The 288358-nt window shown below is 41.1% G+C and overlaps 1 protein-coding gene across 1 annotated transcript; it reads left to right on the top strand.

The window, feature by feature from the left end:
- Window positions 1-86999: 86999 nt before the first annotated feature.
- Window positions 87000-264792, top strand: BRINP1 (BMP/retinoic acid inducible neural specific 1). Its single transcript, XM_069474599.1, has 8 exons — window positions 87000-87360; window positions 137768-138035; window positions 192527-192717; window positions 199316-199485; window positions 202392-202497; window positions 226970-227206; window positions 231560-231782; window positions 263204-264792. The coding sequence occupies exons 2-8, from the start codon at window positions 137818-137820 to the stop codon at window positions 264342-264344; spliced, it is 2286 nt and encodes a 761-aa protein (XP_069330700.1). The 5' UTR covers window positions 87000-87360; window positions 137768-137817; the 3' UTR covers window positions 264345-264792.
- The last annotated feature ends 23566 nt before the right edge of the window (window positions 264793-288358 follow it).

The raw sequence follows: 288358 nt of genomic DNA, 5'->3' as shown, positions 1-288358 counted from the left end.
ATGGACAGCTAAAAATATATATAGAAAAAATTAGCCGGGCATGGTGGCGCATGCCTGTAGTCCCAGCTACTCGGGAGGCTGAGACAGGAGGATCGCTTGAGCTCAGGAGTTTGAGGTTGCTGTGAGCTAGGCTGACGCCATGGCACTCACTCTAGCCTGGGCAACAGAGTGAGACTCTGTCTCAAAAAAAAAAACAAAAGAAAAGAAAAAAAAGATTAAAAAAAATAAAAATAAAAAAAAAAGAAAGTGAATTCTGAGAAATGTAGTTCAACCTACCCAAGTAGACCCACAATAAAGCCATCATAGCCACTGATATTCTCATTTAATACATAAAGAGAGTCCTCAGAGAGTGTGTGAGATATGACCAGTATTTCAGAGCTGATATTTGCAGAGCTGGATCTTGAATCAAGTCTTCTGATTTCTGGCCCTGTGTGATTCCCATTCTACATATTATGGCTAAATCCATCATACCTCCTTTACCTGTGATAGCTTCTCCTGAAGCTGGAGGGAACCATGATGAGTGGGAGCAAGGAAGGGTCCTTGAGGGGCATTGGGGCATTTAGAGGAGTCAGTGGAGTCCAGGAAGGCAGGTGTCTAGGGACAGCCCGAGGTCAGGAGGTCCTTGAGGAATGAGTCAGATATATGGAGAACACACCTCCAGGTCCTGTCCCTCTGTGTCACCATTGCATGTGACTGTTTTGAAGTCTGATAAGCCTTGTGAAGCAGGCACGGGAAGATAAAATGCAGCAGGTTGGAACAAGAAGGCAGAGAGGTTGAGGCAGGACCTCGAGGCCTCCCAAGGAGTGGGGAAGCAGAAGATAGGAAGGACAGGAAGGGACAATCTAAACCAACAGGAAAGACACACTGTGCAATAGAGCCGTTGGGCAGTCTCCCGCAAGCCTGTGCAATGCCTTAACAAGGGCTCCTTGTGGGTGTGGCTTGGGGAGTCTATGGCAATTTCCTGAGAGCCAGAGAATTAGACATGGTAAGAGTTAGATTTTAACAGGATCCCAATCACAGTGTGAGGGGCCAGGGATAGAAACATCATTGGCAAGTTAGGAGGGAGGCATAAAGAACTTGCAGTGATGCCTCTCTGGTGGGGGTGTATCCCACTGCAGGGCAGACTGTACGCTCTAGGAGAGTGTGGGAATCTTGACTGTGCTGGTTCCTGTGGCAACACTAGCCTGGCACCTGGCATGACACATAGTAGTCACTCAAAAACACTACGCATGAATGGATATATATCACAGGCTTTGGTATAAAACAGCTTCACATACAAAATCCCATTTCCATCACTAATACATCATAAAAACTCGAGCACTTTAATATAATCTGCCTTGGCCTCAGTCTCTTTGTCGGTAATATGGGAATGACAATATCATTCAACTTACAGGTAAAAAATGAAAATACAAATGATAGAAGCTACATACAGGAACCGGTTCATAATAAATAGGAAGTGTTATTTTCCTGTCATACTCTTTAAAATCTCAAGTCAGGGACACGGTCAAGGGTTACAGTTATTAAAACTGGGGTACCAAGCAAGGGTCTGGGTGCAGGGAAGAAGGTGAAGGAAGAACCACTAAGAGAGTTGAGTTGTCCTTGTGGTTCTTGAGGGTTAATGAAGGTCTCACATAAATTCCCCATCAACTCAGCCCCAGGACAGGCTGGCCCCAGAGACTGGAGCAGGTTTTGGAGCAGGCAGGTCTGTGCGGGTTCCACGCTCCAGAGCTGTCTGTCTCTGAGAGCCACGGCCCGAGGGGAGGCAGTGGCAGGATGAGTGCTCGATGATGCAGTGGGGCTCCGAGCAGAGAGCAGCCAAGAGACTGCCCGGTGATTTACAGCCTCTAAATGGCTCTCCCCTTCTGCAAAACTCTTAATTTAATAGACAAACATCTTGGGATAAGGGCTCACTGGAGACAGAACTGATGGGATAAATGCTGGAAGATTAAAGACCTACAGAGGGGAGTGCATAACTCTATTATGAAAATGGAAAGAACTTGCCCAGCAGAAACTCTCCCCACCCCCTCTGCAAAAGGCAAAGTTGATAAAAGCCACCACCAGGAATGTGGGATATTGAACGTTTTAGGAAAACAGGTTCAGGTTCATCATGCTTGAAAGAGACCTTCGTCGCAGCACTACCCGACATCTTTTTACCTGTACATTATGCAGATGAGAAACTAAGTTGCAAGGAGGTGAGATGTCTCAGCAAGGTGATTTATTAGTAAAGTTAGTATGAAGATTTTGATGTCTAGGCTTCTGTTTGTTTCATAGTGGACAGAACTCTTGGTTCTGTCTTGCACACTATTGGTACCCTCAGTAACTAGCAAAGTGCTAGACACATAGTAGGTCCTCCATAAATACTTGTGAAGAAATGGGATATCAATGGGACTTTCAGGAACATCATCCTGGAAAGCTACCACTTTCTTCTTCAGCAAGGTGCCTGAGCTTATTGAATGTCTGGGAGTTGACCGTTTAGGTGCTCATCTCTTTAGCTGTTGCTTCCTAGTCTGAATGGTCCCCACCTCCAGCCAGCCCACTGCTTGTCTCAGTGACATTTCCCCCCGTTCCAGCATCCTTTCTGCAACACAGACATCAGACCCTGGCCTGAACACTGAAGTAGGAAAGGAAAAGGAGAGAAGGGCTGGCTCAGGTAGGGCAGTAAGGTGGGAGGTCATGTGTGAATCACTTAAGTTGACTAACAATTGGATAGATGTGGAGTTGGGAGGTGACCTGAGGCCATGTATTTGACATTGTCAACTTAATTTCGTAACAGAAACGTTAGTAAGTGTGTAGACTACAGATAAAATGCCGGAATTGGCAGGCATGATAGAACAAACAAGGTTAGGGGAACTGGAAACCTTAAATATATGGAAAACCCATACCAGGCTCTTTGGAGAGGGATCTGAGGGCCCTAGACCCAGCCTCCACAGGGGTTTCTTCATTGGTCCTTAAGGAATGGTACTTTGAGTCTTGATCTGACGGTACTTTCCTCTTATAATTAACTATGAGTTAGTTAACCATTCCCAGTGTTTCAAAATGTGGTAAGAGATTAGGAGGAAACCTTTTTAAATGTACATACAGACATTTGTGTCCACTGGGAGCAGTGATATATCAAAGTCCAAGTTCTACACCTGTTTTTCACTATGTACATGACCTAAAGAAATTTATGTAACCTGTCAAGGTTTCAGTTTTCTCTTTTATGTAGTGGGCATGACCATAGTGTCAATGTCAGTGGGCTTTGGGGAGACTTAAAAGAGACTTAGCATGATCCCTGGCCCACAGTGGATGTTCACTGGGAGTTAGTTAATATTAGCATGTGTGTGTGCATGTGTGTGCAGTGTGTGTGTGCATGTGTGTGCAGTGTGTGTGTGCATGTGTGTGCAGTGTGTGTGTGCATGTGCGCATTGAAGGGCTGTGTTATTTTTGTCTATTTCTCCCATGTGCTCACCGAGACATTCTCAGAAGGCCATCAGTTTTAGCCATCAGCGTGTCGCTGTCTTCAGGGAAAGTATTTTCTGCACCTTCCCAGTTTTAGAGTGCTCAGTCTCATTTTGAATACTGCTCCCCTTCTGACTTTTGACTTCCATTCAGAATTTAATTTACCTTGACAACTTTGTGTTTCCTCCCTCATCAACCTTTGTATGAAGGATGCACTTATTTTTTCCTTTGTATTATTATTTTTTTTAATCTAAATCAGGTTTGGCAAACCTATTCCTTAGTTTTATTCACCTGAAATGTATTTATTGAACACCTATTATGTCCTAGATGTAGTATCCTTGTATACTTCATGATGTCTTACCTTTATACACTCTAGTGATGTTTTGAAGATTAAAAAGGGTAAGAAAAACTAACCCAGGGTGTAGTTATGTTATATATCAACTTCCTTCTTAACCAAAATTTGATACATGTTAACTAACAGTAGGAGTGCACTGTAAATTTATTGATTAAAATTTTCCAGGGCATGGAGTTTAGAAGAACAGCCAGTACACTAAATAATAATCAGGATCCAATAAATTCTTGGCAAATGAGAACACTGGATCAAATCTAAAAAGATCAAATCGAATATGGGCAAATATCAAGTCCTCGTTTGGATTCGAAACCCCAACTCTATAAATACAGGGTGAGGAAAATATGGTTTGGAAGAAAGACACATATAAAGTCTGAGGTCATATTTCTGTTTCAGTGTGGCAGTGGCATGAGTCAACAATGAGCTTTGGAACAAAAAAAATGCTAATGCTATTACAGGCTGAACTAAGAGTAGCTTCATGCTTGGTGGAGGAAAACTGACAACTCCAATCCAGTTAACCAGGGCACAACCGCATCTGCAATTCTGAGTTCATTCTCAGTGAAGGGTTAATGATGACAAGCCAGGGCGAGGCTAGAAGAGGGAAAAGAAGAGCAAAGCAGACACACGGAATGGTTGGAGCAAATTTTGATTCTCAGCCTGAGAAAGAAACTGTTGGGAGAAGTAGCTCAGTAGTTATCTGCAAACATCTGAACACTTGCGGAGGAAAACAATGGATGTTAGAATAGTACAATAGATGGAAATTGCAGGAAGACATAGATTAGCTCCACATGAAGAGTAACTTTCTAAAAATTAAAACTTCCTTCTCAAGAAGTTAGCTGCCTTGTAGGTTCACCTGCCTCTTTGATCAATCACACACTGGGTGACCATCAGAACCATCAGGTGGCACTGTTATAGAAGAAGCCGGAACCACATTGTACAGTCAAAGATCATAACTTAGATATTTTATATGCATGATAAATATTTGTTGAATGAAGAAAGAATTAACAGCCGGATAGAATTGCTTCCTTGAATAACAAATATGATTAATACACATGAAAAAAGCAAATTTTTACCACATGGAGAGAGAGATTTTGAGAAGCTTGATTAAAATTTTAAAATTGGAAAAGGGATAATAAAGGAAGGAAGGTGTGTGTCAAAGTTGAGGACGTGAAACATACCATGAAGTTGAAAATAAATAATATAGATTATTATTATTATATATATTTTTTTGAGACAGAGTCTCTCTCTGTTCCCCGGGCTAGAGTGAGTGCCGTGGCGTCAGCCTATCTCACAGCAACCTCAAACTCCTGGGCTCAAGCAATCCTACTGCCTCTGCCTCCCGAGTAGCTGGGACTACAGGCATGCACCACCATGCCCGGCTAAGTTTTTCTATATATTTTTTTAATTGGCCAGATAATTTCTTTCTATTTTTAGTAGAGACAGGGTCTCGCTCTTGCTCAGGCTGATCTCGAACTCCTGACCTCGAGCGATCCACCCGCCTCGGCCTCCCAGAGAGCTAGGATAATACAGATTATTGACTCACATAGAGAATCTCAGAACTTCCAAAACACTTGGCCCCATGATTTCTGATCTAAAGTTCCCAAAAGAATTAGTATAAGAAGGTGTCATTAGTGTTACTGTCTCATCGGATTGGCCAGGATGTAGAGTTGGGTTTCAAAGCCCAGGTTTTTTATTATAAATCTTAAGTTTTGTTTTTGTTATAATGATATCACACTAATATGGGACAAATGATGAGAATTATGTATAGAAGCCACTAAGTTATTACCCTAAATGTGGTATAGACTGGAAATGTAAGTAATTCCAAGTCCTGTCCTTAATAAATAATAATAATAATAATAAAAATGAAAGAGTATCATTTCAAGCAAGAAAGGCTGAGAAACCATGAAGAGGAAAAATGAAGAAATTTTATAAAGACATTCAAATGGTAGCTGTTCAGGGCAGGTGGTAAAGCCACCAGGCGGGCTGAATTCTGGCATGTTTGCTCCTTCCCTGCCTTGTTGTGGCTCAGAGCACAGCGAAGCTGGGAGAAAGGGGAGGTGAGAGAGAATGATGCTTCCTTTGGGAGCTGTGCATTATTGCTTTGCAGCGGTGAACAGGTAGCTTGAGAACTATACACTATGGTGGCAGGTAATTTATTTTTTATAAATTGTGAGTCATGAGTTAAAATTGAGAGAGAGAAAAAAAGACATCTGAAATGACTAGTAAGGAGTTCTTTGAGCATGGCTACGTGTGGCCACTGTGGTTCCTCCCAGAGGGGGCAATGTCCATTCTGTCCTGATGAGTCAGTGTGACCTTGGCCAAGGGAGACAGTTGATGCCTGAATCCCCAGTTGTGGCCAGTCCCCCACCCTGCTCCCTTAGCACCTTCTAACCCCATTATTATAGCACACGTCACAGTTTATTATAATTACATCCCTCTCTGCTCACTTGCTCTGCTCGAATGGAAGAACCAGCACTCAGGCTCAGCAGGCTCTGGGATATGATGGTGGTGAAGACCAACACTATGCCAGAGTGTTGATGAATTGTGAAAACTGAATCCCTAACCTCGTCGATGGAGATGCTGAAGTCCAGAGGAGAGAAATGATGGTCTGAGGGGAAAACAATAACCTTTTGCTGTGTGCTGCTTCACTGTACAATAGTGGGCAGCATAGACCCTGCCCTCTTGGAGCTTGCCATCTAGTGGAGACGACAGTACGCAAATCCCAGATGTGCAAAGTGCTGCAGGGAGAGTTTAGGATGACGGGAGAAGGTTTCACTATGGGTTGGGAGGGTCAAGTAATCTTTCCTGATGCCACCTAGTCTGTTAGTGGCAAAGCCAAGGCTGGTTCCTAAACCTACTAATTGCCAGTTCAGTCATTTCTTACACACAGACACACACACACACACACACACACACACATGCATTTGCAACAATTAAACACAAATTCTGTTTGTCTGAAACTGGGACATTTTTTAGAATTCTGTGGTCCATTGATACCTTTGAGAATCTGATGAAAGCTATGAATTATCTTAAATAATGAACATATGAAGAATGAACAAATCTACAACTTAGATATAATTTGAGGAACCATCCATGGATCCCTAGATTTTGAATTCTTGTTCTGAGCTCTTTCTTAGGTCTCCCCATCTACTCCTCTTTCTCCTTTCTCTTGGACCATTCCGCACCTGTGCTCTCCAGCTCAGCTCTCTCCCCTGCAATGCAGAGGCCTGGGCAGCTGTCTGCTCCGTGGTTCCCTAATGGCTCCACCTGGCGGTACTGCGTCGGGAGGTGGCAAGAACTGCCCTTGGTAAGTAATTACATGTGCAGGGACTGGATTAGCCATGCATCAAGGGTCTCAGGAGGGCAGATGTATGATAAAAAATCTCCTGGTGCACAGGTGGAGATGGTTAAAGATGTCATAAAATGGGCTTATTGTCAGAAACAGACCAATAAGGAGATGTCTGGTTTGGAATTGTTAGGCTATGAGTGTTCATTAACCCCTGAGTTTGAGTGATGTTGCAACAGGAGAGAGTGCAGAATGGGAAGGGAAGAGAGTGGAAGGAAAGAAAAGGGGAGGAAAGGGGAGGAAATGAAAGGACAGAGAAGGGAAAGATAGAAAAAAAGGAGGGACAGAGGGAACAGGAAAGTAAATGGAAGGAAAAGGGAGATATATATATACATATATATATAGTCAAAGAGAATCCCGGGGAACATTAGTATTTACAAAGTCAATAAAGGAGGAAGAATCTTTGTAGGTGCCTGAGAATCCTAGGAAGAAATTCATTTTGAGGAAGAAGTGACCAATACCAAATTGTACCGATGTCACATAAGAAACAAATCTAACAATTTCCACTGGGTCTTGAAATTACATTGGTGACTTTGGCAAGAGAAGATTGAGTGAAATTTTGGGAGAGGAAATCTGATTTTGTTGGTTTGGGAATGAATGGAAGATAAGAATGAAGGAACAGTCAAGGCAGAGAAACATTTCAAAATGCTCACCGTTGAAGGACTGAGGAGAGAGGAGGTGCAAGAAGAACAGGGCATGTGGGGAGCTGCTATAGGCAAGGTGCTGTTATTGAAAGGAAGGCAGAGGTAGAGAAGAGGGATTGGGCATCTCAGAAACGCAAGGTCCACTTGAGGGAATAAAGTCTTAGAGGGGATGTAGAGAGATAGGTTCATAGATGTGGAACAGAAGAAAAAATCTTAGCTAGCGCAAGATCCTTAAGTTGGACAGAAACAGCAGGTAAATGTAGGCACAGTCAAGTTTGTAGACAGGACAAGGAGGCAGTGAATTGAGGGGCCATCACAGATGCTCCCATTGGACGAAGGGTGGGAGGCCACCACCTTCTCTCTTCACTTTCTCTTTGCTGCAGCCAGTTTCCCCTGGGGCCCACCCCACCATCCCCTTTGTGCTGAAGATGCTAAAAGCCACAGGGCTGGTTTTAAATAGCCCTGTAGTCTGTCTCTGAGTCACTGACTCCCCATGAACTCAACCTTTTTAGAATACAACCTTTAAAGAGAGCTTAAACATTAGACATCAAAAACAAGGGGAAAAAATGTTTTTCCTAATGCTATTTGCAAATGCCATTTTAGGGCTGAAGAGTCTGGTTGGAAACTGTGAATCCTGTTTCACTTTCTGTGGGCCACTCTAAAGTTTGAAGCAGAATATGCAACCTTCTGGAAGCTTCTTTCAGCCCTTGTTGGGACTGAAAGAGGCACAATTTCTGATATGCATTTGCTATCACTTCCTCTCCTGCTTCTCAGTCTCCTCATTTGAGCAAAGCGATTCTGGGCATGGTGAACTGCAAGGTCTCTTTCAACCCTGCGAGAGATTCTGAGACTTGAGAAAATTACTTGAGACTTCAAGTTTCTATTAAGTGACACATTTAACTACGAATCATAACTCACAGGATAAAGAAAGGAAAGAAAAGGAAGGATAGAATCCTGAGCCACTAAATGAAAATGTAAAGGCAGATGTTCTTCCCTGATCTCATCTCTTCCAGGAAAGTTCAGCCCCTTTTTGAAAGCCTTCAGCACAGAGATATCCTGACTTGTGTGGCTGACTCATGGGAGCAGGTCAAAGCTAGTCTGACATCTGTTCCTTCAACCTGACCTGAGTATAAAGGAAAGTGGAAGGCAAAATGGGCAAATACACACAAGAACGGACAAAAGCATTAAGGCAAAATACAGCTAAGAAAGACCAAGGAAATGTGCAGATATTTTTACATTTGCCACCTTCCCAGGGTGCTTGAAGTAGGGACCTAGAATTTCGCTGCCTCTTCTTGTCTGCCATGATTCTTCCTTTCCCTATGGGAGCAACTGGAAATAGGTTCATTCAGCTGTCATTAGGTGTCTGAAGCTTTAGTTTGAAATCTGGTTTTGCAACATAACCAGCTGGGTGGACTTGGGCCACATAAACTCCTGAAATTTCCATCTTGTTTATTCATCCAATTGGAAACAGTATACATTTACCTTGCAGGAAAATTTAAAGCCATTGAGTATGTGAGGAGTTTGCTGATGTTGGATCCTAAAGAACATGGATTCAAATTCTACTGCATGCCTGTCATCCATTCACCATGACTATTTTTCATTTCTCCTCTATTTTGCTCACATATCCTCCACCTCACCCCACCTCTCTTTGCTCAGACTTTGCTATCTATCAATAGAAAATCAACGAGAATGTCTACAATACCTATCACTACTCCCAGTCTACTGGGATTTGGGCTCATACACTTTTCTTTCCCTCCTGTTACTATAGATTAATTGTCCACACCTCTAGATACTACCTCGACCTTTTCCCCTCCCAGCTCAACCTACACTCAAGATCACTGCTTTAGGAATCTAGAAATCATCCTGACTTCTCTGAATCATAATTTTTCCCTCTCTGGATAATGTTCCAGATAGCATAAAAAGGTGATGCAACACCTCCCATGGTTAAAGAAGTGCCCTAGACCCCAGTCTCATGGAAATGGCCCCGTTCACAGTAAATAGCAGCCCTACTTTTTTAGTTCCCCAGACCAGAACTCTGGGCCTATCCTTAGCTCTTTTTGTTTTCTTCACACCCTGCTTCCCCATATCAGCAAATCCTGCTGACTTCTCTTTAAATACACCCAAGATGTGAACACTTTTCACAACTTCTGCTGCTACCCATCAGCTCTCTAGGAAACAGCAACAGCCTCCTCTCTGGTCTCCCTGCTGATACCCTTTCCCCCAGGTCTATTCTCCTCCCAGCCCCCAAGTCGTTCTTCTAGAATATGAACCTGATTTCCATTTCCCTACTCAAAACCCTCCTCGGATTAATAGCTTCCCTTCTATTCATAGTGTAAGTGACTCTAACCTGACAATGACATACTCTGCCCTGTGCCATCTGGACCTCATCAGGGTAAGATAGTCTCCCCTTCTTGCACCCTGCTCAAGCCAGATTCATTTTCTTATTGTTTCTTGATCCTACCAAGTTCACTCTCTCCTTCGAACTTTTGCTTGTGCCATCCTTTCTGCCTAGCCTGCTCTGACCCCAGATGGCCTCATTTATATTGGTTTCCTTCTTCCATGTCTCTGCTCAAGAATGACTTTCAGAGAGGTCTTTGTCAACTATCACATTCCATGCACACACTCTATCCTTAAACTCCTTTTTATTTTTCCCATGGCACTCATCACCTTTCATGTTATCAATTCTTTTATTTATTGATTTGGTTATGATCTATATTTCCCTATGAGGTTAAAAACACATTACTCTATTGTATTCTTGGCCCCTACAACAATGCCTGCTGTATAGTAGAAGCTTAAAAATTATTGAGTGAATATGCAAATAAATTAAAAAATTGGCTTCAGATAATTTATTTAACTTGGTTTGCTTTCTTTAATTCTGGGAATGGAGATAATGTTGCCCACTTTGTAAGATTGCTATAAAGAACAAAGGTAACATACACAGAATGCGTGGCACGTAGCAAGAGTACAATGAACAGCACAGCATGTATTATTGTTAACGGTATGTGGATTAATTGGATAATGTATGCAAAGCCCCTGACATACTACCTGGCACATAGTAGGAGCTCAGGAAGTTTTAGTTCTCAATGCCCAGAGACAACACATTTCAGATTATTTAACTAGACTTACTGTTGTCAGGAATATGGATGAACAACTCCAGTTTTGTAGTTGCACAACTGAGTTCAAATTAGTACAACCCTTAGGGAAAGCAGAATGGAGATTTCTCAAAGAACTAAAAGTAGACCTACAATTCGATCCAGCAATCCCACTATTGGGTATCTGCCGAGAGGAAAAGAAGACTTTTCATCAAATATTCTGCACTTAAAAGGAGAAAGACTTCGGACAAGTTACTTAATCTCTTCCTAGTTTTAGCTGTTTCATCTGTAGAATGAAAATGATTGTATCCTACTTGTACAGGTAATAAAATCTCACTGACATATTACAGGTGCTTGATAGAAGTGCAATACTGTGAGGCTCAAATGGGGTCTGTGTGCAAAAGGGCCGGGTGCACAGAGTGAGATTGCTAAAGTCAGGAAAATATATTCCTGGCCCACAATTGCTCAACAGTACAGGCTGCTCTTAAATCACTGTGGCAGTAAGGACAATGCCCCCAAAGATGACTGTATCCTAATCCCAGGAATCTATGAATAGTTAGGTTACATGGCAACTAGGAATGCAGGTTGCTCATCAGCTGACCTTAAGATAGCTGATAATTTTTACCAACCTTCATGAATAAGGCAATTTTAGGATTATTATCCACATCTCGGAGATGTGGAAAGCAAGCACCAGAAACTTAACCAAGTTTACACAACAATATGTGGCAGATCTGGGGGTCAAGCCTACTGAAGTCTGACAATGAACCAGAGTGTCTCAAGCCTGGCACTGCTGGCATTTTGGACTGGACCATTTTTGCTGTGGAGGGCTGTCTTGTGCAGTGTAGAATGTTTAACAGCATCCCTGGCCTCTGCCCACCAGACACCAGTAAGCAACCCTCTGGTTGTGACCACCCAGGATATGTCCAGGCTTTGCCAAATATTTCAGGTGGTGGTGAGGCAAACTAAAAATCACTCCTGGTTGAGAATCACTGCTCTAAACCACACTGTAATCTCACCTCCTGATACCATCTCTCCTCGAGTGAGGAAATTGAATTTTATTTAGAGTCAACACTCAGTACGTGCTTTCAGACAGGAGAGGAGAGTAGAACTGAGGCAGAGCTGGGGCAGGGGTGCAAGCTGGTACCACCTTCCAGCAGGCTCTTCTCAGAACTTACTGTTCATGAAGCCTTTCCTCTTTTCAGATATTCTCAACTTCTCATTTTGGACTCAGCATCCTCTACTGGGTCACAGTGAGAACCAGTCAGTTCTCCCAGAATATGAAAAGATGGCCCCAGAGCAAGCTAAAGAGAAAGCTCCAAGTTGGAATGGTTTTGCCATCGGTGGCAGGGAGCTAAATTTTCATCTTCATAAAATAAACATAGACTGTCTCATCATGAAATATACATAAAAATGTTTAAACATGTTAATTATTAAACCAATATTGATTCATATTGGATGAAGCATTAAGAGAAATTTAGCCAATGAATTTAATATCTCCTCCACAGTTGACTAGTATCAGAATTCATCATAGCTAACTGCCAATAATCATAAAGGTGGCAGGCAATATTTATTATTGGGGTGAGTGAGCACCAGGCAGGAAGCGACCAGGATGGAGGAAATATGAGGACCTAAACGACAGAGGCTTTCAGTTGTCACAGCCCATCCTCGGAATTTCAGACATAAATCACTGGATGCAGTCACATCATCAAAGTTTGATAAACCTTTCATATTGGGACAGTTATTGAATAGCATTTGGATCTGGCTTCCTGATCAAAAATGAAACAAGATGGCAGGTGCCAGGTAGAGGTAGAAAGGAAATTGCAGCAGGGCTTAGAAATCCTGGGTTTGAATTCTACCTCACTGGTTCTTACAGCCTTCAGCTCTATTTACTCATCTGCAAAATAGGGTAATATTGATGGGTGGTATTTTCTTCTCAACATTTTGTATGTTTTAATCTTACTTAGCTAAATAGATTTCAAATCCTTAAGAGTAGAGGCTTTTGTCCTTGGTTTTTTTTTTTTTTTTTTTTTTTTCCTGTGTCCTGAAAGTAGACTAATTTTGTCATTAAAAACCCTGCTCTGGAATCAGAAAAATCTGGATTTGAATTCTCAATCTTGGGCCTTCTTTCTTTGTGTTTCTTTGATTCTTTCTTTAGGTTTCTTTCTTTGTGCCTCAATATTCTCATCTGTAAAATGATTCACCTACTTCATGGGATCACTGTGACTATAAACTAACACAGTGTGTGTAAAGTGTAAGAATGTAGCATGCAAGATATATTAGATACTTGGAGGCTGTTATCATTCTATTCTCTTAGAACAGTGACAGAGAACTAGGAAGCTGGCAAATAGTCAATGAAATCCGAACAGGTTGCTTTCATCAGTAATTCGTGAACTTTGAATGCTGGAAGTAACTTTAAATATCAGCCACTGTAGATAACTATGGAGTTATGCAAGCTAGCTTCTAGACTAAACTCTGCCACTATTAGGGACAAATCTTGAGCATGAACTTAGCTTTTTGTGCCTCCAAGTTTAATGTCCTTCTAGTTCCACACAGGGTCTGGTGCCAGGAAGGGAGAATTTATCCTCCATGTGAAGACATGCTTGGGAAGAGCTAGTTCGAGTCCCGCCTCTGTCATCAGTTCACTTAGCCTTTGAGACTCAGTTTTCTCATTTTTAAAAAGGAGATCAAAAGATCTAACTCACAACCTCATTCTGAGCATGAAATAAAATGAAAAAAGGTAACACAAACAAACACATGTTGCCAATTTAGATATATCAGATACCGTATTTTCTAAATTCTGAGATGCACATTTTTCATTTTTAAACATTTCTGAAATTTTGATGTCTTATAATTGATATGTGCATTAATGGAGTGCTTCTCTCCTTTTCCCAAGGAGCTCTTATTAAATCAGTAGTGTGTCATTTAATTGGAAATGTCTTCAAATCAAGGGAAAACAGTATTATTATGCATCTCACCATAATTGAATAGGCCCTCCTAAGAAACAATACTGCTTCACCCTGGATCAGCTATTCAGGGGTCAGGTAGTTACTAATAAGTGAAGAAAAAGTGGATAAGACCTTGCTGTATTCTTTTATTTTCTTCTGCCGTGAGGCATATTGACTTGTTGTGGGGTATCCCTCAGCTAAGAGGTGGGGAAAATGGCAGACACGTGCATACTTTCCAACTACATTTTCCTTAGATGCATTTTGGCATCCAGGAAAAGTTGATGAGAAATGGTTTACTGTTATGGATCAGGACCTATCACACCCTGAGATTGAAAACCTCTCCAGCAGCATTTCTCAGCTAGCAGATGTTACACAGCTGCATTGTAAATTGTTATCTGAGCTCAAAAGGGAAGAAAAGAGAGGATTGTTGAAGCCCATGAAGGCATATGACACAGTAAACGGTGCATTTAATTCCAACTTAATGTGAGAGATAGCATGCATTAGATAAATATCATCTGATCATTAAAAACATATTTATGGAAGTTTAGCAACTTTGCCAGGGATGTGTGACTAATAATACAGAGTTGTGAGGCCTCAAAAACATATTTGTTTTAATCGACTGGTGTTTAGTTTGGATTATTGACTGTTAAATCAAAATAAAAGTTTTCACTTGAGATTTTACATTTCATTCATAACAGATTTGTCTTCATCCAGATACTCATACTGGATACCCGGTTTGCCCATAAAAAAAAAAGCCCACTCTAATAGAATAGTAAAATTTCCATGTTGGGAAAGTTCTTAGAAGTCCAATCTCCTTCCAGCCATTTCTGCTGCTAGTGCGTTTTATCTGTTTTGAATTGCAACTATATGTTCTGAATAAATGTAGTGTTACCACATTGGGGAAAATTTGGAAAAGGAAACGTACAAAGAAATGTCAGCCATATTCCCTTCACTCTAACATTCCCTTCCATTTCATTTTCTGTATATCTGTGTGTGTGTCGTACACAGTGGTATACAGGCAAGATATTCTTAAACTTTCTTCATTGTTACTAAATAGTTTTCATGACTGTCATGTCTAATAACACTTGACTGTTCTATAGAATGTCTGTGCTATGATGTGCTGAACTATTTTCATTTGTTGGGACCTGTAAGTTGTGTCTGGTGCAGCCAGGCTGCCTAAGTTTGAATCTTATTTCTACCCACTTACCAACAATATGACTTCGGGGAAATACCTTAATATTTCTGTATCTCATCTTCCTCACTGGAAAAATGGTGACAATATTAGTATCACCTCATAGACTACTTGTGAGGGTTAAAAAAATTATCCCATGTTAAGCATTTGAAACTGGCACACAATGGGCACTTCCTAAGTGTTGATAAGTCAATTATGAATATTATGCATATTTTTCCCCAAATGTTGAAACATGTCCTTAAGGATGATTCCCAAGCCATGTTTTATAAAGATCCCATACAAATGGCAGCCCAGACCCATTTCTGTAGTCAAATAATTTATTACCTTCTTACACAGATTATTTTACTTTGGGATAGCTTGAATTACTGGGAGTTTCTTCTTCATGTTTGATGTAAATGGGCCTCCCAGGGAATCCCATGCAATGACCAGGTTCTATCCCTGTTAGCATGAAATTATTTCAGCACATTCATTGAATCTCAAAGCACATTCCCTGGGACACGAGTCACCCCCAAATCCAAGCCTCCAAGTTATACTGATCCCACCTCCAAAATGCCTCTTGCACCCATTCTCTTGTCTCTATTTTCATCACCTTCAGCCCTGGTGACAGCAAGAGCCTCCTAACCGACATCTGCATCTGCCCCTGGCATGTGGCCACCAGACGGGTCTTATACAAAAAGTTAATCTGATCACATTCTGTGTCTATGTAAGGCTCTTCACTAGCTTCCCATTCCTCAGGCTAACAGTTAGACTCTTCATCATGATCTTCAGAACCTCTACCCGCATCTTCCCTCACCTTTATCTCCACCCTCATCCCTCCTCTCTCTCCCTCTTGCTCACCACAACCCAGCCACGCTGTTCCTGGACAAGTATCTACCCTCTCATGGTGCAGGGCATTTGTGATGTTGTCCTCCCTGCTTGGAAATCTGCCCCCTCCCCTTAATTTTAGCCTGGCCACACTCCCCTTATCTTTCAGGCCTTCCATTAAATGTTGCTCCCTTAAGGAGGCCTTTTTGAACCTTCTCTATAAAATATGCTCATCTATTTTGCTCTCTCAGAGTACCCTGCTAATTTTCCCTTAAAACAGTAATTATAATTGGTAACCATATACTTATTTGTACAACCTGTCAGTGAAGTAATGATCTACCAGGTCAACCATATTTCCAAATTTATCCTGCTAGTCATACCAGAAAACCAGTTCAGACAAAAAATGGTGATAGATAATCTAACGTCATCTCTTCTATGTGCCCAGAGCTGGAATGAAATAATCATAACATGTACTTACCTGGAGCACTTACTATATTCCAGGACCTGTGCTAAGCATTTACATATATGATCTTATTATCTGAGAGGTAAGTACTAATGTTATTCCATTTTATATCTGTAAGGAAGTAAGGTCACGTACCAGTTAAGTGGCAGAGTCAGCATTTGAGCTCAGGTGACCATATTCCTAATGCCACCACTAAAGAAATATAGTCCTGAAGACCATAGCTTTGACTTAGGAGGAAAAAAAAAAAAAAAACTCACAAAGTACATGAAGTACTCTACGTTTTGCACAAAACCATGAAGATAAATCATTCAATGATGCAATTAGAGACTAAGATGTCAAAAGGGATGTTAAATGGAGCTTTTCAAGGTAAAGAATTGCACTATTTAAGGTTATATTATTATCCCCAAAAAGGCAAACACAAGGGGCACCAACATGTCAAAAAAGGGAGCACAGAATGCTGAAGGGTTTATGAATGACTTCAGGGAAGAAATGGCTGTAATAATTTTATTTATATACATGTTAATAAATATATGTATGTATACAGGCTTTTTATGTGCATATGTATGTACATATATATGTATATATATTTTTGGCATTTCCTTTTTAATAGCTCTATTTATACTTATAAAAATACTGTATGCTTATTGTTTAATTGAGCAAAATGTTTTCAAATCTCTTATCCTCATGTTCTGCCAGTCTCTAGATTAACACTATAGTTGTTTTAGGAATCTGAGGCTCAGAGAAGAGAAGGAGTTTGCCTGCAGCAAGTTCAATGGCAGGATATGATTAGACTCTGAAGACATAGAGCAGGTAGAAATAGAGCAATCAGGGCAGACCCCATGTCAGAGAGATCTGGATCTCTACCACAAAGCTCTTTAACTCTTCTTTGGGGTTTCCTCATCTGCACAATTGAAGTTTAACGCTTACTTTTGAGGACTCTTGTAACAATTAAATCAGACGATGTCTGTGAGGCACCTGGCCCAGAATTTAGCACATATTAGCTGTTCAGTACTTTAGCTTTTTTTCTTTCTCCTTTCCACCATTCTGGCCCCTTTCCCCTTGTCTTCTGGATCCACTTTATAAAGCAACTCAACTGAAATGATGCAATGCTTCAAGTGCCTGACCCAGCCCTTCTGTGGGATCGTGGCCATGGCCTTGCTTGATAAAAGCATCACATAAATATGCCTTCTGGAAATGCTGACATGACCCCAGTTACCATCAGGTGACATCTTGGAAGGAAAAGAAATGGATGTCTTGGTCTCAGCTTATAATTCTGGAGAGAACTGGCCATAGACACAGCTTCTTACCCTGGGCATCTCTGGACTCACAGGTGTTAGTTAAACCCAAGTCCCGTTGCCTTCCAGGCACAGAAGAAAGCTAGCTCTGGGTGGATCTGCTCTTAAGTCCACCTGCAGTTCTTTTCTTCTAACCCCTCTTTGTTTGTTGGGCATGTTCAGAGATATGTAGAAAGACCAGAGTTTAGAATCAAATCCCTGTTTTGCAACTTGCTGGCTCAGTGACCAAAGGCAAATTACTTTTCTTCTCTAGGCTTCAGTTTAGCCAGAGAGGGAGAATAATTACTTCTGTCATGGGCTTAAGTCAAGATTAGACTCAAGCCTTCTCTGGAAGAGATGGAGGATGTGTTATTCTCTTCCTCATGTGGTTTTATTGGGAGGGTACCCAAGTTGGGCTGACTCTGTGAATGTCCAGGTTCTTGGGCCTCTTTGGACAGGAACTGGAAACACTGTTCCCCAGATCTCCAACCATCACTGCATCCCTGGACCCTTCCAGAGAGGACCTGTAGGGCCTCTGACTTACGATTTTACCTACGTAGGCTCAGGCACAGTAAACAAGACAGGGTCGCTATAGAACAAGCATCTGGCTGTAGCCTTCTTAGCCTGGGGCAGGAACTGGACTGCACAGACATGGGGGAAACTATAATCAAGACCCCTGAGAATCTAAGGTGTCACCTTGAGCTCGCCAGCAGTAATAAGCAGAAACAAAGTAGTAGACTCAACCAGTGTCATTCATTGTGGATGGGGACCGGAGAGGCAGATGAAACAGGTGAGAGCACTAGCTCTGGAGTCAGCTGATGGGGTTTGAATCTTGACTTTCTCACATCTTAACTATATGACCTTGGGAGACTTGTTCCACCTCTTTGATCCTCAATTTCTTTTCTGTTAAATGGGACTGAAAAGGTACTCACCTCTTACGTTTAATAAGATCACGCGTTAATACATATCCAGCCTTAGCAGCACTTGCATGTAAGGGTAAACTCTCAATGAACATTGTTTCCTATAACAGAGAGCTGTGCCTGCTGGGTGTGCCCTGGGTACACATTTCAAAGATAAGCCCATTACCTGCATTGTTCCCGTTACTCCTTATTATAACTCCACGAAGTTGGCTATCAATGGCTCCACTGTACAGATGAGGAAGTGGAGGACAAAGGAAGAGAGGTCGTGTCACCTGCCCAAAGTCACATAAGCCAGCTTCACCTTGGTCTTATTCCAAAGCCTTGACTCTGAACCCATGAAGCTATATGTAGTGGGAACTTATATTTCCACCCGTAAAATGATAACAGTAAACATCAATTGATATGTTAAGTCCTTTTAATTTATTAATTTTGGCCAGGAGAGGTGGCTCACATCTGTAATCCTAGAACTCTGGGAGGCTGAGGTGGGAGGATTGTTTGAGCTTGGGAGATCAAGACCAGCCTGAGCAAAAGCCAGACCCCATCTCTACTAAAAAAAATAGAAAAATTAGCCTGGTTTCATGGTGCATGCCTGTAGTCCCAGCTACTCCGTAGGCTGAGGCAGGAGGATCACTTGAGCCTATGAGTTTGAGGTTGCTGTGAGCTATGATGACACCATTGCACTCTATGCAGGGTGACAGAGGGAGACTCTGTCTCAAAAAAAAAGGAAAAACAAAAAAATAAAATAAATTTATTAATCTTCATAACAACTTTTGGGGGTAGGTGGCATTATGATCACCATTTTTCTTATGACAAAACTGAGGGTATTAGAAAAAGCAATCTTGAAAGTTTCTTCTCAATCTATCATTTACTTAATTAAATGCAATGTTTTCCACGTGTGTTCAACGGGAACACTAATTTTGTAAGTTTCTCTGTAAAATAAAGGCTTCCTGTGGCAAACACATTTTAGAAATTCTGCCCAGGAAAGCCCCTATTTGAAGAGGCATAAAGTACATTTACATATCAAAGGGACTGAGGAGCCCTGGAGGGAAAAAACCTGTTAAACTTTGATTAACCCAGTGTTTTCCAAATGGATTTGACCAGAGAGATCCACTACCCCTGCCTTCTCTCCTGCCTCATACACCAGCGAGGCATCTGCCAACATTCTGCAAAGCTTCTTGACAAAGTTCATTCTAATTCAACTCCACCTACATTCATTGAAGGTCAGGTTTGCGCCCATTCCTAGTTGCTGTTTAAGAGCGTGCAAGAGAATTTCCGTCTTCCTGCAAGTTCAAAATCTTCTTGATAGGAAGGAAAATGCACAATAAATATTTAGAGAATATTCCAAATCATTAATTTAGGTATTAGATGCCGATGGTGCCTCCTCCGAGAGACAGGAATGTGGGGGAGGAGAGTAGGAACAGCCTGGAGGGGGTGGGGGAGTGGAGAAGTTAAGCTGAGCCATGCAGAGTGAATACCTGTGAGCACCTCAGCCTGATCTGCAAAAACAAGGTGATTGGGCTCCTGAGAAACCTCCTAGCATCAAACAAACACTCATTTATCAGTGGTGGGGAAATCCCATTCCTAAGACTACATTGTTTCATACTCACAATTATGGATATTTTTCTTGCGAGAATTTCAATAACATGGGTTGCTTATGGTTATTATGAGGATTGCTGTTATTGTTCTTAACTTAGATGATCGTGTGATTATAAAACCTATAAACCCTAAATATCTTGGAGGAAATCCTGTGTTTGGTTTCATCCGTCTTTTTCTAGTACCACCTCAAACTCCGTGATCCCTGGAGGTTTCTTATCCATTCGTGTTGTTTTTATCACCCACTGCTTCCATGAACACCACAAACTGTCTAGCAAAGAAGCCGTGTGAATCACCCAATCCACAGAAGCTTCCTTCCTTTTCTTTTCAGTGTTCTTATTCTACATCTCTGTTGTTTCTGAATTGTCATCAGGTTAGAACCAAGGTCTGTTTAATGGAAACCAAGGTCCCTGATTAATCCCCAACACATTTGAGTTTCTTTTTGACAACTATACAGGATAAGCGACTGTATTGTTAGGTGACCTGGAGAAAGGAGGGTACACCAGGTAGGGGGACCAGTAGAAGCAAATGCTGGGAGGTGGGGGATGAGCACAAGGACAAGGGACTGAGAAGGACAGACAGAAGCGGTGGGTGTGCGTTGCCCCAGACAGGGATCTTCACTTGGCTTTGATGAGCTGCTGGGTTTGTAGCAACGTCTCAATTCCTTTTGCTGCTTCCCTGTCGTTACCCTCCTCTGTGCCAAATGATCTCTGTACAGTTGCTTCTCTGGACATATATTCATCCCCCTGACTTTTGTGTGGGCTCTGGTGTCAGAATCAGGCTCCAGAGTGGGGCTTTGGCCACAGTCTGTGTCACCTTTTCCTTGTTAATTGTACTGCTTCGAATATTCTTTGGAACCTTGGGACAAAATGGCCCAAACTGTGGACCAAGCTACAAGGCTTGAGAAGTCATAAGTCTTAGGTGTGAATTTACTCCTCTCCCACCACCTGCCCGACATCCCATGAAAGTTACTTCCACATGTGCGCGTAAGTATTGATCAATTAGTGCCAATTTAATGGTGAGTACATATGGGGTGTGTTTTTCCATTCTGACTTGGGCGGTGCAAAAGCAATATATGTAACCAAAGTGTTTGTACCCCTGTAATATTCTGAAATTTTAAAAAATGCAAAATAATAAATATAAAAAAGTCATACGTCTTTATTCAACAACTGTTGACTGTCTAAAATATATGTCTAATATACACAATTTATTGAGTGCCTAATATGTGCTATGCTGAACACTAGAGGTATGAAATGAGGGTTTTTGCCTTAAAGCATCAACAATTAGATAAGAAATTTGCTCATGTTTATGGCATGAAATAGGAAGATAGCAAAGGGAAGGATTCTACTGGGGTCAGTATAGAAATTTATGTAGGAGGTGACGTTTCATTGGACTTCAAAGGGTGGAGAGGGAAAGTGAATCATAAGAAAACATACATGGAAAACCCAAAGCATATTGTTGTGCAGAGAAGAGAGAGTGCAGGACAGTGATTTGAACAGGCCCTGTGGCTGTCTGTGTTCAAAACCCTCCTCTGTTATTTGCTAACTGTGTAATCAATAACTGGGGATGATCAAACTTATAATTATTGGGAGACCCAGTTTTTTATCTGTAAAATGGGGATAATAAAAATATCAACCTCATAGTGTTGCTATAGGGAATAAAGTTAGCACATGCACATGAAGCAGTTAGAACTGCCTCTGGCAAATAATAAACTCTGAATAAATGTTAGCCAAAGTCATTAAATTTAAGAATTTAATAATAACTCTGACCACGTGCCAGGCACAGTTCTAGGGGCTGGAGCTACCACAATGAACAAGACATGCAAGACGGCTGATCTTTTGGAATATATATTCTACTGGGGAAAGACAGAAAATAAAGAACATGTTTAAAGGTGATTTCAGATGATGTTGAGTACTATGAAGAGAAACAGGGTGCTGTGATGGAGTGGCAGTTCAGGTTGGTCAGGGATGTTCTCCCTAAAGAGGTAATACCTGAGCTAAGACTCAATATTGAGAAGGTCTAGCTATTTGAAGACCTAGGGAGAGAGACAGCAGGGACAAAGGCCTCAGGTGAGAACAGTCTTTCCAGGTAGAGGAATGGAAAGGAGGGCAGGCTGGGTGAGGTGGAGTGGCAGGGGGTGGGAAGGATGTGGTAAGAGATGAGATTGGGGAGGTAGACAAGAACCCACAGGTAGGAGCTGCAGCACACAGTAAGAAACTTGGCATTTATTCCACATCACACAGCCAGCTAACTGCAGAATTGAATGAGAAATGGGACTGGAGTGAGCAGAAGATTTGGCTATTTCTGAGTTTTAAAATTCACCAGACCTGAGGAAGGAGCACATTTTCCCCACTATTTGTCCGGCCACTTTGGACCAGGAGGAATTCTCTCTTCTGATTTCCAAAATGGGCTTCATCTGTTAATTAAAGTGAGAATATTAGTAACCAACAATCTCTATTTAGCCCTGATTTTATACCTTGGACAGGGGAGAAAACTGGAAATTACTACTGACACATAACCATGTCCTTCAGTGCTCTCAAGCGAATGGCTGCTCTCTCGTCCATTTAGCCAACTGTGGTGTGGGGGAAAGACCTGGCCTTGGAAGATATTTCTTGCATCCATCAATCAGGGTCTTGGCAAGCAACTGAGGCCACACCTAAGAGAGTGATTGAAGATGGTTTAATGGAAGGACTATTGATTGACAATGGTGTAGGGAGGATTAGGGAACTTCCAAGAGATGGTAAAGCAACTTGAGCATAAATACAGAGGGGAGCTGCTTCCATCCCAGGCCTGATGGGACAAGGGCAGGGAGTGGTACAGGAACCCTTAGAAAGCCATAGCTGGAGGGAAGGGCCCCTCAACAGAGCTGTGGCTTTAACAGGATGATGCAGCCCCTGCCCAAGTGCTGTACAACAAGGAGAGACTCAGGAGGATAAATACCTGGACCTCTGTCTCATCCCCTTTTGATCTCCTGCTGGTGAGTCCTGATGAGTGAACCCATCAGAGGCCAGGAAGCAACAGAGCTGTGGTAGGTAGAATACTAACTAGCTCCTCAAAGATTTCTTATGTCCTAATCCCCAGAACTTATGAATATATTAGGTTACATGGTAATATGGTTTAGATATTTGTCCCCTCCAAATCTTATGTTGAAATTTGATCCCCAATGTTAGAGGTGGGGTGTGATGGGAGGTGTTTAGGGGTGGATCCCTCACGAATGGCTTGGTGCCTTCCTTATGGTAAGGAGGGAGTCATTGTTCCCAGGAGATCTGATTGTACAAAGAACCTGGCACCTCCTGCTGGCTCTTTCCTGCTCCCTCTCTCACTGTGTGACACACCTGATCCCCCTTCACCTTCTACCATGATTGGAAGCTTCCTGAGGATTTTACCGAAAGTAGATACCAATGCCATGCTTCTTGTACAGCTTGCAGAACTGTGGGCCAAATAAATCTCTTTTCTTTATAAATTACTCAGCCTCAAATATTCCTTTCTAGCAATGCAAAACGGATGAAGAAAACGTAGCAAAGGGGAATTAAGATTGTACATGGAATTAAGGCTGCTAATCAGAGGGCTTTAAGATAGGGAGATTATCCCTATCTTAATATCTGAGTCGACCCCATGTAATCTGAAGTCCCCATACAAAGCAAGAGGGAGAAGCAAGAAAACTAGGGAGATGGCTGCACCAGACAGAGTCCACCTGATGTTTTAGGCTTTGAACCAGGTCACAAGCCAAGAAATGCAAGTAGCCTCTAGAAATTAGAAGAGGCAAATAAACTGATTTTCCTCCAGAGCCTCTAGAAGGAACGCAGCCCTGTCAGCACCCTGATTTTAGCTTAATGAGACCCATTTCAGAATTCTGGCTTCCAGATTGTAAAAGAATACATTTTTGCTGACTTTGGCTGCCAAGTTTAAAGTACTTTGTTATAGCAGCCATAGAAAATAATACAAAAGCCCAATTAATGCATTCTGTAAAAGCACAGAGTAGAATGGTGAGGGGTAGAAAGAATATTTTGAGGGTTTGATGCAGACTATTCACCCGGTTCAAGTCTTATGTCCACCTTTACTCTATGGCTTCGGTCGGGCCATTTCACCTGCCTGGGCCTCGATGTCTTCACCTATGAAATGAGGGCCATCCAGCTACTTCAATGGGTTGCTGTGTGGAATAAACAGTATAATTGATGTAAAAGTGTTTTTTAAATAAAATATTAGTTTGTTTATAATTGCATCACATAGATAAAAGGTATCTGAGACATCTGCAATATAATGAGCACAGGATAAATGATTAAATGAAAAATCCCCACCTTAGATATTCCTTAGTTCAAAACCTTTTACTTCTCCCTGACATGCTTTTCCCATTACAACTTTTTCTGATGTGAAAAATTAGGGCATGTCTCTAAAGCATACTTCCCCATGGGGCCCAGAGCCATCCTGGCTGGTCTATAAATCTCTTCTTTCAATGTAAAGATTTATGGTTCTTGTTGAAAAAGATAGGTTGCAACATGCATACACATAATCACGCATCCAGACACATATTGCATGTTCTAGAAAATGAGACTGCCCATGAGAGACATAAATAGGGAGTTTATGACTTTTTAATCACCCATCCCACTAGCAAATCTATCAGCCTTATGTGCACACAGACAGTACATGTCTTCATATTAATTTATACATTTCCCATAAAGGACACCCAAATCATTGAACTTTGCAGCTCCCTGTGAAGCACACGGATGATAAAACTATACTTGCACATATACCCTACACCTGCCTTACCTCCTCTGGCCCCATAATGAGATTTGAGGCCAAATAAATACTTAACACAGGCAGAAATGTGTCTCCTGTATGACAGCCATGAGGAAAAGTCAAATTACTTTTCATGACTTTCAAAATGGCTTGAAGAAGACAAGTTGGTTTATGTATTAAATTTATCTGGAATTTACATTTTGATTGGCCAACAGTCTGGGCAAATTCCACAGTAACCTATCGATCTGACAGAGACATCTGACAGCTCCCAACAATTGCTGAAATGGCTTTTAAAACCGAGCTGGCCGGTGAGAGCTGGGGAAATTTTTCCAGTGAGCCATCTCTCATTCATCTTGTAACAGCTCTCCCACCTCCCCCACCAGCCTTGGGGTGGCTTTCAGTAAAGCCAACGAGACATATTTCCAGAGATACAAAATAAAAATCCCGCTGGAGTCTTCCTCCATTGCTTCTCCTTCCATTGGCTTTCCATTGGCTTTCTTTCACCTATGATCACACTCGTAGGCTGTCTTCCTCCTTATTAAATCCACAGTCAGTTTGGGGCCTGTTTCCTTGATACCAATGAAGATAACAACCGTGTCTCCAGGTTACCAGCCTGGCATCTTTCTAAAATTCTCCCTCATCTCTGTGACCCCAGCTACAGATACCGAGCCAGGAATCATTCCTCTTTCTCTTCTCTTATCCAACATGCAATCTGTCTTCTAAGATTTTTTTAATCATTCCAGGCCAGCCTGACTTCTTACACCCTGTGTCTGCACCAATCAGTCTCACTTATTATCTTTCTCAGATTGCTGTGGTTTAATTCAGTGAAAAATAAGTACCTATTATGTTCAGGGCATTGCTGTGGATGTGTGTTTTAACAAAACCCTCAAGTGAGTCTAATGCAAGGTAAAGTTTGAAAACTATAGTTTTAAAGTATTTGAGACATATACACAACATCTGAGACTGATTTCTACAGAAAAAGTGACAACAGAATGCTAATGGGGACTCAGAGGAAGGTTTAATGAATTCTGTGAGGCAAGGTAGGACAGGAAGGCTTCTGGGAGGAGAGGTCTTTATGCAGTACTTTGAAGGATGGTCTAGACTAGAAGACATTTCTAGACCAAGGACGCAGGGAGAGCAGAGGAATAATGCCAGCATGGCAAATATCTAACACTCAAACTGCCCTTTTCCAGCCCCTGACCATAGCAGACATTGCTAATAGATCATGGTACTTTTCCTATTGAGCATTGTAAGGATCTTGGGATCTTTCAAAACACACTTCCCCAGGCAGCCAATAGCAATCAATTACAGTTGGCAGAGATCTCTCAGCGTGCTCTGCCGAGAGATGCAATAATCCCAGAGTTTACCAAATTTGAATAGACCATAATTTTTTTCTTTCTGTCCCTGTTGGAATAACTTATGGTAAGTGAGAAATACAGCAGAATTGGAGAAAAGGTCAGACAAAGGGAATGCCTATGAAAATGTGGCTAGGATTACATGAGTGGGTAGGTTGGAAGTCTGGGAAGAGAGTCCTCAACAGGGAGCTCAATGTTATTTCCTCTGAGTCTGCTTTTGCTTTATTTCTCCCAAATCTCATGGCTTACTGTTTAATTACTCATTTCTCTCTTAGCATAAAATACCGAGGTGTGTTGTGGTTTTTTTTTTTTTTCTTTTTTTTGCATGCTTTTCTCCCCAAACAGATAATTTATTTCCATCTTTGTATCTTTCACATAAATGTTTAACTCTCTAAATTTGTATTCATGTCGGGGAAGCTGCCTTGCCCAGAATGTCCTTCCAGATTCTTCTCCCACAGAACCAGCTTCTGTGAACTTCAGTGTAAATGCTTCCTTTTGCCTCCCCAGGACAGACCTGGTGCTCTCAAGGAAATGACCTTTGTCAAAGCACTTATTTCATTATAGTGACATGATTTTTCCCAATTTTCTCTCTCTCTTTTTCCTGATTATAAAAGATGTGTGTGTGTGTGTGTGTGTGTGTGTGTATTCTCCTACACATATATGTAAAAATACAGAAAAGGTGTTTTTAAAATATTTGAAAATCCTTCATAATTCTATCTCCCAGACAAAATCACTGACAATGGTGTAGTGTTGGGGCTATTTTTGGTGACTATGTTAACTTAGTTGAGATTGGAATTTTTATGGAAGGGTATTTGAGGTTTGAAAATACGATATTGATGCAGACATTTTTTAAATTAAAAATTCTTTGAGACCACATATTGTATAATTCCATTTGTAGGAAAATGTCCAAAAAGGCAACTCCATAGAAACAAGAAATAGATCAGTGTGTTCCTGGGGTTGAGGTGGCAAACGCCAGTGACTACAAAAGGTCACAAGAAAATATTTTGGGTGATGCAACTGTGACAAAAGTAGATTGTGCTAGTGGTTGTCCAACTCCATAAATTTACTAAAAGTAATTGAATTTTGTATTTATAATGAATGGGTTTTATGTTATAAAATTACATCTCAGTAAAGCTATTAACGTTTTCAGAAATCCTTCCCTAGACTCATTTACAATGACTACATCAATTTCCATCATATGGATGTACCACAATTTTAATGATCAATTCTCTTTATTTAAGTACATTAAGTGCTTCCAATTATGCTATTATTAAAACATGTACACACATGCACACACACAAATCTCTGTAATGTATACATTTGTGTATTTTGTCTGTAGTACAAATTATTTTCTTTGGGTCTTATAAAAGGAAATGCTGCTTTTAAAATATTTGAATGTATTTATCTCTAGATACAATTATTGTTTTCTCAAAAGATGCAGAAATTTATATTCCCAGCAGCAGAGAAGTGCTTATCTCATAGATCCCTGTTTGGAGGAGAATTTTTTCCCCAGTTTTGGTAATTTGAGAGGCGAGGATAAAGGCTCATTGTTTTAATTTGCATTTATTTCATTGCTAGTGAGGTTGCCTTTTAAAACATATGTTTATTTAGCATTTGTATTTCCTCTTTTGTGAATTGCCTCTTCATGTCATTTTATGTCCAGTTTATTAACTGGAATTTGAACATTTTGTATCAATTTCCTTTGTATCTTAAGGGTAACTCTTATTCTATTAAATTTGTTTAAATTTTTCCAGTTTTTCCCCCTACTATTTCAATTTTGTCTTTGATGTGTAAGTAAAGATATTTTATATTTTTATACAGTAACATCTAATTTTTCTTTTTGTGTGTAATTTCTTCCTTTTTAAAATTAAAATACCCTCTTTTCCTTTACCCCTCAATTTGATCAATTGTCAATATGACTTACTTATTGCTTTTAAAAATTGCATTTAATTATTTAATAAATCTGCAATTCATGAAAGTAAACAGCATTGGGAAGTGCTTCCCTGCACCCCAAGACTTTTAACCCGTGGGTAAGGGGACTCATGACCATGTATTAAATATATTTCTCCCACAGATTTGTGATACCATTTTAATGATATATTAAATTTCTGTATTTATGTATAAATTGAAACTTTCTTCAATATGTACATAGACAGAATGACATGTCTATTTTTACAACAAAAGCGTAATTTTTAAAATTATTTTTGTTGTATAATATAGGGGAATAAATATTTCTAAGAATTCTTATTTTTCAAAAATGACAGCTGTTTTTACTGTCATTACTGTAGATAAATTTCAGAATCATCTGGTTAAATTTCCAAAAATCCTGTGAAGAGTTTTACTGGAAAATATGATAAACCTATAAGTTAATTTAGAAAAAAAACCTGATCTCTTTACATTAGTGAGCTTTCCATCCAGAAACACTGTTTATCTTCTTAGTCAAGTATTTTTTATACCTTCCTGTAAAGTTTTGTGGCTTTATTCATAAGCATCTTACAGTCTTACATATTTCTTGTTAAAGGTATTCATAGCCATTTTATGATTTCTGCTGCTATTATACATATTTTCAAATCATATTTCCCAGCTAGTTATTGCCAGTAAAGAAGAATGCTGTTATTTCAGTGTATTTATCCTGTAACCATTCTCTTTGCTGAACTTTCTTATTAATCTTAATAGCTGCTCAGTTGATGTTTTTGAGTGTTCTAGATAGCAAAATATATTTTTTGCAAAGTCTGATAATTTTGTTTCCTCTATTTCAGCCATTATTATTTGAGCAAAGCTATCTTTTTCCACAAAGAGTAGAAACCTATGCAATACAGCACAGGAACAGTGAATGCGTCTGGTGAGGGTGGCAGAGGGGCTGTGACTGAAAGGAAAAAAGATACAACCAGGTAATACCATGGAAACAGGCATCTGATATAGCCTGGTCTCATGAGAACTGGAGCTAGGGAGCTCCTAGAAACCAAAGCCACTCTCTCTGTCTCTTAGGAAATACATGATATTTTGTTTGCCTCTATTTCTCGAGTCTCTAATCTCTTCTTGTCTCTGTCCTCTTTTTCATAGAAAATTTTCTCTGTTGCCAAATGGCTGCTGAAAGTATACCTGTCCTCTTAATGCCAACATCCAACATAGACCCACTATCTTCTCTCTGACTTTATCCCTAACTGCTCAAGAGAGAGACTGGTTAGTTGCTGCGCAGCCAAAGGATTGGCTGACCTTGGTGCAGGGCTCCACATCTGGCCCCTTCAGCACTGCCCAGACTTAAGGCAGAAACGCAGCCTATGAAGAACAGGAATTGATAGTAGAAAAATGTGTGCTCTCTTTGATTCTAACTGATGCTATTCGCTTCTGTGACTATGCTTGCTTTTAGTTGTTTAATAAATATAGTTAATCAGAATGAAAAACAGAGATAAGAACAAAGGTAACTCCATGATAGGCTAGGCTTCCTGGATGTGAGAAGCCTAGTTCTGCTTCTGTATATGTGGCTTGCTGGCTTGGTGCTTAGCGTAAGTGGAGCCATGGCAGGCTTCACTAAAGTAAAGGAAAACAAAGCCCCGGGGAGGTAACTGCAAGTTGCTTTCTGATAAAGGACTGGAGAATCCAGGTGCTCTCCAACCAACTAAGTAAATAAGAAGAGCAAGACACGATCAGCGCATGAATAGCTTGTGCAGGGCGTGTGTTCCCAGTATCGCTTGTAACCAAAAACTAGAAGGTATGCAACAACAGCTCCCCCTCCCCTGTCGGAGACCCTCCTCTTCTCCTGGATGATGTTAACTACAACTGGCGCCAGCGCAAAAAGTCCGAAACTTAGAGTCAACAAACCTAAAGCCAACGCGATCAGCCACTTCTAAACAAAAGGAACAAATAAACTGAAGGAGGATAAAGTGCAGACTAGTGTGTCGTGTGCAGACTAGTGTGTCGTGTGCAGACTAGTGTGTCGTGTACAGACTGGTATGTCATGTGCAGACTAACGTGTTATGTGCAGAATAACGTGTCGTGTGAAAACTGGCATACAGAAAAGTATAAAAGCCTAATCTTTACCCCAGGGCGGGGTCCTAGTTCCTGGAGAGGCCACTGCGTTGGTGCTCTGGAATTTGGACCCTGGCCCGGGGCTAGTTAATAAACTCCTTTGCCTTTTTGCAGCCTCAGTGACTCTGCCTCTCTGTTCCTGGGGCCAAGGGGAACCGGATCTAACACCTAAAAGTCTGTTTCTCATGAGGTCTGTTGATTCTGTTTTTGGCAAGTTTTGCTGGTTTTGTACCATGAATAAAATAGCTGTTCAACTTCTTCTCTGCTCTGGCAGCAGCTTATAAATTGTAAGAATTATCTGTTCCGTGCAAATTAGAAAGAAATTACCTGGGAAAAACAAAAACAATTGTTTGGGACCAGCAGTTTTCAGTGATGTAATTCTTTGATAATTCTTTCAATTTCTCCCATAGTTATTGCTTCAGTCAGGTCATGAGTATTTCTCTGTTTGTCTGTTTCTTTACTAGAACACAACCTCCCGGACAGCCAGAACCACGGTTCATTGATCTATTTGTGCCCAGTTTCCAGCCAGGGCCTGGCCCTTGATTTGTGTTGAGTTGAAGTGATTCAAATCAGAGCTAGCAAAGAAAAGAAAGAGGGCTGGATACAAAGCCAGAGGATGAGAGTTTAAGTATGAACGCAGTTATTTACTAATCGGGGAGATTCAGGTAAGTTGCTTAATTCTAAGTCTCACTTCTCAAATATGTACAGTAGTGAAGTTTGGGATGGGAGTAAATGGGGAGAAGAACCTCCAAAATCTTTACCTCGCTTTAACATTCCAATTTAAGCTTAGATATAAAAACGGAATTCCTAGCACGGAAAGAAAACAAAAAATACTGTTCAGAATCCCATGTTAATCCTTATGGTACCAGGGGGTTATTAATAAACAAGTAAATAAAGTAAATGCATGAATTAGGTTTTATTTACCCTCTTACCCTGGAAGATAATCATTTGTTAGTTCAAGCCCTGAGGCATTACCTCCTTGACAGCTTGTGAGGTACGTGTGTGAAATCCAAACATTTTTGTGAAAAATCCTAACATAGTTTTGCGTGTGCTTGCTATTTTAATGTGACCTAACAGCCTTATAATTCATTGTATTTGAAAATTTAAACTGGACCCCTATTTCATGCGTTTTCTAAAGATAGTCCCTCGGTGTTGACATTTCTTCGTGCCCTCGATAGGTGTGTGAGTGTACCCATTCATATCCTCCTTGGGGTTAGATCAGTTGGTGAGAAGGTCTTATACACAGTTATGGGTCTTTCATGTGCCCTCGGTGTTCTCAATTACGTAGGGTATTTTGTCTGACTAACTGCAGTCAGCTTGTGAGAAAGAAGGAAGAAAATTATCACCACACACTGGGGTAATTGGGTGACTTCCCCACCCCCTCGGGATGTCCAAGGACAGTTTCCATCTAAAAATCACTGAAAATTCAACGAAGTCAGCAATCCGCTGAATGGAGTCCCAGGATCAGGTCACATCAAACTCCAGTTTCTAACGTGCATTTCAAATACAAAACACAAGCACTGATTGCAAATCTGAAGACATTTTCATTTCGCCCCAGGCTAAGATTTTTAATTTAAAAAAAAAAAAAAACCTGCCAAGGTCTGCAAGAAAGGCTCTTAGATATTCTGGCCAATGGTTTATTTAAAAATCCAATAATACAATTTCCTTAGCAGCAGGAGGCAAGAGACCTTCTCTGGGCTGAATGTCCCATAAATGGATAGTAGTCAGAGTCCCAGTACATGAAACAGAGTGTATGAAATAGAAGTACATTCCCAGTACATGAAACCCCTTTATGAAAGAGGTTCTACCTTGTGGGCTTAGGGCAGGATATCCTGAATGTCATACAAAATAACTGTGTATATTGGGAGCAAGAAGATCTGGCTATCCAGTCTCACTTGCTATCCATGTGAACTGGGCCATTCACATGAATTACTTAAATATAAAGTTTAAATATTTTAAACCCCAAATATGGAATTTGTAATAGGCCCACCAATTATTTCTCAACTCTGGCCATTTACAACCTAAGAGCAGAGAAAGAACTTGTCTACATACTGTATAACCTTGCCCTGTTGGTCAGAACTGGCCCAGAGAATTACCACTGACTCTCTGGGCCAATCAGTCTCCGTCTCCCTGGAATCTGAAATCACTGACCTGAAGAGGGACTCAGTTGGCTGTGGGCACTGAGGCTATAATACAAGATCCCATTATCTCAAGGGTTAAAACAACCATTCTGGAGTAGCCACGATGGACTATGGTTAATCTAAGAAGCTGGTCTTTAGACGAGAGACTAGAGAACATGAGTAGACAGAAACAGGGACTGGAGGCCAGGTACCGAGAGAGACAGAGAGAGAGAGAGAGAGAGAGAGAACGTGCACAAGCAGACATCTGCTAATGTTCTAGTTCCTGTGAAGTCTAGAAGTTAGTTCCATGAGAGTTTCTCACTTCTATTGTCTTGAGTTTCTCTGAATAAATTTTTATTCCTGGAAACTAACCAAAAGAATTCCATCACTTTGTATCTGAGCAGACTTTAGGTATCTTGTCTTACCAATTAATTCAATTAACAAATATTTATAGATCATGTTTTATGAAGCAGGATCTATGATAGAAGCTGAGAAACAATAATGAACAAGACAAGCACATTTTCTAACCTCATGGATCTTGTATTTTACTAGAACAGAAGACCAAAAGAAAGATATGAAAACAAAACTCATATGTAAATAAACAAGTGAATAATAGCACGTTAACAATTGAAAAAAAATTAAGTGCGAATGGAAGGATATAACATGCTTGCAGATCAAAGACAATATTAAGATTGATCCACAGATTAAAATCAATAGTTACCAAAATTCCATCTGACTTTTTTTTTTTTTTTTTTTTTTTGCTGATCCTAAAATACCTATGGAAATGCATAGCAAAACAATCTTAGAAGAAAGAAAAGAACAAATCTGGAGAACTCACATTTCTTGATTTTAAAAGTTAACGCCAAATGACAGTAATCAGGATAGTATGGCACTAACATAAGGATAGTAATATAGATAAATGGAATAGAAATAAACCCTCACAATTATGATCAATCGCTCTTTGACAAAAGTGTCAAGAAAATTCAGTAAGGGAAAAGAATAGTTTTTTTTCAACAAATGATGTTGAGACAACTGGATATCTACCTTGAAAAGAATGAAGTTGGACCCGTTCCTTACGCCATACATAAAACTTAACTAAATGTAAGAGCTAAAACTACAGAACTCTTAGAAGAAAACATAGAAGTAAACCTCTGTGACCCTGGATTAAGTAATGGTGTCTTAAATACAACATCAAAAGCACAAGAACAAAAGAACGAATAGATAAATTGTATTTTATCAAAACTAAAAACTTCTATGCTTCAAAGATACCATGAAGAATGTGAAAAACAACTCACAGAATGGAGAAAATATTTGCAAATCATATATTTGATAAGGGATTTGTATATGGAATATATAAAGAACTCTTATAATTCAATAATTAAAAAACAACCTAATTTAAAAAGGGATAAAGAGTAAATAGGAACATTTCACCAAAGAAGATACACAAATGACCAGTAAGCACAAAATCATACCCAACTTCATTAGCCATTAAACAAATGCAAATTAAAACCACAAGGAGGCCTGCATGGTGTCTCATGCCTGTAATTCTACCACTTTGGGAGGCCTAGGTGGGAGGATTGCTTGAGGTCAGGAGTTCAAGGTCAGCCTGAGCAAAATAGTGAGATCCCATCTTTACAAAAAAATAGAAAAATTAGCTGGGCATGGTGTCACATACCTGTAGTCCCAGCTACTCAGGAGACTGAGGCAGGAGGATCACTTGAAGTCTAGGAGTTTGATGTTGCAGTGATCTAGGATCATGCCATAGCTCTTGTGCTTGGGCAATAAAGCAAAATAGTTTCAAAAAACAAAACAAAGCAAAACACAATGAGATGTCACTTCACACATTGTGGGATGGTTATAACATAATGAAAAAGAGAGATAATAACAAATGTTGGCAAGTATGTGGAGAAATTGAAATCATCACACACTGCTATTGGCAATGTAAAATGGTACAGCCACTTTAGAAAACAGTCCAAAGCTTCCTTAAAAGGTTTGGGAAAAATGGAGAGTGACTGCTGATGGGTATGGGGTTTCTTTTGGGGTGACGGGAATGTTCTAAAATGTATCATGATAATGGTTGCTTAACCCTGTGACTATACTAAAAACCATTGAATTTTATACTTAAATTGGGTGAATTGTGGAATATGTGAATAATATGTAAATAATACTGTTAAAAGTAAAATATAGGGGCAATGATTCTTCCCCTACAGGGCCATTAGCAAAACTGTGTAACCAGTTATTTGTTTGAATTTGTATTATTGTTGTAAATATCCTAAATATTTCTTAACCAACCATAAACTCACAGGGTCATAGCTATTTATGTGTGGGAAGGGGTGTATTCTCTAAATGGAGTGGAACATCCTTACACATGATACCCAAGAGTGAAGGAACATTCTCAGGTATCAGAAACCTCAGAATACAAGGTGGAAATTTTTGTCATCCTTTTCTGCTTTGACATATGTGTTTTTCAAAATCAGATAAAGCATTTAACTTGATGATAATGATGATGCTGATGATGATGAGAGTTACCATATGTCAACTACTTATTATGTGCCCAGTCTATGCAAAGCACTGCACAAGCGTTGGTTTCTTTAATCCTTCTGACAGCCCTCAGTGATTTGTTTTATATCCCTCATTTTTAGATGGGGCATTTGAAGCTCAGATAGGTTAGGTTTGCCCAATGTCACCCAATTCATAGGGGCAGATTTCAAATTTGAAAGCTGGGAATGTTTGATTCCAAAATCCACACTGTTAACCTCTAGTTATGCTTCTTCTTAACTAATATATTTGCATTTTTGGTTTGTTTTTCTGTTTCTCACCTTTTTAATTTTACAATTAATGCATGTTCATTATAGAAAACCAGAAAAATATAAAAGTATGCTATAGGTGACACTTGGGGATAACTGGGGCTTTGAAATGGGGAAATAAAATTGCTGATAAAATCATCATATGTGTTTATATTTACTACTATTAAAGGATGCTTACGATATAAGTGAAATGTAGTTTATAAAACAATTATTGTGCTATCTTATTATATATGCTATTGACCCTTGAACAACATGTGTTGGAACTGAGTGAGTTCACTTATATGTGGATTTTTTTTCAGTAAAAGTTACACTGAGTGTGCCTGCCTCTCCTGCCTCCCCTTCCACTTCCTCCACCTGTGCCACCCCTGAGACAGCAAGACCAACGCCTCCTCTCCCTGCTCCTCCTCAGCCTACTCAACATAAAGACGACAAGGATGAAGACAGTTATGATAGTCCACTTCCACTTAATGTGTAGTAAATGTATTTTCGCTTCATTATGGTTTTCTTAATAACATTTTTCTCTAGCTTACTTTATTGTAAGAATACAGTATACAATACATATAACATACAAAGTATGTGTTAATTGACTGAGTTATTGGTAATGCTTTTGGTCAACAGCAAGCTATTAGTATTTAAGTTTTGGGAGAATCAAAAGTTATATGTGGATTTTCAGCTGCATGGAGGGAAGGTCAGTGCCCCAGTCCCCTCATTGTGCAAGAGTCAACTGTATCATATACGTGATATTTCTTACATATGTTACCAAATATATTTGCATATATTATATATATATATAAATTACATAAGCAAACATTTTTGCAAAGAGAAAGTATTTATGCAAAAAGTATTTAAAACCATTATGTCCAAATTTATACTCAAAGCACTAATTGTCTCTGACTGGATTTAGACATTTTACTTTATTTATTTATTTTGCTTTTCTGTATTGTTGATTAATAATTGTTTTAATATGATCATCTCTGATTTCTGAACTCATCGGTTTCCAGGTGCTTTACAATTTCTTTGGAAACATGACTAATACCCCGGTAAGTTAGACTCCCCTCACCAGTAGACTGCTCTTGAGTTCGCCAGCATACTTCTGCTTCAACTGACTTTCCATTAACCTACAATTACAGATCTTGCTCTCATCAGATAAGAGCGGCTTTCCTGTAAGGGAGGCAGGGTGAGAACCAATGTCATGCAATTAGTAAACAGACTCCAGTTATGCAGTTGAGTTGCTCTTAGGAGGGGAAGAGCCTCGCACATAAATACCAAGAATGACCGTGCTCCATGTTCCCAGGCAGTTACTGCATTTCCCCCCATTTTATTAGTCTTTGAAATTCTCCTTTTTTCTGATCATATTTCTCATATTTTTAACTCTCAGTAGCATATCTAGGGGAAGAAAAGCAACAATCACCAACAACAAATCAACCTTTGATAGATTAAATTGGGTCACTTAAAGAAAAGTTAGGGGGCTTTAGATATTTTGAATGTAAACTCCACAAAGCACTTACCTTAACGAAGAACACATTAGCAATATTTGAATATTTTAATGTCCTTTTAATTATTTGGAAAAATGTGGATACTCAGGAAAAGCCAAGAAGACTGATGGCAGATTCATTAGTTTTTATTAATGATCCACAAATTACGTTTCTTAAAAATGACAACAACATACACATCCACTCCTCTCCAGGGAGTTCAAAGAAAGTCATTGCTTTTCCAAAAAAAAAAAAAAAAAAAAAGGCTTTAAAATGAGTTTTCCTTTTCATGATAATAGATCTCAGAATGTAGAGCAGAAAGAAACCTTCTATATTGAGTTCAACTGTCTTATTTTACAGGTTAATTCACTGAGGCTAACATGGGAAAGTTGTTGACCCAAAGTAACAGAGAAAAATACTGGCAGAGCCAGGGAGCAGAACTGAGTCTCCTCTTTTGCTGTAGGTTCTCACCATAAAAGATCAGGCAGTGAAAGCAAACATAACATTCACGAGGGTAAGACAACAGGGAATGGTGTGGACTGGGGTGAACTGGAAAGAATATGGTCTGTTACTGTTCTGGAAAACATACATCTTCAGACTGGATTTGGCCCTTAGCTCTCAGTATGTATTCAAGAAACTCTACCACATTTATAAATGGCTTACTTTATTTACATTGAGTGGAAGACTTCATGATTTTAATGAAAGGGGCTTGGAGGTCACTTAATTTAGTCCCTAGTTAAAAAATACCCTTTGCAGCCATCAATCTCAGCTTGAATCCTTTCAGTGATGGGGAACTTGCTACCATACAGTTTAGCACATTTGATTGACAGCCCCAGTCATGAACATTCTTTTTATTGAAATAAAACAAAATTCCCTGTTATGATTACCTAGTAGCGAACTATTTACTGTGGCAGCCAAACAGGCGTAAGTCTCATCCCTTTTCAGACCGACAGCTTTTGAAATACAGGAGGATGGTTTGCATGCCCTTCCATGTTTTCTCATCTACCTGAACAATTGTTCACATGATAAATGATATTCAGCTGGGTGGTGTGTTCAGAAAGGTGAGGGAAAGTCCCTCCAAACCAAAATAGCTCTTATGGTAGTCCATCATTATGCCTAAAATTAATCCAAGGTACTAAAGTATTCAAAGAGATGTCAAAAGAAGTAGAAAAAAGGTTCAGAAAGGAAACATGGAGAAGGCATTTGAAGTTAATATTAATAATAATGGCATCTAACATCTATCAAAGTCTTACCCTACCCTAAGAACCCTACTGAAATTCTAAATCCTTATATAGATTATCATATTCAATTCTCACAATGACCCCAATAGATAGGCATTTTTCCCCATTCTGTAGATGAAGAAATTGAGTCTCAGGAATGTTAGTTGACCTGCCATTGTCACTTAGCTTAAAAGTGGCAGAACTGGGATTTAAAACAGAGCTCTCTAATTCCAAAATCACTGCTCTTACCTGCCACCATGGTAGAAAGTGTTGAAAAGACTAACGGAATTTGAGTCAAACATTTGGGTACGAGATCTGCTATCGCCTGCTATGTCCTGAGCAATTTACTTAAGCTCTTTGAGCCTCTGTCTTCTCATCTGTTCTCTTCTCTCTCTTCTTTTGTATTTATAATGATTCAATTTCCAGATAATACCTGGACACTTTCTATTAAGAACCTTTAGTGGCCAATGGATGGAAAAGGATAACGCATAAATTCCTTCGCATGAAACAAGCACACTTTTCTAAGCTCCTATCCACCTTTCCAGCTTTTTGCATAAGTCTTCAAGCTTCCAGCACTCAAGATTTCAGGCACACTGGCAAACTTTAGCTTTGTGCACTCTCTTAGCTTTGTGCTTTTCTCTCTGCTCTGAATAGCATTTTCTACCTGGAGAAATTAGAGCCCAAGTTACCACCCCCGGCTCCCATCCCTTTCACTCCCTGGCCCCTCCAGAACTAATACATCCTTCCTCTGGCTCCTTAACAGCTTGGTTCATATCTTTATCACCATAATCCCCTGTTTAAACACATGCCACTTTTAGAATGTGAATTCCTTGAGAGCAAGGGGCATATGTTATTTATTAAATTTTTATCTACAACATTTAACACAGTGACTTGCATGGTAAAAAAAAAAGTAAAGTTAGTACCTACTACGTGCAAGATGCAATTCATGCTAAGTGCTGTAACATAGTGCTTGATTGTTTTCTTTATTGAATGAACAAATGTACAAAATTAGAAAGACCAGGCTTCCTACCTCCACATCAATTAGCATTTTATTAAATGTGATGCATTCCATTCACTGGAAAACTACAGCCCTTATCATTTTCATTTGGATATAGAGATGTACTTTCACGTTCAGAGAGCAGAAGATAAAATCAGGTGCCCTGTCATTATTACAACCACTGTCATTATGGTTATGATGATGAATATGAGATTATTATTATTTTTATTATCTTTGGCAAATGAGTTTTCTTTCTTTTCCCCAGAGCTTCCAGGAACGTTTCTGATGTGTTTCCAGCTGCCCCGTCTTGTTTTGACACTTCTGTCAGAAAGCCGAATAGAGACGGGAGAGGGGAAGGGGCTGCAGAGGCTGACCTTGGACTTGGGCTGGCCTGCTGATTGCAGACTGCCCCGAGGCTGCCGCCGCCGCTGTGCCTCTCCCTCCAGCCGCACTCAAGGCCGCCATTGATCAGCTCACTGAATGCTTTACAGCTACAGCTTTGGACAGGCCATTGAAGAAATTGATTGCAGTCAATTCCCAGCAGATTGAGCCACATCGACTTGTCTCCTGGTCCCACCAATGAGAACCTCGATTCCCCTTTTTAATTACCCCAGGATGCCTTCTGCATATCGGGCCAGGGCATTGGTTCATGAAAGAGAGAGAAAGAGAAAAGGAAAATGTGGGGGCTGAATTTAAACAGCCTTCCCCAGAGTGGGGTGCTTTCTTCACTTGTGCCAGGAAACTGGGTCACATTTGTTCATTACGAATTTAATATGCGGATTATTAGAAAATTTGATTACAGATTCAAGAATCAAGTTGAGTTCAAGACCCAACTCAGCCAACTAATTTGGTAATTTTGGCAAGTTATTTTGTGTAGCTGGGACTTGGTTTCGCATCTGTCAATGAGAAGACTGCTAAGGTAACCTTAATAACTACAAACGTGTAAATATGAATGAAGCCATCGCTGCTACCACCACTATGCTGAGGACAAAGACGGTGATAAGTGCTAACGTTTATTGAGCATCAAGAGGTGCTAAACACCATGATAAATGCTTTATATGGATAATTTCCTTCTTAATAAGTTAAAAAATATCACCCTATGATACAATACAGAGAAATATTTTTGTGGACACGGAGGCTAAAAAGATTAGGCTATTGTTCACATTTATAATAGTGAGGATCAAACCCAAGTTTCTCTGGGCTTAGGGCCCCTGTTCTATAGTTCTCAATGCGAAATATCAGATAGCTTACAAACCGTGTTTACATAAATTCCCTTGATTTCATGTTCGGCCTTGAAGCTGTATATATGCATAGGAGGAGATGCACTTGATACAGGCATCATGGGGTGACAGTCCTGTGGTTAAAATGGTCCAATTCTATTTCTCTTTTCAGCACAAAGGGAAGCTCTATTTACCCAGTATTTACATATCTGAGTCTTTGCTTTTAAGATGAACTGGAAGTTTGAAATGATAGTTGTCTTTACCTTATATATCACTCTTATCAAGGCTTCGAGAGCATGCAGTGACTGATTCTCACGGTGTGAGCAGCAGACTGCCTGCGTTGACAGCACCTGGAGGACTTGTTCAAAAACACATTCCTGGCCCCCCTCCGGCACTATTGAATCAGAATTCCTCAGGAAGGGGCCCAAGACATTGCATTTTAATAAGGGTCCCTGCAATTCCTGGGAACACTAGTGTTTGAGGACCACTGTGACTGAGAATCATGTTTATCAGAGCTCAAATGCAAGGCAGCACCTCCCCTCACCTACCCTACAGGCCCTGCATGCCACAACGTTCACAGAAGGTTTGGCTCTGTTTCTCACATCTTTTGGGGTCCGAACTCTTGGTTGTCTACCCATCAGCCATCCTCCCACACTCTCTCCCTGCTTCCTTGAACACAACACCCAGTTTTATTCAGGGGAATTGACTCAGTCCGAGAGGATGAATTGTGATGGTTCTAAGCCATCGGGCCGTCTCCATTCTTTTTTGCCAGTGATTGGCTAGAGGTGAGAATGTAACCTAATTCTGGCTAATCTTTTGGGGGAACTCCTGGAGAAACATTTTCATTTCTCATAAAAGATAAATATACATAAGGGCAAGGTCCTTTGTTCAGTTCCCTCCCTTCATACTTTGGACACTGACTCGTGAGTCTGTGATGTTTGGAGGTACCATGGTTATCTTGCAACCACGAGGTAACATATGAGAGGCCAATGAGAGGCTGATACGGTGAGGGTGGCAGAGCAAAAAATACAAAAGCCCTGTGTCCTTGAAGGCGAGCTTAGAGCCACTCAACCAATCCTGAGGTCAAATGACTCTGGTCTAACTGCATGAATAATAAATGCCCTTTGGGTTAAGCCACTGTTAGCCAAGATCCGTCATTGCAACCAAAAACACCTTAACTTTCTCTTTAGCCTGTCCTGCCCTTAAGCATTTCTTCCCTTCGAAATCAATATAGAAAAGTCATGTTGAAGCTTCGTTAACTCAGTGTGCTACCTATCACATGAGAGTTAGATGAGGAGGAATTAACATGGCCATTTGACTCTGCGGCCAAATATCAGATGTCATAACTAATCTTCGGCAGATTCTATATTGCAGTAAATTGATGGTGGGATTCTCTAACCAGAATTTGTCCTATAGATCACAGGTCTTGAAACGATGGCCCACAGGCCAAATCTAGCCCACTGCCTGTTTTTGTAAATTTTATTGGAACACAGCCACACTCATTCCTTTACATATTGCACAATATTAATACATGCTTGCTTTTTTGCTGTAATGGCAGAGTCGAGTAGCTGTCACAGACACCAAATGGCTCAAAAAGCCTAAAATATTCACTATCTGGGCCCATTACAAAAAAAAAATTTTTTTTTTCCTAATCCTTGACATAAATAATCCAGTTTTTGGCCAAAGAGAAAATCTTATGTTTTAGGTACCAGATGGGAAGGGGAACACAAGTCATTTCTTTGGCAGAATTTAAAATCAGACTTTAACTCTCATCCCAGCCGAAAGGCAACCCACCTCACTCCAGGTGTAAACATAGGGAGTAATAGTGAGCACCAATATGTCTTCAGATAAATCTTCCCCAGCCTTTCGACAGGCAGAAGGGCAGAGAATGGCGCAACACAAACCTGGATGCAAACCAGAGAAGTGGAACAACCCGCGGGAGACGTGGGCACCGTCAAGAGAGAAGCTGGATCAGTTACTGAGATTCAGAAGAGAAAGGGAACTCAAGAGAAGTGATGAGATTTGGGGAATCAGGGATGGAGGGTTAGGTAGTCCAGCCTAATTTTGATGGACTACAACTGTGGACTTAGCGTTGCCCTTTAACTTTGCTCTTAAAGGGCTTCCTAGGGCCACCCTGGCATACGAATAGCTGCTGAGAGATAACTGAGTAGCTATGGAGGAATCACAAGTCTGTGTAGCACGAGGGAGACTAATTGAGCCCCATTTTTGTCTTTAGTCACCAGATAATCTCCTTATCTACAGAAGGATTATGTAGGCACCCAGATAAATTTCTTGTTTTAGGCAAAACGGCACCCCCAAACATATCTTGTTTTGGTCTTTAAAAGGGCATTTACAGCCAAGAGAGTTGCAGGTAAGGCCTGGCTTGTAAGCTTGGGTACAGCTGCACCTCTGAGCCTATTTTCTGGTCTGTAAAATGCAGCATAGAGGATAGTGATAAAAATATAGAAGTATGTGCACATTATATTCAGAAACACATGCAAAAAGCGCTTCCTAAATTATAAATTGCTCTGCAAGTGTGAAGTATCACTGTTATTATTAAGCAAAACTACATACTGATAGGCCTGCAGTTGAGCTGGCCATGAAAGGTCCCCTAAAATAGCTGTCTAAATTAACCTGTTGAATGGGGATAATTCATGACTCTCTTTAAGATGTTGGAGAATGCCTGCCAAAATGGGCTCTTTCTGCTTCGTGTAATTGACACCGAGGAGATCCTTGTGACAGTAACTAGCCACCAGATTCAACTTATTCCAAAAATTGCTCCTTGTCAGAGATAATACAGCAATACCATCTGCATGGAAGTGTATGCCCACGTTTCTGCTTGTTAGAAGGAGAATGTGCGCGCAGCTTGGTCCTAACAGCTGCAACATACAGATCAAATTTAATACAGAGATAGAGTTGGTATAAGGCCACAGATGCATCCATGGGTACTAGAGTGTGGATAGCAGCACTGGCTGGAAAACTGGAAACTACACTAAGACCTCAAACCAAAAAAGGGATAAATAAGGGCCACCACGCAGGTGTTCTTGGCAGAGGCTACACGTTCAGGCAGCCCATGGTATCGTGTCCACAGAGTCAGCTCAGAGACATGGAAACAGGCACTGTCCAGATCACAGGGGTCCAAGAGGCAGTGAGACAAGAATAGTGAGAAGAGTTGGGAATCTTTGACTCTTGGGCATGAACAGTTTACTCTGTGCCTGATTTGGGTCTCATTGTCTTTCTAAAGGTATTATCTGAAATATTTCAAAATTCATAATCATGCATGTAAGCTGCTGGGCTCTGAATTAAACACAGTCTTTAATATAATACACTTATATGATGTATCTAAAGTAGTCAGACTCATAGAATCAAATGGTGGTTTCCTGGGACTCGGAGGAGGAGAAGCGAGGAGTTACCAATGGATGGACATGAAGCCTCAGTCAGGCAAGACTAGAGCTCTAGAGATCTGCTTGTGCCTAAACTCAACAATAACATATTGTTCACTTACACATTTTTAAGAATACAGATTTCACATCAACTGTTCTTTCTACAATAAAATTAAAAAATAAATGAAACCAGTGTTGAACTTGAAGGGTGTTAGCTTATCCCACCTCTTTTTGCTTTTTAACACATTGATAGTCTGCTTGTATTTTTAGTACCAATCCTACTTTTCCAATTGTCGAGTGTTGTGATGTTTATTCGGATTCACAGATTTTCTCTGTTGGAGCTTAGCACATGGCCAGGCCCATCCAACCTTGAATTTGTAGGTAATCCTATGTGAAATACTCCACAATAATGAGAACAAATGATCTACAGCTGGAAGCAACTGTGTGGCTATGCCTCACACATGGATGTTGAGCTAAAGAATTCAGGCACAAAAGAATGCACACTGAGTGATTCCATTTATATGAGGTACAAAACAGCAAAGTAACACATGTCATTGGACAGCACCATAGTGGTTACCCTCAGAGAAGCAGTGACAACAAGGGATCAGAAGAGGGGTTTTGGGGATGCTGTTCATGTTATCTTTCTTGATTTCAGTGCATGCGTGTATCCAGTTTATAAAAATCCATCAAGCCTTACATTTATGAATTTTCCACTTTTCTGTGCATGCTGTATTTACATAAAAAGTTTTAAAAAATGAATAAGGAGCCAGGGATATCAGACAAGCAAGCTCCTGAGCAACACAGCTACAAACTAGCTGAACATCTTGGGCAAGTCATTTTACCTGGCTGAGTCTTGGATGCCTTGTCTATAAAAAAAGGTGAATGATTCTTGCCTCACAGAATCACTGTGCACATTACGTTGAAAGGAAAGACTATGTGGAAAGTACTTAGCACAGTGCCTGGTACACAGCAGACACCCAATGCCTGGTTGCAGTTACAGATACGTGGTCCTTATATCATCCAAACTGACACAATTTCAGATGAGACGGTCTGATATTGATTGTAGTCTCATGTATATCAGAGACACACACTCACTGTGCGCTGAGGGGGCATCTATATGGTGCAATGAAAGCAGAGAAGAGATAAGGAATAGCACAAGACTAGAAGATAGAGCTGCAAAAGCTCGCTGTGGGAGAGATCGTGGAGGTTTAGAAAGCCCAGAAGTTGAATTTTATTCTGTAGATGGAAGTTACTGAAGACTTGTTATTTTAACAGAAAAGTCACTTGGAGTTGAGTCTCAGCCAGATTAATCTTCTAGAAAGTTAAAACAGATTTAAACAGACAAGACCTGGAGATGACCCTTACCTTATAGACAGCGTGTCAGGTCTGCAGAAATCAGGATTTGATGATGTTATCCTTATTGTTATTATTGATATTGTGAGCACCTGCTGAGTGCCAGATGTTTAATGGCATTCTCTTATCCCATCCTTTCTCAAAGTGTATCCATTCACCAGGGTCTTACTCAGTGCTAGGCACTCTTCTAAGCGTTTTATACATATTAATCCATTTAATCCCTACAACAGCCTTGTGAGATAGGCACCACTGTTATCTTCAGTTTATAAATGAGGAAACTGCAGCAAAGAGAGGTTAAATTGCTTATCTAAGGCCACAGGGCTATCAGGTAGCAGAGCTGGGCTTCAAACCCTGCAGCTTCACTCTGGTGCCCATTTCCATACTTATTATGTACGGGTGTCTTAGGGACTATTATGCCCATATTCTTCTGAACTAACTGAAACACCAGTCAAATCACTTACTCAAAGTCACAAAGAGGGTGAGACACTAGTTCACATGGTGATAAGGCTCATGCTCTTCATCCTCCTCCTATCTGCTAAGGGCAATAGTTTCTAATCATGGCTGAGAACAAATGAAACATCAGTCAGATGTTTTAAGGATGAAAAGAACAGTAACAAAATAATGCTCATTTATCTAGCACTTACGTGCAGGAAATTTACGTGTTATATGTACTTACAGGTGCTGTGTGTGTTTGCATGTGTTAATTATCCTTTATAGCAATCTTATAAGGAAGTTGCGTTTTTATTACTGTTTCACAAAGGAAGAAGCTGAGTCTTAACGAAGTCACAAAACTAATAGGTAAGAGATCCAAAATTAGATCTTATGCAGTCCAGCACAAAAACAGGCTCTTACCACTCCACTCAACTGCCTCTCAGCCATAAGGAAGCTGATTCCAGGATCTGATTTCTCCTCCCTCCACCCCCAACCCCAGTGAATTCTGCACTTATTGACCTCCCGAGGCAGTTTTAAAAGCATCCCAAGTCTGAACCCCTGCGAAGAATTCTTAGCTAACCTTTGCAGCAAAAGTTGTAGCAGCAAATTCCTTGCTAGGTTAGTAGAAAGCCTCAGGCCCCAGAAGAGCAGGTGCTTGCCTGACCCAACTATCACCTGCATCTGATATATCTCATTAGCCTGGGGGAGAAATGCAGTCTGGTGTGTTCCTTCTCCCAGATGCAGCCTGGTGCAGCAGAAGGAAGAGACAAGGGCCTGCTTGTGAAGGAGCCAGAGCTAGCTGCTCTCCTGAGAGCATGGGGAAGGCAAGGCTCCCCCTTCCCACATGACCCATGAATGCATGGGGCTCTAGTATGATGGACAGAAAGTCACCAGCACAGCAATGTGGCCATGGCCAGCCCTGGGCTTAGAGGAAACAGCTTCCTACATAGCAGCAGGTAAGAGGAGTTAAAAGCCTCCCTTTCCATAAATGTTTCAACTTCTAATCCCATCTTGAGGTCTGAAATATCCCCCATATAATCAAGTCTTTGCGTAAAGCTTGTATTATTCAGGGCTCAAGCACAGAAGTAGCAGAAGCAGGCTAGAAGCAGAGCCAGTACTACACATACACACACACGTGCACACACCTGCACCCCTCTATTTCTCTATCTGTGAGGCTGGCCAGCAGACTGGAAACTCTAGGGTAGAAACTATAGTCCACCAGTGGGATTTCTTCTTTTTCAGAAAATCCTCAATCTCACTATTAAGGTCCTCAGTTGATTGCATGAGGCCCAGATTATGGAGGATCACTTCCTTTGAAAGCAACTGATTGTACATGTTACCCACATCTACAAAATACCTTCATAGAAGCACCTATATTAGTGTTTAATTGCATAACTGGGTAATACAGCCTATCCACATTGGCACATAAAACTTGGCACATAAAGCATTATACTCCTTGTGGTATAATGGAAAGGCCACCAGGATAAAGGTTACGGCTCTAACTTTCTGTACTCTTGGTGTCTTAGTCTATTCTTGCTGCTATAACAAAAATACCTTAGATAACATAAATTGATTACTCACAGTTCTAGAGCTGGGAAGCCCAAGATCAAGGTTGCTGCAGATTCAGTACCTGGCGAGTACCCATTCCCCATAGATGGCATCTTCTTGCAGAGTCCTCACATGGCAGAAGGTCGAGGGAGCTCTTCCAATCCTCTTCTATAAGAACACTAAACCCATCCGTGAGGGTGGAGTCCTCATGACTTAATCGCTTCCCAAAACCTCTAACTTTTGATACTATTACACTGGGCATTAGGTTCCAACATATGAAATTGGGGGAGGGGGAACACCAACATTCAGATCACAGTACTTGGGAAATCCTTTTCCTCTTTCATGGGAAACTCAATGTGACTGTCTGTAGAATACGTGGAGTAAAGAAAGTGAAAAATGGGAGTTGTCTTTAGATATCAGAAAGTGTGTCTTATGGAAGGAAGACCTAGGCTTGTTAAATGGAATTCCAGAGGACAGAACCAGGACCACTAGGTGGAAGAAGATATGTGAATTTAGACTTAATTAAGGTAGTTTGTCTCACAATGAGATTCCACCATAAGAGGGGATGACTTATAATGATCTCCTTGCTTCAGAAGAAGTTGCAACAGTATTTGAAGGAGAATTTATCTGAAGAAGAACAGTGTAGAAGGCATCACATTTTTGAGACAAACTCAAATTGCCTTTTAGTGTGATTTTTCTGCACCACTAGAAAGGCTTGTCTTCTCTCCCTTTTTTCCCCCTGAACCCTCTCTGCCCTCGAAGTTTATCTACTTATTGTTGCAACATAAAATATAAACAAATCCTGGAAAAATCATACTCATTAGCACCTATCAAATGCATTCGCTAGGTTTATTCATGAGATTAACTGTCTATACCAGGGTCCTCTGTTAAACCAACTTAGATACTCTCATACAGAAAGGCGCTGAAAGATAAAACACAGTAACATTTTTTGATCTGGTGCATCTGGTACAGCACACACCAGTGACTGCTGTATGCAAAACATGGCTTTGCATTAAGATCCAGCACGGACTCCATAAAGTCTCTGGCCTCGGGCAGCATGGTTAGACCGAAATACACGGCAACCTGTGTATTGTAAGAAGTCCATAGGAACGTGGCATAGGGAGAGATTAATTATGATGATAAGAAATTACATTTTTATGGATGGGAAATTTTAGCTGAGGTTGAAGATGAAACTGTCCTGGACAGATGGATGTTCTGGAGAAAAGCATCACGGGTGCCAAGTGCAAGTCGGTGGCGTTAGGGGGCAAGGAGTTTTGTGGAGCTGAATTTGGAAACAGTGAGAGAGAAAGATATTTCAAGGGCCATGGTAATAACGATGATGTGGGTCTTGTAAAATTGGAAAAGAAGGTGAGGTCCAAAACAAAGAGATTGAAAGAGGAAATAGTGACAACTTCTACTTTTAAAAAATTACCAAGAGACAGACTTTTTATTAGGTTTTTCCTTGCTACCTTTACACGCCTCCTATCTGAAGGTGTCGTGGGGAGTTGCCATGCGTCCAAAAGACCACTGTCTTCGTGGAGAGCGTGTTGAGCTCACTGTCCGGCCTTGGCTACCTCTCAGAGGCTTGGTTTCCCAATCTGCAAGGTGTGTATGACATTCCCTGTTCTACAGGATTGCATGAATGCTGCTCTGTAAGGGGTCAATGACTATGCAAACACTCAGGAGTATACGCTGGGACAGATCGTGTTGGTCCTGGGGGAGTTGATGGCAGCTTGAGACCAAGTCCAAAATCAGCTAAATTTTGCCATCAAAACAGAGGCAGCAGAGTTGATGTGGAGCCTGGTGACAGAGACATCCACCTTGTGGCCATGAAAGCCATGTGCTGGTTGTCCGTGGAGCATGTCAGCTGCTCAGATTGTTCAGTGTGAAATTTAATTTGGGCTCCTGGGTGAGCAGGGAGGAGGGCGTGAAAGATATGACACTGGTTAATTTCAGGTTTTACAGGCCCAGCAAACCCAAATGTACATTTCTCGGTGAAAACTGAGAACCTGCAGGCCACTGCATGCAACGATATACAGTCTAGGGGGAAAATGAAGATAGGGAGACAGAGAAAAAAGACATAAAGAATATATCATTTCCTGAAATCAAATAAACTCCAAAGCCTTCCATTTCAGTGGGTTAGACTGACAGGGTTAGATAAAGAAAGAAAGGTAAAGGAGGGTTTCTTTTAACTCTTGCCAATGCTTTTACACATAACTGCAAACACCCCTAAGCTTGGCATTCAAAGCTCCTAGCCTCTGCCCTAATCCGTCTTTCCATGGTCAGATCTGGTCTTATCTTGGTCTTACTCAAAGTCTTTCAGTGCCTCCCTGTACTTGATGGCATATAACCCGAAGTCTTAAATGCAGCAAAAAAGGCCCCTACATGAATGCCCCCCACCCCATCTCCTGCATTGTGTCCTTCAGCCCTCATTGCCATCCAACCTCCTCTCCACCAGCAACAATGGGCGATGGGTTCCCAAATCTGCTGGATCTCCCACATCTCTCTACCTTTGTATGTGAAGTTCCTTCTGCCTGGAATTCCCTCTACTTTGATTATCTCCTGAGTTTCAGGGAAATTCAGGAGCTTAGAGAACAGCTAGGAGCCAAGATTTTGACATCTAGCAGACCTGGTACTGGCTTTTTGATATACTGAATACTGGCTTCCCACATACTACATACAGTCCTTGACACGTTACTCAGCTTCTCTGTTACTTTCCAGTTGCCTCCTCTGTCCAAAGGAGAGACTATTTCCTACTGTTCTGGTTGTTATGGGGATTCAGTACAGGACAGTACTTGGCAAATGACTTATTTTTATTATTAATTTAGCTCAAATATTACCTTCTCTATGATGTCTCCCTTAATCCTCACATGCAGACTTAGGTACTGTTTCCATGAATTACTCAAATGCACTTTGAATATGCACCAATTTCTGCAATCATTGTGTTGTGCATTGTACCTGAATGTCACTTGTGTGTCTCCCTCCACTCACCTATAGACTGTGTGTCTGGCAGGGTGCATGGATCAAATTTGCTCATTTCTATGTGCCCAGTGTTTAGCCAAAAGCGCAACACAAAAATTGGTGCTCAATACATGGGTGAATTAATGAATGACAAAATGAATGAATGATCACGTGCATGAATCACCCTTCAAGGCTCAGATCAAGCGCCAGCTCTCCTGTGAAGTGTTCTCTGACCCTATCAGTAGAACAAGATGTCCCTTCTTCTGTGTCACGTCTCTTTGCCAAAACCCTCACCATGCCATGATCACACTGTGAGCGCCACCCAGGAGGCTCCATGTCTTATTCATTTCTATTGAGCCATCAGCACAGGACCTACCTGGAACATAGTAAAAGCTCAGTATATGTTCTTCTTAATCTTCATTGTCATTCTTCCCTCCTCTTTATTGTCACAATCCTTGGGGCATGTAACGTTTGGGATATCTTCAGGGTCGGGATGGGCGAAGGGCGTGCCAGATGCAGGGGCAGCCTTGTGTCTGGGTTTGGTGCCCAAACCACGTACACAAATGCAGACTGTGGCAGGAGCCTCCGGAAGACCATCCACGGCTGCCACAGAAAATCAATACTCAGGAGAAGCTGTGAAAAAAAATAAGAACAAAAAGACCTTTACACATGAGCAAGCAGTTCTGTGTCAGCTCACGAGCAATACCTTGGACCATTTGAGTTCTGCTTAGGAAGCTATCAATTGATTGAGAGTTTTGGAACAAAGAAATGCTTTGAAACCATTCCAGATAAACAAAGCAGGAGTTAAAAATAATTACTGGATTGCTGCATGTATATTTGGAACTTTTTGTAGAGTGTGTTCGTACATGAGGGAAAATAAGCATAATACAAATTTAGTGTGCATTTATTATCTGTCAGGCACTGCGTTAAATACGTTACCATGTGTTAACTCACTTAGGACACACCATGGCCTTATAAAGTAGGGATTATTATTCCCACTTTAAAAATGAGACTCAGGTATAGTGAGTAATTTGTTCAAGGTCACATGGCTACTACGTAGCAGACCTGGATTTGTACCTGGGCAACGGACTCCAGAACTGATATTCTCAGTGGGTATTAGGGATAACCCAGAGGTATGTGTGTGTGGTGTGATTTTTAGAAACATATTCAGTGGGCATTTATTGAGCACCCACTATTTGTCATGCCCTGTGCTGGGTTAATGAGGTGATAACAGAATGAACAGAGCACAGCCTTCCTTTCAAGGATCTTACAAGCTTGTGATAGAGAAGGTAGATCTAAACAGCCATTAAGGAATTTGGTTCAGTTTGATAAACTCTTTTTGCCATTGAATGTGGTCCAGACTTTGAAGATACATGGTGTCAGGCCATGGTAATTTTTATCATAAACACACCAAATGCCCACAAGCACATTTGACGTTGAATTCCTCACAATATAAACCTAAAGCCCACTGTGTTGATCCCATTGCATGTTACCCCAGCCTCTCACTCCTGTGTTTTATCCCTGAGAAGCAATGTCCTTCCAAATGTGGGATGTGGTCCTCAGTGTTTGCTCTGCAGTGGTGGGAATTATTCCAAGCTTCAACTTACTGAACCTGCCTTATCCTTGTGAGGTTAACCGGGCTGCTATTGGTTATTGTGTCTGCTATTCCCAACTTCCCCTTCTAGATAAAACTGCCCCTCTCACAGTGCCCTACTGTTTTGGATAGATGTACTCCCTAGTTGGACCAGGCATAGTCACCTGGTATCAGAAGGGACCATGCATATTCACCTGATACCAATTCATTGGCTGGTAGTGAAGCATGAAGTGGCTTCTCCTGGGAAGGTGAGCTGAATACATCAGATTTCTTCTATGACACTTGGAACTGGAAGGGTAGAAAGAATTTGGCTAGTTGAGAGCAGTCAGAGAAACAGACTAATTAGGTTAATAGAGGAGAACTTGACTGCTCCTCAGAAGTTTAAGTTGTCTGCATCACTGCATTGTCTGCCATCTTGAAGCTGGGACAGTCAACAGTCCTTGGGCTTCCCATCGTGGGTCCTTGAAGAAAGTCCCCAAACTTGAATGAGCTCTAGTGGTTCCCTCTTCCTGGAAATCAGAATTGATAGACTGGCTCACCCCTCTTCTAGTTCTAGTGGGTGGGAACAAATCAACAAAGACAAATGATAGACTCTACCCTGGTAAGATTTGTTGGTCACTTGTTCAAACACACATTTCCTGCCTTCTCCCTCTGCCCCAACCCTCACACCCCACGCCATTCTCTCTGTTGAATGGGGCTGATGATTTCGAAGAGTGCCTAACCTGGCAGTAGGTTCACTCTCATAAAGACAGTGAAGGCACTTTTGAGAGGGCTGTGTAAGAGTCGAATTAAAAAAAAAAAAAAGTCTCTTGAGCGTCCACTGTGGGCTATGGAGACAGAGAGAAAATCACTGTCCTGGAGAAGTCTAGAATCTAGGGTGCCATGAGCTTGGGTGCTGGAAGCACCAGGTCCTGGCAAGCAGAGAGTAAAATACTTTGGGCTGGGGAGGGAGGAAAGAGGTGCTTGTTCAAGTCTTGGGGTTGATCAAGAAAAACTCCAGAGGAGGTGACAAATGAGCTAAGCCTTTAAAGACAAGAAGGGGTTCTCAAAGCAAAGGAAGGGGAGGAAATTGGTCCAGGGAATTCCTAGAGATGGGGATGAGGGATTGGCATATGCAATGACTTGAAGATATAAGAGAACTGCTATTCTGATGGCAGCTGAGACGAGGCAACAGAGATGGCAGAAGAGTGCAGAGGGAAACTTGATATCCCCTTGAGGAGGCTGTCTTTTTCTGAGCCCTATGGGAGGAGGGCTGATTTTAAGCAGGACATTGGCTGGCAAGTTTGGTGATGTTGTGGAGCCTGGATCAGGGGTGAACACCGCACGGCAGGGACACTGGCAAAGCTCTGCAAGTGGCTGCAAGTTTATGAAGAGGGGACTGACCCCATTGCAGATGTCATGTATGTACTTCTTCCCAGGGAGACAGAGGCATGTGAACATGGACCCTGAGGTCAGCCTGACCTAGGTCTCAATGTATTTTATGCTGTCCATTATTGATTGATTCATTGTAAGTAGGTGAAGTTGTGTGTGTGTGTGTGTGTGTGTGTGTGTGGAGGGTGTTTGTACAGTTCGGTGGGTGAGCCTGAGAAATGGCTGGGACCCCAGGTGTACCTCAAAGGTAAGTGGAAATGCTCTCTACCGAAAAGCCCAATTCTCACTCTCCGTAAAAATGCAACCAGCTGCTCTCTCGCAAAGATCTCATTGACCAGCTGGGGCCGACTCCATTCTGCCCTAAGTCCCCTTCGTTGAGCAGGAGCCTCAGGTGTAAGCAGGGTATGCAGCCTTTCTCTGCACTTCTGTCCCCGCAATGACAACATTCTTTCAGAGACCCAGAGCCTTCTCAGAACCGTAGTGACTCCTGGAGTGCCACCAGCCAGAGCCCACGTCCTCTGACCCCTTTTCTGCTGCCATATTCTAGTGACAGAGAGCTCATGTCCCACCCCAGCAGCTGGTCTCATTGCTTTCCTTTCCCCAAACCTATTCATTCCACTCCAGCAGGGGTCTCCTTCCTGGTTTTTTGTTTGGTTTTGTTTTGAATGCCATGCTCTTTCTTCACTCACTGTTCTGTCTCTCTGGAATGTTTATTCCTGCTCGCTTCACCCAGCTGAGTTATACTCATCTTTTGTGCCCAATTTGTCCACCCTATTCCTCCTAGAGGCCTTTCCTAACCCTCACCCCTGACAGTATGACACTCTGGCAGCTGCCTGCGCTTCTCTCTCACGGACACGTAGTTGCCTATGTAATCAATTTTATAATTTTGTGTTTAGTATCCACCTTTCCCCATAGACCAGTGATTGTCATTATATGGCGATTTTGCTCCCAAGGGACATTTAGCAATGTCTGGAGACATTTTTGGTTGTCACAACTGAGAGATGCTATCCCTGCGTAGAGACCAGGAATAATTGCTAAATGCCCTACAATGCACAGGGCAAGTCCTTCCAACAAAGGATTATCTGGTTCCAAATTCAACAGTGCCATGGCTGAGGAACCCTGCCATGGACTTGGGCAGAGACTTCAGCTGTCTTGTTCATAACCTTATATTCTACATTGAGCCACAAGCACCTTGACTGATTGTTATCAATGCTCAGTAAGTATCTGTGGACTCACACACATACCCCCTTGGACCAGTCTTGGGCACAAACACATGCCCACACATGCCTCCCTCCCAATGGCCACTCCTTCTGTATACAAGACCTCACACGCTTGGACTATGCTTCCCACACAGAGATGCACATTTTATGGCACACACCTCCTGCCACCTAATACATAATTCACCTCTTCCACATCAGATAGTCCCCTTAGCAGTTATCACCCATGTCCATACACATCCTACACTCCCCGTATGTTTACATGTGTGTGTGCCCACACAGAGCCCAGGCACACTCACCCGCACCTGCACCTTTTCTTATCACAGACATCAACTCAGCAACAGAGGCTTTCTGTTGTATCTCACATCAAGCAGGCTTGAGCCAACAGGCAAACATGCACACACACGAACACACACATTAGTACAGGAGAAGACAGAGGGGGGCAGTGCTTTTAACAAAACCTCACCCAGGCCCAGCCAAGCTATGGAATTGTGAAATGCATGCCATCAAAACTAGATCAAGCAGAGGTAACAAATCCAACTCCTGTTAAAATTTGTCTCTCTCTCTCTCTCTCTCTCTCTCACACACACACACACCCCTTTACAAATTTTCTTAAAAAAAAAAGTCAACTTGCAGAAAATAATTTTAATCAACGTCATGCTAGTGTGGGCTGAGGGTGAAATAGGATATTAATGCTTTTATCTCTGCTGGGGACATGGCTGACTTCACCATTGATTCCGTTCGCTGTCGCACCCCAGGTGTGTTCCCATAGCATTTTTGCATTAAGCAGCTGCGAGACCAGGTCTAACATCTTTTATTATCTCGGCAAAGCTGCACACACTGAGTGGTGGGGCCATAATAAAAAGATCCAATACCCCATTAGCACAGCTAAATATTTGACTTCTAAACTCAAGTGGAAAATGAAACTCAGTGCCCGGAGAGAAGCTGGTGAGAGGTTGCAAAGTCTGGGAAATGAACAATTCTTTCTTGTTTTATAGCACTTTATAGTTTATGATACCTTGCAAATGCCTCTTTTCACTTAATTTTCACAACTGCCACCTGATCTAGACACTATCATCCCCATGCATAGTTGAGGGAACTGAAGCTTGGAGAAGTGATGAGACTTGTCCAGATGACTGGCCCTTAAATCCACGTGGTCTGGCCTCTGTACGTGGCACACTAGCCTTTAGTTTGTGTTGGTTCCCTTTTCTTCCCCAAGCTCTGGCTCCTGTTTTTAGTGTTACATTGTTTCAGTTTCACATTGTGGGGGAGGGGACCTACCTTTCTTCCTCCCTTCTTGCCTTCCTACCTTTCATCTTTTCTCATTCTCTTCCAACAAAAATATATTGAACCCCCACTACCTACCCTGTGCTAGTTCTGTGCTGGATGCTCGGAATAAAGCAGTGACTAAGCCATATGATATCCACGGCATCCTGGATCTTCCTGTCCAGCAGAAATCTCTATAATCATTAAATCGTAACAGAAAATGAAGGAACAGAGAAATACAAGAGACTAAAAAAGTTGTGGGGATGTGGGTGAATGGGTTATGGAAATGACCCTAGGAAAATGACATCAAAGCTGACATTCAAATAGGACTCAGTTATGAGAAGCAGGGAGGTGGTGCAGAAAATTCCTAGAAGTAATAACATGTACAAATACTCAGAAGTGTAAGAGGACATGCTGATTTGAGTCACCAAGAGCAGTTCGTTGTGACCAGTGGGTAAATTGGTGGAAAATTGGCCAGCAAAGTAGGAAGTGGCCAAGTCTAGAAGGGCTTAAGGGACTGAGTCAAGAGGCTGTTATGTTAGTGCAGGGGAATGCTGTCCATGGCTATGGGACAGGAGGGGACTTTCTTAAGCTTTAATGGGTAAACAAATCACCTAATGATCTTGTTAAAATGCAGATTCTGACTTAGTCGGTCTGGGAGGAAGCCTGAGATCCTGTCTTGCTAACAGACTCTCCTGTGATGCACTAGGTGCACATGGCCCAAGCCACAGGGTCTAGCCCGGTGCTGTACAACTTGGCAGCCACTGGCCGCGTGTGGTTATCGGGCAACTGAAATGTGGTTGGTTCAACGTGAAATGTAATGTAAGGGAAAAGTATGCGCTTGACTCTACAGACCAAGATACAGAAAAAGAATCTAAAAATGTCTCATTAGTATTTTTTAATTGTTTGCTTGCTAAATGTTAATATTTTGGGTGCTTTGAGTTAATAAAATGTATCATTAAAAGAAAGTTAACCCATTTTTGCTTTTTGAATGTGATTAAAATAAATTTAGATGACATATCTTGATTATAGACTTACCTTATTATTGGTTTCAATAAAATATATGGTTATAATTAATTCTACCTGCTTTTCTTTTCTTTTTGCTTTTTAAAATGTAGGTGCTAGAAAATTTAAAATTACATATGTGGCTCTCATGATCTCTCTACCAAACTGCACTGCCCTGGACTGTCTGGCCGCCATGGTCAATTCACTCACTGTTCCTTTAATACAGTGAGCCTCCCTTCTCTGACACTTGTTTCACTGCTTTCCCTTACAGTGACCTCCTAGCTCTTAATATAGTCAACCAGTTCATCAGAAAGCCTCGGTTCACTCCAAAGCAGAGGAGCTGGTGACCTAACTCTAGTTGGTTCTGAGTTAAATACTTTACCTCTGGCAGTTTGAATGTGTATTCAAAGCTGAATACAATAAAATGAATTTAGACTTCACCCAACCCTTGTTTTCCAAATGACTAAACCATGGCCCAGAGACAGATTTACTTAAAGTCATCAAAGCCAGCCCAGGTTTCTTGATTCTTATCCCTACACAATCTCTCCACTGTAGCCCAGTGTGGATGTCCCAGCATTGTGTTCCTTTATCAGTGGTATTTGCATTTGAATGTCTTAATCACACCTAGAAGGACTCTGTTAAGTGTGGAGTGTTGGCTGCCTGGAGAGTTGGAAACTTTACTCTTCTAGGACCAGCCCCTCTGAGAGGTACTGGGTGGGGGAGCTGAGACCATATAGCAAAGGGATAAATACCCAGTGTGGAAACTAAATGGCAGCCTATCTAGTAAGTATAAACACTGGCTGGAAAAGTTAATGCTTTACACACACACACACACACACACAGACACACACACTCTCAAATGACTTATGTGTAACTTCATGTGTAGAAAATGTCAAAAACCTGAGGCATTCCATGAACATGAAGCTGCCTGCTGAATGGCCCACTGTGCCCCAGGGGCTAGGCCCTGCCTGGGACCCCTTACACAGTGCCTTGCAGGCTGCCACCTGGTTTGCCAAAGCCCTGCTTTGGTTGCAGGTCATACCCAAAGCTGTTCTCTTGCGAACTGAGCAAACATTCTTCTCATCTGCCTTCTGTGATCTCTGAGGGATTATCCTAACCACAGTCTCCTACGGGATGTCCGTAGAAGACCACCAGGCAGCTTGGAGGCAGTACAGCAACTCTTGCCTTCACTTGAAAGATGCAGCCTTCCCCCTTCTCTGGGGGTTTTTACTTTTAAAGTTTGACGCAATATGTTTTGAGGATCCCCCACTCCTCTACTTTTCTCTAAACACCCCTCTGGGAAGGAGGAGGGATGTATTAAAATGTCGCCTAATGAATTCCAATAAATCAGAAGGTAACTCAAGGCTGATGTTTCAATGCGCATTCTGGGCCTGAGTTTCATCATTCTAGTTGCACAGGATTTCAGACCCAGGAAGGGCCTTAGGAGTTGTTATGTTGACGCCTCTTACTGTATGGGTGTGGGGGATGTTGGCCCAGAGTTGGGATGACCTAGTCAAGGCCACAAAGGCAGTTAGTGGCTTAGAGGGAACAAAAATCAAATTTATGGACTTGATTTCCCCCCTCCTTTCATGACCCTCAGATGCAAACATGTGCATGTTGACACGAGGCCTTGCCAGAGAAAACTTCCGTGTTCCTCAGCTGGCCAGACACTGAAATGAGCAAACCACTGCTCTCGTATGGGCTCCATCCTTGAGGGACTTTTGTCTTTTTTGCTCGCGGCCACATCTCTGTAGCACCTCTGTTCAGCAGAAATACAATGTGAGCCACATGTGTAATTTTAAGTTTTCTAGTAGTCACATTAAAAAAGTAAAACACATGAGCATAATTTTAATAATGTATTTTATTTGAATGAATATATCAAAAGTGCTATCATTTCAACATGAATCAATAGAAAACAGTATTAATGAGATATTTTATATTCCTTTTTTCATATGAAGTTTTTGAAATCTGCTGTACATTTTATACTTAACAGCACAATTGGTTTAGGATAGTTCTATTTCCGTGTGCCAAAGCCACATATGGCTAGTGGCTATCATATTGGACAGTGCAGCTTGAGAACTTAGAAAAGTGCTTGGCACATAGTAGGAATTCCAAAAACAGTATTTATGAATGAATGAATGGATGGACTGAAAGAGCCCACTCCACAGAACACTTAATACAGCCCATCAGTATCAAGGAGGGAAAACAAGGCCAGAGACTGACATGACTTACTCTGTAGTAATTCATTTAATTACCTTTCTCCGAGATCAGGCAGTAAGAGCAGCACCCAGCCAGAGAGCAGGTCCCGCCCACCCTTGACTGTGGCTACTCCAGGAGTCCACGCAGCCTCTGATACATACCAGGTGCCCAGCGAATGTGTGTAGAGAAAGGTCGCAGCACTAATTGGTAAGAGAGCAGGGTAGAAGACCTGGGCTTCTGCCTCCTGCCCAGGGCTCTTTTCGCTGTACCCTGCTGTCATGAAAATTGATTTATGTGTAGAACCTGGAAGAGTGTGTAACAATTGCATCGAGAACATGCTAGCAGGGTGCAGATGCTGAGGCCCTGATTACTATTTAAATTTCTTTGTGAATAGGTGTCCAGTGGGCACAGTTGGAACTCCTTGTGCCGGGATCTGAATTTGCCGGCTGTAGGAATGAATGCTGGATGCCGTTTACGTTGCAGAGGACATGAGCCTGCTACCCTGGTTCTTTTTAAACAAACATGTGCTTTGTGATGTGCCTGGGGCTCACTGGACTCCAGACTTTCACACTGAAGCCACAGGGTGTCCACACTGGGAAAGTAGAGCCCGCAAGTTCTCTCCCCCTGCCTCATGGCATGCCTACATTCTCCCATTCTTCCATGCCCGGCCAAGAGCTGAGAGTGCGATCTAGGATGCCTTCCTGAATCTGCACGTGCAATGAGGAGAGGAACATCCTAGTCCTCCTCTGGCTGAGACAAAGCAGAGGCCCCATTGCCCCATCTGTACTTTCTACCATGTCTTACACAGAGGATTCATTCCAAGGGAGAAGTTGTCTCTCCTAATCAAATAACTCTGCAATATCTGAGCTCAAAGAAACAGTGGACGTCTTCCAAAGTGATTTCCCAAACTTCAGGTATTTGCATATCACCTCACAATCTTTGTTGTAGCTACCACTGCACTCATTGTGATTCATTTTCTTTACAACCTTCTGCTTTCTGAAGTCGTTTATTTTTGAAGGAAAACAATACCTTTGAAAACATGAGCATGGTATGTGCATTATGTATTTTTTCCATGTAAAATAAATATATAACTCTTTTACTATAATCATAATATATTGAATAGTTATAAATAGCTATATGTAGCTGTACAGTCTCTATGCACCTCCTCAAACCAACTATGTTTCTACCAGTGACACATAGAGCTCACTTATAAAACATTTTTCTAGGACATCACCCTCATTAGACAGAGCCTGAAACAGGCTTAAGGAGAGACAGGCTCTGTCCCCAGGCAGGTCCTAAGAGAGACTCGGTGGCCAAGCTGGCTTGGCACTCAGACCTGCTGGTTCTCAGACCAAAACTCTATCAGCATGTTCTTTTCCAGTTATAGCAGCCACTGGCATGCTGCACACATCAGTCTGATGTTACAAGAAAACAGGGGCTTTCAAGTCATAAATTCAGATCGCAGCTGCACATTTGTGGCTGTACAAGCTTATGCCAAGTTTATGCTTAATTTCCCCTAGTCTGTTTCCTTTCAAGAAATGGGGAGGATGCATTTTTCTGGAGTTGTGAAAACATTTGCATGTTTAACCTAGCTCACTGAAGGCCCTGTACCAGATTAGCCAGGAGCTGTCCAAGAAAAATATAAAGCAAGCCACACAGTTCATTTTAAATTTTATTATAATATAGCCACATTAAAAAAAAGAAACAGGTGAAATTAATTTTAATAATGCATTTTATTTAACCCATGATATCCAAAATACTCTCATTTCAATATGTAATCAATATAAAAATTATTAATGAAATAGTTTCCTTTTGTTATACTAAATTTTTAAAATGAAGTGTTTATTTTATACTCAAAGCATGCCTCAGTTCAAACTCTGAACTTCCATTGAATAACTTGATCTGAATTTAGATTTCATAAAATTTATATAATTGAAAATGTAGATTCATAGACCCAAGTTTCCAATCATACTTAAAGTTTTTCCATTAACTGAATTATCAACTTCTAATTTTAAACTTAAATTACAGTTGGCCCCCTGTATCCACGGGGTTCAGCATCCACAAATTAGACTAACCTCAGATCAAAAATATTCAGAAGAAAAAATGATAAAAAATAAAAGTAGAACAATAAAAAATAATACATATATAATATAATACAGTATAACTATTTGCGTAGCATTTGCATTGTATTAGGTATTATAAATAATCAGAGATGATTTAAAGTATCCAGGAGGATGTGCAAATACTACCCCATTTTATGTAAAGGATTTAAGCATCTGAGGAGGTATCCGTAGGGTGCAATCCCCCTCAGATACTGACGGATGACTGTATTGAAAATTAAATAAAACTAAATATAAAATTCTTCATTACAATGACCATATTTCAAATTCTCAATAACCACGTAGGGCTAGTGGCTACTATATCGGACCGCATAAGTTTAGCATGCAACCTTGTTTTTATATTACTTTCCTTGTAAAATAGTCATTGTATGCATATTGAACTTAACTTTCAGATATTTGCCTCTGTAATGGTTTATCTGATGAACCTACTAGACAAGCTGGGTAGGTATTAATATCTTCATTGTAGAGATGGCAGAACCAGGGTTCAGAGAGATTAAATGGTGAGTCTAGGGTCAGACAGGCAGTAAACGGCAGAGCCTATTCTAGAACTCAAGGTTGCCAATTTCCTGAAAAGGGCTTTGCTCAGAATCCTTAATGAAAATGCCAAGTTTACCTACTATTTAAAGAGCAGTTAGATTTAAAGACCAACCTATCAAATTTATTTCCTTAAAATACTTGCTTTATCACATAGTTGGTGTTATGTGTTAATAGTTTGAGCCCATCATTTAAAAAAAAAAAAGCTGAAGGGAAGGGAGATGAGGTTACTGGAAAAATGCTGAACTAATTAGCTCCACTGTAGGTTTACTTAGAAGGCTCATTTTAGCAGCTGTATTATTTAAGCATCAGATAACTGATTTGTTAATAACTCTTTTTCTTCCTCTAGTGAGTATAATTTTCTTCTCTGGGGTTCAAAAAGGTAAAACTTTCCGCACATAGAGAACTGATTGTAGTGTTCAGTCTTTGATAAGGTTTATTCTTATGCCAGATTTTCTGGTTTTGCTTCTCTTTTCTTCCCCCCCCCCCCCCCCCCAGGTTGCAGGGTGTGTGGGAGTGCTAATCTATATAGGATCTTTTTTTTTCACCCTCTGTTTGTCTTCCTTTGACTATTTTCTCATGTGAAGGCAAATACAATAATAACATCTTACTTTCTAAAGCTCTTTTCATCCTGATAGAGTTCCGAGTGTCACAGAACACATTGCATTTCAAAACTTACGGAAATGCAGTCTTACAGGTTACAAATTTAGACAACATGAAAAGTTAGACACACAGGGCCCTTGAAGCACATTAATTCACTCACAACATGTCCCGTCCTCCGAGTAGCTACAATTAATCGTCTTCAAGCTAAGCCAAGCCTTTTATTAAAGGTAGCACGCACAGACCTTGTTAAGAGAAAGGGGAATGATGTTTATTTTATGTGTCTACATTTCCATGTGATTACAGGGAGCCCACGCAGACCTGTTGGGTTCAAACCAGCAATGTTGGAAGAGGAGTTTGTACTCTCACTGAAGTTTTGCAGACAAACCAAGAGTTTGCATCTTTTATAAAGCTCATTTCCCATATCCCTTCTTTCCAGAGCTATGGACTCCGTGTTCCTTTTGCAAACTGTCAAAGCCTACCTATAACAGTTTAGAAGAATAAAACCCAAACACCTATCACCTTGTCAGAGGCTCTATTTAAATAATAGCCCTGCCTCATCTCAAACCATGGATGCCTCTCACTCATACTGTCCAACCTAACCCTCTTAGCTGCCTGTGCTCTCTACCCTCAACCCCACCAGGAATTTTGTCTGGACCAAGCTCCTTCCAGCCTCCAGAATCTCTTCTTAGGTTCTTCTGCTAGCTGGCTCTTTCAAATTTCTCAGGTCCTGGCTCCATGGCATCTTTTCAAATGGGCCTGCTTTGCCCATCTGTCATTTTTTGTATCATGTTTTCCCATAGTATTGTTTCTCTTTGTGACTCTTTGCTATGTGCCTCTTGCTTTGTTTTGTTAATTCTTATTTGTTTAGTGTTTAGTCCTTTCCATCGAGGTGTAATTTTAGCCATCAAATTAAGTGTGTAGTGGTAGACTCAGGAGGCTGTTCTCAGATGCATCACCTTTGCTAAGAGGAGAGGTTGGGGATATTCTCAGTTGCTGCAAATACCAGTGTTTAGGATCCAGAAGTGATTTTTAAATCCATTATCCATGCTGGAAGGAAGTAACTTAAAGAGCAGCAACCTTATCCATGTCCACTCCAGCTCACGGCTGGATGAAATCATTGCTCACCTGGTCAGATTGATAAGGGAATATGTCCAGGAGGAATTTGTATCACTAAGGTTTTCATCCAATGGCTTGATGTTATTTTTTTTCTAATTAGTATTCTCTCTGGGACCATCTTATTCAGCTTCCATGTTTATAGCTAATTTCTCTTAACTGTATATAATGGAAAGGGAATCCTAAAATTAAAAAAAAACAAAAACAAAATATATTCCTTTCATGATTATTTAGTCCTAAGTCAAGACTCAAGCTGATTTTTGGCAGAATTGAGCTTGTATTGCCCTATAGCCACACAAACCTTGGAGGTAGGGAGGGAAATCAGAAATAGGAAAAACAGGAGAATATTTACCACTGTTTAATGTCAGAACTCCCAGAGTCCTTTCACTTATACTGTCTCATCTAATCTTTACCCAAAGCTAGGATAGGGATTACCATCTGCATTTTCCATGTGAAGACTGTGAACACAGACAGGAAAGGAAAGACTTGTTTGGATAGATTGATGGGTTGCTATACGTACCGTAAGGATGTGTTTGTTTGCGTGTCTGTGTCTGTGTGTGTGTGTGTGTGTGCATGTGTGTGTGTGTATGTGCTTCATTAGGGTTTCGACTCAAGTGGTTGGTCTATTGGTAGTAACTGTGGGAAGAGCTGCTAAGAAGGAAGCTGAAGTTGTGTCAGAGTTGAGCCAGGAAGTGTGGTGACCGATTAATAATGTCTATCAGACACAAGGCAGTGGTGGTGGTAATAGGGCCACACACATGCCATATAATTTAAAACCTTGGTAAATCCAAACTTCCAAAATACTAGCCATCTGTGTAATCTGGATTTTGAGTTACCCAGTCACCCAGATATGCTGTTTCTGACTTCTCCATTAGTGAGTATTATGGTCTTCAAAAGGTCACTTTCTTTTCAAAGGTTATTATGAGTCTGTAAAATCAGAATATTAGAGTAGATGATTGATAAGCCTTCATCCAGCTGAAATAGGCTGTGATTTTACAGGAAGTTTATATAGAACAAGCATACTCATTCCATACTGATATACCAGCACATTTTTTTCTCCTTGTTTTCACTCAAATAGCTTACGTAAATGGGGCATTTACTTATATAAATTATGTAACTATTTAAAATACCAATATTGACTCATTTAGTGTAAAATTTGAAGTATGTCATGTGCTTGCTCTAGTACATATTGGAAAGCAGTCAGATTTTCATTTCTTTTTATTTTTCATGGTGACAGCATTTGATCTACACAATGCATTCTGTATACTGAACATATGTTGATGACCATGACAGTCACAGAGTAGAACATCAGAGAAGCAAATTTATAGGAAAAGAGAACCAAAGACACTATAATTCATGAAGTTATGAGGAATTTCCTCCCTTTCTATGACAAAATAAAACATGTTCATTATAGCAATATTAAGAAATGCAGAGAAGGAAACAGTTAGCTTGTGTATATAGTCCATGAAAGTAGGAATTATGTTGATCTTGCCAACAATTGTGTCCTCAGTGATTTATAGAGTATCTCAGACTAATTAACTAATAGATTCTGAATATATGAATAAGTAAATGATTGCAAGTGAGACTTAAAAAAATTACAGCTAATCCTGGAACACAGAGATAACCAATATTAACAAGTAGCATACCTCCACCTAGACTTTTCATTGGCAAACATATACATACTTATTTTTAAATACTAGTTTTATTGAGGTATAATTTATATATAATAATTGTCATGAATTTTAAGTATACAATTCCATAACAAAAGTATACACACATGTAACTACCACCACAATCAAAATATAGAAACTTTTCTTCACCCTCTATGTTCCTTGTGACTCTTTGTAGTAAATCTCTCCCCACCCCTGACCCCATGCAACCACTAATACGGTTTCTCTTACATGTGGGTTTGCATTTTATAGAATTTCATGTTAATGGCATCAAACAATAGGTGGTCATTAGTGTCTGGCTTCTTTAGTAGAGCACAAAGCTTTCATGGCATTATGTATCAATAGTTTGTTCCTGATCTTTATTTTTATGGTTATACAACAGTTTGTTTATCCACTCACCAGCTAATAGATATTTAGATTGTTTCCAATTTGGGCTATTGTTATGAAACTGTTATTAACATTCCTGTACAAGCCATGCTGGAAAGACCAACCACGAGATTAGAAGTTTGGAGTTTTAAACTAGTTGATTACCAGTCTGACCTTTAGGAAAGAGATGGGGAATGAAGATTGAGTTAAGTCATGTGTCTGGCTAATGATTCCATCAATCTGCCTACAGTAAAAATACTGGACACCAAGGTTCAGTTGAGTTTTGTGGTTGATTAATATATTAATGTGCCAGGATGATGATACATCCTGATCCCACAGAGAGAGAACTTGAAATCTTCATGATCAGCAACCTTCCAGATCTCTTCCAATGGGTCTCTTCTTTTGACTGGCCCTGATTTGTAACCTTTATAATAAATCTGTAATCAGAAGCATAGTGCTTTCTTGAATACCGTGAGTCATGCTAGTGAATTATTAAACCCAAGGAGGTAGTGAAAACCCCCGAATTTGAAGCCAGTTAGTCAGAAGTATAGGTGGCCTAGAATTCTATAATTTGTGGCCAGTGTATGAAGTCATGGTAGTCTTGCTGAGGACTGTTTCCTTAACTTGTGAAGTCTGTGCTAACTCAGGGTAGTTAGTGTTGGAATTGCATTGCAATATTGAAATGTTAAACCAATTTTGAATTTCTAAAAAATTTCCATCTATTTATAAAGACTTATACTTCGGAAATATCAATGATCTCACTTTGTTAATATTTTAAGAAATTTTTCATCTACATCCATAAGAGGTAGTCTGTAGTTTTCTTTTTCTTTAATATCTGTAATTGGTTTTGATGGCAGGGTAATGCTATATTCATAAAATAGGTTGGAAAGTCTTTTTATATTTATCTGAAGTGTTTGTGAGGAATTGGTATCTTTTCTTCCTTAAATATTTGGTTGAATTTACAATTGTGTCTATCTGGGCCTGGAATTTTCTTGGTGGGAACGTTTTTAAATATGAATTCAATAACTTTAATAGATACAGTGTTCCAGTTATTTATCTCTTTTCCAGTGAACTTTAGGTGATATTGTCTTTCCAGTAGTTAATACACTTCATCTGAGTTGTCAATTTTTTTGTCACAAAGTTGTTTGTGATGTGACAATATCTTATTATGTATTTAATGTCTATAGGGTATGTAATGATATCCTTTTTTTCATTCCTGATATTGGTCATTGGTATTTTTTCCCCTTGTTAAATCTAGTTAGAGTTTTATTTAATTTTATTAATCATTTCATATAATCAGATTTTTATTTCATTGATTTTATCAAGTATTTGTTTACTTTCTAGTTATTTGATTTTCATTCTTACCATTAGTATTTTCTTTTCTCCTACTTACATTTGATTTATTTTATTTTAATTTTATTTTAATTTCAGAATATTGCAGGAATACAAACACTTTGGTTACTTAAATTGTCTTTGCACTGCCAAAGTCAAAGCTACAAGCATGCCCATTCCCCAGACAGCATGTACCACACCCGTTAGGTGTGAACTTACCCATCCCTTCCTCCCCGCTCCCACCTGCCCAACACCTGATGAATGGATGAATGTTACTTCGCATACGTGCACATAGGTGTTAATCAATTAGTACCAATTTAGTGGTGAGTACATGTGGTGCTTGTTTTTCCATTCTTGTGATACTTTAGTTAGAAGAATGGGCTCCAGCTCCATCCAGGATAATACAACAGGTATCAGTTTGCCATTGTTTTTTTATGGCTGAGTAGTACTCCATGGCATTCACATACCACATTTTATTAATCCACTCATGTATTGATGGACACTTGGATTGTTTCCACATCTTTGCAATTATGAATTGTACTGCTATAAACATTCAAGTGCAGGTGTCTTTATTATAGAAAAGTCAACATCTCTAATCATCAGGGAAATGCAAATCAAAACCACAAAGGGATATTACTTAACTCCAGTGAGATTGGCTTTTATCAAAAAGTTCTAAAACAACAAATGTTGGTGTGGATGCAGTGAGATAGGAACACTCATGCAGTGCTGGTGGAACTGCAAATTGGTATAACCTTTATGCAAAGTATTGTGGAGATACTGCAAAGATCTAAAAGTAGAGCTACCATTTGACCTAGCAATCCTATTACTGGGTACTTACATTCGATTTCGTTTGTTTTTTTCTTTTTCTTATTTTTTTAAAAATAGAAAATAGAGCATAGATTTGAGACTTTTATTCTTTTTTAAAATATAAATATGCCATGCTACAAATTTCCCTCTCAGCACTGGTTTACCTGCATCCCACAATTTTGTAATTTTGTGTTTTTATCTTCATTCAATTCAAATAGTTCTCTAAATCCCTTTGTGATTTCTTCTTATACCCATAGGTTATTTAGAAATGTGTTGTTTAATTACAAATATTTGAGATTTTTTTTTCAAGTACACTTCTGTTTTCTGGTTTCTAGTTTAATTCTATTTTGGCCAGGAAATGTCCTCTGTAAATTTTCAATTAAGTTTACTTAGATTTCTAGGGGTCCTGGAATGTTATAAAATTTGGCTAGCATGACATTTTTACTTGAAAAAAATATGTAGTATGCTGTTACTATGTGCTTTAAACATGTCAATTAGGCTAAGTTTGTTGATAGTACTGTTCAATTCTTCTAAATTCTTCCTAATTTTTTATCTAGTTGTTTTTAAACAATTACTAAAAAAGAGCATAGAAAAATCCCAACTATAATTTGGATTTATCTATTTTTTCATTTCTATCATTTTCTGCCTTCTATTTTCAAAGTTCTTTTATTAGGTGTATATCTACTGATATGTTAGGGTTTTGTTAATGAACTGACACCTTTATTATTATAAAATGTTCCTCTTTATAACTGTTAATATTCCTTTATTTACATCTACTTCACTTGATTATTAATATAGATTTCCCAGGTTTATTTTGTTTTCTGTTAGTGGGCACACTATTTTTCATTACTTTATTTTACCTTGCTTTTGAATTTATATTTAAATGCTTGTAGGTATCATATAATTAAGTCGTGCTATTTTTACCCAGTCTGACTATTATGCCTTTTGTTTGGAGTTCATTATTTATATTTGATTTATTATTGATATGGATGGGTTTATAGCTACTGTCATCCTATTTGTTTTCTATTTGTATACTCTTTGTTCACTTTTTCTTGTTTACTTTTCTCTTTTGGATTAATTGTAAATTTTCTATGATTCCATTACATCTCTACTATTTGTTTGTTTGTTTTTTTAAGTTAGTGGTTGACAGGTGTAAGGTCTACAGTATACCTCTTTAATTCATTATGATCTACCTTCAAACAATATTACACTAGATCACAAATGGCATAAAAACCTTACAACAGTATACTTCCATTTTCCTTATTCTGGCCATTATAACATTGTTTTCATGTATTTTTACTTTTATATATGTCATAAACTTCACAAAACACTTTAAATAAGTTTTGATTTAAACATATAATTATCTTTTAACAATATTTAAAAATTAGAAAAAATATATCTTATATTGCTCATATGGTTGGTTTTTGGGTACTCTTCATTCCTTTGTGTGGATCCAAATTTCTATCCTGTATTGTGTTCCTTACATCTGAAAAACTTCCTTTAATATTTCTAACAGGACAGGTAGGTTGACAACAAATTATCTCGGCTTTCCTTGGTATGAAAATGTCTTAATTTATCTTATGCTTTTAAAAGTACATTTTTATTGGGTATAAAATTCTTGCTTGAAGGTAGTTTACTATTAGTACCTTAAAAATATATTTCCATTGTCTTCTGACCCTAATGATTTCTCATAAACTGTCTTCTGTAATAGTCACCTTTGTTCCTTTGGAAGTAATGTGTCTTTTTTTCTGAAAGCTTTCAATACATTCTCTTTAGCCTTGTTTTTCTGCAATTGGATTATGATATGACTAGATGTGGTGCTCTTAAATTTCTTCTTTGGGTTTGTTGATGTTTTGGGATCTTTATGTGTAAAATTTTCTACAAATTTGGGAAAAAATAAGGTTCTATTTTTTCAATTTTTTTCTTTCCTATTACCCTGCTCCTTATATTCTGATTATTCACACATTAGTCTGCTTGATACTGTCTCAGAGCTCAGTGAAGCTTATTTGACTTTTTCTGACTTTTAATTATTGTTGTTTTCTCTCTGTTATTCATTTTGAAGTATTCCCATTACTATGTCTCAAGTTCATTGATATTTTCTTTGGTGTGACATATAACAATGTCTATTTTAGTATTAGATATAGTATTTTTGTATCTATAACTTCCATTTTCATACTTTTAAATCTCCCATTTCTCCTCTCACCATGTTCATGTGTATTCTATTTTTCTGAACATATTGAATATATTTATTGTTTTAAATTCCTGTATTCAAATTTCATTATGCGTATTATAGATTTGATTCTATTAATTTGTTTTTCTTCTGATTTTTATCACAGTTTCTGGCGTCTTTGCATGCCTAGTAATTTTTTATTAGATGTTAGATATTGTGAATTTTTAGTTTTGGATGCTGAACATTCTGTATAACTTGTATCAGGTTTATATCATGTGTTCCTTTGTTCTGGTCCACATTACAATGCTTGGGAATCAGGAATCAGTTTGTTTCAAAATTTGCTTTTGGAAAGTTTTATTATGACTGATCTAGAGCAGCATTTATTCTGAGACTAATTTAATCTTGCTCTTAAGGCAATTCCATTCTCAGAATTTGGCCCAGTGCCTCACATATTAGAAGTTCTTTATGCTCTAGCTGGTGAGAACAGGCACTATTCCTAGCCCTCTATGAGCTCCAGAAATTGATCAGCCTACTGCCCCTAGAACATCTTTTTTGGTCTCAGTTAATTTTATCTCACACATATACATGTCATTCTCAGCTAAAAACTTGGAGGAGTCCTATGCAGACATATAGAGATCTTTCTCTGTGCAGCTCCTTCCTCTCTGGTACTCTGCCCTAAAAATTCAAGTTTTCTTGGCCTCCCTGAATTATACTCTCCATTTCCTTAACTTGGTGAAATTTCTAGGCCCCAATTCTGTCCCTTTCCTTGTGCTACAACCTGAAAAATGCCTCTAGCAATAATCAAGGTATTCGCATCTCTCATCACACAGTCCTGCACTACCTGTTGTTCAAAGTCTTGTCTTCAATTTTTTTTTTGTCTAGATTTCAAGTTATAAAAGCTAATTCCCATAGCAGTTAATCCATCATTAGCAGATGTGGGTGTCTTATATACAGCCTTTGGAAGGGATCATATTATACCTGATGTCTTATAGATTATTTTGTGTTTCCACTTATTGTGAACTTTTTCCTAAAACATTAAATGTTCTTTAGCAACTCAATTTTACATGTTGTTGAATAGTGTATGGCTTCATTTAATTAGTGCTTTATAGTTGTACATATAAGTAACTTCATTACCAAAACAATGCTATTGACATTTGTACACTTTACAAAAATAACACAAAAATATCCCCCCAAATACTAAGTTATTACTGCCTATAGTAAAAGTATAGAACTAGCAAAGAAAGAGTTATGGCATCTTTACCAGGGGTATTTTGTGCTAAAAACTGGTTTATTGTTTAAATGGCTTGACCAAGAGATATGGAACAGAGACACAGTACAGTTTCAAAAATGCCATGAAAGTTGGAATTTTGTGTATTAGACCTCTTTGAGCAGAATCTGGAGCAAAGATAGTATACTTCTACCTTTCATGTTATAAGCAAAAGAGAGAGAGATATATACATGAAAACTATATGATTAGTTAACTTTCAAATTTATCTTCTAAGACATATCCTTGCATTTTAATTAATGTAGTTCAGTTTTCTTCACTTTTCTTATTTTTAACTACCATAACTTAGAAAATCTTTAAGGACTCCCCTTTAAAATAGTGGTCTTGGTGGTACTTTTGATAGTGCACTCCTAGCAGTAAAAATATCCTATGTCTATATTCTCTTTATATGTAATTTGTTTATTCATAAGTGTTATGCATTATTACATCTATATATGTTTGTCATCACCTACCTACCTAAGAAAAATGAACTTTGAAGGATTAAAAAATGTGCAGAAATAGAATTTTAATATTTTCTTCTCAGAGTTCATAGTTGATTATTTTTCCATCTCTAAGATGTATGTTTAACAAGCTAGGAGACAACTATTCTCAAATATAAAATAGCATAAAATAAATGAAGACCAGGGAAGGTAACTGACTTATTGAGTTGACATGTAACAACTTAATAAGGTACAAGGCCATTATTCACATTTTATATATAAGGAAACTGAGGCTTAGATAGGTAAGAGACATCTAAGATTGCAAATAAGGTAAATAAAAGAGTCTAATATAAATAAATGCAAGTCTTATTCTGAATCCAATTAACTTCCTTTGCACCACTATGTCTTACCCTTTGAAAAATGATGTTTCATGCATGATATATAAGAACAATGTATGCAAGCAGCCTACTACCATGACATGATTAAAATCTTAGTTTCCAAAACAAATCACACAAGATATTTTATTAAATTAATACAATTTAATGGTGGTATTAGTAACCATATTAGAATATACAGGAGATGACATTTAATCCCATGTTTCTATATCATTTGCTTTTTATTCTTTCTCTAGTTTCAGTTATAGGAGGATGTGAGGTCAGTGGGAATTAACTTTTCATTTTCAATTAATAAGGTGAGCTTTTGGAGAAAAGTAGGCCTAAAAGAGTGACATAGAAATGGGCTAGAAGGAGGGAGGAAGAGCACTTGGAGAATAAAGAAATCTTCGGGGGAAGTCCCAAATCCCGGCTGCTATCCACTAAGTAATCATATAGAGCAGACAGTGAAAGACTGGACCAGATTCAGTCACTAACCTGGAGATGAAATTCTCCATTTTCCATTATCAACTCAGCCAGAAATCTACTCCCCCTGGAGCCATATTTAGCCAACTTGCTATCTCCTTCCACCCTGCCTGGTTCGTAAACACAGATACAGGCATGGAGGTGAACAGACCCAGCATTCTCTTCCCAAAGGGCAAACTATTTTTGAACTACATCAAGCAGAGTGCAGGGGCCAGAAATGGTTGTAGTAAATAAAATAACAATATTAAATCCTGTTTGCAGTTCCTGCGAGTGATAGGTAAAGGGAGATAAGAAGAGAAGACGAGGAATCAAAACTGAAAATCTTCAGCCCACTGGCTATATACTAAAGAAAGTACACTTTAGAGAGGTGCAGTTTGGTATTAGAGAAAGAGCACGGGTTTCACAGTAGAAAGAACTGTGTTGATGTTCCCCATTTTACGACTTCCCGTGGCTAGATTTATAGCACACCACTTCTGCTGGTCTCAGGGAGATGGCAGTTCAAATGGAAATGTAATTGTTGATGTCATCATGGACTCATCCTGGATATTAATGTGAGAGTAATCATGAGAATGTTTAGTTAGTGTTTATCGTTTACCTTCTACTCATTCTCCCGGGTCATGACTAAGTCACCCTTTCCTCCTACTCCCTACCACCTTCATCTAAAGTGGCCATCCTCTCTTCCGTCCTCTCTTCTAAAATTCTTTGGAACAGCTAGTAGTAGCCACATCACATAAAACAAAATGAAATGGATTAAGTTAATTATAATAGCATTTTATTAAATCCCATGTAGCAAAAAATGCCATCATTTTAACATGTAACCAAAATAAAAATTATTAGAGACGTTTTACATTCCTTTTCCCCACTCTGTCTTCAATATCTGGTGTGTATTTCACACTTACAGCGCTTGTCAGTTTAGACGAGCCATATTTCAGCTGTTCAGTAGCCACATGGGACTAGTTGCTGCCCCAAGAGCTAGTCCAAGAGGAGACCACGTTCTACCTTTCTGTGGACTGCTTTCCTAAGACTACTCTAGGATGGCAACAGCCATGTCAGTGGCCTGGGGAACACTCCATAATATCAGTCCAATTTTGGAGTTTTAATCAGTTTAACCATTTTTACTGATATTTGAGATTCAAACATCAGATTGAAAGAGGGATGGAGTATATTGTAGGACTTGACCTTTCACGATCATTTTAACCCTGGTTCGGTGCCCCATGAATACTTTTAATTGCATCTCTTGTTGTTCAGATAAATAAAGCTGAGAAGAAAGCGGGCCAGACCAGATTAAAAGCCCAGGGCCCTTCTTTTTCCATCCAACAATATTTAAGAGTTAGAAGGCCATTGGATTTCAAGGGATTCTGTTTGTACAGCATGAATGCAGCTGTGCCCAAGTGTATAAGACCCTTGCTCAGTCTACCATGTCCTAAATTTGGCAGGCTCGCTAAGGCATGGAGGATTATGCAATTTAAATTGGATGAAAATGGTGATGGTTGTTAAAAAAAATAACATCAGCAACACCAACAATCAAAAACAAAAATAAAACAGAAACTCCTTTATGCACTGATGAAATTACATTTTATCCCAAATCTCTAGACTAGCCCAAAAATCTTCTAGAACCAGACAGTCTCAACTGAATTTCTTAATCATGGGATTCTGTAGCTATTAATATTTGAAAAGTTGTCTTTGTATTTCTAAAAACACAGAAGCCCTGGGAAGAGTCTTGATTCCCTTACGTTTCTGCAGAGGCCTGTGGAAGGGGTCCAGACCTAGGATCATTTAGTAGGCAGTTGAGACCCACTGATCTTATCTAGGGTATATGGCAACTTCCCAGGAGACAGATGTTTGTGCAGTGAATTTGGGCATAGTCAAATAGTCTCACCATTTGAGTGGTATTTGTTTGCAGAGAAGAAATACAGTTCACATTCCACTAGAGCCTGAGAGAGCAGTGGAATATCAACGCAGCTCTCCACGAGTACATTCAACCAGGTCTGAGCTTGCGATGAACCAACATAACTATTCTGGCTTGGAAATAATGCATGCTGCAAGTGCTTGAAAATAGGTTGGAACAAACACCTCCCTGCCTCTTCCCAGCTCACCAGCTGCATCGTGTGAGAACAGTGAGAGGAGCAAGGAACCAGGTTTGATTCTAGCTCTTTGATTCAAGGGATTTTGCAACAAGTCTTGTCTATAGAGTATCAATGGGAAATGAAGGGTCCCTTGCTCAGAGAACCCCTTGTCTGTCTTCAAAGAAGCGTTGAAGAGCAGGCACGCCTTATGTTGGTCCACCCTGGGTAACATCTTAAGGACTTGGGGAACCAACCAGAGATAAAGGATTTTTTGGGCCTTTTTCCAGCTCCTAGGTGCATTTCAGTTTACAATATTTATTTTTCTCTGTTTTTAGAGTGAACGTTAAAAAAAAAATAGTGCCTCCTCTTTTTATAGATCCTTAACCTTCCTCACAGTATATGGTAAAGATTGTACATAACAGGGGAATATTTTCCATTGTTTGACTAATCATAATCCAGGTTAATGAACCAAGCAGAAAATATATTCTGGTTGCTCACTATGTCATAGAATTTTCTAATATCTTTGAAGGCAGAAAGAAAAGAAAAAAAAGACTACTAGATTAGGTATCGGTGAAGATGTGTTGATTTCTGTTTTTATTCACAATGATGCCCTCAGTTTGGGTTTTATTTCAAATTTTGCCACTTATAAACCATGAGGTCTAGGGTACTTTCTGAACCTTAATTTCCTTGACAATGAGATAATATGCAACCTAATTTAGTCATTAGATTGAGAATTAAGTGTAGGCACTGTGCCAAGCAGTAATATTTTTAATCCTTACTCAGTTAGTTCTCTAAGCTAAATATTATTGGGACAATTTTACATATGAGGAAAGTGCAACTCAGAGAGTTGAAGTAACCTGGACCAATTGAACTAATAATGACAGAGCTGGGATTTGAATTCAAGTTCATTTGTCTTCAAAAATTATGTTCTTATTCACTATAAGAAAATCATTATGACCACACAGAACTGTTCTCTTATAATGTTTTAATATGATATAGCTGATTTCATATATCTACCCCAAATATCTCTATGGGATCTTAGGAGTTTTGTGAGTGCTTTTACCAGCCAGCTTTTAGAAAATGGATCGTTGTTCTTCTTAGGCCTAGTGCATTGGATAGATCAGCATTTCAGCCAGGTCTCTGTCTGAAGAGTTAGTAATGCACCTGGTCCTGGGTCTATAGCTCCTGGTTGAGACACAGAAAGCAGCAGTGCTGCAATTAGGTCCCAAATATACACTAAAGCTCATGGGTTCACTAGCTGGTGAATTTTCAAGATGTTTTCATTCAAACTTTTCAACACTGATGCCCATAGAAATTAAATAATTTTCTTAGGTCAGTGTCAGGCAGAGTTCTCCAGACAAACAGTACTCATAGGCTAGACAGACAGAAGGTAGATGGACAGATAGATAAATAGATTAATGTTATAAAGAATTGGCTTTTATGATTATGGAGGCTGATAAACCCAAGATTCTACAGAATTATGTAATAAGCTGAAGACCTGGAAGAGCTAAAAATGTAGTTATAGTCTGAATCCAAAGGCTGAGAACTAGGAGACCTAATGTTTCAGTTCAAGTCTGAAGGCAGGAAAAAGCCAGTGTCCCAGTTGGAAGACAAGCGGGCAGGAAGAAGTCTTTCCCACTGTAGGGGAGGGAAGGGGGAGGGTTAGTCATTTTGTTCTAATCATATCTTCAACTGATTAGATGAGGCCTTGCATATTAGGGCGGGCACTCAGCTTTGTTCAGTCTAATAATGTGAATGTTACTCTTATTCAAAAATACCCTCATAGTAATACCCAGAGTAATTTTTGACTAAATATCTGGGCACACTGTGGTCTGATCAAGTTGACACATGAGATTAACCATCACCGTATTACACTTTGAATGAGTGAAAAAGCCATGAGGAGAACATGAACCTTCAAATTAAATTCTTAGGTTCCTTTTCTTTCTTCATTTTTTAAAAGCTGATTGCATAGACCTCACAACATATTGATTAGAAATAGCCACCTGTGTAGGTTAACAAAACCAATGTATTAAAATTACTGATAGAGATTAAGGAGTAAGAGAATGACGTATACAGGTCACTGCTAAGTGTTTTGTTGATGTTTTCAATACATATATACCTGAAATATTCTTTGTAGTCTACTTGAGCCAGGGAAAAGAGGCAATTAAAAAGACAGTCCTAACTTTCACTTCCTAACCACATTCATATTTTCCTGTTCTTTTTGATGCTTGTGAGTTTGGGCATGTAAAGTTAAAAAAAAATCAAGTTTTTACTATCTTTGGACATGTTTAATAGCATCATTAAAATATTTCAAGATTAACTGTGACCACTGAGTTGTAAAATGTGTAAGTTCCAGTAGGATTTCAGAATTGTTCTGATAAAGTGTTCTGGGATTCTGAAACAATGTAAATGATGTAAGAAAAATATTATTTCCAAGTTGAAGACGAAGATATTTCCAAGTTGGAGATGAAGATTATTTCCAAGTTGAAGATGAAGAAGTTTTGAAACGTTTCTGAGGGTCAACCAACTAGTGAGGGAAGTGAGTATCCTAAGCTTCACCCAGTGCTTTTAAGGTGAAAGTTTTAAGAAAATATTTAAAATTATATGTGTGTTTGCCTCGGAGCAACTAATGAAAACTTTGATTAGAGTCAAAGGGGCTGGTGATGTGGACATTCATTGCTTTTGTAACCCTTATCTCTTCTCCGTATTTCTTGTAATAGCACCCCAATTTTTTGGAGGAGTCATTTTTTTCCCTTAATTCACCTGGTTGAGATAATGTTGACTCATTCTTTGAATGTGGAGCATCAGAGGACCATGACAAGGATTCAGAGATGGGAACACAACCTTATCTCAGGCGGTAGGACCACAATCTGAGGGTTTGGTTGGGACTGATAGGGGTGCTTACTATTGGCATTTGAGCTATACATGGAGAAAGTCTACCTGAGGACCAAACCAACCAAGAGGGAGAAAGAGCTGAGAGAGGCAAGATGTGTCTTGGTGACATGGAGCCAAACCTGAAGCATGTTCTACCTTTGGACTTTTCAGTTACATGAACCAACACATTCCCCTTCTTTTTTTTTTTTTTGCTTTATCCATTTTCATATGAGTTTCATGTCATTCACAAGCAAGAGAGTGCTAATTGGTATGGCAAGTGTGATTACTCCCTCTCAAAGTCTATCTGAAGCTGTTGCAGCCCCCTGGAGTGCATAGCGATCCTGCAAGATTATTAACATAGAAAAGTACATGGCTTGGTTGTATCATGGTCTGATTATTTAATAGTGTTATTATCAGCAAGATCTAATACAGGCAAATGTCCTAGCACAGAAGAACAATGACTAAATTCATTAACCGTGGCTTTGTTTACTCTCTCATTGTTAAATCAAACAGACGTTAGTTTGTTTCTTGGTATACCTGTCCCTAGTAAAGCTTTCAGTGCCCATATATTAGTGAAAGAGGGTTTGATACCTACAACTATGTCTGAATTTCATATTATATTTCACACAAGCAGCAGCAGGGACCCAGGCTCTGTAAACAATTTTCTGTGCTGACATCTGTAATAAAACACAGAAAATGATACGAGCTATGCGGTGCTTGACCTTCAGAGTAGAAAGGTAAAGATATCCTATTTCACAATTTAGATAATTCTTTCCATTTTATCTTGCCATTGGACCGACAAGCTTTTATCTCTAAAATCTACAAAGGGCCTTCACCTGTCTCGGGGAGAGAACAAGCGGGGCTGACACTTAGGTTTCATCTCCTGTGCCAGATCTAATTGATTGGTAGTGGTTGCATGGGGATTGTGCTGAGAAGTGCTTTGGGGTTTGCAGGAGAGAGTTCCATGATGGATTAGGAATGGCTGCCCCAGGCAAGAGATGGACAAGTTGTAGCACCAAGGAGAAACCAAAACATACTGAAAATCTAATGATATGTGACCATCTGAAACAGACATGAAAATTAACCATCTGAACTACAGCTAATTGCAATAGAAGTCAATTATAAACAATGACAAAAATATATTTATGTCATAAAATAACAGACCAACCATACTTCCCTCAGATAACGAACTTGAAACTGTAAAGGAAATATGTTCAGATGCCGGAGTGTTGTTATGTTGCACTCAGGTGGACGAGGCTTGCAGTCTCTGTGCTACACAGCATGGCTTGGGAAACGCAACCCAGCCGAGCACAAAACAGCATGGCAATTAAGCACACAGATTACAGGGTTAGGTTTCAAGTGTAGAATCTGCTCTTGCTGTGTGTCCTTAAGCACATTAGTTTACCTCTCGGATCCTCAGTTTTTTCATCTATAATATGGATAATCTGTGACTCACAGCTTTTTAATTTAATGTTATTGTACATATTCATGAGGTACATAGTGATGTTTAAACAGATACAATGTATAGTCATCAGATAGGGTATCAATTTATTAAATTACACAGTATTTGTGAAGCACTTAACAAACTTTCTGGAATGCTAGAAGCATGAAACAAATGGCAAATAAAACAACAAAGAACAACAGCAGAACTAGTAATGCCATTTTGTCTATCCCTTGATCAGTGGTAGTAACTGGATCAGAATTTGTTGTATGTGGCTACTCATGGTATGGAGATAGCATATGCGGCAAGGGTGTGGGACATTTTCACCATTCAAAAAACAAACAAGCAAACAAAAACTCTCTATATTGTGGCATCCCTTTTGCTTTAAAGACACCTAATAAGAGTTGGTAGGAAATCATGTTTATGTGTATTGACTTGTGAGCCCAGTTTTCTGAACTTAAACCTTAGTTTCATACTTGCCAATTCTTGTCTCATTGGGGATGATAATCATGGCAGCTACCCCTTGGGATTTTTGTGACAATTCCATGGATTAACACATGGAAAAGCACTTAGAGAAATGCCTGATCTTATGTAAGTGCTCAATAAATACTGTTATCAACAATTATGTAATTTATATTGGGAAGCATAACACCTCTAAGCCTGACTTCCATTGATTGAGGATTACTACATGTCAGGTTCCATATTAAATGTTTACCTCATTTAGTCATTACAACAACCTTATTGGTATAAGTATTACTTTCTAATGAGACTCTCTGCTTCCCAAAAGTGAGTGATTTACTAGTCCGCTACTAGTAGACCAGATATTTGACTCAGAGAAGGTACTCAAAACATAAGTTATGGATAAATTACTGGATCTCCATTTGCCAAATGAAGATGCTGAGGCTTCACAAAGTTAGAATGATGCACATAAGATTCCTGGTAAGGATTACTGTGCATCTTCCTGAAATGTGGTGATGCCAGATTTCAGCTCAAATTTCTTTGCCTTGAAAGTCAAATAGATTCATATTCACTGTGCTCACTGACTTGAAAATAATTAGTGTTTATTCACACCTCAAAAAATGATGTCACTGGACGAGAGTACCATTTTATTGGGAGCAAGCTGTGGGAGCAAAGGAAACTCATTTTCACATCCCCCACCCCAATAATCATGTTTACCCAGATGGAATTTATTTCAAAATTGTATATCAACAGGATAAGGCTTTATTCAGAAAAGAAGTCACTGGTTGAAATAGCTTTGCAAGCTGAATGGAAGATTTTTTTCCCCACTCTCTAGCCTGGAAGGTATTTATGAATAGACATGAGGTGGATTATTAGGGATTGGGATGTATTATAGGAATCCCCAGGTAGTTCAGCACCAGCAGGTATTGCCACCTTACCATGCAATATTAGAGTTGAAAGAGAAGACTATAGAGATAATTTGATCAAACTACCTTATTTATAGATTAATTTTTTATTGCTGTGCAACAAATTCCCACACGTTTAGTGGCTTAAGACACATATATTTATTGTCTCACAATTTCTGTAGGTTAGAAGTCCAGGCATGGAATGACCGGATTCTTCATGCAGGGTCTCATCACACTGAAAATAAGTGGTCGGCTAGGGCTGTGGTTGTCATCTGAGGCTTGGTGTCCTCTTCCAAGATCACTGGTTGTTGGCAGAATTCATTTTATTATGGTTGTAGGATTGGGGTTCCTGTTTTTTTTTTCTTAGCTGTCATCTGGGGATAACTGTCAGCATCTAGAGGCCATCCACTGTTCCTTGCCATATAACCCCATGGGCAGTTTACAATCTAGGTATCTGCTTTGTTTTAGAATAGCTGGAGCACATCTCTCAGACTTCCTCTTCTGCAATCACCCAGAGAAAACTCTCTGCTTTTCACAGCTAACATAATTTTGCTGGCCCATCTGAGATAATTTCCCCTTTGCCATATAATATAATGTAATCACAAGAGTGATATCTCGTTTTATACCCATGTTCCACCCACACTCAGAGGAGACGGAATTACACAAGGCCAGGAGTCACTGGGGGTGATCTTAGGATGCTGCCTACCCCACAGGTTAAGAAACCATGGCCCAGAAGGACAAGTAGACTTGACTTGTCTGGTACACAGGGCTTACTAGATATAAAATCGAATTTATGGCCATTCACTTGGCTCCAAGTTCATTTCTCTACTCTACTTTCTGGTCTCTCAAAATGAAATGCTCCTAAGTTCTGTATCTAAAACTCAATCGCCCTGATTTATAATGCTCTATTAGGATACATTTGGGAGCAAGTGACAAAAACCCAAATCAGACTGGTTTAAATAGAAAAGAAAGTTATTGGCTCATAGGGTCAAGTACCCATTTATGGCTTCAGAAACCTCTGGATCTGTTTCATGGTTAAGTATTCCTCCATGTTGCCTTCATATCTCATTGTGGTGGCAAAGATAACTGCCAGAACTCCAGGCTTGAATCTTACCAGCTATACCTATTATCATATTTTGTTTTTAGGAGTACTTTTGAATAGTGGGTCCGGCAGATGTTCATAGCGGGCTGGCTCTGATTAGACCAATCTATATCAATACCCATGTCTAAACCATCCACAGTGACTGTGGGGTAGAACACCCAGACTGGCCAGCCTTTGTCATGTGCCCTAGAGCCAGAGGATGGGATCAGCACCCCTAGAATCATGGAGTGAGAAATTTATACAAATGGTTTCCAAAAGGAAAACAAAGGTACTGTTAGCAGAAGGGGTATATGAACATGAGGCAGCAAGAACTAAAAATAGCCTACATAGGACTCCCCCTCGTGGAATGTGGCAAAGAGTGAGAGGCGGGGTAGGGCTAGTGTGTTAGAAAGTGGAAGGTACAGGAGGGAATCCACTGGAATAGCTTGATCATTAAACTACTTAAAACAGGGTGTAACAGGGAAATAAAGAGAGAACCATTATGCCAGCCTTGATGAGTTTGAATAGCCAGTTTAATTTGTGGGTCTATCATTACAAAAAGCGTTATCCTTATACAAGTCATTCTATGTCTTTGAGCCTTTGTTTCCTTTTTCTGTAAAGTGGGGCTGATGTATCTACCTCATCTCTCAATCACTGAAAAAAAAGCAAGGTTGCAAAACAAATGGGGGGAGGGGATGGGTGCCTACCTACGTGATGAGTGCGATGTGCACCGTCTAGGGAATGGACACGCTTGAAGCCTAGACTCAGGGGAATGGGGGGGCATGGGCAATATATATAACCTGAACTTTTGTACCCCCATAATAAGCTGAAATAAAAAAAAATTTAAAAAAATAGCTTGCATATGCTGAATGATTAATTCAAGTAGGATATTGAAGGCGTTTGCAGTAGGGATATTCCTTGAACCTCAGCTGACAACAGGAAAGTGTTTTCCTGGACAACTTTTCTATACCATTTTTTAGACATCATGTGCCACTAGGACAAAGACTTGGGCAGGCTCAGGCTTAAGGAAGTCTGAACTTTAGCAACATGAAAAGGAGAGAGGAGAGAGAGAGAAAGCTGGGTGTGTCCAGTGAAAGCAGTCTGCATGTGCTCATGTCCAAACACCTGTTCTCATGGCTGGGCAGCCTGATGGGGGGAGCAGACAGGGTGCAAGTCCTTCTGGTCAAGGCATTGGTAGGTGGTAGCATGGCTCCAGAATATGAGTATAATTATGGAAGAACCCTAGCCAATAGCTGGGAATACCAAATGCAAGGTTCACATGTGCAAATAATCATCATGAAAGTCAGAAAGTGAAGACAGCCACAGAGTCAGAGAATATACTTGAAGATTGGAGGGTTTAGAAAGCACTTCTGTTAATTGAATAAATGTGTACTGAGCTCCTCCCATGTAAAGGGCTAGCTGGGTAGTGGCCATATGTTTGGCTTTTGTTGCAGGGCAGACTGGGTTTGAATCCTGGTTTTGATATATGATATTGGACAATTTGTTTACCTTCCCTATGTCTCAGTTTCCCTATCACCCCTAAATATAGGGGTCATAACATAATAACATTACTGACATCACAGGGGTGTCCGAAGGATTAAATGAATTAATATTTGTGAAGCAAACTACACAGAGTAGTTCCTGGGACTTAGGGCATAGTTAATACATGCTCACTGCATCTTTATGTACCAAGCTCTCTTCATGAAGATATCTTTTATGTTACCTCATGTATTGAACAAATAATGTCACAATACTCATTTAATTGCAATGATGATACATGTGAAGAAGATATTGAGGGTTGTGAGAGAGACGACAGCTTTGGTATGGGGATCAGAGAAGTGACATTTACACTGATACTTAAAGGGAGAGCAGGACTTGGTTAGAAGTGGAAAGTGAGCACCAAGGCCTAGAGGTAGAAATGAACTTGGTAAACTCTTGCAAATGGAATATAGCCAGTGTGGTTGGAGTGGCAGGAGGGACATGATAGTAGAGAGAAAGTTAGGGCCAGATCATGCACAGCCTTGTGCACTTCATGTTAAAATGTGTCTTATCCTAACTGAAGTGGGACAGGAGATGGCATGTGAACTAAATATTTAAGGAGAGGTCAGATTTGGTCACGCAGAAATGAAGCGTTGCTGGGGAGAAAAAGACATGGCAATAAAGGGAAATGCATGAATTAGGACACGGAGAGAGGAAAGCTAGGAACTAGAACCAGTGAGCAGTTCATTTGTGCTGGCGGAGAAGGTACAGGGTGATAGCTAGGTATAAAATTGTAAAGAGCACAGGGGCCAGATGATGGAGGACATTGAATTCTGGGCTGACTTGGGCATGCAGTTAAAATTCCACCAGGTTTTAGACAAGCAGAACGATAGATGAGAATCGTGTTTTAAGGGTATTGCCCCAGCAGGTTTGGGATGGGATGGGAAGGTTGGGGGTTGGGGGAGAGAGAGAGAGAAAGAGAGATACTAAATAGCTTAGCATTTTTATTCAGTGAGGAGATGTTTATTACAACCTAGATGAGAGGCATGGAAGACCTGAATGTTGCTTGCACATAAATAAATGTTCATTCTTATTAATTCAGCTGCTTTTAAAACTGAATAAAAATAGCTCTTCATAGGTGCAAAATGTTATACCTCATATGGAGGCAAACTTTATTCCCTCTTAGCTGTTGCAGTATTTCCTATGGAACCTGAACATGTCTGCTACATTCCATGGTGCATTGTGATTATTTAGGCATGGATATGGCTCTGCAATGGCCTTCTGACTCCTAGAAGACAGAGATCAGGGAAAATATTTATCTCTGAATCTTTCACACCACATCACAGTCAGTAGGCACTTAAGAAATGTAGGCTTCGTTCTGTAGTTGTTCAGCCTGTTCTGAACCCAAAGCACCCCAGATTAAGGGATTCTAACTCCTTTGAGATTTGACAGGAGTAGTAAATTTAAGCTTTTGAGGCAGCAGCAGGTGGCTCAGAGTCCTGCACAAACAGGGCAAAATCTTGTCTTTATTTAAGGAGGGGGAAGTGGAATCTCCATTTCATCACTGAACATTTATCTATATTTCTTATCTATTTCTAGAAAAAAAGGCTGCTTACCTGCTTATTGATTTCCCTGTTGGCTTTTCCTTTCCAATATCTTAAGCTTAGATCTAAATGAAGCAACCTATAAAATCTAAGGTCAGGCTGGAGACAAGAAAAGTCATCTACTCTAGAGACTGGGATCTGGGGATCAACATTGACGAATAAGGCTGGCAAAGAGGGATTCAGTGAAATTCCATGCAAAATTTTGTGGACATTTTTGTAAGTACAGTTTTCATAACAGTGAGGGTCTTTAGCAATTGTGAGATACTTAAAATGTTCTGTGACCCTAAAAATATTTTCCATTGTTTACCAAATCTATCACACTATAAATGGGATGCTGTGAAGCATTTCATTTTCTTAATTAAATGCCCTTGGGAAAAGGTCCTATACTAGTATCACCCCAAGATCTACAGACAGGAAGTTCTTTCTTAAGTCTACTCTAAGCTGTTGGCAACTCCTCCCCATGGAAGCCCTTAGTAAATTCAGTGGAAATAGCAAACAGCTGCTCACCAACACCCACCCCAAAGAAAGAACAAGACATTTCTCACATATCTCAAGCTGCCTTAAATGTTCTTTCTTTGGCAAAGAAGAAAAAAAAAAAGAAATATATTTTTGGCCTCTAAACCTTTTCCCACCCGTGTGTATTTCTGCAGAAATGTTATCCATATGGTTTTGACGGCACTCTCCATAAGTCATTAGAAGTGCTTTGCATTGAGAACTTTTCTGATGACCAAGGAGTCTTTGGAGACATTTTAAAATGGCCCTCTTAGTCTTTCTTCATAGAAACAGGCAAGCTAAACAGAGCCAAATGCAAATGAACTAAGGCCTGGAAAGGTTGGAGTTTTATTCAAAACTCAGAAACCATAAGGCTCAAGTGAGCATTAAATCTGTCCATGCAAAGCCTTCACTTCCTCCTCCAGGGACAAAAGCTACTAAATCCTCCATTGGCACAGACAATGTATTGGTCCCAGACATTTAAGTTGAGGTTTAGGTTTGGGTGTAGTAGTCCCATTAAATTCTAAGATCTTCCAGTCACCCCAGGGCTTCTTTATTATTCCTAGAGGACAGAAAAAAAATTTTGGAGGTGGACTTGAGTGTGGAATTCCTGGCTACATCACCTACTAGCTGTACTCAGCATGCTACTCAAGTTTTCCAAGGTCCAATTTCCTATTAAGTAAAAATGGGACAGTATTATCTATCTCATACCTCAAAGCATTTTGAGAATCATAAGCAATAATATAGAGAACATTCCAAATGAAATGCTTGGTGCATGGTGAAAGTTCAAAAATTCTCTCTCCTCTTTTTTTCTGTGTAACAGCAGTTGCAACTAAGGAGGGTTCTATGTTTCTGGAGGGAACTGTTGACTCTGGGAGGTGGAGAAGAAGACAGAAAAATGTTCCAAAGCATTAATTCCCTTCTTTCTAAGGCATCTGGACCACAACCTACCTTGAGAGGATGATTACCAAGAAAGAGCTAAGAGGAATCAGTCTGTATCTTGGTCCTCATCTGAAGTGCCTCACTAGGTTGTCTCAGATTGATTTCAGAACTGCATTATTGGCAAGGCTGCTGTTGCCTGCCATCACACAAGGAAGCAGATCTGAGTGTGAGAATGAGGAAGAAACAAAGAGAAAGGGAGGGGGTATGGACAGAGAAAGAGAGGGAGAGAAAAGAAAGGGGAAAGTGGTAGGAAATAGCAACTTGGAACTTCATACTGCAGTGGATGGGATAAGCAGTGTGTGTGGTAAGTGTATTTCTTCGTGGTCAGAATCAAAGTCAGAATTGCCTTGGCGGACCACTGCCCAGGATCTGAACCCAGGCCAGAAGCCAGGGGAAGGAGAAAGTTGTCCAAGCAAAAAGGGAGAAGTTTCCACCAGGCAGAAAGAGAAATCCCTGGTTTGGTCAGTGGCTGGAGAGCTGTCCGTGGTGCTGATTTCTCCTCATTTGGACTGGAAGGAGAAGTAGAGAAGCTCTGAATTGGCTGCTGCTGCCCTCTCTTCCTTCTCCCCTTTGCCCTGCACTTCTGAGACCCAGCATCATTCTGGCTACCTCCATCTCTTCTCTTCTCTTTCTCCCTCTCTCTTGGTGAATTAAATAATTTTTCTCAAGTTCCTAGTTCATCACTCAAGTATTTCTCTTCCATTTTGTTTCAAGAATCATCTTCCTCCAATTAGTTCACTGGCTCCTAGATCCTTCTAGGCCTCCTTGGTGGTCACATCTCTCTCCTATCACCCTTTGGATAATAAAAACCTTAATTACAATAGCAATCATAATAACAGATAACAGATATTGCACACTCACTAGGTGTCAGGAAGTGTTCTAAGTATTTTTACACACATTAACTCGTTTGAATGCCATACCAACCCTATTAGATAGGTAGATATATTACTCTACTCAACAGATAAGAAATTGAGGCTTAAAGGGTAAGTAATTTGGCCAACACCACATTGCTACAGGACTCCAACCCATCAAGAGCCTGCACTTTTACTGAATCTGGGTTTTTAAAAAAATTTCCATCACTTTTTCCTATGACTTTTTGCCCCTCCATCTGGTAGCTTCAGCAATGCTTCCTACTCTTGCCTAATCTTCAAGGGACTAGGACTCTGCATTGCTGATTTTGTTTAAATCGCGAGGGATGAAAAGTAAGCAAACATACAGAATATGTATTGTGTGGGAATTTAGATCCTATAAGGGCCTTCTTTTCTGCTTCAGGGAGAGGCCCCATGTTAGAAACACCAGCCTGCATCTAAGGCTTAATGGGGAGTCTTCGGCTGTCTATATTCGTGTCGTTGTCCCTGTTCCCTCGCCCCTTCCCCGCCTCTGGTGGTCCCCAGAGAACTTTGCGTCCCCTCAGCTTTCACTCCTACATCGTGCCTACGTAAAGAAGCGCTTGCTTCATTCTGGGAGATTACGTGAGCTCTCTCTCGCCTACACACAGAGAGAAACAAACAGCGTCAAATACTCAGAGAGAGACACACGGACGCACATGGGCCCCCGTGGGCCCCTCCCCAGACAAAACCCACACTCAGATGGGTACACAAGGCCATAAAAGCACCCGCATCCCCAGAAACACGCAGACACTCGCGACGCACACAGCTACGGACACGCTTAAGAACACCACGATGCCGGGTTTGCGCGCACACACGGTCCCTTGGGGTGTTCATAGGCGGAGACACGCCACCCTATCCCCACGAAACTCTCCGGTGGCTCAGCCTCGGCCCACCCAGGCCGCCCCTCCCTCCAAGGCGGCCTCCCTTCTCTCCTCCTCTCTCTTCTCCTCCTCCTCCTCCGCCTAAAGCTGTACAAAACACTCCTCAGAATAAAACCCGGCGCCTGGCTCCTCCCTCCCCGCCCCCCGGCGTCCGCTCCCCCATTCATTTTCGCCCGTCGCCGGCTAAGTCCCTCCCCGCGCCTGGCCCGGCCTCCGCGCTGCTCCCCGCCCGGAGACCGCGGCGCACTTGGACTTCCCTCTCCATTCGCCAGCCGCCTCGCTCCCGGTCCCCACGGCTGCAAACTGATCTGGCGCGGGGGGAGGAGAGCGCAGGCGAGCGAACCAGCGAGAGAGGGAGAGCGAGCGAGAGAGCGAGCGAGCCGGGAGGCAGAGGGAGTAGTGACCGCCTTCCGGAGCCGGGATTCATGCCTGTCCTCGGGACCAGCCAAGGGGACTTTACGGCTGAGTATGAGCCAGGCTGCTAGGAGCCAGGTACCCCCACGCCTGCAGTCCTCGCGCCGTCCCCGGTATGCGAGCTGGACGCAGGGCTCTCCCAAGTTCCCCCCGAGCCGAATAAAAAGCGTCCGCCCGCAGCTCTCTGCCAAAGACGGACACTGACTCCAGGTAAGGAGGCGCCGGGTGCAGCGCCCGGCAGCCCCGCTGCCCTTGGAGCCGGCCCCGGACCGCATTCGGGGCGCCCCCGCCCGCCCTCGCCCCTCCCCTCCCCCTCCCGGCACCCTCGGCCACTCTTCACCCGGCTGTGGCTGCGCGGCCACCTCCAAGTCCTCTCAGGTTCCGGGGAGGGGGTTCTTGTACCTGCGGCTCAAAGGGTTAAATGCGGGTTTTAGTAAGTGTGCCCCGGCGCGCTCCCGACGTGTGTACCGTGGTGGGAACTTGATGTGGTGCTAGTGTATGTTTGTGTGCGCGGCGTCGTTTGCGTTTGATGCGTGTGTTTGTGGTGTGTGTGTGTGTGTGTGTGTGTAGGGGAGGGGAAGAACAGAGAGGTCCTATAACCTACTTACGGTGCGATGTGTTTGTGCATGTTTGTACGTATGTGTTTGCATGTGTGCGCTTGTGTGTCTTTCTAATTAGGTCTCTCTAGCTTACACGGAATGGCATCCTTACTATAGGATCACGTAGCCATCGGGAAACCCGCTGTGGACTTCCTCTTGGAGCTCTGGGCTTAGGGTTTGAGGAGGCTTATGGGGCCATAGATGACACTTTATTTAGCCCCATGTTGGTATCCTTGAAGGAAAATTCCTCCAAACGATGGAGTCCTGCTACACTTGGACCCACCGTTTAATATGAACGAGAAATGACCAAACCCTGAGGCAAATGAGACGCTGTCACTTTAAATTCTGCATTGGGCAGACTCCAGGATTCTGATGGGAATTTGGAGACACTGGGTAGTGGGTGACAGAGAAAGGGGAAAGTCCGCGGTGGGTTCCTTATCTGGGGCTTGGCAAGTCGGAGATAGAGGCTGGCCCTGCTTCTCCGTGCGTAACCATCACAGCACCTCCCGCTTCTGGTGCTTTGGGGGAGGATCTGGGCAAGTTTGCGTGGATCCCCCTCCAGGGAAAGGAGAAAGCGACCTCGGGGACTTGCCCATCCATCACAGTTGCACAGGGGCTCAGAGGAAATTTCGTTTGGGGGCAGCTCTGGTTGATATGGAAGGAGATGGATGGGCCACTTCCCTAAGGCAGACTCCTCTTTCCTTCCCCATTTCAGTCCGGGAAGCCCCCAGAGAATCTCTTCCTAAACGTACCTCCCCATGGCTTCACTGGAGTTAGGAGGATCCTGGGAGGAGGCACAGAGGTGGCGTGTGCGTGTGTGTGTGTGCGCGTGTGTGTGCGTGTGTGTGCATGTGTGCGTGCGTGCTTGACTACTGAGGAAGACCTACAATTTGAAAATGGGATTTGAGTGGGGAACTCATGACAGAATGTGGCAGTAATTGACTTGTCGATTTGTACCTCACATCTCTTGCTCGGCTCCAAAATACTGCCAAGGGCAGGAGGGCCTTGGGAAGAATTTCAGTAAGGAAGACAGTTTTGGCCAAGGCCCTCTTTCCTCTTCCCTCTGCCTGCTAAGAGGCTCTATAGGTAAGTCCCTTGGCCACCCTGGCTAGGTACTGTTGGGCTTGGGCTCTGGGGCCAGCCATTGATTTGATTCCTGGCTGCCTCTTAAAGGCTTGCCCTACTCAGCAAAAATGCTGAGTTTTACTGCTGTTAGCATGGCTTCCAGACTCGGCAGCTGTTACTTTCTCAAGGTAAGCGGCAGCCGTTCTGCTCTCAGGCAGGGAGGCTAGAAGACAAGGGCTGTGAAGCTGAGACACAGCTTCTTGTCTACCTCAGCTTGGAGGGACCACTAGAAAGGCCTCTTGGGGGAAAAAGTAGAAATATACTTGGCATATATATATATATATATATATTCTTCGGGGGAAAGATGAAAGCAAACATGTGTTTTCAGGAACCTGCCCTGGCGGGTGGATTCCACCTGCAGGCACTTGCAGAATACCATTCTCTGGCCAGAGGCTGATTCCTCAGGCTGAAGCCTTCACACAGACACAGAGAATCTCCTTCAGGAAACTCATGTCAAAGCAGAGCTCCCTAGTTCATTTTGGGTAGGGGGTGTGAAGGCAGAGGAGGAAACCCCATCATGGCACCTGCTCTCATTTTCTCTTTTCCAATTCATAGAAGATCGAAGCTGGGAGGAATATTAAAGAGCAGAAAGGCAGGACTCTGTGGCCCAGAAAAAGGAGGAGAATTCCCAATGTTCTTTAGTGAGTTGGTGGCATAGCCAGGACTAGAACCTAGATTTCCTGACATCTAGATCCATGCCCTTTCCACTCCACCATACTGCATGGAAACTACACATTGCTGCCCACCCCGACCCTGCCACCATGCTCCCACCCAAGACAATCATTTGTCTTCCGTCATCCAACTTCTCATTTCAGAGATACATTTCAAAGCTTCTCCATCTGGAAACATGACCCCATAAAGAGTCCAATATCTCAATCACTCTCCCCACTAGACACACACATGACACAGAGAGAGAGACACACACAGAGAGAGCACATAGATTCTTTCTCCAGTGTCTTCAGAGAATTATCCACAAGCAGGGACCCAACATAACTGGTAGACAGAACCCAGCAACACATCTGGGCTGTATCTGAGCTCTTTATCAAGGACTGCCTTACTTTTCAGAAAGTAAAATATACATCCACCCACCAATGCAAATACTTCAGGCAAATTAATTTTTATATTAATTAGAATCTCATCCCTATGCATTTATACATATTGAAGACATAGGATCAGAGGCAAACATACATGCATACATGCACTCATACACACATGTGCACACACAGATTTAGAAACTTTTCCTGCTTGCTGTATTCCCCAGAAAGAGAACCTCCGCACCAAATTGTGCTCCCCAGTATAAAGTATCTCATTATGAAGACTGGGACTCATAGCTCCTGGAAAGGGAAAATGTAAAGCCCTGTGAACGAGAGGCCCTTGAGAATTCAGAATAAGGCTCACTTAAAAGTGCCCTCCCAGACTTCTGCATGCTTGTTTCAGGCTGCTGGCAAATACTGAGAAACAGGGGTTTTAGGCCCATCCGCAGTAGAGCCTTCTCCATGCAGACTTTTCCGGGGCTGGATGGCACGTTAGCTCCCAGAAGGGGGAGCTGTGACTCCATTTCAACTAAGGAGAAACAGTTTCGAGACAAATTCCAAATCAGCTGTTGGGCCCCCGTTGAGTTTAGACTGTCCAGCTCAAGCTGTAATGAATCTCTTTGCAGCGGTACAGACGGGACTGTTAAAACACCCTCCCCTGTCCTGTTCAAATAAGACATCTCTTTCTTACTGCTTGCAGGAGTTTATGTTATTGACCAGCGAGTGCTCTGTTCTCTGAAAAGGTCTTTGCCCAGAGGCCCTTCAGTTGTGTGAGCAGACATTTTTTTTTGACTTGCATCCTCTCTCTTTTCCCCTCCAAATTTCTTAGATGAAATGACCAGTACCTGTCACTTGAACGGGCCATTAGGATTAGACATACCCAGCCGTTCTTCTCTTCCTGTTTCCCATTGCTAAAATACAAAGCTTGACAAACTGGCTACTGAACCACTGGTAACCATACTGAAGACAAAATAGGGGTGATGTGAAGAAGGCAAGTCCTCAAATGTTCTTCCAATAATTCTTCCAGTTGTTTTCCATTCTAACCTCTCCGTGAGTAATACTTTTATCATTCATCCCTCCATCTCTTACCTTCAGCCTCCACTTTTTAAAACCCTATCCATATTTCAACAGCTAGCTAAAATGGCCCTGCAAAGAAGTCTTCTCAAGACCTTATTTGAGAATTAATCTCTTTCTCCCTTGATTTTCTCTATAATTTTATCCAAAGCTCTATTTTTAGATTGTGTCCCTGTTTGCCCTGCTTTACAGCTCCATGGGTTTAGGTCTGTCTTACCCTCTTCAATATGGTCTTCTTAGGAGCATCTTTATATGCTCAGGGACTGACACATAGTAGTTGCTCTATAAATGTTTGCATTTGCATTTTATGTCCGGTCTCAATAGCAGCTGTCGTCTCTCTCTCTCTATCTCTCACTTTTTCTCTTTGACAATTGCTTCATATTTACTCAAAGCAATGCAATTATGGAATTGAAAATTATACCACCTATGCCACCTAACAATATAGAGATACGGATGATAATATAGGCAGGTGAAATTACATCCTACTTGGAAGTGAACATTGCCCTACCGTGTTCCAGGGTCTTTATAGTTTTGTTTCTCATTTAGTCTTTATTCCCACCCAGGGAAGCAGATATAGCCCCTTTTACAGAAGAGGAAGATGGAGTTCATGTTGGTTAGGTTCCTTGACCAAGGTCACATAACCAGCACAGCTAGAACTTGAACCCAGTCCTCCTTCCTTCAGCATCTCTGCCCTTTCCACTGTACTACTGAGTTAATGGCAATTGTTATCAATGGCTGACAGGATCAGGTTGTTCAATACATGCCAGAAATAACTGGGACCTATTATCAACTCTTTTAAATTGATGGTATGAAGGTGTCATGGAGTCATTGGATCAAAGAATCTCAGTGTTTTCTCTGACAGGTTTCTCTAAAGAAATCTCTGAAGCTTTCTCAATAACCAAACCTTTTTCCTTATTCAGGAATGAAGATTCCTTTTGGTAATAGCAATAATACATGGCCATTCAGTCTCAGTTTTTGTACTTTTAGTGATAGCAAGTTCATTACCACGCAAACCAGCCTGTGTAGTATTTGGAGAGCTTTTTTGGAATATTTTCTTACTTTGACCCTAAATCTGCCTTCTATCCATATGTCCCTGAAATCACACAAATATAATTCTCTTCCAGCTATTAGTATTTCACATATTATGAAAGTGTAATTATATCACCACAACTACTTACTGTCAGAGTACAAGAGCCCATCTCCACAGCCCTGTCTCCCGTAACATTCGTTTGGAAGCCCCTCAACGTACTGAACATTGTCCTGGGGGCATTTTGTCTCACTTTTAAGGATCAGAAGCCACAAAAGGGGAGAGAGATGACCCAAAATTGAGGGAAGATTTATTCAACAAATATTTATCAGGTGCCTATTTGCCAAACATTGCTCTAGACCAATGCTGTCAAATAGAACTTTGTGATGATGGAAATGTTTTCTCTGCTGTCCAATATGGTATCCACTAACTGCACATGACTACTGAGCACTTGAAATGTGGCCAGTGTTACTGACGAATAGTTTTTTACTTTGTTTAACTTGCATTAATTTTCATTTTAATTTACGTAGCTATCTGTACCTAGTGGCTATTGTATTAAACAGCGCAAGTCTAGACATTTGGAATGTAACATGAACATGGTCTTGTTTTCATGGAGCTCAGCTCACACTCTAATGGGGAGAGATGGATAATAAATGAGTAAACAGATAAGCCAAATAATTTCATATAATATTAAATGTCATACAAGTAATTGGGGTAACATGCTAGAAACGTGTGGATGATATAAATTAGATAGGGTATCTAGGATGATATAAATTTAGATAGGGTATCCAGGGAAGTGAGGAAATGATATTGGAGCTGAGATTGAAATGAGAAGAACCCAATCGTGTGATTATGCGGGGTAAGAGCATCAGAGCCAGAGAGAAGAACAAAAGTGGACTCACTTCATAGCAGCAAGCTTAGGAACTCTAAGCTATGGACTAAAAGCTAGTGTGGCTGAAACTTTTGAAGGAAGAGAATGACATGAGATAGAATAAGAAGGGTGGGCGGGGGCCAGTCACAAAGGCTGTGTATGAGGCAGTGAAAGGTCTTGACATCTCTCTGGCTGACAAGTGAGTAATCTGAGGACTGAGGAGGGTTTGGGAATTGATGGAAAGTCATTGTCAGATACTCTCAATGTTTTATTTTTATCATGTCCATTTTTAATCGGTCATTTTGACAAGTTTTTCTAACCTTAATTTCTAGTCCTGTTCTGAATGCCATACTCTGGACATACCCAAGTTTAAAGGGAGAGGGAGAAACAACAGTAGGGGAAATGGGTAGAAAAGGAGGAAGAGAATGAATACATGGGGAAAAGGTAATTGAAGTGAAATCCAGTGAAATGGGATGGAAGCTGGATTCAGTTTGGATCGGCAAATACATATTGCACACATCTTGTCTGGGAAAGGCCTTGAACAAAGCGCCTTGGGAGAATGGTGATGAATCCTGCTAGGTGCTGGCAATCTCATAGAAGAGACCTGCAAGTCCATAAATAATTATCATTCGTGACAATGATAGACTGACAATTGTCATTCCAGAAATTCTATGAGAGTTTGGGGAAAGGGAAGTCTAAAGGAAGACACATCAGTAGTGACAGTGATGATGAGGAGCAGGATGGCAGTGATAATAAGATCTCGGAGATCACAGACTGTATCTTTTCATTTTGTATCTCCGTTAATTCCAAATTCCATACAACAAGAGCACAGAGACTCAGGGAACGTGATTCTAGTCCTGGCTCCTACCACTGTATATCTGGACCTTCTTAAGAACATCTCTTTCCCTCTCTGAACCTGCCTTCTATACCTTGAGAAGAACCAAACCATGGCTTGCCTCGCTGAAGGGGTATTGCCCGGCTCTGTGGAAATGTTGCATGACGGAGTTCTTGTGAAAGCAGAGAGAGACACACGCATGGTGGCCATGTGTCATCATAAGGTTTAGATGTTTTCTCAAAAATAAGCAAATCTACAAGAAGGCCACCTCAGAGCACAGACTGTGACTCAGGGCAGGGCTGCTGAAGGTGGTGAGATGGTGATCCTGTGCCGCTGTCGCAACTCTTAATATCAAAGTGATTAAGTGTTAACACGAAACCCACCCTCGTCCTGGGACACAGCAGCCCGAATAGGCTGCCTACAAATCTGTAGACAGTCCTTGCTACTGAGGGGGCAAAGAGGACAATTAAGAAGATAATGAGGCTGAGGAGAAGTGAAATTAATTTTTTTTTTTTTCACCTGAGGGTGAAGGGGATCTTTGCCTCCCTAGGGAACTACCTTTTGGAGGTTGCAGGTGGCCTTAAGGAGAATAGATGGAATGAGACTGAGTATGAGAAAGTTAAGCCTGGTAAATTACCCGGCCTGCCTGCTCTGTACACATAGGAGTGGGGAGCCTGGTGAGGACACAAAATATATCGTTCTGAACAAATCCTGTTCTCCGTTTGCAAAGGTTTCCTCACAGGGTGCAGAGCTGTATACAAAAATGTTGGGGCTATCTTGGGAATAGCTAAGAGACTGTATTCCCGCAAGGGTGGGAGGTAGATTCACAAGGCAATTAACAAAAGCAAGATGCAATCGCTTTTTGTGTAAACTGCAAAGGTCGGAGCAGCAGGGCTCCGAGTAAATGGCCCATCTGAACAGCTAGAACCCTTTGTAAGGGTTAACCCAATACTGGTCCTGGGAGGTCTCGAAGATGTAATTTATCTGGCCTTTCAAAGGTCCCGCAAATGAGCCAGTGGGAACATCTGTGAGAAATAATGAATCCTAGGGATAATGTGGAACAGCCGGGTTACAGATTACAAACTGATTCAGATGGAGGAAAGGCAGGCATCCAGGATACGGTTGCTTATTGGAGGACTCACCCTGTGAGTGGTGAGTTCTCACGTCTCCGTTCTAAGAATTAGCCGTCTGCAAAAGTAGATGAAACTCTTGTAGGCTGTGGATTCCTAGAGTCTCCCGAAGCTGCAAGATAAACCTGGAGGCGCAGTCCTAGAACTGTTACAGAGACAACTGCCTGAAGTAAGTACATTTCTGTTTGGCGATGAAGCTAGAATTCTCATGTAGCTTGATGGTTTCTGAGTGTATAGGCATATCATAAGGGGAGGACTTACAAGGAGCCTTGGCTGCTGGCAGTGTAAAAACATCTGCACAAACACAGGAGCCATTCAAAAAAGAAAACCAGCACTTTGGTATGTGTAGTAGTGTAGGGGAAAGATTGAAAAATAGATTACCCGGCAAGGATTGGTAATATGGCTTTGCTGCTGGAATACATTTTGGAGACATGACTCGCCTAGATGAAGTGGGACCTCATCAAATGCTATTGCCAGAGATAGCCGAGGCTGGCGGGGAGTGTCGAGAGGGGTCATAAAACATTTTATTCTGAACGCATATCAATAGGAGAGCAACATTCAAAGTCTAGTGAAGCCTTACAAATGATTCTTGAGACTATTACTAGGTCAGCCACAGTTTTGCTTGCCCTCTCCTCTCTTTCCTGACATCAGGAATGATATGTTTAGGCAGAGCATAGCATGGAATTTGAGGGGGTTCTGGAAGCATCTTCACCCACAATATTTAAAGATGGCCGAAATTCCACTACCTTAAAGTAGTTCTTGGCTTGTAAAAATGTATGTGCCAAGCATGTCACGTATTCTTTGTGCTGTGACGGGTACTTGATACAGATATACGGCTAAATATTCTCAACAAGTTCATGCATAGGTAGCACTGCCCCCCTTCGAGACATGGGGAAACTGAGCTCAGAACAGTAGTGCCACTTTTCTAAGGCCAAACACTGAGTTGATGGTGTGTTGGTGAGGATTTGAATCTCTCTCTTTTTTTTTTTTTTTTTTGGCAAGTTTTAAAAATTATTTATTTTTAAGTTTACAAAAATTGTACGTACAGCATGTTATTTTGAAACATGCATACATTCTGGAACGGCTAAATCAAGCTTACTAACATACGTTACCTCATATACTTGTCACTTCCTGTCTGACTTGGAAGCACAGAGGATGAAAGCTGGGGAGTGCTGGTGTGTGAACGCCTGCTCTGCCACTTGCTAGCTGCCTGACCTTGGCCCGATCACCTAATGTTCCCCTGCCAGTTTTCTCATCTGTAAAATGAGGATAATAATAGTAACTCTGTAGAGAGGTAATTTGGGGATTTAATGAGTCTGTATGATAGGGGCCTCAAACAATGCTCGGCAGATCGTCAACACTACATAAACATTAACCATTATTAATTTTTATGATTGCCACACCCTGTTGTATTAGATTAACCATTGCCATACTCCTACGTCTGTTCTCAAACTGGAAATAACATCTAGGAAAGAGATTATTATTATTAGGTTCAAGGCGCTACCTTGCAGATGAGCTCAATCATTTTTACCAATCCTCATTCCCCCTTTCCCCAGGTGGCAGTGAGAGAGCAGTGATTAGAAGAGAGATTGAGAACGTAGGAAAAGGCATAGGAAGATGCAAAATGACAGAGGCAGATTCTTTTACTCTCTATATTACCATGGGCCAGAAACCAGATACAGGCAGAGAGACCAGATATAGACATAGGATCAACCGACATCCAAGATGAAAATTGTCTTCAACATGGTCCAGTTCAACTTTCTCTCTCTCTCTGTTTTTCACATATAGACTCTTTCCTCTTTAAGATCAAATAGTATCTGAGTTGGTTCTAGAACCCAGCTCTCTCTAACCCATCTCATTGCACCTTTAGAAGGCCAGGGCATTCACCAGGTGCGTAAGGGAGAGTGGCTGATTGACAGCATGCTGGATGCTCTCGTGTGATTCACTCCTCCTGATTCTCCTCTTCCTTGTTACCATCTATTTTTTCAAGTGTTTGCGTGTGTTTACATGCTATGTCTCATTTAACCTTTATAATAACACTCTGAAGTTGGAATTGTTCTCCCCATTTTCTCAATGAGGACATTGTGGCTGAGAAATGAAAGGATTTGCTCCATGGTATACAATAGGTGACAGCATCAGGTCTCAAGCCCATCTGTGTCATCAGCTACTGTAAGTAATGTGCTTTCATGAAGCTGCCCTCCTTTCATCTGCAAGCCGAAGGCATTGTCCAGCCATTAGCAGCTTGGTGGCCTCCCAGAGTCGAGGTTGATTATTGCTTCTTGGTCTGCATTGTCTTGGGCCACATCAGTCATTGCAAGTCTTCAAGTATTCAGTCATGTATGCTCTGCTCTCAGTCTCGATCCTGTACATGCCGAAATGAGAAAGGCATCCATCTTCCATGTTCCAGAAGATGTTATAAATGGCGTCACTAGAAGGCGGATTCTTAAATATCCTTAACAATCTGCATTTTGCTTTCTTTCTTTATCTGTCAGCATCATGAATATCTTCCACTCTTCCAGGGCTTTCTGGCTGCCAACATCATGGCCTCTTAAAATAGTAATTTAACTTCACAATGCCTTGGCAGGAAACCTTAGCTTAGCATGTTTATTTGCACCCTTAGTTCAAATGCTGCTGACACCAGGTCCGGTGGTCATAGAACAAGCTACTTTGTAACTCTGAGCCAATAGCCAAGATCTTATGTTTCTTGGGAATAGAACCATCAAAGCCAACTCTGACAATTGTAGCAATTTTAAAAGCAGCTCAGGAAATTGGAGTAGAGGTAGCATGACTTGTGACAGCTAGATGTTGATACTGCAATCTCTCTGTATGTGTCCCTGTCTCTGTCCTTGTATCTCTTTCTCATCACACACACACACACCTGCATGTATAAAGAAAGGAGTATAAACCATGGTTAGAACAGGTAGAAAGGAGAAGAACAGTAGATATAGGAGAATAAAATATGTATATACACACACACATTTATGTACATATAAATATAAAATAGGGGAAATCTAAGGCAGATTTCTCCTTCTCTAGTAATGGAACATGAGCCCAGATATGGTCTTAAGATGATGTACTATCAGAAGATAATCTGGGTGTGGAACTTCTATCTAAAAATGGAATGGGGAACACATGTAGCCAATAAATGCATAAAAATAGACTGTTCATTTTCCCTAGTAATCAAATAAATGAAAGTAGCAATGTGATGCCATATAGCATCATCAAATAGCTTTTTAATTTAATGGCAGCATCCAGTTTTAGTAACAATGCAGGAAAAATGACAATTTCATGTGGCATTGGTGAAAATCTGTATCGAGCACAGCTTTTTATCAAATGTGACTTTAATTCTTTCATTAAAAAAACCAAAAAATTATTTATTGAGCACTTATTCTTTGCCAGACACTGTTCTAGCAGCTGTGAATACAGCAGTGAATAAAGCTAAGTCCCTGCCCTCTTGGAGCTAATGGAAAAAGAAGATAACATATAAATAAACAAGCAAACGTCTAGTGCATCAGATGGTGATAAGCGTAATAGAAGAAAATAGAACATGATTAGGGGGCTAAGACATGTGGGACAGATGGTGTGGTGAGGGGGGCTCGCTGTTTTATGTAGGTGGGTAAGAGAAGCCCTTGCTGAGATGCTGACATTGGAGCAGAGATACGTGGGAAGTCAGCGATGCGGCCAGGGGGATATCTGGGGGAAGAGCATTCCAGGTGGAGGCAGCAAGAATAAAAGTTCTTGAGGTGTGACTGTGCTTAGCGGAAGGACACCAGTGTGGATGGAGGGGATGGCACAATAGGAAGGAGGAGAGGAGGAGGAGAGAGCAGGGGTTGGGTCTCCACCTCAATTTCTATCATCTCTATTTTTATCTCTGTCTCTGTCTTTATCCTATTTTTTAAAAAGAAGATGCAAATGCTTCCATTTTAAAAAACTCCCCATTCTAAGAAGTCAATTAATTAGATGTGCACAAGTTTGTGAAGATGGAACTTTATCAGAATGTTTGGAGAAAAAAGAAAAAACAAAAACAAACAAACAAAAAAAAAAACAAAGAACATAACAGAATACTCCACAGTCCTGAAGAATGAGATTAGGGAAGCACATTTATACATCAGAAGGTGGAATGAAGACAAAGTGTATCATCTGTGAAATGGGGCTGACCACAATACATTCTTCCTTAAAGCTTTGCTGTGAGAATGGGTATCACATACATAAAGCACTTAGCAACGTGCGTCATGTATCGTTAAGTGTTCAATCAATGACACTCTTGACATTTACCAACATCAACATTATTTTGGTAGAGTATTAATTTAAAAAAGCATAAGGAACAATATATCATCTATAGCATGACTGTTTTATACGATGCACCTTAATATTCGAGCGGTTATCTTTGGGTGATGGGTCACGAGTGAATTCCATTCTCCTTTATGCTTACCTCTATTTCCTAATAACTCTTTAATGAATGTGAATTTCTTGGGCAATCAACATTTTAATTAGTAGGATGTGGGGGATCAGTGAGCAATTTGTGGTAGGAACAGGAACCAAAGCAGAGGAGCCTGCTTTAATTCAGTTTTCTGAATTTCTAAGTCACTCATCCATCCTTAATCAAATTTAAATGGATTCAGGGTTTTTTTCTTCTTTTTTTGTTTGACCTTGGCCTGAGCAATAATACTCATAAAACCTGAAGATTTTCTAAGTGATTTGTACTTTCTAATACACATAAAAGTAGCTGTCAGACCCTTAAATGACAGCCGTGCCACCTTGGTACCACTTGGGATAATTTCTCGTGCTGATCCGTACTTTGTGTATCACAAATTGGAAGCACAGGGTTGTGGCTCCCACCCTGGTGTCAGGAGACTTTCACTCTCATGCTATCTTTATGTTTAATTTTGGGTAAATAACATCCCTTCTGCAGGCCTCAGTTTTTTCTGCCTGGTGAAATGAAGGCTGAGATTCAGCAGAGGTTTTAAGGGAACCGGCGCGGCCGACCACGGCAGGAGGGAGGGGTGAGCAGGTGAGACTGGATCGCTGACGATCCCTGCTTGCCTCCTGCCTCAGCAGCAGCTCCACTTTATCTGCTATGCTTTCTTACACTTTTGTATAAGATTTGAATAAGAGGCTCTAAGCCTTTAAAAATGACTTGAAATCATTGGTTTAAACTTTAAATGGTCTCTAAAGTGGATTTATGGGCGACAGATTTTGTGCTAGATTAAGTCATTGTACTGAGCTCTTTGGGAGACCAAATATGACTAAGACACATCCCCGAGGCTTCAGTGGGAAGAGAAGGCATATGTAAGACTGTGCCTTAGTCACCTTTTTAATCACAATGCTTGGCATATAATTGCCATCAACAGATGAAATGAATTGAAGCAAGTATGTGCTATATTTAAGGCAGCCTCTTATAGAAATGAAATATTTGCATAGGAAACCTAAGGAGAAAAAAGCATGTTAGTTCAAGTTGCCCATGAAAGGCTTTAGGCAGGCAGCGGCATTGGGGATGGGTCTGGAAGGATCTGCACTTCTGGAGGGGGAGAAGAAGGGCATTCCAGGTCCAGGAAATAGCAGACACAAAGGTAACTATCCTAAGCTTGTGTCTCCCTTTTATCACAGAGCCACGGAATGTTAGAGCTGAGCTAGAAGGGGGTGCTAGGAGCCATCATATGCAATTCTTTTCTTTTTACAGGTAAAGAAACTAAGACTCTGACAAGGGGGTGGGCTGTCTTGGCAAAGCCCACAATCTTCACGAGTAGGAACACTAACCCTCGGACCCCAGACTCCTGACTCCCAGATAGTAATCGTTCCTTTAGCAGAGAATTTTCATGTCATTTTCCTTGGTGCACTAGTTCCTCAAAAACTGAGAAAAATGTGTTTGTATGGTCAAATAAATTTGGGAGATGATTCATGATATGCTTCGTGATCTGCCCTCTTCTTGGAAATTTTAATGTATACCAGCACATTCAAGGCTTTGACAAGGCCCGTAGTGGAGGAAACTTTAAAAATCTTTAACTCAAGATTTCTCAAAATTATTTGACCTCAGAATTTCAACTTTCCAAATTTTTCATTTAATTTTTGTTAATATCCTATATAGCATACTTTAGGAAACCCTACGCTAGACAAATCTATCTTCCATAGAGAAATCAGAATATCATTTGGGTGGAAAAATTTTGTATACACAATTCTGATGTTCTATGTTATTTCAGAAATGGTGACCATATTAAGAAAATTATCAAAGAATAGTAACAGGGGAAGTTTCCCAAGTTTAAGTTTTATCTCTTTCTCCTTCTCTGTCTTCCTCCCTCCTTTTCTGCCGGCCTGTCTTCCTTCCTTCCTTCTGTGTGTATCATCCTTTTTTCCTGCTTCTCCCTTTCCTTTCTTCTTCCTATCCTCTATCTCTCTTTTGGTTTATTCCTGCTTTCTTCTCATCCTTTTTTTCCCCCCAGAAAACCTTTTTTTTTTTTTGAGGAGCTACTATGTCCCAGATTCTGGATGATCTCTGATTATTAGGACATTTTCCTGATCTGAACCTACTGCCAATCTGATAAGAAGACAGATGTGCAATTTGAGAATATACAGAGTAGCTGGTGCTGAAGTTGGACCATAGGCAGTGTGCTGGGGAGCAGAGAGGAGGTCTGTGTGTGTGAGCTGTGAAGGTTGAGCAGCCGGTCGGGTAGATGGAGAAGCCCATTTCAAGTGGAGCGTGGTGGAGGAAGTGGTTCACCGTGACTAGGAGCAAACTGGAAATGAGGCTAGAAAAATAATCTAGGGGTAAAGCTTGTAAGGCCTCAGAACTCATGTTAAGTAATCTGAGTTTAAAAAATCCCCAGCACAAATCCCCTTCTTGGTAGCTTTTAACACAGGGATTGACTTGATCAGATCTGGCCTTAAGAAAGACAAGGAGGTGGCGGGGAGGAGGGGAGAGGAGAAGCCTGGAGGCCCTGTTGCAGGTTATGGTGACGGTTGAGATGACAGATGGAAGATGTCCTTCTAGACTAGGGCAGGGGCAGGGGAGTGGAGGCTGGAGAAACACTGTGATGGGGGGCGGGGCAAGGGGAGAGAGAGGGGTTAAGGATGACTTCCTCCAAGATTGTTCCAGATCTAGCTAGGCCTGCTCTCTCTAAATAGTGCTTCCAGAAACAGCAGGGTCTCAATTATCTCACCGTGGGCTGTGAAATTCTGAAAAAAAAAGTTCTCAAAACAAAATTAAGTTTAATTTGCTTTAATTGAAAAATAAACACATGCCATGTACAGCACTCTCAAGAGGAGGAGAAAGGGCTAGAAAATGAAATGAGCCATTAGGTGTAGAAGGCCCTCAGTTATTGGATGGCCTGGAATGGGGAGTGGTATTGATTGAGAAAATAAATTCAGAGTTAAATTCAGGAACAGAAAGTATGTGCCTCCTATGCGTTAGTTTTCTTAATCTCTTCTGATGTTGTTATTTTTATTGTCCTTAAGAATGTTATAAGGCAGTTGTGGATAAAGGAAGCCGTTCTGAACGGGGAGTCAGACAATTCGACCTTGTTTCTGTCATTTTAATTACGTGAACTTTGCTAAGTTGTTTCATTTCTTAGCCTCAGGCTACTTATCTGTAAAATGGGGATAATAATCTGTATATCATTGGATTCCTGTGAGGACTGAATAATTAATATACGTGAAAGTTCTAAAGTACTGTTAAGAGATGACGGAGAAGGATAAAGAGAAGGAAGGGATGGAAAAGAAGGAAGAGGAAGAGTACTGTGAGTCTGGCTGACTCATTCAACTGCAGTGTTTGCTGAACGCCTTCTACGTTCAGGCCTGTGCTAGATGCTGGGGATAAAAGGGCAAGAAACAGCTTAAGCTTGCCTCAGTGGCACCTATATTCTGCCAATAAATATCCTCAATCGTTAGGCCATAGAATGAAGTCAGAAGAGAGAACTGGGCTAAGGGAGGTGTTTGGAAAGCCTTGATGTGTGCTTTAGAAGCTCTTCTCTCTGCTGGGCATCCTTTCTTTACACAGTTGCTCTGCCTTCCCCTTTCAACAATTTGACCCTGACTTGGGCCTCTCCTGTCTCACAGAGAATCATCTGGCAACCCGATTTTTGTACGGAGGTGATGGTGACTTGGAATTGTAAGGTCTAATGTCAGAGTCTTATAATGGCATCTTAGAATCATAGTTGTAGAACTTTAGAATCTATCAAACCTTAGAATCAGAGAATCTCAGAATAATAAAAATTCAGAGCCAGAATCTCATAGACTCATAGAATGTAATATTCATGGAATATAAAAATCAAATCTTAAAAATTGTAGAATCATGTAATTAGATTTGGAAGAGAATGGGATTTTGTAGCTATCTGGTCCACCCTCCTTTCCAATTCAAGAAAAATACTAATATAGCATTAAAATGTAAATATTCTTGATTATAAGAATATAGGAAGAAATATTCATGAACGATATATAATGCTTAATAGCGCTAATGGTAAACGCATTGGTCAGAGACACTGATGGTAAAGACAAGTGGAGCTTATAAAAGTCCTTGGTGGAGTGACTGTGGACTTTGCTGACACTAAGACAAACACTTATCTTGAGTAATAGAAAGCTTGAAGCAAAATAGGATTAATGATTTTGTTCATTGACCGTCTCTGCTGTAATTATTCATGTTGGCCAAGTCTGTCCATGCTGTCATGTTAGAAAATGGTCCCCTAAATATTGGTCTACTTTGTTAGGACTGTAAGCTTCAGAAGGGTAGGCATGACATGTAGCGCTATATGATTTCTGTAGGGTTTCTGGAAAAGTGCTTTGCATAGCTGGGTGTTTTGGGCATCCAGTCTGATTATCTTTTCCCCCAGAGCTTCCTTTTGTGTACACGGGATGAGCTGTTGTTGATCGGCATTCTTGCTTGTGTTTACTCTGACGCATTGGCTTGTATTGTCAAGACTGTTTTGTTAAGAACCTGGCATCCATTTTGTATGGGGCAGTTGTTTCCTTTACGTTCCACATTCTCTCACAGGACCTCAGATCTGATCGCATATCTTGACAGATACAGGAATACTCTGGTTTAGAGGAGTGTGTAGAGGGAGTAGAGCTGTTGGTTCTGTAACATGAAAGCTCTGTGTATGTGTGCACATGTGTGTGCTGCTCACATAAAAGCTCAGTTTGGGTGGTTTTTACATTGAGTTTAAATGTATTTATGGATTCTTCAGTGCATTCATACATGGATAAACTTGTGTGGAAATGAATGTGATTATGAACAGGTAAGATATGGCAATACGTGTGTGGTTCTTGACACACATTGGTTGAGCATCTGCTGTGTTTCTGACAATGAAGTATATGCTTTTGTGGATGCTAATATATTTGATTTTACAACTATGAAGTAGATATCATCTTTTTTTCTGAAGTAGTATCAATTAAAGCTCTTAGAATTGAAATGACCAGGGCTGATATTTGAAATGGAGCTTATATTTTTGAGTGTGCAGGTGTGTGGGAGCAGGGGTGTGTGTGTGTGTGTGTGTGTGTATGTGCACATATATTCATGGACATGTGGGTGCATGTAATCCTTTTGTATATGTGTGTCTTAACATAGGTGGGTATATATAGATATATCTCTCTCTATATATGAATATGCTTGTAGTAAATATATATACATCCACGGAAATCCTCATCATCCAGCAAAGCAGATCTGTGTGGCTGGTCTTGGGGACTAGGTGAACATGGACTATGTGAGCTGAAGGGGGAAAGCATTCAAGAGATAGAGGATGACAGCTTAGTAAAAACTCATCCACATTACTGACATGACTATGTGCTTTTCAGGGATTCTATACCACAAGGTATGAATGCCCAAGATCTTTTGTTCTCCAAGTAAGTATACCCAGGCCCTGTCTAGACCCACAGAATCAGATTTTCTGGAGTAGGGCTCTAACTTCAGTGTTTTGTTAAAGTTCCCCTGGCAGTTCTGAAGAGCATCTCCGACCAAGAACCTCTGCTCCGGCAGCCTTTATCCAAACTGGTAGTTCCCAAGTGCTGGTGTGTATTTCCACCACAGGTTCAACGTTGATTGACAGGCAGGATCCCAGCCTCCGAGGTCCTCGGAGGAGCCTTACTCAGCAAGTCCGTAGTTGGGACCCAAAATCATTTAAAAAGCACCAATCTATGTCCATTTCAGGTGATCCTGAGAATGCGGTTTGTGAATTGCTCATCTAGACAATAAAATAGTCTACAGAGATAGAAGAAGAGGGAGCAAAAGGAGGCAAGTGTCAGAGGGTGTTCATGGTGCAGAAGCTTTAGGAGGAGAAAGAGGTAAAGCACTGGGAGGAAAGGAATGCGGAGGAAGAGGAAAGTAATTTCTTGAACTCACACAGGAACAGAGCTGGGCTCTGAATCCAGGTCTTCCTGCCCATGTGCTTTCCCCTCTCCTGCGCTTCCCCTTCACCGATTCCTATGCCGGGGGCTTTTCTCTGGCTATGACCCAAACCCACATAAATCTCAGGCAGTCTGACACCCAGCCAAGCACATAAACATTCCGCATCCACGGCACTGACGCTTGGAGGGGCTGAAATAGAACTTTGCAATTCTCCTTCACTTTTAATTAAAAAAAGATTTAGGCCAACCCTGGGTTCCCAGTTCTATTTAACTGAGACTGCTTTTAACCGTTGCTGTATTTTTATTGTTGCAAATGTGACGCACCGATCCATCTTCCTTGTAACGCTTCTTGGTTTCTGCTCCATCTGGTGAAGAGAAAACATTTGCAGAAATCTCTCGGCTTCTCTCCAAGCGCTGAAACTTCAGTGGTAGCAAGGAATGCAGTGCAGGAAATAGGGCTGGCCACTGGTGAAGGCAAGAGATTGGTAAAATCTGTTTCCAATATGGTTTTGATTATCATTTTTTTCAAACTAACAGTTGTCCCATCTATCCAGCCAGTGCCATTATGTTCCCCTGTGTGTGTCTAGGAGTATGCTGGGCCCCCACGTTTTGTTTTTTCCACTCTCCTTTGCAATAGAGCCATCAATTCTGTTCTTGCTTTTGCCTGTCCCCTATTCTTACCAAGCTCCCATGTTGGGTTTTTTCCTAATAAACTGTCATTAGTTCTTATTCACAACGACTATGTTTTTGTGTGGAAGGGGCATTGGAAGACCTGGGTTCAGGTTCTTTCTTTGCCATGTTTTAACCTGGCAAACAATTCAAAGTCTCTGAGACTGAATTTCCCCAGGAGGTTGTGAGGGTCAAACAGTCTAATTGAAGCACAAATGCTTTGCAGATTGTGAAATGCTACACTTACGCTACACATACCAAACCAAGCCATTCACTTGTCAGCTCGTTTTGTTTCCTTATTTATTTATTTATTTATTTATTAATGGGTCATTTGCTCGATGAATACTTTACACCAGCCCCTGCTTTGCTGTTTGTGATACCGAGATGAATAAGGCAAAGTCCAAATCCTCCGAAAGCCTGTATATGTGACGGCATAATAAGTATTGACATACAGTCATAAATAGGCTGTTGTTTCCTCTTCCTATGAGATCAAGGATTCTTCAAAGAGGAGATGGCCCTGAATTGAATATTAAGTAGAACGGTGTGCCTAGATCTGGAGCACTGATAACACAAAATGCTGGGAAGGATGCAGAACAACAGTAACTCTCATTTATTGCTGGTGGGAATGCAAAATGGTACAGCTCCAGCTAAAAAACTAAACATGCTCTTACTGCAGTATCTGGCAATCAAAAAGCACTGGAAACTTATGTCCACACCGGAGCCTACACACAGATATTTATGGCAGCTTTATTCATAATTGCCAAAACATGGAAGCAACCAGCATGTCTTCCTCCAGTAGGTAAATAAATAAATTGCGATATCCAGATATTACTCAGAGCTAAAAAGAAATGAGCTCTCAACCCGCGAGAAGACATGGAGGAAACTTAAATGCTATCACTACATGGAAAAGTCTATGTACTATATGATTCTGACTCTGTGGAATTCTGGAAAAAGCAAAGCTATGCAGGCAGTAAGAAAGATGACAGTGGTTGCAGGGAATGGGGCCGTGGGGAGAAGGAGATAAATAGACGGAGCACAGAGGAATTTGTGGGTAGTGAAACTACTCTGTGCAATACTATGATGGTGGTTGCACGCGTTACACATTTGTCCAAATCCGTAGAATACACAACATCAAGAGTGAACCCTAATGCAAACCAGACTTTGTGGTGATAATGATGTGTCGAGGTAGGTTCTTCAGTTTTAGCAAATGTACCACCCTGTTTTGGGAATGTTGACACTGGGGGATGCGATGCATGAGAAGGGCTAAAGGTATAGGAGATATCTCTGTACTTTCCTCTCAATTTTGCTGTGAACCTAAAACTGTTCTTTTAAAAAGTCTTAATGAAAGAAAAAAAAAAAATAAGGGATTTATTAGGTTTGGGATGCAGTGGGGTGGGGAGAGCATTCCAAGCAGAAGGAACAGCTTGGGAAAAAGTGGCCAAGGGGTAAAACAGATTGGGGCTTGCTGACAATATCTGCAGGGAATCTGGAAGGCAGAGGCAGAGATGCTGGGCAGGGAGTGGAGCGAGGGATGAGGGATAATGAGGTGAAGTGACAGCAGATACCAGTTCACGCCTAGAGGTGGGAGGGAGCCATTGATTAAGGTGTAAGTAGCCTAATAGCAGTAATGATAGCTGCCTGCTGAACACTGTGTGCCAGACACTGTGTTGTTGGTTTACATTCATCATTTCACTGAATGCACAAAAATGTGAGACCCTACAAAAGAGGTAATGTTTGACTGATGTGCGAACTGAGGTTAAAGGGGTTGACATGACTTGCCCATGTAGACAGTTGGCCCCACAGCTTGAGCAAAGCCTATCTGCTTGCTCTGTCTGCTCCTAATCTTCTCCCTGTCCAGACTGGCATTTTAGGACTATATGGATAGCCTGGGAAGGAGCTAGCCAAGAGGGAAAGGCTGAGCAAGTAGCAGATTAGGATTACTTTTGAGGGTAATAAGATCCCTTAGAACTGTAAGAAAGAAGTCAGTTTGCTGGTGGGATTCCAGGCATAATTCTGAGACTTTTCACGATGATTTTTTGGGGCAAGAGTGAGAGCTTCCAAGAAGTAGGTTTATGTGGGCAATTTTCTGCTGCATCTGAGGAGGAGGTGGGGATCTCTGAGGGAGTTGGGCCCTCTGGCTTCTGTTAATTAACAGCCTTTACATCGGGCCTAGTGAGTGCTGTGGAGGTACCTAACATTTCTGGATAATGTCATGGAAGCTGCCTTCCTTGACAAGGCACCAGAGACAGAACCCCAAAGTGAAAAGGCCATAAAACAACCCATAACCTTTATTTTTTTTCCTTGTATAATTATATTTTTGTAGCATTTTAAGTTCTTTGAAGGGAGAGCCATAGAATCATAAGCTCTGTGGTCTGAAATGTCTTTGGGGTTTTTATTCTTTTTCTCAATTTGTGAATACCAATGCCTACGCTCTCTCAATTCTATCTCTTTCTATTGCTGCAATTTCTGCCTGATTTTTCCCCCCTCTGTATGTGCCTGTCTGTGCGATTCTCTTTTGGTCAACTCTTGCAGGTTGATGGCTCCTAAATGCTGGTCTAAAATTTGGTTTCAAAATTTGAAGGGCAACCTTTTTATTTTTTCCTTTGGAATTATGCCCTCTCTATTTCATGTTGCTGGTTAAAATGTACTTTCTCTTACAAAATGCTGGCCATGGCAATTGTAATTTCTGTTTTGTTAAATGCCCTTTTCTAGAACAAGAAAATGTTGATCATTTCATGTTGGTCCAAAACACCTATTTTACAAATTTGACTTAACCATGGAGTCCAAAATGTTGATGTTGATGGTATAAGTCACACAAAATAAGTTTACTTCTAATTCCACATCTGACTCATACAGAATACTGTTATCATATCTTTGCATTTCATCATCTCCTGTGATACCTTGGTAATGTCTTGCCCATAGTAGGTCATCATTAAATATGTGATAGGTAAGTGAATCTCCAGGCAATAAAAAATGTATTGAATACTTTTTATACATTTAGGCCTGTTTGATGTGGTAAAACACACACTTTGTAAATACATTTTGATCTGATGCAAAGTTTATAGTCAAGGTTTCGGAATTGAGTATGCTTAATGGTTAGGAGCTCAGGTTCTGGAACTGGCCTGCCTGGGTGTGAGTTCAGGCTCCCGCTCTAACTCTGTAACCTTAAGCAGGTTACTTAATAATGTAGTGCCTCACTTACCCTGTCTGTAGAGTGAGTGTGATAAAAAACCTCATAGAGTTTGTGAAGATTGCCTGAGTTTAAAGATCTCAGAGCAGTGCTTGACACATAGTGAGTGCTCGGTAGATGTTGACTCTCATCAATGCTTACACATCAGAACTGGTGGAGCAGGGAGTCCAGGTTGCCTCGGGACAGAAGATGTGGATGCAAGTTTCGGCTTTGCCACTTATTAGACGAGTTAAACGTGGAACAGTCACTTAACCCCTTTGTGTAAAACCAAATGCAGAACAAACAGGCAGTAAGACTTTAGAGAAAGCTAATGTGCATAGGATGGGGAAGTTGAAAAAGCCTCCATGATAAGGAAGCTTAAAGGATGAATAGGATATTGCTATGAAGCCAGTAAGATGGGTGGCCAAAGAGGTGAACTCACCTGTGGAAAAGATTTGGAGCCACTTCCTTTCCTCTTTCTAGAATGTTCTTTGAGAAATTCGTAACATCATCCATTTCTTTTGAGATGGGGGATACTGAAACTATTACAGCGGATGGGGCATTCTTTCCTATAGAGACACCCAGAAATAGTAATTTCCATTCTCCCCAGAAATTCACTACCGTGATGAAGACCTTCTTATCAGAAGGGAGTAGATGAAAAGATGAAACTAAAGCTGAAAATGGAATTCAGAGAATTTAAGTTGTTAGAATGATGTTGTTCAGGGTCTGGAATTGTTATCAAGCGTACTGAAGACAGGATCAGTCTGGAAGGGGTTTCTGCATGACGTGGTGCAATCGATGTGTGTGTGAATATTCGATGAGACAGGGGGTGTGGGTGCTTGCGGCTCTCAGGAGTTCGCTTGTTGCCAGAGATTAGGCTGCCATCTGGATATTACCTGCATTCAAGATGTTGCACGGATTCTTGTTGTTTTTCAGAAGTTTGTCAATGTCTTTTATTTATTTTCATGCAGGGAAGAAGTAAGTGCTGGAACATTAAAATTATGAGAGGGAGCTGATCATGTTGGGAGTGGGGCAGGAAGTCTGAAGCTCTATTTTTTTATGTGCTTAGGAGATCTTGGTAAGCCAGTGCAGGGGCTGAGCTAAAAAGACATCAGGCATGAGCAAAGGATGGAGAATGGGGTAATCGGATTCAGTACCCAATTTAGTGAAATAAAGGTATTTGCACATTTGGATGGTGGCTATGGCATTTGAAGTGGATGTGTGGCCTCAGAAACTGGGAGGCAGGTTTATAACTTCAGCACTGGGTACCAGGTAAGCATTTTAACTAGAGCACCTTGGAAATCCATCCATCCGCCCACATGTTCATCTATTCATCCAATGGGCTTGTGAGGATAGGCTGCTCTTTGTACTAAAGGCTGTGGTTAAAATGCAAAAGTAGATATGTTCTGCTCTGGAGAAGTTTAATCAGTTGATAAATATAAGTTGTACACCTACGGTGTGTTAAATGCTGGTAACATAAAAGTGAGCAAGATAGCATGACCTTTACTTTTAAGGAGCTTATAGTTCAGGAGAAAGATTAATATTAAGCAAATGGATTATGAGAGTGCTAGAATATGTATATATATTTATATACATTTTGCCAAATAATAATTTACATGTATTGAGCATTTACTATGTGCAAGGCATTGCACTAAAACATTTCAGATGTACTGTCTCAAATAATTCTTCCTACCACTCTCTGAAGGAGGTAGCATACAATTATTATCCAAATTTTGTTCATCAGGAAACAAATTAAAGGACTTAAAATATGTTACTCAAGGAAACACAAAGAATCACAGCAGAGTGGAAAACAAACTGAGGTCCTCTGACCCCAGCCCCATTCCCCCAGCTATTCTCTGTTTTTGTCAGCCCCCCAACATGCTGCAGGGGCTCTGGGGAAAAGAGCAACTAGCATGGTTGTGATTGGGGATGGGCAGAGAAGAAAAAGTGTATAAGCTGGGTCCCTTAGGTCTAGTGAGACTTGATTAGGAGGGCACGTCAGGGAAGAGCATTTCAGGCTGTGGAACTACATGTGCAAACACAAGGAGATCTGAACGATCACAGACAGTTGAGGAAGAGTAACTAGCTCCGAGAAGCAGGTGGTTTGAGGGCAGCCATGAAGTTGAGGTTAGAGAGGGACATTCTAATCCCTCTGTGTAGCACAGCCTCAGCCAGATAAGAGCACGTCAGACTTCAGTATCTGCCGAGGATCACTTACTTCTCAGGCACTGAGTGAGGGAGGAATGATTCACTGACCTAATTAGGAAACACCCTACAGAGGTGGAGGTAAAGAACGAGGAAGCAGGCATTAAGTGCAGAAAGATGCACTTCCGGGTTTAAGAACTCCTTGGAGGTGCAGGGGTGGCTTTCAAACAAGGTGCTGGTGCCGTTCAGGACGAATAGACAGAAGAAACCAGATCCGCAAAGTTAAATGTAAATGCAGTGACAGTGGTAAATCCGATTGGCGAGTGCGGGGAGAAATGCTGCTGCCTGGTGCCAGGCGGGGAATGGAGCAGTTGTTAAGTTCCAGGTTTATGACTTGAAGAACGTGACCCATACAGCCGGCTTTCTCTTACTGATGTGTTTTTAATCGGATGTTCTTCTAAAATTCACCCTTCGCTGACTCCATATCTGGCTCCCCGGAGGCAGTGCGGAGCAATCTGTTTGCATCTGCACTTTATACAGCTGTGGGTCCTTCTCCCGTCACACCTGGTAGGTCACGTCTTGGACACAGCACAACAGCCAAAGTATCATTGTGCTGAATGACCTGGAGGAAATTCAGCTCGACACTGTGTCCTAATAATAATGGAAGCATTCAGTGAGTGCTTGCTATGTTCCAAGCACCTTGCTCACTGCTTCACATGTGTTACTTGATTTGATCCAGGCATCAGCCCAATGTATTATATGAATCTCTATTTTATAGATAGGTAAACTGAGGCAAAGAGAAATAAAGCAACCTGCCAAGGTTGAATAGTTAATAGCAAACCTAAGATTTGAACTGGGGGATGTCTCAGTTGCAGAGCCTCTGCTTAACCTCTCTAGCATATTGCTCCCTTGATGTTGTGCATGGATTTTCCAGCACAAGCGTAGCTAGGGGCAGTTTGGGGCAGTGTTATAATAGTAGTTATGTATTAGGAACAGGAACAAATATAATATCTGGCCATTGCAGATACCATTGAGTCAATTTTGCTTGCAAATTACCTGTTATGTGCAAATCACCTGGCATTCACTAATCAACTGTCGTCCATAGGGAGAGTCTTACTGGTCTCCTGTCTAGAGATCTTCCAGGTGGAACCTTGGGTCTAGCTCAAGGCCATGACACAAATGCATGTAAGGCTCCCATTTTGTGGATACATAAATGGAGTTTTTGGCAGGTGATATAAGAGTCTTGAGGTAATTGGCAGATTTGGGGTTCAAATTGAGGCTTATCTGACTCCAAAGTCCTTGTTATTATGCGAGACTTTGTATATGCCATTCCCTTCTCTTTGTTTCTGTTTCTTTGTCCATGAAATAAAGGAATGGGATCAGATCAATGTTTCTGAAATGTTACTTTTTCAAGTACCACCTTAACAATTTCTGCTATCTCTTTGTTCCATCTGTACAACCTAATATTTTCCTTTGCATCAGTCTACTTCTTGTTTAAATGCACACATTTCCATAGGACATTTCATATCGGTGCCACAATTTTTAAAAAAAAATGTTACTTGCACTAAATAAATAGTAACGGTATGAATAAATACAATGAAAACAAAAACAGTACAATGATATGCTAGTTTATATTCTAGCTTACATAGACAGCTATGTTCTTGCCTACTCAAGTTTCTGATTTTCGAACCCATCCTCTTTGTGTTAAAAAGTAATATAGATAAAGCCATCACAAGTCAAAAATGCATTTAATACACCTAATCTACCAAACATCACAGTTCAGCCTGGCTTACCTTAAACATGCTCAGAACATGTACATTAGCCTGGAGCTGGGCAAAAGGGTCTGGCAACACAGTACACTGTGGAGTATTGGTTGTTTATCCTCGTGATGGCATGGCCAACTGGGAGATGCACTGGGAGATGCAATGCCGCTGCCCAGCATTACTGGATAATCCTGCTACTTTCTGCTAAATGCATATCCCTTTCATACCATCCTAAAGTCTCTTTAAGTAGAACCATTGTAAGTGAGGGACTGTCTGTATTTGTAAATGTTAGAAGCTAAAGACATAATAGCACCAAAATTAGTCTTTCTCCTTGATATAATCAGGGTTGAGAAAGAGAATTGAAAAGAGATGTTTCTTTTCACTACATGAGTATGTGAGTTAAAGTTACTTTATGAAAAATCAGGTCTTCATTTAAAGCCATGTCTGCCTTAGCCAGTGTAGTCAGCCCTCATTTTGTGAAAAGTTGAATGGGGGAATCCATTGTGCCCTCCCTACTTTTGCATTCCTTACCTCTGATACTCTTTCAGGGGGCTCCACATACTTGGAGAGCCAGACTTGATTGAAGGATGAATTGAAAGACATGAACCTAGACTGAGTTATGGAAGGAGGAAGGAAAAAGAGTGGTCTTGCTATGCTCAGCTATCTTAGCGTCTAGAAGGGAGGCAGGGATTGCAGCTTCTAAAATACCCAGTGCTGGATATCTGTTTCCAGAGCCTCATCCTGCCACTGTAGCCTTTTCTCTTTTTTATCACTTTTTCTTCAATGCATGTTAGCTCTCTACTCATGTGACTCTTACCTGCTCATCCCTCCTTTGTCCGACAAGGACTGACACCAATTTAAAAAGCTTTGTCTCAGGAGGATTTGCCTTTTGACAATTGTTTAGGAGGAATTAACACAAATCATGAGTTTTCTCTGTCCCCATGATAGGTTGGGCATTTGGCATTTACTATTTCACTTCTCTCAACAACTCAGTGGAGTAAACAAGAGTTAGTGTCTCATTTTACGCATCAGAAAATGAGGTTTGGGGAGTTATCAGTAACTCAGTTAAGTCTCACCACTTCTGAGGCCTCTAGAATGTGGCTGTTTCCAAATCTTGTACTTTCTTTCTGTTGTTGTGATGTGCCAAAGACTTGCTGGATTGGGGAAGAGGAGGTTCTTGGATGGGGGACAGTTCCTGGATCTGTCCCTGCACCCCGGGGGTGGGGCATCCTGTCACACCTCTCAGTTCAGCCTTTTTTCCTTCAGTGGTTGGAATATGATGCTAATGAGACCCTACTCATGGATTTTAGCCCCTTGGGGACCAATTAACTTTACTTTACTTCAGCTGCCAGGAACCTCAGAACTAAATCCAGATCAATTAGCTCATCCCAGGTGCCTGGTAACATCTCTTCCTTCACTCATTTTAACTGTTCTTTGTTCCATTTTTATTTTTAATTGTCCCGATTTATACCTTATTTAACTTTGTAATATCACTTTAACTGTGTCTTGGGGGCAGGTGGGGTATGAATTCTAAATAAATAAGTAAAATCATTTTGTCTCTGGAGAGCAAGAACAGCTCACAGGTCGTCTTCTGGATAGCAGCTGGGGTTGTTCCCGAGATGGTAGCTTGGGAAGGGGAATTCTTTCTGGAACACAGGGGCACTTGGGGAGGGAGAAGGAGAGGCGATGAGTGTGTGAGTAGCTGGGCAGAGAAACCATGTGCATGTGAGCTCATGAGTACAGCTTAAAAGTGAAATAAGACTATTCATAAGAACTCACTGGGGAACAAAAACCACCCAGGATTCTTGGGCCATGTAGGATGTGACCCTGAAGGAAGATGTTGCAGAGCAAGTTACATTTTGGTGATTTAGTGACACAGCCTTAGATTTGAATCCTTTCTGTTTGACTCATGAGTGAGCTATGTGACTATGGGTGAGTCACTTAACCTCTCTGAGCTTGTTTCCTCAACTGTAAAACAGAAAGATAATTCTTGTAGGAAATTAAAAAGACAACAAAGTTCAGTGCCTGGCACTTGCTAGGGGATGCCTGATGGCATTCATTCATGCATGCATGCGTTTATTTTAAAGATATTTAATTGAGCTCAAATTCTGTGCTAGGCATTGTTCTAGGAACTGATGATACAGAGTTGACCCAAACTGATAAAGTTTCTGCCTTCTTGATGATGATATTCTAGTCAAGAAGGCTAATGATAAGTAACCAAATAAAACATATAAAACGTAACATGAAGTAATTGTAAGTTCTACGGGGAAAGCAAATTAATGTCTGGCTCAGGAGTCAGCAAGCTGTGGCCAGTGGGCCAAATCAGGTCCTCTCCCTATTTTTGCCAATCAAGTATTATTGAAACACAGACATGCTCATTTATTTACTGACTGTCTATGGCTGCTGTCTTGCTACAATGATAGAGTTGAGTGATTGAGATGGAGACAATGTGGCCCATAAAGTCTAAAAATATTTACCACCTGGACCTTTACAAGAAATCATCTTCTACTCTTGGTCTAGGGGAAAATAAGATTATAGGAACTGCCGTCCAGTTAGAAAGAAAAGCTAAAATTTCTTTATTTTCCCCTTTCATTGGTGGCTCATTTTTCTTTTCTTTTCTTCTTCTTTCTTCCAGTCTCTTCCATCTTTTTGCCCTCTCTTCTTCTCTAACTTCTTTCTTCCCCCTCCCCCTGGTTTTGAGCTGAAAGATTCCTTCTAATCCAATCTTTTCTGTTTATGAAGAGGACATTGAACCCCAGAAACTGGAAGTGACACCCAAGATAAGGTGCCCAGGGAGTGGCCATGAAGGGGCAGCCACTTCGCGATTGGTGGTGTCCCTGCATCTTTCACTATGTGCCCAGCACACTGTTAGGGGATAAGAGCAGGCAAGAGATACAAAAATACAGGAAAAGTGTTTAGTATAGTGCCTGGCACATCATAGTCAGTGAAGCTTAGCTGAATTCAAGAAAAGCCAAGTCTAGTTGCAGAAGGAAAGAACGAGTACTCGTGATCTGAATGCTGGAAGCTAGCCAGAGCCTTAGAGGTTGGTGTTTCTCAAGGCAGCAGCAGTATTGGCCTGAAGAGCCTCCCCTGCACCCTGACACCCCTCTCTGTGTCATGGTCACCTCCGAGCCCACTCTAACAACTGCTGACTTACACCAACATGTTTAATTTAAATGTAGTGGAAGTTGAGTTTCACAGAGAGGAGGTAACTTGCCCAAGGCTCCACAGCAAGGTGGGGGAGAGCCAGGAGTAGGTTCCCAGTCAAACACGTTCCACTGTGGGACTCTGTTAAGTTACCATGGAATGACAGCATATGTTTTAAAGGACAAAGAACAATTATATCCCTCCAAGATACAGGATTTGAGAAGGGGCTCATGCAGTCAGAAAAAGCTCCCTGGAAGAGGCAGGGACTAGGTGGGACTCGAACTAAGAGTTCAAGATGCAGAAACAGGCCGAGAGAATGCTCTGCCTCTGTAAAGACAGTGGCAAGTCTCCCAGTGTGTCAAAAGCGGACTGGCTGTAGTCACAGGGTCAGTTTTGGATAGAAAGCAAAAGCAAAACTAGGGAATTAGGTTAGATCTGGTTAAGGGAGAGGCTTGGGCTTTTGATTAAGATGTTTGGACTTGATCCCGTAAGCCTGTAGCCACAAACAGATGCACCTGTCAACACGTAGATGTGTCGTATTTGACCCTCACAGGGCAGGGGTAGGGGAGAGATCATTGGTCAGTGCTTACAAATGGAAAGATTCCATATGCGTATCTGAATTTCCTCCTGGCTTCTCCTGAGAAACCAAGTGGCAGCCTAGAAGTCCCATTCCTCCTTGGAAGCAGTCTTCCCTCCTTCTAGACTGGAACCTGTGCCTACCAGTTATTGGCACGCTCCCTCTTTAAACTATACCTGGCTGCTTCATTCCTTTACGTTTACTGCCTGGGTTCTGTGGACTTTGGAATTTGCATTCCCTGTAGAAGTGATGAGGCACTAAAAATCCGTCATCATCGACAAGATGAAATCAATGTTAGAGGCTGTTTATTTGCTCATCAAACATTTATTGAGCATCTATTTCCTGCAAGGCTTTACAAAGGGAAGGATTGAGTCCAGGAGCTGAATTGGGAGGCTGGTCCAGTCAGACGAGAGCAGATGAAATCTTCTTAGGGATGGAGACACCACAATGGAAAAGAGGTTGGACCCTTCTCCCTGGATCCCATCAGTCCTCCTTTCAAAAAGAAGGCTGCCCCATCCATTTCCATAGAATCACACACCTGTCCCTTCGTACCCTTTCACCTGGTTTCTTTTATACTAGGTTCATCTAGAGACATCCATCCTCTTTCATTCTCGTATTCTGTCTTTCGCTGCCCTTCTCTTTTCTCTCTCTCATCCTGTCAAGTGAACGCATCCCATCTGGTCCCCATTCCCCACAATGCACCCCCTGAATACAGAGTAGATGGTTCTGAACCTCCGAGGGTGGGTGTGTGCCTTTGCAGACCTGCTGAGAGCAGAGCAGGAAGAGCCAGGCTGGCAGCGCCAGCTCAGTGAGCTGCCTTTTCAAATCAATACAACTGCTTTGTTTTCATCTCTGCATTTGACTGCAGCCTTTCTGTTCCCTCTGCTCCCTGGCACGTGCTCTCTCTTCTGAGTTTCTTGCTCCCACCCTCTCCCTCACCTCTGCAGTGTGTTCCCCAAAGGCCCAAATGTCTCTCCATCCTTCACACACTTTATAGTGTGATTGCTTGCAGAGTAACAAGAAGCTGAATTTGGGAAGCTGACTTCACCGGAAATGGTTCTTATGCTAAAAGAAAGGAAAACAACATCTTACCCCCAAAATCAATGTCTGTCAGAACAGGAGAGGATGACTGGAGTAGTAAAAACAGTATCCAGGAGGGGGGCATGGAAACGTGGGCTCTACTCCTGGTTTTCTGCCATTAACTAGCTGTGGTACCTTGGGCAAGCCATGGTTTCCGTTTTCATAAAATAAACCAGCTGCATTTGATTCTCTTTGAGGACCAAGCAACCTAAAATATTCCAGAGCACTAGGAGGAAATATCACCCTGACATTTCTGATGTTTTTTTTTTTTTTTGTTCGAATCTATACCTGACATGTATGTGGTGATGCCAATAAAACATAATAAATGTGCAAACCAAGACTTTTACCCATATGTCAGCCTTAGCAAGAACTCCCTCCCTGGTGAGGAAGCAAGGTGAAACCCCAAAGAAGAATTTCCTAACTGCGTTAAAGCTTGGTGGTTCTTAAGAAAAGCCTTTTCCCTTCCCTATGGGTCATCAGGAATTAGGTGAGCATCAAACCATGGAATGTTAAGATTCTGTACTTCCTGAAGATAGAAGTCTTGATTGGATGGTACCTTTGGGACATTGCTCACCTTTGAAGAGTATTGATAATCTCATAGGAAGCAGATTTTAGCTTTACTGGAGTCAGTTACCTCAACCCCTAGCATACTGCCTGGCACAGGAATGGTGTACAAGAAGTACCTGTTGAATGAAATCATAGCATGTCATACAATGCCTGGGTTAGAAGTGCCCTTCGAGATCATTTAAAACCTCCTAATGTTTCCTATGTAGACAAACTGAGGTCTTGAGTGGGACGAGCCTTGACTTGGATGACATAATAAATTGGAAACTAAGTCAGGACTTGAGCCCAGGCCTCTTTGCACTGTGCTTTTTGCACTGACCGACTCTCTTTGCATCTCACATCATAACTTGGCTTAAGCAGCCTGAGGTTAACCATTTCCAAAGGCACTTCTGGCTTTTGTGTAAATTATCAGAGCCTGTTGGGGGAGGCTCAGCTGGTGCCTTCTCTCCCCCTCCTGGGTTGGCTGTTCCTGTTGGTCTCAGTCAGGAGAATATTATAATCTTTCTCCCTGCTCTCCTGCAGCTCACGGCTACCCCATCACTCATTCTAACAGACCCTGCCGAGCACCCTCAGTATATCTGGAAGCCATTTTCTGTTTGGAAGTCAGTGGCGGTCAGCCAACATTTCAGTAATATTTGCTTTCCTAAGGCTTAGACAAATCAAATCCATTCACTTCCTCAGACTCGATCTCTCTTGTCTGGCACAATGTCCCCTCATCCAAGGAGAGCCAAGATTGAGCATGTTTCTTTCTCTCTCTCTCTCTCTCTCTCTTTCAGAATGTATAAGTCTCTTCTTTATTTCACCAGTATAGAATCATAGTCTGAGACAGGGTTAAATTTGGAAGGAACCTAAGAAAACACCTGTGTCTACTAAGACACCTAGTTGTATGGGTGCAGAGACAAAGTTCCAGAGATGTAGGGGATGTTGGTTGCCCCAAGTCTTGTCTCTGCCTTGGTAGCAGGAACGGGGCTGGAATGTGGGCACACTCAGTTAGCTCCGTCCAGTGTCAGCCAAACCTCACAGCGTGTTCTGGTTTATCCTCCACCAATAAGCCTGCTTCAGACTTTATCTCGACCTTGCTGATGGCCTGGGCCTGGGGTCAGATTTAGGGAGGAGCATGAGAGTGTGTTTGGGTAATCTTAGGCACACTACCTCAACTCTCTGGAACTCAGTTTCCTGAAGTGACGACTCTGTTTTCCCAGTGTCCTGGCAACACAGTGTTGTGGGAATCAGATGAGGTCATGTGCCCTTCCGTTCTAAGGTGCTAGAAATATGCCTGTTCCTGCTGCCTGGCGTTATTCACCTCCTTCCTTGAGCACGAACTTTCAGTGTTTCAAAGTTGTGTTTATTCTATAATGAACATTTGGGGCATCCTGGCAAGGAAATAGGTGTGATATTTTGGGGCAAAGGATCTCTTTCAGGAACCCTTCCATTCATCTAACTACCTACTGTGTGCTAGGCCCCAGCCCCAGTAGGGAAGCAGCCTTCTTCTCCGACTGCATTTAGAGCTGCCTCTGTCAGGGAGTGTGTGGGCTAGAAATAGACCAGACGTTTTCTTTGGAGTTTCACAAAAATGGATCCTTTGGGTCAAAGGCCCCTTAATCTGCAAAACACAAGCTGTTTGCCTGACTTGAGGCCTCAGCAGACTTCCTAGGCTTGAAGGGGCTTTGGTATGGAAAATGGTTTGTGTTTTGAAGATTAAGGGTCCTTTCATCCAAAAGATGCAATTTTTTTTTTTTCTTTCCTCGGGCTCCCAATGAAACACCTTGTTCCTTTCTGGCTTAAAACCTCCAAACCTCCTTTCTTATGCATAGATGGATTAGGTTGGACTGCACAGTCACAGCCTATGAGATGCAGAGAACCTCACTGAATACTCGGTGCCCCCTCCTTTAGGATGAGCCCTTTTCCCCTACTCCAAATATGGGCCAATCATCCCCGCTAATGCAATAAAATAATTGGGGACTGTTTTCAAACTACAAATTCTAGGACCTCATGTCCAGAATTTCTGATGAGGTCTGGAAGGAGAAATGCATTTTAAAAGCAGAGGCTGCTTGGGACTCTCATGCCACACTAGCTTAAATGTACCTGGCTTGGGGACCAGGGGCCTCGGCCCAGTAGCCAATGGTATAGTGTGCATTAAGAGCCTAGATTTTGGGTAGAACTTGCATCAAATCTCAGCTTTGGCTCTTACTGTCCATAATGTGACTTTGAGCAAGTTATTTAACTACACTGACCCTCAGTTTCCATATCTATAAAATGGGCATAATAATATTACCTAGTGTATCTGTTAGCTATTACCACAAACTTGCTGTGTAGCAACCACTCCCCAACTCCACCCCAGTTCAGTGGCTTAATGAACTGGCACCTACACATCAGTGGGTCAGCTAGAAGCCGGTTGATCTAACCCAAGCCCACTGATCTGGGATACTCCTGTTCATGCAGTTCAGTAAGGGACTCTACTCCCAGCTTGGCTTAGCTGAGTCATGTTACCTGGACAGTCTGCTCCCTGTGTCTTTCATCCCTCTGAAGCCTCAGGCATGCCCTGTGGCAGTAGCAGGAGCACAGAGGGTAAGTGGAAACCCACAAGGCTTCTTGCATCTAGGCTCAGAACTGGCGCACCATCGCTTCTGCCTTATCCTAATGACCAAAGCGAGTCATAGGATGAGTCCAAATTCAAGGAAAGGGGGATAATCACCACTGCTTTAGTAGAAAGGCTGTGAAACTGCATGGCAACATGCCTGATTATAGGGAGGGGTGACAATTTGGGGCCACTAAAGAAACCCACAGCTACCCCATAGGTTGTTGTGGAGATCAATTGAAATAATGTTTGTAAATTTCTTGACACAGCTCCCATCATATGCTGTGTCCATAAATCACATTTTTGTCATTAGTAAACTATTAGTAGTATATCAAGGACTCAGAAATGGTGGCTAGAGTTATTAAATCCAACTTCACGAATCTAGCAGCAGAGATGGGAAAGCAGATGCTCAGAGCAGTGATGTAGCTTTCTCAAAATCACACAGGTGAGGCTGGTGGGGCCCCTAGAAATTATACTGTGAAATGCTTTTTTATTTAGGATTTGAAGAGCAACAGAAGTACCCTGGTTCTAGCTCATCATGAGACCTGACACTCCAACAACAGTGAGGCATTTCTTAGAGTTAAGCACTGGCCTCGGTTTACCCTACCCATCTCTCTCCCCAGCTAGGATAGTGGATCTTACACTTGAGGATATATAACATACACTTGGAGCATTTACTAAAAATTCAGATCCTTATACCTTTCTTACTAGAGATTGTGATTCAGCAGGTCTGGTGACGTGTCCATGAGGTTGAACATTTATTTGTTCATCATCCTAAGTAATTTTGACCTAGGTGGTCTGCGGACCACTCTTTGTGAAACCTGAGATAGTGTCACGGGAAGGACAATGGTGAACTCTTTGTATGTTTGTATCTTTGGTTGATTCTCACAATAATAAGACTGTAGAGTCTGAGCAGAATGACAGCTCTGGAATCTGTGGGGGCTTAGAGAGGTCTGGAAAGAGAAAGTGGTGGTGGAAGAAGACAGATTTGGTCATGCACCATGTTTACCAAGAAATATTTCAGCAGCAGGAACACCCAAAAGCAGAACCATGGGAAGGGGAAATTAAATAACACTAGATTCCAACAAATGTTATATATGGATGCAGGTGTGTGTTGAGAAATTGCTGTTATTTATTTGTGCTTTGTATGTTGCTAGCAATGGAGAGGCAAACTCACATTGCTTTAAGGTAAGAAAAATAAGAACCAAAACAGCAAATCCATTGGATTGGCTTATGTCACCAACGCTCCTGAGCAGAGCTGGGCAGGCTGCTCTAGAGTTCACCTAGTGTCATCATCTTAGAACGGGCCTAAGCCCTACCTTTCCCAGGATCCTCCTCAGAGGGTTCTGTTGGCTGCCGACACTCCAGCCTCACCTCCTTTCAAGTTCAAGTCTGGTAGTAGCAAAGCCTGGCTTTCTCGGTCCCAGTGGCTACATCAGAGTTTTTTATATTTTACTTCTTGCAAGTCAAGTCATGGGCTGATCCTGAAACTTTCTCTCACATTACAAGAACTGAAAGTGGAAAAAGAAATAGAATTCCAAATCCAAACTGATGTAAGAAGGGGGAAGGAGCCCTTAGGAGGCAAATAAGAAAAGTTTATCATATTTATTGTATTCCAGTTTTCATGTTAAAGCTAAGGATTTAGGTTTTAGGGATGAGTTAGAACCCAGGCCCTGCCTCTAGGATGCTCATCATTCAGTGTCTGAAACCGAATGGTCACTGGGGAATGAGATAGACACACAAACAAAGACATCAAGTTTCAGCAAGGTCCCAAATATTGGGAGTGTTCACTCCTCCCATTGTTCATTCCCCTCCATAAAGGCCTCCAAGCCACTGGAGATGAATTTTCCAGGGAGAGTAAGAATATGCTCTTTTCCTGAAGATGGGGAGGCATTTCAGAGAATTAGCAAAACCTCCCAGTAACTGTAAGATGTTCGGTGTGCTGGAGGGAAGAGCGTAGGGGGAGTGGAAGGTGGCAAGATGTGTCTGGAAAGTAGGCAGGGTGGAAGTAAAATGCCTTGTTAAGGAATTTTGACTTTATCCTGCAGGCAATGAGGAGATAAGGACCAATTTTAACAAGGAAATGAAATAGGGCTGGTTTAGCTAAAGGCAGAGAAAGAAAATGGTGAGCACTCCTAGTGCCTTTCTGGATTCTGAAACCTGTAGAAAAGGTGGGAGAAATTGGAATCCTCTTTACTATGTTCACTTCCCTCACCATTGGACCCGGGATGCATGGGAGATAAATTGTTCTTAGCCAATGTGCAGAACGTATAATACTGGAAGCCCAGCTGGGGACTATGGTAAGTGTTTGGGTCCAAGTCTACTTCTCACCCCCGAGGAACGTGGTAGATGTATCACTGGCTAGTAGATTGGAGTACAGGTTCTGAAACCCGACGACATAGATTCAGATCCTCCTGCTCCCTCACATTGGCTGTGAGATTGTGATCAAATTTCTGAAACTTTCTGGCTTCTGCTTTCTCACCTATTAAATAGGAATATTAATCGTACCTTCCTCAGATACTTGTTTTGAGGAGTAAGTGAATTATGCATGTTTTATTAAAATAATTTACTGGTGTTACCTTCCTGACTGTCAGTGTTTTCTTCTCTGGAATGAGAGGTATAAATCCCTGCCTTGTGTCTGTTAAAAGTGGCTCTGAGATCAACTGAGAGCTCAAACCCTTTGCAGTGTGAGGTTTTACTGGAAAGCAAGGATGGCGTGAGGAGAGCCTGAGAGAGTGGGAAGAGGCAGAGCACTCAGTCTCCACACTGATCACATTCTTTGAATCTGTGATTGCTGACTCAGGGACACCCAGCACCTGCTATTAATAAAACACTCATCTGTGTCCCTTGCCTTCTTCCTTGGATTCTATGATTGTCATGGACAAGCAGCAGTGCTATCTGTCCTTTCAGTTCATTATTTAAAAGGCGCTATATGAAAAGATGAGGCCATTGCACAAAAACTGGCAGAATTTAGGGAGTTTCTATCTAAACAGACCGACCAGGAACCTTTCGGCTGATTTCATTAGAGACCTGCTGGAAACATCAGGCCAAGGGTCAGAGCTTTTGATGAGTAAATGCTGGAATTTAGATTCAAATAAAAAACTTAAGTGTTTTATTTATTTGCTCCATTGAATATTAATAATATATTAACCACAGGGAAGAATTCAGAGCCATTAACTCACCAGATATGCTGTTTATTTACTGAGCAATTATATTTTTAGCACCTGTGTCGTGCCATTTCCCATCTTTGACATTCCTTTCTGCCTCCACACACTTCAGGATGCCTCTGTGGGGAGAAAAACACTATTCTCACTCATCTCTGTGTCCCTTGCTTTTTCTAGTTTAGCAATTTGCACATAGTAGGTGGGTTTTTAGTATTCCATGTTTTCATTCACACTGGTCTCATGACCTGGGACGCTTTCTTTGATTTTTTTTTTTCCCCTTCAGCTGGCAAATATTTGCTTGAACTGTTTAGTGCCCAAGTCAAATCCCAGCTCCCCTGAAAAGTCTTCCTGAATTGGCTCTGTCTAAGGTATTTCTTCCCCCTTTTGCCCCAACAACACTTTGTTCAGGTCTCTGATAAAACTGAATCCTTTGTTTTGCAATTTGGGTTTTATACATTTATCTCATTTATCAGCCTACAGTTCCCTAAAACCATGGGTGCTTTCTTATATCTTTGTGATTAAGAAAGAGTTTCAGAGTTCGACATTCTACCCTATTCCCAGATTCCATGCTGCTCGTTCAATCAGTACCACTTTTCTTTCTCTCCCATATTTTAATTTTCTTTTAAATTTCTGAGTCTGTCCCAGAATTAAATATACTAAAGTCTTTCCATTAAGAAAAAAGTCCTTTATTGACTGTTTGCTTCCTTCTCTGGTAGGAAGAAAGGAGAGGCATTGGCTGTGGCTCTTCTGGGCTTTCCTTTTTAGCTAAGTACTCTGTTTCCATTTACTCACATCCCATTCATGCCTTAATCTTTTTCAATGAATCTTCAGTTCCCATCAAGCTTTAGGAAACTTTTAACTACCTCTGTAATCTCAAGTCTAATAGGCATTTTGAGTCTTGATCTTGTGGTACTGTTCCACAGCTTTTGAAACTTGAGACCCTTCTCTTCTTAAACGTCCCTGCTCCCTGGGCTTTGTTGCCATCATTTTCTCACACTTCTCCTGCCCCACGCTTCCTGTCTCTTCTCAATCTCCTTCATGGGATTCTATTCCTCTTCATGCTGCCTAAAAATGAGCATTTTCACAATTCATTTCTGTTGCTCTTAATTCACACATGTTCACTGAGTGGTCTCATCCACTCCCAGAGCTCTAACCACCACTGGTTCACAGCTATTTAAAAATCTCGACATCTAGTCCTGGTACCTCTTTTTATTTGGACTCAAGGATTCCATAGCCTGCTAGAAATCCTGACTTGAATGTTCAACAGACACCTCAAACTCAACAGATTCAAGACGGAACATTCCAGATCTATTCCTTTTTGTCATGAATAGCACCATCATGGATAGCACCATCATTGATCTAGTTACCAAAACAGACCTGGGAGTCATCTAAGATACCTTCCTTTTCTCACTCCACCCACCCAGTCACCCTATCTTCCTAATTTTGCCATTCCATTGTTTTTCTTTCCACCTGTCAAATGTAAGATAGCTTGTTCAGATCATATATAACCTATAACCTCCTAATTTTTTTCTCTACCTCTCCTTAAATCTATCTGCTACCCCTGCAGTCAGAGTGATCCCATCTAAAATGAAACTCCCACACAGAACTCCTCTGTCTAAAAAACTTCAGTGGCTCCCTAGGATCCCATGGGGCTAATCCTAGCTCTTGATTTGTGCAGTTCACTTATTCAGTAAATACTGATTTAGCACCTACCCGATGATTGGGTCCAGATGCTAGGCATACATAGAAGGGAAAAGAAAGAATCTCTGTCTTTAAGAAACTACCGGTGGTGGGTGAAGAGAGGATTATAAAATAAGTGACCCCATTTAGCTCTTGCATCATCTCCTGCCACTCCCTGCCTCAAAATTCCCGCTGCAGTAGTAGCTGTGAAATGTTTGTAGATCTTAGACTCACTACACACCCCTTCATTCCTTTTTACACACTTCTCCTTGGACCTAAAATGCAGGGCCTACTTTTTATTACCTCCCAAACGTCTCTGTTTTCTGAGGCTTCACCTGGGTGTCCACTCCAGGAAACATTGCTAGAGACCCCAGTTTGCGACTCCATGATCCACAAACCCTGGACACACCCTGTCTTTGCTTGTTATTATTACATTACACTGAAATTACCTATTTCTGTGTCCATCTTGTACCCTGAACCATTAGAGCCAATTAAAATAGGTGTCCAATGAATATTTATTGAATTTTACCAAACTAGCCTAGAATAAGTAGTCCAAAATGGTTTATTTCACTTCCTCTTTTGAAATATCTCCTGCATAGACTGCTGATAGTTTGGGGAGAAATTTCAAAAGGCAGTTTCCCTGAATGTAGACCTTCACATTCCTAAATGTGACTCCAAATGAAATATTTATAAAGAAAAAGAAGCCCTACATAACTTAAGCTTATATTGTTAATTGGAAAAAATAATATTAGGATCACAAAAGATTCTCAAAATAAGTATTTTTCATATTTCAATTTTTATTCAGGTTTCCATGGCCTTCCCTAGATTCAACATTTCCAGAAATGTCATGTCTCAAGATGACATATCAGCCATCCTCTTTATTAACATCTTTACAATTGATTTGTGGTAGTTCATGATCATCAAAAGAAGAAAACTACAATTAGGGATGATGTGGTTTCTTAGCTTAGTGTACCAAAGCTCTGAGACATAGAACTTAGTTAGAATTGGCTTAGGTTGAAGTTCAATTCTGCTATTTTTATATAATATGACATTGGAAAAATAGCTAGTTTTTTTTAAAGGGCCTCGGTTTTATCATCTGAAAAATTGAAATATTGCTATTTATCTGATAGGATTGTTCTGGGGTTTTAATGTTATGGGTATGAGAAAGAGTCTAGCATAGGATCTAGCAAGTAGGAGGTGCACAATAGCCTTTCATCCACTCTTATTAATGCATTTAAATGTAATACTAAGCCTGACTAGAGTAGCCAGTTATAAAGTTGGGACATGGGGATGGAAGTTGCAAGGAGAGGGAACAACATAAACAAAGCCACTGAGACATGAAAGTTTATAGTGGGTTCAGTCAGTGAAATTGGGGAGAGAATCTGGAGAACAGGGTGCATTGCCGGTGGGATGTGGATAAGTGGAAGCAGGCAAAGGATCCAGAAGATGCGGCATATTGTTGAATGCAAGACTAAGGGGTAAGAACAATCAATAGGGAACGATTAGATCTGTCAACCTAGGGGAGTGCTGTGGTCATATCTGTATTTAGAAAGCTCACTCTGGCAACAAGTGCTTAGGATGGAGGTAGTAGAGATCCAGGAAGCAGGAAGACCAGTAGGAAGATGCTTGTGGTAGTCCAAGTGCAGATTATTCATGTTCCAAATGGAGTGACTGGTGTCAAGAGAGGAAAGGCATAGAATAGAGATGTTTCTCAGGTGAAGTGTGTATGGGGAAAGGAGGAGGAGAAATGTAGGGGCACTCTGAGGTTTATAGAGAAGACAGGAGAAGCATAAGATTGGCAAAATAAGTGGATGAATATGAAAACAAGGTAAATTGACACCAGGTGGGGATGGTGGTGGTGGTGGTGTCAATGGTTGAACAAGGTGGGGGAAGAAGTCAGGAATAGTCCTAGCTTCTCAAGCAGGCATGATTTGGGGGATTGTGTGGTTTACTTGGATTGGGAATACCGAGAGGAGGAGAAGTTTGAAGGGATGATGATGAATTTAGTGTGGGATATTTTGAGTTTGACAAGCCTATGGGATTTTCTGGAGATGCTGATTATGTGGTCAAAAATAATAATGTAAAATATACAAAATATAATGAACCCTCATTCCAGTGGTTTCTAGACATTTTTATAATAAACACATAACAATCAGTAAAGATTTTTGGTGATATACCTCCCTATGAATGTATGCATATAAATTATTTACATATATTACCTTCACTGGTTAATATCTCAATTCTCCGGTGCTTAAGATCCACTTAGAGCAAGGGTCGACATTAATAATGCTAGATGTGAATCCATATTTTAATTAATCTTCTTGATCATCTCGAATTGTTCTGGCCAATTCTTGACAAATCTAATTAAATATCACTGTGTTGATTTAGCATTGCAGTGTGGCTGGTCCTCTGTCATTTTCTTGTTTACGTTGTTTTGAATTATTTTCATTATTGCCAATTCACAATTTCTTTGCAGGAATCTTTTTAAGCCACTTGCTCATTTTAGTTAAAAACAGATAATATAATTCTAAACTCCGTGTCACTAGGCACAAATACCAAGGCATCACGATACCCTGGACATGAAGGAAAGGTGGACTCAGCGTATTGTAGGGCTCCTACTCTATTTCAGCATCATTGGTGACTCGTGGCTGCCTAGTATTTGGGCTGAGTCTTGAAAATAGGTAATAAAGGAGTACACTAGAAATTCTAACATTTTTTTTCTTGCATTGTATGCCCTGATTAGTAAGTTGTAATTGGACATAATTGGGCTTTTACACTGAATTGGGCTCTGACATAAAGTGTTTTAAGACCTCAAATCTTCACTTTGGCTAAACAGAATTTGTGGGGTAAAATAAAACAAAAACAACAACCAAAAAAACCACTTTTTTTTTCTTCCACTGTTTAAACTTACTATCAGATCAATTCTCCCCTGACATTTGGACGAGAGTTGAGGCAAGACCATAATTTTTTTAAGGTTACTTTCAGAATTTTTTCTGTTCACCTCTATTCCCCATACACAGTCTGTTCAGTAGTCAATGTGTCCAGTTCTGTATATTGTAACAAATATGTATTTTATTTAGAGTGGAAACTTTACTTTTTCCAGATTCTCCTCTTTCCCCAAGTTATGATTTTACCTTATTTTTTTCATGTTGCTAACCTTGACCTCTGACTTCTTCAGGGCACAAGGTTTGGTCAAGGAGGGGTAGGTAAGGAGGCAGAAAGATTCTTCCTTGACTAGTACATTTTGGCGATCTAGCATCAGTGCTCTGCAGATTTGGCAGGCGTTTAGTGCTAACCTTTTCTTACTCAAAATATTTCTTTGGGGTATTTTTGGAGCTTCCCTTGTTCTCTGGGAACTCTTACTTGTGATTCTTTGGATGTAGAAAAATGCATCCTTTTCAGTTGTCTGTCTACCATGTATTCGTTGGACCTTTGGGAAATGCCAGGATGATTCCAGTTTCCTTTTGCTGAGACCCCCATCCCTCTGGTTGGGGGTCTAGGACAGCCTCACCTGACTTTATATGGGTATTAGGTAGTTACTTCCCAGATTGCAGCCCCTACTCTCCTGCCAGGTTTCAACATGACTCTTTTTAGATTTCTCTCTTTAGAATTCCTATTGGAGATTCCTCTGGTATGACTTAGGCACCAACCCACCATGTTACCCCAAGCTCCAGGGGACATTCACCATGCTCTTTGAGGGCTCTTGTTGAAGCTGGAAATAAGGGGCTTATATTGCCCACCATGCTCCTGGGGAACTTAGAGGATTGGGGAGCTCAGCACTGTTGGGTCCAATCAAACTCCACTCCTAGTCCCAATGTTTTACTTTTTATTCTGCGATGTGGGTGAGAAGTTAAGAATCCCAGCAAGTGAAGTCTGGCTGCCTTTTCTGTAAGTCCTGTACAATGATCATGCACTTGTCTTTGGAATATGATATCTATAGTTTTGGGCTTCAGTTGAATCTAAGACAGGTAGTTACATTTTAAAATCCAATGTAATCCTTACCTAAACCCTAAGAAGTGTGCATCCTCCTGTTATTGCCCACATTTTACAGATGACAAAACTGAGGCACAGAGGGGTCAATTAACCTGTCCAAGGCCACTCAGCTTTGTGGGTCCCCGTCTCTGGTGAGAAGTCATATCTGGGGATGCAGTTTTGGAAGTTGAGGCCCACATGAGATCATCAGTTGACCCAGGTTCAGGAGGCAGGTGCTGTGGGCTAGCCTCTCAGATCCAATCATCAGCCCAGCTCCTCAGGGACCCTGGGGAGTGGGTAGGGAAAAGCATTCCCTTCTACCTTCTGGCCCAGATGTGGCCCGTGGTCCCATGATCCATGCAGAAAGCTCCAGAGGGTGAGCTTGGTAACAAGCTGCTGGAAGGTCACTCTCTCATCTCTTCCTCCCGAGTGTGCGCCTCGGATGTAAATAATTTACAATGGCCACAATTAGAGAATGCACTGTGTGTGGGATGAACCCTACTCCCTTAATAACACTGCAGGCTTATATATAGCACAGTTCAGCCAAGGGCCCCCACGTGTCCCCACACCACAGCCAGTGTCAGCGGCTCTGGAACACCCAGAAAACTGCACAGCGGCAGCGGGCCTGTGACTCACCGAAGGTCACAGGAGGTCAAGGGCAGCTCTCAGAATAGAACCGGCCTCTCTTTCACAGGCTCTAAACTCCAGTGGCAGGAAATTCCCTTTGTGAATCTTTTGGAAGAACAGCAATTCTGAAAGGCATAGTGGTAGCTATTCTATTCAGTACTGTCTCTAGGATATGGGGATTGGGAGATACGGTCCTTGAGCAAGGGAGGTCCTATTGGCAGGACGTTTATTGTTTGTTTGTTGATTTTGGAGGCAGGAGGCAAGTGGCCAGTGGCTCAACCAAAGGGCTGTAAGGGAGAGTTAAGTTGGATTCTGCAATGTTGATAAAAACGTGGATGTGGATGAATGACCTTCCCAAGCAGTGTCGTGGAGCACAAGGGTCTATCCCAGCCTCCACTGCCCAATAGAAGGAGAAAACCAGCCGTATGTGTAATTTTAAAGTTCCTAGAAGATACATCAAAATAATTAAAAGAACAAATGAAATCCATTTTAATATTTCAACTTAACTCAATCTATTTAAAATAACAATATTTCAACATGTAATCAATATAAAGTATTAGTAAGATATCTTAAATTCTGTTATTCCTACTAAGTCTTTGAAATCCCGTGGGTGTGTCTTTTATGCATATAGCACATCTCTACTTGGACTGGCCACATCCAAAGCTCTTGAAAGCCACACGTGGCCAGGTGCTCCTGAGTGGGACAGCAGAGCCTCCGTTCCAACCCTACCTTTGCCAGCTTTGTGGTGTTGGGCCAGCTACCTAATCTTTCTGAGTCTTAGTTTCCCTTCCTCCCCATGTATAAAATAAGGACCATGACCCCCGCCTTTCATGGTAGACCCGCAAGATCACATGTATGAAGCAAACAGTGCAGCTTCTGGCACATGGTAAATGCTCATTTAATGTGTGATTCCTTCCTCAGGATGACTTTCATGGCCACTAAACTAGAAGCTCCCTGCGGGAGACTGATACAGCCACACCTACACCGACCCTGGCACTCTCTCTTCCCCTTCCACCGACATTTCTTTTTCCCTGAGGCACCTGCACCCTTTGTTCTTTCACTTCCTTCAGGTCTCTGCTCAGAAGCCCCCTTATCAGGGATGCTTTCCCTGAACACCTGTATCAAAAGCGTCACCCGCCCTGATTTTCATCAGCGCACTCCTCACCTCCACACAGAGCTGTTGCTCCTTTGCTTCCTCCTCTCTCCTGCCTCATAGAGAATAAGCTTCCTGAGGGTCCTGTCCGCAGTTGAATTTCTATCTTCTAGATTAGTGCTGACACACAGGAGGTGTTCAGGGTGCTAATGGGCGAATGGATGAATTTACTGAGCATCCGCAATGCTGTGACCTTCACGTGCATACAGAAAGGAAATGCACAGTTCTTGCTTGAGGAGGAGGAGAGACCCACTGTTTGAGGGCCCCTGTTTTCACCAACCTCCCTACCACCCAATGTGCTACCGTCAGCACACACCCCGTTGCTCTTGCTGTTGCCGGCTGCCTTTCCCCAGCCCCGAGGCTTTTTGTATGCTGCTCGCTCCTGCTGGAATTTCCTTTTCCCCATCTCTGCTTAATAAAACCTTACATGCTCCTTAAGGCCCTGCTCCAATACTATCTCTTCTATGGGGCCCCTCCAGACCTCTTGGACTCTATTTCTCCATTGGACTTTATTTCTTTGTATAGCACTTACGGCAACATATTTCACATTAGAATCATTCATGCGTGGGGTGACTCCCCCAGTGTATTTTGAACTTCTGGAGGGCGCGATCTAATTTCAGCTGGTGTGGGATGGGGGTTGGGGATATACAGGAAATTGTGCAGACTTTGTAAAGAGATCTATACAGGTTAGTATCCCGAATCAAACACTTAGGAGTTGTGAGCTTGGGAAAGTTTTTAATGTCTCTGATTCCCAAGGTACTCATCTGTTAAATGGGACAGCTGCACCCACCTGGTGGAATACACCTTTATTAATATTTGCTCTGGACCGGATGCTCTGGCAACTACCAAGGGACAATTTAGAGCCAAGCACATAGTAGATGCTCAATAAATATCAGTCACGTGACCCTTATATTATCCCAAGTCTCCAGCACAGTGAGTACTCATACGATCTGTTTACAGAATGGGAGCCACTGTCTGTCATCATATCTCATATTACAACATTTGGGTAACATATGTACTAGTCCTTGTTCTAGCCTGACAAAATATCCATTTCTATTACACTGTACTTTATAGAAACTTTCATTTTCATTTTTAGTGCTCTGTGGATTTATTGTAATTTTCTGAGTCAACAGAGATATATTCTGACTTCTTCTATGAAGCACTCATCTCTACTTGATGAAATACAGATCGTATCATAGACTCAAACAACAAAGCAGTTTTCAAACACAGCCACGTAGACCCAGTGCCCTGCCAAGACAGGTGGCAGAGTGAGATTCTAGCCTAATCTGCCACTCAGGTCATGATCTGCAAAAAGGAGTTGGATTAGAGCAAGGTTTCTCAACTTTTGCACCATTGACATGTTGGATACAATATTCTTTGTTGTGGGGGGCTGTCCGGTGCATTGTAGGATGTTTAGCAGTGTCCCTGGCCCCTAGCCATTAGATGCCAGTAATGACAAGCAAAGATGTCCCCTGGGGGGCAATATGGTCCCCACTTGGGAAGCACTCGGTTAGATTTTTCAAATTTCAGCTAATTCGAGGATGTAGACTGAATTCTCACTCTCTTATGCAGACATGCACATCCGCACTGCTGTTCCAATAGCCTCGTTCCGCTTTTGAGAGCTGCAATGTTCTGAATCTTGTTGCCTTGCAAACAGTCTGACATCTAAGTGTTCTCTCACAGGCTCCCACCTTGCACCCATTCACAACAGAAGCCGTGTAGAGGGGCTGTATGGGTGACGCATTGTGACTTCAATGTGTTGTAGTTCACCACTTGGATCTCTAAACAATTCCCTCCACCCCCTGCTGACACTCAGGTGGGCTCTGGCAGACAGTTTTGTCAGCTGTAGTTGTTACAGTTCTGCACTCAACATGTATGGCTTTGTTTTAGGATCAGAACAAAACTTCAGGCCGCAGGTTTTGCCAGCCCACTCCTCTGCTCACGTGCCTTTCTCCTTTGCCCTTGTCAGTTGGGGCTTGTAGCGACTAGTGGATTTTTGTAGAAACTCGTGATAAAATGGTACAATTGGGTAACAGAGTAAAATATCCTGGAGCAGGAGAGCTACGTCTGTCTCCTTTTAATTTTCTCTTTCTTAGCTTTACTTTACCTTCCATATTCAGTTGGAAGAGTACACAATCAAGGTATCATATTTAGTTATGTATATAGATGGTATTATCACAGTTGACAAAATGTGTTCTCACCACCTTTTTAAATGACAAGACATACAATCTGAGATCTAGGAAGGAGACATGATTGTCCAGAGTCATGCATCTAGTCAAGGGTAGAAACCATTTTCTAAAGATTCTTTCCAGCGAAAGGCTCACATCCCGGTGAAACAAGACATACGGAAACGTTGAGGGTTGGGTTTCAGACCACTGCAATAAAGTGAAATTCACAAAAAGAGAATCCCACAAATTTTGTGGTTTCCTAGTGTGTATAAAAGTTATGTTGGCACAGTACTGTAGTCTATTAAGCATGTGGTAGCATCATGTCTCAAAAACAATGTATATCCATCAGTTGAAAAGAGTTTATTGGTTAAAAATGCAGATGATCATCTGAGGCCTCAGCGAGTCGATCTTTTTGCTAGTGGAGGGTCTTGCCTTGATGTTGATGGCTGCTGGTGGATCAGGGCAATGGTGGTTGCTGAAGCTTTGCGTGGCTCTGGCAATTTCTGAAAATAAGACAATAATGAAGTTTGCTGCATCAATTAACTCTTCCTTTCACAAAATGTTTTTCTGTGGCATTCAGGGCTGTTTGATAGCATTTTTTAAAAATTTTAACACATTTAAAAGCTATTCTTTCAAAATTGGAGTCAATCCTCTCAAACCCTGCTGTTGCTTTATCAATTAAATTTATGTCATATTCTAAATATGTTGTTATCATTTCAAGAATGTTCATATCATCTTCACCAGTAGATTCCATCTTAAGAAACTACTTTCTCTGTCCACCCATAAGAGGCAATTCCTCATTCATTCAAGTTTGATCGTGAGATTGCAGCAATTCAGTCATGTCGTCAGGCACCACTTCTAATTCTAGTTCTCTTGCTATTTCCACCCCATCTGCAGTTACTTTCTCCGCTTAAGTCTTGAACCCCTCAAAGTCATTCATGGAGATTGGAATCAACTTCTTCCAAACTCCTGGTAATGTTGACATTTTGACCTCTTACCAATCATGAATATGCTTAATGGTATTTAGAATGGTGAATCCTTTCCAGAAGGTTTTCAGTTTGCTTTTCCAAGATCCATTAGAAGAATTACTGTCTATGGCAGCTAGAGCAATACAAAATGCATTTCTTAAATAACAAGAGTTGAAAGTTGAAATCACTTCTCTATCCGTGGGCTGCGGAACAGACATTGTTTCAGCAGGCATGAGAACACCATTAATCTCTTTGTACATCTCCATCAGAACCCTTGAGTATCTAGGTGCATTGTCAATGAGCAGTAATAGTTTGAAAGGAATCCTTTTTCCTGAGCAGTAAGTCACAACAGCGGCCTTAAAATATTCAGTAAACTATGTTATAAACAGATATGCTGTCCTCAAAGCTTTGTTGTTCCACTTATAGAGCACAGCCAGAAAGATTTAGCATAATTCTTAAGGGCCTAAGAATTTTTGGAATGATAGATGAACACTGGCTTCAACTTAAAGTCACCAACTTCTTTAGTCTCTCACAAGAGAGCCAGGCTGTGCTTTGAAACTTTGAAGCCAGGTATTGACTTCTCCTCTCTAGCTATGAAAGTCTTAGGCAGTATCTCCTTCCAAGATAAGGCTATTTTGTTGAAATTGAAAATCTGTTGTTTAGTGTAGCCATCTCCATAAATAATCATAGCCTTGATCTTCTGGAGAACTTGCTGCAGCTTGTATATCAGCACTTGGTGCTTCGCCTTGCACTTGTATGTTATGGAGACAGCTTCTTTCCTTAAAAACCTCATGAACCAACCTCTGCTAGCTTCCAAGTTTTCTTCTGCAGCTTCCTCACCTCTGTCATTCTTCATAGAATTGAAGTGAGTTGGAGGCTTGCTCTGAATTAGGCTTTGGCTTAAGTGAATATTGTGGCTGGTTTGATCTTCTACCTGGATCACTAAAACCTTCTCCGTATCAGCAACAAGGCTGTTTTGCTTTCTTATCATTTGTGTGTTCGCTGGAGTAGCACTTTTAATTTCCTTCAGTAACTTTTCCTCTGCATTCACAGCGTGGCTAACTGGTGCCAGAGGCTCAGCTTTTGGCCTATCTTAGCTTTCCGTGTGCCTTCCTCATTGAGCTTACTCATTTCCAGCTTTTGGTTTAAAGTGAGAGACATGTGACTCTTCCTATCATGTGAAGAGTCAGAGGCCATTGTAGGGTTATGAAATGGCCTGATTTCAATATGGTTGTGTCTTAGGGGATAGGGAGGCCTGAAGTGATGGGGAGAGATAAGGGAATAGCTGGTCAGTGGAGCAGTCAGAACACACACATTTATTAAGCTTGCCATCTTGTATAGGTGCAGTTTGTGGTGTTCCAAGACAATTACAATAATAATATCAAAGATCACTGATCACAGATTACCATAACAGATATAATGATTATAAAAAGTTTGACATGTTGTGAGAATTACCCAAATGTGACACAGAGACACAAAGTCAGCACATGCTGTTGGAAAAAATGGTACTGATAGACTTGCTCAGTCCAGGGTTGCCACAAACAACAAACCTTCAATTTGTAAAAAACAAAACAAAACAAAAAAAACCTAATAATAGTAATAATATCTGCAAAGTGCAATAAAGTGAAGAGCAATATAATGAAGCATGCCTGTAAATATAATACAAGATCATAAGTGCTAACACACAGTTACAGGAAATGAGCACTTACAGATGAGAGGAAGAGACAATTCACATTTCTTAAAAAAGGAATAAAGAAAATGACCTTTGGGGATATGACCTCAAACTGGCTACTGATGGGTAAATGGGACTTGGCCAGTTAGTGGGGACAATGTGAACTACACTCCCTAACAGGGACAAAGTTGATAACATTACTATCAACATTCATTATTCTCATCGTCATTCATGCCATTTATTGAGCACGTACTATATGCCAGATGCATAAAATATGTCATTTGATTGTCACCCTAGTTCTAGGTGTAGGTGCTATTGTTAGCCATATTTTACAGATGAAGAAACTAAGACTCAGAGAAGTTAAATAACTTGCCTGAAATAATGCTGCTTATAACTGATGCAAACTGGATCCAAAGCTGCCTTTCAATATGGGATAAAGTAAAGCTCTTTACAATAAATACAGTGGGATCACATAAAGTACAGCGTTAAGCTAATAAGTAGGTTGATGATGAGATGATGAAAACAAAACTTGTCAATTTTGTTTCCAAAATTGGCATGGCCTTGTGATTTTTTCAATTATCCTCCCCACAGAGAACCTCTGCCTAAGCTATCCCTTAGTCTCAAGCCTTTCCCAGCACAGTGCCAGGGTGCTGTGACACCACCCGATAAAAGAGGCTTGCAGGACTTCGCCTGACCCCTCGGCCTTCAGTTTCCTTATGAACACTGGGGACCCTTGAGGCTCAGAGGCGCTGACAGATGAATTCTCTGGTCATGTTTCCTGGGTTTGGGAGACGTTCCATTGAGCATTGCAGAAGTGGATTCTAGCAAGGACCAGGAACTCTTCATCTTTACGGTGTCTGGCCCAGAGGGTCATGACACTAAGCCATCACAAGGCTTTGTGCACTCATCTGATCCTGCCAGTGCAAAGTGTGTGTTTGGGGGGGCTCATGTCTGTGTGAGAGTAGAAGGGAAAAGGAGCTCTTGTTTATTGAATCCCGGTTATGAGAAGCACGTTGTTTGTAAAGACAGTAGATGGAACAGACATTTGAGTTGTCTTCATGTCCCTTACTGGCTCTGTACAACCTGTTTCTGTGTCATTTCATTTCTTTCATTCTTTCCACACTTCTGCCTTGAACATCTGCGATGTGCCAAGTGCAAACATAGAGGAACATAATAAGCCCATCTTCATTTTTACAGATGAGGAAACTGCATCCCTAAGAGACTCGGCAGTTTGTACATGTTCACGTAGCATGTGAACAGTAAAGCAGGAGCGTGGGTCCAGATTTCCATAGACTCTACGTTTTTAACCAGAAACTCTACTGATTCTTGTAAACCTGAAAGCATTCTACTGATATAAGGTATTATTGTGAAGCTGTGTTAATAACGTTTTCTTCTTTTCCTTTGTCTTTCTCTTTCCTTTACTCCTCTCCCCTTTTCCTCTTTCCCTCTTGCCTCCTCCTTTCTTTCTGTTCTTTTTATTGTTTATTTTTTCTGTAGGACTCCACAGAATGGAGCAAGAATGAGAGGAAAAAGGCCGGCAGAAAAGCATGAACTGGAGGTTTGTTGAGCTCCTCTACTTCCTGTTTGTATGGGGCCGAATCTCAGTGCAGCCCTCCCACCAGGAACCAGCTGGGACAGACCAACATGTCTCCAAGGAATTTGATTGGCTCATTTCAGACAGGGGGCCTTTCCACCACTCCAGGAGCTACCTATCCTTTGTGGAAAGACACCGTCAAGGATTTACAACCAGATATAAAATATACAGGTAAGATCCGGGCTAAGACAGCCCTTGCCTTTTGTTTATATTGTGCTTTGTCGAGTCAGGCATTGACATAGCCCTTGCTGCAGGGAGAAATGTCTGAGTCAAGAGATCGTGCCTCTTCCGCAAGCTTTTTTTCACTTTAAAAATTTTTTACTTTGCACAAGAGATTGACAATTACAAAGAGAAGATCAAGTAGCTAATATTTGAGTACTTAAAGTGTGCTGGGCATGGTGCTTGATACTTATCATATGTTATCTCATTTACACATTTGAATAACCATCAGATGTAGGTTTTGTTTGTTTTCTCCATTTTGCACATTAGGTGATTGAGCTTCACCCAGGTTAAGTAACTTCTCAGGTTAAGTTGGACTAGGATTCAAAATCTGGTTTATTGGTACCCATAGTCGAATAATTATAGTCAACCACATGAGGGGTAAGCAGCATCGGTTTGCAGATGCTACTAATGTACCCCATATCCTACCCAAACCTATTCACACATTTGGAAAAAAGTAGGGCACCCAATGAACAGCCTTTTGTTGAGTAGTTCTGTGCTGGTTCTTAGCCTATTGAAATCCTACTCATCCAAAAAGGGCTTAGCCCAAAGTTCTTTCCACTTTGAAACTATCTTAGGTCCTCCACATTCCACTTAATCACTGTCTTCTTGACCTACCCACAGCTTTCTACACTTGTATCTCTTTCATTTTAAGCCATTTGGAACTAGAGTGCTTTCTTGTATTTTTTTCTCACCTAAGTGGAAACTTTTTGAGGGAAGGGCTTATATATAGAATTCATTTCTGGATCCCCTGAGTGATTTTTGCTCAGCCTTGTTGTTATCATAAGTGCACAATAGATGTTGTGGACTTGAATTGGAGAATGCAAAAAAAACTCTCTCAGTTGCAGTCTTTGCCTTCAAGTCAAGGAAGGAAGGGCAAATCCTAACACTCCTGGATCAATTAGAAAAAGAGAGCCAGAAAAAGCAGTATGAAGAACGCTGGCCTGCAGCAGAGAAGGCATAAATTCAAATCTTTAATCTTCTAAGTAGTTGATATGAAAAATGGGCATGTCTTGCTTGCACATTTTGTGGTATTGTAGACTGAGGATGAGTGATTCCTGAAATCTCTACCAGCTGTGACTGCCTGTGACTCTATACTGAATATTCAAATGCTAGTTGGAAAGTTGGCTCACTAGTGACTGGGGTCTTACAGTGGTTCTGCCTACGCAAGAGTTTATGGCTGAACTTTCTGTGAGCCTTGAGGAGTGGTAAATAATCACAGAGTTATTGGGGAAAGGTGCTTCTGGGCATGCTGAAATGCAGGAAGACTAAGGAAAATGAACATAGTGTGTGTACGAGAAGGGAAAAAAAGCAAAGGGATGAGAAGAGAAACATGGGGCGTTCTTCCCTCAAAAGAGAAGAACATCAGAATTTCAAAAATGTAATTATTAATTCAAAGGGCTACTACCCTTTGGGAGGACTATTCCTAAATCACCCACAGGCAGTAGTTATCTACTTAATTTCTAATTTGGATCCTTAAAATAGTTTTTGGCAGCGTATAGTCATTGCTGTTTGTGATTATACATAAATCGAATATGGGTGCTCATTGACTATTTGACAGAACGTGCCAATATCTGAAATTCCTGGTACTGGGGAAATGCAGGCTTGGGACATCGGGTTTAGGAGAACAGAAGAAGTGTTAGGGATCTAATATCTTATTCTGTTTGTGTTTTGACAAATAATCACACCCTCTTGGTATGACTTTGCCTTCCATTTAAGAGCAATATAAGTAACCTAAACATTTGTACCCCCATAATATGCTGAAATTAAGGGAAAAAAACTCCTAAGGACACTGTAAGGTTGGGGCGACTGGGATTTATATTTCCATTCTAAAGAAGAGAAGATGAGTGACTTGAATAAAGTCATGTAGCCAAGAAAAGGTGGTGACTGGATTGGAGACAAAGACTCTAAGTCCATAACCACACTAATGAATATGGATGCACCCATTTTTTTTTGTTTTTAAATGTGTTTTATCAAGTACTGTATGCCTCGTCCAGTGCTGGACCCTGAGGATAAGAGGGCCTGAGGACAAATAGTCATGATATCGCAGGGCGGTGGCTATAATGCACTATTATAAGGGGGGCTGTGGCCCATGTGACATAGTCAATGTATGCTTGTTATTACTGTTGAAATAACTTAAACAAGTACCCTGAATAGCACCATAGATGCCGAATGCCCAGCAGTAGCATCCTGTCAGTGGGCACTTGTAATGTGCCATGAAGGGAGGACATTTGGTCCTCATAAGACTCTCTGTGAAGTGGGCAGTGCCTTTTGCAGACGAGAAAACCAGGATTTGGGGAGGGTGAGTGCATTGCCACAGGTCGTCCATCTGGTGAGGACTGGAGCTGGGGTCCAGACACTGACCTACCCGACCCCAAAGCCCTCCTTTCACCCACTGTGTCGAATGCCTCGCCCCAGTCTGGCTTCCAAATGTAGAGTGTTTCAGAGCTCTGAAAACGTTCTTCCAAACATTCTTTCTTACAACCACTTTGTAAATGTTTGGAGGCAGCTTTAGAGATGTTGAGAGGTAAAAAGTTGCTCATGAAAATGGGAATCAGGATATCTGGATACTAATGCCAGTTTTTCATGCACTGGTCTTGTGACATTAGGTAAGCTCCCTCTCCTCCTGGATCCTGCTTTCCTCTTTTACCAAATGATAGGGTTGATGTGGATCAGTGGTTTTCACCTGTGCTATCTGAAATCCTGAGGATTAATTAAAGTAGCCATAGAAACCACTCTAGGGTGGAGAGAGAGGCAAGGGGATGATCAGGCAGGGTTCTCAGGCCAACACCTCCCTTATACAAGAGGAGATTTGCATCTGCTTTTGTGTTCAGATTTCACGTACGCTTTACTTTGGATTCTGCTACTAAAACAAAGTTTACAATCATCTAGCAAGCTGATTTCTAAGATCCTTTCTAGCTCCAAAATTAAGTATGAGATTTAACCAAGGTCACATGGTTAATTAAATGATGGAGTTCAACCCAGAAGTCAGGCCCCTGGCTATCTAGTTATTCCTTCCGTCCTTTATTTAATCCTCAAATAATTATTAAGCACAAGCTGCAGACCCAACACTGTGTTTAGGGCAGATGATACAATGATGAGTAAAACAAACGTGGTCCTTGCTCTCATGGGGGAGACTGACATTAATTAAACACAAGCATGCACACATGCGTAAATACACACTTAAGTGTATAATAAGTGCTAGAAAGAAAAAGTATAGGACAGGTATAGCCAGGAGATGATAAATACCACAAACATAGATTTTGCACCTACAATGCGTGAGGATTAGGTTGGGCTTTGTCATAATCTGCACATGGAAACACATGCAAGTAGGTACCCAGACGCATGTGCTCATCCGGGTACAGACCAGATCAGAAGCCAACTATGATGTGCTCTTTGGGGCCGTTGTCCATTGACAGGTTTTCCTCTCTGCTCGCCACTCTTTTTAAACTCCAGAGCATGTCCACAGGCAATTCTGAGTGCGTCTGTCTTGTCGCATGTTAACATGGGCACGGCACTTTATAAACTTGACATTTACATCATGAAAGACATGCCTAACTACCATACTGCCGTATTATCTGACTCTAGAGAGCCAGCCTCACTGACCTGTCCCAGACCTCAAGCCTTGGCCAGTTCCCTCCTCTTTAGAATCCAGGCTGGAACATAGGGTGACTTGAAAGCTTCAGAAAAAACCTGGGAGGACGTCTCTTTTCATTTAAGGAGGGTGAGGCCACCTTCTTCCTCTTGCATATGCACACAGAGGCTGGCTTTAGCTCGTAGACTCATGGCGGGGAGCCACTGCCAGGGGCAGCAGTGAGATCCTTTCAAATTAAATCCCCCTCTTATGTTGTTTCACAAGCCCAGCAGTAAGATTTGCACACACGCAATGGTTTGGGTGCACGAGGGACACGCTCTGTCACCCACAAGCTTGAGCTGCCACGTGGAGGCTGTGCCCTGGCTCTTGGATCTGCCAGGGCACAGTGGCAGCACTAGTGACCTCAGAGTCAGGGAATCTGGGTGCCGGCCCAGGTTTGTCTGGCTCCTGGCTTCATGATTTTGGCCAAGTAATGGAACTTTTTTGAGCCTCCATTTCCTTATCTATAAAGTGGGAACTCTAGCTAAAGTGGTCTCCAAGGTTCTTCCCGATCCTGAAATTCCATGATTCTGTGAAATGTTGTTTCTTAATACTGCATGCAGTATGGAGAGGACTCTGGCTTTTGAGTCTAGAGACTCAGGTTTTGTTCATGTTGGAGACACTATCTAGCTTTCTCATCCTGGGAAAATTCATTCATATGGCATTCACTGTTTTAGAATCTAACACCAATTATATTCCATATTCTGTGCTATTATTGGGTAGTATAGAGATGACCAAAAGAAAACAATAAATCATACCTATACATGCCCCCCGCAACACACAATCCACACCCCCTTGTCCAGCAAGCTCAGAGTTGAGGGTGAAGGCTAGATTGGGGAAATAAAGTAAGCAAACGATAATCATTTATCTGAGGGGATGACCCCTCAGATATTCAGTTTTCTCCCTGCAGAAAGGGATGAGGATGTCTGTCCTCCCTACTAGGTCAAATGAGATACAGTTTTTATATGAGAATGCTTTGTAAAATTTAAATTATCTTATGCTTGGAATTTTTTTTTCATTAGGTTTCTAAATCAACACTCTAATAAAATGATTGATTTTTACTTCCTGTTAAGACCATACACTTATTTGTCATTAAATACTCATAACCATTCCGTGAGGGAAATACGTTTATTGTCCCAATTTACTAATGAGAAAACTGAGGCACTGAGAGGCTAAGCAGATTGTTCACGTCACATCACTGGGAAATGCACAAGCTGGGATTCAAAATCTGGCTCTGAGACTCCAAACCTGAGCCTTTAACTCCGTGCTGTTGTGGCTCTACCTGGTTATTACCAAATACCAAGAGACTTCCTTTGACCGTGGGCAAATTGCAGCCTCTCTGAGTTTCACTTTTCTCCTCTGTAAAATGAAGATGATATTAAATGCCAGGCATAGTTGTGTTGAGAAATAACTTAGATAGCCAATACATAGAGCTTGGAATTTTGCAGGAGCTTCGTGAATGAAGAGTTCCCTCCTCCACCCCAGGGAGTGATTGCTTCCTAGAAATTATTTCTTTTCTTCTCATGATAATTTAAAAATCAGTTTGGTCCAAAGGTGTTTCCTGTATTTCCACTGCCTTTTTGTGTTCTATTTTCTGTTCATTTTTTTCTTGACTCTGGGGTCATCAATAGCTGCTGTAAATTCAGCAATTATTTCAAATGTTTTTTTAATAAGATAATTATGGTATCATTTGTAGGCTCTGGTTAAGGAGAGTCAGGATATAAGGGGGATCCTGGTAATGATGGTCACTGTGTCCCAAGAGGTGGTTTCATATTGAGTGTTTTCCCTGCAGGTTGTAGAGCAAGTGGTTTGTGGCTTGTGTTGCATCTCCCTTTGAGCTCTAAATATGTACCTGAAGGCAGAGTGTAAATCAAATCTTGGTAAACCAAGTCTAATTGCCTAGCTGTTTTGAATATTTATGTCAGAGTTGTATGAATCTCAGTTCTAATCTGCTGTCCTGATGGTTCTTTCTTGTGTTTCACAAAAATATCTGTAAGAGGTTTTGTGGTAAAGCTACATGGCTATGAATGGGGCCAGGAGTGAGTGGATGATTCTACTGAGATGAATGAGACGTGGTCCATGTGTGGCAGTCATTCAACAGTATATATTGGGCACCTAGATGTGCCTGGAGCTGTGCACCAGAGAGTCAGTGATGTATAAGACAGAGGAGGCTCCTGCCCTCAAGGGGCCTATAGACAAGCAGGGGTGAGAGAGGACCCCTCCACTACCCCCCTCTGGAGGCTTGTGGTCGAACTTGGAAAAAAAGTCTCCCACCAGATACAATCTGGACATTATGCAGTGCATAGGCTTTATTTTCTATTAGGGTGGCTGAAATTAGTCTAAGTCAGTATTTCTTAATGTATATTACATGGAACTCTAGTTCAATGTGATGCGAAAAGGTGTTTGTTTTCTGGGAAGAAAAAGGGGGACCACATAGACACATAAGTAATAATAATGACAACAACAATGATAAATTCATTGCTTACATTGAAATCGTAGGTGCCTAGCATTGCACTATAACCAATATAGAAATTATCCCAACTGATCCTTACAATAGTCCTGTGCAGTAGGTATTGCTATTGTTTCTATTTATCTAACTTGTGCAAGGTAGAAGAGTTAATTGGTGGTGGAGTAGGATGTGTCGCTGGCAAGCTTGATTCTAGAGCCTGCATCCTGGACCACACTATGCTGCCTTCCAAATGATATAAATCTACATGTGGGAACCCCAGACAAAGCTGGGCTTCCTTACCACAGGGCTTTTATTAACATTAGACTATTTAACAATATTTGGCCACGCAACCTCTTTTTCTCGGGGGCATTGAAGTTCTGGTAAGCAGGCTTAGGGAATTGCTGGCTCTGCCTGGTGTGGACAGCTTGAGCGTTGCTTCCTTGGATTCCAGCCCACATCCGAGCACTCTAAAAGGGACATCTCTTCAGTTTGGATAACTGTTACCTGGCCGAGGAAGCCTGTCTTTCTGTTGAGCTTTTGCTTAGAGTTCTTTGGTCTAAATCTACCTCCTGGCTTATGTGAAAGGAATGGAATTAGCAGTTTCAGTTTTCCCATCGCAAACCTTATCTTTTGTTTTTCTTTCCTGTTTTCATTTTGCATTCCAAATTGGGCATTCTACCCCGTGGTATAGATACAGGAACTTCAACAGAGGGCAGAACCACAGTTGAGGAGTTAGGTAAGACCTTGCTTCCATATGCAAAGAAGTTTTTGGACATCAGAATCAACTGCAGAGCTTGTAAACAAATGCTAATGCCTAGATCCTTCCCCAGATATTTAGATTTAATTGATCTAGGACAGACATGAGCTAGAACAATGATTGTCAGTCAGGGATAATTTTGCTCCCTTAAGGGACATTTAGCAATTTTGTCTGGGTACATTTTTGGTGTCCAACTGGTGGTGGTGATGGGTTCTTCCAGCATCTAGTGGGCAGAAGCCAGAGTCTGATATGCTGCTAAATATCTTAAATAGGGCCATCCTCTGCGGCAAAGAATTATCTCAGACACAATTGTACAGAAGTTTAGAAACCTTGTTCTAGTATTTCAAAAAAAAAAAAAAAGAAAGAAAGAAAAGAAAAGAAAGAAAGAAAGAAAAACGGTGGTGGGAAGAATATTAGAATGAATGTTATTAGATTTTGGTCTTCATGAATTTGAGATGGAGAGGCTTAAATACAGGTACAACTGTAATGGTTGGTTTCCCAGAACGTTTGTCCATAGGATCAAATGGGGAAGGGATTTCCCATGTTTTCAAACATGAACAGAGGTGCATCAGTTTTTGTTTTTTTGCTGCAGAGAAGGAACATTTAAGATGTTTAGGTTCCATTGTTAGGTCAAGGTATACGTGGCTTCAGTCATTAAAAAACAGCTTAGACCAAGTGTGTTAACAGATATTTTTTCTTCTTTTTAGAACATGCCCAGTTGGCTCAAAAGGAGACGATAATGGGACCATGTCTCATGTTCATATTTGTCAATTTCAGCCATTTAAGGTTGGCAGCATTAGTGAGAGCCATGACCCACACCCCTTGGCTCCCCACACATCTCATCTTGTACTTAATCCAAATTTCTGGTCAGGCTCTCCCTGAACAGAGAGGAGTAGAGAAGGATGTCCGACCAACGTTTCTTGGGTTACTTGGTGCCAATTCAAAGATAATCTTATGTTGAGTATTTGAAATTGATCTTCCAAATCTAAAAACAATAGCTTTATTGCTACCAAACTGGTACCTCTGCAGTGTTTTATCTCTTTGCTTCCATGCCATTACTGAACTGACTTCTGTGAGTTGCAAACCATAGTTTCCTGCAATCTCCACAGAGCAACTGTCCAGCTTTAGTCGGGAACAGTGGCTGAAAATGGATCTACTTGCCCACCCACTCATAAGGTCAGACTGACACAGAGTCTTTAAAGTGACACAGAAGATGGCCATTGTTATGACTGCAGGGATTAGGAGGAGAAATGGAGACATGGCATTTGCAGCACAGGCTCTGTGTTCAAAATCTTGGCCAAAGAAGAGAGAGAGGGACTGGACCCGTGATCTGGAGCCCCTGCAGCTTACTCATTCATTTGAAAATGATTACACATCTCCAAATGGCCATGCCCTGCACTGTTTCCTGGGGATAGGGGAAGGAAAGCCTTGATTCCTTCCCTCAAGAAACTCATGGTATCTTTGGGAAAACCTCACTGAAAGGTGAATAACCACAGTGCCGTGTGCATTGAGCAATGCCAGGGTGCTGCACCTGTGCAGGGGTGGGGAACTTCCATAGCACTGAGGTGGTGAGGGTGGGGGAGGATGTGAGGAAAAGGCAAGTTGGGGAAGGCATGCTAGAGAAAGGGGGGTCAAACACAGTCTTCAAGGAGGATTAGGATTTCATGAGAAGGCAATGAGGAGAAAAGCATCTTAGACAGTTGGAGTAGCACCTGCAAAGGCAGGTATAGAGGTGAGAACCTGGTACGTATGACCAGACTTTGTGTGTTTCATGCATATTTTGAGTAGTACTGATGACAGTACATAAGGCTGGAGAGCAGCTTCAAGCCAATGAGAGGAGTTTGAGATGCCAAATTGATTTTAACCAACCTCCAAAGTCTGGTTAATTGGCAGAGTATTACTAGATAGCTATTTAGAACAGTGTTTTGTTGTTTTTATTTTTTACTTTTTTTAACCTTGATCCATGTGAAGAAATATATTTTGCACTGACACTCCAAAAACCTAGCCAGAGATACAGATAAAAATATGTAATTGAAATAAAAATCCACGAAAACAACCTTCACCTTACTACATAGGATGCATCTTAAATATCAAAGCTATCGTCTATTCTATTCTGTTCCGTTCAAATATAATTTATTTCTTTGATTCATCTACTTTTTTGAAAATGCTGATGCCTCCCAACTAAATTGATATCAGCCTCCACTAATGTGGTCATGTTTTGGATCAGAGGAAAATTGTGCCATGTTTGATTAGCAGAGTTTGCGGTGGGGTCAGGTTAAGCAGGTTGGAACCTGTGCCTTGCCTGATGTGGGCAAAAGAAAAACAATGAAGGGTTTGAAACATGAGGCAGAGTGATATATTAATATATTTAGAATTGCTCTGGCTGCAGGCTGAGGCATGGGTGGGGGGAAGAGAGAGAGAGAAGGGTTAGAAAGCTGTGGTGGTAATTCAAAGGAGAGAACAGAGAAAGGGGATGTGGGAACTAAGAGGAAGGTAGTGAAGATGGGCTTTATTAACCCCCGACTACCACTCAGTGCCACCAACAGCTGCTGTGGACCTACTGGTCAGGCAGCCTCGTCCTGAGAGCTGCACCCAGGCTCACCTCCTCCAGTTCCACCTGGGCACCCTGTGGCAGGTTGCATTCTTTTATGCAGAGTTCAACAGCTGCTGGGTTCCTTCTAGCTCTAATGAAAGGAATCAGAATGCCCAGGTTTCTGCCTCTGGGCAATTTCTTTATCTCTCAAGGCCTTCCTTCTGGGCACAAGAATTACTGGGTCTCATTAGCTGTGGATTCCCAGACTGGCTTCAGGGAAGACTTTACATTCCACCCTTTTCCTGTAACTGACTTGTCCTTGCTCACTTTGATGGAAACTTCCAGCTGCAAGTCAGTTCCTAAGCTTGAGTGAACCTCACAATGGTTACTGTAGCTTAGCAAGTCTTTAGACTCTGGCAGACCTTGTTTTGAATCTTGGCTCTGCCACTTCCTACTCATGAAATCTTAGACACATTAAACTCTTTGAGCCTCAATTTCTCCACCTGCAAAATGGGGATAAATTCTAAGATTATTGTGAAGATTTAAGAAGAGAATATAAAATAGCATTTAGCACAGAGCAAATTCTCAAGGACCGGTAGCTAGAACACGTATCTGAAGCACTCACCCCTGGAAATTCAGCAACAGGGACTCTGAGGAGTCTTGCTGGAGGCTCCAGCAACAACAGTGGGGGATGATTGGTTGGTGTGCTCTATAGCATAGGCACCCCCATGAAGGTAGCATTTGCTCCACTCTTAGACTAAAAAGACACTTTTTAGGAGGAAGATAGAGAAGGAGGACCAGAGAGAGGAAGATTTCTGATGCCCTGAGGCATATATGGTAGAAATCCAGGGGCCATCATAGTGGCAAGGTATCTTTAAGCTATCAGCATGCATTGATTCATGTATACAGTACACGTCCCATGATTTGCAAGCGTCTAATTTATTAATCAGCCCAGGTGATGGGAGCAGTCTGCGACATCTCATCTCCCCGTTCCTGTTGCACGGTACTTGCCAGGTTGTCTTTGATGTATGATGCTCAGGGGACATTGGTCCCTCAGGGCTGGCTTCTCGCGCAAGCACCTCCACAGCAATCAGCCACATTTCAAGGCTGTGTGTGTGTGTGTGTGTGTGTGCGTGCATGTGTGTGTGTGTGTGTGTGTTGGGAGGGCATGCAGGCAACTCTGCTTTTCCTCAAATTGCAGATTTGTCGCTCAGAGAAAGCCAGCAAGGTGCAGCCTTCATCCCTCAGCACTTGTGACAGCCTCTCTGGGACTCTAGCATGATGCCCCGTTTTCCATCACATTGATGCGGGCGTGTGGTTGGTGTGAGAAAGAAGGAGGTGAATACAAATGATATAAAAGATCTCTGTGCTGCTGAGTGGTTTGAGATTGTCTGACTTTATGGAGGGAAGGGCTCACCTGTGCATTAATGCAACACATATTTGTTGAGTTCCTACTAAGTGCAGGCGCTGTGTTAGCCTCTGATGACACCAAAGCATTTACTGATCTTTGCCCTTCAGGAGCACTGTAAGGTAGCTGGGGAGAGAAAGGTAATAAGCAGCTAAATCAACACCTAGGAGGAGGAGTGTCAGGCAAGAAGTATAAAATGGAGCAGCAATGTAAGGATGAGGCACTGAAGTTGGTCTTGTGAGATTAAGGGAGGCTTTCAAGAAAAAAAAAATTAAGTAGGGGTGTGTGTGTGTGTGTGTGTGTGTGTGTGCCTTGAGGGAGTATCTAGGGGGAAGACAGACTTGTTCTGGGGCCTGCAAGTAATTTAACATAGATAATGGTCAGAGAAAATCTTAGCACGCAGGCCAGAGAAGTCAGTAGTGAGGTCAGGCCATGAAGCCCTGAGCGTGTTAGATAAAAGACTTTGAATTGTATTCAAAGGAAGGTAGTGGGCTCGTATGTTTTCTCATTTTAAGATATTCTCAATGTTTTAGTGATTTTTTTTTTTATGGGTCCCAAAGGTCAAAGAAATACTGTAATACTATTTATTAAGTAATAAGGTCCAAACAACTTAATAAAGTGTTTATGTCCTAACAAGTTTAGTGGCCATTTGAAAAAATAATACATGTATTTTTTTTTAAAAAAACAATATTTTAATATAATTTTATTCTTAAAGAACCACAGTTATTACTTTTCAAACTTTGCAATTGGATACAACCACCCTCGTTTTCTGTTTCTCATTAATTGTTGTGCAGTACTTTGAAATTATACCAACTGCCAAAACTCCAGATTCACAAAGATATACCATCACTGGAAGGAATGTATTGTGTTCTAATGTTGAAACTTTGAATGACTTTGAGTTGGAAGTTCTTGTGATGTCCAATACATGTCAGATATCCTTCATTTCCCTTGAGCATTTAAAATGTCCTGGTGTGCTCCTGTGAGTTGGCTGTGGCACTCTGCCCATCTCAGCACACAATTCGCAAACTACGTCCTAAGGACCATAGGGAGCTCTAGAGATTTTGTTCAGAGGTGGAGCACGTTCAGGTTGTTATCTTAGAAAGATCATTCCTGCTAAAACAGAGAGAATGGATTTATGGGGGCAAGTTGGGAGAGGATGCAAACTATATGTCACACAGGTGAGAGAGGAAAGTGTCTTCAACTAAAGTAGCATCAACAGAAACTTGAGATATACATTTTAAGTTTTAATTTTAAAATAATTATGGACTTGCAAGAAGCTGCAAACACAGTACCCAGAGGTCTCGTGTACTGGTCACTCAGTTTTCCTGAATGGTCACATCTTACATATGTGTGTGTCTGCTTCTATGCCATTTTGTCCCATGTGTAGATTTGTGTACCTACCAGTGCAGGCAAGACACAGAACAGTTCCGTCGCCACAAAGATGTCTCTTGTGCTACCCTCTTCTAGTCTAACCTCTCCCCTGTCCCCAAGTATCCCTAACCCTATAGCCAACACTAAATTGTCCTCCATCCCTATGATTTTATTATTTTAAAAATATTATATAAATGGAGGGGGCAGAAGACTCAGTATTTGTTGAATGTTTGAATATGAAAGTTGAGAGGGAGGGAATACTCAAGAAACCAAAGAATTGGCAAGACTGTACCTAAGCATTGAATCACCAGATCTAGCTTAAATAGGAAAAAAAGAGGGGGGAACATTTTTGGCTTGGTCAGCTATGTGGGTGGCTGTGATTCTCATCAAGGTAGGGAGCCCTGGGAGGCAGAGAGACTTTTTTAGATTATATATGTTTGAAGATGATGAGTCAGCTTTGAAAATGTTGAATTTAAACTACGTTGAATTTAAACTACCTGGAATATCCAAATAGCGACCCAGGAGGCAGTTGTATAAATGGTTGTGACCCTTAAAAGAGAGAGCTGGGATAAAAATTATAGTGTTCAGAGTCCTCAGGTTACCACTGACACCTTTGGGGCTGTGCTCACTCACAGGGGAGCCTGTTTAGCATGTGCAGAGAAAAGCATTGAGAAGTTGAGGAATGGCCCGTGGTAAAGGAGAAAAATCAGGGATGTTTGGTACCGTGGAAGAGAAAATAAATGAATGTTTTAAGAAGGAGGGTGTAAGTAATCAAGGTCCATGGTGTCTGATATATTACACAAGGTAAGAACTGAAAATAGTCTTTTATAAAATCTTGACCTTGGCAGGAGTTGTTTAAGCAGATTGCTGGGGACAGGAACCAGATTGCAATGGTTGAGAAATGAGAAGGATAATAGACATTTTACTTATTTTTTAAAAGAAGCATGGCTATGAGAAGGAGCAGAGATGGGAATGAAGTTTTCTTGATGTTCTTTGGTTTCTAAGAGGGAGGGGACAGTTAAGAGACTGACACTGTGGGCCAGAGAGGGGTTATTTCTGATGCAGCAATTCCTGAAGAGGCAGGAGGGGAGAGAGAGCACAGGTGAGGGTAGGAGGAGGGGTGCCTTTCAGCTGAAAGAGGAGGATAGAAGGGAAAGAGAGGTGTGGGTGCAGATAAGTCTATTGGTTGGACTTAAGGAGGATTTGAGGGGACTCCTGATGGCTTCTGTTCATTTTGTAAAGCAGGATGTGAAACAATCACTGAGGAAAGGAGTATTGGAAAGTGCCAAAAATGTCAGTAGTGTTTGGGGGAAGTTGGAAATAGTTAATGTAAAGAATTGTAAGAAGGATCTGATTAAGAAAATACAATGGGGTCACCAGGAAGCAGTTAGGGCTTTGGTAAAGTTAGTGACCACCAATTTATAATGGCTGTAATCTGTGCAGCTGGGATATTATGCTGCAAAATAACTGAAAATTTTAGGTAACAGCATGGATGGTGGAAGTGTTGGGTTCAACAGGGTGGGGGTTTGCCAAGTGGATGAGATGGGAGGACAATTGGGCAGAATAGTTAAGGATACTGGCCAAAATTTAAAAATAGGAACTACCACATAATCCAGCAATCCCAAGACTGGGCATATATCCAAAGGAAATAAAATCAGTATGTCAAAAAGATATCTGCATTCCCACGTTTATGGAAACATTATTCACAATAGCCAAGATACGGAATCAACCTGCATCCATCGATAGATGAATGGATAGATAAAATGTGCGATATACACATACACAGTGGAATACTATTCAGCCTTTAAAAGGAAGGAAATCCTGTCATTTGTAGCAACATGGATGAACCTGGAGGACAATATGTTAAGTGAAATAAGGCAGGCACAGAAAGACAAATAACCATGTGTTCTCACTTATATGTGGAATCTAAAGTCAAACTTTTAGAGGCAGAGCAAGGAATGGTGGTTACAAGGGGCTGAAGGTGAGGGGTGGGGAAGTCGAGATGTTAGTCAAAGGATACAAATTGCACTTAGGTGGAATAAATAAATTCAAGAGCTCTATTGTTCAACATGATGGCAATAATTAAAAACTATAATAATTAATACTTATAGTAACAGTTAATAATAATATATTATATACTTGAAAATCACTAAGAGAATAGATTTTAAGTTTTCTCACCACACCAAAAAAAATAAGTGTGTGAGGTAATGCATATGTTAATTAGTTTTATTTAGCCATTCCACAGTGTATGTACATGAAAACATTAGTTTGCATGCCAAAAATTATACAATTTTTACTTGCCAGTTAAAATAAATAATTAATTAAAAAACGAGTATTGGCCAAAAGTACATGTATGGACGGGATCATTGGATCTAAGCTGGATACAAGAGGATGTAAAGACAGTACGTAGCGGATAAAGAAAAAAGAGAGGCTCATGGGCCTGGAGGCTTTGAAGAGGCAGAAGAGCAGGTGTCATGATAGACAAGTTAGAGACTGCCAGAGTTAGGAGAGCTTTGGGAGAAGGCAAGTTCTGAAGCACCCACAGGAGGACGTAAGGGGCTGGCAGAGGGTGGGGTGAAGGGCATTGAGATGGTGAAGGGGCCGAGAGGCTGGAGGTACCTGATGCTGGACACATGGAATGAACACAGGACTTGGGGTGAAGACACAGTCTGGAAGTCATGTGCTGAAATGCTCAACCAACATGGGAGAATACTGTGAAGTTGGTCACTGAATAGAAGGAAGGACTGAAGGAAGGGGATGGGGTGGGGGGAAAACTCAATCTGTAAAAGAAGATTGAAGATGCACATTCAAGTCCCCTTTCATTCTCTGTTAGGTCTTTGAGTAGTGAACTGCCTAACCTCTCCAAGTCTCAATTTCCTCCTCCTTAGGAGCCATTTATAATCTTTACCTCCCCAGCAGAACTGCAGAGTGTGATGCTCAAAAGAGAAAGTGAAAGTAAATGTGCTTGGTAAGCCCTGCACCATCATGTAAAGGTGGGCCCTATTGTTCCTGTTTTCTGGCAGAGGGGACTGCCTTTAGATTCCTTTCACTGCTCTGATGGAAGATAGTATTTTGATGCCTAATAATTGCATTCAAATGGCCTGATTTCAGAATATCATATGAGGATAACAAAATGAGCAGCGGCGGCTGTAATGTTGGAGATGGACTGTTAGATGTCCTATCTTTTAGATGTCCAGAATAAATATGTGAGAACAGTTGACCCAGACAAATTGACCGATGAAAGGATAACTTGTGCTTCAACATAATGAGTTCAATATTCTTTTGATTTACGAAAAAGCACTGGGGCACCCAGGCCTGGATGCTTGTCCGCAAAAGAAAAAAAAAAAAAAGGAGATTGCACTTCCGATAGACAGCAGGGAGTTCCCACTGTAACAGCTGTGGCTCAGCCTGCATCATTATCATCATCATCATCATCATCATCACCGTTGTTGTTGTTATTAAGAAGGGCAAGGGCAGCGACTACCACAGACAAGGAGTTTCTAAAGAGAGACTCTAGAGGAAGCAGAACCTTCTTAGCATGTAACGCTCCTTCCCTTCATGTTGCAAGTTGGACCTAAATGATCAGGATAATGGGGGAAAGTCCAAAATGGGATCCAGCTGCAATTCATTTCAGAACCAAGAAGGAAGTTCAAAAATAAACAAAGGAATGAAACTAATAAACTAGTTTTCTATGACACTGAATATAGTATTGATGGCTAAAGCTTATATAGCCCTATTAAGTCATTTGATTCTCAAAATAACCCTTGTTACAACGACTGTCTTTAATGCCATTTTAGAGATGAGGAAATGCAGGCTCAGAGAAGTAATATGCTCAGTGTTACACAGCCAGGAAGTGACGTGACTGCGATTCAAACCCAGACAGTCTGGTTCCGCAGTCCGGGATTGTGACCACTAAGGCTCTACTGAGACCAGGGAAGCAAGGAGCCTGTGACCTACTCCACCCTCTCGACACTGCATCACCTGTGACCTGAGCAAATTATTACCCTGAGCCTCGAGTCCCTCAATAATACTAGCGTTTTGGACAGAGTGGTTGCTAAAATCCTTTCCATTTTTTTTTGTCTTTTCAGCCTTATTGAGGTACAATTGACAAATAAGAATTATATATTTAAGGTATATGACTTGATGTTTTGATATATGTATGCATTATGAAATGATCACCACAATCAAGCTTGGTAACACATCCATCGCCCACATAGTAACTATTTTCTCTCTCTCTCTTTTGTGGTGGGAACACAAAAGATTATTCTCTTAGCAAATTTCAAGAATGCAATACAGCATCATTAACTATAGTCACTATGCTGTATGTTACATCTCCAGAACTTGTTTATCTTGCATAACTGAAACTTTGTGTCCTTTCACCAACCTCTCCCCACTTCTCCCTTGCCACACCTCTGGCAGCCACCATTCTATTCTCTGCTTCTGTGAATTTGATTCTTTTAGATTCCACATGTAAGTGAATGCGTGCAGTGTTTGTCTTTCTGTGTCTGGCTTGTTTCGCTTAGCATAATGGCCTCCAGGTTCATTTCATGTTGTTGCAAATTCCAGGATTTGCTTCTTTTTAAAGGCTGAATAATATTTCACTGTGTGTGTGTGTGTTTGTGTGTGTGTGTTTTAGTATCTTTATTCATTTGTCGATGGACATTTAGTTTGGGTCCATATTTTGGCTATTATGAATTATGGTGAAATAAACATGAGGTATATTTAGCTTTCAGGAAAAAAAAAGCAAATAAACAAACAAGCTAGATTTTCCCTTTCATTAATTCTTGCAGCAGGACATAACCCGAAGGTACATATTTTGGCACCTTTTCTCCCAAGCATTCTTATAACATGTCCTATTCCAGGGAAGAATTTACTCTCTCAATTTACTGATCATTTATACCATACAGTGGGAGCATTCATAAGAAGTGACATCATCACCATGTTTTAGGAAACTTTGGTCCAGAATATAAGCTCCATTGTGGCATGGCTTTTTTGTTTATTTTGATCACTCGTTATCTCCAAGAAGAGGGCCTGATATATAGGAACCATTTATCAGGTCTTTGTGGAATCAACGACTAAATCAATAAATGCATTGTAATCTTTTCAGGGAAAACTCTTGCTGTTAACCTTGGTTCTAAATTCCCATTCCTATATTTCTTGACCTCATCTAAACATCTGATCTTTCATCTAGTGGCCATGATAAAACACAAACAAATATACGAACAACAGCAGCAAAGAAACATCCCTGTGTATGCTCCTCTCTTTAATAGACTGTTGAATATAAAACTTTCATCTGTTGCTTCTGATATCATTTCATGTTGTAAGTGAGGTTGGCCTGGGACATCACTTATTTTATGAGAGACACCAATTCATATAACTTGCAAGCTGAAAGTTGGATTTTTCTGCATTGGCAGTCTATGAAAAGCTGAACTTTAGTGGGCCCTAGACTTAGGATAGTGTCTTAGTCCCTATTTAACTTCATTCATTCATTTCCATATTCTTTTATCATGTAGATATTTAGCACCTACGTTGTGCCAAGCACTCTACTAGTTAATAGAAATATGAATAGTAACATAACCTCCTAGCTGAAAGAGCTAATGGTATAGTGTTAATGACAGGCAAGTGAACAGTTATAAAATGATGTTATAAAGCTATAATAAAATCATATACAGCTTATGCCATTTTTTTTTTGTTTGTTTCTATCCTATGTCCATTATACTTTTCTACTCCCCTCTTAAATAGTCAACTTGAGCAGAGGTTAGTGTGGTAGTGTTGGGTAGAAAAACATTGGAATGCATCTTATGACACCCTGGTTCTAATCCTAACTCTCTCTATAATTTGTTAAGTGGATATGGTCAAGGTCTTTTTGGGCCTTTGTCTCCTCATCTCTAAAATTAGTTATTAGGAATAAATATTTTCTGAGGCCCATTCCAGCTGTTACATGCTATGGTTTGCCTTCTCAAAGATTTCAGAAAATTAACATCCATTGAGTGTCAATTTCTGACGCTGAGAATAAAGTATTTTTTTTCTAAGATTGTTTTCTTAAAATTAGCAGACTGATGTTGTATCATTAAAAACAACCAGCTCACCACACTTCAGGATAGAGCTTCTTTTGTCTCTTGCTAATGGAGGATGTTAGAGAGGAGGTCATGGCTGTACCTATTATGCTGTTCTATTTCAGCCTACTCTATAATTCTCTGCTTTTTTTGAATCCTATTCTTTCGCTGAGTACCACCCACCTACTTCTGGGAGACAAGGCCGTGTGAAAGACATCCTCAGACGTCTCAACTGCTTCCTCATCCATCTGCCACTGGGTGCTGGATTTTCAGCAGTGACTCGTGAGCTTGTCTCTCAAAGAGAACTAGAGAAAGTAGCCACTGACACTGGGCCAGTATCTATCATGTGCAGGAAGCTTGTAAACTTATGTATACAGAACGTGCACTGAGGAGCAGAAAGTTTCTAATGGGCTAGCTCCAGAGAGGGAATTGGTGGTGGTTGCTGAAAGAGAGCCTTGAAAGTGAGAAAGAGTCTTTAATAGTCATATTTTCCAGAAGACAGGAGGGAACACCTAAATAGAACTGAAGGGGTAGTCACAGTCCTGTCACCAAAGGAATTCTAATTAGCATAGTCTGACCAAGAAAGAATATAAACACAGGTGGGAAACTGGCTTCCATGATCTTTGATACCCTTGACAACCCAAGGCTGGTTTTCTGGGTTGCCATATATAGTTGCACAGTTTGTCCACTGCACAAAGGAATCTTGATGAAGAAGGCCAGTGGAGGTTCCATCCTGGCATGGGGCTGCATAATCACACCTGGAAGGAACGCTTTTATTTTGCAATTTGTCTGCTTAGAGAGCACCCTTTTCTAATTTTTATATACCATCTGTTGTTTGAATGTCGGTCCTGATAGTCTGATTAACAAGTCAGGGTACACTCTGACTGTTTCTACATGTTTTATCTAAGTCTTCCATATGGGCCTCTCCTCTTCCAGATTATCAATCAAATGCTGCTCTTTCCTTCACTCTCCCTAGGTAATCACACTCACTCCCATGTCTTCCATTATCACCTACATACCAACAACTCCCAAATGTCCATCTTCAGCTTTCACCTCTCCTTCAAAGACCCAAATCCGTGCACCTACCTGCCAAACGCATATTTCCATTAGACTTTTCCATGAAATCTCAGAATCCTCATTTTCTTTCCCTACCAATCTGTTTCTTTCTCCACATTCTCTGTCTCCAGGAATGGCACCATCACTGGTCAGGGGTCTGAGCCAGAATATTAGCCACTGTTCTTGAGTCATTTCTCTTTCTCACCCAATAATAACAATAAGAATATAATTTTACAATAACCACTAATATTTATTGAGTGCATCCCATGTTTTAGACTCCATGTGCATTCCTGACCTCCGTTCTCTACTGCTCTGAGCCTGTGAAAGGTTGCATATTTTTACCACTGTTTATTGCTCTAGGGTTGAGAAGTACCCTCAGGCCAAAAAACCGTAGACATATAATCCCTACCTTTTCCAGCTGCAGTTTTTCAAGAGTAAACGCCCCTATGGCTTCTGTCTACTTTGGATGCCGTCCATAGCCTTTAAATTATTATTGTTCCTTTAAAATTTCCTTAGTTTTTGTAATTGTTGTCTGTAGGAGGTTTTGCTTGACCACTTAAGTCTTCTGCCTTTATGTTTCTGATTTACTTATTAAAGGATCACTGTGGGGGAACCAACCAGTAGGGGAAACTGGAGTGCAAGCTGGCACCCATAACGAGGCTATCAGAATTGCCCAGGCAAGAGATGAGAATGGCTTGGACCAGTGGCCGCCATGGAGTTTATGAGAAATTACCAAATTCAGGAGGTTTAAGATGACAACATGGTACCAGTCCCTGTGAACAGTTAAGAATGGAGAGTGCCATAGGCTTCTGACTTATGTCAATGGGTTATTGACCAGTGTGCATGGGTTCCTCTAGATTTCTGAACTGATGAGAACTCACAATGAGTAACTGACAGAACACTCAACACCCTTAAAACACTTTCTGTGGTAGTTGGGGTTCTATGTGAGGTTATGTCCTCAGGGAGATTTCTCAGACAGATTAATAGCAGACCTTAGACATGTGTTTTCTCACTTTGCACACATCGAATGAGTCATCGAGCCCTCCTGCTTCTGACTTGCTTTTTCTACCTTCTTCTTTCCATTTCCTGTTCCTCATCCATGCCATCAGCTTCTCTCAGTCCCATAATTGCAATAGTCTCATAATTAGGCCTCTTCCTTACACGGAATAGCCAGAATTAACTGATTTCCTAAAATAAAGATCAGATTGTAGTTCACCTCTTCTCTGTCATCTGCAGTGATGTCCAGGGCTCACAGGTATGGAATACAAATTCTCTAGTTTGGTATTTCAGTCATTTTCTGACTACTGCATTTCTTTATGCAGGCCAGCCTACATCCAATTGCTTCTCAGTCCCAGAATTTCATCCACACTGACCTGCCTATGTGATTTCCCTCGCCCTGTTCTTCTGCTTTAGAATATTCTTTCTCCTTGATCTTTATTTTCTGTCTTTTGAAACAATATTCAGACTTCAAAAATTGGCTTACCTAATGCTCTTCATCTTTGTTGCATTCTCCTATCTTTATTTGATTCAGATATTTTTATTGAACACCTACTATGTGCCAGTCACTGTGCTATACCTGAAGGCGAGTTAGAAGCATTTTCCCAACTCTCACTAAAGATATCCCTGCCAAATGGTGTGATCCTGTTTATGATTTACCACTTTTCTCCTCCAAAGCCTATTGCTCCCAGCCTTTGTTTTAACTTTGACACATAACACACAGTAGGCACTCAATGGTTGTTGATTAATTAAATGACTACTGAAAGACATTATTTTGCTTCCTGTATTATATTTTTGCTACTCGTTCCCACTCATTCTCATCACCGTAAGAAATCTGTTGGCTAATGAGATCAAAACCCATACTGTAGTGATTCATTCTTTCTCCAAAACATCCAGCATTATATTTTGCATACATGACATCATAAGTTTATGTTTAAGGGTAGGAAAGGTTTTAAATAAAAAAGGAAAAAAAGTACTGAGTGGTGACAATTGCCTTTTACATATATGGCCTCCAAGGGTCACATTCTGACAACATCCTTCATAGTGAATTATTTACAGAAAGCTACTGTGAGGTTGAAGTTATTTGTCCTCCTTAAATGAAACTTTTCAGGTGAGCTGAGAAGAAAAAAGGACGATGAGAAGGAATCTTGCATGCAAATAAACTAGACATTTAACAGCCTCTAACCCATCTGTTATCATCCTGTAATATAATATCCAAACTTTGCCCCAAAGACATGTTTTTGCTGGACCCACAATGAGTTTTTAAAAGTAACCAAGGGCCTCTGGTTAAACAAATAAAAGGAGATTTCAGAGAAAAATCCAAATATCTGTTTTTTTCTTAAAAAGTTGATGTCTGATAAGCCTTTGCCATCATTTATGCAGATCAGCAATGGGTGGGGCTGTGTCAGGGCTGCTGCCTTCAGGTGTGAGCACTGCCTGGGCTTGACCACTAAGACGACTTCATAGCTATATTTGCATTTGAGCACTACTTTCATGGTCCTGGAAGCCTTTGATATCTTGATCTCTAGGTCCTTTGTATTATCTCATTTATGTGTTTATTTCTTTGTTCATCAGGGAACAGGGCCAGTGTAGCAAGCTCTGTGTTCTAATAATCTCCCCAATTGAATTATCATAACTACTCTATCATAGAGATGTGATTATGCTGTTTCTACTGATGAGGTGTTTGCAGTTCAGAGAAGTTAATGAACTTGTCCCAGATAACACAGATCGTAATGAGAAGAGCTGGGATTCAAACTGAAAGCTGTCTACTCCCAGAAGAATATGTGGAATAAAAGTAAAAAGTGTAAGCCATCTCTGAGCAGACATAATGAGGAAATTTCATCCTGCAATGATATATTTAGGATGTTATTCAAGAACTGTTCTTTGGAACCAGGTTTCTCTTATGATGGAACACTCTCAAAAGGGAGAGCTTAAATCACCATGTGAATTATTTAAAACTGAAGCACTCTGTAACCTGTAAACTGAGTATTCGGAATAATCCAAGATTGGGTCCCCAGAGAGGAGAGATAAATCACATGAGATTTGAAAGATTTTTTTTTTTTTCTCCTCCTATCTCAAATTTCTCTCTACTTTCGATTCCTCAAGGTGAAGTCAACCAGACTATTTGAGGATTTGAGGAAAAAATGCAACCAACCACATTTGTGCATTTCAACTTTTCCAGGAATCTTTAGTTCTAAAGTCTGTCTAGTACTTGCTTATAATTTTTATTGAATAACTAAAGCTAAAGTGGTGAGGCAACTGGCAACTTGACCAAAATCATGGATCAATTAATGACAGACACAATGCTAGAATCTTCCCCACCTAGTGAGCCCCCAGTCCTCTTGTGCATGGCCTCTTACAGCAGATAAGACAGTCTCTGAACTTTCAAAATACCACGTAGCACTCTTTTGACATTTCAAATCAGAGTCTTGTATTGTCAGTTATTTTGTCTACCCAGCTACATGAAAATTTCATATATGGAAGGGCCATACTCTTTTTTTCTACTTATTTCCAGTATATAGTAATCACATATTAAATTTGTTGTTCTTTGATAAAAATGATGGTGAAAACACTCTTGAGGTCCTCAGCTATGCAGAGGGATATATTGTTTATGGTGGAAAAAGTTGTTGATAATATTGATGTTGGCAATGACAAGGTCAATGATGACAGTTTTGATGGTAATAATAATATCTCCAAATGGTTCCAATGCAGATATTCGTATTAATGATGATGAAGATGATGACAATAATGGTTTTGAAAGTGCTGATAATTGGAAGGGGATGATTAAGTATGATCCTGTTTCCATATGTACAGCTTCTTGCCCAGGCATGCTTGTGGTTCTGTTTGAACCCATTTGGTTTTCTTTCCTAGTACATCAAGCTTGATCCCAGTTCTCTTAAGTGAAGAATGAGTTAGCAGCATGCCGTGAATGAAAATCAGGGAAAGCTTCACTTGAGCCTCTAGTGACGTTGTGTTTCTTCCTGGATGATACCAGACACCACTGGCAAGGCACCAGAAATCCACTGGGGACAGGAGATAACCTTACAGATAGTCAGAGTAGGAGGGAAAACAAATAGAGAATTGGTAACTAGAAAGAATTGGGAGGTACAAAGTATCTGGGAGCCAAAAGGCCTGAATTTGAAATTCCCTATATGCTATTAATCCCTAAGTACAAAACTTTGACAGTCAGATGAGTAATTACATTAAGGAGTATGACGATGGGCTCTGGAGTCAGAAATACGTAAATTGAAATCAGGCTTCTGTCATCTATTAGCTCTGTGGACCCTGGATGAGTCAGTAACTGCTCTCGGCTTCCGTGCTACCTTACCTATACAATGGGGACACTCATAGCCAGTGTTTTTTGACGGTGAGGGTTAAATGTGTATAAACGGATCAAATTCCTCCTTTCTGGCACATGCACGTGATGCCTCGTTTTCTTGAGTCCCCTCTGCCATCCCTGCTCTATTTGGAACGTGCAGATCTGCTCTGCACCGGCCCCATGAGAACCAAGGCGGTCTTTCTCACTGGTTTGTTCCGTGTCCTGATTTCAGTGATTCTCCAGAACTTATTTTTTTTCGTGCCTGCAAGAACTCGATTAGTATGCGAAGGAGTGGCCAGTCCAGTCCACACTGCAGCAGCAGGAGCCCAGAGCCGAGCAGAAGGCCCTGGGAACCGTGCGACGCTTTTCTCAATGGCAGGGAAAATGAACCCGGGACTAGCTAAGCTTTGCTTGTTTCAGAAACTCCGTCATAAATTAACGTAAAGATGCTCTTTTTCCTCACCAGCCAGAGGACGGGCATGTTTCAGTAAGCAATTAATCTTGGCTGATCTATATTAAATATTTATCTGCTGAAATGAGCCCAGTATTGTAGTGGTATTTTTCATTATAGGACTTTATCATTTCCAAAGAGATTTCCATGTGCCGGCTCCCTTGTATATATTAAACCCAAATTTCCTGTGGAATGACACATCTTTCTTGGCAGCGACCTTTTCTCTCTGTTACAAGCTACTGATATGTTGGAATTTACAGGGCGATAATCACATTTATTGAGAAGGAGGGAGTGGAGCAATCCAGTATTTGCTTCCCTAATAAAAACCTTGTGGAAACGCTTGGAAGCGTGGAAATCGGTCCCCATTTTCAGCAGCACAGGGTGAGGGGGCAAGGGAGGGTGGGAGAAAGAGTTGCTTTGATACCAGTCGTTATTATTCCTTGCATTTGAATTGGGGCTTTCGCACTCATTTCTGTTATCTCATTTGAGCCTTACAGCCGCTCCCAGAAAAAGTAAGAGTATCTCCATTTTAGACATGAGGCCCTGAAAGCTTCACTGTCTTTGTCAAACACAGAGGTGGGGCAGAGCTAGGTGGGAACCCTGGCAATGTCTGAATTCAGGACTCTTTCCTGTACCGCAGCGCCTCCCACAGACGGAAGAGGAAAGTGCAGCTTCGAACTCTTTGCTACTGGTTCTGAGTATGATTTGGATTTTCCAGTCTCTGGGTAGTGTGCAATTTTTAACAATCTGAGAGTCAGCTATACCTCCAGAAAGCACGGGAATTTCCAAAGGGAAGTGAGGTTAAAAAGAGAGTGATGCAAGATGAGCAAAAAGAGGAATCTAGAAAGGGGAGGGAAGGAGAGAAACGTGGCAGGCAGTGTGCGTAAAATTAGTGTGCATCTGAATCGACTCAGGATCTCATTAATAATATGGACTCTGATTCATTTGGTCTTGGGTGAGACCTGAGAGTCTGAATTTCTCCAGATGATTCTGGATGGTACCAGATGCTGCTGCTGCTGCAGTCCAAGGGCTGTGATTGAAGCAGCAAGGTGGTCAGGAGCAGGCCTAAGGAAGAAATAGGAGGGATGATAGCATCAGGTGTCAATGTGGCACTTGGCCTGGGAGGAGGAAAGGTTGTTTCATGTTGTTTAATTTCACCCGCCCCCCCTTTTTTTTTAATCCCTAGGACAAAGCTGTATCCAGTCAAAGTGGTATTTTAGTGATCGTTTTGTTCAGTGATTCTCAAACTTCAGCCTGCATCGTAAACACCTAGAGATCTTGCGAAAATGCAGATTGCTGGGTCCCACCCACACAGGTTCAGAGTCACGGGTCTGGGGCAGGGCCAGAGATTCTGCATTTCCAGCAAGTTCCCAGGCGATGCTGGTGCTGCTCATATAGCCACTTGGAGGACCACTGTTTTGTTTCAACCTCCTCATTTTAAAGAAACATCCAAGTAGAACCAGAGAGGGAAGATGATTTCATTTACAGTTACTGAACCAGGAAAGGGCAGATTTAGGCTTCAAATTCCATGAACTCCTAGTCGGGTCCTCTTTGTGTCTCTCCATAGCTCGGTATCCTCAGTCAAGTCCTGTCATCAATTTCTGTCCTGACAAGGTTTAAAAGGAATCTAAGAAGTGGTGGTCAGTGAGGGTGATGACTTTGGCAGCTGTGATTAATATAACATCGAAGAGAAAAGAACCTACCTTCCTCCCGGGGGCAGAGAGCTTTTGTGTTTGCAGTACACACGGAGAAGCACAACGGTGAGAGGTAATCTATCACCTCTCTCACTCCCCTGTGACTAGCTATTACTCTCCCCTTGGTTTCACTCAACATGAAAAACATTATTTCTGGGCAAAATTAAATTTGGGGTTTTTGAAAATAAAAGAACAACATTTTTGTTCCCCAGTCCCCTTTCAGAATCCCTTTCCCTTTCTTCCAAAGGTTATAGCTCCTGGCATTGCTGCATATTGAATTTTTTTAAAGGCTTTTCTGTAACAATAACAGTGGAGATGGGCTTATTTTCTATCACTTCTCTTTGATTTCTTTCTTTTTCCTTCGTTACCGATTTTGCTTTTTTCCTCCCCGTTACTCATCTCTTTCGCGTCCTTTTTCCTATCTTCCTTCAGTCCTCCTTTCATCAGTGGATGTCAGAGGCAAAAGAGACCTTCAGTTATCCAATTCAACTTCCTTCTTTCCCAGATGGGAAACCAAGGTCCAGAAAGCCTCAGCCCATATTGCTGGATCATATAGAAGGGACACGGCCTGGGTCTCGGCAGTATCAGCTGCAGGGCCAGGGCCACAACCTGGGTATCTTGGCTCCTTCTTACCACGGATCTCAACCATTTTCCCTCTGAGCATCATTCTCAAGGTCTTCACTCTCCCAAACACTGGTGTCCTTTCTACACATAGCAATTCTCAGGCTGGGGGTGGGGTGGGGGTGAGACAAGGGGGCGGAGGGCCTTGCCAAGACTGTTCAAGCCCTTGGAGGGTGTGGAGAGGTCAACACTTTCAGATTTTGTTGGCGAAGGTATAAATCTGTATTTTTGAAAACTCAAGATATCCACGTTAGGAATCATTTCCAAGAAATACCCACAATGTGTGCAGAGGTGTGCTTAACAATATTTACTGCAACATCTTCTGTACTAGCCAAGAAGAACAAAAAAATGGAAACAACCTGAATATCTATCAATAAGCATTGCTCAAAGAAATTATGGCGCATGCTTATAACACCACAAAACCATTAAAAAGAATGAAAACAATCTATGGGTACTGATCTGGAAAAAAGCCATGACATATCATTGAAATGAAAAATAAAGCAAGTTGAACATACACACACACACACATCGTGACCGGCTGTTGCTATAAAAATGTTTACATGTCTATATGTATAAATACTAGATTTATATAAGCATAAGGTAAATACATGAGGATGTATTATAAACTAGTAGAATAATGAGCAATTTTGAATATTTTTCAAAACGGAATACCCCTCAAGTCCTAATAATGCTGATTTATTCTCACCCATAGAAAATTCCATACTACCAATGATGCCCCTCTCTCTCTCTCTCTTCTTCTTCTTCTTCTCCATACACACTGCCTAAGTGATTTTTGAATGCCTACATCAATTCAAAAAGACCCACAGAGGAAGAGAACTAGTTTCCTGGTAGTTCTTCTGCAAAGGCAGGCTGATTGATTGCAGATTGCAACCAGGTCCAACTTTCTGTCCCAAATGACAAATGAAGAGCTCTTAAAAACAGAATAAAATATCCCGTATGCGGAGAAGTATCTCTGCCAGGCCAGGCATGAAAGGCAGTGAGCAATGAGAATTGTGTGTAATTCCTGACCCATCCATAGCCTGTCTCATTCCTACACTCACGGAACCAGTGTTAGTGGAGTTGGCGGGGATCCTCCGCGTGGTCCTCAAGGTTCCTCTATCATCCAGCCCCAAACCCTGATTATCCCCATCGCTGCCGCTCCTGCACCTTCATGCTGTTGGTGCTCAGTACAGCCCTGTTTCCTGGGCACGATGGGCACACTCAAAACTCTGTGGCTTTACCCACGTTTCCTCCAACTGTTAAATCCTGAGTGGTCTTCAAGGCATAGCTGAATGCTTCCTCCTCTCAGTTTTCTTTCATGCATTCTTGTTCTTTCAGAATTAAGCAAATCTCACCTGCTCTAGTACTAGAGCAATTATTTAATCTTGCATTATATGGAACAGTGGGGCCAGTTTTTCCCACCAAGTTGTTATTGAGAATAGGGATTGCATCTTTTTCTTCGTATACAAAGTGCCTCATACATTGTAAACATTCAATACATGAAATAAAGGATGGATGAAGAGAAAAATTATTAGCTGATTAATTGAGCAGTGAGATTCCTGGTTCAGTTAGGCCTACTAAGTAATTACTGTTAAATCTCAGAGGTTGGGCTTAATTCAACAGCATTTATAAATACCAAATATTTTACTCATGCTCTCACTATCTAAAAATCACTGCATCTTTTCTCTTTTTTTATGTATTACCATATATACTGTATCTCTAAAATGAATTTCCTGCATTTCTTGCGAGACTTAACTCTGCAAACACTTGTCTATGTCTCAAAAAGTCTCTCCTGAGGTTATTTACTATTTTCTTTATGTTGGACATTTTATTTTATTGCCAACTTTTCCAAATTATAGCTAAGGATGTTATTAGTATCTTTACTCATGTAGCATTTTTTTTCTTTTAAATTGTTTTTTTTTTTTTTGGATATATTCCCTGGAGAAGGATTATTAGGTCAAAGCATATGAACATTCTTATAAATCTCATTAATTTTGACCCTGCTAATTCAGAATTTCCACTGATTTGGGCAGGTAGTAAGCTTTCTTTTGCTTTCTCTTTGAAAGCAAAATTGTTAAATAATGAATTGGCATGAACACAATTTCCAGGGTGCCATTGACAATATTTCATGCAAACATTTTAAGCATTTTTGGTAGGCAACGTTTTATCGCACATGGAATTGATATGCTAATTATGATTTATTCTCATCAGTTCATTAGTGCAGGCCTTCAGTAATCAACACTTGTTCAACTAATTCCCACCTTTTTCTATACAATTGATGTGAGTGAGATGTTCACTGGCTCTGAAGGGTTTCTGACTGGTTTCATTTGAGACATGTGTTTTAAGCACCTGTTACTTGCTGGGTGTTATTTTAGGTGCTGAAGATACAGAGGTAAATAGAAACAGCCCTTTCTTTCAAGGAGTTCAATAGTAAAGTTCTGCCTTTGTAAACAAATGCAGCATGGTGGATCAGGGAACTGGTGGGTGGATGGACAGGGTAATCCAACAGCACCTCAGCCGGGAGTCTCTCACAGGTCAGCACCACTGCAGAACTCCTGTGTTTAATCAAATAGCTGAGCTAAGTTCCAAAGGAGTGGCAGTTTACCAACCAAATAGTTTACATGGGGACACATTTTTCAGTTACTACATGCATTCAATGATGTTGGTTTCAAATATTAAATTGCTCAACTTTTTTATTAATTTGCATTGATCTTTCTTTCCCCACATAAACTGCGTTCACATTGCTTTGTTTCTCTCCTCTGCAAAGAACATGGGGAAGGACCTAAGGAGATCAGAGCTCTGAGCTTGGCTCTGTTTCTGATTTGCTCTGAGCCTTGGCAAATCAGTGTATATCTCCTTACATCAATTTCCTCATCAATAAAATGGAAGTAAAGCATTATCTGTTTTCTTAGTTGAGATATCATGAATATAAAAAATCAATTGACAGAAAAATGGTTTAAGAAGATGCAAAGGAAATGAATCGGTCTCATTTACTCAGTTCTCACCGGGACTCCCTTGGTTCCTCGGGCCCCCTCATCCGTCTCTCCGACTGAAGCTCCCTTTTGGAGCAGAGTCACAGATATAATCCATGGAATGTGAAAATTATTCCCTAATAAGCTCTATATGAGACCAGAAAAAAAGTGCCAAACAAAATCAGCCAACAATCCGTCAGGGAGGCAGCCGTGCCTCTGCCTGTGTAGGGGACGGTTCACTGATCAGAAAGATTAAGGCTCCAGAGGCAGCCACTGCCCTTGGTGCAGCAGGGCTGCGGGAGAGAGCGGGGAGGCGGAGAGGGGATCCGTGGGAGGGCTGGGCTCGGGGAAGTCGAGAATTCCGGAAGGGGCCTGGGAGATCATCCAGCACAAACCCTGAGTGGTAAATACAGAAGAGAACCAGAGAAGGAGAGAAATAAGGAACAAGATTTGTCTGTGTCATCCAGGCACTGGAAGGAAAACAGTACACAAAGGACACGAGGATGTAGCTGGATTCGGTACAGATAAGGAGCCACCCCGAGGAGGTGGAGGGTTGTCAGCCACTGGGAATTGTCTTAAGCAGAGGTTGGGGGACCTCTTTTTCAAACACATCAAACAAAAGGTTTGAGGAGTGAGGAATGAGGGGTGGGGTGGACTCTGCTCAGTTCATTTCCTGTCCGCAGAGATTCCTAGACATGCTTTAGTCTCAGGGAATCCTTTCTCCTTCTAGAAAGTTACTAAACTGTACTAAATGTCCTAGCTGAAGACAGAGGCCACCTGCCTCTGATCACGAGTCACGCTTTCCCTTAGAATCCACCTGTGTCCATCGGCACTACTCAGTTGGGACCTTATAAATGGCTTTGGGTTTTTTCTCTCCTTCTGTCATTGTAGGCTCTTCTGTTGGAATCAGTGGTATACTGGTATATGTTCAACAACTTTCTAATATTTAACAGCTGTTAATAATATTTCTCCGTCCCCCCTCCTGCCTCCAGAAAGCTGATTATTAGTGTTGGTAAATATCCCCACCATCAAGCTACCAACTTGATAAATGTGGAGTTAGGAAGAGAAGAACACAGTCAACCTTCATGAGCCAGTAGAAGGCTGACTCCAGCAATCTGTGTTCTCTGCTTCCTTCGTGGGGGTTTCATTTCATCTAGTCTGTTTCAGAAGTTAATGTATTGGAAGTTAATGTATCTGAAAAAGAAGGAATAGAGGACAGGATATGGGCAGAGGGGAAAAATAAAGATAGGAAACAATTCAAATGTCCTTCAGAGGGTGAATGGATAAACAAACTGTGATGCATCCATACCATACACTACTACAAGAGGAGTGAACTACTGGTAAACGCAATAACTTAAATGAATCTCAGAAACATTATGGTAGGTGAAAGAAGCCAGATTCAAAAGGCAACAGCACTATAATTCCATTTATATGACCATCTGAAAAAGGCAAAACTGTAAGGACGGAGAACAGAAGAGTGGCTTCCAGGGTTGAGGAGTAGGAGAAAGTTTTGGTTATAAAGGTAGATTTTGGGATGAAGGAATTGTTCTTTACTCTGATGGTGTTTAATGACTTTATGCATTTGTTGAAACTTGTAGAGCTGTACACCCATACAGTCAGTTTTATCATATATGAATTCTAATAATAAAATGCTAATACTAATATTAATTCTAGTAATAATAGAATAAAGGGGAGTAGAAAGGAAAGGTAAAGGAAATTAAGAAGAAAAAAGAATTTTAATCTGCTTTAGAGGAAAATAGAGCAGTATCTATATCATTTAGAATGGACAAATTCTCTTCCCAGCACTACTATCCCTTATCTACCCTGGAGAAACCTGCACCTGTTTATTTGGGAAGCATGGATGAGGGCTCTCATTGAGAAGTTTGTAAAATAATAGTGAAAATATCAAAAGCAGCTTACATATTCACCAATAGGTTAATGCATAAGGAAGTTGCAGTCTATTGATAGTGTGGAACACTGTGAAGTAATTAACAAGAATAAAACAGAGCTATTTTTAATTGATACAAAAATATTGTAAGAGGGTTTTGTTAAAATGTTACAGAATGATCCATACAGTAGCATTTCCCATGTGTATCACACACACATATTCAGCCATACTTTATATTTTCTAAAAGTATATTTATACACATGTAAGTGTTAGAATAAAAATCAGAAATGTGTCACCATGATAATGGAAATTATCTATAATTAAAACTTTTTTAAAACAAAGAAGCTGTATTCAAGTATTGCTTGAATAATTAAACTTAAATTAACTGTCATTAGGAAATATTATGACAAACTTATGGACCTTGTTTTGGATGTACTTAGGAAAGTATCCAACCAATCAAGATGACTGTTACAGATAATTTCAGGAAAATGAGTCCTCAAGCAAAGATATTTGTTCTGGCTGCCTTGAGGGGGAAAAATATGAAAGACAAGGAAAGGAGAAGAGAGTGAAGAAGAAAAGATAACAGATAAGGAAATAAAGGGTACAAGGAAAAAAGAAAACGTGAAAAGAATCAGAGAAACTGGACGAGGGAGGAAGGAACTAGGGAGGACAGAAACAAAGGGCAGAGGTGAGTGAGCGATCAGATGGGGAGGAAGGGGGAGGATATGGCTTACTCTGCTGCTTGGGGATTCTCTTCTAGGAAGCCAGAGTTCCATGACACCCTTTCCCAGTTAATGGGCTTGATTTTTACATGCCTTAGCGCCTGTATCATAAAATGTGAGCCATTGGTAGAGCATGCTCCATCCAGACGACAGATGCCCAGAGACTCACTGCTTGTGCTTTGAGATTCCTATATCTAGCAAAACCTAGTAAAAACAGCACTACAGGTATGACTGGGACTTGCTCTTTGTGGGGTTATGGGAGAGCTCATAGTATCGATGGATTTGGTCCCAAGCATCCAGGATGTTGCATTGAACCTACCCACAGTGTGTCCATTTCAGGATTGGTCTTGAGGAGTTCATCACGTTAAGACTGTGCATGAAACCTCCCCACCTCTCTTCTTAGAACCCTAGAATCATTTAAAGTAACTAGTTGAAACAGAGTGCCTACACGGTCCTAGTAGACTCAGCACATATTTCATGAGCAACGACTGTGTGCTAGCATCGTGCTAAACAGTGTCAAAAGAGACAGAGATAAACAGAATGGTGTTAGAACCATAAAGGTGCAAGCCCACAGCTCATAGTCTGGTGGGAGTTAGGAATACACACACACACACACACACACGCAATTTATGAGTGTGTATATATGTGTGTGTATATGTCACAAGTTAGGGGAAAATAACAAGGAATTTAGAGACGATTTGATGTTAACAAACTATAGTGTTTCCTCATTGATTGCAAGGGGTCCTGTTCATTTGAGGGTAGACTTTTATAAGCCTAAAGTATTTATTAAAATAAAAGAATATGAATTTTTAGATATGTATTATGAACTCCATCTATTATCAGGAATCAAGTAATATAATAGTTCAGGCACCCAAGGTCTAGAGTCAGACAGAACTGAGTTCAAGTCTCAGCCAGCTCTGGTTTTACTTGTGGTTGATCTTGGGCAAGTCACTTTTCTGTATAAGCCTCAGTTTCTCTATTTATAAATGGAGATATGACTTAACCCACAGGTTATTATGAGCATTAAATATCATAATTATGTAAAGTATGTAAGATGATGTATATGTGTTTGTGTGTGTGTGTGTATACACACACTGCATATTAATATATATATATACACATACAAACACACACATAAACTTTAATCAGTGGATCCTCCAAGCTAAGTGCTACATTACTCTCTGTGACTTCAAGCCATCCTTGATGCTTTATGATTCTGATGAAATCACTTATCTCTCTGAGCCCCAGTTTCCTAATTTATAGAATGGGTATGAATTTGATTCTGTGTGTATTTTCTTACTTGGTCTCTGGGGCCGACCTGTGAGCTGCTACAATCCCTTCTTTCTCATAGAAAGAGACACGCTTCATAGCAAGTTGGAGAGACTTTCCCAGGGTTGCCCAGCAAAAGAGTGGGTGTTCCTCCCGCTCTTTTAGTGGTCTCTTCTATATCAGGGCCAGCTGGGGTTTAGTGCGAGGAAATGGATCTCGATCTATTGGCAAAGACATACAGGCTCTCAAAGGGTCTCTGTAATCTCCACCAAATCTGTCTGCTAGTCACTCTAGTGGAACCACTTCACTCTGTGCACTCTTCATTTTGTTTTTCCTAGGAGAGTTTGCTCCTCCCTCACATGGCCTGCCATCCCAGGGCCCTGCCTTCCAGAGCTGGATCACCAAAGCCAGCAGAGGGAAGCAGGCTCCTCCCTCCACTCTCTTTCCCCGTGATGCAGTCTCTATGTCTCTGAGCCGGGAAATACCTGCATTCACAGAGCACAGCCAGTGGGAGAGGAGAGGGGGAGGGCAGAGGTTTCCTTGGCTGGGGAAGCTGGGGAATGACTAAGGATAAACAGAATAGGATCGACTCCGTGGGGTAAGGCTGCCAATTTCATTCACTCTCCCCATTTAGCTCCCTAGCCTGCTACAATCTGTACCTTGGCCTAGGCATCCTGTATCGTCTCATTTGAATTTGCATTTTTATCATCAGCCTCAACTCTATGCAAGGTCCTGAGAATACAGAGGTAGAGGTGACTTGCCCTTGGGAAGCTTGCCATCAAGTAGGAAAATAAGCTATGGACAAACAGAATGAAACCGTGACAAAGAGATTGGGTCTAGCTGTGTGACCTTGGACAAGAAACATAACCTCTCTGAGCCTGATATTTTTGCATCTTCACCTTGGCTAATTCCTGCTCTACCCTTTATGGTTGAAATGGTCAAGTGAGGTTGTATTTAAAACACATAGCTCAGAGTAGGTGCTCATCAACTGGTGTCTGCTAATGAGTACTAATGAGATCGCCACAAAGGACCAATTCAGGCTAGAGAGGCTGTGTGAATGTTGGAAATCTGGAAGGTTTCCTGGAGGAAGTAGCCCTGTGCTAGGCTTTGCAGTTTGAATAAGAGTGACCCCATCCTTGCATACCTTTTTCACCCCCTTCCCTCCCTCCGCCTGTGTTGTTTCAGTCCAGCCTCCCTGCCTTGCTCACCTTGCTCCTACCCATGGAATTCTTTCATCCCATTTCTTCACTCACTCAAATCCTCAAAAGCCCAGCAAAATCCTGCCTTTCCATTTTTCCCGTTGGAACCCCTCTGGCCTCATTTCGGATTCCAACTGAGACTCACCCAGGCTTCACACTCACTTGTTTGCTAATTGTTTCAAAAATTATAGCATATACTGAGCAGGACTTTAGGGATATTAATTAAACCTTTGATTTTATAGATGGGGAAACTGAGGCCCAGAGAGGAGAAGCAGCTTACCCAAATTCACAGAATACATTAGTGACAGAGCCAGAAACAGAATCTTGGGTTCATTCTCTTTTGCAGAGCTATTTGAATTTCATCTCTTATATAGGTTATAAATTCCTATAGTCCCAAGCTGTTTTCGTATTCCCGTGCAGTGGTTGCTCATAGCACCCAGAACTGTGCTCAGGCAGCTCCAGGGCCCTTAACCCTTGCCGCTGGCCTGATTTCAGTACTCGCTTGTTGGGCTGGGCCAGGAGGGGGTGTTTTAGCTGGGCAGGGATTTTGTGTGCGTTTTTCTCCCAGGCCCACATTCTCTGATCTCAGAACTACCTTTAAGGATGGAGGACCTACACAACAAGGCTTGGCTCAGATTTCTTTCACTTTTACTTACATAGATGAGCAAAAATAAATGCAGACAACCCCGCGTTAGGGAATGAGTAAGAGAAGGAGCTAGTGCAGGGACAACTTGCATGGAGAAGTGTCAGCTTCTGCCATGTGGCTGCTGTGGTCAGTTTGGCCACCGGGAAGCTGGTCTTTTATGTTTGTTGCTAGAGCAGGAAATGGTGTGGAAACAAAATGCCTGAAAGCAGCAAGCTCGGCACACCCAGGGCTCCTGTGCCCTCTCCTCTGGCTGCCGCCACTCTCCAGGCTGCTCCTGGGCAGCTGGCTTTCCTTCTCTTTGGAGCTGGCTTGTCAGGACTTGCAGGTGGTGTCCCCGAGGCATTCTGCACAGCCTTCTAGGAGACAGAGGTCCTATCTGCCCTTATGAATTCACCTTTGGTCTTTCTCACCCTCATTTCAATATGGATGCCCAGGTCAGCCACCACAAGATACCACTTTGAAGGGAAACTATCTTTCGAAAAATAATCTCTCCTTATGTTTTTTTTTTTTTCTGAAAACATTTTCAGAATATTTCCAAACTATGTAAACATTTTTAAAAAGTGAAAAAAGAGAAAGAACTGGAGAATCAACAATTACATATTGTACCTAGATTTGCCAGCCATGAATGTTTGTCACATCTGTGCACTCTCTCTCTCCCCCCCTGTTTTTGTTCTCTCTGTTTCTTTCTCTTTTTCTGAAAAAAAAAAAAATGGAAAATCAGTTGCAAACATCATGGAACTTCTCCTATGATATTTTGGCACACTTCTTCTAGAGATGAGGACATGTATAAACAATACCTAAATGACTTTATTAATACAAATGATATATTCTCCTATAAATAATAAATACATTTCATAATGAATAAATAATTATGTCATTGAACCCCCTAAGAAAATTAATTAACAACAGTTGCATGGTATAATCTCATACCTAGTGTCCTCAATATTCTCCAAACCTCTTTCATTGTTATTTACGGGATCCAATCACAGGTCACATGTGGAATTTTTTTTTTTTTTTTGGTCTTTTTATTCTCTTCCACCAGCGTCTATCTTTCCGGTATTATCTCTCACCATTTCCACCCAGTCTTCTCCCTGGACCCACCTTAATGGCTTTCGAAATTTGTATATTCCCACATATATATGAATGTTCCCTCTCACCTCCAGGCTGTTCCCTCTGCCTGAAATACCTCTTTTCCTTCTGTGTCCCTTATTTATGTCATCAGGTATCAGCTTAAATCTTACTTCCTCCAGGAAGCTTTTAGTAAAAGCCCTAGATAAGATCAGAAGCCACAGCTGTGTGCTCCCATTACCTACTGTATTTCACCACCAAAGACCTTATCATACTGTAATGTCCTTTATTTATTATAATTATTTATATCTCACATTTATCCTTTCTTCCTGATAGATTGCAAATGCTCTGGGGTGGAAACTATGTCCGTTTTCTCCCAGCCATATCAACATCAGTCTCTAGCACAGTTCCTGGTGAATAATAGGCAAACGATATTGGTTGGATGAGTCAATCTTCACTGAGATTTTTGAGCGTGAATGAGGGTATCAGTAAGATTTCCTGCTCACATCTCTCTCCACAAATCTAGATTTGCATAGCCACCTGCACACTGGACGTCTCTCCATTTGCACTCCTGGTAGACGTGTCTAAACCTACACTGCTCTCCCCTTGCCAGCCAAATCCAGCCGACCCATAGCCTTCCCCATCCCAGCTAATGGAAGACCATATTCCCAGTTGCTCAAGTGAAAGCTAATTCCCCTTGTTCTCCCACACTTCACATCTAATTCATCAGGAGATTTTGTTTTTACCGTCTTGAAAATATGAATCCAGAATCCAACCACCCCTTCTCTCCTATCTTGTTACTCCCCTGCCTCAAGCTACTCTTCTCTCTCTCACCTGGATTACGGCCATAGCCTCCTGTATAGGAGCAATCTTTATAAAACACGTGTCACTCATTTAACTCAATACCCTACAAATGGCTCCCCATTCCTTTCATAGTAAAAAACAATGTCCTTTCAGTGGTCAACAAAGTCCTACGTGGTCAGTCCCTTGTTTTCTCTCTAATGTTAGCTTCTACTGCTCCCTGCACTGCCCCCACCACTATGAAGTTACCGTGTCTCCTAGTCCCCTCCGCTTGGAAAGCTCTTCCACCAGGTGTCACCATAGTTCACTTCCCCCTCCCCCAGGTGTTGGCTCATATGTCACCTTCTGTACGAGACCAACCCTGAACCATTCTTAAAATTGCATCTCCTTCTGCCAGCACTTCCAATCTCCCTTACTCTGTTCCACTTTTCCTTTCTTCTCATAATATTTATCACTGTCTAATTTACTTGCTTAAATTATTGTTTATCTTCTCCTGCTAGAAAAGCAGTTTCACAAGGAAGATCTGTGAATGTTTTGTTTATTAATGCATTGGAAGTGTTTTGAATAATGTCTAGTGCTTAATAAATATTTGCTGAATGAATGTATGCATGAATGAATGAATGAGCAAGGAGTTCAGGATTCACATGTACCTGCAGTCCTCGCCTGGTACCTCTGCTGTCTGGCTCTGTGGCCTTGTACGAGTCCTGTCACCTGTGGAGCTTCAGGTTCTGCATTTTAAGAAGGGAGTAAATAAAAATTCTACCACACAGGGCAGCCCTGAGGATTACACTAAGGTCTTTAAAATGTGCTTTGTAAACTGGAAGGCACTGTCTAAATGTTAGCTTTAAAAGGGGGTGGGGGAGGGAAACTAAAAGAAGAGAAAGCAACAGGAGTGGCCAGTGGGGGATTATGTGGGCAAACCCTCACAGCCCCAGTGCGAGCACTGGAGGGGATAAGACGGTACAAATGAAGTGGAAGAAATTCAGGCTAAAAATGCTTTGTACCCTTGAGGAAGGGGAGGGTGAATCATTGCACAAGTGTTTACAAGGAATCTAGAAATTGTAAAAGTCACTGTGCTCAAAAAGAGTTGAACTGGTATTGACAATTTCACAGTGCTTGGTGAGGACAAAGCCCACGTGTAAAATAATAGTAACGCAGTGTCACAAGGAGTTTGTACGTCTGCTTTGGGAGTGGCAGGGAGGGAGGGATAATGATCATAAGGTAATACTCACCATTTATGAGCACCTCTGTGTGGCCAGCCCTTTCCATGCTATCTCTAACTGGGAACCTGTGGCAGAAGGATCTTTGTAATCCTCATGGTTCAGGAAATGAGCCCAGAGCATTTATGTAACTAGTGCAAAGCCACACAGCTGGTTAGAAGCAGAATTGGGACTTTGAATCTCATTCTGACTTGATTTTCAGGCCTGTTGTCTTTCTACGAAATTTTAGTGCCTCTCGTGTTTTGCATTGAGATGGTGGTCTCGGGGGAATTTCCATGAATGACGTAGGACGCTACATTAGTCTTGATGGTTGGGAGTTGGACAGGTGAATTCTTTTTTCATGTCAACAAATATTTATTGAGCATCTACTAAGTGCTGGGCACAGTTAGTGGGCTACTGTCCTGAGCCATGTGACGGGTAAGATGATATCCTTGTCCTCCTGGAGTTTATGCTGCAGTGGGGAAAGGGGCTGAGGCCTGGGGAATATGTGAAGAAAGGCAATACAGTGTAAACAAATGGATAAAACAATTGAAGATGGTGATACAGTTGCCATAAATAAATAGAAATGGGGAAATGAGATGGGGCCTAGTTTAGCTTTGGTGGCCAACGATTGCCTCTCTGAGCTGGTTACCTTGGGATTTAACGCAGGGCAGCACTGCAGAGACCTTGGCGATGTGCACCCCTGCAGGCAGCAAACACAGGAGGGCCAGTGCAACCCTGCCTAGTGGGGGACTGAGAAACATCATACCGTACCCCATAAATATGGGCAATTATTGTGTGTCAATTAAACACAAAACAAAAGACCAGATAAGACATATCTGCTAGAGCCACGTACTACCCTTGTCCAGGCCACTCCCAGCTTTCCTCTGGGGCCACTGCAGTGGCCGCCCAGTGGCATGCCTGCTTCCACTCTGGTCCTCCCCTGCTATCAGGTCTTCACACAGCAGCCAGGGTGATCTTTCTGAAACCTGACTCAGATCCTGTCACCCTGCTCAGACCTCTCCAGTGGCTTTTCATTTCACTTAATACAAAATCCAAAGTCCTCCTATGCAGCTTAAAAAGAGGAGAGAAATTCTGTCATTTGCAACGACATGGATCGGGCTGAGAACATTATGCTAAGTGAAATAAGCCAGGCACAGAAAGACAAATACTGCATATTCTTATTTGTATGTAAAATCTGAAACAGTTGAACCCATAGCAGCAGGGAGTGGAGTAGTGGTTACAGAGGCTGCCACGGGGAAAGGGGCAGTGATGGCCAAAGGGTACAAAGCCTCAGTTAGATAAGTCTGATATTTTGGGGGAGGGTCTGATGCACGGTGTGGTGAATATAGCTAGTAATTGAGTACCGTATATGGCAATACTGCTAAGAGGGTTAGGTTTCAAATGTTCTCATATCCCATGGATATGTTAATTAGCTTGAGTTAATCATTCCATATTACATTCAAAACTCTTCCCGTCACTTTGTTCTCCATAAAATTATACAACTATAATTGGTCAATATCTAATAATAACAGTAAAACAAAGTCCTCATCATGGAGCACCAGGATCTGCTTCCTGTAGCCTCTGCTTCCTCTCCCCAACTCTCTAAACTGGCCTCCTTGTCACTTTTCAAACACTCTACGTTCACTCACAGCTTGGGGCATTTTGCTCTGGCTCGGCCCTTTGCTTGGATCAGATCATTGCCTCTAAGTCTCCCTCATCTCATTCAGGTCCTTGTTGTATTGCTCCTCAGAAAACATGAGCCCTCCCTCCCCCTGTCACTTTCTGTCCCCTTGGCTTGCTTTATTTTTTCCATGAGACTTACCATGTCTGGCATTTCATTGCGTATGCATTGGCAGATTTATCATCTGGCTCCCCCACTAGAATGTGAGTTCAACAGGGGCGAGAGTTTGCCTATGTCTTTCACTGCTGTATCTCCTACATTTCGAAGAGTACCTTGAACACAGCTCAAAAAATATCAGTCGAATGAATGAATAGGAAACCATAGTGTCAACTGCATCTGAGAGAGACCTTTCCTCCATTATTTCAGAACTTACTATATGCCCTGTCCTGAGCTAGGTGCTAAGAATATCCTGAACGAGCTATCTCTTTCCTATTCTCATGCAGAATTCATCGTGTAGCAGAGACTAGAAGAAGTAAATGGGTGCTTTTAGCACAGGGTGATACGTACTTTGGGGACATGCAAGATGCACATCCTTTGGTGGGTAAGAGTGGACCAGATAAAGTAGGGGAAAGGTTTTTCCAGTGGGGGAAAAAAAACTGCATGTAGGTAGGACAACTTGGAGGCTAGAGTGGGTTTGTACATTTGGTGGAGCATGCAGGCAAAATGAAACAAAACCAAAAAGCTGTGTGCCTGTGGAGGAGAGGGGCAGATTGGGATCAAGAACTTCTGGAGAAGTAAATAGATGGGACAGTTCACAGACAGTGTCCTACTCAGTAGTAAGAAATCTGGGCTACTTGCTAGGGAGAGGCTAGTCTCTGAGAGTTCATATAAATGTAAGGAAAAGGTGAGTGTGGGTGATGTTAGATACAAATGGGCCCACAGAGTAGTTCAGTTTGATTGAGATGAGGACAGGGTCACGAGGAAGGAGCTGGGAATTTGAAGTTTATCCCCGCAATCTTGGATGTAAATCAGGAGGGTTTCCTATTTGCTCTGTAGACAGTGGGACTCATTGACTGCTTCCCCAAAAGCTGGAGGAGGTGGCATGAGCCAGCAAACACTTGGGAAGACAACTCTGACTGCAATAGTAAGAAGAATTGAAAGGTTGTTAAGGTGGAAGCAGGGGGCCAGGCGGGTGGCATTTGTGCTTCTGTGAATCTTGGCTAAGAACCTCGCTTTATTTAATCCATGACTCCTTTCCTACAGACCTCTGGCCTTATTAGACAGACTACTGATTGGAAAAGAGAAAAAGGAAAGCATGAAGGTGTTAAGGATTAATTCCAAAATTCCTCACTTCTGAGGATTTAACTGCCACCTCTGTTTACACATGGGACAGGGTGTAGTAATAAATAGAAACAGGAAGTCACTGAAAACTTAGGCAATTTGGAAACAGAGTCCTAAGGTAACTTGCCAGACTCCAGGGGCTCGGCGTTGGCAGTGGAACAGTTTGATTGCAGGGATTGCCTGACAGCAGGAGTTTCTTAGCACTCGAAGGGAGAGAAGATCCATTCATAAGCCCATTTGTGTTGCCTTCCTTTATGTAAGAATTGTTTATTGGGTATTTTATAAGTTCCAGGCAATGCACTCTAAGAGCTGAGAAAAGGAGATCTAGGCCCTGCCCCCTGGAGGTCCCTGGAGAGTGAGGACAATAAAATCGTCCCGCAATGAATAATTGCCAGCTGTGTTCAGTGGTCTGGGGGGATCTGGGCTGGCTGGGGGAGTCAGGGAAAGTGCCCTGTAGAAGTGGCCTCCAGGCCCAGGCCCAGCACTTTGAGAGGGAGTTTATTAGGTGAGGATTTGGGAGATAATTGTCCAAAGAAGAGGAGACCTCAAGGTCCTCCAGTCCTGAAGTTCTCAATTTAACTCCGTATAAAAGTCACCAGGGGGCTTGTCAAAAAGGCAGAGGCAAAGTCTGTCTCTGATTTGCTAAGTCCTGCGTGAGCTCTTCTTTCTGTATTTTGACATGGATTCCCACCAATTTCGGACGCAGGTGGCCGGAAGACCTCATGTCAGAAAAGCACAGGTGGAATTGGAGTCAGACAGTTTCCAAGTGTGCGCCCTGGCCTGAGGGCAGGCTGGTGGGGGGAGGCAGGGTTCTGTGACCAGCTCCATCGCCTGAGAAAGTTTACTGATCTCCAATTTACTTATTTTGCAATATATGTATTGGAATATTGTCATTTGCATTTTCTCCAGCAAAATGAAAGTTCTTTGCTTATATTGCTTACTACTAAGCCTTAGTATCTGAAATAGAGACAGAATCCGGGTGGATGCCCTCTCCCCAACATTCACTGGAAAGAATAAATTAATGAATCAAATGTTTCATATATAAACAAAAGTTTGAAGGCCATTAATCCAGGCCACAGTCCATTTTACAGATGAGAAAAGTGGCACCCAAAGAGGAATCATTGGTTGTCTAAGGCAGTCCAGCTTGTTATGTTAGAGTAGAGGGCTGACCTACGATGCCTTTGCCTACCGTTCAGTGCTGGTTCCTGTAGGTCCAATTTCAGCTTTTAAGGAAGCCAAACTGTTGGCAGCATCTTGCCAAAAATACAAGAGGGAAGTAAAATATGGGGAGTAGTTTAAGACAATTCATATACATTCAGAGACTTGTGGCTCACCATGAGCAATTACCCTGCTAGATAAAATCTTGAATGTAATCCTAAACTGGACCTGGTATGGACTTAGTGCAACAGAGAAATTAAACCTGCATTGTGGTCTTTGAGCTGGAGTTTCTTCATCTGTAAAATGCAGCCGATCATAACCAGCTCCCAGGGTGCTCCTGAGTATTAATGCAAAGCACTTGGCCCATATTAGGTGGCTAATATGTATTTATGCTTATGCATATGGATCTGGAAAATCAAACATGCTCAATATTAGAAAAGAGATATTATTTGGTCTGAGTCTAGTCAGAATTTAGGTAGATAAAGATCTGCATGGAGGAGAGAAAGGAGGGGGAGCGGGAAGAGGAAGAGGAGGAGGAGGAGGAAGACAGAGGAAAGGAGAAGAAAGAGAGAGCGCAGTACTTCCTTCTGGAAAGTATCATGTGAGCTTGCAGAAGTACCATGTGCTGTTGCTGGGCAGTGACTTTTGTAGGACATGCCCATCGAAACACTTTTATGCTCAAGAAGAATAACAGTTGGTAGTCATGGTGAAGACACGAAGAAAGAGGAACTGAAGGCTAATTTGATGGAGAGAATCTATTTTTATGTGCTTTAGGGGAAAGAATAGAATTAAAATTCAGACTCTAGCAGTATCCTTAGGGCAGGACAGGGGACTGGCATCTCTTAGTGTGTTTTGGAATGTTGTCCTACTAACTCTACTGACAAAAGCTAAGTAAGTGATCCCTTTCATAACTTATCCATCATTCTGTTGCCTATGTGAGACTAAAATACATGTCAGTGGCCACAATAATGACTAATTCTTGACTGAAACATTTCCAGTTCACCTGGGCATTCAGAAGACAGTCCCTAGTGTTCCATATACATTTTTACTTTTCAGAATCTCATAGCATCTTCTAGGCAGTAAGGGCAGCAAGAGTGACCCTTTCCAACCACCTGTTGGATTCTGAATCCTCCCTATAAGCATTTCTGTCAATTAGTTATGAAAACTCTGCTTCAGTATCTTCAAAAACAGACGGCTTCCTACTTCCCAGGGAATCCTATTCTATTTTGCTCTGTTCTGACAGTCAGAAAGGACTTGCTTTATTGAGTGGGGCTTTACCTAGCTGTTAGTTCTTTTCAGTCATTTTATAATAGTTTTAGCTCTTGGAGCCATGTTTCTTGTTTTCATGACATTACAACTCATCAGATCCTACCAGCTGGGAAAATTGGTGGTATTGTCCTTCTTTCTTGTGGTACTTGGGCAATCAAATATCTCTAAGATTGCTTTAGATGCCCTTCCCCATGGTGTTTTTATTATCATCGTGAATACTAAGTCAATTTCCTTGGTTAATCAGCAACTCAAAGATTCCACTTGAAACATGTTTATTTTCTTATTTGTCATTGGGCATTTTTTATCAGTTTTTTTCCTGGTGTGTATTGAAATAATGACTGTTATTTAGAGTAAAAGGCTCTCCAAGAAGGCTATGTGGGAAAACATTCTTGTTTTCTAATTTGCTCCTGACCAGTAGTTTTTAGACATTTTGGGGGCAAGGGAATCTTTTTGTCAAAACAAAACAAATAAAAACCATACTTATCTATCTCTCTGTTGTAGTTCAATCTATAAATCTTTGATCTGGCATCTTTGATTATTTATTTAAAATATTTATTTGACTGGCCAGGTCAATGAGTTAAATCAGGATTATGAAACTTTTCCTATAAAGGGTCAAATAATAAATATTGTAGACTTTGTGGACCTTCTGGTCTTTGTCGTGGGTACTCAGCTCTGCCCTGGTAGTGGCAAAGCAGCTGTAGACAACAAGGTAGGCAGTGGGACAAATTTGGTCTTTGGGCAACTGGTAAATTAAATAATTTGTAAAGATTCTGGTACATTTGGGTTAAGTAAAGGATGATTTTAGATCCCCAATTCCTGATATAGGGCTAGAAAGTCAGTGAATGTGTGTTGAATGAACTGAAGACAAAAAATATTTCTTAACTAGTTTAAAGCAGGGTCAGGGAAGGTTTCTTTTTTTTTACTTTTTTTTTTTTTTTTTTTGAGACAGAGTGTCGCTTTGTTGCCCAGGCTAGAGTGAGTGCCGTGGCGTCAGCCTAGCTCACAGCAACCTCAAACTCCTGGGCTGAAGCAATCCTACTGCCTCAGCCTCCCGAGTAGCTGGGATTACAGGCATGTGCCACCATGTCCGGCTAATTTTTTCTATATATATTTTAGTTAGCCAGATAATTTCTTTCTATTTTTAATAGAGACGGGGTCTCGCTCTTGCTCAGACTGATCTCGAACTCCTGACCTCGAGGGATCCACCCACCTCGGCCTTCCAGAGTGCTAAGATTACAGGCGTGAGCCACCGTGCCCGGCCCCAGGGAAGGTTTCTGTATAGAAAAATAAACGAAGGGTCTAGCTAAGAATGTGGATTTTGGGGAGGCTCTAAGATGGCAGCATGCTTGCTAATCCTAAAATATTTGAAAGAAATTGGCAATTAAATGCAGTATTACTGAGGAAGAAGTTGTTTGTTTTTCTCCTAAAAAGATACATCGTTGCAGAGGAAATTAAGCAGAGACCTGGGTGTACAAGACCTGGGTTTTAAGAGCAGCTCTTCTACTGACAGCTGTGTGTCTTTGGGAGAATTATCTCCCCTCTCAGAGTCTCTGTGTTTCCATCCAAAGTGTAAGGCGATGATGAAGACACTCTGTGGTCCCTTGGAGCACTCAAATTTTGTGATCTGAAAGAGAAAATTCATATAATTGCAATGGTTAATGGGATTTATGATAATTGGAAAATAATTGCCATTCCAAACTTTTATTAATCTATATTTAGTTATGAGTCATGCTTTCACAATAGATGCTTTGGAAATAAGCAGAGAGACAAATTGAATCAACAGAATTTTAAATATTTTATTTATATGCAGTTTGTATAATCCCTGGAGCCCATAGGCATATTAAGATCATTTAAAATATCCATTAAAAGTTATGTGTTATACGACAAACTCCCATTTTAGAATGTCTTGCCGAAGGATACATAGCTAACATTTATTGAGTAGCTACTATTGCCAGATTAATTGCATTCATTATGTTTAATCCTTCCAGCAACACTGTAAGGTAAGTGCTAATATTCTTATTGCACTGACAAAAAGTCTCAGCCGGTGCTGTGGCTCACACCTGTAATCCCAGCACTTTGGGAGGCTGAGGTGGGAGAATTGCTTGAGCCCAGGAGGTTGAGGTTATAGTGAGCTGTGATATTGTGCCACTGTACTCTAGCCTGGGCAACAGAGCAAGACCCTTTCTCAAAAAAAAAAAAAAAAAAAAAAAGAAGAAGAAGAAGAAGAAGAAAAGGAGGAGGAGCAGGAAGAGGTTCAAAGATACTGAGAGATCTGTAAATGGTCACTCAGCTAATGAGAGGCTTCATTCTGGGATTCAGAGCCAGGTCTGTAAAGTCTGTGCTCAGCCCCCAGTACCATCATGTCTTTGGGAAAAGAACTGTTTTACATCTCCTTTTCAGGTGCTCAATGGAATGAGCCTTTGCTTGTGCTCCATATCCTATATTTTGTTCCTCTGCAGAGCACTGCAGGGGCTCTTTGCAAGGCAGTTTGGGAGAGCCAATTGCACTCACACGAGGACACCAGAATGGGCTGGGGAGTAGAGACTAGGAACAAACAGAGAATCATGGAATCCGAATCTCCGTTCCAGTTCTGGCAACAGATTTGCCAAATTTCCTTCCCTGCCTTGGGCCTCAGTTTCCTCCACATGTGATGGGGATGATAATACTTTCTATCTTCCAGATTGTATGGAGGGTAACATATAGGGTGACAAATATTTATAAAGGAACAAGTGCACTACAGACCCCACAAAGTCGAGATAATGAGCTGAGACAGTGGATCAGAGCAGAGAACACTAGATCTGAGATCAGGAACATACATTCTAGTCCCCCTTGCCACCAATGGTGCCGTGGCCTTGGCAAGTCCCTTTTGAGAAGTTTCCTCATTTGTGAAATGGCAGTGCTGGCCTTGAGTGACCTCTCCAAAAGCCCTTCCATCCTGATGTTTTGGATTCTGTGTCTAAGGCAGTAAGTAGCTCAGGTGCCCGGAAGGCATCTCAGGAAACACCAGCCCCTCTGAGTAAAGTAAAGCCAGTGCATTCTGTGCTGCCTGCCCCACGATGAATTCTCGTAACCTCCATCGTGGCCCCCTGCCCTCCGTGGCAGTGCTTCATGAAAAATCCCACTTGCTTATCTGAAATGGTCCATTTGTATAAAAGTTGGGCCATTCCACGTGTGCTTGCTGTGTCTCTATTTTTCCCTCTCAACTTTCTACTCGATGGGAAACCCATAACCCCCTGCCAGCAGGACTCGCCTGGATTAGTTGTCCCCATTCCTCTGAACTTATTCCCGTAACAGCCTTCAGAACTGCTATGGGGTTGATGGAAGAATAAAAACATCATTACTTAAGTGAACACACTTTGGAAAATAGACTTACATATAAATCATAAGCAAAGATTATTCCCTAATGTTAAGTCAATGTCTTTATTTGCATTAAAATAGTTCTATTCCTAGTTACTTTTTCAGAGACATTCTTTTCTTCTTCTTCTTCTTTTTTTTTTTTTTTCCTGCTTTTCCTCCTCTCACCCGTCTGGGGCCAAAATCCTTTGTGGGATCTGCTTGGGTGCCGCTGTTCCTCGGCTGCCCTCCCGCTTGTGCTCCGGGGCACGGAGGGAGTCAGGGGATTTGGCACTGACACCCGCTCGTTAAGATGCATCATTTCTACTTGACATATGCCCTTGGGTTCACCTTTCCTTGAGCTCACTGAGGATCATGTGGGGAGAGACTGGCAAGAGAAATGCCCTCGCTCCCTCCCTCTCAGCTCAGTGATTTCATCTCCCCCTCTGCTTCTCTGTGATTCCCCTTGTTCATCTCTGGTGATAATTTGCTGCTGACAATAACAGAAGCAGTCCCAGAGTTCTCCTCCATCACCCCGATACTCAGAGGCTTCTTTTTATTCCAATTCTAAATGATTAGTTAATGTAACCAATGGGATAAGCCACCCAGGAATAAACAAATACAAACATCTCATAACTGCAATCAGTCATGCTTTCAACAAACATCTATTGTAAAGACAGTGTCGATAAAATAGTCTACAATGTATCCTTGGATTAAGTCAGACCACCAGAGAGCCATGTATCTAGAATATAATATGTTTGACCCTTATGGAATTGCTTTACTGAATGCTGCTTTGGCATATGCATTAGGCGACCTTGAACCAGTTGAACTCACCGGAGTATTGTTGAAGACATCCCCCTCCAGCGTCAACTATGTCCATCTCTTTCTGAGAAACCATGGGAGATATTGTGTCTTATCACAGGATTCAGGGGATCTATTTCTCCAGTGACTTTGAACAACTACTCCACTATCTTCTTGACTGTATGACTCTTTTGCCTGGGATTTCCTTTTTGCTTTGGCTGCAAAGAAGCTCAGAGACACTGGTGTTTCACTTCCATCAAGTGCTCAGAAATTTATAGAATTAATTTTACAAATAATTTTAACCCAAACTTTATTTCTTAGTCTTCCCTTTATTTTTCCTATTTTTTTATGTTTTATAGCCTATATAATATGTGTGTTTTTGAAAACTACCTCTGACTTTGTCTGAGATTAGATTCAAGTAAACAAATAAGCTATAAAACATGCTCTGTGAAGAGTGAAACAGCCTTTCGCTTATTCAGAGGTCATTAGTAGTCTAGCCTGTATAGAAAGCAATGGAGGAAACACATTTATCCAGTGCTGGAGGTGTTCCCCTCACAGCCCTGAAAAGTAGAAACCCCCTGCCCCTGTTTTACAGATGAGGAAACCAAAACAGAACATTGTAAGCAATAGAAACATTCTAATTATAACTGTGCATTATACAAATAATAAAAAAATTGTTAATACCAACAGCAGCTACAATTGTTCATATCCTGTTGCAATTTATAAAGAAATCTTCCAGTCCGGGCACGGTGGCTCACACCTGTAATCCTAGCACTCTGGGAGGCCGAGGCGGGTGGATCGCTCGAGGTCAGGAGTTCGAGACCAGCCTGAGCAAGAGTGAGACCCCGTCTCTACTAAAAATAGAAAGAAATTATTGGGCCAACTAAAAATGTATATAGAAAAAATTAGCCGGGCATGGTGGCGCATGCCTGTAGTCCCAGCTACTCGGGAGGCTGAGGCAGGAGGATCGCTTAAGCCCAGGAGTTTGAGGCTGCTGTGAGCTAGGCTGACGCCATGGCACTCTAGCCCAGGCAACAGAGTGAGACTCTGTCTCAAAAAAAAAAAAAAAAAAGAATTCTTCCAACTATTATTTACATTAACTCTCACAACACAATTTATGGAATTGCATACTATTAGCATTCATCACATACATGAAAGAGCATGTTTGTTTCCTCTCCCTTCCCACCCGCCACCCCACCACCCCTCCACTATCATCCACTTCCTCATGTAATAACAGCAATGATAATAATAACTCTACACTAATATTTTATTGATGGCTCATGTTGTAGGTACTGTGCTTTATGATTTAATATAATTCTAACCCCATCCTTCCAAGGCAGATACCATTTGCACTTTACAGATCGTAAGCCATAGGTGGCAGAGTCAGATTTTAATCCAAATTTCTACCTCCAGAGCCTGGGCTGAAGGATATAGGGCTAAACATGACCTAATTCCACCAGCTTATTTCACAGGCAGAGACATGGGTATCCAGGAGAGGAAACACCTTCCCAAGAGCACAGAGCCAGTTCTCTTTCCTGTCTCATAATCTTTTCTCCTTCTATACAATCTCATATTCAGTGTGTCATTGAGTGGGTGTATCTGTGTGTTTCTGTGTGTGTGTGTGTGTGTGTGTGTGTGTGTGCAGGACAGCAGAAGGCTAATAAAAGACGATGAAGGAGGATTCCTATACAGGCAATACTTAGCTGTAAAAAGAATACCTTGGCCTTACAATTTTCTCTCCAGCCTTATATTAAATCCTGCGACTCTGACTCCAGCCTTCATCCCCTGCCCCTGTTGTCACCCGCCCCCTACCTTTAGCTCCCCCAGTGGGACGGGCCTTGCTGCAGACACCCATGCCTGCCATCCGTTCCATCCGGGCTTCTTTTTTAATCTCAGTCTAATTGGTTCGCCCACCCTGCTGGGATGCTTAATTGGGCATAAGCATATTCCGCAGATCCCATGCCATCGTGAGCTCTGCCTTCTCCTCTAAGGGGAATTTGCTAGCTCTGTGCGCTCGGAAGGAAAGATATATTTTATGTTGTGCTCAGTTCGCTGAGAACTTACATGAAATTGTTCCTGGGCCAGCAGAGCAGTTAGACAACATGGCAAGCAAGGCTTACTTGCTTGCTTTTATTTTCTTTCCTTTTTTATTTCAGAACATTTTGGGTATACAAACATTTTGTTTACATAATTTGCTTTTGTACGGTTTAAGTCAAAGTTGTAATGTGCCCATCACCCAAATCATGTGCATTGTACCTGTTAGGTGTGAATTTACCCATCGCCTCCTCCCCTCTGCCATGACGTGTTGCAGTGGAAACAGTACAGCACTTGGAGTCATGAGCCCTAGGTTCTGATTTAAGCCCTGCCAGTCATTTGCTGTGCGATCTTGGGCAAATAACTTAACCTTTTTGACATTCAGTTTTCCCATTTGTGAACTGAGTGAGTTGGATTTGATGACTTCTATGAATGGAGTCAGGGTGAAGATGTGGGGACAGGAGTCATACTACCCATGCACCAAATTTGGCCTAACACTTGCTTTTGTGAATAAAGTTTTATTGGAACACAGCGACACTCACTTGTATTGTATTTTGCTGTTTCACACTGCGAGGACAGAGTTGAGTGGTTGCAACAGATACCTTATGTCTGAAAAGCCTAAAATATTTACTGCCTGGCGCTTTATGAAAAAAGTTTTCCTACCCTTCTTTTAGAACATACATCAGATTGTTTTGCTCAAAATATTCATTTACCTTTTCATGGTACTTAGAATTTAAAAATAAAAAAAATGTATTTTTCATGGCCGACAAGCCTTTGGGGATCTAAGCCCTCCCTACCCCATCTTTCATGTTATTTTTTTCTATCATACTGCTTTTTATCTCACCCCATCTTCTCATCTGCTCGTCTTGGTTTGCCTCCCTGGTGATCCCCAAATGTGGCAAACACATTCCTACCTCAGGACCTTTGTATTCACTGTTCTTTTTTCCTAGAACATTCTTGTACCAGGTGGCCCCATGTCCCCCTCTCATTTCTTTCAAGTCTGTCCTTAAATACCATCAAATCAGCAAGGTCTTTTCTGACACCTCCACCAAACCACAGCCTCCCCCACTTCTGGGCATCTCAACCTCCTGCCCCGGCTTTATTTGCCTTTATAAGGCCTGTCTCCCCCAGCACCGCACACATGTCTTTCTCTGTTTCCTGTTCACTCTCATAAGCACGTAAGCTCCTTGAGAGCAAGACTTGTATCCATTTTGTTTACTGCTGCATCCTCAGAGCTGGAGAAATAATGGGTGCTCAGACTTCAAATATATGATGTAACCTTTTTAGCACTAATGCTGTTTAAATCTGCCTCAGAATAGATCTAGGTGCTGTGGAGCCCTTGTACTTAAGTATGTTTTTGTACAAAGTGTGAAAATCATACAATCCTGTGATCATTACAGTCTTTGCTCCAACATGCTGTAATTGTTCAAGAACCACATAAACCCGCCCTCAGAGTGTTTTTAGTCTGGATTGTTGACCAATGAGAACAGAGTTTATAGACTGAAATCTAATAACATAGTTTGACACATAGTCCTTCATCCTGTGGTCCCTGATAACTTCTCAGCCTCTACCTCTTATTCATATATTACACGTGTGCACACACACACACACGCACACATCTCTCGCTCTCCAACTGTCTTATCCTCTTTCATTCTCCTCCAGTTCTGCACGTAAAGCTCATTCTTCCTGAAACTCCTTTCCCCTATTTTTGGCCAAATTCTGTGTTTCCTTTATGATTTAACTCATACAGGAGAATTCTCTGACACCACCACTTCCAACCAGTCCCTTTTTCAGACCGTGTCAGGGACCTTCCTCTGTGATCCCTCTATGTCTAAAAATGCCATGGCAAATAGCACAGCATGTTTAATAACTTTCCTAAACAACCATTTGTTCTACCACCACCCCACCCTGCTGCCGAGCAATGGAGTAATTCCTTGGGATGAGGAGCTCTGTCCGTGGTGCTGAGCAGGCAGTGCCTCGTGAGGAGCTGAGCTTTATAGTAACATCCCGTTACTGAGCTCTTCCCAAGGACCCTGTATATTTTGGTAAATGGCACATGCATTCCTTCCATTAGGCCTTACATCCACCCTGGGAGGGAGGAACTGGGTGCCTGGTGTTGGCTTCTTTCCTAGTTATTTCAAGGAAGGAACACAGATGGCAGGCCCTGGGTCTATAGCTGGTGAACTTCACAAAGATTGGGAAGGTTGTTAAAAAAAAAAAAAGAATTGAGTCATGCCTTGTAATTTGGTGGTGGGGGTGGCATTATTCTTCTGCATTGGTACTGGTTTTGCTATTTTTTTTTTTATATTCTTACTCTCAATATTTACACTAAAAGAATGATTTAAGTGTCAGGATACCGGTTTTCTACACTCAGCCCTACTACTAACTAGCTGGGTGACCTTTAGCAGGTTACTTAACCTCTCTGAGTGTAAGTAAATATTAGTTTTGAGGAATATGGGCATGTTTGCATGAAAAGAAAGCAACCCAAGAGAGTAAGTTATAAATAAAAGTGATATATATATATATATATATATATATACATATTGTGTAATTATGTGTATCTATCTATATACTGATATATGTGTATATTTATATGCATGAATGTAACTTCCTAATTATATGTATATATAACTTTGTAGATTTCAGGGATGAGGAAATACACTTTATCTCAGACATATTTGATGATTTTCATTGCTTTGTGTTGATCATCAATTTCTGAGTAACAAATTACCTCCCAACTTAGTGACTTAAAACAATAAATATCATCTCACAGTTTCTGTGAGTCAGGAATCTGGCGCATTTTCTGTGGGTTTCTCGCCAGGCTGCAGTCCTCTCAAGGCTCGGTTGGGAAGGGTCTGTTTCCTGGTAACCTAGTTCACACACACAGTGGCTGTTAGGATGTCGCGCCTCGTGAGGCCTCCGTTGGCTGGAGGCTTCGCTGGGCTCCTTGCCGGGTGAATGTCTGCGTGGAGCATCTCACAGCATGGCAGCGAGGGAGAGGGAGAGGGAAAGAAAGACACACACAGAGACAGAGAGAGCATGAGACAGGGCCAGCGAGAGAGAGACAGAGAGACAGAGAGAAACAGAGAGGAGAGAGGCCCAAGGTCACTGGGTCTCATGCCACAACCGTCTACCACACCTGTGACATTCTTCTCAGCTGGTTGCCAAATCCCTTCCCACTGCCCAGATCTGGTCAACCCACTTGCTCCAACTTGTCACCGCCTACACCCTCTTCTTCACACTCCTCCTCTCCCGATCTGCTCTTCCCATAACATATTCTGCATCCACCCCCTCCCCCACTCCTGCCCTTTCCTCCGTGTGGCTAGCTGTTTTGTTCTCTCTCTCTTTTTTTAAACCACACTTCTGTGTATTTAAAGCCCATGCAAACTTCAAAACTATAGTTCAAACGTGACCTCCTCTCTGAAGCTTTCCCTCCAGGCCTGAGGAGTCCTCCTCCGTCTGCGTCCTGTAGTCCTTGATTTACGATAAACTGGAAATGTTTTCCTTCCCTGCCAGACCGTGAGCTTCTTAAGAAGAGAGATTGTGATGTGTTCTGCCCCTTCTGCAGACATCGTATATTGCACTTAGTAGGTGCCTTGCAGGGCTCATTGAGTGCAGTTGATTGACTTAAATACCTAAGGTGTGCAAGGTACTGAGTTGACTTACAACGGGAACTATGTTATGAATTATGGACAGAGATTTTTTTTTTAAGCAGACACAGACCATAAACTCCGAGGCTTGGAAAAGTATTCTAATGATGGAGCTTTTTTTCAGATCCAGTGTTCTGTGAGTCAGGGGTCAGACTCCACCACTGAATTACCAAGGCATATTCCGGCCTGATCCCCTCCCTGGCCTGCTGCTTCTTAGCCTGTGCCCCTCTCTTCATTTGTCTCTCCCATCCCGTGGCAGGAAAGAGAGACCTTTTCGTTAAACTCTGCTTCCCATAATTTATCTAGGCTGATCTTACAGCCCTCTCTGCCGGTCTGTTTTTCTCAAGGAACCGAGAGTGTGTAACTCGAGCAGGTCAGAGAACTGGTCATTCTGTGGGAGCTGCATCATTGGTAGGAACGGTGGTCATTATTTAGCAAAAGCCACCTGCAACCAAATCCCTTTAAACATCTACTTGTGCTCAGTTTGCATGGTGTCTATGAAGCTTCAATGATTTACATGTACATGTCTTGGAATTCATGAAGAAATAAAGTTATAAAACAGTATTTCATGTTAAATTAGCACCTTGAAGTTTCCAGAGGTATTTTTACTCTGTATGTTTCATGTAATCCCTGCACCAGCAGTAGTAAATAGATAACTTTAATTGAATTTTATAGATGAAGAAATGTAGGCCCAGCAAGGGAACATGCTTTGCCTCGGATTGCAACACATAATTTGCAAGAGCCACAGCAAGACTTGAACTTCCACATTCAGTGCTCTTCAATCTTGATCTACTCTGTTATTAGTAAAGGAAAAATAATGGAAATTCTCCCATATGGTCTTTAGAATGTAGCTTAATTTCTTCCAAATAGTAGATGGTCAGTGAATGCCTGTGAATACTTTGGATTAAAGTGAGCTCGGGTCCCAGTAATTGATTTTTGAATTGTCTTACGACAGGTCTCAGGTTGCTTTGTGCCTTAGGTCCTGTCCATTGTTATATTGCCTGCCTGCCTTCCTGCCTACCTTCTCTCCTTCGGTGGAAAAGAAGGAAAGGGGTGGCCGAGGGGACTTTCAATTGACGGCAGTGGTCCTAAGTTGAGGGCTGTCACTTGTCTCTCGTGCCCAGGGAGTTTGCCCGTTGGAAGGTGAGGAACACAGCCATCGAGAGGAGGGATCTGGTCCGCCATCCAATGCCCCTCATGCCGGAGTTTCAAAGGAGCATCCGCCTGCTCGGCAGGAGACCCACCACTCAGCAGTTCATCGATACCATCATCAAAAAGTACGGCACCCACCTGCTCATCTCAGCCACCTTGGGAGGTAGGTCAGCAGCTGCTGGGCCACAGCCCCATCACACCTGTGGGCCTGGGGTGAGAGGGAGAGTGGGATGTCCTTCTTAGCCTCTCTGCCATCCTACGTCCTGCAAAAGCATATGTTGCCCGATGAGCCAAATTGTCTTGGCTGTTGTGGTCAGATCTGAGCGGGTGATTCAGTTCTATGGGACAGTCTGCTTTGAGAGTTTCCAACTTTGGTGGGAATGTGGCTTACCCTTGGAATTGGCTTAGTTCGTTAGAAATGCTTACTCTGATAATTATCTTAGTTCCTCTGGAATGTGGTCTGATCTGGGAAAATAGTTAAATTTCAGATATTGTTTAGGGCATCTTCTTTGTTTGTTTAAGTCTACTTTAAGGGCCGATCACTTCAGGTTATCATTTTACACATGGGCTATGGTGTGGGTCTCATAATCCAGTAGGTTAATAGGAAAGCAGACTAATTGCTCCACCCTGCTCAACCTTACCCATCTCTCCCCATCAGGTGCCATCAGTTTTTGAGAGAGTGAGGACAAGAGGGCCAGATAAAGGGCAGGAATAAATACAAAGGCAATGAATGGGAGGTGGTACAGCGTAGAGCATTAGGTGCTTCTGGGTCTTGTCTGCATGCATCATTTGGTATTATGAGGAATCCCTTAGGCATCAGTTTTCTGCCGCAGTGACTGGGGCTACTGAACTTTGAGAAAGCCCTTTTGGTGGTAGAGCACCGTGTGCACCTGCTTGTAGAACTGCTAGGTGCATTAGATATGGTCCATGCCAGCAAAAAGAGATTGGTGTCTCATCAGGGGCAGGGAGGACTGAGGTATCATTATAACAGGGGATCTTCTCCTCCAGAGGAGGGTTGAGCACCACAAACTGGAGTGGTCAGTACAGACTTCATGAAGGAAGTGACAGTTTAGCTTGACAGGAGCTGGTTAGGTAAGGGAAGGTGGTAGAGCTTTCTAGGCTGAGCATCCAGTGTACAATTTAAGGAAGACAAGATTAGTAATTTGATAATGGGAATATGGGTGGGGAGATTGGTTGGGCAAATTCATTCACTTTTACAATAAGATTAGCCACTACTTAATAAGTATTTGCCACATAATAAGTACACATTGTACATTGTCTTTAGTCCTCAGAAGCACTAGTTAGGTCCCATTACCTCCACTTTATAGATAAGGAAGCTGAGACCCAGAAGAGGTATAGTTAGTATGTCACAAAACTAGATTTTTAACTTAGCATTTTCTTTCTACACAGCCTGCATTACATTTTTGATCCAACATCAGTCTCTTTTACCAACCCACCCACCCACTCCACCAGTCAACCAACCAGCACGTATGTGTGGTCTGTTGCTAGTCAGATATTAAGTAGGACTTCGGATGTTAAATCACTAGCATAAATTCTATTCTATTATAAAGTGAAAATGAATTCCTTTCTACATTGAATGTAGCATTAACCTGTACCCTTTCCTTTGAATATCTCCCACCTCCCAATTCACTTGGAAAAAAAAGTTCTTGAGACCAATTCAATTCTTCCATTAAAGCTGTGCTCTGGTCTGAGTCCCTGGAAATCCCAAGTAACAAAGACCTTTCTTCCTCAATGAAATATATTTTTAATTTCTCCAAGGCAAGATGGTGAATTATTCACAGAGCCTTGTTCCTCTTCTGTTTTTACAACACAACATTTTAAAATATGCAAAGCTTTATATTGAGATCCAGTGTTGGACAGCAGGCCCTAAATGCTCCCCCAGCCCTCAGTGTGGGCGAGCAGAGAGAGGGAAGGGGAAGAGATTTGCTGTTGATTGAACACTGTGAGCCAGAAACTGCTTAAGGTCTTTCTATTTTTTTATTTTATTTTATTAATTTTTTTTTTTTTTTTGAGACAGGGCCTCACTCTGTCACCTAGGCTAGAGTGCAATGGCATCATCATAGCTCACTGCAACCTCTAACTCCTGGGCTCAAGAGATCCTCCTGCCTCAGCCTCCCGAGTAGCTGGGGCTACCATTGTGCACCACCATGTCCAAATGATTTTTAAAATTTTTTGTAGAACCAGAGTCTTGCTATTGCCCAGGCTAGTCTCAAACTCCTGGCCTCAAGAAATCCTCCCTCCTCAGCTTCCCAAAGTGCTAGGATTACAAGCATGAGCCACTGCATTCTGTCTGAGGTCCTTCTCACATTGCCATTTCACTCAGTCATATATGGAAAAACATTGTTTAATGACCTCTTTTTCAATGTGAGAGAAGGAAAGTGGACAGTTTTAGAGAATGAAAGGGCAGACACTGGAGTTTGATCACCTGCCTTCCAGTCCTGACTGCTGGTCTTCACCAGCTTAGTGTCAGCTTTCTAGTAACTTAATCCTCTAAGCCTCAGTTTCCCCTTTTATAAGTAGTCAGAGTAATAGTACTTCCTTCCTGCATATTTTGAGGATTAAATAAAGCAATACATTCAAAGTGCCTATCACACTGACTGGCACCTAGCAAATTATTGCTGTTGCTATTGTTATTGTTATTATTATTACTATTGCTGTTATTTAATGAAGGTAAGGAACTTAGGGACCCAGAATTAAAACCCAACCCTGTTGCTCACTGGATGAGTGGGAGACATTGAGAAATTCACTTTCTTGTCTGGGTTATCGGTTTCTCCATCTATATACAGGGAGGTTCAGAAAATGTTATTCACTATATTTTTCTCTAAGTACGCTACATTCATTCACCAGGAATGCTTTCATAAACTCTCTGAGGTGTCAGTTCACAAGGGCATAATCAAACAACAAAAGATGATTCTTCAACTGTCTTCCATGGGACAAATAAATGCATTTGTTTGGCTCCATAGGGAGAGGGAACAGGAAGGAAAAGGAGTGGGGTTGAGGACGTGGAACTGATGGGAAGCCAACAGCTAATACATTTCCATGGGATCCCCAGTTTTCGGTGAAATCTATTAAACTCATAAAATACGTAGAATGAATGATGTTCTTATCGAGGGTGGTGAAGGGAAGAATTCTGCATCTGGAAGGACACACGGGGAAATGGGTAGAAATTTTCCTTAGTCTTCCTGGTGATCATATTTTTGGCAGAAGGAAACACCTTTGAGGCTGGTGCCTATGTGACATGTATGATTAAGCTTGCATGTATGATTATGTGTGCATGGAAATGTGTGCCTACCTGTATAGACAGGTGTGCACAAATGCCTACCTATACTTTGATGTGTTTAATCTACATATGCACATGAATGCATGTGCATTGCACAGATGGGTATTACATGCACATATATGGTTGTAGTGTGTACATATATATGTATATGTGAGCTTACATATGCATGTAGATATGGGTGTATTGTGTCGATGTCTTTTTATACATGAGGGCTCATATTTTTTGTTCATATGTGTATGTTTGTGTGTGTATTCATCATTTCCCACCCCACATCGTGGGAGATCTCCCCTTGAGTAAGAAGAAGGCCGAGAATAAAATCACAGGGGCTGTCCAACGGCCTAAAGTCCAGATGTCCCCATCCCCAATCTGGGAGCAAGATCTCCTATTGACTCAAGAGGTGAAATGATCAGCTCCCACCTCATCCTGCATCCCCTGCATGTGCTAGTCGCAGCTTGTTCCCCTGCAAGAGAAGGTGCTGAAAAGAGTGAGGGAAAGTCCCCTGGAGGCCAGGAAGACTGCAGAATGGCCTATGTGGGGTGAAAAGGCAATTTGCAGGAATGCCCAAGTGGGAAAGCAACTCTAAACAGCACATTCTCTTAATAAACAAGAAATTAAGTCTTAATAATGCAGTAAGAAGCCCATTAACCCCTCTTGATCTAAGGTTTGCTTCTGCCAGTTTTCTGTCCAGAGGGAACTGGGCTTATTTCACCTTCTCTCTCACAGGCCCCTCGGAGAGCCTGAGCTGACACTTGGAATGTTTATTTCCTCTGCCTCATGGCTCTACGTCTTGGCATGCTTACTTATTTAATCATTTACCTCTCCACCTGCCCTCTATTTGTCTACTCATTTAATCATCTACCCATCCATCCATCTATCCATCCATTTATCCATCAAATGGTAACTAAACATCCACTCTTCATCAGACCCTAAAAGAAGCCTTGGCATGTTAGAAAGATGGATTGGATAAAGTCCTTTTTCCCCTCCCCATGGTCCACTGCCCACCCCCAATTCAAAGTCTAGCTGGATATTAAGCCATTTTAAAGCCAACGTCTATTGAGGTTGCTTTGGGGTCCAAAGGATAGAAGATCATCTTACTGCATGACAATGAAGCCTTCATGGGAAAGTGCAAACATGAGTGTCTGGCTCTGAACTCAGCTCAAGTCCAGGCATGTGGTGCATTGGAGAAAAGGGGGTCTGTGAGAGAGCACATAGTTAGAGAGTCATTAATCTAGTCCAGGTAAGGAATGAGGGGTTGAGAGACGGCTTCTCAGAGGAGGTGATGACTTAGGTGATATCTGAGGGATGAATAGGAGTTAGCCAGGAGAAAAACATAAAAGTGGAGTCCCAACAATGGGAGAAAATGGGGCACATTTGTACAGGGTAGAGCAAACCCAGAGAGCAGCAAGGGATACAGTGGGAGGGGCCGGGTCACCGGCGCCTGTGGCCCACATTGTCCACAGGGACACAGGCACATTCCCCTGGGCTGCGTTCCCTTCTGTGCATCCCTCTGTTGACTAGTCCCCTGGTATATTGAAATGATCTCCTGTGACTCTGGGTCCCCACATCAGCACTGGCCAGTAGTATGAGCCACACATCCATTTTAAATTTTCTTAGAAAGTAAAAGGAAAAGGGGGGAATCAATTTAACAATATATCTTATTTAACATAATATATCCAAAATGTTATTATTTCAACATGTAATCAATAGAGCAGACTATTAATGAGAGATTTTATATTTTTTTACAATAAACGTAGAAGTCTGGTATGTGGCTTATACTTATAGCATGTCTCAGTGTCTTGTTCGTTTGTCACCCCCATGCCTGTCCAAGTGCTCAGCACACAAGCAATGCCTGGTGTCTGCTGAGCTAAACTGAAAGGGCAGGCTGGAGAATGGCAGAAGGGAGATGTCACCTCTCTCCGGGGTGAGGGTGTGGATGGAGAAAGCTCACCAGGGACACGATGCCTGAGCGGGTTCTCAAGAGTATATAGGGGTATTTCACACACCGGGGGTGGGGGGAGGATGGGGGGTAGGTAGTAAGAGGAAGTGACATTAGAATCGGGCCTAGAAAGCTGGATAGAATTTTAAAAACCAGACATTTAGGCAAGGGACAGAATGGAATTCCTTCTGAAAGTAAATTGTGTTTTCTCTTCAACTCAAAAAGTCATCAGCATTCTAAAGACATTTCGATTGTCCTAGATAACAGGCTTTGGTTCTCAGAAAGCACCCATCCTTTTTGTTCTCTAAATATCCTTTTGTACTGAATTGACTAGCTGTAAGGATAAATATCATACAATTGATAATTTGCAATAATCAAATAATGTCAGCTAACACTTCCCACAGTGCTCAGTAGGTGCCAGGCAGGGTTCAAGTACTTTATGTAATTGACTAATCTAAAGCTATGACAACCCTACGAGGTAAGTGCAGTCGGTATCCCCGTTTTACACATGAAGAAACTGAGGCATAGAGAGGTTGACACAGGGAGCGCAGGTCAAAGCGGTCTAGCTCAGAGTCTGTGCCTGCAACTACTACTCCAGGCATTTCTGAAGGCTACAACGAACCAGACACTGTACTGAAGACTTTACTACACATATCAACTAATTTATTCTTTTTAGTAATTCAATGGATTAGGCGCTCGTTTTCTCTTAATTTTGCTAATGAATAAACTGAGGAACAGAGAAGGTAAGAAATTGCCCTCATTCACAAGGCTGGCAGCGAGTGGAGCCAGGAGTATGACAATCAGGTCTATTCAGTGGGCATTTCTTCAGCTTTGTTTCTGCAGTTCTGGTGAAACATTTCATTACTCAAAGTAAAAGTCATCTTAGCTTAGTAGTTTTAGTAATCTATGTATGCATTTCTAAAAACAAAACATTATGGAGGAAAAGGAATAAATTTATAACTATATCTCTATAACCACATCTATCATTTTTCCGTTCTTCTGTCCAAATATCTACCTGTTTATCTGTCTGTCTATCTATTCATCCACCCATCCATCTAGAAATGAGTGGGGGGAGGAGGAAAAGGAAGTGGGGAAGAAATGTGGGAAGAGCAGAGGAAAGCGTAGGGCAGAGGAAAAGGAAGAACTGAATGATGATGAGCAAACAGAGGAGGAGGAGAGAAGAATGAGAAAGGAGTATCTATGCCAAAGTCGTCATTTTACAAGACGAGGCTGAACTTTCTCAGAAGAGGGGAAGTGGGTTGTGTTGTCAGACGATGCTAGTGGAACATAAAGTGGGTTTGTAGGGGCTGGACTCAGTTGCTGAGGGTTTTTAATGACCCTCGTCATGATGGAGCTCCGTGTTTGTAGCCACCTTCGGACAGTTTTATTTCATTTGATTTTCAGAAGCAGAAGGAAATTTGGGCAAAATTAGTTGGAGGAGATTCAAGCCTGCTTTCAGGATCCAGGCCCCAGTGCCCGGCCTCCCACACCAGGCTCTCTTATCACCGTTTCTTTTCCATGCAGGGGAGGAGGCTTTGACCATGTATATGGACAAAAGTCGCCTGGACAGGAAGTCAGGGAACGCCACTCAAAGTGTGGAAGCTCTGCACCAGCTGGCATCGTCCTACTTTGTCGACCGTGATGGCACCATGAGGAGGCTGCATGAGATCCAGATATCAACTGGAGCAATCAAGGTACAGCTCGGGGGTGGATTGGGGTGGCAGGTTCTCAGTTTGGTTGTGCGCTGCAGTACAGACCTTCGGAGAGCGGAAGGTCGTAGACAATTCCTGGCTTCATACTCATGTAGCTCACAGTGCCCTCTGCCAACCACTCTGACTGATGTTGTCACATGCCTGGTAACATCACCAGCACTGGTATTAGGATGGCCACATGTACTGACTTACCGGAGCACCCTGGCTACGGTCGTGGCAAAATTATCAGCAGTCCTCTCATTCGCTCTTATAGTTGTCCTGTAAGGTTAATGATCACACCCCCTTTCTGGGTGAAAAAACTGAGGCTACAAAGGGGTAAATGATTTCCTTGAGTCTCAGGGCTAGCAAGAGTCAGATTACGGATGCCCAGCTCAGCGATATTTTAAACACCTGTGTTTTTAATTCCTTCCTCCCCACCTCCCATTTTACAGATGAGAAAACTGAGGTCTCATGTTGAAAGCCTTTTTCTCAGGGTTACACAGAGAAAGGGTTAGAGAATACCTTAACAAGGACTAGAACTCTGCTCTCTAGACCAAAGGTCAGCAAACGTTTTCTGTAAAGGGCCAGATGATTCATATTTTGCAGGCCTTATGGCCTGTGTTGCTACCACTCGATTCTGCTGTTGTAGCCTAAAAGCAGCCATAGGCAATATGCAAACAAAAGGGCATGGCTGTGTTCCAGTAAAACTTTATTTACCAAAGCAGGCACTCTGGTGTTTGCTGATCCACGCTTGTCTACACAAGCATGGCTCAATAGAACCTGCCACGGTGATGGAAATGCCCTACATCTGTGCTGGCCAAGACAGTAGCCACTAGTCACGTGGGGTTATTGAGCACTTGAAATGTGGCTACCAGGGAGCTAAATTTGTAAGTTTATTTAATTTCGGTTAATTTACAGTTAAATAGTCCCATTGAATAAAGCAGCTCTGGACTTTGCAATTCAATGCCTTAGGGCACAGGAACTTTGAAAAGATTCCATTTTAAAAGAACAGGGGAGGACATTCTTGATAGAAAAGGTTCCTTCTTCTGAGGGTTTCAGCACAGATTTTTCCATCTCAAATTTTCTTAAACCAGAGTAGGCCTGCATTTTTCTTCTCAGTCTTCACCCTGATTTCTTCTGAATAAAATGAGGACTTAGCCTTCTGTGAAGACCTTCTGCGATATCTGGAGGGCAAAGGGGTGGGGGTAACATTGGGAGAGACTCAGACAGATGAGTCAGAAATTGACCAAGGAGAGAGAAGAGTATGGGAGGGAGAGAGTTACTGAGAAGGGAAGTGGTAAGGAGAGAAATAAATCAAATCGACAAACAAAGGGCCAGTTGATCCAAGGAGAATCGCCGATATTGGGGGGATTATGTTGTTAGGGAAGGCAGCGCAGAGAGATGGGTCTTTATGAAGCCATCGGAGGCAGAGTGCCGCGAAGGCCTGGTTTTCATTATCGCCAAATGGTTCTCTCCTCCCTGGACGGGATGCGGAATTGAGATATTGAAGGTCTGTCAGAAGATAATCCTCTTTTGTGCATCCTGGAAGTGCAATCTGCCTCTGTAGGAGGAATTTCTCAAAGAAATTGCACAGAGCCCGCTCAAGAAACTGTTCTCACGGCAGGCACTGTCTTCCACACTCAATTTGGCCCCAGGGTTTTTCCTGCCATTTGTGCCACTACGGTAAGACCCAGCGGGCTGGACCTTGTCTCACTACTGGGTTTGTTACAGGCCAGCACCGACCCAGGCGGAGCTTTGCTCACTGCCCCTCGTCCCCACTGTGGGCACCTGTCGCAAAATAAATCGGTAGTTCATTTCTCACTCAATAATAACCATAATATTATTCTGTATATAAAAATAAATTATTTGTAAAATAAAACCAAACCTAATTATTATCCATTTATTTCCTGTGCCCTAAGTGCTACACACTTCAAAAATTTGATCTCTTTACCTGTTGAGGTGGCTAAGAACATGACGAACATTTTATAGATGGGGAAGTTGAGGCTTAGAAAGGGAAAGTTACTGCTCTAAGGTTTCACAGCAGGAAAAGGACAGAGGAGGTGGGTGTGGCTGTTTCTCAAGTCGTCATTCCCTCAATGGATTCTGTGTGTTTATAGGTGGGTGCAAACATCAAAACAACCCTTCATAATGGGAAGCAAAGGCTAAAGAAATGAAGGGGCTTCTTTTCATACTAAACCATTCTTATCTCAAGGTTATCTTTTGAATAACTGTTCCCCTATTATCCACCAACCCAGGTCTTCTAAGAGGATGTTTTAGAAATACGCAGCCATAGGATTGGGGTGTTGTCTCTTGTGGTGGTACTGATTACATTTATCGCTGAAACTTCTTTTAGAAAATGCAGATAATTTTATTGTCCTTGTCTAACAATAGTGCATATGTGCTCATTACAATTTATAGAGATGTTTTGTTCATTACTGAACACATGCCATGTGCTGGGTATTTAGAACCATCATATCTGGTCTCACAACCTCCCTGGAAGAGATTTACTAGCTTTGGTTTGCAGAAGCTTAGAGAAATTAAATGACTTCTTTAGATCACACAGTAAATAAATGGCCCGGCCCGGATTTAACACTGACTTTTCTGGTTCCAAAGCCCATGCTTTTGAAATATACTGTCTCAACTGATTAGTTCTTACATTACTTACAGCAGCCTTGTGAAATGAGAACCGGGGATAGAACCCAGGCATCCCGTCTGGGTGCTTGGCCACCATGCTAGTCTACTCAGTGACAGCCAAACACGATCCCAGACACAGAACAGGTGCTCAGGAAGCGGCCATTGACTGGGACTAGAAGAGTTTTTTTGCTGGTTTTGCTCTGCTGGGGACATTCTGGTTCTATCCTAGACAAGGACATCTGTCTCACACTTGTCCCATTTGATGTCCACTCCAGGTCACAGAGACACGCACTGGGCCTCTGGGCTGTAACAGCTACGACAATCTGGACTCTGTGAGTTCCGTCCTTCTGCAAAGCACGGAGAGCAAACTGCACCTTCAAGGTAGGAAGCCCGTGATAAAGGGGGGGCCAAGTCAGGGGAAGCAGCACGGATGTGATGTGGGGAGGAGAGGATCAGGAGGGATGGTATAAAAAGAGAATGAGGAAGATGAGGCATAGAAAATCCTGTGAAAACTACAAATATGGAAATACGACAGTTAAGATATGAGATATATATATATATATAATTTTAACATACACAGGACATTAAAATCATGATCACTCATTAGTTCTCAGATAGAAAGGAAATATGAGCTTTATCTGATTATTCTGAAGAAAATGTCTAAATGGTATTATTTATAGATGCCCCAGACCTAATATATATTAAAGTTTCATATCATATCATCTGAATTTTCTGCATTATTGCTTTTGATTTTCAATTTGTTTTGGCAGGTGTTATTTAAATACCCTCAAATATGGGACATTTTATAGAATTTTTGATTCTCTGTAATTTTTCTTCTCCCTTATTTGCTAATCATTCATAGTCTTAAAGATAAACATCCACACATCCACACACACACACACACACACACACACACACACTTTCACAGAGGTTACAAATGACAATGCTCAATGCTGGCTGGGGTGTAGAGAGAAAGGTATCTTCCGACATGTCTAGTAAGAATACAACCATTATAGGGATTAATTTGTGGATATTTATAAATATTTGCATTTGTTTAATGTCTGTTATATGTCAAGTTCATGTTAGATGCTCCATAATGTATGGCTGGGCCATTAACTTAAAGAAAATATACCCTATAAGATAGTAATTTCACTCTATTAATTCACATAAAGAGGAGAGGAGATTGCAGGGAAAAAAATTGACAAGGCTTTAGGTATATATAGTACTATTCTAAAAATATAATTTATAATATCTGAAAAATTAAGATCTCAAATTCCCACGAGAAGACTAAGTGAATTATGTTGCATCTATACAACATAGTGTTAAGCTGATACTGAAATGTTTATAAAGAATTTCCAAGAATATATGAAAATGATTTGATATGTTAATAAATGGAAATTTTCTGATGGAATGTATGGCATGATCTTAACAATATAAAAAGATTAATCAAACTAATACAGCAAGAAAATATGCCAAAATGTTCAAAGAGCTTACCTCTGGATGATTAGGTTATAGATGATTTATTTTAGGCTCCTAGTTTCTTGTCTAACTTTTCTACAATGATCATGTATTAACTTTACGGTCAGAAAAAAATGACATGCTTTAACTTTGAACAGACTTAAAATGTGACTTCTAGAAAGGTATATGGTGAAGGTGATTCTGAATGTCAGTGGGAGGAAGTTGGGCTGAGATTGGCAGGTGGAGCTAAGCAGGGCCTAATATGACTTTTATATTCTGGTTCCTTGGCAACTCTTTGATTCATGCTCCTGTTATAGAAGGTGATTAGAAAATGGTGCATGGAGGGCTTGGTAGTGTCACTTGGGAGCAGTGAATGAAAATCCCTCAGGGAAATTCAGGTCAAGAAAGCAGTTTACTGTTAAAAGCAAAACACAACACACCAAAATCTCAAATACATGGGGAATGATGCTACCCCCTTTAGTAGAGAAAAGAGTAGACAGAAGGGTTTGCTAATGCCTGTTAAATAAGTAGGTAAGAAAGACAGATCTTCCTTGGGTGTGCCAGGACTTCCAATGTCTGAGTTCATGTAATACCTACAGCGCCCTGTGAAGTGAGAGCCGGGATTAGAATCCGGGCAGTTGGCTCCAGTCTGTGTTTGATTACCCTGCTGTGCATGTTGAGGGTGGAAAGACCTGTGAGCTATAACTGGAATATACTTAGAAGGAATTAATGAGATGTTACCACCAAGGAACTTATTGAGATCTTAGGGTCATTGAGAGGCTGATTTACCCTGAAGCCAATGAAGCTTGAGGTCCAGGGATCCGGCACCTTCCAAGTCCCCTCCTTTTCTCGTTCTAAAGACACAATTACTTTCATATCTAATTTTGAATTTGTTTTCCCAAAGAACAACTACTTTTATCTGGTGATATGATAGTTTCACAGGTATACACACATGTCAAACTAATCAGATTATACATTTCAAATATTACAGTTCATTTTATGTTAATCACACATCAATAAATCTGTTAAAATTTAAATAACTGGAATAAATTATATTCAAATGATTAAAAAAAAAAAAACAACTACTGTATAAGACTTCTGTTCTCCCAAGCCCAGATATGCTATTGGTTATATTATTAGAGGTATGCTATTCATGAAAAGGAGGTGGTAACCCTGTCCTTCTGTAGAAGGGTCAGAGCACACCTGGAGGATTGGGTCTAGACCTGAGCATCACACTACAAGAGGGACATTGAGAAACTGCAGTGTGTCTGGAGGAGCAAGTCCTAGGATAAATACTAAAAGAAGGTTAATTTGGAGCAAAAAGGACTTATCTTCAGATACCTAAAGGGCTGTCTTCCAGGAAAGAGAATCAATTTCATTAATATGGATAAAATGGGCCAAGCACAATCTAGTGAAAGGGCGAAAATTACAAAGATCCCAGCTTTGAAATAAGTATAAAGCAGCTCTTTCTAATGAACATTTATTCCCAAACCTGGAATGACCTGCTGAAGGGTGTAGTGACTTCCTATTATCAGACAATAGTAAGTATATGATGTTTGGTAGAAATGTTATAGAGACTATTTAAGCAGCATTCATTTAAGTTGGGTGATTAAAGTAGGTGATTTTAAGTTCTTCCCAATTCTGATTCTAGGATTTTATGAAAATGATGAATCATTAAATCTTTTATTGAGACTACATGCCAAAGCCCACACTAGACCCTGGGCACGTAACCACGAATCAGTTCAATTCAACAGACTTTTTTTAAGGACTCATGTTGATAATGAGCTAGGCAAAAAAAATAAAGTAGTGAACAAGGCAGGCATGATTTTTTTCCTCAAGGAAATGTACACTCTATTGGAGAAGATGAGCTTGAAACAAACAATAAGTGTAATGAATTTTAATGAAGAAAATTATGAGGGTTATGCGGTGTCAGATAGAATGGGGTCTTAACCTACTAGGGAGTTGGGAAAGTTTTCTGTAAATAAGATCCATAGGACGAGACCTGAGGGACAAATAGGAGGGCAGGGTTTGGATATAAAGGCAGACAGAAGAATCTTTATCAAGGGGCATTTGAGGAAATGAAAAAAGTCTTATGAGATTAAAGCAGAGACATCAATAGTGAGAAAGACAAGTTAATCCTTCAAATCCTAGATGGTCTCTGCAGCACATCAATGAGTTGAACATTAATTTGAGAGCAATGGATACCACGGAAATGTTTTTAAAAAGGAAGTAGCGTGAAGAGCCTGATGTTTTGGAAGATGGCTCTGGCTCTTGTGTGGGCAATTAATTAAAGAAGGGTAGACTGGAGGGTGGTGACACTTGTGGGCTCCTGCAGAACTCAAGATGGAATGTCACCGATTCAGACCATGGAGGTACCAGTGGGGGTGGAAAGAAATAGACCAATTCTACAGTTACTTAGGAGGTATTCTGACCAGGATTTCGCAAAAAGACCATGAATAATTTAGATAATTGTGTGAATGGGATTTGAATATAAGACAGAAAAGATAGATAGGCAAATACCTACTATTCAAGGTAATACATAACCTAATAGAGATAATAAAAGTAATACATAGCATTATAGGGATGCAGAAAAGGGAGTGATTCATTCTGTTTGTTCAGGTGGAGGAGTCATAGGCACAAGCAAAAGATATCTGAGGAAGAATAATGTTCTCCTGGTAGAAGGTAGAACAAACGAGCTTCTTATATAAGACAGCAGAATATATCATGACTTTGGGGTAGGCCTATATTTATTCAGTAGGATACAAAAAGTACTAAATATGTAAAGAAGATGACTTGTAAATTGGACTACATTAGAATTTAGCTATGTCAAAATATACTATTAATAGAATAAAAATGCAGGCCACAGAGTGGAGGAAAATATTTGTAATACATGTGCCTGACAGAAAACTCCTATGTAGACTATATATATTTTTAAATCCTAAAATCAATAAGAAAAAGCCAATCTGTTAAGAAAAGAAAATGGATAAAAGACATAAACAGGCACTTCACAAACAAGAGTATCAAAATGGCAAATACACACTTTAAAAAGTGCTCAACTTTTCTAGTCTGCAGAAAAATGTAAATTAAAACCACAATTTAATGTCATAACATAGCAATCAGCATGGCTTAAATGAAAAAGACTGTCAGTATCAAGGAGTGACAATCTGAGGCAGTTGGAACTTACACACATGCTTATAGGAGTGCAAATTAGTATCATCACTTTGGAGAACTCTTGGCAATATCTACAAAAAACTACATATGCCCTGGCCCTATGACCCATCACTTCTAATTCCTAGGTTTATGCCCAACAGAATTGTGCCCTAGGTTCATCAAAAGACATGAATGTTCACAGCAGCTTTATTAAAAATAACCCTAACCTGGAAACAACCCATATGTCCATCAATAAGAAAAGTGGTAAATAAATTATTATGCATTCATATGATAAGCTACCATACAGAGAGGAGAAAGAATATCTACTGTTTCATGCAACAATGTGGGAGAATCTCACAAATATAACACTGAGAGAAGCCAGACACTAGATAGTACATCCCGTATGACTCCATTCCTAGGCAACTCAAAAACAGTAAAAACAAATACATGTTTTTAGAAGTCCAGAGAGCATCAACCTTCGGGGAGAGAAATGGGCCGGCGACTGAAGGGAGATAAAAGAGATTTCTGGTGGCATTATTCTGTTTCTTAATCTGGGTGGTAGCACACAGGTATGTTTGCTTTGTGAAAATTTATAGAGCTGTACAGCCATTATTTGTATGTATGCATTTCTGTATATACAACATGTATCTATTAGAGTTTTATTTAATATGTGTTTCATTTTGACATCGTCTGCAAAGACAGAACATGAATAAAACACAGAGCCGTGGAAAAGTGGGAGGTGGCCCAGCCCAGCTAGAGGACAGGCTACATGGACTAAGGGTAGAGGAATCAGAAATAACAGTAGATATTGTTCATTCAGTGCTTCCCTATGTGCCAGGGACTGTACTAATTTATTTTTGTTAGATTAATGTTAGTTTTTTTATATATGTTTTTATTTTTAACTTATTTTTATTATATAATTGCATTATTCTATTTTTAATCCTCAGTGTGATTCCTATGAGGAAGGTGTAAATAACTCTCATTTTTGCAAGTAAGGATACTGGGTCTTAGAGAGGTTACTTAATAAGAGGTTGAGCTGGGATTTTAACTCAGACAGCCTTCCTTCAAGCTCCTCCTCCTTGAAAGGGTGTTCTATATTCCTCTATTCCTCTTCTCATTCTTTTGATTGAGACCGGGAGGGGAGATTCTTCAGAGGTTTATTTTGGTAGATTGAGAACAATATGAATGGCACTCTAATGACCTTCGTCTTGTGAAGGTGTTTCATAAAATGTTCATCAAAACAAGGCAAAGGTAGAGTGGAATAAAAAAAGGAAGGAAGAGGATTGGAAAGGAAATGAGAAAGGAAAGATCATGAAAATGATCAGAGGCTATTAGTAGTCATAGCAGCAACAGCTGAACTAGTAGTAATAACACTAATGGAATAATGATAACTTCTTATTTTTATACTTCTCTTTCCAAGAAGCCCATTGAGTGTTTTACCGACATTGTCATGTAATTTAATCTAGTATCCATATGGTGAAATATACAGACAGCAAAACTCTGCCTCAGTAGCTCGCTGATGTGGAAAGGGACGCAGAGAGACTGTTTTGCTGAAATCTATGGGTGATCCAGAAATTCATTCTTTCATGCACTCACTCATTTATTTATTTAGCAATATTTATTGAGCATGAACTCTATGTCAGACCTTTTTTTTTTTTTTTATTAAGCTAGAAATACAGCCGTGAATAAGCTAACTCAATCATTTTGGAGCTTATAATTAGTGTGTGGGGAGCACACAATAAACAAATAAACAAAGACATACATTTTCTTTCCAATCAGAGAGAGAGTTTCCAATCAATGAGGAAACAGGTCATCTAGAAACTTGGAAAAGACTTAAGACTCTGAATGCAATGAGAAACTATTGCAAATTTGGGCAGAGAAGTAACTTGAGCTGACTTAGATTTTAAATAGATCACTATGGCTCTTGAGTAGGAAAGATTACAGAGGGCAAGAACAGTTGTTACAAGGATCCCAGTTAGGAGGCTGTCGTGTTTATCCAGGTGAGAGAAAATAGTTGCATAGATGATAGGAGCGAGGAAGGTGGTAAGAGGTGATTGAGTTTATGGATATATTTTTAAGGTACTGCTGACATTATTTGGTAATGGACTGGAAAGTGTTTGTCAGAGAGAGAGAAGGCAAGGATGATCCCAAGGTATTGCCTGAGCAACTGCAAGGTTGTAATTGTCACGTATTGATATAGGGAGACTGTGGGAGGGGCATGAGGAATTGGGTTTGAACCTAGTTGGAATTGAACCTAAGTTCGACATGTCTTTAGATATCCAGGTGGAGATGTTAAGTGACCATTTGAAAGGTCAGAGGAGAGAACTGAAAAATATAGATTAGGATAGATGTGCTATTTAATGGTGTGAGATTAGACAAGATTACCTTGGGGGAGAGTGTAGGCAGAGAAAAGAAGGAATCCAGTTACTGAGCCATGGAGAAATGCATATTAAAAGTTTGGGAATGATAGAACGGTGATGAGAAACCAGAAAAGGAAACTATGGAGAGGCTGGGGAGGTAGCAAGAGAGCCAAGAGGGGGTAGTATCTGGGAAGTCAGATAAAGAATGTTTCTGCAAACAAAGACAGTGGTAAGTGTGTCAAATGACGCTGAGAGAATAAATAAGATGAGGACTGAGAACTGCACATTGGGTTCAGCAACACGCAAGTCATTGGTAACCTTGACAAGGATGTTTCAGTGGAATTATGGGGGTGAAATCCTGTGAAAATTAAATTCAAGAGCAAACTCCACAGAGGAGTATTACAGTAAATGGCACAATAGCATAAGGTGATATGGAGTCAAGTGATTTTTTTTTTCTTCTTTAACGTAGAAGCAACAAAACTTTTGTATGATGTTGAGAATTATTCTGCAGAGAGGGAAAATTTTATGCTGCAAATAAAGGAAGGGTGATTTTTGGATCAAAGTGGAGCAGGCAAAAATGAATAGAATCTTTTCGTATCACTCGAATTATTGGCCTTCCATAGGAGCATCTGTTCCTAGTGAAGAGAGGGAAACTAGAATGTGTGTGGCCAGAGGAGGGTACAGATTGTACATGTGGTAATGGGGGCATTTTCTTGAACTTTGCTTTTTAATTACCTCTCATAGATTTTAAGTTGTGTGATTTTTTTCAGATTTTAATATCTCTGAAATTAGAATGCTTCTTATAATTGATGGTGTGTCTTTGTTTAATTGGCAGGGTATTATTTTCTTAGTATACATAAAACAGTGGTATGTCTGACAGTGATTGGCATCTTAGATTCAATGGCATATGGTATTTTTCTAGTGAAATATGAATGAGGTCATTAGCCCATTCCAAATTTCCAAAAGAGAAAGACGGATGGGAGGAGGATACGGATTGTTACAAGATGGAAGGCTAGACCAGGGAGGAGAGATGGGATCAAAGGCTGCTAACTTGAGGCATCATCTACCTCTTCCTGAACTTCCAACGGGGCCACCTGAGACGTGTGCTTTGAGAGATTCCTGTAAATCCACACATTCAAATGGTCCATTCATTTCTTGGTCTCCAATCATTCCTCCTCCTCCCTGTCCTCTCTCTTCCTTCTTGCCCCCTCTTCTTCTTCCTCTTTGACTCTTCATATTTTTTTTTTTCCGTGTCTTTGCTTGAAATCTCAGCTCCTTCCAGACGACGCTCTATCTCCTATCAATCACACACCCAGACTCCCTTCATGCATTGAATGGCATCCCCTCCCTCTTTTCTTTTCTTTTTTTCTTTTTTAAGAAGAACATTCTTGTATCAGTACCATAAAAATAAGAGTTCATAAAGACAAAGCCAGCGCTAACGTGACTAATGTGAATACTAACAGTATTAATACGGAGCATGACATTGGCCGGAATGTATTACCAGCATTTAGTAAACAAGTCAATTCAGGAAGTCACTTCTAGGAACACACTTGAGAGAGATACAGGACGCTGCGGTACCAGAGGGGCTTGGGAAGGCGTCTGAGGCCTCAGGGTTGCATAATTATGTCTTGAAGTGACTGCTACAGACAGTAACCCTGCTTTCCAACAATGTCCCTGACATTAGACTCGAGCTCCGCAATGTCCATGTGGAGTGTTCAGCAGAACTTCCCAGAAACCTCACAGCAGGGCATTCATGGGTTTTCCTGATATGACTTTAGCATAAACCGTGGAATCTTTTTTTTTTATATCTTCACTATTATTTTTATTTTATTATTTATTTATTTATTTTTATTTCAGCATATTGTGGGGGTACAAAAGTTTAGGTTACGTATATTGCCCTTTCCCCCCCACTTCTTCCCCCTGAGTCAGAGCTTCAAGCGTGTCCATCCTCCAGAGAGTGCACATCGCACTCATTCTCTATGTATGCACCCATCCCCTCCCCCGCCCGCATCTGCCTGACACCCGATTAATGTTATTCTTAAATGTGCTCTTAGGTGATGGTCAGTGAAGCCAATTTGACGGTGAGTACATGTGGTGCTTATTTTTCCATTCTTGGGATACTTCACTTAGTAGAATGGGTGGAATCTTGAGTGCAGTAAGTCTTAACAATTCAGACTTGCTTAAGCCAAACGCTTCCTTGGAACTCTGATAGAAGTATGGGCCTTTTCCCCTCCTTCTTTTATTAAGTGTCATCTATCGTTTGATGCCCACCACATGTGCCCTCATCCGAATCATTCCTTCTCCACTCTTGGCCTTGATTCAGCCCCTCTTCTCATCACTCCTCCCTTCCTTGGATCAGTACGATGGTCACTGTACCAGCCTTGTTGATTCTCATCGCATTCCTGCTGGTCCGTTGCCATCACGGCAGCCAGTGTGGTTGTCTTAAAGCCAAATCAAATGCTGTCACTTCCCTGCTCATAATCCTTCACAGCCTCTCTGGAGGTTTGGTACACAGTTTACATTTCCTAGCTTAGCACCAGGCTATTCACATGCAACCCTTGTCAATCTTCTTGGCTTTGCCTCATTCCGACATCCAACACATACTCGTATCCACACTCCAGGCTTATGGAACTTCTTACATTCCACTACAGGCATCTCTTATTATTATTATTTTTTTTATTTTTTCTTGCTCTGCAGCTTTGCATATCCTCTCTCCAATTCCTGAATGTTCACCTCTTCCGGGAAAGCTTCTCTAACCCCCTCTCCCCAAATTCTTAGATGCCATGCCCACCTTCTCCCCTAGGACTTGTCACACAATAGTATAATCGTCCTATTTCTAATCTGAATCCCCAGTTGGAGCATAGATTCCTAGTTAGTAAGAATCATCTCTCTAGCACAATACATAGAAACTGGCATATAGACCCTGCTCAGAAGATATTTACTAAATGAATGAATGAATCACCCAACCCATAGTGAACTCTTTTTTCTCTGAACTCTTACACTTCTTATCCCACATCACACTGGATTGAGTTCAACCTAATGACCATTTCCTGAGGGCCTACTGTATGCCATCCTCTGTGCTGCCTTGCATGGAAACATCTTCAAAAGTGCCTGTGCCTTTCCTTTGGCATTGGCTGTTACGTGGTTCAGGCAGAGGTCATGCCATTGAACCCTCCAAATGCCACCTCTTCTGAGAAGCCGTCTGGTTTCTTTTGCTTCTCTGACCTTGAACATTATGGCCTTTGTCATTTTTGATCTTATGTAAAGAGATATGATGTAAAATCGTGGTTTCAAGAAAAGGCCCTGGAGTCAATAAGACATTAGTTCAAGTACCAGTTCTAGCGTTTGCTAGCTGAGAGGTCTCAGAACAGTTACTGCAGCCTCGGAGCCTTTGCTCCTCACCCACTTCCTATGGTTGTTGTTTAAGAATTATGCATGTAAGAATACACATTATGTCTGGCTTAGATTAAGCATTCAAAAATGTTAGGTATTATTTTTACCACCTCTATCAATGTGGTGTTTGCAAAATATTTGCTTTATTTATCTTGGCATCCTCCATGGCATATGTGCTTGGCCGAATCAAGTGCTCATGAAATATACACTAAATGAGTAAGTGCAGTATTTCTTACATAGTAGAGACTCAGCAAATCAATACACAAAGTCTTAGCAAATATTTACGGCGCGCCAAATACTGAGAACATCCACTGTGCTAGTCACAGTGGAGGATCACAGTCTAGAGGGTTAAACCAATTCCATATACATAAAAAGCATACTTGGCCACTTTAAAGATAAATCTCAGTTTTGATCAATGTTCCTTTATGATCAATCAAATGATTAATATTTTTCTTAATGGGTCTGTGTTCAATGTACGTTAATTCATCCCTCTGGGTTAATCTTTCTAAAGCATAGTCGATTAGGACTGACCCTTGCTCGAAACCTTTCAATGGCTCCCCCAGGTTCCTGGACTTCAAGAACAGACTTCCCAGCTTAGCGTTTGAGGCCCTCTCTGGTGGGGTCTCAGACTCCCTTTCCAGCTTCTGTTTGGAAGCCCATTGGAGCAATGTAGGTGGGTGTTTCCTGTGTTTCCTATAATCACTTAACTATCACATAAATTAGGAGGCAATGATATTGACCAATGTGCCCAATCACACAGATCATCTCTCCTCCAACTTGTCCTGTTCTTTTCCACCCATCAGCCTTTGCTCAGCCTTATCCTCTGCCAGGGGTGCCTTGACTCCCCATCTCAGCCCACTGGCATTCTACCTGGTCATCAGGAGCCATTGAAAATGGTCCCCTGCAGGCATCTGTGCACATACATAGGACTGGAGAGAAAGTTCCCTCCTCTGGCCCCTTCACAGCTCTTTGATTACACCTCCTTTACAGCATGATTTGTTTTACTCACCTTGCAACGTAATTCATTTGTGTTTGAATTTTATCATTTCTATTAGATTAGGATATAGGCCTCTTCAAAGGCAGGGATTTGCCTTTCCAACTTTGTGTTTCTTGGTCTTCAATGCAGCGCTGCAGACGTAGGAACTCTCTATTTGCTGAATTGAGTTTTTAAATATGATTGGTGCTTGAGTGGCAATGGAAGGTAGAAGATTAAGAGGCAGGGGGAAAGAAAGGAAGAGGGAGGGGAAAGGCAGTGGGAAGAGAGAGACAGGAGGGCAAGGAGAGGACGGGGATGGAGGGAGAGAAGAGGACGGAACAAGAGGAGTGGTCTGAGGAAAGTAGGGTCAACAATCCCTTCCCTCACTCAGTAGCTAGGCATCACAGATGCAGTGAAGATGAGTATTTTTGAAATCATCTTGCAACAAGGACTAGAAAGAGAACGTGTAGGGAAAGTGTTTAAAAATAACATTTTTTCAGTTGCTACTCCTTCTTAGGCATTGGGCTTATAACCATTAGGCCATGTATGCATCCCAGCAACTAAGTTAGGGATCACGCCCATCGTTGTACAGAAGAGGAAACTGGGGCTCAAAGAAGTAAAATCTCTTTCCCAAGGTCCCCCAGCTTTTGATTCTTACTCTCTGGGGCTCCAAGGTTGCTTCAACTTACTCATGTTCTCTGACTCAACACCACACCCTCTAGATGTAGGGGAAGAAGGACCCTTCCCCGCCCAACTGTACTAGTTAGAGGGAGAGCAGACAGGACACGAATAGGTCTCCTATTCATAAAGCCCCCTCCTCTCCCGCACCCTTATCTTCCCCTGTGGTCTTGTGACCCCTTGGACACTAAGCAAGTGTTGCCAGTGCCTGCTCTAGGCAGCAGCTCTGGGGTGAATACTCGGCATGAAGTAGCCCAGGGCCACAGGCAATGGCTCAGGCCTGCAGCCGCCCGATTAGCAGGGGCCTGGGAGGCAGCAATGGGAATCCATGTTTCTCTCTCCCTGTCCCTCTGGCTGTGAGACCTGTTCCTAAAAGAACAGCGCCTTCATGACAAATGTGACTTCTAATTTCTACTCGGCTAGCTTCATCCAAAGGTTGGTTTTCCTTTATGAGCCAAGGGGACACCCTGTTCTTTACCTTGTCAGCAGGAGAAGCAGCGTTCTTCTCAAGAAGAGGTGGACTGAAGATAGCAATAATCAAACACTCAGTCAAAATGCAAGTAGAATGGAATGATCAGCAGAGAAGATATGATAGTGATAAAGACCTTGGACTAGTTAAATAAGTCTCCGAACGTCCCTGGTACTGTAATCTGCAGCATGTGAAGAAGACATATCTGCCTCAGAGTCGTTTTCTGCATTTAATTAGAAAACACGTAGGAAGCACCTGACCCAAAAACCCAGAGAGCTGATATAATCATCATCATCATCATCATCATCATCATGATCAGAGCTATGATTTATGGATAATTACCATGTGCTAGGTGCAGAGCTCATTTTTTTATATCAGTATAGCATGTAAACCTCAACATAATCCCGTTTTTCAGATTTGAGAATTGGAAATTACAGAAATTAAGTAACTATGTTGTAGGGGGCAGAGCAGGAATTTGAACCCAGTTCCACTCAATGCCAGTGCCTATAAACTCTGCACCATACTGTTTCTCAATCTGAGACACAGAAGTAATAGTCATGGTTTTTATCAGGGCAAAATTTATATCCCTTTCTTTGTGCCAGCACCATAACCCTTGTCCGTTCTGCTATTTACTTTAGAGCCTATATGTGATTTTCCTAAAATTACGTGCCAACTTGTGTATGTGTGTAGGTGAGACTGATTTCCATAGCTATCCTTGTATTCTGAAAAGGACCTATAACCAGGAAAGACCAAACACCCCTCGAATAGACAATCGCTAGTCCTTGTGGCATTCCAGGAGTATTTAACTATAAAAAGTGCTGTCTCTGTCCCAGAGAAACCTGGAATCTGGAGGAAACTTAAGACTCAGACTTGGGCAGGAAGCGGGTGGAAATCTGGAGCAAGTGCAAACCGGTGGGGTGTAGGCTGACTCTTGGAGAAAGAATATCAGGGAGTTGCATCTTGATATGTGTTCACACGGGGCTATGCCTTTCAAATAAACTTATGGCCGAATATGCAGCATGGAAATCCTGACAGATGAACGGTCGATGTAGCAATTTGGTCTATTTAACAACCATGTCCCATTAGATTCCTTGTCGATTTCATTGACTGTGCAGAAATCAGGTACCAGGATGGCGAAAACCTAAATAAATCACCCATGATAATTAGTTTATCGACGCTCTATAGATATGGTGCCTGTTTATTTTTTAAGTTGACGGAGTCAATTCTTATGTTTCCCTCACATTTTACCTTAGAATTAAGCTCTCCTTTTTGCAGTGCCAGCACAACCTTTTTGTTGTGCCTTTATTATATTCTAGATACATTCTGTCTTATGTGCACGATTGTACATATGTGCCCGCAAATTATATCTGAGATCGCTGAGAGTAGAAGGCATATTCTTTTTAAAAATGTGTTCATTGTTCACTTCTCCTTCATATAGACTTTAGCTCATAGTAGATGCCCAATAAAAGTTTGCTGATTTAAATTGACTTGAACCATAGAATCAATTTGTTTTGCATCTTTTTTTTATTGTGGTAAATATAGACAATATAAAATTAACATTTTGATAATTTTAAAGTGTACAATTCGGTGGCATTAAGTACATTCACAATATTGTGCAACTACCAATACTATCTATTCCTAAAATTTTTTCATGACCCCAAACATAAATTCTATACCAATTAAGTAGTCCTTCCTTATCCCCCCTACCTTCAGCCCCTGACAACTACTATTCTGCTTTCTCTCTCTATGGATTCGCCTATTCTGGATACAGACAGCCTTCCATATTGTGGGTTTGGTATCTGCAGGTTCCACACCTTTGCGTTCAACCAAGTAGAGATCAAAAATATTTAAAATAAATTAAAATAACAATGCAATAATAAAAATAATACAAATTTTACAACCAATACATTGTAACTATTTACATTGTATTAAATATTTTAAGTAATCCAAAGACGTTTTGAAGTGGACAGGAGGATGTTTGTAAGTTATATGCAAATACCACATCATTTTATACAAGGGACTTGAGCCTCTGTGGATTTTGGTATCTGAAGGGGGTCCTAGAACCAATCCCCTGTGGATACTAAGGGATGACTGCATTTCAAATAAATGGAATTATATAATATGTGGTCCTTGGCTGAGGAAACATGACAGGACATGGTACATGCCACATCTAAGCAAGACACTTTGGGAAATATTGCCTGGGTTAGGTTTTGCCCTTTTCTTTTTATCACGAGAATGGCATATTTCTGATAAAATCTGCTCCTTCAGCCTAGATCTGAAATGAAGAAGACATCTGGAATGGAGCCAAAGCACAGTTGACATAAAACATGAACAAGAAATAAACCTTTGTGGTTATAAGCCACTGGGATTTTGAGGTCATTTGTTACCACACAGTAATTTAGCAAAAGCTCACTAATACTAAAACGCTGGATTAAACAGCGTAAGCCACATTTATTTACTGCAGGACTTCTCAGTGCCTTAACTGTGTTAATGTGTATTGAGTCTCAAGAGTTGGATTACATACACAGAGTTTCCTGAATGTATCTGAGCCGGGGCATATTTGCAGCTCTGTGATTCTGTGACATACAACTTGGCAAATGCTGGAGAAGACATATTCAGATTCAAAATTTGAACATATTCATGTTCAAAATAACTTTTCTGAACTTCTTTACGCTTACAAAAATAGGGGCTCTTCTTTATTGCTTCTATTGAAACTTCTGCATATTTATGCATATATTTTATTGTCATTGTACATTTATGAATCTTGTTCTGCTACCTGACTGGAGCCCCTTGAAGTCAAAACTGTGTATTATTCCTTTTCCACGTCTCCAGCATCTAGTATAGCACTTGGCTCCATGAAGTGGTGAGTGAAAGGACTTTCTTAATAGAAGCTGACTTCTATACTTTTATTTTTGCACATGTACTGTGATCTAGCACTGTGCTTCCTATCTTGGAAAGAATGCAAAGAAATATAAGATACAGTTATTGACCTCAAGAATCATAATTTATGCCAATGAGTAAAAAACAAAACATGTGCTGAAATTAGTGGTCAAGTCTTTTAGCACTAATATTCTCCTAAGATGATTTTTGGGTCCATGTATATTTTTTACCCAGTTCTTTCTGAGCATTTTTCTTTGTAACTACTGTGATTAAGTTAAAGTAATTTCAATTATCAAGCTATGATATCGAGGAAGAAGATATAGGTTTTTGCTTATGAGGGGTGGCTTTAAAGAAGTGGGGCATGCTAAGCATAGAAGAGAGAGTCACGATCTTCTCTGAAACTTGTTCTTCATTCAAATGCATTTGCCGGGTGCCCGCGGATGTGCTAGATGGCAGGGAAATCATAGATGAGTGAGGCACTGCCTCTTGCATTCATGAATCTTACAGACTAGGAGAAATATGAACATAAGCACACATAATATGATGCTATAACTGTTCTGTTAGAATGTAAGATGTGCACAAGGTGCTTTGGTTGCCAGAGGAGGGGCTAGTTGAAACTACAAAATCCTCCTGAGAAAGCAACAGAAAAGAAGGCGAGGACAGAAAATGACATCACTTGAACAACTACTGTATACTAAGAGCTTCACATGTGTTATTTATTTGATTTTTAGTTTCATTGACATATAATTTACATACACTCAAATACACCCTTTTGAGATGAACCACTCTATGAATTTGACAAACATATTCAATTATGTAACCACCACGATAACCAAGGTATAAAATAACTCATGTATTCTTCACACCAGCCTTACAAAGAAAGCTTTGATAAGGAAACTGAGGATCCAAGGAGTCAAGCCTCTTAGCTTTTCCAAGGTCGTACAGTTAGTAAGAGCTAGAAGCAAAATCTGAATAGGCGGGAACTTGGCATGTTTGCAGACCAGAGACAGTGGTGTGGCAGGAGACAGCAAGGAAGGGAAGGAAAATGGTAAGAGAAGAATTTGGAGACATCAGCTGATCCAGGGATCAGATAGTACAGAATCTTACAGGTATCAAGTTTGGTTTTTATCAGGAATTCTGTGAAGAAGCTTATATTTAAATTGAATCAACCTCTTCTTAAAACTTCAAGAGTATCTTCATGTTGAAATTTTATGAAATTGAATACAAAACTATGTTGGCCTCTTTATCCTTGGTGATTTTAAAATTTAAACTACATTATCTTTTTCAAAGTTGAAATTGTCGTTTAGAAGTCCCCTTACCCCCAATCCCTATTGTCAATATAAATCTTCTTCTATTTTTATTTATGCATTTATTGTCTATCTCTCTCACTGCAAGGTCAGTTCCATGAGAGCAAGGATCGTGTTTCTAGGTTGTTGCCCTTTCTGCAGAGCCTACAAGAGTGCCTGCACATGAGAGATGCCTAATGGATCTTTGCTTAATATTAATAAATGAATGAACAAGAGAACAGAGTAGAATAATGGAAAAATCAAGGTTGGAAAGAGTCTTGATGGCCATCTAGTACAGGGGTTGGCAAACTTTTTCTGTAAAGAGCCAGGTGATGAGTGTTTTAGGCTTTGTGGGCCACATTGTCTCCATTGCAACTATTCAACACTTTCAATTGCATGTCTGTGTTCCAGTAAAATTTATTTACAAGAATAGACTGCAGGTCAATTTGGCCCATTGGCTGTAGTTTGCTAACTCCTGTATCTGTTAGTAGAGGCTAGGTTAGATTGTGCTAGCAAACAATTCCTGATTCTCAATGGTTTGCAAGAGTAAATGCTTATTTCTCACTTATGCTCCCTGGTGGTCACAATTCTATTGTGATTCTGTTTCTCTGGTTGCCTCTGTCTGGATCATTGCTTTCCTTGTGAAAAGAGAAACTGATGAACTCATATGTTGGTTTTCATAGCTTCATTTCCGAAGTGACACATACCACTTACACTCACATTTCGTTGGCCCAAACATGTCACATGAACTCATTTGAGTGCAGAAGGTGGAGCTGTGTAACTATTTCAAAGGGAGGACTTTGCAAGAAGGGGCACTGGATATGGGTTAAGGATAATCCAATCTACCACATACCATTTGAGTCTTGGGTTTGATGGAAGCTTTCTGCCATGTCAGCTTTCAAACTCTGCTCCTATACTCCAATGTTGAGGAGTCCTCTGCCTACCTTTCATCCTTCAAAACTTCTGATGGCTAAAATGATTTTAGTTTTCTAGTGCTGAATTCCATACAGCCGTATATTTCACATATGGGTTCCTCTACTCCCTAAGATCTTGCAGAATAGATGATTTTATTTACAAACACAGAAGATTGCTCTAACCAGAAGGGGGGCATTTCTTAATTCTTATATCAAAGGAGCAAGAACCCACTGCCCACTATCCCCCTCCTCCCCAGGTAGCTGCCTTTATTCATTTCCCAGAGAGTAAATGACCCATCACGGAGACAGGGCTGAACTTCTGAATGAGATCATAGCCTTTTCGCCCTTTCTGCACAGTTTCACTCGGTGAATTATCGTCTTATTTTCATTCCACTCCAATGAGCTGTCAGCGATGGATACTGTAATTCACAGCAATAGAAACACAAACAGATGGGTAATTGACCTGCATGCCTTCATTACACTGGAGTTCAGCATGGCTGTTGGAGCCATAAAGTCCTTTATCTGCCAGTCTGAAATCCCTGGGCTTTCACAAGGAAGGGATCAGGCCGACTTTTTGCAAAAGGTACAGTCCTTGTTGTTGTTCTCCCCACCTTGTGCATTTCAGAAATGGACAGAATTTGACAGGCAGAACTTAGCAGGTACAAGACAACAGCTGGGACTCCTATAAGGCTCAGAGATATCTGCAGGGCGCCACATTCGGATGCAAGAACAGGATAGAAAAATATTTATACTCAGCCAAAATAGAACCTGTAGTTTTTCCCTCTTCACCTTGGCATTGTAAGAGATCATGCATTTGATACCTAGTGAAATACATCAGAAAATAGCAAATACATAAAAAATACCACTGCATTAGATAATTAGAATATAGAATAAAATAAAATAAAACTGAGCAAAAACAGCCAATGACACCGCGTGGTCCTTGCCTTGAATAAGACGTAGATCAATCCAGGATGTTCACACACTGGCCTGTCTTTGCTCAAGGTGTGCTCTGTGACATGCAGAACTGCTTTTCTTGTCCATTCAGAGCATACTCTTGTTGGAAGGGTCAACCCATATCCCACACCCATCACAAAGGTTTCCATAATTACTGTCTCCAGGCTCATTTTATTTCATCTTTATAACAGATCACTGACTTACTCAATATTTGAAATCTATTTATTAAACACCTACTGTGTACCAGGCAAAACACTAATTCTAATGTTTTAATCATCAGTCAAGGCCTTTCTTTCTTGTTCTTGGATTTTGTGCTTTAGTTTTGAATCTCTAAGTGACCCCTCTGTGTCCTGTGTCAGGAAACATGTTTTAGCTTCTTTTTTTATCTTCTCCTACAATCCCTGATGTACTGCTTGTTGAAGGAAGGAGAAAGAGGCTAAAGTTTCCTGTCAGCAAAATAGCAGGACCAGGGTCAGAGATGCAGATTGGGTAATAACCTTCATATCTGAGTTGCACTTGCAGCTTATGTTGATGAAACCGTCTTTTCTAGACAGTCAATGTTCCCCAGCCTCATGAGCATGGTCGACTGAACCAAGTGCCCATGTTAGCAATACTGACATCACCTTTGAAGGTCTCCAGGGATCCAATGTAGGGTTTCCCCGAAAGTTCTTCTGTTACTTGAGTATTCCCCAATGCTTGAATCTCAACAATGCAGTAAGACCCCATTTCTTTTTCCGAATCTCAGAATCCCTGGTGTAATGAAAGAGGATCTTTAACCCTTGTTGCTAGAAGAGGTGCTGATCCTCTAATGAGCTCTCACATCTCGGCTCTGTGTCATTCTTCCCTTCAGGGTTTTGATAGCTCAGGCGCGGGAACTCTTTCTCCTCTTCTGTAAGGAACGTGGAAGCAAACAAACTAACACAAGAAGATGAACCTTAAGGTTTATTCTCGGCTGGAAATTCTATTGCCAGTGGCCTTATGACATGCTATTTCCAATTTTTGTGCATTCCTCGTCCCCAAATACTTGTTTATCCACTAAGTCTCAGCTTAAATGCCACTTCATTTAGGAGAGAAGAGAGTGCCTTTGGCCACCCCTACTCCATTCTGGGTTAGATGTTCCTCCTCTGTGTTCCAAAAAAACTTGTGCTTCTACTAGAGCACTGGTCTCACCGCATCTAAGATGCTAGTTTACGTGTCTCTCTCTCTCTCTCACTAAACTATAAGGTCTGCAACAAGAGGGAGTTGCCTGCCCTATTCATGCTGGTATCCATAGCATGGTGCCTGGCACACAGTAGAGCCTAAGGGATATGCATGGAGAGAAGAGAAGAGGGAAAGAGGGAAGAAAAGAAGAAACGATGAAAAGGAAGAAGGGAGGAGAGGAGAAATAGAGAAAGGCAGGGAGGGAAGAAAATACACAGAAGTAAAAATAATGGAATGATAAAAACCAAGACCTATAATAATTATTATAATGCTGTTAACAGAAAATGCACCTTTGGCATATTTTGTAGTGGCACAAAAGATCTATTCAGGGCAGATTTTCCCAAAAAGAGTTCAAATTTGTCCAGGTAATAGGTTATAATCTGATGTGTGGTAAATTGCGAGAAACCTAACATTAATTTAACACTTAATTAGGCCGGTGTCTTAGTCTTCTCGAGTTGCTGTAACAAAATACCATAGCCCGTGTGACTTACACAAAAGAAAATTATTTGTCACAGTTCTGAATGCTGGGGAGTCCAAGATCGAGATGACAACAGAAGGTACAGCTTCCTGGCTTGTAGTCAGCTGCCTTCCCACTGTGTGCTCGCGTGGACTGTCCTTGGTGTGTGGTCATGGAGAGTGAGAAGGGAAGAGAGAGAGAGAGAGAGAGAGAGGGCACACGCGCGCTGTCCTGTTTCTTCCTCCTCTTTTTAGGGCACTAATCCCATCATGAGGGCACCACCTCATGGCCTTATCTAAACCTAATTATTAACACCTCCCAAAGTTTCCACTTCCCAATACCATGGCATTCGATGTTAGGGTGTCAACATATGAGTGTGGGGGTGGGGAGGGGACAGAACACAGACATGCAGTTCACAGCAGCCAGGGTGTGGGATAAGTTGATGCCTTTTCTCTCCTCATTAGGGTATGATGAGATGAGGATTTCAACCTCACAGGCAAACACTGAGTTTCAGAGAGCCTGAAACACTGCCAGAGGTCCCTCTGTGTGAAGCTACCACAGGGGTGCTAAGCCAGGAGTTTGCCTCAGTCCCTGCTCTTTCCCAGAGAGGTAGAAGGACCCTCACATATGTCAGAACGCAGTTCAAATTTCTGGATTTCAGTCCGGATCCCGTTACTTTAGTTGTAGGACTTTGGACTGGTCACCTAATTTTATGATTTTAAAGCCCGAGAAGCCTAATGGGGTGTCTTTCTTTTCAGCTCCAATGAGGAAGAGGGTAGTTTCTTCAATCCACAAATCGATGGCTGGAGCCTACACTGGGCTCTGCCTTAGTTTACACTCTGGGTGTCTGCAGTGGGCAGACAGGCCCTTCCCTCCATAAAGCCCACTTTCTACTGGGGGAGATAGAATAATATTTAAAAACAAATTAAAAAGATAATTTCAGCCCATAATTAATCCTTTGAAGAAAATAGAAGATGCCCTTTAACTTGGATCTAGGAAGGTCTGGATTACAGGACAGGGGAGCCATGCAGAGCCGTGGGGAGAGAATATTCAATGCACAGAGAAGGGCAATTGCAGAGACTGCAGGAGGAGCAATACTGATGCTTCTAAGAAGAGGGCAGGGTTTCTGGAGTGTTCTGAGTAAAGAAGAGACTATTAGGAGATAAGAGGAAGGAGGGAGGCAGGGAAATAGAGATATCCCACCAGTGACAGAGAAGAGGAGAAATAACATCTCAGCACACAAAACTCCGTACAAACTACAAAACATGTTGTGAGATATAAGTGTTGAAAATGAATTGAGAGGCAGAATAATGGGGCAAAAGTCAGGAGAAGAGAAGCAAGATAGATTGGGCTTTCCTACATACACATCGCTTGCTCACTCTCGGGAACAGTGAAATATTCCACTCTAAAATATCATAAGATTATATGTGTGTGTGCGTGTACATATATGTATATAAAGCTATTGGGATTGGGGGGGAGTATTCCATATGTTCAGCGTGGGTGAGTGGGTGTTCAAATGAAACTCTCAACTATTGCCTGCCTGGGTTTTGTGAGGCAAAATTTATATGCTTGGCAATAATGGTAGCCTTTTTCTGTCTCATTTTCTCAGTTTTTCTTTCTCTGTGTGTGTGTGTGTGTGTGTATGTGTGTGTGTGTGGTGTGTCTTTGGGAACTGTGGGGACAGAATATTCCACCCCAGCCGGCAGCTGTATATCTTTCAAACAGTGGTTCCACAGGCCAAATCCCCCTCCAAATTATTTATGACTCCCATTGAAGCAGGCGGGATTCAGGCGCCAACGCAGGAGGTCGGCAATGGCCTCTTTGTTGGACACAGGTCATCAGGCGACGACTCTGGCTGTGACTGCTGTGTGAACCTCCGCTGCCGTAGAAATGGTTATGTAACTTTAAACAGTAATGACATTTTGCAGAAAAGTGCTTTTTAATTGCTATGTCTTCATTATTCTCTTTCGAAATTGCCCAGGAGATTCTGCCTCAGAGACAGCTCGGCATGTTCTGAGTTTCCATTTTTAAAGAGCAGCCAGTTTTGTGTTTCAGCTGCTCCCAGAAAACCCCCAAACCCAAACTTCATCTGTTGCGTTAAACGGGGTAGGTAATGCTGCCTTTTGTATCCTTGCCAAATGGAGAAATGATTGGACGCAATTTTCTAAAAATGCTCTCCCAAAATTCCTTTTGGGCTGGGACCAAGAATAGAATATTTTATCCCCTACAAAAGGGAGCAAGAAAATGATGAGCCAGCTAGAAAAAAACAGCACTGAGAATATAGTCTATAGAGTTCCTTTAAGCGACGGAATCTTAACCCCAATCCATAGACCCAGTTGCCTGTAGGGGATTGGTATCAGCTAAAAATAAATTTTGCTCTGGAAGAGAAAACGGTGATATAGATAAAACGACTCAATAATGCAAACTCCGAAAGAATTGTAGCCTCTGTTCAGAAGGGACTTTACAGCTTGATTTGCTTGGCCCCACCTTTTGGTCTCTGTATCCTACCCATGTGCAGTAGCCCTTCCAAGCAATCACTCAAACTCATAGGACCCCTTGCTCATTGGCACAGACTTACAACAGACCACCGTCCAGGGGCATAGCTCAATCTGCCAGAGTCCTTTCCACGCATCTTGACTTATGCACCTTCCTCAACAGACCACCCAACGGTGCTGGTTCAACAGGCACAGAATTCTAAACCCTCTTCCCTGTGCAAGCCCTCCGAATATCTGACGACTGCCTTCTGATTAAATACCCATAGCTATTGTTCCTTCATTTATCCTCAAGTTTTTGTTAAACCTTTGAACCCTTTAATCAGGGGAGTGGCATCATCATCATCACATCAAAAATGCTTCCTGTGTGCCAGGATTGGTTCCAGACAACTTGCAGGGGTTCTTTCGTTCAGTCCTCTCAATCAAAGCTCGGAGGTGGGTACTAAAAGTGTCTCCATTTTGCAGAAGAAACAGTGGAGCTGAATAATTTTCTGGAGGTGGCCTAGGGAGCCAGGAGAGGAGTCCGGCTGCAGCCGTGCCCAGCGCTGGACTGCGGGGTTGTGGTTTCCTGCGTCAGCCGTGCGGGAGGCACCGTCCGCCCTCCCACAATGCCCCTCTGAAAACATCCTTTTTTAGCTGTCATACGAAGGCAGATTGAACTGCTGGATCTTCATTATTTGAAGAAAAGAGAGGGAAAGATTTTAAAAAAAAATCTAGAAACACAGCTGTGAAGTAGAAAGTGAAAGAAATGCTGATTTTATTCAGTGAGTCCCTGATGAGTAGGATTAGGGGGTGTTCCTGAGGCATGAATGAGGCAAAACAATAATCCAAATAAGAATACGGTTCTCTTTTACACCATGGGTAGTAAAACTATTACCTTATATGTATTGGAGGCTAAAACTGTTAGCAGCTCCAGATGAGGCAAAGAGAAATGTCCAAGGTAAAAATGCCTTAATGAATTAAGTTAGCCCAGACTTGCTCTTCTATCCGGGCACCACAGACAACGGCCTGCTGTGCTAACATTTCAAGGGTACCAGAGTAGCATCCATACCCTGATAAATCCTCCTCCATCATTGGCTCTCAGGATTAAGTCTTTGATAATTCAAGTATAGAGAAAAGATCATGAGATGTGATCAAGAGGGGCCCATAACCATGGGCTAGTCATTCCCCCCTTGATGGGCCATGGCTTCTTTATTTCTAGAGCAAAGAAGGGGAAATTAATTACTTCTGATGTCTGTCCTTAGTGATATTCTAGTTTTTAATGATACCATGGTCCTATTAAATTATATCGCTCTGAGTATATCACTCTTACCCTTTACAGCTACCAGTGTAGAGCCATGAGCCACAGGGTAAAGTCAAAATTCCTTAGCATATAGTAAAGTCCTTTGCATTCTGGCCTCTGCCTGTCTGCACAACCTGTTTTCCTACAGCACTGCACCCCAGCCCGACCAAGTCCATTTCATTCACTAGGAACACCCAGGTACATTATATCTTCCCTCTTTTTGGAATGTCCTTCCTGTTCTGCCCTTAACATGGTGATCTCTTACTTGCTTTTCAGCCAGCCCAAATTCTGTCTCCTCTAGGAAGGTTTCCCTGCTACCTAAACAATGTTATTTGCAGTCTTCCGCTGCTCAGTTGCCTCATATGGCTGTGAGTTCTATAGGCCTATAAAGCTATGTTATGATGATGTGTGTCCATGTCTGTCGCTGCTGATGACATTGTAAACTCCCCAAGGGCGAGGGTTGTGTCTTTTTTTAATCTCTATAGGCCCAGTGCCCAGCTCAGGAGTTGTGCTTCATACATAGGGTTTATAAATATTTTAGGAGAGGAAAGGAAAGAAATGAAGGAAATAAGGAATGATAAACAATTGTGTTATGCTTTCAGTAAGAGTTTTCTCCCAAAATGGAAAAGGTATATATCTTTAGTCTCTGTCCTATCATCACAGAATAGAGTATGCACTTCAGAGATGGCCAAGGCCATGACCTGAGAAGTTTAAGTAAAAGTGATGCAACCGGAGGCCTCTCCGATTATGCCCTGTCTGGATCTAGGTAGGCCCAGAAATATTTTGGTTCCAGTGCACAGGGAGAAATCTAGCAGCTTCAGATTCCCATGTATCACCTTTGGAAACTGTTAATGAAACACCTTTTTTTAACCTTTCTGTTTCCCCTTCTTGCTATTCTCAACAGGTCTTCAGATAATCTTCCCTCAGTATCTGCAAGAGAAGTTTGTCCAGTCGGCCCTGAGCTACATCATGTGCAATGGCGAGGGGGAGTACCTGTGCCAGAACAGCCAGTGTCGCTGCCAGTGTGCCGAGGAGTTCCCGCAGTGCAACTGCCCCATCACCGACATCCAGATCATGGAGTACACGCTGGCCAACATGGCCAAGTCCTGGGCCGAAGCTTATAAGGACCTGGAGAATTCAGGTAGGGCCTCACTAGTGCCACTGCACGAATGGCCTTGAGCCAAGCCTGGAAAGGGAACTAATCCAACTGGAATTAGGACGACTGTGAGGGAAAATCCAGTGACCCCCACTCTCTCGCTTTGGAGAGTCTGGAGCCAGGTGTAGTAGCTGTCACAGAGGAGGCACTCAATAAATCTCCACCGAGTGAAGTAATGAAGAGCATAATCCAGTGTGTGGTCATAGGATGTATTGTCTCTGTTGGACCCAGAAGACAGAGAGAATACATCTGCACAGGAAGTCTCTGGAGAGAGGAGAGTCAAAGGTCAAAGGGAGTTGTATTGATTCCCGGGTCTCTGTGTGTGCATTTGTGTGTCTGTCCCTCTATAAAATGATAGTCAAACACACATCTCTATGTGTATGTATGTATATGCATGTGTATATACATATGTGCATATAGGTATAGATAGGAATTTTTAAAGAATCCACAGACTATTGAAGCTGGAAGTCACTTCTCTGGGAACTTAGTTGTTTTCTGCTTTTCATGGTTCAGAAAAATGAATATCAGACAAGGAGAGTCATTTATCCAAGGTTATAAAGTGGGCAAAGTCCAAAGTTGGATCTTTGCCTTCATGGAGCTTTCATTGTTGTTTTTCTCAGCAAGCCAGGCATTAATTATATAACCATGTAGATGATTATGAAATTACAAGGGTACATGTGTAAAGAAGGGGGAGCTGCTATGAGGAAATGATGTGGAGTTGGGGTTCAATATGGTCAGGGAAGGCCACCTTGAGGGAGGGCAGAGGTCGAAGTAGCTGACTGTGGTCAGATGTCAGAGAGTGAGTTCAGGCAGACCCAGGGGAGGCACAAGGGGCCTGGGAGAGAGATGGCCATGATGTGGATTAGGGATATAGTATAAGTAGTAAAAACAAGAAATGCACAGAGATGCCAAGATATTAAGAAGGAAAAATTGGCAGGGCTCGGTGTTAGACTGGCTGTGAGAATTGAAGAGAAGAGGTGTATTGGGATGTTATCTAAGAACTTCTTTTAGATATGCATGTTAGGTAACTTAATGGATACTGGTATCCTTCACTGAGCTAGAACACCCTGGAAGGTTTAGAAAGGGGACCATGTGCTCACTTTTAGACATGACAAGCTTAAGAATCCTTGAGCCTTCCAAGAGGAGATTCCAAGCAGATAGTATATAACATGTGCTCAAATATCTGTTAAGTAAATGGACCTATACATAGAACATTCCCGTTTTAAAACAACTTCATAGTCCTTAAATCTGTTACAACAACCACATTAAAGTAAACAGTGATATTCCTGTCATATAGAGGAGGGAAGACACCAAGACCCAGTGTCTTCCCTAGGATTACAGTTAGTAAATGACAGCGTTGGTAATGGAATCCCTGATTCCAAATTCAGTGCTCGTGACAACCTTTGTAACTTATTAATTCTACTTTACCCACCTCCCAGGCTTTAGGTTCCCTCATCTGATAAATGAGAGGACACTTTTATGTTTTTAATGTTTGAATTTATTTAAGTCTTTAGCCAAGAAACTCTTTGATCAAACAAAATCTTACCTTGGAGCTGCTGTGTACCATAGATAAAAGTAGAGTTCTATGAAGCAATATTTGCAAACAACTGAGTTTCCATAAAGTCTAAGCCCCAAATCAGCTCTGGGAGCCCAAGATGCATCAGGAATTCTGCTCTTCCAGAGTCACGGAACTCCCATGGAGCTGTGGGTACCTCGTGAACCTGCACCCATTAGTCCATTTAAAATCTTGAGAGTCCCTAAGAGAGACAAGTTCATGATGAAAATGTGTTATGATCATTATTTGTCCCCAAATTAAAGAAGAATTTGGAAAAAATGCTTTTGCAAAGCGATTCCACTGATTGCTAAAAAAAAAAAGAGGGGAATGCAGGCTGTATGCTGAAGGAGTTGGGACCTTTAGAATACAATTCTTATTCCCAAGGAAGAGAAACCACTTTGAGTGGGTAGATGAGGAAACTGAGATGTTGCCAAAAAAGCTGACCAGACCAATGAAATGATCTACGTCACGCTTTCTCCCTATAATGCATACATTCCCTCTAGATATCCTATACTTGTGCATTTGAAATGGTTTTATTCATTCAGACAAATCCATCCATCCATCTATACGTTCATCTGTGGCTTGTGTTAGTGTTCCCTCTGTTCATTTTCAGCCTTTAACTTTAATGACTCAGCCCCAGGTAATTTGGAAGAATTCATGACCAGCCCAAAGTAAAAGCCTTTGATTCCTGATTGTTGGTGGCCAAACGGGACCTAGTTTCTACACATAAATGGCAGTTTATACCTCTCTCCTTTGCAGATGGGGTTGTACTCTACTTTCAGTCAAGAAAGTTAAAGCATTTAACTTTTAAATTCTATTTTTCTTATCAGACCCAAATTTTGATTCATCGGAAGCACTGTTAGCCCCTCTGAGGTCAGCAGAGCCCTCTGGATGATGAGCTGCACGTCTTCCGTGGGAGGACAGTCGGGCTGGGCAAAAGAGCACAGCACCATTAGGGCTGGTCTCCTGCCTCCAGCCAGCTCACTGAGTAAACCAACCAGTGTAGAGTCCCGCGTTCCCCTGTGCATCTTCCACTACCACCCACTGAGTACTTTCTCTCTATCGGGAACTGTTTAGGCAAATATGGTCCTATGTCACACTCTCAACCTCTGGACTAGATACGATTATACCTGTTTGACAGATCAGGAAACTGAGGCCTTGAACAAGTAAGGGTCCTACAGCTGTTCAGTGGTCAAGATGTGATTTGAACTCTTGCGTGTCTAACTATCCATAGTGAAGTGCCTGAGGTTTGCTAGGAGTCAGAGACTGCTGTTTTCATCACCCTTTTATGCATGTTTTCTCCTAGTATACTGAGCCTCAGGATTGTCCTCTTTATATGCTGAGAGGAAAGGTAATATCCTAAGTAAGAACATAGGATTTGACCATGGCCATTTGAAGTTAGCAGACTTTTTTGTGCCCTAGTTTCTATAAAACGGAGGCACTAAAACTACCTAGCTCATAGGTTTGCCGTAAAACTCCGTGATATGTGTCAGGTCATTAGGTCTGTGCCTAGTGCCTATCAAGGGCTATGTAAGTATTTTTTAAATAAAATGAATGCATGATAAACCTAGAATCCCCATGTAGGTTTTATAACATGAAATGTAAGTGTTAGGCTGCAGATATACAAGGGCTGTCTGAAAAGTATCCAGCCATTGCATCTATGTATCCATCGCTGGATACTTTCCGGATAGCCCTTGTATATATAGTGTAATCCAGCCATTGGTCTTTTTTCTGACGAAATGATCAACCCCTAAATTCTTTAATTTTCCCGGTAGTCGGAAGTGGATGGTGGAAATGGGGAGATAGGAGTGTTAGATTTGAGAGCAACAGCTCAGCTCTTACACCTTGATCTCATTGCTTATCAGTTCTGCTACCTTTAGAAAAACATTTTATTACTTTTGGGCTTCAGTTTTTCTGCGCAGAGAACAGGAAAGCTGAACTAGACAATTTCCAAGTCTGTGTCAAGCTGTAGCCTTACATGCTGATGCTGAAACGCAACATCACACACGGAGGTAGAAACTTTCACCCGGGAGACACCAGAGTTTGTCACCGTCTCTCAAGCTGCAGTTTTCCAAAATGTGAGATGATGCTGGATAGGAACACATGCAGCTTCAGATAGTACTGGATCACTGAGTGGGGAGGTTGATCCATTTTTTTAGTTCTCTGTCAAACCTGCAGATTACATCAAAGAGAAAGTTTCAGTTTGCTGCTAACATGCCTTTAACACCTCTAGTACACTTGCTAATTTCCTGTATTTCAAAGTGATAGCAGGCATGGAGGTTTGATCATTTAGCAGGCAACAGTATCTGAGTAGAATTTACTAACATTATTTTCATCATATTTATTTTTCAGCTGCCAGTCTACTGAAGGCATGCAATAGTGACTTTCTATATAGAATTGGATAAAACTGTTCTCAATTTTTAAATAACAAACTGTGCTTTGATTCAAAGAAAATGTTAAGTAAATAGAATGATATGTGAATATTATTTGAACATTGGCATTCCAGTGACAGAAGTTTTGGAAGCCTGATCTTAAGCAAGGATGCAGTATGCATATTCACTTCATTTAAAAGCACAGTAGATTTTGTCCTGTCTAGTAGGGACAGGACAGGCTAGTGCAATGTTCTATGGACCTCAGAAAAGGTGTTTTTTTGTTTGTCTGTTTGCTTGTTTTTTAGAATTTGCAGGCCTACTTTATTGGCAGGTGGGGCTAAGTATTTCAGGCAACTTCAGAAAGGGGCTGTCACGTTTAGTCCTTCTCTCTTGGCCCTTGTCTTTTGCTAGATGAGTTTAAATCGTTTATGAAGCGTCTCCCCAGCAACCACTTCCTGACCATCGGGAGCATCCATCAGCACTGGGGCAACGATTGGGACTTGCAGAACCGCTACAAGCTCCTGCAGAGCGCCATGGAGGCACAGAGACAAAAGATCCAACGCACTGCCCGCAAGCTCTTTGGCCTTAGTGTACGCTGCCGCCATAATCCCAACCACCAGCTGCCTAGAGAGAGGTAAGTGCCACCACCACCTCCAGCTCCATGGGCACCTACCCAGCATTAGCTGACGTTTGGTTACTGCAGAGGTAAATGCAACACAGATGGTGCATTTTGGGGTGGCAAGGAAGCCACACCAAGGGCTACCTTCAGTTTTATTTAAAGCCAAGAGATCCATTCTTAGAAAGAATGAGGCCATGTCATAGTCAGCTTGCAGGCTCTGTGTCAGCCACATGTTTACATATATATATATATGATTGTTACCCTGTTGCACAGACCAGGACATTGAAGCTCAGAAAGTTCAAGTAATTGGTGCAGAGCTACAATGTAAACCAGCGGTTCTCGGCTGGGGGTGACTTTGTCCCCAGGGAACATTTGGAATTGTCTTAAGACATTTTTGATTATCATAACAACAGAGGGAATTCTGCACAGGGCAGTTCCCACAACAAGTAATTACCTGGCCCCAAAAGTCAGTGGTGCTCAGGTTCAGCAATTCTGATGTAAGGAAAAGTGACAAGAGTCTACCTAAATCTATAAATCTAAATCTTATCCTCTTAACCGTCCTCTTCTATTGGCAGTCAAGATTTCAAATCCAGTATACCCTCCTAAGCAGTCCCTTCAACGTAACTACCCCATCCATGCACTTTTTCCTCTCATTCTTCTCAACTCAGAGCTAGTGCTGCCTCCTCCATGAAGTCTTTCCTGATTGCACCAGCCAATATAGAAAGCTCCTTATTTTAAGTTCCCATTAATCTAAACTCCCTTTCTTAGCAGCCTATTTCTCTCTCTTTTCCCCTTTATGAAACCTCCTCCTTACACACTTGTTCATGTTCATCTCTGTTTTCCCCATTCCCTCCAATGTTGAGTCTACTGCTTTGCACATATTAGTTTGTGATAATTATTTTGTGGATAAAATAGAATTTCTTCTGCCAAGTTCTTACTTGTTGCAGTGCTTTGAACCAGGGACTAGGAAAGGGGTCCTGTCACACAAAATGGCTTTCCTGTCCTGTGCGACGGGTGCCCAACCTGCCACCATGAGTGAGTCTCTAAAGTAGTTTCCATGTAGATCCATCAGGCATCTGCCATGTGAGCTGCATTGGGCGCTGTGGAAGATTTAGAGATGAACACAGTGAATAGAGCTGTGAAACGTCTTTTAGAGCAGGCGTGGCAAAGGGCTCCGTTGGCAACCAGGAAATTCTCCCCATATGCATTAGTTTGCTAGGGCTGCCATAACTGAGTACTGTGGACTGGGTGGATTAAACAACAGAAATTCATTTTCTCACAGTTTTGGAGACCAGAAGTTCGAGATCAAGGTGTCAGCCATGTTGGTTTCTTCTGGGGTCTCTCTCTTTGGTTTGTAGATGGTCGTCTTCTCCTTGTGTCTTCACACTATCTTCCCTCTGTGTTCATCTGTGCCCTAATCTCCTCTTATTAAAATTATATCAGTCATATTGGATGAGGGCTGACCCTTGATGACCTCATTTTAACTTAATTACCACTTTAAAAACCTTATCTCCAAATACAGTCACATTCTGGGGTTCTGAGGGTTAGGACTTTGATGCATGAGTCTGGGAGCAGGTGTGATTCATCTCATAACACCACAAAAGTTGTCTTTTGATCAGATCTTTAGGCGAGGAAACTGCATACTAAGAATTAACCAGGCTAAATGCAAATCTGGTTGAGGAAGGCAGCGTTTAACCATTACCAGACTTCCAAGAGATACATCTGTCTTGTTTTGATTGTCACCTCAGAGAATGGATGATAAGGTCCACAGGTCCAGAGACCCTGGGCGGGCACATTTATTAAAGGTGGGCAGAATGTGCACAGCACAGAGCACAGAGCATTATCACGTAGGACATGTCCAGGGAAGATTCAGGAGGACTCTAGGAAGAGAGCAGCTGTACAGGCGTTAGAAGGGAGGAAGGAGGGACAAAACTGAGGGGAGAACACTGGAGAGAATCAGGGGTCTGGATCTGAGACCATGGCCTACCAGGAGTGAGCTGTGGGACCCTGGGCAGGTTGCTGCACTGTTCTGAGCACAGGTGTCCACATCTTGAATGACTCTCTTCTCTCCTTGTGCAAGCTGTCAGGTGTGGATGGCTAGAAACGGCCCTGCCACCACTGGCACCTTCAAAGAAAGAGCTCACGGTGTTGCCCCTTCTCCTCCTGCAAGGAGAAAACTTGCCCTAATCCTAACATTCTTCTCACCTGGAGAGGGTGTCTGTAATCCCACCACTGGCGAGTCACTCAATGATATTACTTTAAGAGTACTGAATGCTGGGTCCTGCTGGAGGGGGGCAGAGTTCAAGAACTGAGCTCCGTGGCTCACTCCTCAGTAGCCTTCCCAGGAGAGCTGAACTTCCTTGGCCTGGCTGGGGGCTGCTTCCTGACACCTGCATCTGAGGCTTTAATGAGCATTTCTCACACTGCAGGGCACCTCTCCGCCATCGGGGGTGTCAGACAGAGGTGCTAACACTGGGAACCTTGGGCCACCTCTAGCTGAGCAAGCTGGTATTTGCAAATGAACTGATTGCAAGGCTTCTGCTTCCATGTGTCTGCTTGCTGAGGTCTCTGGGAAGTGTGGGCACAGAGCAGGTGCCCAGGTGCCGATAGGACAACAGGTGCTTGAAATTTTTACTTGTCCCAGGAAGGGTGGCGTTGTTGAGGCAGAGTGGGAGAGGGGAGTAGGGAAAGAGCACACCAGGCTTTAGCCTTTTAGGGACTGGGTCCTGATCCCGGCTCTATCGCTTATCAGCCACAGAGCTTTATGGATGGCCTTGCACCTCATTTGCAAAATGGGATAATAACAGTTGCCTTCAGGTTAAGTATGAAAATTAAGATTTTAAAATTTAAAGAACCCAGTAAAGTGCCTGAATCAGTTAAAAGGGAGGAAGAGAGAGAAGAAGGGAGGAGCTGTCACTTAGTATATGTATTCTAAAGGTCAAGCTCTCTTCTTAAGCATCTTATATGAATTAACTAATTTCCTTCTCACTACGAGCTTATGAACTAGGCACTTTTACTATTTCTGTTTTACAGATAAGGGAACTGAGGCACAGAAAAGTTAATAAAGTGCCCCAAGGTCCATAAATGTTCATTAATTTATTGTTACCCCAAAGAAATGCTACGAGTTCAATTTAGTGAGTGCTTGACTATAGATAATTAGTACTTGGCTTCAAGGCTTTTTAGAAACTTATATTGGACTGGAAGGCAAAGGACTATTTTGGTTATCTATTGATGCAAAACAATTCACCCCAAAACTTAGTAGCTCAAAACAACACTGTATAATTATCTCTAATGATTCTGCAGGTTGACTTGATACAGCCGGGGGAGGGGCTCTCTCAAGTTGGCTGTGGCTGCTGTCATCTGGGGGCTTGACTGAGCCAGTCCTCCAAACTGACTCACTCCCAGCGGTAGCAGTCTGTGCTGGCTGTCAGCTGAGAGTGCAGCTGGGGCTGTCAACCAGAGTGCTGTACACACCCTCTCCGTGTGGCCTGGGCTTCTTGCAGCATGGCAGCTGGGCTCAGAGAGGGAGCATCCTGAGACCAAAAGGAAGCTGTAAGATTTTTTTACAGCTTTGCCTTGGAAGTCAGAGAGCATCATTTCCACCATATTCTGATGGCCAAAGTTGTAGCCCAGATTCAAGGGTGTGGATACTGGGAGGTGCAGTTCCTTGCAGGGTCTGGCAGAGTGTTTTCTGGAGATTAGGTACGATAGGTAGGAGAAATTGAGTATAATTGGAGCTAGAGGAGACTATCCCAGTTATAGAGGAAATGAGGTTAATAGTAATAGCAATAATAATAATAACAACAACAGCAATCACAAAGCAGCTATAACAACAGGCAATAGAGCTGGCTATGTGTAAAGATTCTGGAATTAGACCGCCTGGGTTCAAATCTCATCCTTGTTGCCTGCTTACGTGTTAACTCCAAGGGAGCTTACTAACATCTTTGAGCCTCAATTTCCTCATCTGCAAAATGGAGGTAATAATAGTGCCCCACATCATAGGGCTGTTTTAAGGATTAGGTGCTTTAACCCACATAGAGTCCTTAGAACAGTGACTGGCACCTGGAAAACATTCAATACACATTAGCTGTTTTTTTTTCTTACTTTTCTTTTTCCCCAAGCACTGATATTTTGCATATAAATTCCTTAGCACACAGTAATCACCCAATGAGACTGAGTATCGATGATGACAACATGTTTTTTCATCCAATTTTCATGTTCACTCTATGAAGTAGGTGCTATTGGATCTGTTTTATAGATGTGGGAACTGATGAGGCAGAGATGTAATTAATTCATCCAAGGTCACTTAGCAGGTAAGTAGCAGGATCTGAATTATCTTTTTGACTCCACTGGTGGGCTTGGTAATCAAGACCCTCATGTAGAGCAGCAAGAGCCCATGCCGTCTGTGTAGTGTGCAGCGGCAAAGAAAGATAACCGTACTGTGGTTGGCAGAGTATGGTAAGACCAAAGGCAGGGTTCATTCGTTAAGGTTTGCAGGGTAGTAGGCCAGGACTGGAGTTTATAGACTCCAGTCTGCTGTGCTGAGATGCAGGAAATGGCCCCAGTTGTGGAGCCCTGGATCAACTGTAGAGCCTCAGTTTATCTCACTTTATGAATGGAGAAATTAAGGCATAGAGATTTTAAATGACTGGCTGAAGATTATACAGCAGATAGGAGGCAGGATTCAAACCCAAGCAGAATGTCTTCTTGAAACCTCTATGCTATTCTACCTGCCCCTGAGACAAGATGACCCCAGGTGTTTAGATGACCTGCCATGGCTGAAAACTGCATCTTATGGTAGTGGAAATTGCTTCTCATTGCAAAAGGTAGAGGGAGGGAGGGAGAGAAAAAAAGGAAAATAAGAAAGAAGGTAGGATGGAAGGGAGGGAGGGAGGAAAAAAAAGAAAAAAAACACAAATATCATCTTGGGCAATGCTGAATTCAGCGGTCTTCTGTGCAATTCCATACATATTTACTGACCACCTGGTCTCCCAGCCCTGTGGTAGACACTGGAAGGCAGTCAAGGAAACAAGCAAGCAACAGCGCCTTTGTTTTCAAAACATCATTAGCCTCAGGATGTGCTGGAAAGGACATTGTTCTGTGCAGCAGAAGATCTGAGTTCAAGTCCTGGGTCTGCCCTATGTGGGCTGGACTAAATCCATTATCCGTCTGTAGCAGACACTCCAGAGAGCACTGGGGGCAGGGGTCATGTCTTGCAGAGCTTGGGAGGCAGGTTGAGTAGTGAACAATTATACCTGGCCTTTACCTAGAGCAGCTTTTCAGCTGCTTTCTCTTTATGGGAGTTCTGAATTAAAATTCATTCGGGAAAATTACGGTGTTTTTTTTTCTTTTTTTCTTTTTTTTCCCTTTTCTTCTTAAACAATTTGAGAACAACAGAGCTCAATTATCTCTGAGGTCCTCCCCGACTCTAGGAGAAATAATATTCACATAGAATGAAAGTAAGAGTTTAAATCGAAAATATTGATAGAAGGTCAGTAATTGAATTTTTGAGCAGTATTTCTTGCAGATAATGCTAATTAGTCAATTTTAATGAGTAGCTCATAGTTCAAACTAAGATCTTTTGCCTGATATTACTATAGCCTTTTAACTAAGTTTTCCAGAATCTACTCTGATCGCTTTCCAATCTACTTTCCAGGAAACAGTCAGAATTATTACTAAGGAGGCAAATTCAGCCTTGTCACATCTCTGTTGTAAACATGTTGGTGACTACTTACTGCTTTTAGGAGAAAAAGCAAAATCTTTTTTTTTTTTTTTTTGGAGACAGAGTCTCACTTTGTTGCCCAGGCTAGAGTGAGTGCCGTGGCATCAGCTTAGCTCACAGCAACCTCAGACTCCTCGGCTTAAGCGATCCTACTGCCTCAGCCTCCCTAGTAGCTGGGACTACAGGCATGCGCCACTATGCCCGGCTAATTTTTCTATATATATTTTTAGTTGTCCGTATAATTTCTTTCTATTTTTAGTAGAGACGGGGTCTCGCTCTTGCTCAGGCTGGTCTCGAACTCCTGACCTTGAGCGATCCACCCGCCTCGGCCTCCCAGAGTGCTAGGATTACAGGCGTGAGCCACCGCGCCCGGCCCGAGAAAAAGCAAAATCTTAAGGTGACCTACAGATTTGTCATGACCTGGCTCCTGTCTTACGTTGTGTTTCACACCTTTACTTGGTTCTCTCGGTAAAAGGCCAGCTCTGCTAATTTTCTTTGAGTTCACTAAGTGCACACGTCCCTCATTCCAAAGGCTTCATGCAGGCTGTTCTTTCCACTTGGAATGCACCTTCCTTTTTCCTTCACCAGAATAGCTTTAGGATACTACCTACCCTTTAGATCTCAGCTCAGCTGTTCTTTTAATTGAAAGGTTGTGTCAGGACTTGTTTCATGTGCTTTCTTAGCATTCTAACTTCCCGGTTGAATCCCAAATCCCAGTTACCATTATATTTCTTTTATGTCTATTTATTAATGCCCGTCTCTCCCATGAGACTATCAGGTCTACACCTGCGTCTTTTCATATAATCTTCATAACTTTATTCTTATAATTTCCTAGTACAGGACCTGGCGCACAATCGCTATTCAAAAAACTTTGTTCATTGCATTGACACATAGATTATTTTCTACTCAGAGTGTGCCCCAAAGGCATGTTGACATAATCTTCTGAAAATCAAGTCTCATTATCATATGTAAATAGTCTGTGTATTTTCCACATATGTTGACTGTAATTAGATTGCCTTCCTCATTTGCAAATCGAGAGATGAAGAACAAAGGACTTTAAGTGACTTGTCCAAGGTCACTCAGGGAATTTGTGAACAGGGTGTGACTAAAATTCAGGCCCTCCGATGACAGTCCAGGCAGTTTGGTAAAAAGGAGACTGCAAATAGAAATTGTCTTTAACTGACCGGAATCCAAATACTGAAAGTATCTGTTGCTAACGCTGTTACTTTGGGAAATGTTCCCTATTGGGAAAAAAAAAAGAAAGAAACAAACAAACAAACAAAAAGAAAACAGACACTATTAAATTCAATAAAATGAAATAAAATTCCTAGCATCAAGTAAGTGCTTAATGTCAGTGTGACTTGATGTTTCTTCCCTACCTCCTGCTATCACCTGATTTTTTAGAGATTATAGTATTGTGAGGCAGAGCAGATCCACGGAAGCTTAACTTGAGGGCAGGCAGTGTAATTATTTGCATTTTCCAATGACTCTTGGTCTTTGGTTTATTTTTACTTCTCAAATTCATGTGGCCTTCACCCAGCAGTCCGGGCCTTCGCCATGCTCAATGTAATTATGCATTGTTGAGATGAAAATCTCTTGGGGGCAGCAACCTCAGGCTCCAATCTTGGGGCCATAGCTTCTGAACCCATGTCAGCTTTTAACATATTTCCTGCTCCATACAGTGTTTAATTGGTGTCTGTAGAAAGATTCTGGCTACGAGGATAATGGTTATCTCTGTTCTATTGACCCTCAATGTCCACACTGGTTTTGATTCTTCTCTCTGAACCCTATACTTACTTGCGTCTGGATTTAATCTCCATAGACTCCTGCAGTGGGACAGAGGGATATGGTTTCTTATATTTTATTGAACTCAAGTCAGTTTCAGTTTATTAGACTGACAGTCCCGGCTCTCTCATTTATTAGATGTGTGACCTCCAAAAGTCTCCAAACCCACCTGAGCCCTCTGTTTTCTCATCTGTATGGCTAGGATAATAAGAATAGCTGTCCCACAGAGCTGACACCCTAGTCAATGTATGTGATATATGTAAAAACTCTTCATCACTTATCAAGAAATGCACAGATATAATAATATAATCAAGAGCACAGCGGTAGCAGACTGTAGATATTTGATGACGACACTGTTTCTGCTTCTGAGAAAGGGATGTTTCTGTTGTATAAGATAAAGCATGAGCCTCACAAAATGTAATCTTATAGTAGAGAGGAAAGAGAACCTAAGATAGTTAAGACTTTAGACTAGAGCCTGACCGGCCAAGGTGTGTGACGACCACTCACTATCCATGTCAACTTGGCACAGTATTTAGATGCCTACGCTTCAGTTTCCTGCTTGGCGTGATGGACATAACAATAGTAGCTGGCCTCGGAAAGCCAACTAGAGAACACAGGCCAGATTTATCACACAGTACAAAGGCCAAGCACAAGACTCTGTATTAGACAAAACTAGAGACCGGTAGTAGTTAGTCAGTTAGTTGAAAAAGTGAAGTTAAAGTAGAAAATCCTAAAATGTATAGCTGCTATACATTTTATTTTAACTTAAAACATTTAAATGTACATTTCTTGGCCAGCCTTTTGACATAAGGTTAACATCTTTTTTGAGGGTGTTGGTATATTCTACTTGATATTCTACTGGCTTTCTTGTATAAACCACAGCCATAGCTGTGTATTTCCAACTTTGGTTTATCCAAAGTGAAGCAACAGCTTAGACTCAAGAAACAATCTAAATGTTTCTAGATTTTTGTGAACCCTCCTCATCTTTTTCAGTTACTTCCCCTTTGTTTATATTGGTGGCCATAGTTGTCGGTAGTTGGTCTTTATAGAGTTTTCTCACAGAATTCAAATGTTTCCACAGGAAAAAAAGCAACTCACATTTCAATGATTTTTTTTTTTCACTTTTAATTCCATGGGATAATAATAGCAAATACAACTGACACCAACAGGTTTGGGAATAAACAAAAGTGACTGTCAGGAAGTGTGCTTATTCCTCGGTGGGAACAGAAGCATATGGGAGTGCAACCAACCAGCCAGGAGCATTCAGTGTTCTCGGAGCATCACAGACCACGTTTATCTGAAGGACGGGAGAGTGTCAGTTTTCTGTCAGTCACTCACAGGGAGGTCAATTCTAAGAGCTTGTCTCATTTGACACAGACGCTCTTATTCCTAGTAACTTATCCCTATTAGTAGAGCAACTTACTCAGGTTTATACACTAAGAAAAAATAATGAATAATGATAATAATAGTTAAAACATATTGATCATTTATTATGTAGCAGATACAGTTGTAAAGGCTTTACATATAGTCACTTATTTAATCCTCACGACAACCCTATAAAATAGGTTTTACTATGCTTGCCATATCAGACAGACAGAGTTTGAATAGCATGTGAAGGTAAATGCTGCAAGAGAAGAGAGAGAAATACCTTCCCTCCGGGAAGACTGCAGAATGTGATTCACTCTTTGCCTGTGTTACTATAGTCACCCTTTAAATTCGAGATTGTACCCTGGTTTCTTAGGAATGCCTGGCCTGGCACGCTGGACCAGGTTGCACCCCCCCATTATATGCTTTTACTGCATCTCAAGTATCTTTTTTTTTCTTTTTTGCTAACACTTGCCTTATTTGCAATGATGTTTTAAGCCCAGACTACTCCTACTTGACCACAAACTCTGGGAGGGTAGAGGCCCTGTTTTTCTTGCTAACCAGTATATCCTCAGTGATAGATAAAGTGCCTGGTGCATCACGACACAGCATTTGCAGAACTGAGGTGAGGGAACATTTGAGATGGGAGGTGAGGGATGATTATGCCAAAGATTCGCAGTGAAGAGGATGATTTTCCATTCAAGAAAACAACATATACTTTATGAACAGTACATTGTGAGGTTAATTTCATCCAGAAAGGCAAAATCAGAAATCAGAGCGAGAGTATTAATCAAGACTAAGTATGTGGGCTTTTGTACCTGAAAGTCTGGTGGTAAATTCCGGTGAGCTGTGAGCTCAGTGTCTTCTGGCTCTAAAATGAGGATAATAACAGGATCTCCTTCCAAGGTGGTTTAAGGACCACCCAAGATACATATGCAGTATTTTTATCATATAGTAAATGGTGAATAAATATTAGCACTTAGTGCTTCTTATTATTGAATAAGGTCAGACTTGTGTGTTGGGATGAACTTTGGAGGAATTGAATACTTAGCTTTGGAGTTTGTATCTTGTCCTTTAGGCGAGTGGGAAGCCAGTGTGGGTGTGAAATAGAAGGGAAGCTGTGGTTTAGTGTGTGTTCTCTGGGAGCCATTTGAAAGCTGAACTGGAAAATAATGAAATCTCTCTTCCAGATATAAAAGGATTCAGGATTTCTTCCTTGTGTTGACGTGAATGTTACCACCGATGTGTGGATTAGAGCAGTGCTCGTCAAACTGGAGTTGGCATCACAATCACCCGGCTTTTTGAACACAGATTGTTGAGCCCTGTGCCCAAGACTTTGGATTCAGTAGGTCCGAGATGGGTCCAAGGTCATAGATGATACTCATGTCACTGGCCTGGGGATGAGAACACTTCCCCCACTGCCATAAATATGGTCTCACCTCACTCTATGCACTTGGTAGAAACTAAGCAAATACGGGTTCTCCTGAGTGAAAGCTGTAGGATAAAATGAAGTGGTGGTGGGGGGGAGTAATGTCTGGTTGAATCCATTTAGAAAATGTTGAACTAAAAAAAAAAAGCAATAAATAGAGAATGAGTTAAGTTTGTATATTTTGTAAATTTATTTGGCCATACAACCTTTCTTCTTGGAGTTTTTCAAGAGATTGGGTTCCTCAGAACACAGCCTTGGAAAAGAGTGATTTACACCAGAGGAAGAGGCAATGACCCAGATTGTTGGGTGTGATGTCAGAGGTTGTGATTTCCCTTCTTGTCAGTAGAGATCCGCATCCTTCAGTCTTCTTGGAGATGCATTTCTAACACCTTCTGCTTAAGCAGATGCTAATGGCTTTGTCTCCCTGCAGGTACCGCCCCCGCTGAGAGGTGGCATGGCAGCTAACCAGCAGCTGCCAAAGTAGCAGCGGGAAAGTGCTCTATTTCTGGTATAATTAGGAAATAAATTTACCCCCTGTGGTTTAGGGACATCCCTAACCTTAAAAAGTAAACTATTACCAAGACAAATACCTTCTTATAGTTTTTTTTTTTTTTTTTTTTTAAACATTTGCAAAGGGCTTTCACATTGATGATCTTATCTGATCGGAATAACCTGTGGGCAAACTAGAGCCAAGATTAGTCTCCCCATTTGCAGGTGAGAAAACTAAGGTTCACAGAAATTAATGACTTGCCTAAGATTATAAAATAATATTTCTTTTTCCGCCGCCATCAGACATAGGCATAGTCCTCTTTTCTTGTCAAAGAATATTTACAGTAATATTTATAGTGAATCTTTATTTATTCATCCATTCATTTGTTCATTCAGCAAATAGTGAGTACCTAGTAAGTGCCAGGCAGTATACAGGGGCAGTGGTACAGTAGTGAACAAGACAGTGAGTGTCTCTGTTCACAGAGAGCTCGAGATCTAGCAGATAAAATAAAACTGGCCCAGGACTGGTCTTACACCTGTGCTTTGCCTTAGGAATCTGAGGCTCAGGGAGGCTAAATCACCTAAAATTATGAAATCATAAGATTTCATATCTGAAAGAAGACCTAAAAGATCATCCCATTTAGTCCCATCATTTTATTAAAGAGTAAAATGAGGGGGACAAGGGCAACATACATAACCTAAACATTTGTACCCCCATAATATGCAAAAATAAAAAAAAAGAGTAAAATGAGACGGAGTGGAGAATTATCTTGTCCAGAGTAACTATATTAGTTTTGTATTGCTATGTAACAAGTCAGCACAAATTGAAAGGCTTAAAACAACACAGATATATTATCTCACAGTTTCCAGGGGTCAGAAGTCTGAGCGTGGTATGGCTGGCTCTTCTGTTTAGGCTTCACAGGCTGACATCAGGGTATTGGGCAAACCAGGCTCTCACTATTAGGCTCTGGGGAAGAATCTACTTCCAAGCTCTTTCAGGATGCTGACAAAATTCCATTCTTTGTGGTTGTAGGACTGAGGTCACTGTTTCCCTGCTGGTTGTTGGCCGGTATTTGCTCTGAGCTCCTAGAGGCCGTTCTCCAGTCCTTCCACATGGCCCTCTAAGGAACGAAGGTGCGGCGGGTCCTTCTCATGCCTCAGACCTCTCTGAGTTCTTCTGCCAACAGACAGAGAAAACTCTCTGCATCTAAAGGGACACATCTGATTAGATTAGGTGCACTAAGATAATCTTTCTCTTTAGGCCAGCTGTGCTGTATAAAAGAACACAATTACGAGAGTGATATTTTATAAAACAATGATAGGTCCTAGGGATTAGAGTCTGGAACCTTGGGGAGGAAAAAGGCATTTTTAGAATTCTCCCTCATACAGTAGTGTAGCTTAGTGGTAATATTATGGAATGGAGAAGAGATATCCTGAGTCCTCTTTGGGGCTCATAATATAATATATAGTGTTCTGAATATCTATTTCTGTATAACAAATTGACCCAAATTTAGGGGCTTAAAGTACCAATTGTTATATTCTGCTCCAGATCTGTGGGTCAGGAATTCATCCTGGGATTGGCTGGGTGATTCCTCTGTCCATCATGGAGTTGACTGCGGTCTCTCACAGATGTTCAGCTGGGTTGGGCTGAAGGTTCCAAGAAGGCTTCACTGGCATGTCTAGAGCAGAGATGACCAGAATGCTGGGCCCAGCTGGGCAGCTCTCCCTCTCCAAGGTTTCACCATGTGGTCCTCTAGCAGGGGAGTCAGATTGTGCAGAATGGGTCTCAGAGCCCCAAGAGGAGACAGGAGGTGAAAGGCTTCTTGTCTTTTCAGGTCTAGTCCATTAAGCGTGTCAGTCGCTTCTGCCTTGTTATATTGGTCACAGCAGTGGTAAGATCTGTCCAGATTTAAGGGAAGAGGACATAGACCTCTTGTCTCTATGAGAGAAATATCAAAGGATCTGTAGCCACCTGACACTATATATGTAGTGAGTTTTTCATTTGTTCATTTTTCCAGTGTAATTTTATTTACTTTTTTTACAACCACTTTAAAAAAATAAATTTTATTGTTTATATTTGAGGTTTACAACAAATATGTTTTGGGAAACATATAGATAGTAAAATGGTTGCTAGAGTGAAGCAGATTAACATATCTATCATCTCATGTAGTTACTTTTTTTTCCTTTATGAAAAATTAGTTATTTATTTGTTTATTCCTTTATACCAGAAATTACACAGAGAGGTAATCTTCAGTTTACCCACTATTAAATGTTAACATAGTAACATTAAAATTCTGCAAAATTCGATATTCTCAATACATAACAGGGGAAAAAGTAACACTTATATCCCTACCACGGTCTGAAATTGGGGGATGGTGGGATATGAACATATCATATGCTACTTCAGAGTTACATTTGGCCAACGTCTTTTTCAGATACTTTTATATTTATACCTATTTTTTATAAAACTATTACCAATTATGAAAGCTATATTATTGATAATAATATTAAATCATAGGTACCATTATTAAGAAGTAAATGTTAGTTTTTTGTGACAAGAGCAGCTAAAATCTACTTATTTAACAATAGTCCATAATACAATTACAATATGATTTTATTTACTTTAGTCCTCAGGTTGTATGTTACTTCTTTTAACTTGTTTACCCTACTTATCTGCTATTTTGTATCCTTTGATTCACATGTCTCTATTTTCTCCTCCTCTCCCTCCACCACGGTAACCACTGTTACATTCTCTATCTCTGTGTACTTGAGCTCTTTTTTATTCTGCATATAAGCGAAGTCATGCAATGTTTTTCTTTCTGTTTCTGGCTTATTTCACTTAGCATACTGTCTTTTAGGTCCACTCATGTTGCAGCAAATGACAGGATATCCATGTTTGAGGCTGAATAATATCCCATCATATATGTGTAGTTGGCCCTCTGTACCCACAGGTTCAGCATCCATAGATTCAACCAACTGTGAATAGAAAATAGTTTTTAAAAAAATAACAATTCAACAATAAAAATAATACAAATAAAAATTCAGTATAACAGCTGTTTACATAGCATTCACATTGTATTATGTACTCTAAGTAATCTAAAGATGATTTAAAGTATACAGGAGTAGTTGCATAAGTTATATGCAATTACTATACCATTTTGTATAAAGGACCTGAGCATCCTCGGATTTTGGGTCTGGGGGTGGGGTGGGGTGGCGGTGGGTGGGTATTGGAACCAATTCCCAGTGTATGCTGAGGAATGAATGCATACCACGTTTTCTTTACCAGTTCTTTCCCTGATGAACATTTAGGTTGTTTCCATATCTTCTGTGTTGTGAATAGTACTGCAATGAACACAGGAATGAAGATATCTTTATTTGATGATTTCATTTCCTTAGGGTATGTACCCAGAAGAGAGATTGCTGGATCGTATGATTCTGTTTTTAATTTCTTTAGGAACCTCCACATTGTTTTTCCTAATGTTGTACCAACCTACATTCACACAAATACTGTACGAGGGTTCGCTTTTCTGCAGACCCTTGTCAACATTTGTTATCTCTTGTCTTTTTAATAATAGCCATCCTTATGAATGTGAGCTGATATAGTGGTTTTAATTTGCATTTACCTGATAATTAATGATGTTGAGCACCTTTTCATATACCTGTTGGCTATTTTTATGTCTTCTTTGGAGAAATGTCTGTTCAGATCCTTTGCCCATTTTTAAATCAGGTTGTTTTTCTGCTACTGAATTATAAGAGTTATGTATAAATTTTGACTTTTAATCCCTTATCAAATATGTGGTTTGCAACTGCTTTTTCCCAGTCTGGAGGTTGTCTTTTCATTTTGTTGAATGTTACCTTTGCTGTGCAGAAGCTTTTTAGTTTGATGTAGTACTGTTTATTTATTTTTGCTTTTGTAGCCTGAGCTTTGGTGTGATATCCAAATAATCATTGCTAAGGCCAATGTTGAGGAGTTTTCCACCTATGTTCTCTTCTAGGAGTTTTATTTTTTCTGGTCTTACATAGGTCTTTTATCCATTTTACCTTGATTTTTGTGTATGGTAGTAAGATAAGAGTCTAGCTTCATTCTTTTGCAAATGGAAATTTTGTTTTCCAAGCACCATTTATTGAAGATTCTATCCTTTTCCTGTTGTGTCTTCTTGCTGCCTTTGTTGAAAATCAGTTGGCCGTATGTGATTAGATTTATTTCTGGCCTCTTTATTCTGTTCCATTAATCTGTGTTTCTGTTTTTATGCCAGTGCCATATTGTTTTGATTACTATAGCTTATAGTACAATTTGAAATCAGGAAGTGTAATGTCTCCAACTTTGTGGGTTTTTTTTTATTATTGTTGTTGTTTTTTTTTTCCCCCCTCAGTATTTCTTTGGCTATTCAGGATTTTGTTTGTTTATTTTTTGGTCCCATATAAATTTTAAGATTATTTTTTTCAATTTCTGTGAAAAATGCCATGAAATTTTGATAGGAATAGTATTAAATTTGTGTATTGCTTTGGGTAGTATGGACATTTTAGCAATATTAATTCTTTTCATCCATGAACACAGGATATCTTTCTATTTACTTTTTCCATCTTTAATTTATTTTGTCTTTAATTTCTTTCTTTTATAGTTGTCAGCATGAAAATCTTTCATCGCCTTAGTTAAATTTATTCCTATGTATTTTATTCTATTTTATTTTTTGATGCGATTGTAAATGAGATTATTTTCTTGATTTCTTTTTCACCTGGGTCATTGTGTATAGAAATGCTACTGATTTTTGTATATTGATTTAGTGTTCTGAAACTTAATTTATTAGTTATAACAGGTTTTTTTTTTTGTTGGAATCTTTGAGATTTTCTACATATAAAATCATGTCATTTGCAAATAGAGGTAATTTTACTTCTTGCTTTCCAATCTGGATGCCTTTTGTTTATTTATTTTTTCTTGTCTACTTGGGTCTTGCTAGTACTTCCAGGACTATGTTGAACAGAGTGGTGAGAATGGACATGCCTGCCTTGTTCCAGATATTAGTAGAAAAGCTTTCCATTGTTTCCTCTTGATTATGATGTTAGCTGTGGGTTTTTCATAAATAGCCTTCATTATGTTGAGAAATTTTCTTTCTATATTTAAAGTAATAAGAGATTTACCAAAAAAAATTTTGAACTTTGTCACATACTATTTTTGCATCAAATGAGATGATCATGTTGTTTTGATCTTTCATTCTGTTAATGTGCTGTATTACATTGATTGATTTGCATGTGGTAAACCAGAGTTGCATGCCACAGATAAACACATTTGATCATAATGTACAGCCTTCTTGATATGTTGTTAAATTAACTTTGCTAATATTTTATTGAAGATTTTTACATCAATGTTCATCAGAGATACTGACCTGCGGTTTTTCATTTTATTTTATTTTTTTCAGTGTCTTTGTCTGGCTTAGGTATGAAGGTGATGCTGGTCTCATAACATGTGTTTGGAATCATCCATTTAGCCCTATTTTTTGGAAAAGTTTAAGAAGTATTGGTAATAATTCTTCTTTGAATGTTTGATAGAATTCAGCCATGAAGCCATCTGGTCCTGGGTTTTTCTTTGTTGGAATGTTTTTAATTGCTACTTCAGTCTCTTTGTTTGTTATTGGTCTGTTCAAGCTTTCTGTTTTTTCCTGATTCAACCTTGGTACATTGAATTTTCCAGGAATTCATCCATTTTCTCTAGGTTATCCAATTTGTTGTTATATAATTGTTCATAATAGTCTTTTATGAGCCTTTTTATTTCTGAGACATCTGTTGTAATGTCGCCACTTTCATTTCTGATTTTATTTATTTGAATTTTTTCTCTTTTTTTTCTTAGTCTAGCTAGGGTTTTGTTCATTTTTTTTAAAGAACCAAATTTTGGTTTCATTCATTTTTTTTTCTATGATTTTTCTGTTCTCTATTTGATTTATTTCTGTTGTGATCTTTATTTTTTCCTTCCTTCTGTTGATTTTGGGTTTAGTTCTTTTTCTAGCCTCTTGAGGTATAATGTTAGGCTAATTTATTTGAGATCTTTTGTCTTTTTACTATTGACATTTATTGCTATAAACTTTCCTCTTAAAACTTCATTTGATGTATCCCATAGGCTTTGATATTTCATGTTTCCATTGTTGTTTGTTTCAAGATATTTTTTAATTTCCATTTTGATCTCTTCTGTAACCCTCTCATTGTTTAGAAGCATATTGTTTAATTTCCACATATTTCTGAATTTTCCAAGTTCCTCTTGTTGCTGATTTCTAGTTTCATACCATTGTGGTTGGAAACAATATTAGATATGATTTTAATATTCCTGAATTTGTTAAAATTTATTTTGTGGCCTAACATATGGTCTGTCTTGGGGAATGTTCCACGTGCTCTAGAAAAGAATGTGTATTCTACTGCTGCTGGATGCAAAGTTCTACATATGTCTGTTAGGTCCATTTGATTTAAAGTGCAGTTCAAATCCAGTATATTCTTGTTAATTTTCTGCCTGGTTATTCTATACATTGTTGAAAGTGTGGGTATTGAAGTCCTCTATTCTTGTATTTCATGTCCATTAATATTTGCTTTTTATATTTAGGTGTTCCAATATTGTGTGCATATATATTTACAGTGATGTTCTCTTGATGAATTGACCGTTTATTATTAAGTAATGACCATCTTTGTCTCTTGAAATAATTTTTGACTTGAAGTCCATTTTACCTAACATAAGTATAGCAACCCCTGCTCTCTTTGGTTGCTACTTGCAAGAAATATATTCTTATACCCCTTTGCTCTCTACCAACGTGTGTCTTTAAAACTAAAACTAAGCTCTTGTAGGTAGCACATTGGTAGATATTGTGAGTTTTTTAAAAATCTATTCAGCCACTCTCTGTCTTTTGACTGGAGAATTTAATCCATTTACATTCAAGGTTATTATTCATAGGTAAAGACTTACTCTTGCCATTTATTAATTGTTTTCTGGTTGTATTGTAGATCCTTTGTTCCTTCCTTGCTTGTTTACCTTTGTGGTTTAGTGATTTTCTGCAGTTCTAAACTTGGATTCCTTTCTCTTTCTCTTTTGTGTGACTGCTATAGTTTTTTTTTTTTTCTTTGTGGTTACTGTGAAGCTTACATAAAACACCTTACAGTTATAATAGACTATTTTAAGCTGATAATTTAATTTCAGCCACATACAAATACTCTAGACTTTTACTCTTCTCCCAATACAATTTATGTTTTTATTGCCACATTTATATCTTTTTTATTGAGTATTCCTGAAGAACTCCTTGTGCCTATAGTTATTTTTGACCATTTTAAATGTTAATCTTCATACTAGAGATTAGGTCAATTTATAAACCACCATTATAGTAGTAGGGTATTCTCAACTTAATTATGAATTTATCTCTACCAGTGAGTTTTATGGTTTAATGTTTTCACAATAGTGATTATCAGCTTTCCACTTCCGGCTGAAGCACTCCCTTCGCATTTTTTGTAAGGCTGATCTAGAGGTGGTGAATTCCATCAGCTTTTTCTTGTTTTTATTTCTCCTTTGTTTTTGAAGGTTGGCTTTGCTAAGTATAATATTCTTGGCTGATAATTTTTTTTTTCTTTCATCACTTTGGATATATTATCCCATTTTGTCCTGGCTTGCAAGTTTACTGCTGAGAAATTCGCCGCTATTCTAATGGAATTCTCTTATTTGCCTCTGTTGCTTTTCTCTTGCTCCTTTAAAAATTCTCTCTATTTGACTTTTGACATTTTAGTTACTATACAGTATGCCTTGGTGAGGATCTCTTTAGGTCAAACCTGTTTGGGAACCTATGAGCTTTGTGGATCTGGATGTCCAAAATTTCCCAAGTCTTGGGAAATTTTTTAAACTTATTTTGTTAAATAAGCTCTCTGTGCCTTTCTTAATCTCTTATCCCTTCCTTCATGTAAATATTTGTTTCCTTAATGTCCCATAAGTCCTGCAAGCTTTATTCGCTTTTTTCATTTTTTTTCTTTTTTATTCTACTCTTACTGGATTATTTTGAAAGACCTGTCTTCAAGTTCAGATCCCTTCCTTCTGCTTGATTTCATCTGCCATTGAAGCTCTCACTTGTATTTTTTAATCCATTCATTGAATTCTTCATCTCCAAGATTTCTGTGTAGTTCTCTTTTATGATATCTATCTGTTTGTTGAATTTCTCATTCAGCACATGAACTACTTTCCTGATTTCATTGAATTGTCTAGCCACTGAGTTTTCTTAAGATCATTATTTTGAATTCCTTCTTAGGCAATTCATAAATTTCCACTGGAGGGGTATCAGTTCTTGGAGAATTCTTGTGCTCCATTGGTGTTTTGTTTTCTTGTTTTTACATGTTTCTTGTATTATTGTGTTTACATCTGGGCATCTGCTGAAATAGTCACATCTTACAGTTTTATAGAATGGCTTTTGTAGGGAAAGATTTTCACCTGTAGAGGGGTCCTAGAGTGTCATTTGGATAGGGTGCCTTAGCTCTGGTTCTGCGTGGTTACAATAATATAGTTTTGTGCACCTTGTTCAGAGGTAATCGATGTCAATGATTGCTGCAGATGACTTAATGATCTGGTCTGCAGGAGTTTGTGGCAGCGGTGGTGGCAAGGTAGACTATTAAGATTATCAGTGGCAAGAGCTTTAGGGGTCCTCTTGTTCTTATTTTCCCCACAGCAGGAAAGCTTAGCTGAGTTGAATATTGGTGTTGGGTCTAATACAGGCCACAGGGAATATACAGTGGCACTGTGTTCAAGGGCACAGATGCTTGAGTGGCTGTGGAGCTGGGCTCCTGGGCATAGTGTTTTGTTGACCTACTATGACACCTGTGACATGGATGCAGGTTCACTGTCTTAAGCATGGGTAGACACAACTCTTACCAAGCAGTGGACTGAGGTCCTGCTCTGTGATTCTGAGGCACTCCTCAATAACTCAGACTCAGAGGGCCAGGATGTAGCTATGACTCTGATCCTCAGTGACAGGATCGGGCACTGGTATGGCAAGATGGAAGGGGTGTTCCAGAGGCTCAGGCCCCAAGGAGCAGGGCACACCTGCAGTGTGGGTTTCAGAGCCAACAGGGACTGTGGCAACTCAGACATCAGGAAAGAGGATACTGTGTAGTGCTGACTCTGGACCCTGGACACAATAGTGGCCCATGCTCTGTGAAGCTGGGTGCAGTGGAATCAAGAACCTAGGAATGGCAGGGTGCAGCTGTGGCTTGGGCAACAGGGTGTGGGAACAGTGCAATGTGGGCTTCACTCCCCAGGGCTGGGGAGCACCTCAGCAGCTCAGATTCCAGAAGGCTGCTCCATATCCAAAGAGGCAGGGTACTGCAGCAGTCTGGCATGGAGGAAAGTGTGATACAGAGCAACCAAGGCTATACTTCCCTGGAGGGGACAGGTACCGTGTGGGCTTGAGCACCTGGGTTATGGGCTACTTCCCTAAGTCAAAACTCCAATTACCTGAGGACAAGATACCAGTTGGTTCAGGCACCAAAAGTGCAAGGCTGCTCTGCCAGCTCAGGATGGCTTCTCTGCTGGGCTGGAGTGCCTGGTCCCCAAGGGTTAGGGCGCTGCATGGACTTGGGCGCTGGGATCACAGCTGCTCCCCTGTGCCAAAGCTCCGGTTCCCTGAGGTTGAGGCACCAAGTTGGTCCAGGTACTCAGAAGGCACCTATGGTCAACCATCTTGCTGACCACAAGCTGTAATACATTTCAGTACACAGAGGAGTATACTCTTCAGAGACCTGGTGAGGAAACTTTTTGTAATGAGAAATTGTCCTTTAAAACCTAATCAATCAATATTATTGTTTAGTGCAGTGGTCCCTAATTTTTTTGGCATCAGGGGCTGGTTTCATGGAAGACAATTTTTCCACAGATGGGGCAGGGGGTGGGGTGCAGTTGGGAATGGTTTGGGGATGATTCAAAAGCATTACATTCATTGTGTACTTTATTTATATTATTATTACATTGTAATGTATGATAGAAATGAAATAAGTATACAACTCACCATAATGCAGAATCACCGTAATGCTGATGGCACAGGAGGTGGAGCTCAGGTGGTGATGTGAGTGATGGCGAGCGGCTGTAAATACAGATGAAGCTTTGCTTGCTCCTTGCCTGCCACTCACCTGCTGCTGTGTGGCCTAGTCCCTAACATACCTGCAGGTTTAGTGGATTTATCTTAAGATTTAAGCCCTTTGCTATATGCTTCCCCCAGGTACATGTTTTGTTGTTTGTTGTCATTGTTTTTGTTGTTTCTTGTTGGTCTTGGAAGGGGTTAAAGAGGGGAGAACGTCCCATAAGCTACCATTATTCTATTATTTGATGGGTGTGTGTGTGTGTGTGTGTGTATGTGTGTGTGTGTGTATATATATATATATATACTGTGAGTACCAGAAGAGGGAAGGAAGGGAATTCTACTAGCTGCTGAGTATCTCAACTATGGAATAATCCTGAATGTGCATTCTAGAACTAGGGAAATACCACAGGAAATAGCCACTTAACCCACTGTGAGATAGACCTCAGCTAAAACTCCATTGATCACCTGACCTCTGTAAACTCTTATTCTCACTGGCAGACCACAGTGACATTTTGAATCTCCTGGAATTAGTTCACAGCCACTGTCCAAAAATCTTTGGTGTTATTATTTCCTTCACTCAGTGCACAGTCATTTAGGTAGAATGTTGTAGGTCCCTTTAGAAAAGGCTGGAAGCAAGATGAACAATATAAATTTTTGGCAGTGTACAAGATCCTTCCTCAGGGGAAGATTCTGGTTCTGGGTTTCCAGGTCCAACTTGTGTGACCTCAAGCAAGTCACTTAATGTCTCTGAGCTTTGTTTTCCATCTATCACGTGGACTGGCCTTGCCTAAGCATCACTCAGCTCTGGGATTCTGAAATTCTGTCACTCTAAACCCGTAGGCAGCTCCCCCCAGAATAAATTGCTACTTTGATAGTCCCTGACTAGTGATTTGTGTGTGTGTGTGTGTGTGTGTGTGTGTGTTATGAGGGGTGGGGGGAAGACTTATCCTAAGTGTGCATTAAACTGTCCAATTAAATAAGAGGTACACGCCCACAAATAACGCCAGGCTAGCTCAGGGCAGCCAGCTGTCAGTCACAGGAGCCTACAAGTGCCCTTGCAGCCATGCGTCGATGAAGCTTTCAGCTAAGAATATCTTTGGCATTTCTTTTCTATTTACGGACCAAAAAAGAAGGCAGTGAGGCCCAATACAGTGGCAACCCAAGGGTGTGCAAGCTGGGTGAGGGGCAGGGTGATGCGTGCCAGAGAGCGAACTTCTCCATGAGTGCTGTGCAGGGTTTATTTAAGCCAGCACTAGTAGGCATCTCTCCATTTCCATCCTTGTTTGTTATTCTGCATTTGTAGCAAGTAGGGCAACTGACTCACTTGGCTGACGTAAAGCAAAACAATAAGCATCTCCAGTTCCTTTTTTTGTTTCTAGTTTTTTTCTTTCTTTTTCCCCCTCCCTGGGGCTCATGAGTGACTTCCTGTTTGGAATAGAATCTGCAGGCTCGGGGGATTGAGTCAGAAATAGAATTAACTTACAATTTCTGTGGATAGCTCTTTCTTGTCCTCCATCAGAGCCACCTCCCAGTCCCCTTCCCTATCTCCACCCTCCACATCCGGCCACAAACTCACGCATTGGGTGAGTTATAATCCCAGTGAGTGACAAGTCGCTAGGGATCATCTGTAAGTTACTTCTCCTATCTGAGCTTCCATTTTTCATATTGTTAAAATGAAATTCCTGATACCCTCTCAACCTAGCCTAGGACACAGAGAAATTGTGAGGATCAAAATTAGAGAGCAGAAGAGCTTTAGAAAGTTTGGAGATGGTATAAAAATGCAATGTGTCGCTGCCTTGATAGTATTATCCTGGTTGTTTTATAGGACAATTTTGGGGACAAATTGAAGGTAGTACATACATATTGAAAGTGAAAACGACATAAATGTACAGCAAGATGAATTTTCAGAAACTGAATTCACACATTTAACCAGCACCCTGATCAGAAACTAGGGCATTATCTGCACTGAACAAGCCCCCTGCTTCTTCTTCTCAGAGCTATCAACCTTCTCCTCAAGGGAATTTCTTTTCAAACTGCCTCAGCCACAATAGGTCAGTTTTGCTTTTATATATAATAGTATGAACTATCAATACTTGTATATAGTATATATACTTTTATGTATAATAGTATGAACTATTAATATTTGTGTCTGGCTGCTTTCACCCTTTCACTCTTCTATGGATTCCTCCAAGTTGTTTTGTGTCGTTGTGTCTCATTCAGCCTCAAGAGCGTTGCATTGTGTGAGTAGAGGTCTATTCTATCACTGGTGGTCATTTGCTCAGTCCCCACTTTGTCATGATTACAAATAGTACTGCAATTTTACACGTGTCTTTTGGTGAACTTATATATATGCCTTTTTGTGGGGTAGGGACTAGGAGTGGCATTGCTGGGACATAGTGTGTTCGTAGGTTCTTCTTACTAAATACTTTAGTAGATACTTCCAGTTCTACAAATTTGTTGAGGCAAGTTTCAACCCCACCAGTAGCAAAGGAGAGTTTCTGTTGTTTCACATCCTTGCCAACACTTAGTGCTTTCCATCTTTTTAATTTTATATTTTAATTTTATTTTAGCCATTCTGCTGAGTGGTATCTTATTGCAGTTTTAATTTGCCTTATCCTGACAGTGAATGAAGTGGAAATTCATTGCTTATTGGCCTTTTTGAATAGCCCCTTTTATGAAGTGCCTATTTTCCCTTTTGGTTATATGCCTTTTTCTCATTGATTTGTTCTTTCTGTATTGTCTTAGTCCACTCAGGCTGCTATAACAAAATACCATAGACTGGGTAGTTTATAAGCCATAGAAATTTATTTCTCACAGTTCTGGAGGGTGGGAAGTCCAAGATCAGGGTTCTGGCAGATTTAGTGTCTGGTGAGGGCATTCTGGTTCACCTTCTTGCTGTGTTCTCAAATGGTGGAAGAGACAAAGGGTCTCTCTCCATTGTGCCTCATTTATAAGGGCACTAAATGCATCTATGCAAGCTCAACTCTCATAACCTAATCACCTCCCAAAGGCACCACCTCCAAATATCATCACCCTGGGGATTAGGATTTCAACATATTAATTTTGTGAGAATGCAAACATTCAAAGCTCAGCATGTATTATGAATAAAAACTTTTATTGGCTAGATGTATTGCAAATATATTCTCTCACTGAGAGCTGTCTCTTCACTCTCTTCATCGTATCTTTTAATGGATTAAAAAAAATCTTAATGTAGTCTTCTTAATCAATTTTTCATGGTGAGTGCTTTTAAAAGATCTTTTCCTACTCCAGTGTCACAAAGGTGCTCTCCTGTGTTTTCTTCCAAAAGCTGTTTTGTTGCTGTGATTGTTGTTTTACTTTCTGCATTTATGTCTGCAATCCATCTGTTTTGATTTTAGAGTACAGAAGAGGTTAATTGTTAAGATTTCCTTTGTTTAATATTGATATTCAACTGACCCAGCAGCACTTGTTGAGTTCTTTCCCCCTCTGAGTTTTTAAGTCTATAATTACTGATTTCAAAGGGCCATTTACCATGCAAGTTCAAACACTAATATAATAATAGGTGTTCGAGAAAACAAACACTATAGTTTGTTTTCCTAAGAGACAGTAGACACCTATTATATGTCAGAAGCTTTATATACATCATCTTATCTGAGCCTCAGAACAGCTTTACAAGGAATGTATTATTACTCCATTCTGTAGTTGAGAAAACTGAACCTTAGAAAGGACAAGCAATTAGCTCAAGGTTAAATAATGAATGGCAGAGTGATGATTCAATATACATTTTTTTCTGACTCCAAAGCTCACATCTAGCTCTTTCTTCTGCAAGCATCATGGTGACAGCATTCATTAGAACTATGAGGAGTGAATGACCAGGGAGATGACGATATTAGGCTATAATCAGCTGGGCTGTTCTCATAACCAAGAGGAATATTTTTACCTGGGACGTTTATAATGGTCATCCTTTGCCCTTGGTAATGATAATGGTTAATGGTCAGTCATTGCTTCTTTTCACTGGAAACCTCTCAGGAATGTTGTATGTTCAGTTCTAGCTCTTCAGACAAAGTGCAAGGTAGGCATTATCCTCCCTCATTTGACAGATAAGAAAACTGAGGGTCAAAGAAGTCAGGTGACTTATTTAAGGCCAAATATCCGCTGTCAAATAGTGGTAGAGCAGGACCCAGTACTTATTTAACTTGGGCCCACATGTAAGGCCACCCCACCTCCCTGCCCAGATTACTGATAGAGATGGCCATTATTGCACTTCAGGGTTAACGTCCTTGAGACTCTGACTAGCCCCTTTTTACTGGATAGCCTTTTGGTCTGAGTCTCTCAGTCTCCAACCTGACTCCCGCCCAGGAATAAACCAGGCCTGCTTCCCTCCACCTGGGAGCATCCTGCTGTTTTTAGCCCTTCTGTCATCCCTAAGAGGCTTCTGGCACCTTCCTTCACTTGTCTTCAACACCTCCATGCCCCAAAGCGAAGTGCTGAATTTGAATATGCAGCTGATGTTGCCTGTCACCTCCTTCCAGACACAGAACTGTGTAATTGCAAAAATTGTTTCATAATCCTCCCCAATTAAGCTCCTGACAACCTAATTTTAAAGACCCCATTGCATTTCTACCTTGCTGCTCTCCTCCTTCCTCCCTCCACCCCGCATCCCTGCCCTCCCAGTAAGACCTATGGCCTTCATACCACAATTCCGAACTAGAAAACATCTTCAGCATGGTGACAGACCATAACATCTTCTTTTGGTCTTTTCTTCCTTATTAGTATGAGTCACTCAATGAGGCTCTAACATTATGTGAATGAATAACTGAGAAAAGGAAAAACGAATTATTAATGCAAAGATAGAAACTCAAAGAGGGGAATGATTAAAAGCTAAATATTTATCTGGGAAAAATAATGAACAGAGTAGGTCTGATGGCTGGTTATAATTCACACTAGCACATCCATAACATTTCTGATCCTCCTTTCAGTTGAGCCTCAAGCATTCTGACACCATTGACTTGACATATTCATTTTTCATCAGCTCTATTCCTTTAAAATACACACACACACACACACACACACACATACACACAGTCACACACACACAGAGTCATACACAGCACAACTAAAAAGCAGTGCATCACCAGAAACCTAAAAAACAACTGTTTGTCTTCCCAGTTTAGTCTGTGGTCTATGGAATATACATTTTGTGGAGTCTCACAGAATTACTCAGACACCCATTACAATGTCAAAGAAATGCCAGGGAAGAAGCACAGGGCATAAATAAAAGAATAATTCAGAACTCCAATTTCTTTTTTTTTTTTTTTTTTCATTTCCTCTCCACTTTTAAATACATGCTCGTGGTAAGCAAATGGGAGTTATGGATTATATCTTTCTATTTTAGCCTAGATCTGTTTTTCTCCCTCTCTCCTTGGCACTCGATTTGTATGATCTCCCCTAAAATGCCACTGGCCTGTCTCTGCATTCCCATCTTAGGCAAAACCTCCAATTAAAATCAGCAGGGAGTTTGCTTGAATTAGGAACCCCAGCCTGGGCTCCCCAGCCGGGGGGTTCTGAAAGGGAGAAGTGTACCTTTGAAAGCACTGATTGGAAGCCCTGTGTGGCAGAGCCTCCTGTCCTCCAAATGACGAGTGACTCCATGCTGTGTCACCAGGAGACCTGTCAGATCGCCAGAAAATCCTGGCTGAGGCAAAGACAGAGCCTGCAGGGGGGCAGCGGAGGTGTTTCCGTGGCCCAGGGCTTAGTTTCTCCTCCAGTCTGGGGTTTTACAGGGCAAGGAATATACAGCAGCAGGGTCATTGAGAGCTCACTGGGTTTGGACCCAGAAATCCTGAACTCTAGTCTGCTCTGCCCATGCTGTGTGACCACGGGTGAGTTACAGTCTCTCTCTGGTCTTCAATGCCCTCATTAGTGCACTGTAAATCACAACAGAGTCCTATCTTGTGGGGTTGGTGTGAGGATAAAGGGATAACCACCATGATGTAGAAAGCACTCAAGAAACACTGATCTTACCCCTTAGCAACCAAGTCTCTGTGTTCAGGTGTAAACATGAGGGAGATGGGCTGGACATTTCCAAGGTTTCTTGAAGGTTCTCTGCTTCTGTGGTCCAAGCTGATTCATTTGGAGCCTATCAATCAGGCTCCAGCGTTTTCCAGTTTAGAAATGAAAATGCAGTCCCCCACCCTTCTCTCCTTCCTCTTTGCTCCTTCCTCCCCTCCTCCCAGCCCCTATCAGAATGAATTGAAATCCCATCCAACAGGAAGATGCTGATTTAGATGTATTGGAGTTCAGCTCTGGCTGCAAATGGAAGATGCTTTGGATCCCTAGGGACCGAGGAAAGCATTTTGAAACCTGCTCCCCCCTACCTCGCACTGACTGTGTTTCAGGGGGACTGTGTCAGCCTCTGTGACACCCTCCCCTCTGGAGCAGGCCTATTAAACTGCTTCTGTGTTGCCAGGGTTGCGGCAAGCTGTCACCAACTAGCCTGGGAAATGGTATTTATAGATAGCAGTCTCTCTTACCCTTGGTCCCCAGCCTCTTTCTATGCACTTGTTGGGAGCCCCAATTATCCACGAGTGGAGAAGAGGGACCCTGGCAGGTCCAGAGGAAGTGAGGCATGTCATAATAGGCCCTTCACAAGCTCAAACTTTTAGTGTTTTTCCATTAGTTCCATTTATTTCTCTTCTTGTGGCACGCTTCCTTCTTCTTGCTAGCCCTACCATTATAATTTCACATTATGATACATAGAAGAAAGTGTGCCAAGGCCAGAGGTAGAAAGGCTGGTATTTGAGTGTGGAGTGCCTTTGTGATCTCAGACAAGCTGCCTCACTTCTCAAGGACTCATTTATCTTCATCTGTAACCCTGAGATGGTTTTACGTGCTGCTCAGGGGAACAGTATGAAGAGCCTCCAGCACCACGCCTGGTATACAGTGAGTACTCGATCGTTGTAAGCCACAGATGCCCCTCAGCTGGTGTAGGGTTCTGCCTGCAATTCAGTCTTGCGAGGTTCATGACTATCAACGCAGGGTTTACTACTCAGAGCGCTGGCTGGAGATGGAGAAGGTATAGGAGATTGACCTGATTGAGGCTGCTTCCTCCTTATTGGAATTTGCTTGTATTAGAAACACACACGAAATGGAATGAGCTTGACTTTTGGATTCTATTCTTCACCTCAAAATGAAACATTGAAATTTGAAGGACAGTTCACTGGCCTTTGGGATGAGGATTCACTGGTAACATTGCTCCCCCTTTCCAACTCTCCCCACCACCACTGGCCTCTGCAGAAAAGCAGGGGGACGGATGATGGGCCTGCCCTCAAATGGTGCATTCAGTGCCCATATTCCCTGAATCTGAGAGTTATGACAGATGACGGCTTGGCTGAATTTCTCCGTTTCTATCCTACCCACTCTGATTTCATTCTCTCACATTCTCCCCGTCCAATATCTCCTCCGTAGCCCCTGCCTGCTCATCTGCTCTAGCTTTTTCTCCACCATCTCCAACACCAAATCCTTTTCTCCTCTCTCGTCGTCACCCATCCCCATCTTCCACCCTTTCCCCCGGCCTCACACTCCCTGCACCCTGAACACCACCTCCTTTCTAAGTCCTCTCGCTATATCATTAATGCCTTCTTTGATACAGCCCACAACCTCGTGATTATTCTGAGGTCAGGAGATGCAGGTGCCATGCAGCTCGCGAATGCGGCTCAGAGGGCCTCTGTCCCCAATCCCTCCTGCTCGACAGGGCCGGAATCCTAATTTGCCACGAGCTCGGTTGCTTATGGCAGCATCACCAGGAACTTTCATCCTTTTATTTCCCCCACCGAGGATTCTGAGAGTTCAGCCACAATGAAGCATTGATTCAAGGAGTGGGGGCTGTGGTCCCGACAAAGGGTCCCAATGATAAGACACGAGAAAGGGGGCGCTCTGCGGGGTTATAGAATGCCTTGCAGATGGGGACAGAGGAGCTCTAAATGGGGTACTGTCCTGTCACTTGGAGAGGGAGTGACAGGGGCAAGTGTGGGCCATTTGAAAGAGGCATTTTTGAAATGACGCTCTCGTCAGAAGGAACCACGCAATCAGAGCCGCGTGGAGGGCCCCTGCAGCTCACAAAAATATCAGATGACTCATCCCCAATATCCAGTCAATGTTCTGGTTTGGGAGGTGGAAGCCATGCAGCTCATTATCATTCCAGCCCCGTGTCCCAAAGGCTGGGCCTGCTGCTGTTCTCCAGGCTGTAATAGGATTGGTCTCAGGAGCAGAAACCGGGGAGGCTTGGAGCTGTGTGGGTGGATGGTATGGAAAACTAATCCTGTGGTCACGAGGGGAGAGGGAGGCGTTTGTTTTTCTTTTTGTTAATGTTAATGAAAACTACGAAGAAAAATATTAATATTCTTTGTTCATTCCTTCAGCAGACATTTATAGAGGCAGGATCTGGGCTAGATAGTTTGGGAAAGAGGGACCCTTCCTCTCAAACTGAAGAGCCTGGAGGGGAAACTGACAAGAAAGCAAGGGGCTTCAGTACAGTGTTTTGGATGTTGTGAGGGGGGCCTTATTCCCAGGGGTGTGGATGGTTCTGTGGATTTAAAAGGCACAGGGTTTCAAGAGGCACTAATTATTCCGCCATTTTCTCTCAGCTGATAAGCAACTCACTTAGAGCAAGGCATACTGGGAAGCCATTTCAACAGTATCCATTTTCAAATGGATATGACAAAATGGTTTTTCCTCAAACTCCAGCGAGATAGCGAAATCCCTGAAAGTGTCTCAATACCTTCAAAGGAAGAGCTTATTCTCTGGGATAAGAGTACTTTTTTATTATTACCTTTTTCATAATTGCTCTCTGCCAGACTCTTCTAAGCACTTTAAATGTATTATCTCACTGAATCCTCTCACCGGCTCCCTAAGATGGGCTGTATTAGCCTCATTTTAGATATGGATACCGAGGCTTAAAGAGACAAAGTGATTTGTTCCTGGTTACAAAACAGAGCTTTGAACTCAGCCGTGCTTGGGCCAACACCCATGCTTCTCAACATTTGGCTCTATTGCTTAATTAGGCTCTTGGTGTTTGTGGTTTGGTGATTGTGGCCCATTAGTGTAATGGATTCCATGGATTCTAACCCTCCCTACCAGAGGGAGTCCAGTGCAAATCGGCTGCCGTGTCCAGCTTCATAAAATGGGGATCAGAGCCACCCACACCGTTGCCATCACCATCACCATCACACATTGCAGCCTTAAGAAAGGCTTTCTTGACTCTCGCTTGATAGTATTGCAAAAGGCCATATCTATGAGCCAGGAGACTTCTCTGCTGACTGGGTGTATGACGTCGAGCCCGTCATTTCACCTCTGAACTTCCATTGCCATGTTTATAAAATAGAGCTGACAATCCCTTTGCAGGAATAACAAGACCTAACTTTTATAAAGCTCTGGTTAACTACCAAGTCTGGAGCTAAGCCTTCACATAAAAATTCATGTAATCCTCACAACAGCTCTGTGTGGTAAGGATGATTAGGAAGGCGAAGAAAACTGCCCAGCATTGCCTCAGCTTGCATGTGGAGAAGCCAGGATTTTAGGCTATCTCTGACTGACCTCAAGTCCCAAGCTATTTTCAGAGTGTTATTGTGAGGCTCAAGTGAGAAAATGGGAGGGAATATATCCTGTGCAGGGTAAAACGTGCTAGACACATGTAAAGGATTATTGGTAGCATGGAAGACAGCCAAGAGATGACTTGTGCAGAAATGAGGAAAGATGAGAGGCCTCTAAGCTGACTGCCTTACATATTTTTACCTATTCTTCTGTTGCTTCTTATCTGATAGAGTATCTATCTTCATTGGAATGTTTCAGTGGCTAAAATCTGGGTGTAGACTTTGGTATCATTTATAGTGTGCAGGGGCTATGGGTAGAGAGCCTGGAGATACAGGTTGCAATGACTAAGCCACTGAATTGAGAGTCTGGAGCTCTGGAAAAATGGGGGAAAAAACCTCCATTCTTACATGTTTTGAAAAACCACTGTGAAGATCATGTAAGATACTCATTATGCAAGCACTACCTGATTTCTATAGTATTATAAGATATAATTTGTTTTCATTGAAGTTGTTAGATATCATATAACCTCATGGGAGGAATCTGTGAAGCGGGTGGAAACATCTGATGTGAGTTAAAAGAAATAACCCCTAAGGATTTTTCTGTTGCTGATTTTTTACAATGTTGTCATCTGGAAGGGGTATTTGAATTTAGACACTTTAATTTCCTGAATCAAACTTCTTCTTTGGGACTGTCCTGTAATGGAATCACACAGCAGGAAGGCGCCCCAAAGAACATTCACTCCAACCCCTTCACTTTGCAGATGAGAACATTGTAGGCTTAAAGGGTAAAGTACAATGTCATTCAGCTGGTTGGTGGCATTAGGAGGAACTACGATGTAGTTCCTACAGTTTATATTCAGTGCCCTTCCTATCCTAACCGCTCTGCCCAGTCCTTTCACCCTTTGGGCCCTCCAATTTGCATTATCAGTTGGATAACCACAACTCACAGCCCCGCCCCTGGTGGTAACGCTCTCCATTTTCCCTCTGTCCCCCAGGACAATTCAGCAGTGGCTTGCAAGGGTCCAGTCGCTTCTCTACTGTAATGAGAATGGGTTTTGGGGAACCTTCCTGGAGAGCCAGAGGAGCTGCGTGTGCCACGGGAGCACCACGCTGTGCCAGCGCCCCATACCCTGTATCATCGGCGGGAACAACAGCTGTGCCATGTGCAGCCTGGCCAACATCTCGCTCTGCGGCTCCTGCAACAAGGGCTACAAGCTGTACCGAGGCCGCTGTGAACCCCAGAACGTGGACTCGGAGCGGAGCGAGCAGTTCATCAGCTTTGAGACCGACCTGGACTTCCAGGACCTGGAGCTGAAGTACCTGTTGCAGAAGATGGACTCGCGCCTGTACGTGCACACCACCTTCATCAGCAACGAGATCCGCCTCGACACCTTCTTCGACCCGCGGTGGCGCAAGCGCATGTCCCTCACTCTCAAGAGCAACAAGAACCGCATGGACTTCATACACATGGTGATCGGCATGTCCATGCGCATCTGCCAGATGCGCAACAGCAGCCTGGACCCCATGTTCTTTGTCTATGTCAACCCCTTCAGCGGGAGCCATTCGGAGGGCTGGAACATGCCCTTCGGGGAATTTGGCTACCCACGCTGGGAGAAGATCCGTCTCCAAAACAGCCAGTGCTACAACTGGACTCTCTTGCTGGGCAATCGGTGGAAAACGTTTTTCGAGACGGTCCACATCTACCTACGTAGTCGGACTCGGCTACCTACTCTGCTGCGTAACGAGACTGGCCAGGGCCCCGTGGACCTGTCCGATCCCTCCAAGAGGCAGTTCTACATCAAGATCTCGGATGTGCAGGTGTTCGGGTACAGCTTGAGGTTCAACGCCGACCTCCTTCGCAGCGCGGTGCAGCAGGTCAACCAGTCCTACACACAAGGCGGCCAGTTCTATTCTTCCTCGTCCGTGATGCTCCTCTTGTTGGATATTCGGGACCGAATTAACCGCCTGGCCCCTCCTGTGGCCCCGGGGAAACCCCAGCTGGACTTGTTCTCCTGTATGCTGAAACACCGCCTGAAACTGACCAACAGCGAGATCATCAGAGTGAACCACGCCTTGGACCTCTACAACACGGAGATCCTCAAACAGTCGGACCAGATGACAGCCAAACTCTGCTAACCTGGGACTCCTTGCCATGGACTTTCCCTTTTGTTGTACAAACACAACAGAACAAAACAAAACAAAACAAAAAAACCCCGAAAAATTTGTAAAATGTAATTAATATTCAAAGAAAAGGAGAAAAATCTTCATTTGTTGGAAACTAAAACGTTCTAGCAACTGTATAAAACCGTTGGGCATGTTTGTTATTTCTATACTCTGTCATGAAGAAGGGTCTCAGCCTTTTGTGGAGCTTTGAGGGAGTTGCTTCTTAGGCCTCAGGTGCTGTATTGAGGGGGGAGAAGGGAGAAAGCATATGCAATGAATTGTAGAGATCTCTGCTGTGCAGGTGCTAAGATTAAACACTAAAATGAGAGAGAGATATATGTAATGTACAACTGACACTGCCATTTTTCCTTGTGGGAGGAAATGGACATAGATAAAGAAGATATTTCTTCGGTTAAGATTTCTTCACTCTTTATGCTTAATTCCTTGTGGTTCTTTTGACGCATTCTCACACGGGGTTGGGGGGGGATACGATGACACTGCTATTTTACCCATATGGCTTCTTTCATCCCGAATACACTAACACTTACAGAAGCTGCCCAACAGGTGGGATTGGAAGGAAATACATTCACATAATCATAGGACAATCAGTAATCTTGAATATCAGCTAGTCAACCCCTTAGTTTGGGAAATAGATTCAGAGAAGAATGACATGACCATTTTTACACCCAGAATTACTGACTGAATAAGTTCTCAGACCCCACATTCTGACTCCTTGGCAATACACCTTTTTCCAAATCATGATGTCCACTTTTGTATTTTCTCTAACAACAAAGCTGCCAAGAGATAAAGTATTTTCCAGTCTGAGGTTTGGATAGATTGTGTGTGTGTGTGTGTGTGTGTGTATGTGCGTGTGTGTGCGTGGGTGTGAAGAAATTCCTCCCACCTACTTTCTCTTTCCTCCAAAAAAAAAAAAAAATAGTTTCAGATTTCTCAAAAATTCTTTTCATATTAAAGTTTAGCTTGAATAAAATCAGTGGCCAAAGTAAAGCCAAATTGGGTATGTTTTAGTATTGCATTCACTGGTCTACCAGGCAGACTTTTCCAAGGAAGTATCTAAAATATACACATATATATCTCCTTTGATTAACTCATAATACATGTGCACATGCACACACCTACCTCTCCCACCCACCTCCTCACAGTTATATCAACACTGCCACTTTCTTGGCACCTGTGGAAGGTGAGAAGCCTTGTGAGGGACATGGGGGTTAAATTGGAATGAGAGACTCAAGAAAGAGCTCATTTGAAAACAGTTGTGTAGAGGATTTGGACAGACATCACTTTTTAGTCCCCAGGAACTCTGAGTTTATCTTTTTGCTAAGGTGGTACCTGCAAAAGATGTTTCCTGAGCATCTGGATCTTCATTTCTGAATTGGCAGAGAAAAACAGAACCACAGAATTTTAGGCTTGAAAGAGAAAATAGACCTACTGTGGTCTAAACTTCTCCCCAGTGCAAATCTCTTCATCATCATTGGAAAATCACCACTATTTAGTGACTGGCTGGACCATAGCAGGGATATGAAGCTAATTAGCTTTATCTTCCACTTTCCTTGAATTCTTTCAGAGAGGTGGAGTAATAGCTCCCATTCCAGCTTGTGTTATAAAACAAATCTAATTATTAGAATATCCTTTTGTACCTTGACCAGCTTTGCATACTTTCACCCACTAGCTCCAGCTCTGGAATGCGCATTTCTCTCTCAAGGTAGTGCTATCCTAGATAAAACACAAAGCCCTATCTCAGAGGTCACTGGAGTCTGGGACAACAGAACACAAAGTGAACACTATCTCTAATGTAGTTTATTTTGAGGTGAAAGAAGGCCAGGACTTCAATGCATAAGAGGTAAAGCATTATCTAGTTTGTTTAAGTGTGTGTGAAGGGAGGATTCTTTTTCCAAAATGATAAATTCCAATATTAATATTTCAGTTTTTATTATGAATTAGCATATATTCTATACCAACTTTATATGTGCTTTACACTAACATAGGTTTTTAGAGCTCAGATTTTGGAAGGCTTCAGTGTTCCTTTAGGTTGGAAATCCTTCATGCCAGAGGTTACATCACAGCTTATCCATCAAGCACAGGATTTTTCAGAAGGTCAGTAAATCATCAAGCATTTCTTAAATACCTAGTAGATGAATGGGGCATGTCAGAAATACAAAGATTTGTAAGGAAATGGTTTATGGTTTTGTGCCAATCACAAACTAATGAAAAAGGCAAACATATAAACCAATTAAAAAACAATAATTACAGTATACCATGATGAATGCTATCATGCAGTCAGGGACACAGAGTGGAGTCCTAAAGACCTTATTAACTCTGTTCGTGAGGTTGTAAGAGCCTTTATAGAAGGGACTTGTTCATTCTGAATGTTGAAAAATGACCAGGAGTTGGGCAAGTAATAAAGAACAGAATGACCAAAGGAACAGTGAATGCAAAAATACATCATTTTAAATATGCATGATGTATTTAAGTGTCAGGTATAATAATAATTTTAAAAGGTGTCACATTAAATGGTAAAGCTACCAAGAGAAATGAAGATTTTGATTCTATATGTGAAGTGAAAACAATTATCCATAGTCTTTATGATCTGAAGAATGAATTGCAGACCGATTGTTCCTCAGTTCCTTCTCTTTCTTTTCTCCTTCCTCTTCACTTTTCAGGCACTTTCAAAGACTCCTAATATAATAAACCCTTGTATTTGCACAACACTTTACAGATTGCAAGGCAATCTTCATAAGCACCGTGCTACCTAATCCTTATCACTATTCAATTAGGACCTTCAACCCAAGTTCCTTCCCAGACTTCACCAACTGCATGCATGGGAAAAGCTTCTTCCCTTCACCTTGAAAATATTAACTCACTCACTTCATCTTACAGAGAAAATGCAGCAATGCCTAGTGATTAGAAAGGCCAGGGAAGTAGAGAAATTTTCAAGGAGAGAGAAAAAAAATCAGACATCAAAATATTTCTTTCTTTCTTTCTTTTTTTTTTTTTTTTTGAGACAGAGTCTCACTCTGTTGCCTGGGCTAGAGTGCCGTGGCGTCAGCCTAGCTCACAGCAACCTCAAACTCCTGGGCTTGAGCAATCCTTCTGCCTCAGCCTCCCTGGTAGCTGGGACTACAGGCATGTGCCACCATGCCCGGCTTATTTTTTTTTTCTACATATATATTTTTAGCTGTCCAAATCATTTCTTTCTATTTTTAGTAGAGACAGGGTCTTGCTCTTGCTCAGGCTGGTCTTGAACTCCTGACCTCAAACGATCCTCCCACCTCTGCCTCCCAGAGTGCTAGGATTACAGGCATGAGCCACCGTGCCCAGCCAAAATATTTATTTCAAGATGAGAGGAAATACTTTGCCATGAAGGGAAAGAAAGTTCTGTGCATTTCCAAATGCCTCCTGCTTGGGTCTGGCTGGCCCTTTGAGCTAATCAGGCTCTCCTCTGGCTAGGAGGAAGAGAAGCCTGAAGCCTCTAAGTAAGATTTTAATTCAATTAGTGTTTTACCAATTTGATGCAGCAACCAAAGACCTATGGTGTCTGATTAATATGCTGATGCTAAGACACAAGAGTGAATAGAATGCCCATTTGGATAAGGCCTGGCAGCAAAGCGTGGCATTGCTATGGAAACCACAGAAGGCCATTAATTAGCTATCAAATAAAATCATTGGAAAATTCTGGACCCTGACACATCTGCCCCCTTCAAAGAGGAGGGCAAGAAGAGGTCACACTAACGGCAAGGCTCCCTTCAGCGATTAAAATAATAGTTACGTAGGGACTGTATTTTGCAAAGTGCAAGGAAGGTAGGGGAGCAAAATGAACACAGTAGGAATGAGGCTTTGGGATTAGTCAAGTCCAAGAATGTAATCTGGGATGTGAAGTGTCTTGTTGGGTTGTCTATATTGACAAACTGATCTGAATGATAAATATCCTTGTCCCTGTTTTCTAGGGGGAAAAAAAAAAACTGATAATAATATGAATCCACTAGATGGTGATACATGACCAGGGAAAGAGAGCACAGAGTCAAAGGGTGAAGAGTGATTAACCCTTGAAATAATTAATATGAATCATATGACTTTCAAGTTAACAGAGGAAAAAATTAAAAATTGAAAAGGCAGAAAGGGAGAGAAAAAGAATCATTAAAATAGCTGGGCATGTATGAACAAACACAATAACAAAACTTACTATACAGATAATCACAATAAATGTAACTGGATAAAACCAGTTGGTTAAAAAAACAGAGGTTATCAGATTACAAATTATAAATTAAAAAAAGATAAAGAACAGGTGAAAATAATTGACAAATATATGTTAGATACATATTGACCAAGAGAAAGCTGATGTAGCAATGTTAATAGCAGTCATAACAGACTTTTAAGCAAAACTCATCATAAGGGTTAAAGATGGTTAATTTACCAGGAAGAATGGAGAGAAGACTGGACACATGAAATCATGGAATTTTAGGGCTAAAGGAGTCTTTAAAGATCTTTAAAACTTCAACTTTCAGAGGTAAGGAATTATACCCAAAGCTATTCTACAGGTTTTGAACACTGACCATGAGTTTAGGTTCTTTTTTTATTATCTCAAAGTGAAAGTTTGTCTACCGTAATTTCCTAATCAGTACAAGGATCAAGGATCAGCCGCATGCCATTAATACTAATGGGTTACCAAACTTACATGCATGTTCTCATTCTCTCTTTCTCTATGTGTGTATAGATAGATAAATATGTCTCTATATATGTGTCTATGTATATGTGTGTATATATATCTAATATATTCAGTCACATACACACATATTCTTTTTCTTGTGTCACCAAAATCTTATGCATAGACATTTTTCCAGTTGAGAATCAACCAAATCCTTGGTTGGTTATAATGATCCTGGGCTGAGTAGAGGTCACTCTCTTCCTGAAAACTGCATAATATCAGTGACTCTAACCTCCCTAACCCTAATAACCCAGAGGGAAGGGGTTTCCTAAGGGAACTCTCCTGTCTCAGTATTTCTTCTCTCTCCAAACCTTTATCAGGGCCCGTAGTGTCAGATCACTCCTTACATTTTAGTATGGGTCTAACTGTCAGCATTCTGAGTCCAGGCATATGGTGTGTTCTCTGACTGCTTGGCTTGGAACCCTCCACCCCTCTCAACAAACTCACAAATCAAGATGGATACAGGGAGTGGAATGGGATCTATTTGAGTCAATCAAGGAGCAGGTAATAACTTCAAGCGTTTTTTTTTTTTTATTATTATCAAATAACTTGTCTCCTAGTTAATTGGTGGGGTGGGAATTAGAGATCTTTTTAGTTTTAGTTTATTTGGGGGATATTACAGATCTCTTTGAGATATGTGAAAGCCGTGGGCTCTTTCCCAGTAACAATGTACCTTCACATACACTTTTGTATAATATTTCACAGATTCTTTGAAACCTTTCTTGGACATTCTGGAATGCTACCAACCTTGGGTAAGTACCTCTGATCTAGTCTAAACCATGAGTTTAGTTCCCTTTTTACTACTTCAAGCATAGTTTGAACTAGGATCACCTATCAAGTTTATATAGCACCATACTGCCCTCAGGGAAGGTGTCTTTATATAAAGATAAATCCAGTGGGAATGGTAGCTATGGCCACTTTAATAAAACTCAACATATGCTAGATCCAAATTTATTAAGTAGATATGTTTTCTGTAAGTACTAATTAAAAGAAAGAAGTATCTAAACTGGATAATAAGGAGTTAGGTTAAAGGATGAAAAGGAACGCCTTGGTATGTATTGTATCATCTGTGGACAGAGAGTCTAGTTCACTGAATCTGGTACCACGGTGGACATAAAGCCTAAAGGAGAGATTATTAAATCAGTGAAGAAAAGTGTCCATTAATCATCTTGGAATAAACAAATAGGTTTCATGAATCACAATTTGTATTGCTCCCTGAGTTGAGTATTTGACCTTTACTCCCAAAATTGCTGGTGTGGTCAACATCCCCGGAAGCTGTATTGGTTTCATCTAAGGGCCAGTCTTTCCCTGAGAGTAGGCAAGGAGTTGCTGTCACAGACTTGGTAACACGTCTAAATGGAGATATTTAGCCCAAGGAGAAAATGGCCTTGATAAAAATTAAAAAAAAAAAAAAAAGCTTCAGAGATGATGGTAAGGAGAAAGAAGGAATAGCCAAGCCAAGAGTCTAAATTTTAGTGTTGATGTCACCAAAGATGACTGTGCTTTCCCTTGTCTAGTGATTCCTGCAAGCCTTACCAGGGCCCAAAGATTGGACTGACTTTGCCACAGGCTTGAATGAGTAAAGATATGGTAATGCTCTTATAAATTAGGAGGTAATTGTAAACACTGCCAAGGGTTTGTTAATTATATGGTGCTAATTGTATAACACATAATTATAAATTAATAATGTTACCAACTATTTTGTTAATATATAAAAGTATTCTGAGCTTAAAGACTAGACCCAAGTGCTAGATTTTTCTGAATTATCAAGCATCTACAAAACCAGAATTAGAACTCAAATTTTCCAATTCATAGGTTAGTGATTTAACCATTACACTCAACATTGTTCCTGACATGAGGAAATAACAGCAGCATGGCACTGTGGCTAAGAGCATGGGCTGGGAGACAGGAAATAGGGCTTAGATGTTGGCTATTTACTAGCTGTGTGATTTGAATGAGATATTTAACCTCTCTGTGCTTCAATTTCTTTTTCTGTAGGAAAGAGATTATTAATATGTCCTCCCTGATACAGCTGTATGAGAAATAAGCACTTTTAAAGAGCCTAGAACAGTGCCTGGCTTATAGATAGATAGCCTACCTGTTAAAAAAAATGACATCAATAAAAATATAACTTAGACAAACAGATATGAAAATTAATCATAACAGCTAAAATCACCTGAGCTCATAGCACTATAGTGAGCCAAGCACTATATAGTAAGAATTTGATGTAAGTTACCTTATGTCTTAGCCCATTCAGGCTGCCATAACAAAATACTCAGACTAGGTAATTTATAAACAACAGAGATTTATTTCCCACAGTTGTGGAGGCTGGAAAGTCCAAGATTAAAGCATCAGCAGATTCGGTGTTTGGTGAGGGCCTGCTCCTCATACATGGCACCTTCTTCCTATGTCCTCACATGGTGGAAGGAGCAATGGAGCTCTCTCCAGGCTCTTTGATAAGGGCATTATCCCTATTAAGGAGGGTGGAGGCTCGTCACTTAATCACTTCCTGAAGTTGCCATCTCTTAATATTCTCACAGTTGGTATTAGGTTCCAACACATAAACATTTGGGGAGACACCAACATTCAGACCATACCATCTTATTTAACATCACGGCAACCCAATGAGGTGATTTAATCACCACTTCCGTCTACACATGAAGAAACTGAGTCTTAGAAAGGTGAAGTAACTTGACTGTGGGTGCAGAGCTAGTGAGGCAGGAATGATTTGTCAGTCTCCAAATCCAGGTCTTCTAACTATGCCACATGCTGTTTCCATAATAAGTACAAATAAGTCCTCTAACAAATTTGTCTATAAGAAGAGCCAGACCATAAAAGGCATCTGGCATGACTCCTTTAATATAGAACCATTAAATCCCTCCATAAGCCAGAATCAAGGGTATCCAGATAGTGTTGAATGTACTGACACCTGAAATCACAGAGCTTCATCAGGGACCCAGAAGGAATGAGCTGTCTGGGGCAGATTTTCCATCTGTGAGAGCGTGATCTGGCTCGGAGCCCAGACGCATTTCTTATTCCTTCTCAGACACCTCAGGGAAGCCTACTGGGTCTGGGTGGAGCTACCACCTTTTTGGCAAAGCACTATTGACTTGTACATGGCCCTTTTCTAGGAAAGAGCAGTCTTAGGGAGTGAAGTGGGCAGGCAGAGATCAGTGGCAGGGGTAATTGAGGTCAAGACATGAAAACAGCAGTCTGTTCTCCAAAGCTAAGGTACAAAAAGGAGACCCTTCATCTCCAGCTGAGCCAATGCCCACATTTCAGCATAGTGGGTGGAGCTGGAACCAGTTTTGGTCCAAGCCTCCTGAAAACCTATTCCAAGTCCATCCGATGTAGACCAAGATGCCTAGGGGTGATCTTTAGTTTGGATTGGTGAGGAGGAAGTGTGACATCTGTGAACAGCAGGTGAGGTTCTGGGAGGACGTCTTCATTGTCCCTGTTCAGCTTCCTTCTGTCACCCTGCTTTCTCATACTATTTGCATCTCCTTGATCCCAGAAATTCCAGAATTGTCATTTTTGGCCATAGCATGCAAACCAGATTTCCTTCTCTTACAGTGGCACTGAAACTTTATGGATAGAAAGGCAGAATGAAAATACTATATCATGAAAAAGTTTAAATGTTTACAAAAGCATTACTTCTACATGAATTTTATAAGCATTAGTTCTGCAAAGGATGTCTCTGGAAAGGGGGAATAAAATGCTACCTTCTACTCTGATAGGACCCATCAGGTCTTAGAACATGAGCTTCAGCACACATTGACAGAAGAGGAAAAGAAGGCACATAATTTTTATTGAGCTTCTATGATGTCCCAGGTATTTAACATATATCTTATTTAATTCTCAAATTTCTAAAAGAGAGTTGTTATTATTTCCATTACACCGGTGAGGAAATCAGGACACCAAAAAAATGTCAAATAACTTCAATTCAGTTTTGCAACTACTCAGTTAGCATAAGCATTCATTGATGAGGGTAAGATGGATTGGTTAGCAGCATGGGGCCTTAGGCCCTAAGGGGTTCAATTCTTGGTTCTGCCCTGGACAACCTGTGCGACCTTGGAAACTTACTAAACCTCTATGTACCCCAGTTTCTTCATCTGTCACGTGGGAAGAATAATAACTCTCACTCCATCTGGTTGCCATGAGAACATTTCTTTTACCAGATTTCCACCTCCTATATGAGTTGGTGCAATGAAGGCCCTGCCTAGAACTCCCTGGTACCTAGTAAGCATTCAGCTGAAATTAGCTTTCATTATTCGTTTGAGCCAGGCATGGCTCAAGACGGGAGCTTGAAATCATTGTCCCTTCATGCTCCTTGGCCTCCTCCATTGTATGTGTCTCCTCTGAAACCCTCTCCAGGGCAGGAACTCAGTGGAACAGTTAGAGACAAACCTCTGCCTTCCAGAAGTTCACAAGTGACAAATGGCAACAAGTATATTTACAACCTGAAGTAGGGGCAGGGTAACATCCGAGGAGAAAAAGTTTTTAAACAGTGAAAATGGAAAATGAAAACAAGACAATGAAAGACTAAATTTGTAACAGGGGAAGCTCCCAGGGACTGTTCCCAGTGTCCCCTCCCCTGACAAAGCTTGGAACATCCTCACCCCATTTCCAGGCAAGCAGGGATGTTGCTTAGCAACCGGCCAGGGACAGCAGAGTGAGCTCCCTGCTCCTGGCATTAAGGGCTGCTGCTGCAGTGCTGGAAAGGACCGAACTTTCACTTAAAACCCCTCCTCCAGCACCTGCAAATTGGAAGCACCTGGGAGGAGAGTTCTCTGAGGGGTAAGGCTGAAGAGAGAGGTTGGCAGACAAAAGGGAAACTACTCAATTTCAATTAGTGGAAAAATATAGAGAGGATATTATTTTTATTTCCTTCAAATACTGCAAAAACTTGATGTGCTCAGGGAGATTTGTCACGCCAAGGCGTTGGTGAGTGTGCTTTATTGAATTTTGAAGTGGCAATTGAGGCCAGCAGGACGTGCTTGGTTTCCCAGTGCATGCAGGCCATCTCTCCCGACAGCTGCCACCGCTTGATGACCACCCACAAGTTCAATCTCAAAGTAAGATCTGGACAAGATATTGTCCTTAGCCAGTAGGGGTTGAAGGTGTTAGAGTTCAACTCTGTATTCATTCATTCAAGAGATATTTTCCGAGGATTAAAGTTTAGAGAGGAAGCTGCACATTAGTTTTTAAGTGTGATACATGTTAAGGAGGAGGAAGGATAGGACGCTATTGCAGTATACAACGTAGACCCCCTAACCTGGATTGGAGGGGCAGGGGGAGGTTATAGAAAGCACCAGGGGATCTGATGTTTAATGAGAGTCTTGAATGATAAGTCAAATTGAATGAAGAGAGGGAAGGAATGTTGTTCGTGTGGAGTAAACAATTTAGGCAGTGGCCCCGTTCCACTGCAGGTGAAAGAGAAGAGAATGAACTGGGGATAGCAATGTAGAGTAGCAGTAGCCAAAGGTGAGAGCATTATGTAGTCATATGATGGAGACTCCTGAAACTCATGTGAGGATTCTGGACCCCATCCTAGGAGCAACTGGCAGCCACTGCAGAATTTCCAGCATGATGACATATGATCAAGTGCACCCAGCATCCAGTCAGTCCCTCTGCCATCCCCCCCTATTCTCATATCACAGTGCTTGGGTCCCTACTCTAGTCTCTTGGCTTGTTCTTCTGCCTAGTTTCCCTGTTCCTGGAGAAAAGAGACCTTGCGATATATTTGGCCACCCCATCCTAATGTATGGAGTCCTGCTCTTGAACCTGAGCTTGTGTTACATCCTTTCGCCTGCCATTCCTTCTGACTTTGCCTGTTGTAAGACTCTGCAGTCATAGGACTTGCCCTGGCTACCCCTTTCCATGTGCTGTTATGGCTGTCCTTGATGCTGTTTGATTGGACTATCTCTCTAAACTCACTTATTTTCTGCATCCTCCCAGCACCAGGTGAAGCCCATTGAGTAGTTATCTTCCCACAGCCTACAGCAGCTGTGTCTGAACCAACTACTTGCCCAAGAACTGATCCACTCCAAATGACTTGTCTCATTTTGGGTTCTGGTCAGCCTAGTGATGGTGCAAAAAATCCATCTAACCCATCCATCTTTTTAGAATAGTGGCTAAGAGCACAAACTCTGGTGTCAGCTTCCTTTGAGGCCTACACCAAGACTCACCAGGGTGACTTTTGGCAAGTTAGTCCATCTCTCTGAGCCTGGTTTCATCATCCTTAGTTGAGGATATTATCACCCATCTCATAAGGTTTTTATCAAAATTAAAAGAGACTATGAAGTGAAAAACATCTAGTATAGCTATAGCAACTTGCACATAGTAGGAGCAAAATAAATACTGATTCCCTGGGAGATGACATGGTGGTTTGGATTTCCTGAGAGTAGGCAGATGGAGATCTGCACTTTGCCTCCTTACAGGAAACTGGATCAATGCAACTGCTGGCCTAGGTGCCTTGGAAAATTGACACCTGGTGTGTCCTTCAGAGCAGTACCGAGGACTCTTTGTGAAGACCCTGAGGCCAATAAGTGACTACTACAATGGGCCTCAGTGTAGCTCTCTGTAGAACCAGCACCCTCAAAGTAACATGGGATTCCTCCACAGAAACTCCAGATAATGGTTGCAAGATAATGGTTAGACTGAGGACCAGGACTCTGCCTCCTTTTCCTGGGACCGTATGTGTGCAGGATTAAAGCAGTCTTTGAGAAAAGGTTCAAGGGAACGTCATTAATGAGTACAATGTTCATCCTGCTAATCTGGTAAGTAACAATTCAAACCAGATATGATATTTAAAAAGAAAGAAATGTAACATTTTTAGCATTTGTATGTTGTGAAATAAAATAATAATATCCATCATATGTAAGTAGAGCAACTATAAAGTCACAGTATTAAGGTAAGGGGCAGATTTATCTTGATATCTGCTGCCTCTATAGGATTAGTACAGCACTTGACACCAGGTATGTGCTCAGTAACTGAGAAAAATGGAGTATCCATGTTTTTTTTTTTTTTTTTTCATTTTGGAGATGCACAGACAGAGGCCTCGAGCCATAAAGGGACCTAGCCAAGGCCATGCAGTGAGTCAATTGCAGAGACAAGGCAAGATTGAAAACATTTGACTCCCATTCCAATGCTCTACTCAAAGCCCATGTAGATATTTAACATCTTTTCTGCCTGGGCCAGGCCAATGGATGTGCAGAATGATCTAGTGTGACAAATTCTCTTTTCCTCTGTCCCTGTGCGAAGGGAATTGCCATCTTCTGTGATCATCAAGCTGGCAACATCAATCTGGAAGTTTGTTAATGACACTGACCTAAATCTGTCACGTTGCAAGAAACACTTCACAGCAGCTGGGATTTGCTGCCATATAACGACTTTATAGTATGGGGAACTCTCTAATAAGCTGATTAAAAAATAATTTTTTTAAAGGCTTAATGTGTACTTTTCAGACATCTGATAAGAACCAAAGTAAATGGAAACATCATGCTGAGTGTAAAAAAGCCAGAATCCTGTTGTATTGAAAGATGCTCAGACTTGGGTTGTAGTGCATTTCTCACAGTTGCCAGAGCAAAGGTCTGGCACAATCAGACCCTCATGTAAAGCTTTCTTTGGTTTGTGCCGATGTCAGTTCAGTGCATGAGGAATAAAGTCGTGGGCAAGCAGTGGCCTTCCTAGAATGGATTGAATTCTGACTATGCCACATGAAGCGGCACTGTTTTATTACTTACGTTCCTGACACTGAGATGTGGGTCTGTATCTCTACTTCTCCAAAAGACTGAAAGAAAGGTAGGCATGGCCACCCTCATTTTACAGAATAGGAAACTGAGTCTCAGAAAGCATCTTTGGCCTTGGAACTTTGGAAGAGCCAGATTCACACAAACTCTAACACCCAATCTCATGTTACTGAAGCTGTTCATGCCTTCTTGCATCCAGAAAATCTTGAGCACCTACTATGTACTTGGTTCTGTCTTCGATGATCTGCTGCCTCAAAGCAAAGGAAAAGATGCAAGCAGTCCTCCTCCATCAGGAAGTTTTTACGATATGCTTGAGTGTAGCAATCTTATGGTTAAAATACAGACCTCCTTCCTGTTAGTAATTTTCCATTATATTGCAAATCCTAACCTCATAGATGAGTATCATACTTTATCATTGACCGTTGTGCAGGAAAATATTAATTTAGCAGAACTGGATTGCTCAAACCCTGTGCCTTCCCAAGAAAAGCCTCTCTTCATGATTGGCCCTTGGCCAAATTCTGGTAGATAAATTCTGAGCCCTTGGAACATTCTGCCTGATACGAGTATTTTTATGCACCAGGGGGCTTGGGCCACGTTGAACCGGTTTGTTCAGAGAGTGTCTGCTAACGAGTGTTATGTATGGTAGATCTCTTTTTTTCCTCTGGGGACCTGGAGTCAAAATAGCTGAGATCAGTCACACAGATGCTGCATGCCTACGTAAGTGATCCCCAGTAAATATCCTAGGCACCAACCCCAGGTGAGCTTCCTTAGGTAAAAGAACACACTCCACATGTGTTGTCACACGTTTTTGCTGGGAGAATTAAGGGCTCCCATGCAACTCTACAAGGAGAGGACACCTGGAAGCTGGCACCTGGGCTCTCTTGGACTTTACCCTATGTGCCTTTTCCTTTTGCTCATTTTAATTTTCATCTTTTTGCTATAATAATCTTTACCAGTTATTAATAATATAAAAACTTCTGAGATGTGAGTCCTTCTGGTGAACCATCAAGCTTCAGGCTGGTCGTGGGCACTCCTGACACAACTATCCACTTTCCCACCCATCCTCTTCTTGAGTCCTCCTCACACTCCAGAGAGCACCTGCAGTGGCATGTCCATTCCACAGCTGAGGAATCCTAGGCTTCCCGAGGTCAAATGCCTTCTTTGATTTTGAGGAGGCCCAATGTCACATGCATTCTAAACCAGTGGAGACTGGGAGTGGTTCAGCAGTTGGAGATCTCAATTTTGCCTGTCACAGTGCCAAAGGAGAGATTAGAGGATGTGGCTTAGATGTACACCATGATGGGCTCTCTGTTAACACACCCCCAAATTATGGATATGACTACCTAATCACAGACATCCCTGGACGACCACAGGCCTCTCTCCCTGCGGTCTAAGCTTCCATCAAAAGCTTGTGGCATGTCAGGGAGGAGACCAGTGTACTACTTTGCAGGGAGGTACATCCTGGAGAGGAAATGTCACTTGCTTTCTCAAGCACAATTGTCAGAACACTCACTCCACTTTGATGTGAGGAATAAGTGAGGAGGTGGAGGGATACTTGCAACATGCCTCTGATTAATGAGTGCCCTTCTGTGTGTAGTCAGTGAGCCAAAAAAAGGAAATTGTCTGAAGGTTTCAGGAAGCAAGCTGCCAGAACTAGAGCTCCCACTGTTCCTGGGGCCCACCATTATATTGACCTCATGGCAAACACTGTTTTTTATTGTCGACTTCCAACTCTCAGGGTCTCCATGGCATAAGATACTGAAGATATTTAAAATGCAAAAAAGCTCTAAGTAATCTTGATTGAACACCGTGTATTTATGGAAAACAATTCCCCTCCCTACAGACTGGGGACTATTTTTCAAGGCCCATGCCTGATACTTAAGATAATCATAAATGTTTAGTTCTTCTCAAATTGCTTCACTTAATATTGGAATGCAGCCAGATACTCGAACAATTCTTAGCCCTGTTTCAACTCTCTCCCCTTTTAAGAACTGAAAAAAGCTGTTCTGAAATCTAAATATTCTGTGTCTCAGCTTCATTCATTTATTTGTTCATTTATTGAGCATTCATTAAGTATTCCATACGTACGAGATATTGCTCTGTTTTTTGGGGATATAACAATAAGTCAGTCCTTGCCAAAAGGCTTTACCCGCAAGTTTAGGAAGTAGTGCATGCTAACAAAACATGAAAACATGCATCCCAAGAGCAAAGATATATTTGCAGAGTATAGTCAAGGCATCAGTGAAGGAATGTCCCATTTCTGGGTCAGTCATCTTTTATTTGCATTCTAAAAACATCTAATATTTTTCTATCATTCACATCAACTCTCCATTCTCTGCCCAACCTTCTAGTGTCTCTTTTGCACCATTCTTAAAGTTATTCCCAGCACTCACTCATGATTTGACTAGTGTCCTCAGTATCTCCATCCCTCACCAACCATGATGGTCTGGTCCAGATGCTCTACTGAACACCACCCTGGTATTTAATCTACACCAAATTCAAGTGCCATTCAGGTTTGGGCTACACCGGCATTGCAGAATCATTAGTACCTTCTGCTGCAAGGCTCTTGCTGACAGAGCTCAAATTGTACCTCCAGAGACCTAGAGGGGCTGTGTACATTCTATGGAAAGCCTGTGCCCTGGAATTGCTTATCCAAGCTGAAACACAATCCACTCACCTCCTGGTTTCGGGGCAAGATTTAAAGCCTTAATGGTGCCTCATTGATTTCTTAAGATATGCTCAGAACTGGCACTCTGCTATTGCATATTTTAGTTGTTACTGTTTTGTTCTTGCATCCTGAGGTGACTTTAATGGGGAAGAACACATGCTTGAAGAAACTGAATTAAATACAGGTAAATCTCATTAATTTAGACCCTAGTAATTCAGGGTAGAAGCATAACTTTGTGTTATCCAGAAATAAAAAAGATTTTCTAAATAAGTTAATGGCAGAAATAATATGTAAGAGGAAGAGAATGTTTCACCCGTTTAAAAGGCAATGTTCCCAAATACCTTTAGGGATTTCAGAGGAGCCATCAACACATAAACAATTTCCTTTGTGTTTGTTCATTAAGGCTAAAGATTTGTTCTTCAATTAATAGTTTCCTATTTATTAAACCTTTCCTTTAGTTTGCTAGTCTGTAGAGTTGGAAAAAAAATAAAACTATACATCTTTTAAAATATTCCCAGATCTGACCCTCTCCATAATGCTAAGTATATTAGAAACATATTGTATCTACACAAAAATATATGTATATATGCATTAAAAATATAATGGAAACATCTTAAAATGAAGTGACGTATTTATAGTTGGTATAATTAAAGATGATTTTTATATTCGACTTTATATATTTGTATTTTTTGTAATAAACTCTTATTTATATTAATATAAAATGTAAAATAAAATTCACTAACATTTTTGAGTATTTAACAGGTATTTTCCCTCAAATAGTTTATATTAAGTAAAGCTGAAGCATATTCAGTATTTACGAATGGAATGACTTAGTAGGTCATGTGAGAAGCTGTCTCACCACCGGTCAAAAATTTATCTTCAGGCCGCCCTTGTTGGAGGCAATCACTGAAGCCAATCAATTCAGTTTAAAACATGAAGTGAGCCAAGACTAGTTTCTATTTTGTATCAGCAACCACTTGTTATGACCCCATTATGGCGGGATTGTGCTAGGTGTGAAGAAGGACATGTTGCTTCTGCCTTTGTATGAGTTCCCCAGGAGTTCAGAGGTATCTTGGTCAAACTTGGGCAGCTCACACACAGCACAGTAGTCCATGTGGTTACTGAGTGCCTACAAACCATAGCTAGTGCTAAATGCCTCCAGTAAAATTTCTCCAACTCCTACTGGTTACGATGACAATTATTATAATTCTTGCAACTGTATTGATTATCTTATTTGGTCCAGGTAACTTTCCATGCATTTTAAAGATAGAATTTACTTTTTCACCACAAATAATCACAGACTGATGCTCAAGGATATGAAATAAATTGTCCAGGTTCCCACAGAGGGTGCACCCCAGAGGTGATATTCCAACCCATGCTCAGCCAACATGAACCTCTTCGCTCAACACCACACAGCACTGTCCATCTCAGCCTAATAGCCAGACTGCATTCTGACTGCCCCGAGTGTCAGTCTAGGCAGTAATCTGCTAACTCTGAAGATCCTTTAGTGTTTGCTGGTCACTCTTGAATTTCAATGTCTGATTTTTAAGATAAACATGAGATTGGATTGACCAAATAACTCCCCTTGAGAATGGAATATATTTTTAGCACATCACAAAGACAGAGCACTAGTCTAGGGGTCAGGCATTGCGAGTTTCAAACTCTGCTTCTTCCCCTAATTAAATGTGTGATCTTGAGCTTTGTGTTTCACCTCTAAACCTCAATTTTCTGTAAAATAGTCAACATATACAGCCAATGAGGGGAAAAAATGAGATGAATTATAATGTCCCAAAGTTTTCTTTTTGTTAATATGATTTATAATTAATGACATCTTCATCTTCATAAATCAATTGTCCTCACAGGTCTAAGCATGCAATTTAGAATTCTCTGAACTAAGTTTTACAGATAAGCTTGTATTTAATATATAAGCTTCAGTGGGTCTTTCTGGAAGTAAAGAGCGCCATTTTAAACAAGAAACAGCCCTCCTTGGGTCCAGTCTGCCATCAGGCAGGTGTTAGTAATTTCTCTCCTTCCTGCTCTAACCTTCTATAACCAAAATCTGAGCTCAGATATTTTATTATTGATAAAACAGATGTCAAATTCCTTCAGGAGCAACCACTTAGGAAGGTTGTTCTTACTGTCAGAATCCCAAGATCTCATTGTCATAACATAATAAAATTCCATTTCTTTCTTCACACAATAGTCCAATGTCAACTGGGTGGCTCTTCTTGGTGGCTCCCCTCTAAGTAGTAACTTGAGGATCCAGACTCCTTTCTTTTTGCAGTGTTTACATTTTAAGGTGTGGCTTCTGGGGATTGCTGAAGAAAAAGAGAGGGAAGGTCTCAGTGAGGATTTTAGGACTCAGACCTGGGTATGTTGTGTAGCACACATTATATTGCCCAGAATGAGTCACATGGTTCCAGCCTACTGCAGGTCTTGCTGTGTGCCCAGGAAGAGGAGATGGAAGCTGTGGATACTGTGGTGTCTTTTCTGGAAGCAGGGCTGAAATGCAGTCCCCACGCATCAGTATGCTCAGAGTCTCTTCTTGTGGGCTGGTGTCTTTGCTGTTCCAAGTGTTCCGTATTACATTAGCCAGGATTGCTTGTTAAAGTGATTAAGGGAAGGATTGAAATAGGTTTATGTTTGGTTTCATTTCATTTCATTCCATTCCATTCCATTTTATTTTAATTTATGAACAGAGTGTAGTTTTATTGTCCACAAATGACTATCCCGTATGTCTTATAATTGGAATCATACAGTACGCGGCTTTTTCAGACTGAGATTTTCACTTAGTAGTACGCATTTAAGGTTCATCCATGGTTTTGATGGCTTGATAACGCATTTCTTTTAGTTGCTTTGGTGAGTTGGTGTACCACAGTTTGTTTATCCGTTCACCTACTGAAGGACTTTGGTTCCAGTGTCTGGCATTTATAATACAGCTGTCATAAATATTCATATGCAAATTTGTGTAGACCTAAGTTCTCAAATCAGTTGATTAGCTACCTAAGAACACAAATGTTGGATCACATGGCAAGGCAATATTTGGTTTTATAAGAAACTGTCAGGGTGGCTGTACCATTTTGCATTCCCAGCAGCAAGGAATGAGAGTTCTTCTTGCTCCATGTTCTCACCAGCATTTGGTATTGCCAGGTTTTTTTCAGATCAGTTACTCTAATAGGTGTGTAGTTGTTAGGCATCCCCTTTAAAGCTCCAAATGTTCTGGAACCACTATGGAAATAGCCAGGCAGTGGCTTAGCAGGTCATTTTGACATAGGCATTATTCACTCTGGGCAGGGGTATAGTCGGTGGCTAGTTAGGTGATAATGTGGAAAAAAAAAAAAAAAAGATATTTTTCCCCATGCCAATTAGATGAGAAACTGCACAGGGTTAGGCTGTATAAAATCCTCACTCATTAGAAATACGAATGATCAGCTGGCGAACATTTTGTATTCATCTCTTGGGAATTGCAACAGTACCATTTTCAGTGGTCTTCTCTCAATCCATCTCCTTCATACTTCCTTGGAACATAGATTTGCTGCTAGACCATCTCTGTTTTCTATTTCACATGGCAGAATTAGCCAAGAAAGACAAAAACCCTGACCATACAGAGTCTTGGGAAGCACAAGAGACTTGTTTTTACAGAAACCAAGAAATTGATCATTAAGAAGAGGGATGGCCCCAGGGAAGAGGACACAACAGTTTTGGTGAGAAAGTTTTTGAGTCAATATCCCAGAAACGAAGCTTCCAACTGTCCAACTCCCTCTTCTCTTTACACAAAGCAAATAGCTAGCCTGGAAGAATAGCTCCAAAGATGATTGACAATATCGCAGGATCCACTATTGTACCTGTGTATAATGTACAACACGTAAGTGTGAAAACATACAGGAACACGAATATGCACAAACCTTCTCCCCACACTCAGAGCAGAATACATTACTGAAACCAGGCAGAAAAATAATACAAAATGTACAATTAGAAGAACAAATGAAATCATACATTTTTAAAAAGCATTCATAAAAAAATTATCTCATTGTCTTAAAGAAAAAAGTAAATTCAGCAAAGAAAGAAATCCATAAAGTAATATAAAAGAAAAAAAACAAGATGAGAGTATACAGACATAAAAATTGAACCAGATTAATTTTAAGAAAGGATCAGAGGAGAATAATAAAACCATCAAAGAAATTAAATCACCATAAGAATACGGAAAACAAAATAGAGTTAAGACTTTACTAAACACCAAATATAGAGTAGTGGAGGACAAATTTAGAAAAATAATATAAAAGAACATGAAATAGAAAAAGAGTAAAACTGATCAGAAAGAAAATTATAGCTATGAAATATGGAAGAAAACAAACATATGGATAATTATTGCTCCTGAAAAAGACAGTGAATTGGACATAAAACAATACTTTATAATGTAACGGAAAAAATACTGAATTAAAGAAATATATATATACAAAGTGAAACGGTGTACCAAGTCTTAGAGAAGTTGATTTAACAAACAAACAAATATTTAAACAAAACTATATCAAATGTGAGAATTAGCCTTGTAGGTTATTAAGTTTTAAGGATAAAGAATGACTCTTAAAGGCCTTCAAACACACGCAGACACACACACACACACACAATATCATACAGGGTGGGAGATAAGGAACAGACTAGCTTCTGTTTTTTTCTAGGCAACATTCAGTGCCAGTAGATAGTGAAGCAATATATACAAGCAGTGTCTACGATGATGTAAGGGAAAGGAAGTGTGACCCAAGGATTTCATACCATGCCAAATTGGTGTTCAAGAATAAAGACAACCAAAAGCCATTTTTATACATGGTACAACTCAGAGTAAATGTCACCCATGAGCCTTTCTTCAAAAAGATGTGGTCATAAAATCCAGTCAACTAAGAAAGGAAGCAAAATAAAATGCATAGAAATGGAGAAACTATGGTAACAACGTTCTTATGTACTGAATACATTTCAATTTAGAACTAATGTTAAAGAATGGTTGGAATTGTTACTATGAAAAGTGGTAAGTGTTATAAACCATGAAAATATATATGAAAATGAAACAAACAAAAATTAGAAGTGAGAACATGGGAGGTAGAAGTGTGTGTGTATGTGTGTTTGTATGTGTTTGCGTATGTGTGTGTCAGTGTGTGCACATGTGCTAATTTTTCTTATTTTTCATTGTGGTGGGGGAGTCTATAAATATTACTTATATTTGATAAAGTAAGAAAAACATATTTATACATATAATTAATATCAATGAATGTAGCAAAAAAGGTTTTATATTTGATTGTTAACCTTTTAACTTATCAGAAGGAAATCAGAAATACAAAATGAACCAAAGAAGCACACACCCGAAAGCAAAACTTAGAAACTCCGATGGCACAAAAAATCATAAATTAATGTAAAATAAAATAATAGAATTAAAACAAAATCCAAACATATTATTTAATTATAATGGAATGAACTTGCATGTTATTTTTTTAAAAAATCATATTGATTCAGAAAACAACATGGAATTAGAAGAAGTTAAAATAAGTGCCTCTGAAAAAAACATAAAATACTGAATAAAGGTATATTATTCAAGCAAAAATAAATCAAGAATTAAGTTACAAGCATAATATAAAATTCAAATCAGAGTTAAAATAATTAAGACAAAAAGGGTACTTACCAATGATAAAAAAATAGAGATCTCATGTTCATGAATTTTAATGTCTCCAATATTACAAAATTGATATTAAGAAAAAAGGTAGAAAATGTCAAAATTAAGTCATACAAACAACATTGATAGGGCTTTCTAATTAAACTCTCAGCTTAAGAAAAACACATCGAATAGAAGACAAAAACTAGGTGAGGAAATATTTCCTCAATACTATAAGTAATAAGACATATATTATTAATTCCATACCAGAGAACAACAAATACATATTATTTACAAGTGCTCGTAGGCCGGGAGATGTGGCTCACGCCTGTAATCCTAGCACTCTGGGAGGCCAAGGCTGGAGGATCGCTCGAGGTCAAGAGTTGGAGACCAGCAAGAGCAAGACCTCGTCTCTACTAAAAATAGAAAGAAATTGGCTGGACAACTAAAAATATATATAGAAAAAAAAATTAGCCGGGCATGGTCGCGCGTGCTGTAGTCCCAGCCACCTGGGAGGCTGAGGAAGGAGGATTGCTTGAGCCCAGGAGTTTGAGGTTGCTGTGAGCTAGGCTGAAGCCACGGCACTCTAGCCCAGGCAACAAAGCGAGACTGTCTCAAAAAAAAAAAGAAAAGAAAAAGAAAAAAAAAGACAAAAAACAAGTGCCCGTAGAACATTTACATATCTCAATCTTGTGTTGGTTCACTATTAATATTTCAAAATTGAAAAAAAATAAATTGAAAGATCATATTTCTGATCACAATAAAATCACAATGGAATTGAAAGGACAAGATCAGAAGCCTCACTCATGCCACCGTCTACATGACTCCTAGAACAAGAGTAAAGCACAACTAAAATTACTGAATATTGGAGAAATAACAATAATGAAAATGCCATAAATCAGGCCTTATGTAATAGAGTTACAATTATGCTTAAGAAGAATTCATAGCTCTAAACGCATTACTCTATAAAAAGCTTGAAAACGAATGAATCATTCATCTAAAAAGGTTAGAAAATGAAAAAAGAAATTACAGAAGACAAAACGTGGGAATTAATGAGTAAAAAACAAAATTAATGATTCTGGAAAAGGAAACAGTAGAATTAGTAAGAACAATGAAAGGTCGTTACTTTTAGAAATAAAATAGACTGGTAATTAACTGTCTAATTTTAAAAAGTATATGTGTGTTTGTGTGTGCTGAGGTTTGTTTATGTGACTAGAAAAAGACAATATTAATAATAAAACCAGACAACAAAGACAAAATTAAAAAATGCATATATATCCCATCTCTGAAAATTGATATAAAAACCCTAAAGTCTTGGCAAATAGAATCCATCTTCACATGAATTAATAGATTAGCACATTATAATGAAGTGGATTTTTTTTCTAGGAAAAAAAGAACTATTCAAGAATAAGCATTTTGTTACTATTATTCAATACCTTAGTAAAGCAAGGAAAAGATCTCAGCATGTAGTTATCTCAAAAAATGCCCAAACAAATCAATGATAAAGTTTAACTATATTGACTTTTTAAATGCTTAAGAAAATATGGAAAAGATAGATACTTCTTTAACCCTATGTCAAATAAAATGTTTATTTTGAAACAATAGAAGCATTTCCATTAAAGTTGAGAACAGTGGAAAGAAAATACTGTGTTGACTATTATTTAACATATTGTTTTAGAAGTATTAGCCATTGCATTTAGAGAAAAGGAAATATGATATATAAAAAAAGAGATGAAAAATTGTCAATACACAAAATTACTATATGTTATATCATTAAAAACTCAGATAAGTGACAAGTTATTAGAAGATAATTTATAAGGTAATTGGTTAGAATTGTTAATAAAGTTCAAACATATGTATAATTATACTATATTAATATAAATTCAGTGTAAGAACATTTCACATTTACAAATGTAATTAAGATTTATTTCCTAAAAGTAAACAAAACAAGATATGTACAGAGCCTATATGGAAAAAAAATCTGTAAAACTCTACTGATCACCATAAAAGAAGACTTAAATAAATAAAAAGACATACTTAGTTCTTTGATAAGGTGGTGTAAATGGTAAATACACACACACACACACACACACACACACACACATATTAATCTAAATGTTCAATGCAATCTCAATAAACATATTAATATAATGTTTCACTTTGGAACTTGAAAATATGACCCTAAAATTCATCTGGAAAATAAGCATGGAGAAATTGCCAGAACTATTTTGAACAAAAAGAGAAATGAGAGAGGAATAGAACAATCAGATATTAAAATGTATTACAAACATATAGTAATTAAATCTATGCATTACTGTAGCAAGAATAGACTAATAAATTAATGGAAAATAAAAATCCTCTAAATAGGCTCAAACAGATGTGAGAAAAATGGATTATTATGGAGTTTCAATTCTATAAAAGAAAGATGGATTATTGAATAGCTTTTCTTGGACAACAGGCTAGCCTTTTGATATGAGCAGAGGGATGAAAGCTAAATCTTTATCTTATTTTCACAACAAAATAAATTTCTAGATGGATCAAAGATTTAAAATAAAGTGTGAAACTGAAAATAAAGGAAAAAAATGTAAAAATCTTGAGTTGGGGCTGGGCGCGATGGCTCACACCTATAATCCTAGCACTCTAAGAGGCCGAGGCAGGAGGATTGCTTGAGGTCAAGAGTTCGAGACCAGCTCTGAGCAAGAGCAAGACTCTGTCTCTACTAAAAATGGAAAAAAATTAGCCAGGCTGGTGGTATGTGCCTGTAGTCCCAGCTACTTGGGAGGCTGAAGCAAGAGGATCTCTTGAGCCCAGGAGTTGGAGGTTGCTGTGAGTGGGGATGATGCCATGGCACTCTAGCCTGGGCAACAGAGTGAGACTCTGTCTAAAAAAAAAAAAAAAAAAAAAAGTCTTGAGTGGGAAGGCCTTTCTGTATTTGACCTAAGTCAGAAACTATCCAGGTACATATTATTAAGTATACATGCATGAAATAAATACTTCTGCACGATATTTAGAATTATAACCAAAGTCCTAGAGTAAAATATATGAGAATTTGATATGCAACACAAAAAACAAATAGTTAAAGTCCTTAATATGTAAGGATTGCTTACCAATCAGTAAGAAAGAAATATTGTCCAATTTGAATCTTGAAAAGACATAAAAAAGCAGTTCATGTAAAAACACACCCATGCAGAGACACGCACAAAT

Source organism: Eulemur rufifrons, chromosome 7 (genome assembly GCF_041146395.1).
Source record: "Eulemur rufifrons isolate Redbay chromosome 7, OSU_ERuf_1, whole genome shotgun sequence".
Taxonomy (NCBI): Eukaryota; Metazoa; Chordata; class Mammalia; order Primates; family Lemuridae; genus Eulemur; species Eulemur rufifrons.
The sequence above is the reverse complement of the archived record's forward strand: the minus strand, read 5'-3'. Positions and strand labels throughout refer to the sequence as shown.

What these genes read in the sequence shown, in the direction of transcription:
- BRINP1 (XM_069474599.1), top strand. Translation starts at nt 137,818, where the DNA reads ATGAACTGGAGGTTTGTTGAGCTCCTCTACTTCCTGTTTGTATGGGGC. An exon ending in GAGCAAACTGCACCTTCAAG is followed by an intron (nt 202,498 to 226,969) that starts GTAGGAAGCCCG and finishes TATTCTCAACAG; the next exon opens with GTCTTCAGATAATCTTCCCT. An exon ending in TAAGGACCTGGAGAATTCAG is followed by an intron (nt 227,207 to 231,559) that starts GTAGGGCCTCAC and finishes GTCTTTTGCTAG; the next exon opens with ATGAGTTTAAATCGTTTATG.